Source organism: Plectrocnemia conspersa, unplaced genomic scaffold, assembly GCF_051122295.1.
Source record: "Plectrocnemia conspersa isolate PC_06_02 unplaced genomic scaffold, ASM5112229v1 ptg000010l, whole genome shotgun sequence".
NCBI classification, from domain to species: Eukaryota; Metazoa; Arthropoda; class Insecta; order Trichoptera; family Polycentropodidae; genus Plectrocnemia; species Plectrocnemia conspersa.
This window is the reverse complement of record NW_028277174.1, coordinates 21,152,884-21,402,739: the sequence shown is the minus strand read 5'-3', so window position 1 is coordinate 21,402,739 and position 249,856 is coordinate 21,152,884. Positions and strand designations below refer to the sequence as shown.

The 249,856-nt window shown below is 32.2% G+C and overlaps 2 protein-coding genes and 1 long non-coding RNA gene across 4 annotated transcripts in view; 1 reads left to right on the top strand and 2 right to left on the bottom strand.

Moving 5' to 3' along the window:
- Window positions 1-6,731: 6,731 nt before the first annotated feature.
- On the top strand, window positions 6,732-243,804 carry Appl (amyloid-beta-like protein). Of its 2 annotated transcripts, none has more exons than XM_088195805.1 (13): window positions 6,732-6,898; window positions 154,469-154,663; window positions 171,998-172,133; window positions 202,435-202,656; window positions 238,784-239,005; window positions 239,073-239,425; window positions 239,498-239,752; window positions 239,829-240,071; window positions 240,181-240,375; window positions 240,442-240,669; window positions 240,743-240,910; window positions 242,127-242,300; window positions 243,418-243,804. In XM_088195805.1, exons 1-13 carry the CDS (start codon window positions 6,833-6,835, stop codon window positions 243,529-243,531), a joined length of 2,571 nt encoding a protein of 856 aa, XP_088051931.1. In that variant the 5' UTR covers window positions 6,732-6,832; the 3' UTR covers window positions 243,532-243,804. The 2 variants fall into 2 exon arrangements, with proteins under 2 accessions (XP_088051931.1, XP_088051930.1); XM_088195804.1 differs by having other exon boundaries at window positions 239,489-239,752.
- LOC148230984 (uncharacterized) lies at window positions 229,909-233,615 on the bottom strand. The gene is made up of 2 exons (XR_015811189.1): window positions 231,261-233,615; window positions 229,909-230,159 (listed from the first exon to the last, which is right to left on the bottom strand). It is a non-coding gene; the product is annotated as an uncharacterized LOC148230984 (long non-coding RNA).
- Window positions 243,805-249,553: 5,749 nt separating the features above from the next.
- Window positions 249,554-249,856, bottom strand: part of Mcm7 (minichromosome maintenance 7) — a 4,123-nt gene continuing 3,820 nt past the window's right edge. Inside the window, exons 13-14 of the mRNA XM_088194060.1 lie at window positions 249,841-249,856; window positions 249,554-249,767 (exon numbers count right to left, since the gene is read on the bottom strand). The exon at window positions 249,841-249,856 is cut by the window's right edge and continues 105 nt beyond it. Coding sequence (XP_088050186.1) covers window positions 249,687-249,767; window positions 249,841-249,856 — 97 coding nt within the window. The 3' untranslated portion in view covers window positions 249,554-249,686. The remainder of the gene's footprint in view (window positions 249,768-249,840) is intronic.

Below are 249,856 nucleotides of genomic sequence, written 5' to 3'. Positions count from 1 at the left end.
CATACATACATTTCGAGAGGCACTTCTACAACAAAATCACGGCAAAGATCAACTTCCACAGCAACAACTATTCTATATCAGACTAAACAGCCGCTACAACCTTTTTTTATTAATATATACTCTTTCGCATTCGACACTGACACCTAAGTTACATATGTATATTACTACAAATAATAACTTGTGCAATAAAATTTCTTACACCGTCTAACTTGCTAAATAAGTCACATCACTCAGAATCAAAACACTATAATGTTTTTTCCAAACTATAAAATAAAAAACTAAAGAAGCAATAACATTTAATATGTCATATTCATCGGAGTGTAATAAAATCACAAGACATCTGTATAATGTAAGTATGATATTAACATTTTGTTATGATAAAAAAGTATGACAAATATATATTATTTTGCAGGAAACTTTTTATATATTGAAAACGGGGCATGTTTGCAGCTCACGTCCTCTATCTTCTCCTTTAGATGATTCTGATAATGTGCATGAACGGTAGCATATAACGGTACCAAAATAAATATTATCACAGACAATTTTTTCAGCTCAATTTCCTTTAGCTTAATGTCTATTACAAAACGATTTATTTCTTACCGCTACATTAAGAGCAAACAAGCCAAAAATACTGAAGGAGTTCTTAGGGGATACGTTGAAAGAACTGTATAGTAATGTGGTTTGGTTTTGCTGATAAACTATGCTTTCAAAAAAATTCACATGGTTCTGTTGCTCAGTACAAAAGTTTTTAATACAGATAGTGAAGGCAGCAAAAACAAACGACCATCGGTGATTAATTTTTATAACAGAACAAAAGGCAGAGTTGATCTAGGAGACAAAATGAGGCACAAGATGGTGATCATTCAGAATATTTATGGAGCTCATTGATATTATTGCTTTCATTGCATAAGGGATATGGATCCATAAATATATTTAGTGGCGAATCAACAATCGATGCCGTCGAAAGTATTTCATACGCCTCATATCAGTAGATTTGGTATAAAAACTGAAATTGAGCGACAGGAGAACGTTTATTTACATAAACTGTAAAAGTCAGCCATAGAATTATTCGTGAAGACTTCATGAAGATCTTCATGCATCGTCTTCGCCCAGTAGTACTCATAATATTGGACGAAGATGTACATTTAAATTTTGTTCTGGTAATAAAATTACGCGTGTGTCGTGTTTTGTTTGTCATGGAGCTGTGTGTCAAATGCATAAAGCAATAAAATTCCTGGATCGCTAGGCATTTACATTTTGTTGTATGTTATATGTTTATATATGTATGTTTCTTTTTAAGTAATTCAGATTTAATTTTTTTAGATATATTTTGTATCATTTATTTATTCATATTATTATTTGTAAAAAAATATTGTGTTTTATTGCGAACATTTGAGAAGCCGCGCGTGCTTGACGTCATCGGGTAGGAAATGCGTTTGTGTGCACATGTCAGATATGTCAGATAACTTATAAAATAAATAAATCACTGGAAAAAATATAAATCTACCGGTGAAAATGTATTCTGATATAATTTCACCGAAATTATATATTTAGAAAATATTTTCGGGATAGATTCGATACTGTTTTTTTTAAGATTTTCTATAAGGTATTACCCGACAATTTATTGTTTAGAATCAGGAACGTCATTTCAACTTTTTCCAGGGGGGGGGGTGAGAGGGGCAAAAGTTGGCCAGTCAATGGTCGTTTTTTATGTATTTAGATATTATTAAAATTCATAGAATTTCATTAAATTACATGTTTTCTGGCCAAATTAAAGGAGGGGGTGGAAATTGCCCCCCCCCCCCCATGATGTCCTTGTGTCCTGTACGATTTCTTTATTAACTGTTAACGTATTGTAGTTTGAATATTGTTTATCTTTGAAAATAAAATGATTATCGTTTGCGTGATTTCTAAATTTATTATTGAACCCCTCAATGATTGCGTTTTGTACTAATGGATTTAAAATGGCATTATTAAACTCCTTCTGTATTCTCATTGAAATATTTTTATACATATTTCAACTTAATTGCAAAATATTCATATTTCAACTTAATTGCGGCCCCCTGTATTTGCGAGGCCCGGGAAAACTGCCCCTCTTGTCACCCCACCCTTTTCTGATACTGACTGCATATAATTATGTCTGGAGTGAGCGCAAGCCGTCGAGCAGTGCGCGGGGTTTTAAAATTGCTGCGCGGCTGTGCAAGCGCGCACCTATGTGTACAAGTGGGCCGATTTTTACGAAAATTCCTGGATCGATATTCATCCTCAATCCACCCGCGCTCTAATGACAACTCTAGCTTAAATTCAGCTCAAAAGTAGCACACAGTGTTGCCATCGCAAATTTATCGACTATTTATATATGTTATTTTACTGTTTTATTTTATATGCCACATAAATGCTTAGGTAACAGCTAATTAACATCTCAATTACAAGACGTCAAAGCTCGGGCATACGTCTCGTAAAATTGGTCGCGGGTTCGTTTTCCACCCTAATGAAAATAAAGTCGCACGTACACACCGACGCTCACCAACACCAGAGAGGATGGGCGTGTGCGTGTATAAAGGCGCGCGCGTGTGTTGCGCAGTGGTGGCGGCCGTTGCTTAGCAACGCTCATCGATCTATTTCCTACCGAAACGCACGTTCGGAATACAAATTTTATTGCGACGTTAAAATGCCGTATTTTTATCATACATATACGCACACATGTAGTATGTATATTTTACAGATTTCGGATGTGCTTTGGCATACCTGCGCCACCACCGATTTATGCGTCTTTTGATTTGAGCTTTTCGCGAAGAAAAAACCAGTGTCAATGCGTTGTTGCGTATGACGGTTTTTCACTTGTACGCAACGGGGATCAATCGCTAGTCGCCCCCATACACTTTCGATGTTGTTTTCTAAGCGGATTTTCTTGCGGTCGATTACAGTTTCGGCGAATGTGGGAAAATATTATACATTTGAAACGATTTGTATAGACATATATTAAATTTCAAACATATTGCTCGTATTTTTGTTGAAAACCATTTACAGTATTTGCTTTAATCTTCTTGAGCAAGATGTAGATCAGCATTTCTATATACCAAGGCATATGTTACAAAGTAAAAATCCAGTTTAACACAGATTTACAAATTCATTTAGATTTTCTAAAATTATCTCACTATTTTTTTTCACCATTCTCAGCCATATTAGACCGATATTTTGTGTTTAACAACCAAGTATTGACAACTCATTTTGTCAAATAACATGACAAAAAATTTGCATTGAATTTTGCGTTAAAAATTGAGTACTACTATAGTGAAGTGGTGCAAATGTTGACGGAGCCCTTTGACGAGGAAGTAATGTTTCAAAAACAGCCGATTATAATATAAAAAAATAAGGATATTGTGCTTAAGAATCCTTAAATCACTATCAGCCCAACGTTAGTCGAGCGGCGGTGCGGCGTTCACCTGGAGAAATATTTCAATCTCAATTTTTTTGTGTAAAATATCCAACGTTTTTCAATATTATATGCTTAAATATGTGTTAAAGCAAATGTTTGTTATTTTTATAAGCATTTGATTTTACGCATTAGTTGTATTGCATTAAGGATCGAGAAAGGATACCGTTCACATTTGTATTTGAATTGAGCTGCATATATTTATGGGTATTTTATTATTATTAATATTTACTTTATTTGTAATAATTTGTTGGGACCAACAAATTAATTACCCCTAATCACGTCGAAGTCACCACTTTTGCGTCTGGACTCCAATAGGCGCTGCTTATGAGCAGGAACAGTGAAGATAGTCACTAATCAGTCGTCAGAACTAAAATCTAGTTGTATTATTTTCGGAGAACTCGTCTGCAATCTTCACCGTTCCTGTTCATAATCTACGCCCATTGGAGTCCCGGCGCAAAAAATGTTTTTTTTTTAAAAAAAAATATTTTTTATAAAAATATATTTTGTTAGGTATTTTTGAAGTATAATTTTTTTCTTTCTATCCTTTGGATAAATATGACGAGCTGTAATTTATTTATTTTAATTAAATTTAAATCATCGTGACGTAACAGACTACCCCAATGTATCATGATTGTAAAAAAATACATTGTAATATTTCAATTCACAAAAAATATATAATTAAAATAATACACGTAAAGAAACATTAAAAATAATCGTAAAATATTAAAATTCAATGATACGAACCGGACCAGCTCCTCGTAGCAGACATTAAACAGGTCAATGTGCAATGCCAATGTATTAGGGAGCTGGATGGCGGGTCGGCAAGTGTAAACGTCTTAACCCTAACGGTCATCAAAAGAGGACGCGATCGTGATTGTCGAAGAAAAATTAGAATTTTTTGAGAATAGTTTGATAAAAAGCGCTGAGATATAAGAACGGATAATAACCAAATATCCTCATATAAAGGTATCTTAGGAACTTTTTTTAAGCCTCTTCGACTAAAAGGAAGTATTTGCTTATTCAGGGATACCAAATTATAGATCCTGATTCAAGAATGCTATAAACTTAGGTGTCATAGAAGACGCAAATAATTGACGGATTGTCAAAGTCAAATGCGTTCTTCATAACAAAACCGAGCATCTTAGAAGATTTATCACAGACGTCTTGTACGTTTAGATAGAACCTCCACGTGCTCTCAAAAGTGATAACAAAATCTTTAGCGGAAGTTACTCTAGCCAAAATGTTCCCACTAAGATCGTAGGAATAAGCTGATGGCGAACGAGATTGAGAAAATGACACAGTATGGCACTTTTTGACACTAAGGGGCATACGATTAATGGACGCTAATCTCTATAGAGAATCTAAATTACTCTGTAGAGAGAAAGAGTCCGCAACCCCGTTTTAAATCATCTGCATACGCCAGAAAGCTTTATTGTAACTGCAGTATTTATATCATTAATAAATAACATAAAGAACAGAGGGTTGGACCCTTGAGGAAACTCCGAAGAGAATATACCCTGGCTAATGAAATAATAGACGTTTCCCACTATTCTAATTTTAAAATGTTTAAAATTAGCGATACTGAAAATTCGGCTGAATTTGGATGAAATTATCCATAACTTTCCACAGTTCGTATGAGCGGTGGTTAAGCGATCCATTTCGTAAATGTGTTGCAAACTAACAGTTAACACTTTGAGCACGCGTGATTATTGACAGCTATCTTATTTACAGTGCTGCTAATCAGGAAACTCGAAATGTATCATCCTGTACAATATACAACATGAATAAACTCGCGCTAAAAAAGAAACATATTTTGTGACTTTTAAAAACTTGTGTAGTAATTATTTTTATATCGTAATTTGTTTGATTTTATTAATAAAACATCAAAATACAATAAATATAATAAAAAATGTAAATATTCAATATGATAGCTTTAAACGTTAATAATCAAGAGGCGGCATATTAATTCCAATATGCAAAACTTCAATGGAATGCATTATTTGATATATTTCAGCTCACATAAAGATTTTATTTATCTTATGTCAACTTCGTCTGTGAAAACAAACCGTATTTAGTAAATAAGATGACTGCCTCATCACCATGATGTCATCTTTGAACAAAGACGAGCTTATCGTGGTGCTCTTAAACGAATGAAACATTGTTTCGATTTAATATCTATACATTTTTATAAAAAATTCAATAGTTTTAGAACGAATCTGCCTACTCTTTTGTTAATCAAAAATGATTCACATGATCCGTGCAAAATAGTTACTTCTTTAGTAATCTCATTATCTCACGATGTTATTTTTTCACATTTCATTAATGGTTGATGTGCTAAATCGTTTCATTTTCAATGTCTTTGTGGCTTTCTTAGAAACGATTGTACGATTCATTAACTCTAATATTAACATAGCATCCTTGCTAAAAACAGTAATTTGACTGGCATTTACATAATAAAATGAGGGGGTTTTAATAACGGTATTTCGAAAACTGCAAACGGTAAAAGTTTGACTTAACAAAACATTAGTGCAATTTCCATTTCAAAACACACAAGAATTGCCCAATAGCCTTTAAATCCTTTGCTGTACAACAATTTAGTCCGTACAAATTCAATAACAGGATCCTTAATCTAAGACACCTATGAATTTAATTTAAAAAATGCATGTAATGTAATGAAATATTATGAATATTAATAAAAGGTAAATATTAAAAAAACGACTATTTACTGGTCAAATTTTGGTCAAAATTTACTCCCCTCCCCATGAAAAAGCTGAAATGCCGTCCTTGGATCCTCATGCTTCGAAGTAAGGCGTCTCTTTAAGTTAAACTCTTTGTTGACCATCACCAATTATTGGCACAAAAAGACAGAGGTAAAACCATTTTTCAGAATTTAAAAGTAGTCTTCGTTTCACTTGTCTTAGAATTACCGACATTCTGCGTCTGCTATTTTTTTGACTTAGCCCTCATGTGGCTTAGTTGCTAGATTGTCGCTACACTTCTGTTTTTGTTCGTTATATAGAAAATAGTTAAGCCGTATGAGTTATTTTTATTCTCGGAAAATTACGCTTACTAGAATCTTACTAGATTTTTTCATTAAAAATATTTAAAAAATAATAATACGAAACAAAAGAATAGTTTTCCATCTCGCCATAGCGCCGAACGTATCGACGGTTGCGTTCATATTTCCCATCGATTAAATAGTGTGGTTCGGCAGTTCGGCACGTGTATGGGTGCCTTTGTTTCGGCGCATGCGCGACAGTCTTCGGCGTAAGCTCCTCCCAGTGTGGCTGTCAGTGGCACTGAGTCAGTCGAGTGTCGGAGTTTGCCGGTGCTTCGGCTTGTCGCATTCGCCTTGTGTCTCGCGTCTTGCGTCTCGCGTCCCGAGGACTCGCCATGTCGCGCAGCGAGGGCCGAGCCCTCTCCGCATCCTGCCTGATCCTGCAGCTGGTCGTCACTCAGGTAATATTTTTCTTCTTTTTTTTTACTAACTACAATACATCGCGTGATGTAGCTCCACAACAAAACAGAACCGCGAAAGACCGTCCATATACAAATGACGTCACGCGGTTCGAAATAAAACGACCGTATTTAAAATTACGTACAAAAATCATAGGTCACGCGATCGCTCTATTTGGCCCAAATTAATTGATCGGTGAGCCATATAATTTAAAAATGTCGCATCTTTAATAATATTTATATTTATATATTTGAATTTGAATTTGAATTTGAATTAAATCGAGCTGTGTTGCCATATTCAAAAATACATAAAGGGGCGATACGCTTGGCTGATAAATAAAAACAAAGGTCAATTTTTGCCCTTTTGTAAATAGGTTATTGAGAAGTCAAGTCGTTCGGGAAAAAAACTCCAAGGGGGCCGTCTAATTAGACTGTATAATCTAATTTTGGTCCGACTGCGCCTTCTCTTGCGGAACGTCTCATTCTGTCATCTAGATTTGCAAATGTGGGCGTGGATACTCCACTCCGTCTTTTCGGCACAAAGGATATTACGGCTCGCTTATGTAATGTCGGAATATAAATTTGTTAAAATCTAATGATCATTTTATCCGCAAATACAATACTTTTTACAAAAGAGGCGCTTTAAAGCAGAAAAAACGCTTACGCGACTTTCATCAAGTCTCGTCTACGAAGTATTCATTGACTGTGTATAATTACTTTTTTGAGATATACAACATTCACCTTATTTTCACACATGTATACATAAAATCAATTTGCAAGGTTTTACAGGACAGTAGTACCATATAGCTTAATATTTTTCTTTACTTGTATGTATCACTAATCAGCAGTCTAAATAGACTTTTATACTAGTTTTTCAGTCAAAACTGCAAAAACTGGACAATATTTTTAACTAATCTAAACTTGTGACTTATTAAATTTATAAAAGACCGACCTTCCAAGAATTAAGCTCACTATCTCTAAATCTACATTAATTATCCATTGCTGTCCCTAGTACCTAATCTTTTCCTAGAATATAGAGATTTTCTCATAATCCTCGTATTTAGACCAATAGGAATCGTGCCGTATCTGTTGCTCTCATATAAAATAACATATTTAAAATCTAACTATGCGCTGTCTCACAGGAGAAGAAACAAAGATAAGCAGTTCTCTACTTGTGAAATGAGAATTCTCGATTTGACATTTTTCTCAAGAAATTCTCGAGAAATAATTTTTGAGAAAAAACACTAGTCACAGTAATGTTTTCTCGCTGTCAATAAATTAGTAAAAAATAAAATGTATAACGATTTTCTAGATAATTCGGCAAAGTACCTTAATTTCGCGGAAATCTCATATATGTAGATAAAGTAATTCTAAAAACTAAAACAACCAGGCAATACTATATATACCATTTTCTTTACCCTAGAAGTAATTTAAAAATCAAATATATAATAAAACCTGAAATTTCATACGCTTTTTTTTGGAAACACATAATTAATAATCGTAAATACACAATGAAACTAGCCACAAGAGAGAATTTAAATTTATAAAAAAGCACTAAATTTAACGTGAATTGGTAAGATGTTCTAGATTTATCTGGAATTTTTCTTTTGTTATTTTCACATGTAGTTTTTTTATCATTCCATCTACCTACTCTTGATTTACTAAATGATTCGCGAACAAAATGGCGGACTTACATATATTTTACAGTGTTTCTTTTATAACAATAGATTTGTAATTTTTTTTGATAAGTTTTTTTATAGCGTTAATGTGTGGGAAATTACTAATTACAATTACAAGACAATTTACACTTTAAATTTAAATTTTATATAATTAGCAACATAAACAATATTTGTTTTATAAATCTTTTTTTTATCTAGTTGTATTTATAAAACATACATATATTAAGTTTGATTTTTATAAACCTAATATCATATCGTAGTTTTAATAAATCAGCGTTAAATATATGAAGGTTTTATATTGCTTAGTAGTTTCAAACCCAAAATTAGAGTTTTACAAATGTAGATTAAGAGCCATCGATATATGTATTATCTTTAGTTGTAACTTGACATACGCTAGCCCAATGTGTTACAACGGGGTAAACACATTCAATACCTACAACGAAATCAGACTGTAAATATGTGACATATGTTTTATTATTTATAATTTATTATTACAGTTTACAATCATTAGATTATAAAATTATAATATGAATCATATTCATATTGATTGTATGTATTTAAAATCATCTTTTAACTTTTTAGTTGCCAAAATTATATATATTAGCTTTTGCTACTTTGTCAATAATTGACGGATTCGATATTTCAGTTTTTTAATTGCGCTGTAGAGTATATTTGCTTCAGGGAAAAATCATATTTTACTGAACATTTTTGAATTATGTAATACATCGATATTTAGATTGTGCCAACAAAAGGGTTAAAGGATGATATTTCTTTGTTCGTGTAATATCTTCAATTATTACATTCAATATAAATTAGTTTAAAAAAATAGCAGTTCTTAATTTTTGATTAATTGTAGAAAAGGCGCACGTTTTAACCTTTATACTGACTTTAATTTATTTTTGTAATTGGAATTGCTGGTGGACTATTAATAACGCCAATTCAAATTTTAATTTCGAATATTCTCCTTAAATTAGATTCCTGAACTAGCAAATAAAAGTCGAAAGATATGTCACAGTGATACGAATCATATAATCAAGTAAACCAAATTTATACATTTCAATAATACTCTATCCCTAATTGAGAAACCAGTACGCTATAATCCATTCCTTATTAAGTTCAATGCAATTTACTGCATTCAACAATAAATAATAGATCATTATTGTTAAAACGCGCTGTTTTCAAAGATTCAACGGCTTTCGAGTAATTTGCTAAACAGTACTTACCCTTTCTGTATTTAGGAATTCAAATTGACTATCAATTTCTGGCGAAACGATCTGTTTGACGTCGTCGTATATAATCGGCAATTAACCCTTTATTCTCGTTGACCCAAATAAGCAGACGGAAGAAGACCGTAGAATAGCCGGCGCGGCCGTTATATGGACGTATAATTAATTCCAAAAAAACGCTTCGACTTAATAGCCCTTTGCTAATTGCGACCCGTCCCGAGGTCTTATAATATAAATCTGAAGCACTGAAGGAAAAAAAAACACTGAAGCAGCTTTCAAATTTAACCGATTTTGCTCCATGACCACGCTCGAACGATCGTCGAAAATCCTATAACTATTTTTAATACTCTTTTCGACTTTGAAATTAATTTTTAAGTAACTTTTAAACAAATTAAGCTTTGTACTTCACAAGGGTCGAATACAATGGCATCTAAAAATTATTTCCTTTTCGGCTAAATGTTTATTTAGGCATAACATTCATTTCCGCATGTACATATATTAAAATATTAATAAGAGGAATTTGTTGCGCTGGCTATTTTAGCCACTGTTTTATTAACCAACACGTGGAAGACATGGGTTCAAATCCAATATAAACCCTAGTGTTTTTTTAAATTTCTATCGTGTCTGGTAGGGCTGATTTAGTGATGATTATATAATTATAATTATGGTCCATAATCATAAATTAGATTTTCCTAATCTCATAGATGAATATGATAGTGAATTATTAGAATAAAATTGAGTTATGTCCACGCGTATTAATATATATTGATCGTATGCTGTAAAAATACTATATAATATAAAATATATGTATGTCACTGATTTACTGACTGACTTCAGTTTGGTGTCTCACTACTTACTTTGTAGGTGTTGATTTTATTTACTTCATTGTAACGCATTGGGTTATCGCCCATCAACTTTTTTTGGTGCTTGTGTCATGAATTTGTTTTCATGACACAATCACCTAAAAACTGAATAATAAAACCAATTATTTTTGTTTATTGTTTAGTAAGTATCATAGAATACGTTATATGTACATATAATATATGAATTTGTTTTTGTAAAAAGTCTTCAATGTATAATAACATTAGTTATTACTGCTCCAAATTTATTATGTCATTAATGAGAAGTTATCGTTTAGGTTATGCATTAGTTGTTTGTGTGCGGAACATTCTTCGCCCACAATTCATTATCAACAATTGCTCTTGGCCATAATTTATAATTTACAAGTATTTTTTGTGTTATACGTATATTAGTTTATTTCTATATTAAAACAAATACAACGTATATTTTTTTATTGTATTAATTACTTTAAAAAAATGTTTATCAAAAATATAAAAATAATGTTTTTCATAAGTAATACAATTGCTCTGACAATTTAATGAAAATTTATGAACTCGATATATGTACATACGTACATACTGGTTACCAAAAATATTATTTATTATTATTTTTAATATTATTAGTACTTCGTTAATGTCCATTAAAGCTTAATTTAATTCAGGTATTGCTTAAATTACAATAAATTTTAATGAACCCACATAATATAAGGTAATCTAGAAATAAATGTCGTTTTTTAATGAAATTAATTTACTTCTTGATATATCTCTATCAATTTTTATAATTTTATTAGTATAAAATATGCATTTTGTTTATCGCAAATCTGCATTTTAATCTGCTTTTTTCCGTCTAGAAAGCGTTGCATTGACCGAAAGAAATGGTATTCGGAAGGAGCAACGTCTGAAGAATATGGTGGATAAGATAAAACCATATGGAGACGCTCATTGTTCTGTTGTAGAACTATTAGACTTCTGTTGCAAGTGCAGACCTTTTATTTTACTTCCTCGTGCAAACGATCCAGCTGATATTTCACAATATAAACTGATGTTATTGTTTGGCTAGGTTTAAGAGTTTCGTAATGCATAATTCCTTTGCAATCCCACCTTACATACTAATAAGCTTTTCAACAGTGAGCTCGGGCTTCGAGATTTGTTTTGCTACTTGTTCTTTGGATAAACACAGTCCTCTACGACGATTGTTGTCAAACAACATCCATTACTCATCTTCGGTTATCAAATGATCGAGAAAAGCAGATCCAGATCCATAAGCTATTGGGATATACGGATACAGGCCGATTTATTTTCTTCGTTCACACTCATTCTCTCTAAGGCTTCCACAAATTTTAAATGTGTCTAAACATGGTTGAAACGGACTGCTGCCATTTCTGCAGCCAGGGCATCATCGTCTATCTTTACTGGTCTCCCACAATCAGACTATTCTTGATATTGTAATTTCCAATTTTTTATTGGCTATAGTTAAAGATTTTTTAAAAATAAATTCATATGACATGCAATTTCGTATAAATTGTTTACTCGATAAGAATTCTGCCATTGTAAATTTTTTACATATCGGAACGTGGAATCCAGATGTGCATCAACTTATCCATACATATATCAAAAGACGTACTCAGGTATCAACGACTAAAACACGTCTGACTGTTAGAACTTGTATTTAAAAAAATGACATTAATTCCGGAATTGCCTAATACATTTTTTTATTAAATTTATTTGATATTTGTTTTATTAATAGATGTTTTGGTTTTGTATGACTTATACGTCTTAAGAGCTGTTTAATATATACTCATGTAGTTTTATTGCACAATTATAAATTATACTGATATTTAGATTAAATTTAAGCGTCAGTGTTTTAAAAATAGTTCTTAACATTTTCACCACGGATGGCTCTCTGGTTTCTGGGTCGATCTCCCTTCTCGCTCTATTTGAGTGTGTGAATCGAATTGATGATATGAGTCAAATCTTTTATGAAAAATTCTGAAAAAATACCTATTTACACCAATGGGTGTATAGCTAAACCCTGAATATTAAATAAACAAACTCTGTAATGAAGGAAAAGTTTGTTTCCCGGGTAGCTCTTTATAAGCGAAACCATTGTGGTCACTTTCTGACGATGACAAAAGAATACGTATAACAATACAGTGTACGAGACAATGCGTATTGTTTTTACGATCATAAATAAATATAGGTATTTAGTGCGGTAGTTTGGTAGTTTTTGTTATGGTAATTCTTGGGAGTTTTGAAATTACAATTTTTTTATTATACATTCGTAAAGCAGTCATAATTATTATAATAAAATACACACATTTATCATAATATTTTTTTATTAATTGCGGCGAAGATTGTTCCTAATATCAACCGTCATTAAAATGAAATTTATATAAACATTTTAAAGTGTCATAATACATATAATTTAATGAATACTGGTTACTAAAAATAGGTCGAGGAGCTTTATAGTATATTAAAAGTTTCCGAATGAAACAAATGACTTTATTTTATGATAGTAGATCTAAATTTCAATTTCACGATTTGTCTGCGAATGCCTCTCTCAAGAAATCGTCCAATTTGTTGCCGAAGGCAATAAACTTCAAATTCGATTTTCGCCGGGGAAATGGCAAGTGTTTTATCGATCGCCTTAATAGCATGTTAACTTTTTATGTCTTCTTCATAAATATATATTACGCCCGCGTCTCCCGGCCGTGATTTCCGCCGTTTCCGAGGCGCGGATTGATTTTCGCCGCTATACAATAAAAATTTGCAATGCGACCTTTCACCCCCCGCGCTCGCAAAAGTTCACAGCGAAGAGTTGGCGCCGTTTCAATTCAGCCCTGGGGGAAATAACCGGATAAATATGAAGAATGCCGGACCTGCATTGCGGATACGGCGTTAATCCCTCGTCAGGAGGCTTCTTTTGGGAAAATCGAACGCATTTTTATTGCCCGCCGATACGGCCATGACGTGACGCGAAACGACGGTGACCGACGAACCGCGATGTTCCCACGGCAAAAAAATATGCCCCAGATTCGCTGAAGCGGAATTTCACTATCTCTGTCTATGTATGCGTGGATTTTAAACGGCTTTTTTTTGACAGAGAAGCGCGAAAATGATCCTGAAAACAAACAGAAGCTTCGTGTGTTTTTCATTCAGACTCTGCAGTTTTGAGCTTTTTTTCGGTTAACTCTCAAAAGATTTTCAAGGATGCCTGCCGAGGAAGCTTTATGCATACTTAATGCACAACAGCTTTGAACACTTTTTACGTTAATGATTTTAATCGCAGCTTTGCAGCATGTTTGTGAATGCTCTGCATGAATGAATTAATACACCTATTTAGGCCTGGAAACGTGAATCTTTCACGTAGTGATAAACGCTGTTTTAATACAGTTTAACATAAATAATATTCAATTCGACTTCCATTTCCATAACAAACTAACACAAACTCAGTTTTTCAATTCCATTTCCATAGAATATTAAATATGATACGATTGAATTTCCCATAACAAATCCTTACACGGAACGCCTTCGAACTGTGACTCATAAAATGTTACATTTATACGTATTTCAAATACTACAATAATCTCTTTCTTCGCCTTTCTTTTATTTCTTCGTATTACATATTCTTTTGTATTACTTGTCGCCATATTCCACGAAGTTGTTGGTGGCAGTTTTCTGCTTAGCGGTGACTTCCAATCTAACCATACCGCATATTCCCGTCTCGTGACATTACAAAAGCACGTAAAAATTCACTGCTGTATTTTATTGGGACAAAGATTATGGCGTCTTATTTTCTTATTATAATTATATTTCTGCTAGTCGTTCTACGAGTTTGCATAGCGTTATGCGTCATCATAAATACCGTATTTTAAACGGCTAAACTATGCCAGTATGTGATATTTGATACGCTCGTTCTGGAGTACGGCAGGGATCCAATTTAGGTCAATTGCTTTTTCTTACAATGCGGATTTGCTGTCTTCACACAAATCCCCAAAGTCACATTGTTACATTCTCCATATCTTGCCGGGCGAAATTTATATTTAGGCGGAAGTGATAAAAATAAAGAAAAACTTTCGCCAAGTATTCAGAAATGACATTCAAGTAGATGTGGGGAAGCGTCGAGGATGCTCGGCTTCGTTTTGCGGAGCGCTTGTCACTTTAATAATTTATTAGCGATTCGCGTGAGTTCATTAATTGAGAGAAAATTTTGCTTAGAGCGTTGGGATTCAATCCATCGCATTTTTGACGTAGTGTATTATAAATAGAGCACTTTTTAAAGTTGCTTATAAATGGTATTGTGTCGACATTAAGACGATGCCTAATTTTTTTCTGCTACAGGACGCGATTGCGTCCCCTATTCTTGCACGATACGGCCAGAATACTTTCCTTAAACGATCTATCCAGCTTCTTAACAAATTTTCTGAACACAATTAGTGTTTTTTCTTGAAAATTTCTCATAAAAAAATTAAAATAATGATTTTAAATAAAATCTTTTTGTTAAAAACTAGATATATACGAATATTTTTAAATGATTTACAATCACTGCAATTTTTAAAACATTAAGTAGTGCTAAATCGGCTAAACTTGCAGCTGCACTTAAAGCAGGTAGTTAAACAAGGGACAGGGATTTACGATTAACACACCAAAAATATTGTTTTTATTATTCCAAAAATATTGTGATATTCAGTTTTCGACTTCTTCGAATATTTACTGGTCCACAAAAATAGAAAAATGCTAAGAATGGTTATATGTGCATGCTGTAGAAATCATACGATAGAATGCTGTCATATTTTGCAAAATAGATGAATAATATCATATAATGGAATGTGACTGTTAATTAAACGTGCCTTCAATATTTTATTTAGAACATTAATAATATCTCGTATATTGTCTGCACTACATTCTCTGGAAGTTGGCCAAAGTTGGCCAAGGACGGAAAATATAGTGGGTTACTTCGGTCGAGTTCGGTAAAATAATAATTTAAAATAAATTAATAATGTAGTAATTATTTACTCGTTTATAATATAAGTTACATGCACACTTATTGCTCTTAATTGTAGTAAATAAAATCAGTAAAAAGATTTTACATAAGTTAAAGATATGTACTGTAATACATACATTTTCTTATATGTCTAAATTTCTCGAGGATTCTCTACAATTTCTCTTTTTTCACAAAATGTAAAACGATAAGCGCAAATATGCTTTTGGCGACAGTTATGAGGAGCTAAAACAATGTTAAATGCTATCTTAATTATTTGTTTTTAAACCAAGAATGTACTTATTCGTATTACCACTCGATTTCAATTATTATTATATATTTACTCCCTGTCATAAATCTAGATTCTCGACTGTCAAAAAATTTGCAAAATGTATTTTTGATATTTTTTATTATTATATTTTAACCGCATTAATCTTTTATTCATCAAAAATGTTCTTATTTTATGGCACAGTTATGTATTTACTTTTTAATACTTAATAATTTATATTCTTTATCAGTAATCACTGTATACTTTTTATTTATTTAATATAGAAGTCGTATCAATGAAATTTATTAGACTACGATAGATCAGTAGTATATGTCGGTGACTAATATCTAAAAGACCTGTGTTCAAATTACATATAATGTTTTTCAATTTGTATCGGAATTAGTGATAGGTGCATAATTGTAATTCCGATAGATCACCACAGATTAGGTCTTCCTAGATTTTCCTAATCTCGCGGATAAATATCATAAAGAATAATTAAAATAAAAAACAAAACTAGGTCGTCCATGGTTACATTACATAATTGTTAGCTGCAATAATAGTTTATAATTATTAAAATATGTGTCAATGACTTACTGACATTGATTTCAGTCTGGTGTTTCAATACTTGTGTTCACCCTTCGGTATACTCTTCTTATTCTAATATACCTTGTAATACTTCTACACCTTCCATGCTAACCTAATACGCTTAATCTTAGAAAGCTTCTATAATTGATAGCGCAAAGCCGCTTTTAATTTATCTATCGTGCCGAGAAAACCGAGGAAGTCCACCATTCCACATACTGACGACGCGAGAATGCCCTCGCACGTCTCGCTTATCCTCCCTAATTAAGTTTCGTCTTGGTCATATTTACTCACTCAAGTGGCGAAGGGAACCTCGTCGGCCGTCTGACCACACACATGCCGGTGATTTACCGCGAGGATCTCCCGAGATCGCAGATTAAATCTTTGCGTGCTCCACATCATGCCGTCGCCATAGCGACTAACGTTTCGACTTGGAGGCTTTTAAGTGTACGTACTCTCCGCCTGTTTCTCTACTCTCTCTTCATAAACGATCATAAGTCTTTTATCGCGCCCCCCGTCGTTGACGTGGGATGCTGCGTCGGACGGTTTCTAAATCTAAAAACACCACAACGTCGAACCCGAGGCTGGTATCGCGTGACTCACTTCTACTCGTCGCAATTATCCGATAAAACACGAGACGCTGTTTGCTTAGCTTAGATATCGTTAAAGAATAGGCACTCTCTAGATTCGATAAAGCCATACGATCCTCTATTCTATTATATAAGCAGTTTAATCTGTGCCTAGAATAACATTTCATCTAAATTATATACACTCTGTGATATTCCTTTGCCTTTGATACTAGCGACTATCAAAATATAGATAAGGGCACAATGTGCTTTATCGTTGAAAGTTACGTTAAATATTGACGCGCAGGTAATAATTCCTTGAATAATTAATTGATTATTCGTTAGGCAGGTGGTAGTGAGACTCTCTCTCCAATCTACACCATTCATCATTGTATTAAATAAATATACTAATATATGAAGCACCTGCAGTGACCTAAAAAATGACGCGTCATGGTATCTCATCTCAGCGATGCATTAGCAGGCAAAAAACTCTAATAACATTTTTACAATCAGGTCGTTAAATAACAATTGAACGCCCGTCCGCGCATTGGCTGGCAATTGAATCATTTAAATTCAATGAAATTTAATTTGTTTAAAAAATCTCGAGAATAACAATAGTTGATAGTATTAAACCGTTTTTGATTATTATCTCTCTTTTCATTAATTCAGAACCGTTTTAATATTATGCCCCCCAGGGAGTCGCGGAATTGTCGTGGCGCCTTTGAGCCCTGCGATTGATTAATTACGAGAGCGCCTTTTTTTTGCTAGCTTCCACATTATGGTTATCAGTTTAAAAGGCCGATTCGACCACTTTAGTTCGATGGATCTTTTTTCCATTTCAATTGTTGTAGGTGGGGGCGAAAATCTGAACGGGCTCATAATTAATTGCGTCTCGGCTTTTGTGTAAGATTTTCCCTTCCCGATTAAAGCTTAAATCGAATTCGTATAAGGTTGATTTATATGCTGGACTTCATAGTTAAATACTAAATATATATTATATGTGACGTCTAGAATAAATGTAGAGCAAATAGGCGCCTTTACGAATAATCAAATACTAGTTTCATTCAAAAATTTTTTTTTAAGTGTGTCAAATATATATATATATACACAGATTAATAGCACCAGTTAAAAGTGGGGGGTCAAGTGAGCTGTAAAACTCCCTTTTGTATGTTTTGCTACCTGTTTTACGTTTAGAACGCTCGTTACTGAGCGTTCCCACTGCAACGGCGTCGACACGATTTTATTACTTTTGACGTGAATTTTTGACTTCTGAGAAATGATAATTGTTTTTGCGTCCTCCTATTGACCAAAATTCGGTTTAGATATACTATGACCAACGCTTTTATCTATTATTGGTAAGGACAGATATTTTTAAAACATACACAGTGTAATATCTTAAGTACAGACAAACTATGGAGTGATATGCGGAGATCAGTCTGTTCTTCTTCTTCTGCTTGTTTCCCTTGAGAAATGAGTTAAGAATTAATGTAAGTTCTAAAACTATAATTAGTTATAGAACTTTCATTAGATTAGGTTTGGTTTTGAACAGCAAATATACATTTCGCAACTGTCAAATTAAGTTTCACAAACATTTAAGAGCAGCATATAATATCAGTTAAATTATATATTTGCTTGTAGAAATATATATCTACCGATGAAAATGTATTTGGACTTCACTAGTATAAATATATATCCACTGAAGATACACATTCACTGTAACATTTATACAGCGCGTGTAAATAAATAATGATAAGTATGTAAATATATATCTTATTACGTATGGAAAAGTTGAAATCATATAATTTTACTAGCACCTGTCAGATTATATTATCACTGGCAAACATATATTTCTACCGATTATAAATGTATTCCGATATGAATTATTTTGATGATATATTGAAAAATATTTTCGGGATAGATTCGAGACTGTTTTTTTAGATTTTCTTTGAGGGATAACCCGAGAATTTCTGGTTTAGTATCAGGGACACCATTTTAGCTTTTTACAGGGGGGGAGGAAGTTGGCTACTCAGTAGTCGTTCACTTTCAATATTTCGATTTTATTAAAATTCATAGTATTTCATTAAATGCTTTTTACTGTCCAAATTCATTGGAAGAGGGGGAGGGTGAGGGAAAAATGTCCCTACCTGTCCCCCAAAAAAATCCAAAAAGAAATTCATCTGGATTATAAATATACGATATTTTAATTTTAAGTGAGAAAATATGTTTTCCTTTTTTTTTATCCAACCTTAAAAATCCATTCTGTATCAGTCCTCAACATCAAGACCGTTAATTTTTGTAATACAACTTCTTCTGTGATTTCTGATATAGGATAATATAATATTTTATATCCAATATTCGACAAACAGGGATATCGTTTATGGGGGCGGCAAGAAGGGTAATTCCCCTCCCTTGAATTGGAACAAAAAATGCATGTCATTTAATGTAATATCACGAATCCTAATGAAATTGAAATATGAAAACAAACACCACAGACTGGCCAATTTTTGTCTTTTTGCCCCCTGGAAAAACCTGAAATGCCGTCCCTGTCAACCTGAGGCGAATATATATATTTATAAAATCATGCAATTAATGTATGTATGTAGTATAATTTGAATAAATTGAGATGAAACTATAGTAAGATAATAAAAAAATATTGGAAAAAAACATGCAATATATGTAGTAACTTACAAATAATACTGCTTCATTGTCTATTTTACTTCACTGATTACAAATGATGAATTACTTGGTTGTCAATCTCGAAAAAAGTATAAAATATATTAAACACCTATTTGTAGATGTTGTTTATCGTTGACTATCAATTGTAACGACTGTTACATATGTATGTGTGTTTGTGATAAAATTAAATGTTTCTACAGTTTTATTTAAGTTTGTTCGGTTGTTAGTTGTCGCTACATGTACACATGTAAATATTATCGTAAAACTTTTCTAAACTTAAGTCAATATGTATGATGCATGATAGGTTTTCATAGACATTCGACACTCTTTAGATGAATACAATACTGTGTTAACTATATACTATGTATGCTATAAATATATATAAGTAAATATATATTATGAATAATGGTATTTCTCGTATGTATTGTTTTACGTTTAATGGGCTCCCTCGCGTAGGATACAAAACCGCATAAGGCGATATTGCTTATTGTGTTTTCGAACTTTGTTTTTATCATCTTGGCTCGATCGTTTTCGTTTATTCTTCATAATGTAGCCTTAATTTGTTGATTCTCAACGCTCGAACAAATTGCTTAGTTTTTACTTACTTTTATCGGTTTCAATGTGTTGTTTCCGATTGGAAGTTTCGCTCCTTCGTTTATTTGTACCTAAGTTCCTCTCTGGTTTTCCTTCGTTCCGTGCCGCAGTCGTTTCCTTTTGCTCTCGTACTCACGTAATTAAACCAAGGGGCGCTATGAAAGCACAGAAAATATCTGCTCGGTCTCAGACATTTTTCCTTTGGTGTTAACGACCTGAAAATGGCTTGGCGTTTTCTTCTCAGACCGTGAAATGTCGCCTAGACGTTCTCGAGCCATTGTGCACACAGACATATTGAGGCAGACGTCGCGTCATGCGCTCATATAAAATTGTTATTACGACCCCTCTCATTTCTATAATTAAGTCTCACTCGATAATTATTGTTATATTACAAAATAACTATATAGTGCGCACACACAATAAACTTTCTCTCTCAGATTTAATCGCCGTGTCGTAATTGCCTTATTCCCAAAACACCCGATTCGTCCATCCCCGCGTCCCGGGCTCCTCAAATTGCCTAATTATCCTATCATAGGGAGATGGCCGCAGCTTCAGTCTTCTTCGGTGGCAAATTAATAGAAGAAGCCATCAAACGCACGTGTCATTACGGCCTGACGTATAATGGCGCTCATTAAACAACTTCGGCGGAAAGTTCCCTGCGCCCCTTGCGGTTTACTTCGGAAAAGCATAAAATTTATATTGCCGAGTTGAAGAGGCCGTAAAAGTTCAACGAAAACATGGACCTATTAAATTACGCTACGTATCGTTTATTTTAATTTTTCGACGTATTGTACTTACCTACAAATGTATGTATCATTCCGTCACTTAGTATATATGGACTGAATAAAAATGACCTCAAAACCACATATATTTCATTTTTCGCAATGTCTAAAGAGCGTAGAATTATTCAGGAGTTTTCAGACATTGTGAAGCCACCCCCATTACGTCCGTCTCAAAATGTGTCAAAAGTTTTTTCAAGAAAGTTTTTTCAGGCATAATTTTATATTTAATATGATTTTTCCTTAACAAATAATGCCTGTCTTCAAAGTTCAAAACCACCACTAAGACATTTTAGTTTAGCTGAGAAATATTTTTCTTTTATTACATTGAAAGCTGTAGATTTAATATGATTTTTTTTATTTTTCTTCCTGACCCAAGAAATAATTCGCCTTTCAGGTCATTTTACATTTGCATATTTTTTAAACTTATGCGAATTTAAAAATGCCTCTCTAAATCATACACGTTTTTTTGAAAATAACTCACAGATTAATTTATATTACTTCTATTGTATAAAACACTCTTTTGAACGCACTTTATGAAACATGCTCTAAATGTGTTTAAATTTCCGATCATACATGTGTTTAAATTTCCGAGCACACGTTAGCGTGACGAATACACTTGTTTAACAAGTCACAAATATTAATTTGATTTATTACGCTTTTAACACGTATTTGCGATAGGTTATTTTAAAGTTATGTGCATTGACACGTATCAATTTGTTGCATACAATGATTATAAAATAATCAAATTACATAAAGTAATGTATGATACCTTAGGAACATATTTTCCCATTAATTTATAAATAAATCTTATGCGAAATTCCCTCCACGCTCTATAACTATATATGTATGATACTTTCCAGCTTTCTGTTTGATATTTTTGGGATTATTATGATGTTTTTTTTATTTATTTTTCGCTTACATTCTTTTCAAAAATGTTATTTAACAACTCTTAGATATAGTTTACGTTGAATAACAAACTGATTAGAAATATTGCATATTTTCGTATAATTCTGTCTTTTAAAATGTTTTCTAATATCGTCCATTTACATTTATTGCTTTTTATGAAAACGTTTTACAATCCCGACAGTAACAAGAAAAAAGCAATATAAAGCGAAACCGAACAAAATTGAAAGAAATCGAACCCACCCGAAGGACATTCATTTCGAATTGATAATATAGTAAATGTTTTTCACACAAGCATATCCTAATACCTAAAAGTATGTATGTTTCAGTGAATGTATATTGCCGGTGAAGTTATATTTTAAAATTAGGCTTCAGTAAAACTGTATTTGTTCCATTCCATATGATCATATATTTACACATGTATTTACAGTTCGACAAAATACTACTATATTAAAAATAAAACCTAAATATAAGAATTAACATAATAAAAGCTTTAAAAATGTAGTTAGTTTTAGAGCTTTCATTAGGCCAAACTGGGTTTGGTTAGGTTTGGGTTTGAACAGAAAATGGACGTTTCGCAACTGTCAAATTAATTTTCATAGACAGTTTTAAGCAGCATATAATTTCACTATACTAGAAAAATTATAAATATCTACCAGTGAAAATATATTCAGATATGATTTCACTGAAACGCCAGTGAAAATATAACTTTACTATATAAAACACATTCACTGCAAAATATACAAACTTTGAATTATTCATATGTATATTCAAAGCTAGATACACATTTGTATATTTTAAATATTTTTTAAATTTAAACAATTATAATTTTTTTAATGTAATTTATTTATGCATGATACTGGTTTTTATAAAAACAAAATAATAAGCAGACTAGATAGAATCTGTATAGAGTGTGTTCTTTGATATAAAAGGGAAGATAGTATCAATCACTTTACATAACATGATAAATCACATGGGCTATGTATTATATGTATATTATTACACAACATCTCCCTTCGCTACTATAACACCGATGTGCCTTTAATGATAAATAACCATCGCCAACACTTTTTTCTCTTTCCGGAGAGAGTTATCCATCAATCTAATATTACAGCCATTCACGCCCTCGTGGAACCGTTTTGCGATAACCGTAGAGTTCGAATCGGTATTATAGTGGTACATAGTACCTTGAGCGCCTTTTAAAAGGTACATTCCGCCGGCCCGGCTTGAACATTTGGTTGGATTTATTTTTATAGCACCGTTTCGGCATGCACTGACATTACCAATAGAGCCAATATGCTCCGCTCTGCTATGTATAGCACGTGTCCGGTGTTCCCTAATTCGTTTCGTACGTGTATGTACATAATGTCGAATTTCTGGATATATGTTTGAAGGGTATACATGCAAAAATACGCATATATATTTATTGGAATTATAAAATGTACTTGGTACATAAAGCCAGGCTTGCCTAGAGGCGGGGGGAGGTGGTATAAAGTAAATTAGTAGCAGTAAATTTAAGTATTCGATCTGAATTTTCAGATTAAATACTTAAGGAAGAAGCAATAAAATTACGAAAAATCAACAACAGCAAAGATGTATTATATAAATTTAATGTTTTTATGGATTGTACTAACCATTTTTTATTTACATCCAATGAATAAATGTTACAGTGAATGAGTATTTTTTGATAAAGTTATATTTTCACTAATAAATTCCAAATACATTTTCACCAGTAGATATATATTTCTACTAGCGAAAATATAATTTAACTGATAGGCGCTAATATGCTGCTCTAGAATGACTATGAAACTCAATTTTACAGTTGTGAAACGTCCATTTTCTGTTCAAACCCAAACCTAACCTAATGAAAGTTCTAAAACTAATTATAGTTTTAGAACTTGTATCAGGTGAAGTCCAAGATACAAACTAAGCCAATCATCTCTCGGGGGAAAATAAGCGTAAGAATATTTACAGACAGATATCGCATTTCACATATTGCTCCATAGTTTGTCTGCATTTCGATATTACACTATGTTTTAAAAATATGATAGCTATCCTTACCGATATTCCAATATATAATATACCGAATACCAACTTCTTAGAAGGCAAAAATTCACGTCAAAAGCAATAAAATCGTGTCGGCGCCGTCGCAGTGGGAACGCTCGCTAACGACGGACGTGTTTTTTTTTATAAAGGCACTGATTACATACTATTTTATTGAGGTAACGATCCTGACTGGCTGATAGTATGTGTGGAACCTCAAAGATATCTAGCGATTAGCCTCTTATTTTAATACTTAACTCGCTTTTGCCATGACAATAACTAAGGGACAAGGATAGTCGCTCAATGTGACAGGAGTTTACTTAAGAAGTAAATGTTTCTCTAATTTGAAATTTTACATTTTAAGCTGAATGTTCTAGCAGATAAAAATAGTATGAAAATTCATAGATTCATTGTAGTACAAATAAGTGTGGATTTGCGGGTTTTGATGATGTTTTAAGGACAAAAGGTCTTGTTTTATTATATCCTCGATTCTGCCAAACCGCCATGGGTCGACTTTTCCTCTCCTGTCCCATATCTATCTACGTAATACTGGTTTGGTGTTTGGGTTCGGCAAACAGAGCTGACTCTGCGGTGGTTTGCGTTGAGTAAACAAGCCGCTCGCTCACCGCATGTCATTTGACCTGCATTCTGCATTCGGAGACTCCATTTTGACCGTTGTATATGTACATAAATATATGCACGTACTCTGGGTGAAAATATTTGCCTTCTAATGGTATGTACCAGCCGGATTATTATTGTATTTCCGGTATAAAATTGCTGTACCCAAGATGATGAACGGTGGGAATTCATGGTATGATGTATATTTTTTTATTTAATTCTCAAAATCAGTGGAATTATTAGTTTTATACGCATGAGTTTTCTCGGCGTATCATCAAACAAGGCAATGAGAAAAAATGTAATTTATAGACCATTAAGTAAAAACTTTAAAGTTAAATTGAAGTTTCGAAAAGTTTATAAAAGACTTTTCTTATCTCATTCTTACATCGTATGCTGCTTTTATTTTTACTTAAGTAAATTCTTATGCTACTAAATCTTTTATTTTAAGATAATGTTAACCATTAGGGTTATAACTTCGCAGAACGAAACATTTCGCACGGAAACGTGTTTTGGTAAAATAAATATTTCATGTACATTTTGCATACTTTGAGCGAACAGTCTTAAGTATTAATTTTTAAAAGTTTTGCATACCTACCAGGTCTTGCAGAGAAAGAATATTTTATTTTAAAATTAATACTTCGAACAAATAACGCTATTTTAATGCTTCATTGAGTTTTAAAGATCGTTTAACTTTTAACATGGTATTTCTCTTTATAATAAAGCGTATTCAGAGAACCAATTAACCTTTTAGCGAAGTCTCTTACAAGCATGTTACGGTAAATTTATTAGATTCTCAACCTATTGAAATATCGAGAAAACAAAGTATTTAATTAGACCGACTTATTTTTGCAATGTTTTCATGAACTTACCAGAACGATAGACAAGTGGTAAAGGTCAATGACTATTACTTGAAAGACCTGGGCTTGAATCTAGTGTTTTAAAATTTTTAACGTGTTTAAATTAGTGATTATTATATAATTATAACTCCGATCGATCATCACAGCTTAGGTTTTTATAGATTTTCCCAATCTCAAGAGATACATATCGTGATGATTTATTAAAATTTAGTTGAATAAAAATTCTCAAATAATGAGCTATTTCATATATGTATGTATACATAAAAAATCCTCGCTTACTTTTGGCAATGCTTCCTAAGGAAGCCTTCCTTATTCATACATATTCTTATGTTTACCTCAAGCTCACATATTTTAGAACCTATGTATACAAAGTTACGAAAAATAATTTAATATCTCAACCTTCAACGCTTGACTAGAGACGATGTTGTCTTATCGTTTAATCTTACAGATTTAGTCAATATTAAGGAATTAGAAAAGCCATTCATTGAAATACAAGTGATCGAGACGCTTCGCGAAATTCACGAGTCTTTGTGTTAAAATTAAAAATTAAGTTAATACAGTATACTATGTAATATTGGGGATACAAGTCACTGATAATCCGAACTAGCAATTTTTATTTGGTTTTAAAATATGTTAAATATATTTACGATACAGATTATTATTTTTTTATTATTTAAAAAAATCTGTGATTCTTGTGTATATCAGTAAGAATTTTTCTAGGATATTTTATCGTTATATTCGAATCAGTGCGTCTTTTGACTAATATAATTGTTATTATATTTTTCACTTATATTCTCACTATCACTCCCTTGACAATATATATCCATCTCATTCAAGCATCGAAAACCCGGTTCATTTGAATCGCGTCTAACCACTCCTCGATGTTTTCTCGATCGACATTTTCAAAGCATTTAAAGCATCGTATTTCAGAGTCTCTTCAGAATCAAATACATCTATATATTTTTTTCTCTACGATCAAACAAGTGTTACTGACTTTACTTTTGACCAAGATTGTGCTATTACGTGTGTAGCATCCAATGCCGTATTTTTTCCAGTAATAGATCAAGCTATCATATTTCTTACTTATTTTCTTTTGATTCTGGAATATAGTGGTAGATTCATGTTTCATCAACGCCAGGATTGCGACGTAAAAGCTGCAAATCAGCCATCGAATCGACCACACGACTGTTTATTCTGCACTGTGAGCGGCACCCATCTTACTGATATATTTTCATACCCCATTTTTCGTGCAAAATTTAAACCTCTGAGCCATGTGATATGCCTGTGACCTCAACAAGTTTGCGCATTTTGATTCGTCGGTGGCTCAATACCATATCGTGGATTTTGTCGATCATTTCTAGCATAGTCACCTCAAGTGGACGTCCCGAACAATGTTCATCACTTGTGGATGTTCCACCACATTTAAACTCATTCACCCAATTTTAAACAGTTTTAAACGCAAGTGCAGATGTGCCATAAACTTAATCCAACTCGGCTTTCGGTGTTTTGCCTTTAAAATGAAAGTGTAATCACTACACGAAACTCGTTTTTTTCCATTCTTCGAAAATAACAAAGGTTGTTTGTTTCAATCTATTGTAAAAATGAAAGGATGCGATGGAAATGGCTGAAAATTTGACAACATCTCTATTGACAGATGGTACTTTTCAGAAAGAAACTTGTTTCGATACTATTAGCGCCTCCTTTGGATTTTCTAAGGACACGAAAATTGTAAACATATTAAAATTTCTCCGGTGATGTATACTCAGTGGACATTAGTGATTCCTAATATTCGTTATTTCGAATAGTAAACGATCAAATATTTTAACATATTTGTGAAGCTTACGAATTATAATATAGATACGCCATGAAAGCATCACACTTGAGCTTTACTTTGAAATAAAAACGTGTCAAATCCAATGGTGAGCTTCGATAAAATTAGCAATTGCCCAACAGCGGCCGCAGGCTATGGCCCTGGAGGCACGTTGCTCGAATCCGCTTGTCATGCTAATGACATGTGACATAACATCAACCAACCGAACGATTACCCGCGTGTCCCGAGTCATTTAACTTTAGCGGTTGATTGAAAAGCCGTGTTTCGACAGGAGGGAACTAGCTGACTGTGTGGCCTCAAACGGAATCCTAATGCGAACGACGATAGATAATGAAGTGGTGTTAATTTGGAAACGAGACCCTCGACTGCTGTCGGCGCTCCGCCATTATATTGCCATTGTTCCGATGGTCGCCCACGATGCTAATTTGCAATATTAAACTGTGCAATAAAACACTGCTCCGGTGGATGCTGTATGTAACGAGCGGCACGACATGTCGTGCAGAGCAGCTTTGACACACTTTGTGTGTGACGGGCGGAACGTTGTACACTTACACACATACACACATACATAACGCGTTCAAAGACTCAATTTATGTATGTGTTTGATCGGTGACATAGGAAGTGTGACACGTGTGAGCTTTGAAAGGTAAAAGGTAGTTGTCGCGGCGTATAGCGTCCAATAGGCGATTAATCAAAATAATGATTGTGCAGAAGAAGGAAAACAGATGTGTGCGTATACTATGGATGTATATATATATATATATATATATATATATATATATATATATATATATATATATATATATATATATATATATATATTTACGTGACAATTTATTATAGGATAAAGAAAAATTTATCCGCGGATATAAAAAAGCTAACCGCAAGCGTGTGGAACAACAATAAAAAACGAAATAATGGTACATAAAGTGTGGGTTGTCAGTTTTATTCTTCGCGGTGGTTAAAGACGGGCTGTGTATGAACATTAAGAGTAAGGCTGAATGGTACACAAGTTCACGGTTTTTATTGTTAGGCCAATAGACGAATACGTATATATTATACAATAAATACGGATGACCAACATTAAATAAAATAAAATAAATGTAAGAGTAACCAGCACAATGTTCTTTTAATTTCTCTCGTATCTGGGAGATTATAATCTTGATCGATCATTTCAGATAAGGTTTTCCTTACTTTTTCTACTCCCAAGGATGTATTATACATCTTGATGATCAATTAAAACCGAGTTGGGTGGTACATATATATTATATAAAATAAAGAGCCAAATGTAGCTAATAAAAAGTATCACATACATATGTATAGACAAAACAAATATCGTTGCGCAGCTTGCGCCAGGTGTTGTTGTTTAAGTCAATAATTGTTAATCTAGACTAGGGGTCGTCAAACCGCGTTTGAGACTCTTGAGGTAGAAAATACAACTAGCATATTATATATTCTTTTCCTTTTGCTTGCTACAACTTTCAGCGCAATTTATGCGAAAAATGCTTCTTCTGCATAACCCAAGTTTTACGAATTAATATTTAACATTTTTCTTTTTTCTTAAACGAAATTAAATTATTCTTCGAAAAACTGTTGTTTAATATTCAGAATTAAAAGACAAGTAGTGGTTACAAAATATGTATTTCTTTGTGAATTTTACATCACAAACTCACTATACTAAACTATACTGAGTAAACGAACCTAAGGATATTCCAAAAATCATTGTTTCTCAGTCTATCCATTACTGTGTAAGTGTTTATGGCATATTATTATGTGAAGATCTTCATAAACATATCTTATATCATGTTTATACTTCTGGAATTCTTCTGCAGTAGAAGAACTCATCTTGTTCGAAATGCAACTGGTTCTTTTCGCTGAGTATTGAGATAAGAACGGAATAGCGTTGTCCGTAACGTCTCAGACTAGTAACTCTGAGGTTGCAGTTTCAAGCCCCGGCAGCGGCACTCGAATTTTTATTTATAATCGCGCTATTATTAAAAAAAACTGGCCCCAGCTGCAGTGACTTCTATTAATTATAAATTGTATAGCAAATAATAATTTATAATTAATAATAAAGGTGTCACCGATTCCCAGACTTTCAATATGGTGGTTAATACTGACTTGTAGTTATTCATGTACTCAGTTGGTACAGATTTGCCCGTTGTAACGCATTGGGCTTACGCTTTTGAGAGTGTCAATAAATATTTGCAATGCATCTATAAAATGTATTACAATAAACTTACAATTACATATTTGTTTTAAACATCCCCTTAGTTTTTATGGCACTTGTTCCATCGTTGCACAGATTTTTTATGTTCTGAGATATAAACAGTTTTCTACTGAGCAGCAACTCAAATATACATCGGTTACTTCAGTTTCTAATTCGAGATAAATCAACGACTCCTTAGTATCTGAGTTGACCAAACATGTAAAGATCTGATGGAACTATACAGAACGAAATAGAACCTCAAACTTAAATTTCTGAATTGGCAGAAGTGTTGTGGACGGGCACTGTTATGCCACACAACGCCTTGCAACAATAGTTTCATTCCGAAACAGCAGAATTTTTCTGTTGATGATTGCTTTTTGACATGTTTTGTGACTGATTGAGAATGTTTAAATTCCAAACTACATGCACTGTTTGATAAGCATTTAGATCACAATTTTTTATTACTGAAATGGTTAACGTCACATCACCGACCTAGTTATTTCAAAAGTAGTGATAAGTAGGAAACCTCGTTTAGCGATGTGCAAAAATATACAGTAGTCTCAAAATAAACACATACAATTATTGATTACTTCAGTACCTAATTTAATTAGTTGCTAGTCATACATTTTAATTATGAAGTAATAGATTGTCTAACTCATTATCCAATAATATTAATAATACCATTATTTGGCTTGTGCTCCATTCCACGATTATATTATTAAAGCCATTAAATCCGCGGCTTTTGTTTTTTGCATAGTGAATTAAAGCTCTCACGTGTCAGCGACCATTTCGAAAATCATCCCTGCGTTTGAGTTATGTGTGGCTGTCGAGGCAATAATTGCTCGGTGTTCTGTATCATGACGGGGTCGTAAAAGAGCGAAAAACACGCATTATTGAAGCAAGCCGGCCGTGTTGGAACTGAGAGAGGCTGCATCCGCTGATTTATGCCCGGTCGAATTATTCATGAACCATAACGGCGGATAAATCGTCCTCGAGAGCCGTTTCTATTCAATTTCGAGTCTCGGTGCTCTCGGATCTTCGAAAAAGTTGTTAATAAGAAAGTGTACGGAATGTTGTGATGAAATCTGGCGTTGAGCGGTTGATTGATAGCGATCGAGTCTGGACAGCGTTTTACTTAAAATTTCGGATATTTATTTTCGTCCATGTTGATAGATTCGTTTTAAGAACAGACGTGTATTATTGTTAACAAATTTATCAAAATAATATATAAATATATTTAAATTAAATTTTTAATAGTTATATGTATAGATATAGTAAAAAATACTTTTTTAAATCATAAGAACTTAAGATATATGAGTACCACCTGATTATTTAAATGCAGTAAATGGTCATACTTATAAAACTATATTTTTTGTGAATTAGTAACACAGAATTAATTAAATTACGGTATTTAACTGTGGAAGATGGGAGGACTCGCCTATCTCTCATTCCGACGTTTCGACTCCCGGTGTCAGGGTCATCATCTAGAGTTAGGGCGAAGTTTCGATCTTATCTCCTTTGATGTAGGTTTCACGACATCAATTTAATCTTATTAAGTCACAATATACAAAGCGATCACATGTTCTACGAAACACACGATCAAATTCATGAAGAGCTTTGTCAGTAATCAAGTGACTAATTGTTCATCACACTTTTTATGTTGCATATTATTATAAAACAGTTCATGAACATTCAAAGTAACCGATGTTGAACTTTTGTAAAGGAGTAATAATCTTTTAAGCTTTAATTAAAACATACATAGATAGAAGAATATTCATTACAATATTAAATATATTACATATACTTTTTCAGGAATTTAACCCTTTGGGGTGTGACTTCGCAACTAGTAAGACGTAGTTGGAACCTAGTGAGAATTTTATGAGATTATATTACATATTGCGACAGATGATAAATGGCGAGATGTTTTCTCCGAACGGTGATGGAGAAGCTGGCGCAGGGATGTTGTCGGGGAAAAATCCTCAAAGGTCTTGTAAATTGTGTGGCAGCGACAGTGTCTGGAGGCATTTCCTCTTGCTGCCATGATGCGTCTATGACAATATGTTGTCCGCGGACGGGCGGACGTCTGCTAGTCTCTTCGAGTGTCTGCCAGATGACTTCCCTTATGTATTCAGGGCTGTAAAGCCTGCTCACCAATCACAATCATGTAGCGATCATATATCCAATCGCTGCACTCGCTTCTTAAAAAAAAAGCGAAATAAATATACGCCTTTAGAAAGTGACATTTGCTTGATTGATATCTCCGAGGTGGAAGAATTGTGTAACGGAATGTTGTGGCCTTCCCATGACCGTTTTATAACAAAGACATATTCATTCAATGCATCGGAGAATCCTTGCGTGTTATTTATAAGGGAACCCTTTAGTTCTAGTCGTAACGATAGCATTTGTATACTCGCACTATTATTAAATAATCACTTTTAGCACAGTAATTACGCGAGTTTCAAGACAGGTCCCCCATAACAAGAGCCTGTGTGGTCCCCACAGCTCATTTACTATTTTATAATTTCATTAAAATCGATAACTTTTTGTTTGTGCTAAAACTAATTTCGATATCACCGGTTGTTCAAACATTGGCCGAAACTAGATAATCGAATGATTCGCGGAAATCGCACTGGATTTATGTAAATATCAGTCGCAGTCAAAAAACAATTAGATACTATCCACGGTTTTAATTAAACTGCTGATGTCACGTTACTATGTTTTTATACCCACAAACCGTCTATTGTAAGCTTATACAATGCGTTGGCACAGAAACTTGGACAAAGTATTGTCTCCGTCAGTTTCGACCATTTTATACCGAGAGCTAAAATAAATAATTCGCGACTCACAACGTGGTAAACGGTTTTCGGCTTTTGTTTATAATTTGGACTACGCCGGAGAGAGAGGAATGCTTCTTCACATATCGGGCGAATACCTTCAGAGGCAGCTAGAAGCGAATCCCATATTGAAATACTTGAAATTCGCTCAAAGTCCTATACCTCCCGCCGCCCCTATAACACCCGAGTCATATTCTGTCTAAATTAAAGCATTACACAAAACGAGACGGCGAGATGGCCTCTTCGGTCTCAGAGCTACCTTTATTTTCTCGCTTTATCTCTGCGTCGAATATTGAAAAGTTCGACGCAGGTATGAAAGCTCACCCCGAGCTTTAGCGGCGACCGCATTCTACGACGGAAGACGTTTTACGGAATTTTCAAAAGAAATTCGCACCCCTCCCACGTCGGTGTGGTCTTTCATCGCGAAAACGTTCCTTTGCCGCACAACACACACTTATATAAATCTAAATATTATCAGAGTGTTTCGCTTTCGTCTTATGTACGCGCATAAACGTGACTTCTGTTTCTAGACACACATATTCAAATTTCAAGCTAAAAATTATGCCAAGCAAGACCGAGAGTATTTACCTATACAAAGCGACAAAATCTTGCAACTTGAATGCAAAATATGAATGAAAAAATCGCATATTTACCATTCGATTAGTATGTACAGTGGAACCTCGGATTGTGAGTAGCTTAGTTTACAAGTGTTTCGCAATACGAGAAATTTATTTTTAATAAATTTTGACTTAAAAAGTGAAGTCACAGACTGACAGCAGTGATTCCGATATGAATTATTAATAAATTCAAACATTTTATTAAATATTTTTTTAAAGAATATACGTGTATTTTATATTAATATTCTTGGGTTTTGGAACGAATCAATCTTCCATTATTTCTTATGATAAAATGCTTTTAAACCGAGGTTTCACTGTACTATATACATATATATACTGTACTATATAAACAAAATTACGCCAATGAAGCTAGATGTAGTTGAAAAATTTAGGTGCTTCAGCATCATATAGATTTAAATTGAACAAAATAATTTTATTTCGTCTTCTCTACCTCGATGTTAAAATTTGTCAGTCGATGAAACATGGGTAAATATTATCTTTGAATCAAAAAAGAGTTTAATTTTTAACCATCTTTAACACTCTTTTATGTAGTATTCAAGCTCAATAGCTCATTTATCATATTAAGGGGATATGTACCTGTTTTTATTTACCACTAAAATATAATTATAAATATTAAATGGTCAAAGGATGTTTATATTAAGCCCCTCATGTTACATGCATTTCATCATAAATCCTTTTAGTATTATTATTATCGTCACAGGGATATTCGCAAGTTCGTCGTTATTTAAAACAGTAGCGTGCAAGTAACAAACGATAAAGCTAACTGCAAACTGCATAGTCTTTATCAAACGCCAGTAATTAATGGGACATTTCGCCGCGTATCCTATGCTCTAGTTTACGTTGCTGCATTGTATCGCACATACTGCAACGAAAAAGCGTTTAGAATCGTCCCATAAACTATTCAAACTGAAAAAAAAATAGTTTCGACTATTCATACAGTGTAGGGCTTAGGCTTATCAAACACACCTAGTATATTTATGTCCTTTGCTTAAATAAAATAATATATCTCAATTTACGGTGGAATGACGCTAAACAGCTATATTTTCCTAAATTAATTACGAACTCGAAACTCGCGAGGCGTAATTGCGTTAAACATGTTATATAAAATTACGCAAACATAAACGTGTGTTTTATTACGGATGTGTTTATGTGTATGTATAACAATAAACAATTTTCAACCCTGTTGAGCGTAGAAGTATAATTTTGCTTCTGGTGGGTAGTTTTCTGTGTAAAGCCAAACAACACCAGCGATGTTTGGCTTTACTGAATAAAAACACATCGTGGAATAATTATTTGCAAATTCACTTAAATTTAATTATCGATTTCACGTTAGTAACATTAAAGTATAATCAATACGTACATAGGTATCATTATATTGTACGTGCTTTGTTGGCTTTAGAAATTTAATTATAATTTCAGGTAAAAGGTTTTCCATTAATAACAGTGTTGTTATACCGTCAGGTTTGTTGCAACTTTAATATACAATAGTTAACTTTGATATTGAGTAGCTCAAGATATGCGTATAAATAACAATATTTATATATACATATTATATAATATAAAATATGTTTCAATACAAGATAGATATATTAAATATAATCATTCAAATACTGAAAAAGTGACTTTGAAACAATCATTCAAAGGGCCACTCAGGTCAAACAAATCCTTTTCAGTGTATATTTATATGAAACTATTTATAATACACGCCTATTTTCTAATAAAGTTATGAATCAAAAATTTAATAAAAACATAATTTGTCGAAGAATATATATCGATTTATAGTGAATATATTTTTTTCTAATTTGTGGAAAATAAATTATATTGCAATACAAGTAAAATTACATATATTATTTTCTGAAACCCAATATCAAGGATCGCTATATTATTAACTGAGTATTTGATTAATATATATGAGCAAAATATCCAGAATTTTTGCACTACTGTAAAAATCAGCAGTAACTGCCAAAATAACTTGTCTTTTATATTAGCATTTAGAAATCAATAAATATACCAGAAATGTATTTGATTGATATGCATAAAAATTGATTTACGGTTAATTATTGAGAAAAAAATAAAAAAAATCGCACTTCGCGCTCAAATGCAAATTTTAAGCAAAATATTATGCCTTCACTACACTCTCTGGAAGTTGGCCAAGGACGGAGATTATAGTGGGTTACTTCGGTTAAGTTCGGTTCTGTCCGCTTTAAAATCTCTCGGAAGTTGTCCGAGGTTACCGAGAACGGGAGGTAAAGTGGGGGTAATTCAGTCGACTTGGTCAGCTTCGAGCGCTTCCGAACATTGTCGGCAAAAGGACCGAAGTCGGAGATGCTACTAGATACTTCCCCTTCCGCTCTCTCGCGTGTTAAGTGACGAGAGTGAGAGAGATAATGATATGGTGTTTCGCAAACTGAGATAGAACGAGTAACTCGGTTCAATTTCAGTATGCGCGTAGGCATCCTATGGTCAACACGCATGTCGAGCGCTGCATCGTGGTCACGTTGCCAAGTTATAATACCACATGCTTATCGGGGGCTTCAACAGACTCTTACTGACATCTTTGAATATTTTAGGGCTCAAAAAGGGACTAATTATATTTTTGATAGCATATTCTTATAACAGATATCGTTATTATATTTTTTTTCATATAAAATTAAAAAATAATTAGTGGTACTTGATTTTGTTAAAAAAAATCGTTTCGAATATCCTTATGTATTTTCCTAGATAGATTTATATAAATGTCACACCATAACGAATTCTTATTTAGAATCGATGGCGACAAATTCTAGGATAGTCACAGATGTGGTGTTCGTATTTTGAAGTATCATTTTTATGCCTTATGGCATTTTGCAAAAGCCGACAAAGATTTTGCGTAAATTTAATATTTACGACCAAAAAGTTTTCACTGATATTGTATTGGTGAGTGTCGACACAAACTTTTATAATTATCAATAGCATAATTTTAATAATATGACAATTTAAAAATTGCGATTATTTGGCACATTTTTCGATCGCGCGCAAATATGACGGCTGTACGCCGCCGTTCACACGTCTTTTACGGCCGCTGTCCGGACGTCATATGAAATTTGCGACAGTGGTCGCTTACTCGAAGTCGTAGGTCTCGGCCGACTTCAGTTGTAACTTCTGTTCGGACAACTTCCAGAGAGTGTAGTGCAGACATTAAACTATTTTGTAATGCGCGATTAAAATATCTCCTTAATTTTAATGCAAATTACTACTGGCATCCATATGCGCGGACGTGGGGGTGAACTTATATACAATGTTACGTAGAAGTAAAATATAATAAGTGTTTTTATTGGTCCTTCGAGTCCCGGTAAAATCGACTTCAACTTCGGTTAAAGTAGCACGTGTAAAAATATCTTCAATCGACTTCTCTTCAATGAGAGAAGTAACATAATAATAATATTTAAAATATTATATATACGTTCTGTTCGTAGACTCAAAGACAGACATATTTTATATTGCATCTTTTACTTTCAATGTATATACTCAGCATAAAGAGTAATCCACATATACCAATCCTATATTGAACTGTATGAGTGTGCATTTCTATTTTGTATTCAGTCTAAAAAAAGGCAAAGCAGTCTAGATAAGGCTTTAATTCTACAAAGTCACTAGTTTATACGTGTTTATAAATAATGGTGCCTATATCGCATGGTCGACCTACTCACAGTACTTTTAATACGACCCCATGAAACTTTTTTTACCCACACTTATTTTGTTTAATGGCGATTTAGTATTATTTATGATTTTTCAAGTATATAATCATATAAACAATAACATATATACCATTTGAAATTAACGCCTGCATTTTAGTTTAGCGTTGTTTTCTCCCCCATCTACCTCGTTTATATTCCTGTTTTTTTTTTCGCTTTTAAACTACAAAATAAATTACATCCGTTTTGATCGCCGCTAACACTGGTCGTTTTTGTAAATCGAGATTTCGCCGTTGAAAAATTAACTCCCGCTCGTTGAACGCTTCCAATTTGGAAACGCGCTCGCCAATTTGTTCGCGATCTGTATATTTTATCTCGTTCGGCGGCTGCGAACGTTTCGCATTACGAGAGCTGGTTTAATTTTTATTAATTCGCACAGCTCTTTTTATAATAATTTATTCACGCTGCCGCTTTATCGTCGGACCTTTTAGCGATTTGACGCGGATTTTTTTTCATCCACGAGAAAAAAGTTATAAACGATACAATATGCGGACGTAAAGTATAGATACATAGGTATCTATGCATACGACACAGCGTACAAACGCCTATCGAGGGGTTAAATTCTCGCGATTTTCCGGCGGCCCCGCCAGAATTTCACCCCTGTTATTATTTATAACTCCTGTTTATACCCGGCCGCTTTTGTATTTTTTCTTCCCTTCGAAAATGCAGCGAGCTTTTTTCGTTGGGTCCAACTTTTCTGTGTATGTGTGTGTATTTTTTTTATTTTATTTAACTCTCCTCCTGACTAGAGAGAACAGAAATAAAGGCAGACCAGACCGCTTTATGGTCCGTTTTTCAGTTTTTACCGTGTTTGCCATGTTATCTCGTCGCTTTGGCGTGCATTATTTAATAACACTTTTATTAACGCGATGTGGTGATTCAGTCACCGTTCTAGATTTTTTCAGCTGTGTTTTATAATTTAATATTCTACACGAAATCAAATTACTACAACTCACGCTATATTTCATTACGATTTTGCGTTTGTGTGTGTGTAGTTTTCATTTGAATGTGTGAAAATGAAAATACAAAACCCCAAAGGCGCAATTATGTTTTTTTGTAATCCGATAATGAACTTTGAAATTTATATATTTTTTTATCCTGAAAATTCCGATTTTTGCTACTTAATTTATCTGTAAAACTACCTTTAGTTTATATTTCGTTTCCAAATTGTATACTTGACAATATATAATACAATGATTTGTATTGACTTACTTTGTTCAGTCAGCACATACAGGTGTTTTAAATGCTTGCTTGTGATATGCGCCATAATTTTTTTTAAAGAAAAGCACTTATGCCTTGAATCAAGACTTCTGGCCGAATTGTTTGTAGCAAACAGACAAATCACATGGCAATAAAAAAACTAGCTAATGATGAAAAATAAACAGAGACAGAAATAAACAAATATTACTACTTACTAAATTTGGGCTGTAAATTAGGTTCATATTTCTTGAAATACATCTTGAATTACAAATCCTAATCGAAGATTTGCGAAAGATAAAGATCTACTACTGGTTGGTCGGCGTGTAGTTAATTTTCTCGTCGACCGACCCCCGAGGTTCTCGAATTCGACAGTACGAAATTCTTAGTAGCATAATAGGGCTATTATCCTTGCTGTGTTTAAAAAATTAAACATGTAAATAGTAGCTTCTTCACGAATTATCATTTCAGAAAAATTGGTTTTATTGATTTTTGCATTGACTGGCGAAAGTAGGTGTATTTCTCGATTTTGAAGTTCATTTAAAAATAACTAGATATATGTATGTATGCATATTATAGTAAAATATGCGTGTTTAGAAATTCTTGAAAAATTAATACTTTAATGATATATATATTTTAAAATGTTTTTATTTAAATGGTATTTTGTCATACATTAAAGAAAACTTGTCTTGATATAAATATTTTAGTATTCATCTCTCATTGTAGTATTTTTGGACTTTGAATTAATCGTTAATTAAATTTAATGAACAACCCATAACAAGGAAAACGTCCTTTAACTTTTTGATTTTACCCTGCAACCTTTTTGGTTTTACATTACACCCTTTAAAATAATAACATTTACATTTTCGTCACACGTGCAGAAATGTTAAAAGGGTTTTTGATAAAATATAAACCATGAATCCTTTTGTATGTAATTATGTGACGTGAAAACAAATACTTGCAAAGCCATGCTTTTTATTTATCATTGCCCTAATTTTTCATTTTGAAACATTTCAAGACAGATTTAACTAAAATCCTCAACCCTTACCGGTCACTCGGCTTCGATCGTTACTGTAGCGCCACGCCCGTAAATAAGCGTTCCGCGGAAGCAACAATGGACGTTAAATAATTTATAAAAGGATATCTCTCGACTGTCGCGATTAATCTACTTCATTTGGCTGAATAATGAGCCGTTTGACGTGGGTGGACGAAACAACGGGGGGCGCGCGCGCGTGCCCCCCTTCACTGTGTTGCCATACACACCATTAATCAGCAACGCGTGCTTATTTATTATGCGCCCATTCTCGCCCCGACGAAGACAATGAGCCGAATAACACAATCAAGAACGACCTCAAAAGGGTTGCATCCTCTCGCTCTTAATACGGCAATATGGCCGAGGTCCGCCGGATATACGCGAGTACGGTCGAGGGTCCTTCAAATAAATATCTCTCGCCGCCTTTGTGTCGGCAAATCCAATTGCCCGCATAGCTTTGAGATCAGCAGCGTATACCGATGTGCTCGGAATATTCGAAATTTAGATGATTAACAAAACAGGGCAACACGCTTTAGAGCTTCAAGTCAAATTATAAAAACAATAAGCGTATTATGGAATAAATTACAGTGTTTACGCAAAGTAAAATGGATACCGCGATACCCTCCATGTCGCTTCAGTATACATCATTTAAAGACTAACCGAATTTAAAAATGCATAATTAAATTTTGCTTTCGATCAAATCTGAAATACTAGTAAAATTGGATCAAACTAACACATGTTAATATAAAAGGCCTGAAAGGCGCGTGACGTCATCAGAAAGAGGGATACCGATCGCGATTTTATTGCGTTTGACGTGGATTTTTGCCTTCTAAGAAGGGATAATTATTTTTTGCGCTCTTCTATTGGTCAAAATTCGGTTTAGATATGCTTCATTCGATTCTCATTATAGTTAAAAGGCGACGTTGAAGGGTGGTCCATGTATGAAATCAAATAATGATACCCTTCAACTATAATCCTACACATTACAGCAACAGCAAGTTTAGTCTAAATATTATCTTGCTTTCACGTCACACCCTTTAGATAGCTGATACAAGTTTATATTATTATCATTTAAGTAGCTAGTTTTAGTATTCTGAAGAAAAGTATATATCTGTAAATATGAGTAAGTGTATAATAAACTTGGATAAACTAATGCAGACTTAACGTACAATATAAATCTGTTTAGTTTTAAGCAGTACGATAGCCCAATTATATAAAACATATTTATAAAGTCGTAGGTTTTAATTCCACCTGAACCTACAATGTTTTTAGTTATTTTCATAATTACAATTTTGATCGATCACATAAGATTAAATTTTGCTAGCCTTTCCTAATCTCGTGGATAAATATCGAGGTGATTTATATAAGCTGGGTTAGGTCGCTGTGCCATTAGTGTAATGCAACATTAAAACATACAAAGTGTTAAATGATATATGATAGTAATTGCATTGTCGCTAGATGGCATATAATATAAAGACATTAAATATATTTTATTTATAGCGTGAATATTCCTATAAAATTTTAGTTCAAACTTGAAACACAATATTAGGTTTGATTTTGGCTAAATAAATATGAATCTGTTATCGATTATGCTAGTTAATATTGTAGTTATTTTGATATAGTGCTAATGCTCCTAGAATGTAATCTTTCTGAGAGACTATTTTTAAAAGCCGCATTGCTCTTCCGAGCTGCAGGACTACGCTATAAATTCCCGATGATTTCTTTTCCAATAATATGAGCGTGAAATATGGTCCATGGAGAGGGCGCATATCCGCGCACGCACAATTATACAAATGGAACTTTTGTCCCGAATTCGATTTGGAAATTGCGTTATCCCCGGGGCCCACAAATAGCTTTTTTCGAATAGAAAAAAATGGGGGTAGGTGGATAAAAGCCAAGCGAGCAAGTATGCCCGTCTGGAATCAGATAAACTGCGCTAAGCCGGGTACAAACGCGGTGTACTATAATACTATGTATGGGCTGGTAGAAAAATGGGGCTATTAGTTTTCGTTTGTCGGGAAAATTGCACGGCGGCGTGCATTTTTAGACAGGTTAACGAGGAAACGCCGCGGACGAGAGTGGATGAGGGTTGCCGGCGACTGATGGCAGGATTAAGCGTTAAAACCTTCCATCCAGGCGTGAAGACAGATTGCCCGACTGGCTACACACAGGCTACACACTGAAGCATGACTGATTTCCGATCGGCGGCTATAAGTCAGGGCAGTGGATAATAAAAAAATATATGACGCCTGAAATAATAACTCATTCGACTGGATCGGTGTTTACAAGCTGAAGGATGTAAAACAAGGATGTATATATGGTATTACATGAGTAATATACATTACCGTATAACATAATTTAATGTGCTTGGAAATATTGCTATATTTTATAAAAACAACACTATGGATTATGACGCGTTAGTATATTGTCTTAATAAATGAATTAAGCCATTGATAAATGTTTTATATGGGTCTAGTTTTAATGATTTAGGTTTTTCACGAAATGCTCATTTTTTGAATATTTTTTCTTTCTCTTTAAAACTGAAAAATCTCGTAGTGACATTTTTTATGGTTAATATTTTTTTAGTGTGTACCGTTTTCTCTTTAATTATATTTTATCATACTAAGTTTACCGTTCCTCTAAGGACAGTGATCGGGAAACCTGTGTAAATTACTCCAAAATTGATATAAATCAAAGTAAAGTTTTTTTATAAATGTATTAATATTTGTACTATTATATATCCATTAAGACACATGTATTATGTTATTGTAATATTTTATTATTTTGATATGCCTTAAGTATTGACAAAGGCACTTCTTGAACTTCGTTTCAACAATAAAGCACGCACTGAATTTCTGAACAAAGCAGATCTGTCATATTTTTGGATGTAAAGAACTGCACGATTAAACGATAAAAAACAACTGTCTATGTTTGCAATAACTCATCTATGTGAATAAGGATTTTCTGCTCTAATAAACATAAAAACAAAGCACAGGAATCGAGTGAACCTCGAAGACAATATCGCTTGTCAAAAGTCAAAAATAAAACAATATTGCTTCTCAAACGCTTTGAGAAAAAAATATTATGACTGTATATTCTCCAAATAAATTGACTTAAAAAATATTTTGGTTTTACCCCTTCTTTGATATTTTAATTTTTAACTCAAAGTATAAATAAACATATTTAGTACTGTACCTATGAATGCAAATTAATGTCATACAAAATCTTGTTTTGTCCTGTAAATTGGCAGTAGTGTTAAAGATAATATATATTGGGATAACGATCTGTAATTTTTGAAGATTACATATTACCAGTAGTGATTGTGAATTCTCGATTTTTTAAATTCTCTAGGTTGAGAAATCGCTTTTCTAGCAATTTGGTGAATCTCGAGCATTAAAGAATTTTATTTAATATTTTCGAAAAAATCTAAATTTTTATTAAAATTTTTTTTTTAATAAAATAACATAATATATAGAAAAAGGTTATTGACAACAAAATTTTGCAAAATAATATGGTAAATTTTATTGTATAAAGACTATTTTCTTCCGGTTTACCTATGGTGTATGTGAAATTCCAAGTACAGGTGTTAAGTTGCAACATGACAATGCCCGGCTCCATACTGCCTGTTCAATGGTTGCAACGATCTAATATCTGCACTTCGAGCGTCTTGAACATCTGCTGTACTCGCCCCCAGTGATTTTCATATCTCTGGACCGCTCAAAGAGGTGTCGGGAAGAAAGAGGTACAGCAGGCAGTGCACGAGTGGTTGCGCACTCAGCCAAAAGAATTTTATTCTATAAGTATCCATGCACTTTCTAAAAGCTGGAAAACTTTTACTGAACACAATAGACTACTTTAAAAAAATAAGACATTCTGTATCTTTTTTGTTCAATAAACAACAAGATTTTGAATGTTTATTTAAAAGTCAATTTAATTTATCAAATACTTGATTTAGGTTGAAAAAATAGTGGAAGGAAATGCCACAAACATATTAAAGAAAAACAGTATTTAAATACTGATTAAATTCTTATAACTAACTCAATTAATAATTAAACCAATAATTTTCATCTCGCCTCTTATATTTAAAGTTATTTTTTCTTTTAAATATTTACAAACACCAAATAAGCATTATGTACAAATTGGAAACGAGAGCTATTATGCCCGACTGCCGCTTTCATTCTTATTAAACGCCAAATATGCAAGGGGAACATTAAAACGCGAACATTATAATTTCTCGCGATTATTGTAGGCAAATAAAAAACAGTAAAATGCTCCGTCCCTTATCCTTCATACAGAGGGTGAGGGCAAGAGCAGCGAAAGAGGCTTTTCACCCCAAATTTACATTTCGTTCGTTTCCTTGTACGCGAAATGGATTCGAATTTTCGACGGCAATAATGTATTGCCGAGATTACCGATTTATAGCCGAGGCGAATTATTGCCGAAGCTCGCCGCCGGGATTACGTATCGCCGAATTATGCTTTCGATATCGGAGAAATATGCGAAATGGGTTTCCTCTTCTAATGGTTACATCCGATGAATCCTTAGTAAAGTTGGCAGCGTGTAGAAAAGGAATAAGATCGTCGTGACTTTGTTGTCGTAATGTAACAAGGGTGTCGCGGGGTTAATTAAAAATAAAAGAGCAAGACCTACGGTGTTCGTTTTACGACAGGCTTTGTTCCCGGAAACACTCGAGGTTGGAAGTGCTCTGATTGTATCGCGCGATAGTACTTTGAGGAAAAATCACGGCCAACTCTTAGTCGAGGGTGCTCCATTCGACGTCTGCCTGATTGCCCACCATGTTGTTTGACGAAAATTGTGTCTACTTTGTGTGGGAGTGTGTGTATAGTATGTTTCTAATGATTCGATGAACAAACTATTATTTAAAAAATCTTATTTCACGCTGTAGAAATGATTGCTGATTATGTATCACAAAGTTAAGGTGAGAGTTGATTGACACTTTAGATGTTCTTTTTGATGTTGTAGGCACAGTTGATGATTATAGTTTAGTTAATCGATAGACGTAGATAGTCAGTAAAGTTTGAAGTGGCATGTGATGCAAATATTGTGGTGTCGTATCGTCATAGAGCTTTATAGTTATAAAATTGAGTTCCTTGTGGGCAGCTGGCTCGAAATAGTGTGTTTATGAGAGATGCTCGTCTTTTGAAGAAGCTCGGATGGTTGGGGAAGAACATTTCTTGATGAAATTTTGAATCATTTGTGTGTAACCATCCAATAATGACAAAGGATAAGCTCTAAAATATTTATAAAATGCATCTCCATGAGTATTTTTCTTGTCGCGTTTCTCGAAGTTTATAAAAAAAGTAGGTTAAAAAGTTTTTTTGTTTTTGTAATAGACGATGTGGAAAAGTGGTTATGTGCTGAATTCTTATTTCAAGTTAAGTCTACTATGTATGTTATTTTATGATGCTGCTATAAAAGGTATGTTTCTTTCGTTAGAAACACCTGTGTATAATTAAAATATTTTTTACTTGATTCAAAGCGCAGTTTTAGCATACGAAAATTTAGTTGAACTCAAACGTTTTAATTACACATACTATTCAATTCACTCCATTGTATCAATAACTATTTTATCGGTTTTATCTCGTGATTTCTTTATAAAATTCCGCTTGGTATTTTAAAACTTTCACCTGTATATCATCTTAAATAATTAAAAATATGTTCTGAGTTATACGCGTTTTCAAAATTAATTTAAAAAAATCTTTCAATTCGCAAAACATTTGTGGAATGAAATATTTTTCAGCTCATTTGGCCATTGTGTCTTTAACATATCTAAAAAAATTCGTAAAATAAAAAAGGACGCAATTAGGCTATAAATACTACAGCGGAAAATCGACGAAAAATAAATACATTTGTTTATAAAATACACAAAAACTATTACAAAATATTACACAAATGTATTAGTCGATTTTTTGCGATTTAAGAAATTAAAAATATTGAAATATTCTACTACAAATATAAATAAATTCTTTATGAATAGTTGAACGAGCAATAAATAGTTAAAAAAACGTGCGAATAATATCGGTATTCGAATATTTAGATTGGAGCCTCTAGTCCTAGGCCGCCCATATATTTTGCTATCTTCGACGTCTTCACGTTTTTTTGTAAACCTTTGTACTATTCATAAACTATTCGTTTGAACATAGCGTGCTTTCTAAAACCCCTCGATAACCTTTGAAAATTTTAATGCAAATCCTTTGTTCCGATTTTTTCGCAATAAAGATATAGTTTTTAATACTTGGCTCTTGAAACTGACAATTAACTCACGCATCAAAAATAGTAATACCAACAATTAATCATAATCATTTGTGTTAAACTTGTTCTACTAACTACCTAATATTGATTAAGTAAGAAATTTCTTAGTACAACTTCGTGACTAAAAATAATAATTCGGGTATATTTAATTACTATTTTAATTAGTAATTTAATATACCCTAATATAGACAAAAAAATAATATAAGAAATAAACTTACATGGTACAACCATGTAAGTTTATTTCTTATATTATTTTTTTCATTTGTAAAAAATGTGTAATATAATACAATACCATCTGGTGGTCGCAAATTGTATGGGTTCGTGTTGAAAAATATCATAATACTCGTTATTAATTAAATCATGCATGTTATTACTAAATAAAGTATTCATTTATTAAATGTTCTGATGAATTTAATTGATTGATTGCGGTTAAGTACAATGAAATAGTTTCTTTTCTTTAAAGTTTTTGTCCCGCCGGCACAACTCGTGGCTGCCGTTCAAATATGTTAATGCGATCGCATAAACAATATGTTTTCTGGAAAACTTCATAATCTTATCTCTCCGCAACATCGACACAAAGAGCGGCGAAAAGGAACGAAAGGGAATCGGACACGCTCATTACGAATTTAAATTTATTCCATAAATTTCTGAGACGAATTTCGTTCATTTTTTAAAGTAAAATTAACTGGATAATTTGCGTGTGCAGGTAAGGTTGAGGGTCACAGTTGCCGAGCACATTTATGGTAGTGAACTTTGGTCTGACTAAAAGCGTTTTGATTTGCAAATCAGACTTTACAACTTTGGATGCGCGATTCGCCTTTTCGGAAAAGCCCCGCTCTCTGACCTCCTCCTAGTTTCCGGATAATTAATTTTTCACGTTGAGGTCGATGCGGCATTTACCACCACAGGAGGTACAAAAAGGGCGCTTAGAAATAAATTAAATAAAAACAATGCAGAACACGGCCGTTTCGGACGGATATTGCTATTTTTAAAATTTCCTCATTAGAGAAAAAGTTTGACCTTAAATAATTATTATTTGATGATGATTAAATACATTTTTTATGTATATAGACACAGAGAGCGAACCCGCGCCCTGGGAAAACAATGATTCCGGGCCTCATGACAAACATGGCATTTTATATATTTTTTAACATCGTCATATAATTTCTTGAATAAATAACAATAGGTACGAGTTAACCCTTTCTATGCTACAAATAAATATAAAAATTAGCCACTGTTGTGACATATTTTCTGAAAACATATTTTATGCGAAATATTTTAATTAGGCATTAACAATAGTTTAAAATATCTACTCATAATATTTACCTGATAATAATTAGTCGAGTATTTTTTTTCCGCTCAGTGTTGCCATATAGTGAATTTCGAATCCAGGTCAAAGGCAATAAAATCGTGCCATCGCCACGCTCGATTATCAATCGAATAAAGCACATCTAAACTGAATTTTGTCTAATTTAAAAACATTAAAATCATGCCGTCGGCGCCGCAGTACGACGGGGCCGACATGATTTTATTGCTTTTGACGTGAATTTTTGCCTTCTGAGAAGTGATCATTGTTTTTACGCTCTCCTATTGACCAAAATTCGGTTTAGATATGCTTCATTCGATATGCGATATATTATACAACATATCTCATACATCTGTCTGTACTTATTCTTCTGCTTATTTTGCCCTGAGAGAAGAGTTGGCTTAATTTGCATTGTGGAATTTACTTAATGAAAGTTCTAAAACTAATTATGGTTAAATGAAACTGTCAAATTGAGTTTCATATACATTTTAGATCAGCATATTAGCGCCTCATCAGTTAAATTATATTTTCTCTACTAGAAATATATATCTACTGGTGAAAAAATGTATTGGACTTTACTAGTGAAAATATAACTTTACCAAAAAATACACATTCACTGTAACATTTATACATCGGATGCAAATAAATAATGATAAATATGTATGTATATATATATATATATATATATATATATATATATATATATATATATATATATATATATATATATATATATATATATATATATATTACTACATATACTAGTATCTGCCAAATAATTTATATTTTCACTGGAAAAAATATATATCTACTGATGAAAAAATATTCCGATGTAATTTTACTAAAATTACATATTTAAAAAAAATATTTTCGGGATTGATTCGAGACTTTTTTCTAAATTTTCTTTTGGGAATAACAACTTGAAACTGGATGTATTATTTATTTATTTTTCTGCATTAAATCCAGTTGTCATTATCGATAATACAATCTATAAAAACATTAAGCTGATGCTGTTTTTGATTTTTCGTATTTCTTTGCTTCTTTTACCTAAATATACTGTTACTAATTTACATTCGTTGAATATTTCCTCTCATTTCTAATATTTTTTAAACGTGCAAAAAGCAATAAAGTCAACAATTATTTGCAAACAAATTTTAACACAAACGGAGCTGCGTCTAAAAACTACAATCTTTCCCTTTGAATAATATTTTTTATTGTGAAAGTACTACCTAAAAAGAAGGCAATGTTCCGCTTCTTTTATTTCTTGTATGTATAAAAAGAGCTAAAGGAACTTATACATCTGAAACAACTGTAGTTTAGTTCAGATTCATTATTTGAGGTGGTTTTTACTTTTTTATAAAATATTGTTATAAATCTTGCTATAATTTTTTCCAGAGTCGGTTCCCGAAAATTTGTCCATCCCCCCCCCTGTTGGAAGGCCTGTATGGATATTAAAACACGTATTATATATACATTACTAATAAAAATATAAATCTATGGCCAACCTTAACGTATGTAAAAAATGTAACTAGAAATTATTATAAAAATCATTATATAATCGTTGATTTTAAATTATTTTCTTAAGATTTTCTAATTAGTGATTTACTGCGACTCATCCAGATAACTTTATTACTGACTCGTCATCTTTATATCCATTTTCTTGATTAAGTATTTGTAAGTGTTTAATAATTATTGCATAATAAATATGTCTACGACAGATTTACGAAGCATCTAATTTGGCTTGTAAGACACAATGCCAAAATTCAAACGATCGCTTCTATTTTTTATTTATGGAGTATCCCTCTTTTACTTTTGCATGTAATCTCCATTGATTTTCCAACGAGTGCGATATTAATAAAAAAAACACGATAACTGCTCATCCTATTTTTCAATGCTGATAAAATAACATAAACACTCCCACGCTTGCGAGGATTATGTTTATAAAAATGTATTTTTAAAAATCAGTCGCTTCTAAAAAATCCTTTTCGGCTGGTATACGCCTATGAATAATTTATAAGCTTGAGAGAGTGATTCCTTCGCGACAGGTGATCCCCGTGTTATGTCGAATCACGCTCATTCCTCACAACGAACGCTTGCTTTATCTCGATTTTTCTTTCTTCCCGAGTAATGAAAATCCCCTCAGTCATATTTATACATATTGATGAATCCGCAATGAGATTTTCCCAACAACAAGAAAAAAAAATGTGCGAAAAGTCGAAACTGAGATATAATGGGATTTGGCGCGAGGAGTCTACCTTTTGTTTTGTCACAATGCGCGAGTTTCAGTTTCCCCGAATCCAATTAAGCGCTTATAATTAAGTCGCGGGAGGTTTCTTCGTTTGACCGAGTTGGCAAACAGATACTAAAAATAAAATAAAAATCGCAACACAGCTGTAGGTATTGAAAATTGTTATTGTTTAGTCTTTAATCGTTTGGGGTGAATTTATAATTGTTTTTTTGTGTGTATTTTATATTTACATTCTGCGCGAGCTGCCGCTCATCTCGAAGATTAAAATTGGCCCGCTTTTTGATTGAAACATTTATTATTAAAACGGAGTTGGGTTGTGAAAAAAACAATAAAGCTTTAAAGAAGTTCTTTCAAGCGAGCGGTGCACGGCTTACAGAGCAATCGCTTAATAATTTGTTGAGTTGGAAAATAGTATATGTATTTATACTCTTTCCGAACTGCCGAGCCAGTAAGTACTTCGCAGTTTTTCAATACTGGCAAAAGCGTTTCATTTACCAACTATGTTAATGCATACTTAATGTTGCTTCAAATGTCAAGCAAGGTTGTGGAACAGAGACTAGATAAATCTAGTTATTGTTTTCATTGTAGAGATACTACAATTATTGAAGTAGAATTTTGTTCAATTGGCAGTGGGGCAGAAAATTACCAGTGCTTTATAAACATTAAATTTCAAGTTACGTATAAATTATTCGTTTCGCATGAAACGAAAAGAAATAATTCTTAAGCGCATTTCTCTGAATTTTGCGAAAACAATCCGACAAATAAAATGTCGAGAAAATATCAATAGGGAAAGGCCATAAAACCAATGAAAAAACCCGGAGAAGGGCGGAACAGATGTATATTTTAATAATAAATGTTTTTCCTGAAACATTTTAGAGAATTGCAAACATTTGGAAATTCTGCTTGGTGGTGAAAACTTCTCGGATGTTGATACAGTAAAGCTTTGTAAAAAAATTACATTCAATCTGATTTTGGTAAAAATATGAAAATATGGGACATAATAGAACGGAAATAAATACGGGTCAGGGGAATAAAATATGTTGGCAGTTCCATAAATACGGAACGTAAAGGAACCATAGGCATACACAACGTGGCCATTTATTTTTTATCTGGATAAATATTAATATTTTCCAGTTTTACGCAAATATCAGATACATTAAATAAACACATATTTACTAGTATAGATTTTTAATCGGAAAACAGAGATATTAAGCTAGTATTATATTTTTCTGCAGAACATATTTGCTGCATTTTATCAAGTGATAATTTCAATTAAGGGTATGATACCATTATTGGCACAATTAAGATTATTTCCAACAATTTTCCGTTAAAAATTTAAAGCATACCACTCTGTTGTAAGTGAATATTTATAAAATATCCTTGTACCTTTATCAGAATCAGTTTATCTAGTCATTGCTTGTTTTATAAAATTCTGAAGGCATAGTTTTTACATGTTATTCTAGAATTCCATTGCAATATTAAATTGCGTTCAGAGCGTGGAAAAAACCATGCTCGTTGTTTGAAAGCTAAATTTTCACCTATCATTTCAATGTAACCAGTCACATAATAAGCAGTATATATTTATAATAAATTTGTACAAATCTTCGCCTATGCAGATGATATAGATATTGAGTGATTGTGACTGTGACTGCTTGTGACTACCCTCTCCTTATTGGAGTATCCAGGGCTGCAAAGCTTGCTGAGGCTTGCAAGGCCATCGGTATTATACCTAGGTATATGTTTTAAAGCTCATGGAAAAGGGCTTAAACAATTTTATTTATTTATATTTATGACTTTCTAAAGTGTTGAAATTGCATTTGAGCGAAAACTTTAGTTCTATTGCGCCGTGTCTTAAACACAGCTGGACGTAATATCGCCACTTTAACCAAATCCCATTTTCTTTTCAAATATAGTATTGTTTATCTTAAACACTTAAATATTTCATCATATATAAGTAAACCGATGATGTTTATCTTCATAAATAAATAATAATGTGTAAATATATATTGCCTTGCCAAACGAACTGAATGGCTCCCACCAAAATTTATTATCTCTGTCTTACTAGCGAATATTGTCTAGAGATTTGAAAAGTTGATTTGATGTTTCAGACGCAATATAAATGATAAATTACCAGTAAATATTTTCATTTACTGTATTTTATAATAAAAATAAACTAATCAAGTTTCATATTAACGGTTAGATCACTGTAAATCACTTTTCCACATTACTTTTACCTATAGACTTTGGCGTGACGTTAGAGCCTTTGTAAAGGTTATGGTTACTTGGATGAGTTAAGAGTTACGCCTTACCACATCACATCACACACTCCCATGCTATATTCGGTATAATTTTTTTTAAGAAAATGCCTTTGTATAATTTATATATTGTATTTGCAAGTATGTCTGAGAAATATGAGTATAAAAATATTAAATTCATTCTTAGGGTCTGTCGTTCTATATTTACATAAGATAAACGACCCTTAAAGTTAACTTGAAAACGCCACTTTTAATTAACTTAACTTTTTGCATTTTTAATTGCATACTCGTAGTTAGACCTATGTATTTCGTATTCAAGTACTATCAACGTCTGACCGTGACACATTTAATTATACTTCTTTTCACAACAAAGTTAATATCGTCCCACTGACCCATTTTACGCCATTTAAATTCAGGCTTTTATTTTTAACGTTATTTTCGTTAATAGCATCAGCGCGCACTAAATTATCGAAAACGACACCTATGTATCACGCTTTTCCTTTGAAATGTTTCATCCGCGAGTGAAAAACACAGGCACCGAATAAAAATTACGCCCACATAGCCGAGAGACGCGCGGAACGGGTATAATAAAAGTCGTCATAACCAGATTTTCACGGTTATTACGCCGAAATTGAGGAGATGTGCGGCCCCGTTAGGGTTTTCTTATTTTATTTTATTTAAAAAATAAGTCCGTCAGGGCTTTTTGTCCTCGCTCGGGTTAAGCCAGCTAGACCGGTAATCAATACTCTAGTTGCTCTCTCTCAACTACTCCGACCGGTGGAGCGCGACGAACCGCTCGACTGGAAAAATAATGATGGGCGACCCGGATCATAAAGGTCCTGGCCAGGAGACGGGGTCGGAAGCCGGAAATCGGAATTTAATATGAGATAAATAAGTAGATAACGCGGCGCGAGGACCGCCATAAAACGCGTTATGCGATATATTTTATTTTAGCGAAATTTACGACCGGCCCAAATTTCTCGTTTGCGAGTCGTCAGATGCGACCCTGTCGGCCAAAAGGGGATGATTTACATTTTTCTTGTTAGCGTGCCATTTCGACAGATCAGTGCGGGTAGATAGCGCTGTTAATTAAGATTTTAATTTTGGGAATTTAGACCAATGCAGTGACGCAGCTGGAAATAGCAGCCATATCACCGTAAAATACTAGGCAGCACAATTTTATTTAATGTGCAGATATTTTTTACTTAAAATTGTTTATTGCTTAAATTATTACGATATACAAATAAAATGCAGGTTTTTAAATGTTCAAGTTGATTCAATCAGGGTGATTGTAGCGTTTTTGCAGTTGTACAGTTGAGTAGCGTGTTTCTGGTCTCTGGTTCGTCGTAGCTAGCTGAGTCAAATCTGTAAGTCTTGAGTGGTGATCGTGTTCCGAATCCTAGTGCTGATGTAACCAAGTGTCAGCTGTGGATGAATGTTACATAAGGCCAATTCAGCGCCAATATCATTATTGTTAAACATCCTGTACTTTGTTGAAATTATATATATTACGGGTGGGCATTTATGGGCGACCATCATATAAGCGATAATGACAAAATGATTTGTACGATATAAAGACCATCGGTTTAGTTTTTGTTGCAGTATATGACGATAATGACTTTCATAAGTAATAAATAATAAATTATTTCATTTCTCATATGGAATATTTTTAGTATATATTTTAAATTTTATTTGTGTTATAGTAGCAATCTTCTAATTTTCAGGTATTTATTTTTTAGTAAGTGATTTTTTAATATAATTAAGGTATTTCTTAATAACAACACTAAATTATCAATGCAAAATTTAGAAAGTATATTCCATAAATAATACATTGGTATTTTTTTTGGGCACCACGCCCGCGAAAAAGACTGAAGAGTCGCGATTGCGTCCTTTATTTTTACCGTTACGGTCAGGATGTCAACGCTTAAGAACGCTCCACTTACGCAAGCCATCCAGCTTCTCAACTAGCTTAACAAACACAATTTTCGCAATGGCTACAATGAACTGGAGCAATTATTGTGGCATGTTGCACATCTCTTACATGTGCACCACAATAATTTTTTTATACTTTATTCTACAAAACATGATATATGAATGATTATGAGTTTATGTACATATGTATGTGTTTGAAATCATGATACATTAATAAAACCTGTCAGATAATGATATTGAATAATCAGCAATCGCTAGCTTTTTAAAGACAGACCATTTATAGTTTTATGTTGTATTGCTATACTATTTGAAGTTAATTGTACAAATTATTTATAATTTCGCACTTTATATTATACGTATAATTTATATTGTACATTTTAAATTTCATCTCGCAACGACTACACAAAGAGCTTGCCATTCACACTAATTGGACCATGTTTTATAAAGTGCTTTGTAATTGTTTTTAATATTGCCGTATAAATTTAATTATTATTCAGATATACATATATTTTTTAATCAAAAACACAAATAATAATATGAAGGAAAAAGAAACGCTTCTCAAAAGCGTTTTAATGAAAAACGATGTCAAATTTCCCCCGTGCTTGCTTAAGTAAAATTAATTAGAATACTTTTGCGATTATCAAACGTTTAATACAATAAAGCCGGATGACAACGTAATTATATTCGGGCTGAATGTTTATTATCATATTACGCTTTCAGACCCGACGGCTTTCTTAGAATATTTTGCAATAAGCTGTGTACTCAACTATACTGTGTGACAAGCTTTTTATGGTTTTCATTCTTTATATTGTTACGTATTTTCCGTATTTTGACTGAGTTTTTTTTCATGCCATAATTCAAGTATTATAAAATAAAATAAATTATAAAAGTGAAGAGTATTTATATATATATATATATTAATATAAAACGTTAATAAATCTGTAATTAAATATTTTTATTGGTGTATAATACATATTAAGTTCTATGTTAAATATAGTGTATTAATTCTTTTTATTTTTGTTTACAGGTAAATACGTCTTTTGAATGTTTCTCTTAAACCGGTGCAACGCGCTGTTTCGGTGAGTTATATTGGTATTATTAATGTTTATGTGCCGATATTAAAAAATCCGATACAGTTGTATTATTTTTTGAGGTAGTTATAATTTCTATAAGTAAACATAGACGTTGATCAAATATCAATAAAGTTGTTCTTTGCCTTTGTGCTTTTTATAACGTATAATAAATAACGATATAAACGGGGGAAATATTTCTCCAATAAATAAGTATATACGCACTTGAAACGATACGATCAGCGTTTCCAGGGCCCGTCATAAAATTTTCATTCGAAAACTGCTCTGCGGCCGAACAGTCGATTTCCTCCCCTATAAATAAAGCTTTTTGCCCTCGGCCCACTCTCGTCCCCGTCGATTATTTCGCGCACGCACACTTACCTACCCCCCGAGGCGGCGGACACGTGGGCGAAAGTAACAATAGTTATCCCGAAATTCACTTTTGACCCCTTTCGCGCACTCTCGGCTCACCTCACGCACTTATATCACATCTCGCTCGAGTGACGTTTGAATTCGTTCCGCCCCCGTTCTGAATTATGGGCGCAGCTTTAACTGGACATTTTCCCAAATTACTTTCCCGGAGGCTTTTTTCATTTGCGAAACGAGACGTATTTCTCCTATCGCTTCAAGTTTGTTTAGCGCCGCCGGATGAAATATTACCGCAATTTGCGTCGTCGGTCCCCTGGCCCAATTGAGGAGTTTCCAAATTATTATTTAGACTTTTGGCGTGCTTTGTTTTTCTCCGTTACGTATCGCATCTATACAATATAATAAATAAACGCGCGGCTTTCTCTTTCGCGACCGATACCGAGACCGAGAATTTAATAAAAGCGTGAAAAAAGCAATTTTGACGTTCGCATATACAATATTTATTTATTTTTTGTAAATCTACCGCTATAATATTACAGGCGTTAACCTAAGACGGTAACAACATGTATAGCAAAATTGGCCAAGAATGCGGGAACAACCGAATTGCTCACCTGTCACTTAATACAGTGATATTCTAATTTAAAAAAATTGAAATAAAAACGATATTCTATAAATTAGCGCCACGAGTTTTATCTACTACTTCTTATTTCTATTCATTATTATTTTAATTACTTGGCGAAATCCAATAGACTGGCTTTTGCTACTATGGCGAGAATTTCTAAATCCGACGTCATAATTAAAGAGCAAATCATATACATTTTTAATAGCCTTAAAGGTGAATTAGCTTCAGGTTAGAGTAACATACTTTTTTATTGTATATTAATAGTGTAGCTCCACAAATCTTGGTAATCAAACGGTTAATACAATACTGGATCGACTCACAATTGTTTCTGAAAATTGAATTCCGAATGTCCTCTCTGCTGCGGATCATGTACTATTATTACTAACATCTCTAAAGGAAATGACAAGCTCATGTGGTTAGTCATTCCTAGTCAATTGCATTTAATGGAAGAGTACTTTGAAACTGCAACGAAATCCATTTATAAAATAATGTTTACTCTCGGCGGCTAAGAAATGCACACTTTATAACCCAGAGGTATTTTCTTTCATGCAGTCTGATAGAATGCGACCGTGCTTTCCAGTTTTTATATACGCTTTTCTAAGATAAAATTTGCTGAGAAATGCGCACTTAATAAGTTAAACGGCATTATCATGCATATTTGACAAAATTTTGAATCAAACAGTATTTTTATACCTGTTATTTCAATGAAATACAACCAAAATGAGTTAATTTTACCTATTTTACCATAAAAAAATCTGTTGCTATTTATTTATTATTGCATTTTTAATAATATATTTCAACACTTTTCTATTATTGAATTTCGTTGATTTATTTTATATTATTTGGCTTTCAATATTTTTTATAAAATTAATATAACATATTTTGTCATGGTAATTTATTTCGTACTTTTTAATATATTGGTATTATTTTCTACAGAAAACATTTACATTAATTCAAATCAAAAATAATAATATAAAATAATAATTGCTATTATTTAATACTTCTTCAGTTATATATGTTAGTATATAACTACCTCAAAACAGTGAAAGATCGACCACCGTACATGTACGTCTTTACTGTTCAAATGGTCAAGTGCGTTTTTAAATTAAGAGCTTCCGCAAATGCTTTTGTAGGCTGTTTTAATAATTAATGATGTATTTAACATGTTTCTTCTTAAAAACTTTTTCCAGTAAGCGAGGTAGGGGGGGGGGGGTCAAAAAATCCACGTTCTTTTTTATATTTTGATTTCATTATGATTTATAGTATTTCATGACTTGCATTTTTCTAGACAAATTTAGGGGCCAAAATTTGGTTTGAATATACTTTGACCAATGCTCTATATCAGAAATCCGTAGTAATATCGGTAAAAATAGCTAATATATTTTGAAAGCATACTGTATTATCGAAGTGCAGATAAACTATGGACCAAAACGCAGGCAAATGACGTAATTTTATTGTTTAAAAATAAACGTGCACGAATATTTTTAAATAAGTTTTCTTAAATTTTCCTAAGCTCACGGACAAATATAGTGAATAATTAAAATTTAAATCGTAAATATTAGATATAATTTTTTTTTAATAATTAACTACATTAGTTCATAGATAATTTCATATAAGTTTTTACATATTAGTTCATAGATAATTTCACATATGTTTTTACATATATAAAAAAATAAGTATTGATTAAAATCCGTTAAATTCACAGCTACATACAGAACAGGTAGTGAGAGCGGTGTATCGAAAAAGAACAAGAAATTCTGATTATGTTTTGTGTTCGACTCAATTGACGATAGTGACTTTCAAGTCTGCGTGTTTTTACTAAAGAATTTCCTAATAAAAATGCAGAATAACGATTTCTTATTTTTCGGGAATTTAAACGATTTCTTATTTTTTAGAATTTTCGAATTAATTTTTCTCTGTTGCAAAGTTATTTTAATTGTGGCTACTTCATTGGTTCTGGAAATAAACAAATTAGGAATAAATTCAAAACCTTCTATAATAAAAATGTGCCATTATAACTAGATTTTTTCAATCATAAGACAAAATTGTTCGTAAAATGGATAGTAAATATTTACGGGCGTAGATCCCAATGAAATCACAACATTGCAGTAAAAAGAAGATTCATTCTCGTCTCCTACTTTTAAACGACGAGCATCGATCACACAAAGATGCTCGTTTCCCGCATACAAAGTGTTGAAACGTTGTTTTCTTATATCTTTTTATAATAACGTGTCATCAAACTATTTGAATCCTACAAAAACACATTGTTTTCCAAAAATCAAGTAGCTGTTTACTATCAAAATATTACACTTTGTTTCGCTGCGCGGCTAATTTAATCCTGTATTTATGTTGTTTTCTCAATTATATTATTTACATACAATACAACTATTGTGGGGATTAATAATTTGCCATAATGCCATTAGTGAAACACCCGCGGGGCCTTTAAGTTTATCCACCCCTAATGTACATACATATATACTTGAAACTTACTAATCAAAGTCTTGAAATTGAAGACGTCTGTTTTTTTAATAAAATTATTTACAATATAACTTCAATAAATAAATAGCTAGTATAGATCATATTGTTAGAGACTTAAGCTTAAGTCTCTAACAATACGATATTACGGACTAAGACCCGACATTTAACAGGAGAAAAGGTGAGGGGTGGAAAATTAAAATTAACCGAATTAAAACAGAAGCAATTATTTTCACAAAAACTCTGCCACCATCTCTCCAAAATGAATAAGGCAGTAACGTAAATTGGAAAACAAGCGTTAAACACCTGGATTCCAAGCATATTTTGTAGTTCATTCTAAAAGGTTTGCTGCCATTGCGAACCTTAGATCAATATTTAATTATAAAGAAAGAACGCGCTAACTATACTTTTTTAATATTGTAGAAGGCGTTTGTGTGTTTCATTATTTTATTTTGTTCTTTGATTTCCTATTAGTTAATTTATTAAAGAATATAATAATTATTTTTATATTAAAATAATATTAATCAATAATCATTATATATCTAGTATTAATACGTTTGAAATCTGTGCTTAAATAATTCAAAGGTTCTGCATGAATTTAACAAAATCGTTCGTGAAGGATTAAGTAACGGTTTGGGATGTAATTAACGTCACGTTTAATACCTTACTAAAATAACGGTAAAGCTAAGTGCGTTAATATTGCTTCTTGATCTGACAGTGGTTATTTCGAGGCACATTGATGGCGTAATTTAGTTTCAGGGTATTGTTGTAAACAGATTTGTTTTTAATTACATTTTTAGGAATAACAAAATCGTTTTTTGATTATTCACAGATAACATTTGACAGATGTCTATACTTAAAAGGATATAGTTGGGGTAAAATGAGGATAGAATCATGTTCATTTCCCTTGAGAGTTTTACTTATACATATCTTAGATATTGGATCGCATGTAACGAATAATGATGTAAACGAGGAGATTAATAGTTTAATGTTCGCTAACTGTCGAAGAAATGGTTGCTAACAAAGCAGAGTAAATATTATTATATTATATTATGTTTAAATATTAAAACTGACTTTACAGACCACCGTGTACTAGTTAGTTTGTACGTATATAACTATAAAACTCCCCAGTCAAGTTAGGGTAAACTTATCAGGCCAATGTTTTAACTTCTTAATTAAACACACGACTGAAACAATAGACGTGAACCATCTCAATCGAGTAATTCGCTTGCATTTATTCTCGGATGTGCCTCGAGCGATTCCGACAGCAACACGAGAATTTGTTCACGATTCGCTATCGGCGAAATCCAAGTTAATCCGTCGTTGGTTACGTAGCGCGCGTATCTGCGCAATGATCGAGTCGAAGAGTGAAATTTCAAGATTTAGCAAAAGGCGTTAATTAACAAGCGATTCAACCGCCAAGACAAACAATAAATTAAGCGATAATCCGACCGCCGAAAAAGCTCCTATTACTTATCTCAGTAAACGTCCGGAGTTTTAGTATCAGATTAAGATTACATTTTTCTGTATCGAAATCTCGCAGTTTGGTTGGGTGCGTTCGCTATGTATCTATGTATATATATATAATAGTTTCTAAGCTCGTTATCGATGCAACTGTCAATCGGGTTCAAACGTGCGTGTTTCAGTTAGCGCCGTTCGTTAATCCTTTCCGCATCGTCCATGTTAATAATGCAGCACGAGCACAGTGTAGTAATAAATTTATCGTTTATGAAATGCGCGCCGGTTGATGATTAAATCCTGTAGCGCATGTTTAATCCAATTAATTTACTAAATGTGACGTTCGCGCCGAGATTTAAGCGCTAATTCGACGTTTTGTCATGGATGATAATCCGTGTGGATTTTCACTGCAAATTGTTTGTATTAGAAAAGAGCTAAATATAATCTTTAAAACATATAAATATTGTACTCGAGTAGAATGAACATAACACTATAATGCGTGCACTACACTCTCTGGAAGTTGGCCAAGGTTGGCCAAGGACGGAGAATATAGTGGGTTACTTCGGCCCGCTCTAAAATCTCTCGGAAGTTATCCGAGGCTACCGAGAACGGGAGGTAAAGTGGGGGTAATTCAGTCGACTTGGCTAGCTTCGAGCGCTTCCGAACATTGTCGGCAAACGGACCGAAGTCGGAGCTGCTCTTTCGAGCGCGAGCGGTGAGATGCTTCCCCTTTCGCTCTCTCGCGTGTTAAGTGACGAGAGTGAGAGAGATAATGATATGGTTTTTCGCAAACTGAGATAGAACGAGTAACTTGGTTCAATTTCAGTATGCGCGTTGGCGTCCTATGGTTAACACACACGTCAAGCGCTACATCGTGGTCATGTGGTCTAGTTATAAAACCACATGCTTATCGGGGACTTCAACAGACTCTTACTGACATCTTTGAATATTTTAGTGCACCAAAAAGGATTAATTATATTTTTGATAGTATATTCTTCTAACAGATATCGTTATTATATTTTTTTTATATAAAATTAAATAATTAAAAAATAATTAGTGGTATTTGGTTTTGTTAAAAAAAATCGTTTCGAATATCCTTATGTATTTTCCTAGATCGGTTTATATAAATGTCACACCATAACGAATTCTTATTTAGAATCGATGGCGACAAATTCTAGGTAGTATAATTTTTATGCACTATGGCATTTTGCAAAAGCCGACAAAAATTTTGCGTAAATTGAATATTTACGACCGAAAAGTTTTCACTGATATTGTATTGGCGAGTGCCCACACAAACTTTTATAATTATCAGTAGCGTAATTTTAATAATATGACAATTTAAGAATTGCGATTATTTGGCACATTTTTCGATCGCGCGCAAATATGCCAGCTGTACATGACAGCAGCTGCCGTGCGGACGTCCTTCAACCCCGCCGTCCGGACGGCATATGAAATTTGTGGCAATGTGGCCGCTACTCGGAAGTCGGTAAGTTCAACTGAAATCGACCTCGGCTGACTTCAGTTGAACTTCGGTTAGGACAACTTCCAGAGAGTGTAGTGCAAGCATAAAAGTGAAATTATTATCTTATGAGTTTTTTTATTATCTTAAATTCCGTTGTGTAATAATTCATGAACGGAAGATGCACAATCTATATCTATTTCTAATTGCATAATACCGTTTTCTGGCGCATCTTATAAATAAGCTGTGTGAAAATCATTGATAAGAGATATAAGTATGTGTTGTATTCAGAAAGTAAATAAACTGCTATGTCAAGTTGCTATCTAAAGGTTGAATGGATTATATGAGATATAGGCATAATAATAGGTACATATTATGTATTTGGAAATCTTACGTAAATAAATGAATGCCTAATAACTATTCCTAATAAAAGGTATAACTTGATCGCGTATTATATTATCTGTCAGGTAAAATATATACAAAAACCAAGTAGTTGTTTTATCGAAAATCTAGTTTTGAAAATATACTCTGTGTTGAAAGCCTTGGTTGTAATCCATTACCTAGTACATTGACTGTTATTTAAAATAGATGCAACGTTTAGAGACTTACATTCATTTAATATACGACGTGCATCAGGTTATTATTATATTAGTTAATCTAACGAATAACCAAAGTCTCAATTATCAAGTTACTACATACTAACCATACACATCAACCAACTGTGTATCTGTAATTAAGGATTAATTAAGGAGTGACCTATATAAACCCTTCTCGTATTTCAATCACAAAGGTACGTCAGTCCAATTCAATCTATCGTTTATTGTTATTTTTATGAGTATTATGTTTACTCTAGCAATAATGTTCGCCATCGTTTTCGGAACTAATGAAAGTTTCAATCGTATCAAATCTAATTAAATGGATACTTGCGATTCTGAGAAGGAGTTCCAGACCCTAGAGAGGCTCGTGGCCGTCCGTACATAATAAATAAATACCACTACTAAGTGGTCGTATACTGTGCTTTTACTTTATGCGTCTTGATAATAGCTATCTAAACCAGATGCACGATTTTCACTCAGTCTGCTCTACGGAGCTAAATTTTTATTTCAAAAGTAATTCGAAAGCTTTTTGTCCGAATATTTTAACATTTCCGTGGGCACTTGTGTTATAAATCGGTAGACAAAGCACTGCTATTTGCACTACGGTCCACTGGTTGTTTGTGCTTATTATGCGATTATCGCTTATACAGTCATCGCACAGGCACTGCCTGCCGTTTCGTATGATCGATGAAACTGGCCTTCTACTACCTACCCCGATGATGAACTAACCCGTTGCGGATAATTCATTGTTCTCGCTAACATTACACCAAGATTGCGCTCGGGCCGCCTTTGTGTCGGTCGCGTGTACTAGAGCGGTTTGAATAGTTCAAGGACCGATTTTTTTTAGAAAATATCTAGGTATAATCTTTCTATACCTTATACAGAATAGCCCGATTGAGTTGGGGCTAAAAGGTAGCTGCAGGATAAACTGGGACCAAGAAAAATACTATTAAGCATTGAATGGTAGCATTGAATCCAATAATTGGCAAAGTGCGATAGCACATTTATATTAAATAGATTGGATTGTAATTAGGCATTCTGATTTCTCTCTCAAATTTTAATGAATTGAAAAATGTATGTATTTCGATATTTTTGATTTAAGCATATAATATTATCATTGTATATAATTTAAACATAACTATAAATTATAGTTATGATAAATTGGGTAATATGTTAAAGAAACTCGCAAATGTGCATACTTACATACGTATACAATATTATTAATGAGGCAAGGGAGTTCTGGATGATCGTTAAGATATGCAGATAATTCTTTGTTGAATGTCTAATTACAAAGTAATTTCTGGCTCTCGTATTTTTACCCGAATCGTGAGGCAATTGTCAATCACAGCTGTTGCTACTTTACAAATACATTATAAAAAAAACTTTTTGGATTATCGAAAAATAAAAATAGCCCTAAATCGTTTTGCATTCTGCCGATTTCTGTGCGTAATTTCTTCTTATCGGAGCGGATTCTTAGATCAGCCAAGCAAAGATAAATCCGTCGGCCGGTCATTTAAATACTTTCGATCTTCCGAGAAGGTATGCATATTTTCAAACATCTGACACGAACACCATCGGAATGATTTCTTATAAGAATAGATTCTTTTATTACTTAAGCAAAAATAAGGCAAGTTCGAGTGTTAAAAATTTGTAAACAATTTTTGACAAGTCATTCCCAGACCCCTATTAAAACCCTTCGAGAAGCATGTATATTAGGCATTAATATTAGCAGTGGTTGTAAACCTTTTGAAAATATTCGTACAAATTATTTTTTTATAATAAAAATATTTTATAAAATATTTAGAGAAATTTGCTGATTTCTGAAATGAAATGAGAATTATCGATTTGACATTTTTCTCGAGAAAACTATACCCTTTTCTTTTCCCTAGAAGTAATTTAAATATCAAAAACAAATCTGTACTAAAACCTGCAATTTCGTACGCTTTGCGTGGGAATACATAATTAATAATCGTAAATACATAATAAAATTTTAGACACAAGAGAGAATTTAAACTGGTAAAAAACGCTCGTATTATTTCAGTATTTGGTTTAAAATATTCCAAAAAATAGTGTACGATATCCCTAATATTTTTTAAAAATACTTAATAAAATTCTCTAATTCACAAAATTGCTACAAATGAGATTTCTTAATCTCGAGAATCTAAAAAGTCGAGCATTCACAATCACTCAATCAGTTCGCTTGATGCAAGTTCAGCTGAACTCTCGTTCATTCCAATTTGGAATTGAAATAGTAGTTTAATGGATGCCATGCAATATTTTGTGTTACGCTGGTTAATTAAGTTGCAAATATTACGTGTAGTTTCGACAATTCCATTTCTAATTAATTGAAAAATACTTTTATGTGAACTTTGTGTATATTTTTCAGATTGATTTAATAGAAAAAATCACGTTTATTTATTCCTTTCATTCACGTTATCTCAATATGATGATATGGAAATTTATATTGCGGTTAAACATCCTTCAGCTTTAAGTATGTTCCAATAAACCACATTAAAATAAAAAAATGTGTCATTGGCGATTTGCGAATGCCTAGTAAAGAAAGACTTTATTATGCAGTTTTTATTGACTTATGTAAATTTGTCTTAAATGACATACTAGGGTTGGAGTATATGCAAATAAGAATTGAAATGTCAAAGTATACATAAGATATGAGAGTCGAGAACTTTTCAAAGCTCCCTCATAAAGCGGTCACATTAAATTTAATGTAAATAGGCGTCGTTTGCGTCAATCGGATATTTTTTTACGATATCGCATTTTTATGTGTGATCCCCTTTATGTGACTTTATTATTGTCCGTTATCGTACGCTTACGGTCATATATTACGTTTTTAAGACGATAACTACGAACCATATTAGGGCGTGTATTTTACGATGCCACCGCACGGAACATTTTTATATACTTATAGAGAGTAAGAGAAAAGGAAGCGAGAGTTTAGGAAGCGATGCAACGGTATTGTATCCTGCAACTCGATTCAAACACACATCAGAGCGTCTTTGTCAACTTTATTGCTTTAAAACCACCCCCGAGACGCGAGTTTTGAAAAGTGGATTTTGCGAACGAACCACTTCTCCAAAGGCAATCCTCAAAGGAATCCTCACGAGCGTTCGGCGTAATAAAATTTTCCTTTATGCCGCTAGGATCGAAGTTAGACGGGCGTAGATTTGTTGTTACGTTAAATTAACCATCAGAAAAACATATGTACATAGCGCGTTTATACACGGGCCGAGTTACGTACTTTTACACGTTTTGAACTCGGAGCACGCGCTGTCTAACCGACTAATGAACCACATCTGTCATTCTGCGAGGCCATTACTCGCCCGGTCAAAACGCCCAAACTCTCGTTTCGTTATCAGTGCCGCATATAACACATGGCTAGTGTACGAGTAAAAATGTGTACTATATGAGGATGGAGAACTCGATGTTCTGCGTAGTAGTTCGCGTGCGATTTCGATTTTCAGCAACCTAGTTCTGGCGAGGTCATCGCCGAAAAACCTTTAGCGACCACCTTTGTGTAGAACTAGTAATTTATTTACGTAATTCCATGGGGACGGTCAATAGTGTCGATGTATTGGATGCCTCGTATTAATGCGCAATAGGCATGATACTAATCGATGAGTAGTGACGAATACGCACGAACACAAATGAACACGATATGCCCATATTTGTTTTTATAAACACAATACATTTTATACATATACACATTACACGTGATGAACGAAACATGAGTATTGCATTTGTAGGCGGTTCTAAAAAAAACACGTGATTGTCAGTTACACTGAATTATACATTTGAGACACCCTTCATCACGATAATGCACCGGTTCACACCACAGCGCAGACCCTTTAATTAAAAAAATAAAATGTGCCAATCAAAAATGATTACAGACTTTCAACGTAAGCTGTATGTGTATATGCTTTTGCATGTTAAATGTCAGTAAAAATATCTTGACATTTCATTTATATTTTTTGCTTTTAAGCTTCACAAACGAATTTGTTGATATCGTACGTACATGAACATAAATCCAAATTTAAGGGGAGTGACCCAAAAAGCCTTCTTGGCACAAGGGACACTTGGCACGGGGATGAATGGACTTAGCCAAAAGCGGGCTATAAAACTGCGACGATCGACTTTTTGCTGCACAAGTGTTGAGCGCAAAAATAGACCGTATGACAAATTCGCTAATCACAATGTTGCATTTGGCGCTGTTTCTGCCCAAATGCGAGAATGAAATCGGCACGTTCGAGTATCAAAACTCCATCGTTCGGTTTTCGGAAAAGGGACATTTGGATCGAAGCCCATTGAAAAAAGTCGCATGCCCCAAAAATGGGGTTAGCGTTTCGTAAGGAATTTTATTAAATCGCTCTGACGTTGCGGAAACATTATGCAAAATATTATGATAATATATTTATGAAGAATATTTATATTCATATTTATATATAGAATGCAATAACTTAATTTTAATTAAAAATGTTTCCACTTATAAGTAATGAATTCCGACTGAAAACCTAATCGATGCGTCGATATTTGCTTCGTAATCGTATGTACACTACATCAATTTTTAATAGGTAAACTTCTTTATATATGTATAAAGTCATTATATTATAGCAATCGAAAGGTCATGGGCTCGAACTTACTATACCCCAGATTTTTAACAACTAACGCGTGTAGAAAATCTGATTTTATATTAATAATAATTATAATTATTCCGATCGGGTTTCCTAGATTTCCTTAATCTTAGATAAGTATTGAGGTTGCTCAACTAAAATCGCATTTGGTCGTTATAGTACACGATTCGCGTATAATGCGATTTTATATAAATAATTCAATTTAAAAATCCCCCACAAGATGTCACACCATAATCCAATTATCCAATATCTTAAGTTCCGATGAAATTTATACAATATAATTATTCTTTCCCACGCAATATATTTTTTTATCTCAAATCCATACATTTTATTTACTGAAAAATATATTTACGTGGCTTAGAACTACAAAAACGACGATTCACATATTGCTTGAAAGCAGAGGCGGAAATAATTCTCATTGTAAGTGATCAAAGTATTTTTAGAAGTACCCGAATGTAAGGAAGGTCGTTTTAAAGCTTCTTATTCTTTGAAATACGAAATATGCATTACCATAATTTGTCATACATGTCGGCAACTTAAATCGAAATTTGCCCTGCTATATTATATTTCCAATATTTAAAAAAAAATATTAAGGCGACAATAGTTACTACATATTTATTCAATATCTGCAAATAAAATCTTCCGACTTTTTCGCAAAATCCGCTAGCATGTATCAACAATATTTTACAGCATAAACTTAGCAATAAAGCATTCAGTTCGACTTTGATTGAATATACATTATTTTTTGCTCTTTTTTATTACCCATTAATAAAAAAATGGCAATACTAGTAGCTCCGCTATTGACTGTTTTTTTCTTTTAGTAATACCGGTTTTTAAAATCCCGGTATTATTGTAACCGTAAATCTAATACATTGCAAAAGGAAATCAGTGACATTTATAAACTATTATTAAAGCTTATAATCAATGTGTTTTACCTAACATTTTTAAATTATCAATACCGATATTCATTTGTGAGATTAGGAAAATCTAAGAAATCGTTATCTTTGATGATCAATCTAAATTATAATTATATATTAATGATAATTAAGATCTATGAGGTACGATTAAAATTTAAATAAAAATTAAATGTTATTTGAACCCAGGTCTTACAGGTGTAAGTCATCGACTTATAGTGCTAAGCAATAATTTTATTACTTTATAAAATAATTACACAATGTTTACTTTTTACTATTTAGTGATTACTTTATGAATTATTTTGCTGTAACCCGTTTTTATGGCGATCTTCTTCGCAGCTTTTTTGCTTCTGACTTGAGGCAAAAACTCCTAGAGGGCTGTTTAGTAGCAGTGTTGGTAGGACGCAGCTGTTGTTGAAAGCCCGACTGTCGAAGGGTGGAGTCCCGGTGACGGGCTTGCAATTATTCTTACTGCAAAAACCCACTGTTCTGAAATTAAATGACTTTAAACAGTGAAGTGAGGCTTTTATATATTTTTTATATAGTTTAATACGCGGGGATAAGTTGATCAATCATTCTTTACATTGACTTTATATTAAAGAGCCGTCTTCTTGCTTCTAGTCTACATATTTTCAATTTATTTCTTTATAATGTACGATATCACCTTAATTCAAAAGGCGATAAATCATGTATCGAAAACTTTACATTATTCAGCACCTAGCACAATTTTTTAAAAGTGACTATTCACAAACATATCTTAGATAGATACTGTTGATAGGCTTTAGTGAACCAGCAACGAGTTATTCGTCCGCCTCGTTCTACGGTAATGCCTCTCTAAGGCGGCGACAAAGTCCCTTGATTCCACAATATATGTTGATGCAATACTTATCATGAATTTCCTCTTCGGCTCGAGTTACTTATGTGGCCGATTGTTTTGGAGTACCGCAGGGATTCGATTTGGGTTCTGTCCTTAATATTTTATTTATTAAATCATACGTGCGGCAATAAAGAACTAAGTATATGTATTATATGTCGATGACCTATAATACATATACTTAGTGTATTAAATAAAGTATTCAGACAAATGCGGATTCGTTGTGCACAAAAATAATTTAGTCGCTGTAAAAATAATTGTTGGACAACTGGTTACTTTTTAGCAATGGAAAGGTGGTGAAATTTTCTTATGGTTTAGGCGAAAGTGTTTTAATAATAAATATTGCATTTAAATTTAGGCATAAATAGTTATCTTGATTTTTTTAATACAAACAATTTTTTGTTAAAACAATTGTAGCTATCATAAATTGTAACGGTATTACAATTCATCCCGAAATTTACACCTGTTCCATGTAAACGGTCCATAGTCTCGGGCCGAATTCCTTTGGTGTTAACAGTCAATTGTTTCTCATAAATTTGCTCGTTACGTGCGTGGTAAACGCTTTTATATAATAAATATGCACATAATTCGACGACTTCTTAAGTATATTCTTTCGGCGACATGTTTTAAAAGCCTTGAAAAACCTTTGATGATCAATAAAATTCTAAAATATTATACAGTAAAATATATCAATTGTAATTTATTTATGATTGGATAATAATACACTCTATTCTGCGTCTTTGGTTTCACTTATGGGCTACGTCGTCTATTCTGTATTAATTTCAAAAACGCCCAAACTAAAACTATTAGCTAATACGCCTCATATAGACAGCACGTAGGCCTTTACTCTGTAGTTTGTTGTTATTGTGTGGAACAAAGACTGACGGTATAAATATGATTCATTACTAAATTAAAGTTTGTTTTGTGAAAAAGCGCCGTCGGTTCTACGGCACAAAGGAGCGCTTATTGAATAATGTATAGCGCCCAATTACGCTACTGAAATTGTACTGGTTATCAAGCCGCCACCCCCGGGGATTGCGCACCCCTGCGTTTGGTTTTCGGTTAATTCCACCGTTTTAATCGCCCATTCTTGACTATGAATATTCATATGTGCTTCGGTGATAAAAATAACACCTACACACATATGGACCGAATCGATCGCTTTCTGAAAGCTTTGAACTCGTCAGTTGACATTATTATATTGCCCCGATGGCTTTACGCCATCGTCGAGACCCTCAGGTGTTCGCTTTGAATTTAGTTTTCGGTTTTCGGTTCAACCCCTTACTTTTAAGGGGGTCATATCGATGGCACCATGAATCGCTTTTATTCTGAAAATTGTCATGTGTTACACATGTTACTGTATATGTGAGCAAACATTATTATTGGTTTTATTAAAGTATTTTTCAAACTAAGGTTTCTTGCCTCTTTGATCTTTACTTTCGGTATTCGCTAAAGGAATAATTCATGCTGTGTTTATTTGGCTTTTCGAGTTTTTTTATAATCCACTTCGTACAAAAGTTCCTATTTATTTAAAATTGTATATTCAACGTTCTAAATATACGAGACCTTGAAAGAAACAACGTACATACGTTATCGAATTATCGATAGATGTCATGTACATGTACAGAAAATGAAAAAACAGCTGTTATAAGATGGTGGTGCCTCTCAATGAGAAGCACTCTCATTAACAATCAGTTGTGCGATTTTTTTAGGCAAAATGTCTAGCAGTAGAAAAATTTTTTTAATTTTGTTATTATTTTTTTGTTAAATTTATAATAAAACAAAAATTAGTGTAATTGATTTAACTTTACATGAAATTTATTGAAAATCAAAAAATAAACTAAGCAAAATTAACTAAAATTGCTATGTTTAAAATTTGATGTTCCTCTTCAGGAAATATGACTTTAAAAACACAAAATGTCCATTAATCGATTAATGAGGGATGTCCTAAGTTTCGTTATCAATTTTTCTGAAATTGTAAATACCTTTTCACTGGGTAAACAAGTGGGTCAAATACTTTTCAAAGCATCAAATACAAAATCCATTTTGCTTGTAGACTCGTATATGGAAAAAACGGCCTTCAGTGTTTTCGAAATAAAAGTTTTTTCTCGAGGTTTCTCAAGATACGTATTGATTGATTCCTCTATGGCTTTTTTAAAACTAGCACTCTGATTGATCGTCCCTGTAGAGATCTGTTACAACCGAGCGATCCAATAAATTGAATACCATTTACGCTTTTTTCTACCCCAAAATATCTGTTACATTATTTTGACAAGGACCACGAAAAAAACGCAATATCCTCAACGTTCAAAAAATAAATTCAATGTCATTTAAAATATTATAAAACACACCTTTTTATACTAATGTTTAAAAATTTCATAGTAAATTTCTAATACTAAAAATTAAATAACATTGCCATAATCTTACCGAAAATATTATATACATATTACGCTTATCGCCAGAATCATTGACTACCACAAGATCATATTTAAATTTAAGTATAAACATAAAATGCCTAATTAATATTTTTTTAGTAGCTCCTGAACCCTATTTTGTAAATAGTCTTAAACATATTAATTTATGTTTTTGTTATATAAAAGGTTTTTGTATTTTTTCTTAATTTATCTTAGGTTTTTATTACTACAGTAAAACCTCGATATAACGGACTAATGCAGGTGAATTTATTTATATCAAAGTTATATAAAAGTAGGTTTTCCGAATGTGTTTTTTTAGTAAGAAAATAAATGGCACAATACAAAGACAGTGAAGTTTCCATTAATGAATTGAAAGCATTTTGTGATCTTGAAAAATTATAAAGTAGATGTAAAACTTTATTTGACATAAAATTTTCTATCAAATTAAAATAAATAAACAAACATTTTTTCGAAAATATATTTTATTTTTATGTAGGTATAAAGTTAGAGGTATGGCGTTATAATTATGGCAGAACATTGTTTACAAACGGTGACATTTGATTTAAACATGTATAGCATTAATAGGAAGTTTTTAACAATTTTCACTAATGACCGAATATTTTGTCCGTTATATCGAAGTTTTACTGTATTAGTCCTATTTTCTTTTTTAGTTTCCTTTTGTAAATGGTTATAAACAAGTACTTAATTTTAGTAAATGTATTTTCCTGTATTAATTTTCGTTTATAATAAAAAAAAACGACGAGGAGGTAGTGCCGTGTCTTTGAGCATCCCTATTTTATCTCTGACCTTGCTTATAGCAATTTATACATGTTTGCTTCTCTAATAAGGTAGAAAATAAATTACTACTTTATTTCGACCAAGTATTCTACAATTGTTTCTCGATGTTTTTTAATTTATCGATAAATGAGAATTCTAATTTTCATTTCTTGAGTTTCTCGAGAATTCTCGAAGAATTTTAATAAATAAAAAGGTATATATACTATGTATTATGTAATTTTAATACATAATACAGTATATTCTGTTGTATGACGATTTGTTATAATATACGCAATTATTCGAAGAACCAGAACGGGTCGATCTACTTCGATTGATTATAGAGCGTGAACAATGAAGTTCAGGCTCCTGTAGAAAATTGATATTTCGAACAAAATAAAGATAATAAACTAGATTTTAGTTCGCCGACAAGCAAATTTTATGGCGTAACTTTATGGAAAGCCCCCATACATTTTTGAAATCTGCCAATATTTTTATCTGATTATTAGATTACTTAGGCAACGATAATGCCGATTAGATTAGTTGAGAAAATCGTCAACAATTTTTTGCCATTCAAATACTTCTAACCTTTTTTGAAAGCTTTCAAGAAAGCATGCATATTTTCAAATATCTGGCACGGACCTAGGCGTTCTTATGCAGCGGTATTAAAATGTAGCTGTTGTGAAACATTTAAATATATTCATACAAATTTATTTTTTAATAAAAAAAGCTCTATATTTTTTTGAAAGAATTTGCTTATTTGCTGAAAATTCTTGATTTGCTATTTTTCTCGAGAAATAATTATAGAGAAGAAACACTATTTCTGACAGAAGGTATATGCTGCCGGTTTTCAGTTACTCGTGAAAATATTAGACAAATGTTATATATTAGTAATTTTATTGCTAGTTTTACTTTACAAATAAATAGTAAGAAAGCTTTCTATTCGAGAAAAGCTCTGTTTTATTACTAGATATTCATTTAAGTCTAGGGTTTACTCTAACGAACATAAAATAACCATTTCGACTGACTGTCATCGTTAACAAAAATATACCCTGATACACAAAATATATGCTGGATGCATATCGTGGCTGGGGTTAACAAAAAAGTCTTGCTAGAGCATTGTGTTATACGAATTATTGCGATTAGTTGAAAATTAAATATTAAATGTATAAAACATGCTAGTGAGAGTAATATTTCGCATTTCGAATTAAGATTTCAGTGTCATAATTGGATGAGGGGCGAAAAAGTGACACAGAGCCGCATCTGGGCTAAAATAAATAACGTCGCCATCATTCACAGACGGAATCAGAGACGAGGCGTAGCAGGCTTTAAACGCCCCGTGCGAGAAAAGCTATTTGTCTCCGCAGCGCCCGGCCGTGACGTGTGTCCTACGTAGTACGAATTATGCGACCGTAAGTCATAAATGTACACATCGTATCTACGTGCACGTTAACGTGGCGTACCTAACGTTCTCAAACGTTAGCCTGCATTGCGGACCGCCAGGCCGATGGCTTTTCATCTGCCGTATTGCGCGCGCATTTCTTCTTCGCCGATGGTCTGTTAATACCCCTTTTTTCAGCCTATTCGAAACCGCGCTTCACAAATGCCCGTCACGTATTTAGGCGCTTGCGTCTTTTCGGACTTTCGGCTCAGAAAAGAACGGTTGAGAAGCACGCGGCGCGGCCTGTTTGTGGAAACAATGTGTAATAATAAGCGAACGTGTTTGATTCTGCTTAAACTTTATAAAACTTTTTTTGGTTACTTATAGTTCTTAACCCCATAACAAATTAATAAAGACATGGCGAACACTTTGACAACAGCTTGTCTTTCATACACAATGGTTAATGAGTGGGTAGGTGAATTTAAATATGGGAGGGAAAGCATCCTCGCAGTATCTATACCATTAAAGTGAACAATGATTTGATTCATGACGCTGTATAACGCTGGCTAGTCTAAAAAATACAACAATTAGTGTTATAAGCTTTTAGCAAGTCTATATGACCAATGTAATTGCAACGATCGCGAGTGATCCCGACAATTAATTTCCGCGACGGGAAAGTTGTGAATCTACTAATATATACATGATATTCTGTTTCCATAGGTAATAAATATAGAGAACTTTATTGACTAATTTATATTACGAATATTTTTATTAACTTTATTTTTTAATACTATGAGGAATTTTTAGAAGGAAAAGATACAAGGCTAACAAAAATGAAAATGAATTTGCGTTTACAATGTTATTACCGCTGGGGTTCACATGACGCGTAGAGTTACTATGTCTCAATCTCAGAGTCTTTGTGTCTGCAATATGTATTCTAATATCGTGTCAGTTCTAGTGACTCTAAAGTCCAGGGAAACGAGAAAATTCAAGAACCAGAAATTCACGGGAATTGAGAATTGTTTGCTTATTGGTAAAATCATATAAAAAATATGTTTTTGATAAATATTAATTTGTTCAGATATACATATGTATGTAAAAGTATACATATTTATATTTAATTGGTCAGTTTAAGGTACGCACGGTGAGATACATTCCCTTTCGCTCGCTCGCGTGTTAAGTGACGAGAGTGAGTGAGAATAAGTAGAGCGAAAGGGAATGTATCTCAACGTACGCGCCTAGTCAGTACATTAATAGTTTAATGAACAGTATTTTATTAAGCGAGTGGTCACAATAAGTGAGGAATTGATTAGTATAAATAATTGATAGGTCACTATAAATAGATTTTTGGTCACTATGCATAGCTATATTAGTCAGTATAAATATAATATTTAGTCAGTATATATATATATATATTATGTTTGGTCAGTATCTATTTTTAATTCGGTCAAAAAAGTTCGAAAACTGTAATTAGTTCAAGAACTTTTATTGGGTTAGGTTTGGGTTTGAACAGCAAATAGTCGTCTCGTAACTGTTACAGCGAACGTCGCTTTTTTACACGTATTACGGTAGTGAAATGACAGTTTGAAGCAGCATATAATTTAAAAATCGACCATTTATTGTAATTATCGATCATAATATATGAAATGCTGATTATTTTATAGCAAACTTTGTTTTAATTACTGATAATTTTATTTCAATGCTGATTATTTATATTTTGATCGGTTAGCCCTAGAACAGGGCTCGGCAACCTATGACCCGCGGGTCACCAAGTGACCCGTTTGATGATTTGAAGTGACCCACTTCAGTTCTGCAAATATCATTTTTTTAACGTGTTACGGTGTCACGACTAGACCACATATATGATTGTTAGGACCAAAAATATTCACTGACCCGATTAGTCTTTTTAATAGTCACATTTTAATTATTTTGACCCGCAGCCAAAAAAGGTTGCCGAGGCCTGCCCTAGAACATACTGATCATCTGTCAACAGGACGTTTAAGGACGGAATGGCGTAGTCCGTAACGTCTCAGACTAGTAACGTTGAATTTTTATTTATAAAAAATATACGCTATTATTAAAACAAAAACGTTCCCAGCTCCATAACATATATTGATTACAAATTGTATAGCACATAATCATTTAAAATTAATAATATAGATGTCATCGATTCCCAGACTTTTCAGTGGTTAATACTTACTTGTAGGTATTCATTATGTCTGATTGACTTACTCAGCTAGTATAGATTTGTCCGTTGTAACGTACTGGGCTTACCCCTGTCAAGTTACAACGGAAGATTTAATAAAAATAAAATAAATAAATAAAACTCACATTGAGGTTAGATTACAGATTATTTATTATAAATACAGTATTATTTACAAATACTGACCATTCATTATTTATACTGATAATTTTAATACTGACCATTTAATATTAAATACTGCATAAAAGTAATTTAAAAAACTATATTTAAATTATAGTTAAAAAAATATTTATTTATTATTTATAACAACGATTGTAAAATTATAATATAAAATCAAGAATAAATATTTAATTATAGCTAAGCAAAATAAGACCAAGGCATTAAGGAACGAATCAGATGTTCGTAGTGAATATTTCCGCCGTTAAGAATACTCTCTTGCTTTCCGTTGATGTTGGCTTAATTTAAATTCAAATTTTGAATCTATTCTCCGGTTAATTGCAAAATATTAAATTATTTCTGAAAAAATATTCTGGGGGCTTATTAGTTATTTATTTAACTATTCTTCGAGTGTCAACATAATATTAATAAAATCGTCACCAGTTATATCTTTAATAATTATTTTAGATCCTGTTTCCGAACAATCTAAATCAGATGAAAGACATTCTAATTAATCTTTCTCATTATTAAAATACATATTATACAATTTCGGTAACTGTTTTTATTGGCATCATATTCAGCTGCTGCAAAAATTTCTAGTTGTGGTAATTTCAGGCATCTTTTTAGTAGAAAGTCTCGAGTCTTAGGTTAGTTTATTTAAAGGTCCCGGAACACAAGACTTCACAGAAGCATTAAATTCCCGGTTAGTATGAACACAGAATCCTTAGTCAGCTCCTAATTCCTTGCCAGAATTTAAGTGCAAGTATGTCTTATATGTGTGAAAAAATAGTGATAAAGATAGTAGTGAAAGTCATATTAATAGGCTTTTAACGATCATGTGTAACGGTTACCGCAAGATTAGTGTAATAAAACTATTATATATATTTCCATGATGACAAGTCAATCTAATATAAAAAACTTTAGAAATGTTGTCTGAAATATCCCTTGTAGTATTTTCTTAATAACATTTGCGTTTATTCTATGATTTTCGATTGTACAATATACTCGTTTAACTGTTCTTTTTATATATTGTTATTTTCATTTCGCCCGACGGGGCACATTGTTCGCTTTTCTTCTCATATCTCGTTTCGTTAGCTTATCCATCACAGGATAACTGGGGAGGCTCCCAAGGGAAACGGTCGTATTATGACATCAAGAATGATACAGACCTCGTATGTGTGCGTATCAAATCACAGCTCGCCCACACAACAAATAGATAAAGAAAGACGTTAATTGATTTATGTGACACATTCAATATAATCAAACGATATCTGTCTATGTTTAATGTGATCATTATTTTAATGAAAGTCAACCGCAGAGGTGCATAGCATCGATGTTGAATCGAAGGAGCGGCATTTCTGAAAGCGCAAACATACACATAGACACAGTGGATGGAATCCTTGTGCGAATCTCGTCTCTTTGAGTTATATTCGTCTTTCATACACGTATGACTTATCGTAGCAATTACTTTGCGCCTCCGCGAGATACCACACGGCTATATGGTGCCTTACATATTTTCCTATAATGTCTTCCCACGCTCTTCCTCGGCATTATGTTCTTAAATTCAAAGATATGATATGAAAGCGAACGCGTCGTTTGCTCTGGGGCGCACATACTCGGCGTTGGTGTAGTTTTCGAGATAAACATTTCTATGCACTGTTTATTTGATACCGTTTTAATATTAGGTATATTATATAAAAAAAAAAATACACAGCAACACTATGTTCATTATATCCATTTCTTACAGCGACCGAGATTGCGTGCTCCTTCCACGCTTTCTGATCTGTTGAGGTTGACATTTTTTTATATCGCCCTGTACGTTGTCTAGTTTTTGTTCTCGCACAATACCGTCACGGTTGATGAATAATACACATGTGTATGCTTATGTGTGTACATGCATTATATACGAGCCGTAACAATGGGCGTATCTGCCTCAAACGCGAGTTTCACTATGGAAACATATTTCGAATTACTTTTTTCCTGAAAATTTGCATCATCGATTTATGAGGGTTGCACAATTAAAAATATGTGTGACCATCGTTTAAGCATATATTTTTATTCTATTAGTTAAACTTGTTAAAAATGCATTTTATTGACGTTTGCTTGGCCAGCCCTGTGTCTTTCGAAATGACTTACGCCACGATCGTCGATATATTACCGCATTGTCGCTGGAACATAATACGGCGACACAGATAATTATGAGATTTATATATCGAGAACACCACCTTTAGTGGAGCCATATGGAAATCCTACAATTACATCGGAGCAAACAGCGAGAATCGGGGGACCATTCAATTTGTACCCCACGATTCGGGATAATTTATTATGGCGAATTTGGGTAAAAGACAAAGTTCCTCACCGGTGTCCCTGGGTATTCCGAGAGAAGTTTTCACCGTTGTCCCTAGCTGCAGTTTATCTCTCGCTAACGAGAGTGCACGAACATCTATAGAATTTCTTAGAAGCGTCACACCGTGCACAGTAGATAACATGAATAATATTTTAACCTTTAGAAATGTTTTTAGAACATTGGCTTGTTTTCAAATACAGCAGCATATTCTGAAACTTCATCGATTGAAGTAGGTACAAATTTATCTTGACTATACGTACTGTTAGGGATTAACATAGGCTTTAGATAAAGCTATATTTGAAAGCAAAATGGGGTACTACAAAGTTGTACATACATTTTGATATTTTGTGTTTTTTATCTAAAAATAATTGGGGGGTGTAACTGTGAATCTTAACGTATTAAATACGTTTGATTTATTCTGCGACATTTTATAGAGAATCGTAGAATAAACTTAAAGCTGTCTTTTTGTGCGAATTTCACGTATATGGGGGGGGGGCTTGTGCGATAACTATTTGATTTTATAAGCTTCTATTATAAATATATAATTTTTTTTTATTTGGCGTACATTGCATTGCGCACGTTTATTTCAATAGATACGTTTTAATTAAAATGTATCTTTAAATTCACAAAACTTTAGGCATTCATTTTGTCAATAATGCGTGGTTATTTCCACCGAGATACTTGTTGATTCCAAGTCAGAAGCGAAGTGGTAGAAATGTCTAGATATTACGAGCCTATGTACCCGTTGTAAATTAGGGTAATCTAACGCGCTTCCAGTTCTCGATCGTCTGGACAATACGATGATTCGGGGCAGAAACAGACTATTTATTATTGTCTATCTGCTTCTAGGTACCTGTTGGTGTGAAATATATGTATTTATTATTTTATTAATTTATTTAGCTAATATAGCTGATTTTTGCACTAAACATACACATAATATAAAAACAAACTTTTCATTGTACGAAGGTGTTTCTTTAAATTTATTTAGGAAACCCACTACAGCTTTATTTTTGCGGATTGTCCTAGGAATATTATTATACAATTTCCTACCTCCGTGCATAATTCCCCTGGCCGTACTCGTTCTTTTATACCAAACTATCCCTAAAATGTTTCTATTTCTAGTATTAAATTTATGTACATCTTTATATATTATTAAATACGTATACGTTTCACTTAGGCCAGACATGGAAAAAAATAAACCTGCAAAGTGATTAACATTATTTAATATATGGAGTAATATGAGCGCATGTATACAGCAACTGAGTTGGCTTAAGAGAATACAAAAATATTTTAAAATGTCCGGCATCAGCGACTGGCGCTGCGTAGTCAAAAACAGAGCTAGGTAGAGAATAATCTTGGATAAGGCCAAAGCTCATTCTTAATGATAATAATTATTTAAATTATATGAATATATAGTTTTTAATTATCAAATTGTATTCAATGGATGCGTATTCACGAAATACCCAGACTAGAACGTTAAATGAAGCATATATGTATATACAGAGAGATGAATAATGGAATTTCCGCCTGCGTTAACACACATGTGCATATCCTGTCGTTTTTGCGCTATTGAATCTCTCGATTTGTTATATATAGTGCATTTCGTTCATTCACCATTATTTTTTCCGTGCTCATACATGAATTTGTATTTTTTTCTTTTAATGCACGTCTCGCCTGACTTATGTTCAAATGCAAATACATCTCGGCTGATTTTTATGCTTCGCGTTGTTTCATAAGTGAACAATAATTCTAGATACGTGACCATATAGCTGTGCATGAGTGTGTGTTATATAATATGACGTGTAATAGTGATGGAAAGAGGTTAACACAGTTCGTTTTATGCAGGGCTTTATAGACCCCCGGACGCTCGCAGCGGGTACCAAAAAATACATCTTAAGATATTGTGTGTAGGAAAAGCTTTTAAAAACAATTTATTATGGTAACGTAATTATTTATTTAAACTAGTGTAAGTTTATTAACATAAAACGATAGCTCAGATTTTCAAACGTGCAGCTACCTATTGGAATCATCAATCGGTATGTAATGAATGCAAATATTCGCTTTTAATGTGCCAGTTTGGATCATTGCCTCAATCAGATGTTTTTAATGCTTTTACAACCAACCGATATTTTATGTATCATCCAGGCAATTAAAAAACTCTTCGAGTAAAATAAACGTGCTTCAACTGACATTATTTTTCGTATTGAGAAATGGCGTTCAGCTAGTATTTTTGCCATCCGCTGTAGACAAAATTATAAAACGCTTGTGCTTAGAAAGTACGAACGCTACAGAACCCGTTACTAATGTTTATTAGATAAATTAGACAAATCGTCGCTAAATGTCGACCATAATTTAACGACACAATAATCACACAATCCGTTAAAATACATGTATATTAAATACGTATTAATAATGACTAATAAAAAGCTTAGAGTGATTATGAAATACTGCAAAAGCTTTCAGCTGTGTCGATGGTTCAGATATCGATTATACGAAAATAGATCAGACTTCATAAATAGCATATTTATAACGTAGACCGGTTATTACTGCTCTATTCAATGCTTCAGTTACTTTATTTTTGTATAAATATAATGGCAATTGAATTATAGTTATATATATATATTTGTAGATATACATAAACATTTTCAGCGGTGAGAATTAATTTGTGCTCCATAGACTTAACGATTAAGGAAGGGTGGGCTATGGTGGGAATTAATTTAATACCTGCTTCTTACCGAGAAAATCTTTATTCGCCTTAACTCAGACACTCCTTTTCAAAGTCGATTTATCTGTGTAATTAAGCAACAGTTAATGGAGATATAACGTTAACGTTTTCTCAGCGCATACATATTTAAGAAACACACGTACTTAAGTACGCGTATATAGGTATATATTTTTTTGTAAATTTTAACAGCGTTTCATTGTTCTCGCCGAGAGTAATCCTCTTATTTAGATTACGTACAAACGTCCTATTATAACTCTTGTCCTTATTTATACGTGTTTCATATCAGTTTCGCGATCTTCATTGTAGGCCGCGCAAAATTGCTACCTGAGCTTTAAGGGCCCCGTTTTATATCTAATAATCGTGCGCCGTTCCACTGCCAGTGAGTGCTACATTGCTACATTGTTATACTCTTTTGATATTTTTAACCCTTTTCAGCGTTAAACCCGTTTGAAAAGGTTGAATATTGCTTCAAATAATAGCCGGACGGCGAATCTCTTTGGTACGCGTGATATATTGTCGCGTTATTCAGCTTTTATCTCGCCGCGTATTAAGATACTTTTTTTCTGATTTTATCCCATAATTCATCATTAAACGAACAATAAATTGTGATGTAGAACACCATAAAATGTTTTATGTTAATCTAATATCACTATGTAATCGTATTCAGTTGCATTTGTACCATAATCGAGTTTGACAATCCTCGGGGCATTGTGATAATAATTTACATTTAAATTACTATTCATACTTTCATATTGCATCTTGACTACTATTAATTTATAATATATTTTAATGAAGCATATATATTTTATGCTCAGTATAAATAAATATATAAAACAGAACCACAACACTCGTGTATACTTTGTGCTTTGTGCAACGATATTAAAACTTTTTTTAAAAAGTTTTATTATGTTTTTATCTTGTATAAAAAATAAAAACTTTAATAAAATCCGAGGAATACATATTTTAAAGCTCATAAACAGAAACATATTTTTTTATATATTTTTTATTAACTTTCATTATTTTGTGAGCTTAAAAAATAAATTAATGTTGGTTAGCCGAGAAACGTAGAAGATTACATTCAACCATTAGTACAGTTCTTTTGAAGATAAATTGAGCACGTAATTATAATTAAAAAATGAAATAGGTGTCTTGCTTTGTTAACACAAACTAATGATATAAAAGTTTTGCCTAATAGGGAGCTTTAATAATGTCTATAATATTATAAAAATGTGAAAGAGTATTCGCACAAACGTTGATTCCGTATTTTTACCAGAAGTACCTACATAAAGGATCTGAAAGTGATCGTTAAAGATTGCGAAAAGGTGTCAAAGATGCTCGGCTTTGTTATGCGGAGCGCGTGACACTAATAATTTATTGTAAATTCCCATGTTTTTAAATAAATTTTCTTTTTATTATTAATTTTAGAATAAATTTTTCAGATCAAAAGTACAGATCATATGCGTATTTGAACCTTTGTTTTGTTTTTGCTATGAATGTTAATCATTGAATTCTTGATGTAGCTTAAATTTAATGAAGCATTTTTTTATGATTTACAGCTATTTAATGTAGTATCCTATAAAGTCCCGATCAGGACCCTTATTCATATTCTTTGCGGCCAGGACGCAAGTGCTTGAGATCGCTTCCCTTACACAATCGCTTATTTAAATTGTTCACAATATTTTTTAGGTATGCGTCATTATCACTTTTACAAAACATGTACTTAATACTAGATAATATATTTTTTTCATATGTAATTACAATTTTTTCATTTACAATTTCTCCCAAATACTTTCTATTATCAACTATTTCTATATTAGAGTTATGTATTACTATATTTATAGTATTACCCAACATATCTCTATCATTATATTATATTTAATTTATTATTTATGCGTTATCTAGCGAGTGTGTGAACTCTCCGGCGTGCGCTAGTTACCTAGTCAACGAGCAGGATTTGACAGACATACAACCGATCGCAAGCGACTAATAAAAAATAGCGTTAAACAGGTTAGGTGCGAGCGTATGTTGGTCAGAAACAGTGAACACCCCATGAATTACTCTCTTAAATGAGGAATATAAAAATTGGCAATAAGATTTACCTTTTCTTAATGGTTTAAAATACCTATTAAATTCATTAATTATTTTATTTGAAATACTTTGACAAAAAACAAACAGTAAGAGCGTACAATAACCAGTCACATTGTTCATAACTTCTGTGTGTACTGTAACTGAAATGATTAGACAGTGCATTAATTGACTAGTTAATGTATGCATAGAGGCGTAAACCAGAACTTGCTCTCTTTCTAAATGATGAATAATGATGAAATGGATAGCTCTCGGACTGACTGTATTAACGCAAATATAGTATTTATGTAATTGTTAGTATTTTAACGTCGAATACACAAGAGTGACTGCACCCAAAAATTAGTGTAACGACTCAATTAACAATCCATAAATTGTATATTCATGGTTCTGCCACCTGTAAAAAAGTTGCTCTTCCTTAAGAATAATTTATTATAATAACCTTCATAACTGAAAGAGATGGTTCGCAACAGCATCTTATAGTTTTATAAAGCACTGCATTAAAAATCCTATTATTCCTAAGCCCAACCCTTCACATTTTCCAGTCGCAGATGTCCACGAAAGTTTCCACTCAGGGCTAGCGCGAAGGTTCGCAGTCTCGGTGGAGGTATCGGCACAGAGGGCGCGGACGCCATTGTCGGTGCGCCGTGTAACCTAGGGTTCGTGCCGTAGATACCGGTGTGTACCCAACTTTGTTGGCTGTAAATTAAACCGGGCGTTCTCACGTCCCCGGGGCGTGCCGGGACGCCGATGCACGCCCGCCGAATAACTCGCCAAGAAATTACATAAGGGCGGCCGTGTTGCCCTTAAAATTCCTCACGCTCGTATCATATAAAAATATAAGTGAGGACGTAGAGAAAGAAAGAAAGAAAGGAAAAAAGCGTCGGTGGTGGAGGAATTTCTTCGCTTATTACTTAGCGGTTATGTAACCCGAGACAAAAATACACGCCACGGCTAAATATGGGCCAAGGGCGGCGGACAAGTTGAAAAAATCAATATTATGCTTGTTCGATATTTACGACTGAAAAAGGCGTCTTTGGGGGTCATTAGGCCCATGTCTGCCGAATAAAGTTTTAAAATAAAGAAAAAACATGCAGGAAATTCCTTTAAAAAAAGAAGATATTCGAAAGAGGCCCTCGGCAAGTTTTCCACCGTCGAATGGTATTAAAAGTTTGGAATAAACGGCATATTTTTTTAAGTACACCCACATTTTATATGTTTTCTCTGGCGTATTTATTAAAAAACATAAGAGAATTGTTCAGCATTAAAACATGCGATATTTGTGGTGCTTATATTTTTAGAAGGAGGTTACTCGTAAAATCTCTTTCCTCTAAACATTTCGATCCTCTTGTACAACCCCTGTTTTTTTAATGGTTGCAAAAATAATATGAATATAATTATAACTAGGAATCCTTTTTGCCTCCCACTTGGTCGCTTCCTTATTTTTTACTGTAATATATTTGCGTTAAAACAGTCAGTTCGAGAGCTATCCATTTCATCACTATTCATAATTGAGAAAGAGATGGCAAGTTTAGGTTAACTCTCCTACTATTAGCTCTAAAGCGCACGATACGGATATACGTTCAATACACTGCGATGGCGCCGACGATTTTGACGTAAATTTTTGACTTCTGAGAAGTGATAATTGTTTTTGCGCTTTCCTATTGACCAAAATTTGGTTTAAATATACTTTGACCAATGCTCTTATATAAAAAGTCGGTGGTAATATCGGTAAGAATAGCTATTATATTTTGAAATCATAGTGTAATATCAAAGTTCAGACAAACTAACAAGTTCGCTAATTTTATTATATTAAGTAACACGTCACATGCTGATAAATTTAGATTTGTAATATAAATTAAATATGTTTTCGACAGTAGCTATGAGGAGCTGGTTCAATTTATGAGGGACGGGTGTGTGTCGTTTTTTTTACATGAACCAAAAGCCACTTCACCATTTAAACCGTAAATAGCTTTCTTTTGGATTATTTTTAAATAAATATTTATTCTGAGATTTTAATAATACAAGCTTTAGAAATATAAAATAAAAAAATACGACAGAATTACGCAAAACCTGGCTGAATTTTACATAGTTTTCATTGTTCTTACGCAGCCTTGATTCGGCAATTTTAGGAACACGGGTCCGTCAAGGATCTCACTGAGGTCGTATTCAGGAATATATTATATATTCCAGCATAGCGTTGATGAATAACCTTATGACAATGAATGTATATGAAATACAATAGCAGCAAGTATTTAGCCAGAGTTATTATAGCTTTTGAATAAATTTTGATTTCGATTAATTTAGATTTTGTGGAAATACTTAAAGGAGTGAGTGTTTGTCAATATAACTCAATCTCTTATTCGTGGATAAATCAGAGAGATAGAGCCAGACATTTGCATACATTTATGGAGAGCTGTATTGAAGGAGCTCGCATTTATAAAGACGAAAATGAAGGTTATTATATAAAATAATATATATACAGAGAAACATGTATTTATTTACATATTTAATATTACATTGAATATAGAACTAAATAAAAATATCGTACATACAAAAAGTTATTGTATTTTAAAATAGTAAAGTGAATTTTGGCTTATAGTATGCCAAGAGCAAATTTGAAACTATACTTTTATGACTTTTATAAGCAATCGATTTTAATAATGTTTATTTCAAAGCTAGCATTAGTAGTTTTTATTCTAATTTTTACTGTTTTAAACCAATTGATAAAAAAAAACATCATTTCCGCTTGAACACCGTTCGATTGCAGGGTTTAGAATCCTCCATTAAATTGCAGTTAAAATTTAAGTCCATGTGCTTTTCCATCGAAGGAATTAAACAATTTTATAATTCACCGCCATTACTGTTCCGTCGATGAAGTCGACACTTCCATTCCGAAATATAATAAGCACCCACAAATCATTCGCCTCCCTGGACTTCAAACATAATTTTTTATAAATTGAATTTCACTAATAAATGCGTATGTGTCATTTTTAACTAGACATATAAGCGAATACACTGTATACGCATATTACGCAAACGTCAGCTTATGTAACGATTTTACCCTTGCGTAAGTCTCCATATATTTATTCATGATCGCGCGTACACCCCTTTTCGCACAAAGCTTCTTGGAATTTTCCACTCTAGAAAAGTAAACGCGACTTTCGCTTTTTTAATATGTTTATATTTTCATTTAAATACTCCAACGTTCAATAACTGTATGCCTAATTTTCGTACGGCTTAATTCACGTTTAATTACATACTTAATTGAGTGAGCTGCACGAGCTAATCGAGAAGGTACTGCGGAATTGAATCTTGGAAACAATCAATTGGAAATTCAATCCACGGACGCGCACAGACTCGATGCGGCATTGTTTCCGAATTAATTACGCATGCTCGAGTCGAGTTTCGACTACCAAAAAGTGCTGCAATTTGCGTTTTAAACCGCGGTGGATGCTATCATATCGTGTTGGAATAGTTTGTGCGCAGCGTACGCTATTTTCACTGTAAACCTATGTTGAGAAAAGCCAACTGAGTAATTGGGATTCCTTATTATATTAATTCATTATACTAGCTGTGTCAATAACTTCTCTTACTATATAAATATACGTACATATCAGTGGCTAGCCGTCCATACATGCGGTAGATTCAAAACGCCAGCAGCATGCACGGTCGATCGACTATAAATACGGTCACGTGTAACGGCTGAGTCGCTCGTCATCAACCGTACATGCTGCCGACTTCTTGAATCCACCGCATGCATGGACGGCACGCCACTGGTACATATATATATGTATTTATTTATTTACATACACCGCATGCAGTGCTCCTATTCCATTGCGACGTTACGCAGTTTTAATTTGACAGATTTTTGCTATACATATTTTGTTCTTTTTGCATTACCCATGAATATTCGTATTGTCACTGTCAAAGCCAAAAAAGAAGACTAGTGGACTTTAAATGTTGTGCTTTTTATAAGAGTGGAGTGTAAATTATGATATTATCGAATTGGATAACAAAGCATATTTTTTCCTTTTACCAAATGTCACATATTTTATGATACTGGTTCGAGACAATTCTGGCGCATCGCAGATGTTTGCAACAATTTTTTTTAGCTTTTTGGACACACCCTTAAAATATGTTCACGCCTTAAAAGAAACAGTCCAGTTGGCCACTCCGGTAATCGATAACCATACAGTCCAAGAACATTAGTAATTTGCGCTTGGTAAAATGTAATGTCCAGCACGCGTCCTTTACAAACAAAGAGTAGTTTTTTTGGCAGAGCGGGGGTTTATATATTTTTATTTATTAATACGTATCTCGAGACGCTATAATAGACATTTATCCATATTTTATTTTCTTTGTATCACGCGCACAATGTATCGATCAGATAAGCTCTCGCAGCTGAGAGTGGCTCTATCGCCAGCTAACAAACAGTTTATTGTCCAGTGAGTCACGGGTCGTAAATTACGCGTCTCTGCTTCGGAATTCTCAGAGTCAAGAACGAAATTTTCACCCGTTACGACTGTCTTGATTTACGATACGCCCCGCATGCTCTACGGGTGTTTTGTTTGTCTCCCCTTTAGCGCCGTGCAGCAGAAAAATGTTGAAATTCGTCATATTGCGGGCTTTTCCTCTTCCGCGCGTTATCGTCTTCTGCCCGGACGGGTCCAAGTTTCGGTAAAATTCTACACGGGATTTTCTGGGATGCTGCCTTAGCCGCTTCTCTCCCACTCTCAGATTCCATCCCTGTACTTTACCCCGACGAATCCGAATCGCAGGTACGCGTCCGGAAGAAGACCATTAGTCAAGCTTATTTCAGGTAAGTCTCTGGAATTGAAACCTCTTATATTATTTATATGGGGGATTACGTTGTCTTCCCGGCGAGCATTAGACCTGAAATTTTGGTTGAGCGATCGACCTCTGCCGGCCACTTTCATGTTGCGATCAAATTGTATTAAGGATTAAGTGCGGATTTCACGACAAATAATTAAGTTAACATTATTGTTATCGTTTATCGGTCGTGGTATATCATATATGAATTATATGCTACTTTGACTGTTATTTTTGATGGTATTTTTTAAATATTTTTTACAATGTCATGTAAGAGATTTGTCGTTTTCGAGAACCAATTTGCGTAACAACGCCGGTCCCTAAAGGAAAAGGTCAAGTTTAGAGCTGATGTAATTAATTGCGGCTTACGGATGTAATATTGAAACGATACGAATATATTTTCATGCTATTAAAATAATGAATTTTTATTCGGTCCTAATTTTTAACAAGCTAGATCGATTAAATGTGAATAAATTCTTATATACATACTTGTCCAAAATAAAGCCTCCTACATTTTTTTTAACATAACTTAAGATTTGCAGTTGCGTTGGACTATTTTTTTAAGAATACTACCTTGGATTTATGTGGACTCTATATGGAAATATTCTCTAAAATAAATCCATTGAAGTGGATTTTAACAGTGAGTTTTATTGTATATAGTACTAATCCTATAGCTGCTGCTATATGTATATGTATTATATTACATAAAATAACCAATACGTAAACAATTATTTGTTTCAAATTTATGCTAACATAGCCAGTCCATATCAACGAGTACATTTGATGCCGCTTAACGATGGCATCAGTTGCTTAAAATTCGATTCTTCTATATATAATATTTCACTTACACATACGCCCAAAATGGGTGTAGCCGTTCGCGAGGATGCGATATTAACGAGATTTTAAGCGACCGAGTCGTCGGGTGAACTTTTCATATTTCCCCCGAGCATAATTATATCATTTCGCCTTGGATAGCTGACGCTTATCGTCACGTGAACATCTCCAAGATCGCTCATATTTACACACGTGCATTATAACGATCCGAGCACTAAAATCAGAATCGTACTTATGTACGTGCTGCCGAGCGTAACGTTTAACATTCTGAGGTAATTTCCTGACAATGTCCCTCTTCATCACGTTGATGATGAAGACACTTTAGTTTATGGACCATCGCGCGCCGGGAAGCTTTCGGGACTCAGTATCTTGCGTGATTGCGTTTTCAGGATACGCCGTTAACTTTAATTCATGCGCGTCCCTTAGAATTATTCTAACAAAAAAAAAGAATTCAGGACGTAGCAAGTGATTATTTTTTATAAAAATTATTGTACATACTAGTTTAAAATCTTCCTTGACAATGTTTCGTATTAGTTTCTCATTGTGTTTGTTATTTGGATTCATTACATTTACCAGGGGTAGCCAAACTTAATACTAGCATGAGCCACATACAATAATCTCAAAGACTGGAGAGCCGCAATGATTTAAAAAAATATTTATTATGAATTATATTTACATTGATATATTTTGTATAGATGCATATTATTTTTAACGGCAAACAAGCAAATATGAAAATATTTTATTAATTATTTGCATAACCTTTACAAAGCATCCTGTTTTATCATCGCATTAATTAACATCCCCAAAATGATTGACTTTATATACATATAGTGTGGCGACTTCGGTCGGTGCACGTAGTAAAATTCCGTAGGCCTATAATCTGACGTTTAACAACTGCTTGCATCTTTCCTCGTGACCACTAATCTTCAATGTTTCGCGATGTATCTAGTAACAATAATTGCTCACTAAGAGCACCAATTAAAGTAAATTATGAATATTAGATCATTTTTACTATTAAAACCATTGTTTTACCATTTCATTCCGAAATCAGCTGTTAACGTAGAGCTGTAATTTTCTATGTATATAAATATAACTTTAAATCAATAACATATTTGTATACAATGTCCTAAAAATATATACAACATGCTTTAAGGGTTATGTAAATCTACGTTGATTTTCAAACCTAAATAGGCTGAAAAATGATATTCCTTCCTTTGTTGATCGTCAACTTGTGTTGTTGTGCTTTGTATCGGAGCGTGCATTATTTATCACATTTTAAATAATTAGAGGAAAATGTTGCGTTTTCCATTGCTCTCAACGCTGACGGATACATTAGTTAAATTTGTACACGTCCAACTTTTGTCATACATCAACGAGCTTTTCTTTCGCCCTTCCTCCCTTTTCTGCGTGCGTCGATTGCTCGAACACAAAACGGAATATTTTTCGCACACGTAAATTATTTAATTTGTTTCCGAGCCACTCTCGAGGGTGAGATGGAATCTCACTTAATCAAATGCAGGTCAGTTTTTGCCGTTGGCGGGCATCAACCCAAATCAGCCTCACGTCACGCGTTTTCACAACTCATCCACCCTCTTCATTCGTACTCGTCGTGACGTCTGCTCGCGAAACACCACTCCGCGAAACTTTACAATATGAATAATGTGTACCCAATACGTGCGATGGGTTGAGTGGCGAATCTTTGTGCGAGGAGAGAAGAGACTTGAAAGTTTCAGCGCTCATCTTAGTTCCATGCTTATCCCTCGATAAATTATGGATTACGTGCATCATGCGCGCTATTTAAAAATATTATATATATGAAGTATGTGCGCTATATATTATGAGAAACATTTTAATAAAATATGTTCTTGCTCACTCGCTTCCCAAGAGGATTGTAGAGTAAGATTTGTAAATATTGCAATATCAAACGTTTCCAACAATTTTATGTCTAGATTGTGGTTATATATGGATTCATAACCAATCCTCGTCACGCAGAGAGAAATGTGCGTCCCTATGGAGTTTCAGAAACCCTGGCTTTCATATTGCGATTTCAGAAGCTTATCAACTCTTTACTATACTAATTCAAAACTTATTTTTGTATATATTATGTGTAAAATCTTACCATTTTTATTATGATAATATTAAAAAATTTAAGTATATTACAAACAAGAATATTAAAAACATTTTTTCATTATTTTTATTTAGTCTAAATCTACATCTATGAATAATTATCGTAATTTTATTTTATTATAAACCATTTAATTCGCTTAAATCGATTGATCTTTCAAACATATCAGTTCATTATTTATCAAAATCGAATCTGAATATTGATTTCCCAATGATAGCGCTGGGAAATGACTAAATATATCATAAATTTTAATTATTAGTTAGCGAGTATAGTCAGTCATGGGGAATTTCGTCCATATCGTAATTTAAATGCAATACTAAAACGTGCGAGTTAACTCGTCAATAGGGAAATTGGATCACATATATACTCGTTCATCGGAATTAAGCGGTTAAACATATATTTTGAGGTAATAGCTAAAAAAAATGTTTAGACCCCTGTATTAGACAATAATAAAGAGTGTAAGATCAACTAGAGAATCAAAGACTGATAGGGATGTTAGGCTTTCAATATAAGCCAAAACAATGCCGTACTCAATCACTTTCTGAATGCCATGATTAGAACAATTCTGCAGTAAAAATATGACTAAATGATTATTACATCAACCTCGCCACTATTTCGGGCTTAGACGATGGCGTGATTACAACTAGTCAGTTGTATGATGACGCGTTTTAGCTTCAGATTGGATTTAATTAACATTAGTAGATATCAATCAAATGGGTAATTTTACGTTACATCGCTATATGAGATGGTCAAAATTCCGTATTTCTAAATATAGTAACTGAATGTAACCATTAAACCATAGTTAGTGATCATAGAAAAATTCAATCTAAAAGCTTTTATTAATTGCAATTTATAAATAAAATTACTTATTTTTCACTTATTTCTAAGAATGATTTTATAAAATAAAATTTATATAATGACCCATTAACTCTTAAGATTTACTTGTTTGAATAAAATATTAGCTAATTAGCAAATTATCACAAATTTTAAAGCTACGTAGATAATAATTTATTGTAAATCGACGTACCAAAAAATTCGGAATGCGCAGTAAAATAAGTATATTTCTTATGGAAAATATTTTAAAATCCACCTCTGCATATGATGAACTGCTTTTTAACAACCTATGCTTACACTTAATAAATTATTTTTATATGTCACTCTTGTGTTGATGTTTAATACATGCTAAATTATTACTGTAAAATCTATAATATAACCCTTAATAATTTTTAACAAATTTTGTAATTCTTGCAGTGATATGAATATTTATTGCAGTGATCATAAAAATCTTCATGATGGGAAATCGTTATATATTTCCTTATTATCTTTAGAATAATCGGTTATTATAAGGGAGATGTATAATAGTTCAAGTTTTCGTTTATTGATGGCGTGATCTTTTGCAACATTTATCAGCAGCAAAGCATTGAGAAACAAAAATACAAAAACCGTTATCAGAAATATTAGAGTATATGTATTACTATTCTTGTAGTTGTTTTATATAAAACCATCTACCAAAGGCGTTTGAAACGTATACCTATTTTGTAGTCCTCGCTAGAATAGCTGTTTTTATTTTTAATGTTGAACATGTTTTGTACCACGTCACAATTATTCGCCACCAGGCGTCGCTTCGAGTCTGCGAAAAAACGTAAAAGCAAAACGGATGGCGTACGAAAGCGAAAATAAAATAAAATAAAAAATAGCGAGGGAAAAAATAATTGCCATCGTAATTTACGTCGGACGCAATGTGACTAAATCGCATTTTGCGTTGTAAAACGCCACTCGACCTACGCCACTTTGATGTCACGTTTTGACGTGCGTGCTCTGCTCCATATTATATTTATAGAGGCGCCGATGAGAAAATGCGAATCGGAGATTTTCGCAATTAATAACGTGAACAAAAGGGACGCGTGTTACGTATACCAAGTTGCGTTTTAATTTGGAAAATCAGGTAGCGGAATACCCACTAGGGATGATTGTTCCCGAAATAAATAATTGAGTCTAGTACCTACATATGTAAAAGGTGATTCACGAATAAAGTATATATTCATATATTTTATATATATTTTTATTCAAAATCAACGATTTTAATGTAAGGAATTCAATGATGTTAATGTAGCTATAGTTATTTATTCAATAACTTTAACTTACATACCTATTTTTGTGCCCCACACTTTTAATAAATATTTGATCAATGTTAATACCATATTTAATTGTATTATCTGAGTGAAAACTAAAAAGAAACAAAGAATACGTATTGTAAATGGAAACTGGAATCAAAAAAACTCATTTAAAGTTTCGCTCTAAAGTCTGAAAATCAATATGATTCATTATTTATTTATTTATTATTTTAACATAGCAGCAAATTACACATCTATCTGACAACACAGCCACAGTATATCCATGCACAGTTACAAATTAAAAATAATCTAGTAAAAATATTTAAAAGTCTTTCAAAAGGCATTGAACTTTTTGATAGCTTTCAGAACGTTTGCCCCTTTTCCTTAGAGATAGTATATACTGAAACGCCAGCTCGCATCTCTTGGGAGTCTCGGAAGCCCTGCTTTAACTTGATCTTATTGTGTGGTTTTAATTTGTAAACCCCTTGCTTGAAATAACCCATAAATCAAAGTCATGAGTGGTGAGATCGGCGATCATAGAGACCAAAATTCAGTGTTTTATAATTTTTTTTCAAAAGATATTTTAAATTTAAGTTTAAGGCAGAATGCTAATTCCAACTATTTGTATATATGTAACGGTAATTCTTGTGTAAAAAATAAGAAATATTCACATATATTTTTGTAATAACATTCGTACATCACCTTAATATATATACATATATTCTACTTCTATTCGATAATATAAATTCGGAAAGTTTGGTCGGTTTCCTAGAATCAATTGACCTTTATTTTGACGGCTGATTTATAGATGTTTTCAAACGTATTGGCGTATTTTTCATCCCTTCTGCCTACTGTAGCACCTATTGATCTACCATAGAACAGAACTACTGGAGTGAGAAATATGCCTATACGTAAATATACTACTATACAGGATGGACGAAAAAATGTCTATAACACCACAGTGCACTATTACTATTTATTGTTAATCTTCTAATGCAATATGACAGGCGTTAGCCTAATACTCTACAATGTGTATACACTATAAAATACAACATTAAACACCTCCTGATTATTCGGGCTAATGCTGAAGAGGAAAAGTATTATTTTTTTTGTTTAAAAATATTTACAATACAGATTATATATTTTTTATTTAATTATTAAATCTGTGATTCTCAATTGCTTTTTAGTATCTCTCAATACATTTTAAATAGCAGTGCGAAATTTTTAAGAGTTATTAAATTTTTAAGAGTTATTAAATGTAATTGTTGGTATTCTCACTATCATTGTCTTCCTATTCTAATTGAATACCAATAGACGCGATATTCGCTTCATTTAGGCATTGAAAACCGAAATCAGACCAACTTTTCCCGATCGACAATTTCAAAGCATTTTAATTTTTTTAATAATCTGCATATTATCGATCCTTAAAATTGCCACACCCCCCCCCCCCATACATTTTTTGCAGAGTCATAAAATCAGCATTTTTTTAAAAATAATAAATTAGTTATTATTAAGCTCTTGTTATTCGTGGAATAATATATGTTTTAGTGCATTCAGGGTTAAGAACCACACTAGACGATCCCATCGCGAATATGCCGCCCCTAAGCAAGTGCCGCCCGGGGCGGCCCGCCCCCTCCGCCACCCCCATAGCTACGCCACTGGGTTTTGAACCAATTATTGAAGATAGATCACTTTATCTATCTATGCGTTTTTGTTATAATAATCAACAGGAAGATTTCTTAAGATGTCTCCTTACCTTACCATACCTTTTTTTTCATATGCCACAAAAAATGTGCATTCTTATTTAAAACAAAATTAAATTTATATTCAAGTATAGATAATACGCAACTGGATAATCGAGAGTATACTAAAATCAAATTCTGTAAATTAGTGACATATATTTTATTAATTATAGAATATTATCACAGCTTACAATCAATATATGATATGCGCGATCTTGCTTGTGTTAACCCATTAGTAACGTATTGGGCTAATGTGTTTTTGTTTTATTTTTTTATACATATAAGCTGAAGTAGTACATTTTTTTTCAAACTAATATGTAGGAACTAACTAAATTTGAATTAATCATCATAATATTCATCTGTAAGTTTAGGAAAGTCTAAAAAATATCTGCTGTGATCAATTGGTATTAATATATATTTATGTAGTAATTACTAATTCCGATCTACCAGATCCAATAGAAACTGAAAAACAGTATGAAAAATATAGGATCGTTCTGTTAAGGCTGTTATTAATTATTGTAATTACACATATGTATATACATACTATATTAGCTAATTAATTAATTAATAATATTGTATTATGTGGGTTGCAAAAAATATTAAGAACTTATAATATCGTATTATTATAATATAATTTGAGAAATTGTATGTATTAAAATATCTTATAATATTTTATATGATAATGGTAATGTATGCTCTTTGAAATATAATAACTTTTGCTTATTATAATGTAATAATCCTACTACGCGAGAACAATATACAAAATAGATTGCTGATATATTGGAATTATTGTTATAGTATATCTTATCAATAAATTCATTTCCCATTATAATATGCTTAATATTTGCTTAAAAGTAGGACTACATTATTAGTTATATTCTCGTTAAATTTAGATTATAATTTCTGTATAAAAGAATAAATCATTCATCTTTGAGTTCATTTAATAATACGCAAAGATGTGTGCGTAAAAAAATTATGTCCTTTTTATGTCGACCCATCGAGGGTATACCTTTAACTGCGTATTGTTCAAATCAAAGGCGAATATAATGTCGTAAAATGAGAATCCGGGAAAACTCGTAAAACCGAACGGACTCGATGGATGAAGCCAGATATAATTAACGGTCGGTTAGGATATGATTTACACATGCGCTAGCAATTACCGAATGGTTAAAAACGAACCGTTAAAATTTAGGTACGATTTTGGAATGCAAAGTGGAATGGAATCTTGAAACGGCGTCCGTCTCGCATCCGGAAAAGCGGACGTGACGCCATTAAAGTGTGACGTTTCGGGAGTGGGTTATATTGCCTTTGCGAAGGCTGTTTTAATAAAACGAAGAGCATGTGTGCGTATTCTCGAAAACGTCGCCTGACAATTTTCTTCAATGATGGCTTTAAATTAGGAGTGTAATACCAAAAACGTAAACGACTATTTTTATTTCTCGCATAGGAATTTAATTATTATTAAATTTCTCTAAATGTATTGCATCTAAGAAATCATAGATTTTGTGTCTGAAAATATATTTTAATTACATTTTCAATATCAAAACAATATACAGGGAATGGTAAAATTATTTTATGATGAGAGCCACATTCAAACATTTGAATGTTTGAGAGTCACTGAAAAAAATATGTTTTAAAATACAACTATGATTATTTTTTTCTATTTATTGAATGAGAATTATCTCTTTACGTTTTGTGCACTTAGTTTTTATAATGTCAAATTTGTTTTGAGATGCCTATTTTTGATTTGATAAATTAAATTTTTGATAAAATAAGTCAGAAGTTGCTTTAAAAAAAAGGATAGCCAGAAAACTTTGCTTCTGTAATTTGTTTCCAAAAGTCAGATAAGGATAAGGTTTTATGTATTAAACCCATAAGCGTTCTCTTTATTAGTTAAATGTTGATGAGATCATTTATAAAATGGTTTATAAGAAATGTAAAACATTTCAATTTATTTAGTTTATCAAACGTGTTTTTAAGTACACTGTATCCATTGATTTGCTTGGGTGGAAAACGCGTTTTTATAGCGCAATTTCAGATTATTGAATCAGGAGTTTTTAAATCAGAATGTAGTCGACGATAAAATATTAGAATAAATTCGTAAAGTTATATAGAACAAAACATAATTTTAACTAAAAGGGATTAAACTCGGTATGCTAATAAAATATTACCATAATAAATTACCTTAGGCAGACTTAAATTTGAACATTATTTTTATTGATTTAAAAGAGAATTTAAAATTTAATATCAGCCATTGAGAAAGTCCACAGCTGCATTATAGTAACTCGAAAATATCAATCATTTCTGAAATTTCCGCAATTAAAAATGTTTTTTTATTTAATTATTTTATTTTTTTGATATTATTTGTTATGGCCATGACTTTTAATAATAATATTAAAATAAGAAGATAAATCTTGCAAAATAAAAAGGGCACGTTTTTGTTTTAGATATTTAATTTTGTTTTTAATGTTTTAGAAATTTAAAAAATCTTCAAATATATTAGATATTCAAGTTTGTTTTGGGTACTACATTATAATTCCCAATTGATATTAAAAAAAGAAAATATTAATTGCTCAGTTTTTTAATGCAGTACTATTGAGTCCACTGCTGTAGATAGTTTTTTTAACATCATACATATATATTATTTATTATAGTCATTTTTTCAATATTTTTTTCTGCGAATATATTTTCTTTAATAATTTATGTAAAATTAAATAATTTTTTTCTAAATAAACTTAATAAAATAAAAAAATCTACGCGTGCTAAATAACAAAAAATATTTTCAGTTTGTATATAATATTTGTGGCCCAAAAGTCTAACATTACAATAGGCATAAAATTATAAAACCTACATATTCTACCATTAAATAGATTATATATTATATATCTAAATATATATACAGTATTTTTTACCTAGAAAATTTCCCTTTCTTAACTTATACTTAATTACAAGTCCTAAATAAGAGAAAAAATCACCTTTTCAAAATACGTTGTTTTTGAATACGTAGCGGTCAATAATATGTAGTTGCTTGTATTATTTTTAAGCTCTGTTTGTAATGATTCTGTTTTACCATAAAATACTATTTTTCTCACAAAGTAAAACAATGTCAATAAACACATTTCAAATGTTTATTTTTTTCAACTAAAACCTAACTATTTATGAAAAATTCTAAAGATCTCAAACCTAATTTTTAAAATGTCTAAGATAAGTGATATTAAGGATTTTACCCAAAAACAGATAATGCTTCAAATTCAAATTAGACATGAGATTTGGATTCCGTCCGAACTTTTATCAATAACTTGAGCAACGAATGACCATATTTTTATCGCTATTATTTATACATGAAAATATTTTTAAGTGGTCTTGTACAATAATCGTATCCAAAAAGCGTAACTTTCTCTAAAACAAGTACCTGTGTTTAACCTTTAGTAATCACTCCATGAATTAAAAATAAATAAAATTGGAAGTGATAAATTATATAATTAATTAATAAAACATTGACAGACCATTACAACAGATTTGTATTGCACCTACTTAGCGAGATTTAAAATAGGGGATATTTAAAAAAGCGATCAATTTTGTTACGTAACCAAAGACTTATTCTGCAACATGACAATGCATCCACTATATTCACATTATATTGCAATTTTGGATTATCACCTTTTTAAATCATTAGAACCTTGGAATAAAAATACTTTATTAAAATGCCACTAGAATTTTATAACTTTTTAGAATCATTGGAAATTAGTTTTCAGAATCTTATGAAAAAATATTTTTTATTGTGGTGCAGGCTTAACAAATACAGTAAACCCCCAATAACACGGTAAATTGGGGACGTGCTATTTGGGTGCGTGTAGTTCTGAGATTAGAAAATACTCATACAATTTTTTGCAATACGTACATACGAATCAGGTGCGTGTGGTGAGATATCCTCCCTTTATCTTGCTTACATATAAAGTAAGGGGCGTCCAAATAGCGCGTCCCTAATTTATCGTGCTATTGGAGGGTCTACTGTATGTAATATATATCATGGTTTATCATATTCAGTCATACAAATATAATTTAAAAAAATGTTTGTATATACTTTGCCAAAGCAAAAGGATATTTGTCTGTCATTTTACCGATTTTTTTTAAAAATAAAGAAGAATACAGCATACGATGTTTCAGCAAAAGCCCTTGCATATTTGAGAGCGACTTCGGACTGTGAGCTACACAGTTTTCCGACTCGGCGTTGATAAATGGCTGGCATTCGGATTTTCTTTTGCGCGCCCGTGTACCTATTACGGCAGTCTCGCGCCTGCCATACGCGATATGAGAGATAGATAGCGTGACGATGCAAAAATTGCTAAAGTTTCGCCCCTGCCACGGGGTCGAAGCGATACACGCGTCTTGCATTAGACGGGGGCAAAACGACGAGGGGGATACCCGTTGCACTGACGTCTCCGGAAAATTGACTCTAACGGGGGGAAAGCGCCAAAGTCTGTGCGGTAGAGCGAAAATCCCCACAATCATGCTCTATGTATTTACTGCATATATGCAATTGGCGGGTGTATTGAATTGAATCGTAATCGCGAACAGGTAATGTCGATTGTGTCTGGTTACGGTAATAATAATATTTTTACCATTGGAATAGTTAAATTTCAAAAGTATAATATTTCATTAACATTAAACGTCACATGCACACCGCAACATTGCAACATCAGCACTAGGGCCCGACCAAAATCATTACCCGGTTCTAGAATGTTTTCCATAAATTAACCAGCTACCCGGTTCGGGTCCACTATTATATGCTGACACAATAATTTATATTAAAAACTTAAATATTTAAATTTCGTATTTTGCTCAGATTTATAATTGTTTATATTTTATTTAATCGAAATACTCACGTACATACCAAAAAACGTCATTTTAAATTTTTAAATGGGGAGGGGCAAAAGTTGGGCAATCATTGGTCGTTTTTTTAATATTTAAATTCCCTAGCATTCCCTATTCCCTATTAAATGACATGCATTTTTCTGGTCAAATTCAATTGATTATCAATTGAAAAGACTCCACCTGCCCCCCCCTACCCTGCAATTGCCATCCCTGTACACATATATTATTTAAATAATATAGAAAACGAGAACATTATACACTTATATTTTACTGCAATCATTGCATTACATATACATTTATTAAAATTTATTGAACTAACGCCTTATAGTTCTCTGACTAATAGTACCTTCGCCAAATCCTAAATTTATATTTTTCGCATCCTACGCCGCATTATGTTTCGGTTTAAGCTCGTACAAAAAACCGATACGTATATCATAATGCATAGGAGTTTGAAATATAATGAAAAATAAGAACGTAACACACTTCTTTAAATAAGTAAAAAAATATGGTTATTATGTACCGACATTTGTTCTAATCACGATTCGTTTTCCACAAAGTAAAAATTAATTTTGATTACTGAGCCGATGATTCTTCTTGACAGTCGATAAATCATTCTTCTTGCAGTGAAGAAATACTTTTAGAAATTAATTTGCCAATCAAATTGTTTTTGTTGTCTTGTTGATTATGAACAATGCTCTTGCTCATCATCCAGACTTTGAAGACGATTTACTGAAAGAATTCAATCTCATTGATATTGAGTTCTTTTCTCACAACATCATTTCATTACAGCAGGTTATTTCGAACTTCAAAGAGCTTTACACAAACATCACTATTTCAGCGATGCATCGAAGTAACTGAAGGAACAAATCTTACCCTCAGAAACTTTTGGAAAAAACATTCCCATATGTCTCAAAATCATTCATAAAGCATGCGATGGGGTTGAAGCACTGTTTTTGTGATATTAATTTATTTATGAATATTTTTGGTTTTTGAACGAATTAATTTGTTTCTATTATTTTTTAAATACGAGCACGTTTCCGGGACGAATTATTCAACGTGCCGCTTCAGTGCGTCTAAAACATACTTTGTATTTTATTACTTTCTGTTTCTTAATCTAATGAAATATAATCAAATCAGACTCAAGATGTCTGAAACTAAACACAGCTATAAACTAACGACATCGCACGTGCCGCACAAAATGTGACGATGCGGTAGGAAATCCTTGAACTAAGTGTGATGTCGTTTAAACTCAACTCTTACATTTACTTTACTAAGCCCTAAAAGTACTATCTAAAATTTAAATCTAATACACACAGGAAATTTCATTCGCATGTAAATTTAGATTGAGTTTTCGCCGATGATTAAAAAATAGGGTGTGATAAATTTAGATCGCCAATCGGATATTAAGACGTCCGATTACACGCTTTCGTTTCGTTTCATACGTACTTACGCATTTGTATAAATATTTTACAAACATAAATGCTTATTAAATTTTCATCACGAGCCGTAATTAATTATATTTAATAACTCGCGCTCGGGGAATATTTATTTAGGACACGAGGGGTAATACGCACGAATTAATTCTATTTGGCCTTTAAACGCAATTGTGAAACGTCAAAGTCACGCGTATTATTCATTTTTTTCCATTCGAACGATTGCCGTCTCGCGTAAGCTATGAATTTTTTATCAGACGTATATTATAAATGAGCATGATCAATCTGCCATTTTTCGGGGTTCATACGAAAAAGAAATGTACATCAATTTCGTGCGGATTGATAAATTCATATTATAAAATATCTTTTCAATCTAACTTTATAGTCATGCGAAATTCGTTTCGGAGTTTTTTTTTCATTTAAACGTAAATTGAATGACATCGGCGAAATGGCGTACGAAATTTTAGAAGGCTAAAAAGAAAAAAAAGTAAAAGATATATGATATGAGTTATGTTCTTAAAAAATATTAACGTTAAAATGTATATTTAACATTTGACACTGTTTTATGAATATGGTTTAAAAATGATATTACGATTAATAATATTTTTTTCTTTGAATGAATATTTTAGTTTTCTTAAATAATTCGCAGTCTTAAAAAACCATTAACTGCCAAAGAGATATTTTTAAATTACAATAGTATAATTAATATAAAAACATGAATCCACGCACAATACTCTGAAGTTAGTCATGAGTGAAATGAGAGTTTTTTAAATTTGTCTTTAAGAATTACTTTAATTTAACATTTTTTATGTATAATTACGTCTAAATACATGTATAATATGTTGATATTATAAATTTAATATTTTTGGTATAGTTATAGGTTATCTCAGAAAACCTTTTGCTTAAAGACAATTTACCAGTGAATTGAAAATCTGTTAAATTGATAATTTTTAATAATTACTATCATGTATTATAACCAATTAACAGTGAATGTATATTACCAGTAAAGTTATATTTTCACTAGCGTTTTAATGAAATCATATCCGAATACATTTTCACTGATATTTCTACTAACGAAAATATAATTGAATTGATAGACGCTAGTGAAATTATATGTTGCATAAAAACGTCCGCTGTTGTATAAAACGTTGCGGTTCAAACCTAAACCTAACCTGAACAAATTAACCAAGCCCAAATGGATCAAATAAAAGTTCTAAAACTAACTTTTTTTATTGAACTTTCATTAGGGCAGGTTAATGTTTGTTTTAATTTATTTGAAATGCTTGAGTATTCTGTCGAACGATGTAATATATAAATTTTGTTAATTTCTGATCATGTGAGCAATTTTATTGATTATTTAATACATTTTAACTGGCTGAGCTAGTAAATTTATATTTACACTAGCGAAAATTTAAATTATGCTACATAGAATGTGTAACATAAATTATTGTATATTTAAGAGTAAATTCATATATTTTTTATTGAATTATATATTTAATGAATCCCACAACTTTAAGATTGTTCATCGTGGTTAAACTTTTAACAAAAACACAAATTTAAGATTAGTAGAATACATCCAAGCCTCGTATAACACGGTCATATGGTTCCACAAAAACGCCGTGTTATACAAATCCGTGTTATACGAGGTTTGAAATTCATACAAAATTAGTGTTTGCGTTCTAAGAAAAATATAAATTATTTAATACCCTTTATTTCTTAAATAAACAATCAAAAATATATACATTTTCATATTTATTGAAAAAAAAATTGAATATGTAACAAATAGATTATTCATTCATCATCACTATCACTTAAAATTCTATGTTCGACTCTTTTTCGAGATCGGTTGTAAATTTTCATTATCAGAGAACTCTGGAGTAGTTTTGGATTTGATCTTTAAAAAATCTGTAATAAGCGATTGTCTAATTTTAGCATATAAATCTTTGCGTATTTCGTTATAAGGATCGATTGATTTATTTTTTTAAGGGATGCAGAGATCATATCAATACAATTTCAAATAGAACATTTTTTCCAAGCTTGTGTAATTGTTAAATTCTCATCTTGTCATAGCGCGATCCATATTCGTATAAATCAAACATGTTAATTAATTTTTAATTGTTGTTTTTTTCTGGAACCGTGTTATATAAAACGTGTTGTACAAAAATATGCCACAATTCATCAACCGTGTTATATCAAAACCGTGTTATACGAAGCTTTGGTGTACTTTCAAGAGACAAGTGTTTATTTTAAAAATAAATCACCTGACCAAGTTCAAAGCTTCTGGCACCAGAAACTGCTTAGCTAATAAGAGAAGCAGTCACAATATATTATATAAATATAATATAACAGCACGATAGATCAATGGTATAAGTCAAGTATTTGAACACTCGTGTGTGTTTAGGAGATCGGAATTAGTAATTATTATGTAATTATAACTCAATCGATTATCACAGATTAGGTTTGCCTAGATTTTCCTAATCTCATGGATGAATATAGTGAGCAATAATTAAAAATAATCGAGCTAGATATATCGATTATAATATGTAATAATAGCTCTTAATTTATTAAATACATGTGATTGATTTACATACATTGATTTCAGCCTTACTTGTCAGCGTTGCCCGTTGTAACACATTAAGCTAATGCGTATATATTTCATATTTTTATACATAAGTGTATATGAGCTCATCACGATATTCATCCGTGAGACCTAATCTATGGTCATCGATCAGAATTGTTATTATATATTAGTCACTTATTCCGATTACCCTAAAACGAAGGAAATTAAAAAAAAAACAAAGTTTCAAATGAAATAGGATTTAAAAAATAGTATATATCGTGTATAATAGTAACGCGTGCAAAATATAACATATTTGCTGTAACGGGAATCATATCGAAAAAACTACATAAAACTTTAGATTTAATTTAATACTGACACAACTGGATCAGTATGGGATAAGCTAAAAAAATTAAAGCAGTTGGAAAGAATATTAGATCAGTCTAAAATTAAATTCTTTTAATTACTCGAATATGGCTCCATTGTCTGGATTTCCAACGAAATATATTAATCTTTGTTGTCAAAAAAATTCAGATATTTTTACAAGATCCGTATTTATATTTTATTGCAATTTTAATAGGAGAGTTTTAATATTATACATTACATTTTATTCTTGGCGTAGTGTATATTTAATGAAGCACTTTTTAAAGTTGCTAAGGAGTGGTGTATATAAAAGGCTTTTTTCAGTGTCCTGGAGAGTCGCGATTGCGACCCTTATTTCTTGACTGTCGCGGCTCAAAAACTCACCTTAAATGAACGATCTAGTTTCTCAGGAGCAAACAAAAAATAGTATTATTTCCTTTGCATATTTTATTAATTAAAATCTGTTTTTTATGAGAAATAACGTTAAATTATTATGCCTCGCAGCCAGAAATGTTCCGATCCTTTTATTATTATAGGTATAATACATGTTTGAAAATCAATGGATCGCAAACAATATAAATATAAAATTCATGTATTTTATAAACCATTAAATATCGAAAACAATAAACAGCACATATCATAAATAATTCAAGCATTTTTAAATTGCTCCAGCAAATCGATCTCGTTTATGCTTACTCGATATTTAATGCATAACGAGATCGTAAAGGTTTTTTATGTTCGGCCCGTACACGTATTCTTCTTGCGTATTATTTTTATTTTACTCGTCGATTGATCTCGGGCTTTTGAACTGCGAGACCCTCTCGGTTTGTCCGTCGTTAACCCTAGCGACGAAACGATTCACCCTAAACCCTTTGCGTTCGCGCGCGGATATGTATTACATATTTTTTTCCATCTTCAGCATGTCTGGGTGTGTTTTTCGGAGACAGTGACAAATATTCCAATTCCGCCCGTGTCTCGCTGGTTATGTTATGAGCTGGGCGGGTAATTTGGCAAAGTTTGGTAATGCGGTTCTACCGCACGATCCATTACCTCGGGACTTTAATACTCCAAGTTTCTTGTCAGAAGCTTTGTGACGGAAGTTGGAGACGTGTTATCGCGGCGTGTTTGCGCCGCTACGTTTCAGAGCGTTATCAATTTCTCGCCAGGAATTCCTGCGGGCACCTTTAACGCCTGAGCTTAATCGCCGATGGAATTAATTCTGACGAGGTATCGAAAGCGCGGACCGAAATCGAAGCTGTAAAATGTGTGCTATCTGTATCGAAGGGAAAAGAAAAAGCACATGAAAATTTTTAAGGCAGGCGCGTGCGATACGACCGTCGTAAAAATCTAATAAAATTTGTAATGGCACTGCGCTTCATACGTGTCACTGATACGAACACCTCTTTTAGCCAGGTGACGATACGGGAAAATATCAATGTATATATATATATGTACATACATAAATTATTTTATTAATAATAAAAATATGTTATATAAACTTCGATATTTTACAAAGAACCGAACTCGTCTCTTTCTTGAGTCATACGTAAGTTTTAACCAATCAATACATTTTCACATTTAGCGAAACAATCCGATTTACAACGAAATATTTTTCGTATTTAATTTGCAGAATCAAGTTATATGATGTTACAACTGCAACTTATTATATATATAAAATAAAATATTCTAATATTCCTTATGAATTGTATTTACAAAATATTAAGATAGTATTATTTATATTCTTAGTAATGTTTTCACAAATAGCAAAATTATATTTTTCTTCTCATAGAGTTCGAGTATAAAGTGTGCAAAAAAATCTGAGTTATTTAGATAGTATCAAGAGTCCAGACATAAATATTTTATGCCATTCTACGACAAATTTATTAGTCTACAGTCAAACCGTTAGTAAATTTTTGTTTTTCCATTTAATGGTACATTAAAAATCTTGATTTTAGTCTGCCGATCTACAAACTTAATTCTTAAGCCAAATGTATATAATATATACATATGTATATCTGCGTGGATTGTATAAATTAGGATATAGTTTTTATTTAAAAAATAGTTTTAAATAATACGCTTATAATGCAAAAATCATTAAAACATTCGCTTCGCAATAATTCAGAATTGAACATGTTTGATTTAAGAGGAATTAAAAAATTGCATAATCTGTGGAGAAACGAACGCATTTATTTTTGATTTACTTAGTATCATTAAGGTGTGTCGATTTTTTTATTTTTTAAATAATAAAATTTGAATAAAAACTTGAAATCGGGTATCATTTTATTTATTATACTAAGACTAAATTTCATGAATTAATGTCTTAAGCTCTACGTTAAAATGTTAAAACTAGGACGTCAATCCTTTTTTTATATTCACAAAAAATGTTGTTAAACTTGAAAAATTAATTAATATGATTAATATTTTGTTTTAAATTTTTTTAATATTTCGAAAAAATAAATACTTTTTATTATGTGATTCCCTGAAAACAATAAAACTAAGTTCAGATCAGTAAGAGGGTATTTTACATCATCAATATTTTATTTTAATTATATTTTCTATGATAAATACTTAATTGAATAAAAAAAAACTTTTTTTAATATGTTTTTACTCAATATTAAATAGCCAAAACAACTTATAAAACTAACTCTATACTGATATTTTAAAAATAATTGATAAGAAAACCGGTTCTTAGAAAAATTGGAATTTAAAATTTAGCTTGAAGTTTCTTAATCTAAGATAAATTTGTTTAGGTTTATAATTAAATTTAGAATTGAAATTTTTTTAATGTGTAAACACAGAACCTTTTATTTGAAAGAATCCAAATTTATTTTACACATATTTTTTTTTCCATACATTCAAATGCGCGTATGTATATTTTTATATTTGTAAAATATATATATTTACAGGTGTATTTTAAATCATCTGGGGATTTTATTTAAGAGTAGCGCATGTTATTATATTTGTTTAAATATGTTAGGTTTTGCTTTGTACCGTGTACATATTAATGTGATAATTATTTGTTACACATTAGTGAGGCTCAAAATTTTATTGTTGTATTTACATTTAGGACATAAAAGCTGCAAGTAAAATTTAGTTTTTTACTTGCAGCTTTTATGTCCTATGGACATTTTTCTCAAGTTATTAAAAATATATATCTTGCAATTATTAATATTATAAATTATAAATAAAATAAATACGAAAACTCAATTTATACGTCGTATTTTAAATACAAACTTAAATAAATATCTCTATATAGTATATAAAACAATTCTTATAAATAATAAACTTTTATAATATCATAAGAATAATATAAATTCGATTCAATTATAAAAATTTAATTTCAATAAAAAAAATGTATTCCAATTATTTATTCTAGTTATTAAAAAAAATTAATTAATATAATTAAAAAGAAATATATCTTTTTAATTGAAATAATACTATTTATATTATAAATATATAATTTAACTTTTAAAATTCCGCCAAAATCAAATTTATCATTAAATAAATTCATTTAAATTAGTTTGGAGTTGGGGGACATTTATTAAAAAAAACTTTCGACTAGAAATGGTTAATATTCACGCGTTCACGCAGTATATTAAATTACGTTTTTATTCTATTCGTTAGCAGTTAATTACATTTATTTTTTTGTATAATATAAAATATTTAACTGTTTTTTAACTTGTCCCTTCAGAAGTAAAAATAGCTTAACGTAGTATAAAAAATATCTATAACAAATACAATTTTTTAATGAAAGTAAAAAATAAATAGAATGAAACGACAGTTTTAAAATCAATTGTGTGTCTGAATAAAAATATCTCCATATGAAAAATTCTATCTTTACATATATTTATAGTAACCCAATTGTTTTCAGATGAACATAAAAATGGACTTGGAAATGAAAAATATCTACATTCCTTCAAATACCTACCTTCAGATAATCATATGTTTTAAAACTGAAAATAAATAAAAGTATATATATGTATATTAATGCGATTTTACATTAGCTTACTTACATTTAACATTGGATTTGGGCCAGACCGACTCAGGCAAAAAGGTCATCCAATAGAAATTTAGTATAATATGTCGCCTAGTGTATCTTCTTTCTCCCGAATACACACAACCCTTAATTTCTATTGCAAACCACAAAAATTCCTCGGGCCGAGTTCATATAATATAAATTTCCCAACCGCAGGTTGACATACTTGCCTTATTTTATTGCTACGTTTTGTCAAGATGATCAAATTGGATTTAATTTATCTGTATAAATAATTAAATACTTAAAATTCCAGCTATGCAACATTAACCATACAGCGTCGTACCGCCTTACAAATCTTGTACTATATTAACTTAATGTGTACAATACATTTTATAAATTGCCTTTATGCATTGCTCGTACACATTAAAAATGTAGTAATGAGAATTTTATTAACCGAAGAACACATTAAGCATTGTATTATATTTACGATGTTAGTTTAGTATTTTTATTTTTCAGCACAAGCTTTTCTCTTTACTAATAAGTCGCTTATCTATCGATTCCATGTTTTTACATCATTGTTTAGCGCTATAACGACTATAACAAAAGGGTTAATGGCAAATATTGTCGTATTTACATTGACGTTATCCTCGCCATTTTACTAGGTCAACAACACGCTAAGCACAAAGGGTTCCCTCAGGGGCCGGAATTGGATCAAGGAAATATTTTAATCAATACATGGCAAAATTCCAAAAGCCAAAGGACAGTATGCTAGGCACGAGCCGCTCGAAAACAACTCAATGCGGATAATGTTACAAAATATGTTCATTCATTGTTAACGCTTTATTATATTATATAGTTTCATAATTGATTTTCAACAATTAAATATATAGCGATCCTCCTGGCGCTTAATCCGCGCTGCATAAATTACGAAGGCTTCAAAAGCACACGAAAGCCGAGACAAAGTTGAATTTCTCTATTATTAATTTGACACGTACAACGCTTGCATTCATAAAAGGTTGTACCTGAAGACCTCGGACGCCCACGCTCAGGTTAACGAACTTGTCGTCTTACTTCATAATTCTGTCCACCCGATACTTAATCTGTTATATGAACGCATATTTATAACGCGTCCGTGCATCCACAATAGCGTTTGATCGTTATCTGGTGCTTAAGATGTTTATTGCAATCAAACAAGCTGCGCAAACCATGAATAATTGATCGTTGGTTTACGTTATAACAATATTAGTGACTGTGATGCAATTTAGCTTCTGTTGATCAATTGACGGTTGTTAATATAAGCTATTGTATTGTAAGGATTAATTCAATAATATTATAATAAGCTTACAGATAAGTATATTGCATATTTTTATTTGCCAATCCAGTTTGTACAAAGATTGAAATTGAGAATCTCAATTATAACTCTTACATCGGAAATGTATGAAAAATCCATTACATTTTAATTTTTTCTTCGCTATCTATAAAACAGTCAAAATTCATCCAATGAAAAAATCCGCGAAAGAAGATAGCATTACAAACTTTCATCGTCTTATCAGCCTATTTTCTTATTTAGTAAAATATTTAAAAAAAAATTTATCGCGCCCAAAAGAATCTCACTTAGTATAAAAGTAATTATTTATTTATAATTTTATATTCAATTAACATACATACGGTATCAAATTATCGATAGATGTATCATATACAAAAGCGAACGGAAATGCAGCAGATGTAAATTGGTGGTGCCTCTCAATGAGTTTATCACCATCGAGCAGTTTTGCGATTTTTTAAGCAAAATGTAATATCCACAAATTAATGCTAGCCATATATAAAAAGCACTTTCTGTTATGTCAAGCTGTCTATGATTCGATACGAAAGCTATCTATGTTACTGTTGTATGGCAACGTCCTTTCTCATGTGAGAAGATAAATCATATCGCGTCTACACTAAAATTAAATAGCTAAATTAACACATTTCTACTAACATGAAAAAAGTACAGGATTATTAATGCTAGATATATAAAAAAATATTTGACACCGTTTGACATGACAACTTAACCTATAAATTCTCTATATACAGCCCCTGATTTCTTATATATATTTTATAAGCTCAAACGTAAAAGGTCGAAGCTATGTTGTTGCGCTAAATAATGAACTCTCGATACCGCGTAAAATTCCAGTCGGAGTCCAATAATAAATGTGGCTTAGGCGGTTCCTTTTTATTATATCATATATACCAGGGATGGCCAAACATTTTATCACTATGCGCGACCTGCGCTTTTAAATTATTTGCTGCGGTCTACTAAAATCGTATGTGTTAAGTGATAATAAGAAAAGTAATAATTTTAAAATATCTAGTCAATCAAGTTATTTTAATAACAGAAATTCATGATTATTTCACACAAACATATAAATAGTTAAAAAATAAAACAATATATTATTTTATTTTCTCTCTGTCTCTTTTATTTTCTATCTGGTGGGCGACTAGGAATAATTATGCGGTAGACACTTTGGCCGCCCCTGGTGTATACTACTAATAACATTCCTATTTAAAATAAATACTGATACAGCCGTAATAACTAGTTTATACGGTCAATTGCAATTAAATCTTTGAAAAACTTAAATATTTATTTTAATAGATGGGAAAATAAAATATACCAATATTTTTCACAACACGCAAACAACCATTGCCTTAACTTATAAGGTAAAAAGAAAAAATGCATAAAAATTGTAGAGCGAGCGTTAAATACTTTCACTAAACATATTGCAGAACTCAGATTCAAAGTGCTTGCTGTCAATTCGGCACTAAAACAGATATTAAACAAAAAAGCGCATTAACAAGAAATACCGGTAATAACATACGTTTCTTAAAAAAATGTTTTTTTTAACTGCATAAATAGGAAAAATCATAGGAGAACATAAATAAAATCACGATGGTGATGTTCTTAGGAAAAACTGAGCCGGTGTGTTATCGTGGTGCATAATTTGTACTAACACTGCACTATAATTGTTCTAATTCCAACCTACAATTCTTGATTGTCTCTATTTGACCGTACGTTATAATTTATTAGTATAATATATTTATGTACGTTATAAATCTAAGAAAACAGTAAAAAAACATCGATATTTGATTGAACTTGACGTGATTTTTGGCTTGGATCTTCAGGGCGTTTGCTGCTTTGTTTTGATGTCATAACTATACAAACAATTCTCCACCTTTTTATGATAGGATTAGGAGATTTTGCGTCGTCGGTAACTTCATTAGAAAATTGATCAACAATTTCTTTACTGTGCTATTTTGTTTTGTCAAGTCTCTTATACCTAAAATTCACTTTGCATCAAACGTATGAGATATCAATTTCCTTAGCAACAAATTTAAATTTTTTTCTACGTTTTCATTACTAATAGATGTGAGACATCAAAAATTCTTAACATGTACGAGATTTTCACGGCGTTCTTAAAAATTATTGTACTATTTATAAACCCTTATTTCAGACATAGCTTCCTCGACAAAAGTCTTATTTAACATTTGCACTATTTGTGTTGCAATTATTTATTTAATCATTTTCAAAATACGTTGTTAATATTTGTCTTTCAAACACAAACTTTGCATCTAATTGATATGCACAACAGATATTTATTGTTCTGAATCATAAATGATACTAGTTACAATATAAATAATTTATAATAAATAAAAACAGATGTCCCCAATTGCTTTTATTGTTTATTTTATTAGTATTGTTATACGCTGTTACGCTTTGGGCTAACGTTCGTTATATAATATAATAATAATCAGTAATAAAATAATAATTATATATTTGTTTTGCATTGGAAGCATAAATAAATGTTTACTGATACAAAATACAACCTATAAATTCGCAATATATTTTACCATTATTATTTATATTTTTAATGTACGTATTATTTGCCATATTTTACCTTATTAAATCAATAAAAACATAAAAGACTACTATTTTTTAATGACAGTGATTCGATATATCGAATTATTTGCTGCAACATATGTATTGTAGCAAAAACACCACTTCTATATTTGATAGACACATTGAGAATTTCGCTCAGATATTTCATGTAACAATATTGATTCTGGGAGTCTTTGTCTTTGCTTCCATCCCACCCCTCCTTATCCCCACACCACATATGTACTATCCTTGAATGTTTACTCATACTTTCAAAAGCAGACGAAGTCGGCGACAGTGTTGTTAACAAATTGAAAAACGACGTTATAAAGACATCGCGCGCCGTAAAAGAGACACACTAAACAGCCCTTTTTACGACCGCTCTGACACTTTATCCGAAAAATAAAATTAATCGGATAACGCCGCGCGCGATAACGCCAAGTAACGACCCACTATCGGATATATTAATTAGGCATTAAAAAAAGTAATTGTCTAGTGTAAAATTGTTACTGAAGAATTTACGCCCTCGTAAATTGCACTATGCACATTTGGTTAAAACTTCGATTTGTATGCCGAGTGCGAAGTGCATGCATTGCCTTATTTAAGATGTCGTCGCCGCTTTCCGCATTTTAATACACCCGGTGCCCATACTTGAGTGTCCTTTATTCGATTCAAAAACGCCCCAGAGGGCACTATGCACTCGTCTATTTATTTTGGTCTGGAATGCTAGTTAGTTTATTTTAATCAAAGATTATCGTAATTATTGGACTTTAATCAGCACAAGAGTGGTTTATTATTTACCTTCTATAATATGTAAATACATGATTATATAAAACTCATTAGCATTGCACCAATGCTCAAAAATTAATGAAAAATATTTCGTGCCAGTCCGAGCCGCATTATACACATCATTGAAATGTACTGGCCGGAATCAATTAAGAAAACGGGTCATTGGTTCTGCCATTTCCTAGTTAGTTAGTTCGCTCTTCCGTGTAATATTTTCAATTAATTAAACATCCGCGCTGTGATTTCGCCCGTGCTGTTTTACGTGTGCCCTGATTAAAGAGACGTAACGGCCGAACGAGCTCTATATACATATAATTATGCCCAAAGTATATTTCACTTGATGTTGCATCTGTCGATACAACCCTTCAGATATCAGAAATCGCTCTGCGTAACGTAACGACGCGACCCTTTTCCGTACGATCGTACCATTTCCGTTCAGTCACGTACCTGGCGTTGCGTACTACGTAGGCATTCTGCATCAGTTAGGGCAAATCATGTTTATCCACTTCCATCTGCCGAGAGACCTAACGAGCAGATAAGGCATCCCGGAAAATTTATTTGATTTATGAATGCGACATTCGAACTTGTGCCTACAGACGACAAACTATGAGTCTCACGCTCGTATGATATAACACGAATATATACATACATATTCAAGGCTATGGGGGTCGATACTAGGTATCGATTGCTTTTTTATGCTCCTAGTTATTTACCATTTTATTGCCGCGTACCGACGAATAGTTCTGCGTATAAAATATTCAGTCTGAGCGTAATCGATCGTTCCGTTATAGACGCGCGTGTCTGGGAATTTATATTGTCATACAGAGTTAGGTTGAGACAAATGTCACTTACACACATATTCATAGAATTCTGCCAAATTAGTCTTTGTATAAACTCAATACTCTTTATTGTTCAGCTTTTAGGAGATTTTTATTGTAATGTACAGTGTGGATGTACATACATAACAAAGCAGACAGTGGAGTAACTTTTGTATAAACATTCAGGCATCTAAGAAACTTATTGATTCAAGTCCCAACTAACCCCCTACATGCATACGAATATTTTACCAAATTGTTTGATGGAAATAACTTGGCCACGCATATCATATTAAGTTGTATTATATAGGTTAAATATAGCAATCTTTTTTTTTTTAGATCTTACAATAATCTTTACGCATGCTCATGATGATTTTTTCTATAACATATTTAGTCCAGAACTATATATAAATCAACACTCAACTCAATAAGACTATTTTTTATATTTATTACATGAAAAATATTTTATTTCTTTTATAATTTTAAATATAATTAATATATTTATAATTTTATATAACCTGTATTTAAAATTCTGAATTATTGCGTTTGTACAATCTGATTCTCTGTAGTATTTTTTTAAACTTATTTTAATAAAATTATTATTTAATTTGATAAAATAATATTTATATTTGAACTAATAAAAACATTTGCATTATTTTATAATAAAACATGCATAAATTAATTTTTGACAATATATTGTATGAAAAGACACACGCGTCACTCTTCAAATGATTTGATTCCAAAAGCACACATCTCGCCGGGAGCGCTTAATCAAATCCAAGTGTTATTGTCGCTAAATCGCCACCTTCAGTTTTTACCCCTATGTTTTCATCCTAGTAAGATCTGTCACGTCGCGTCGCTCCCCTAGAGATCCATTCTTCTCCTCTTATCTGTTCTCGTTGAGTAAGATTGATCGTAACGTTTCGAAGAAGGTCACGCGATCCGATAGAACTTTTCGCCTAATGGTCGCATCGCCCCTCCTTGTTTAATATTCGCGTCGTTGTTTTCATTTTTTCCACTCTTCTTAGCGAGACGACAGTCCAGTGTCTGGAAGTAATCTTTGCGACGCTCGCGAAGGGTTAAAATTTTATTTTTTCAAGTGAAATTCAATTTAACTTGACGTTGGACGCCGTCGCAATTTTCCCTCGGCGTTTAATTATTTTTCTTATGAAATTTATAACATCCCTTAACGGTGGCCGCTTTAATTCTTTACCGCGTAGTTTATATTGAAATGTAGAAGTAAATTTTATTTTAAAGCTCCCAAGGCGGAGTGCTTTCCGTTCCCTTTTTTCGCACAACCTTTCATTCGTTTAATGCAATCTCTTTTTAGACCATTAGGTAACCGGGGTATAAATGCACTCATAATTCAAAGGCGCTCTTCTTTTTTGCGTCCCTTATCATAGAGCCAAAGCATCCCTTGTGTATTGGAAAAGCGTTTTCTTTCGCCGCTTCTTTGAATCAGATAATTCTACATTACAACAGATTGTTTAATATATTCACTGGCTTTCACAGAAAAGCTTTTGTGCATAAAGAATGTTTTTTAATTTGAGTCTAACAAGATTTTTCTTTGTATAGAAATGTATATTAATTATGTTTTTACTTTTTTGCAGGTAATGCGGAACAACTTCCATGCACGAAGCAGTTTGCTTGCGCTGACTGCAAAACGGCTCGCCATTAACCGAAGAATACACGACTCTTGAGGGTAGTTTACGTGAGAAACTCTGAACTTGATAATAAAATTATTCAAAGCTTCATAAAGACGCTCCTGTTGAATTTAACCATGCAAAAAGTTAATTAATCATACATCGTTGCTCATTCCCACACGCGCGGCTCCATAAATATTTGCGCTTATTTATTTTTTCTTTTGAATTTTAAAATACAGCATACCTAGGTATAATATAATCTTATCAAACTTTATAATGAATCATTAATCTTGCCCAACTTTGACGAGATGTTACAAGCTTTGCGCGATTTTCCGCCGGCGACGGACTCAGAAAGTATTTCTTGAATTCAATTCGGTTATTATCAAAAGAAAATTTTAATAATTTCATGCCCGTTTTTGATCTTAGCGGATCTTCTTCATTTAATTACGAAAGCACTTCGAAAGAAATTTCTAATCTGCGAATTACGGGCGCCGCTTGCGCATTTTAATAATTTAATCAGACGCGAACGCTAATTTAATCATTGTCTGATCAAATGACCTGAACTGCAGATCGATTAATATGATCACATTAAAAAATGCTTACTCTTTATACTACAATCGCACCTCATGATGATTTCGAATAGTTTGCGAAAGAATAAAGCAGCGTAATATTTTTATTTTTATTTTAATAATCAAAGTTTTGAGTTGTTTAAATACGAGTTGCACGTAAACAATGGTACTAGAGATTTTTAATAAAATATGTTGCTAGTTTTATTGATTTTTTAAAAGTGTCCTTAAACTGGATAAGCATACAAAATTTATTGTAATTTATCTTTAATATGAATTTTATTTTTATCCAAAAAAAAAAGTTTTTTCTTATTTATTTATTAACGTAATTCCGCATGAGTATAAAATTACTCATTTTACGGTTACATTTTATTACAGTTTTATGTTAAATATAAAAAATAAAAACTTATACATTAGAAAGTATAATAAACATATTTAAACTCTTATCAAAATAATAAGTATAACAAATAAATATACAAACATAAACATATACTTTTTTTTTTAGTTTACATTTTATATTAATTTATCTTGATGAATTTTTTATAAAACCTTATACCCAAATATTATGTAATACAGTATACTTTCGATAACCCGATTAATGCTGAGAAAAAAATGACACGGATACTCCGAACTATACATTTTTATTTGCTTTCAAAATATATATCATATATTATATATAGAATACACATTATCATTTTTGTATTCATAAAAAAAAAATATATGATTCTCGTTTACTTTTAATCTCAATAATTTTTTATTATCAATAAAAAAAATTTTTAATAGCTATTATATGGATATATTCGAATCCCTTTTTATTTATTTATTCCCGTAAAGTTTTAACATAAGTCAGTGCCGTCTTGCGTCAAATGTAATTTTTAGTATCTTCTAGAGCAGTGGTTCTTAACCTATTCAAAGTCACGGTGCACTTTTCATCATGGGAAAAAGTGGCGGTGCACCAAAATTAAGAGGTCGCAAAAAATATGTGGACATAATTTTTATTACATATTTAAAAAAAATAATACCTAGTTACATACAAAATTACATACAATTTTTTTACATATTTTTTTAAGTTAAATTATATAAAAAAGTTTAATATTGAAAATAAATTTAGTTAGTTAATTTTGCCCTAGAAACAATTTTATAATTATACGCGTTTTATCAAAAACATTTGTATTAATATTTGAAGGTGCTCTTTGGGTGGCAAATATAAATAGTGCATTTTCTCCCCTTCGTTTACCCAAAATGACGTCCCTGCTTAATATAATAGAATTTATATGATCAATCAAAAATTAATTAATGTGATACCTGAGCTTGTTGGCTTTTGCAGATATCAGAAATATTAGGTCGAATATTTGATATAGTTACCCTCAATTCAACGTCTAAATTTTTTTCTGTCTTTTTCGTTTTTTAGTTTTCATATTAGTTACTGTTGAGAAACCAAGCTCACACAAATATGATGTTGACAACTTTAACAAAATTTTCAATACCTTCATGTAAAGAACTGGATATTCCTCTTGGACAGAAATCCAAAAGTCCTTCATGGTAATTTCGGAAAATTTCATTTTTAGAGTACGATCAGTCGACAATGAGACTAATTCTTCTTCTTCGGCGTATGAAAATCCATAACACGATGTATCAATCGTAGCAAATGGATTTCGTATCCAGTCATAATTTTCTCCTTCGGAAATGTTTTCGTTAAGTGAAGGAATCATATCTACTTTTTTTTTATTATTCAATTTTTCCAGAGTTATTTTTTCCGAAATCCTGTCAATTTGTCAATGGATGTCAAAATTTTTTCGTGTTTTCCTTGAATGCTTGTGGTAACGTTATTTAAGTAATTAAAAATATTTGCTAAATATGCCACTTTAGCATACCTATCATTATTCTGAAGACATTTTACCAAATCATCCATACCTTCATATCGAAAAAAAAATTAACAATTCATTCTTAAGTTCTACGAATCGGCAAAAACCTCCTGACTTCAGTGTAAAAAAGCAAACACTTGTACTTAGCTTCCATAGAAATGCAAAGTTTTTTTAAAAATGCGTGTTTTTAAAGGTCTTGATTTTATAAAATTTACCATATTTACACCTTGATCTAGTACAGGATTCAGTGCGGCTGGTAATGTTTTCGAAACTAAAGATTCTCTATGTAAAAAACAGAACGTAGATATAATATTAGGTTTTCTTGTCTTTGCAAGGGTTACAAATCCTTTAAATGAGCCTATCATTGAAGGAGCACCATCGGTACAAATTCCTACACATAACTCCCATGATATTTTAAATTGTTCTAAATATGAAGAAATAAGGTCAAAAGCATCTTGTCCTGTCGTGTGCTCAGTAAGTTCTTTGCAGCATAGATATTGATTCACTATTTTGTTTTCATTTTTGAAAAGAACGAATCTTAGTATTTGTGCCTTACCGCTAATGTCAGTAGATTCGTCGACTTGTAAAACAAAATATCGCTTGGAAAGTTTATCGTTAACTGTTTTCTCAATATCGTCCGACATATTTAAAATTCTTTTTTTTTATTTTATCGTTTGAAAGAGGAATTTTCATAATTTTCTTTTTTGCTTCATCACCAAACATAATTATTTCTATTTCCCAACATGCAGGTAAAATTAGAGACTCTGCTACAGTATGTGGTTTTAATTGTACAGCAATCAATTCAGCAATCTTGTATGACGCCAGTTGTGCCTTATCGGAAGTTTTAACAATTTTTTCAAAATATTTCGCTTGTTTATTTTGCATGTTTAACAATCTTTTGAAGTAATCTTTACTTTTTGATGCAATGTCGGCGTGCTTCGTAGTGAAGTGGCGATTTAACTTGTCAGTATACATCGCGCTATTGGATAGTTTTTCTCCACATACAACACATAGTGGAATGTGATATCCTTCCTCATTGATGCTAGTAAAACCGAAACGTAAATTTTCTTGAGAATACTGTCGATTATTTTTTTTGATTTTACTGGATGTATTTTCTTTTGTATGAGACGTATGATGTCTAGTAACATCGTCACTACTTCTTCCACTTGTACTCCCAGTGTCATTAATATTTTGGTCTGATTTACGATTTCGTTTGGTAATAAATTTAACCATTATGGGGTATCACAACTATAATAAAATATAGATTGATTGAAATATTAAGATTTTACTATTTTGCGGATTTTTCGTTTTTACTAATTTTCTCGCGGTGCACTTGCAATAGGCTCGCGGTGCACTGGTGCACCGCGGTGCACCGGTTAAGAACCACTGTTCTAGAGTCTCCAATTACTCGAACCATCAACTACTCGAGTATCGAATATTAAAATTTTAAAATACTCGAGTACTCAAGTACTTTCGAGTATTTACCAAATGTACCAAAATAGCTATTATTCAAATTCGTGCACATATAAATAAATAAATAAAATACTTAGTATGTTAATTTTTACAATTATTCTAACTTCACGAACATACTTTTTAAAAACAATAATGCAAAAAGTGTCTCGAATTTAATATTACTGCTAACCTTTGGTTTTATTATTCCCGTTATGGAAAAAACCCTTTCCGTTGCTGTTGATGTTGGTCTTATTGTCATTAACGCGTTGGATAAGGCTTCTAATTTATATCTGTTCGCTTTTTATAGATATAAAATTTTTTGAACTCTCTTTTTATGTTTTCTTCTTTCATTCCCTTCTCTGCTTTTCTCTTATTTCCTTCGACTATTGACAAAATAGTATTTTGTAATTCTTCTTGAATAGATTTTTTTTCTTAACAATATACAATATTCTACTCCTTCTGATTATTGCGAAGAATTTAAATCTATATCCTTCGAAGATGTATTTGGGTGAATCCCTTTCACTCTAGAGCTAAACGGTTCGCAAAGAACTAACTTTACTTTAAATGCCTTTATAACACACAATTGTTTTGATTTATATTTTAAGCTGAGGGATCAGTATAAACAATTGACAACACTTTACGCTACAACTGCATAGTCATAAAACCTAAAAAAAAATGTTGTTGATATTTAATATTGTTCATTGCCATAAATAAGATAAGTCGGGACTGTCGAACAGAAAACACAAAAGAAATTTCTCCGTCGTACCCACTAACATAGCCGACGACCGGAACTATGCAACTATGGAACTATGAAAAAATTATACCTGATAGTAACCGCTCTAACTCAGGACTTCGGGCATAAACGCCAAATAAAAGCAAGACGTTAACCTTTACCGGACCGAGTTAAAGTTATTTTTGTTTCTGAAATATTTCAAATTTTTTTAATTTCGAGTATTAATCGAGTAATTTTCAAAATACTCGATTATCAAGTACTTGAAAAATAGACAAAAATACTCGAGTATCGAGTACTCGATTACTCGAATTGGAGACTCTAGTATCTTCTTTACTTGTATTCTCACTATCAATCCTTTTCTTTTCTGTTTGAGTGACATTTTTAAAGCACTGTTAAATCCAATACATCTATATCCACGTTAGGAAAAACCTTTTTCCACCATCAAAAAAGTGCTATTGACTTTACTTTACTTAATGCTATTACAGTTCGGCATCCATTTTAAACCAGAAATTTATCAAGCTTTAATAATACCACCATGGTAAATCCGTTTCATTAGTGATATAACTCCTTGGTCCGTGGGTTGTAATTAACTTGTAACAAACATTAGTTCGAGAGATGCATTATCTATTAACAATACTGCTTTCTATGACAACCCTTTATTTTTTTAAATAATCTGTAATTTCAGGAATCCATTTGGTTTTGAACCAATCTTCGAAGATCTCTATTCGTCTATTTGTTTATAATAATCAACAAAAAGAATTTTTATTTTACTCTCCTTAAATTTATTTAAAGCACAAATAATCCGCAAACCTGATAAACTGCACTAGATTAAACTGTTCTGCTAATTTAGATGTTTATTATACATATTTTTATTTATACATCTATGAACTAAATTTAACTCTTTTTATTGAATTTTTGATTGCAGGTATGCACGACATAGCTCTATTTTAATTAATCATCACAATATTCATTCGTGAGATTATAAATAAAGCTAAGAAAATCTTATCTGTGACGATCGATCGGAATTATTATTAAATATATCAGACATGAAAGAAGTTTAAAACATTAGTTGTTTTTCATTGCGCTCTTATTAATGGCGTGTAATAAAAATGTATCTACAATTTTAATATTATTATAAAAGTATGTGTTTATTCACTTTAAAGTGGTGCAAATAAAATTTTATATTTTTATGCCAGCATTTCTTTAAATCCGCAAAACGTTTATGTAACGCATTATTTGGTATATTAGATTTTTTATTTATCTCGTCTATGGATGCAAAACGTTATTATATTGAATTTCACTTTACCTGCGAAAACATAAAAATATCACAAAAAGCCATAACTAATAATCTTTTGGTATACAAAAGTGAAGCCTTATAATCGATGAACCTTGACATTAGACCAAACTTAACGTGCTTTTTTCTTGGCTCTTTAAATTGTTTTAATTGATACGATTGGTTTCGATGTCTTCGAACCATACACCCATAATTTGTCATTTTTATGACGCATTGGAGCAATTCTGTGTTGTCAACAATTTATTATTGAAAATTCAACACTTTTATGTATAAAATACCTACTTCATCAGCTTATCTAATAGTGATGCGGTGATTAACCCTAATTTTTGTGTGCATCATAATGTTCGTGAACAATGTCCCAATCTCTTAATCATAAAATCAATTTTAACGCAGTAGAGCAAAATTTAGTATAGTCTTAAAAAATATATACTAGACCCTTAAAATGTTATTTTCTATTACCTTTTAATTCTGTCTGCCCAAAATTATTGTTCTTATCACATACCTCCAGTGGACGATGATAACATCTGTCGTCAGTCATTGTCATGGAAATCAATGGATCTTAGTGCCTTTCAAAGAAGTGACTAGAGAAGTTACTCTAAACGCACACATGTACTATATAATAACTTTAAATAAATCAAATGTTTGAATAATAATTTCCTGAGCTATACAGATAGTATTATTATATGAAAAAGTAAGATTCATTTAAAATAACGGTTACAAAATATCGATCAATTTTCTTTAACTGAGTTAACGGAATAGAATCGCATTTAATTTCGTTCCAGTTTCAGTGTCGTCTTCGCTGCGGAAAATTGAATTTTTCCGCGAATTCCTTCGAACATAATAAACTAGCAATTCACTTAAGGGGCATTCTCCGGCCTTATAATTTCATAACGTTTCCCCATTAGTGCTGCGCCCCTCCGCCCCGCCCCTTCTTCCCGTTGTCTGTCGGGGCCTACTCGGGGGCCCCAGTCTGTTCCGGTAATTGCACCCCTTCTTACTGCTAGGTACATACGTATTATACATACCTCCCTTGCTTCACTCCGTTGCAATCACAATACCACTCGAGCCTTATTCGCTTCGGCACTTGCGGGAAAATGGCTCCGACTGGCGCTGCATCGTGTCGCGTCCGACTTAAAGTAAATACCCATTCTGACTTCTATCGCCTGGAGTCGAATTCGAATGACCGTTCATCCGACGCTTTACTGCTGAAAGCGTGTTTTTATTGCACTACTTCTAATTATCTATCAGTCGTCTGCCAGACGCTCCAAATCCCTTTATGCAGCGCGAACATCGTCGCAGTCTACATTAAAAAGAACGCTAGTTTCACTTGCACAAAGCTTCTGTGCGCCAATACTATGTTCTCGTTTATTTAAGAGTACTAATACAACGTTGCTAGTACAGTTGATAATTACTATTAGTCACAGCTAGGCATTCTAAATTCTTGATGATTTTCATTTCTCTGGAAATGAGTATTCTCGAGAAATTGTGACACTATAATTTATCTATATTTTATTTATTATTGGTAATATCGTCTGAATAGTTTTAAAATATTATTATCATATAAATGAACTACCTCGTTGCACAGATAGCATTACCTACACACAATAGCATTTCATTTTATAGTGCGCCATTCGAACCACAAATGGCGGAATAAAAATAAAATATTACAGCACGTCTCAGAAGCAGGGCTCGCAAGGGACAAATTTCGCAGAAATTATTTCGCATTTCAAGTTGTCCGAATTCGATTTTCATTTCGCACCCGCAGCGGCAGGTGTCCGAAAAACATTTCCGCGCCGAACGACCGCCGAATAATAATGTTTTTCCATTTTTCGTTTGTTGTCGTGCGACCTGTACGCACGCTTGATTTCCAACCGAAGCCTTAGGACTGCGGAGCTTTTCCCAATCTGAGCTTTTCGGATAGAAATCATTTCCGTGAGCGAAATAAACGATCGTTTCCACGTTCGTCTATACACCCAACAATACGAAAGCACTCACTGCCCTGGTTATTAATTATTGTACAATAAAACCTCACTCGTGTCTCGATCAATTGCTCGAGCTTTCAATTAAGCGGAATTACTGAAGCGAACTTTTGTTTACAAACTTCCGAAGTGAAGTTCGCGTCGTTAAGATTGTTTTGCGTAACTGTAACTGCTAACAACGTTGCGGTATCCCGTTACCTTCTACATGCGCGCATGAAGCTACTAAAATTTAAACACTGCGGGAATATGTTTTAAAAATATTTGGAAACTACCGATAATAAAAATTATTTTCGACAGGTATTCCTAAAATAAATAATCACTTTCGATGGCCATACCTTAAAAAAATCAAACGCTCAAAGAACACTTATATTTTGAGCACCATTATTTTGTAATAATGTATTCAATCAGCATGCAGAATCCTTCTCAAACTCTGACTTGATATCCCCAGTACATTGCTAAATGGACGCTCTTACTGCTTACACGTTTTATGGTGTCCTAACGGTTCTAATTGATTTTATTTTCAGTGTAGATTCAGTTGCTCAAAGATTAAAAATCCACTTGAAAATTTTTTTTTTTGATCTAGCACAGATGTATTTTGACCGAGCGCTGTATCTGCGTCGTTTTCTGCGCTGTATCTGCGTTGTTGTTCAAGCGTATTATGAGAATGTCTGTTCTCATAATACGCTTGAACAACATTATGCCTCACCTTGTACTTTACAATAATAGTAAATTCTACTATTGATATAAGACGTACTGATCAATGAGCTTGTTTTATATTATTAAAACCACTAGGCTGAAGTATGTAGTTATTTGGAAAGTTGTTCGTTATTTGAACCGTTCGGGACCACCATAAATTCCGTTAATTGCAGCGAAAATGAAAGTTTAGTGTAATATCACTAGTCCAATTTTCCCAAATGCCGATGTTTTTTTCCTCTTTCGTAGATAAAAAATATATGAGTCATCAAATTTATATTCGCATATTGCACAATTTAAATACAACGCGTTGTAATTACATTTTGCTACTAATTTATTGTTTTAATTAACTCTTTGAGAAGTGAGTTGATTTATACACATTTGTTAGTATACGCCTGGAAATCAGTTTATTTTAAGTATTTTGCCATAGTTATTTCTGTTGTTATTTATTTATTATTATTTTATATTGCATTTATAGGATAGTTTTAATTATTTATTTTAACATTTTAATATTATTAAATTTCGTTAATTTATTTTATATGCTTATTATATGTTATTCGTTTTTTTGGATTTTGTTTTATATCAATAAATTAATATAAAATATTTTATTTTTATAAAATTAATATAAAATATTTTTGCTATGTTAATTTATTTCGTGTTCTTTAAATTGTTGGTATTATTATCTATCGAAATCTTTTATATTAATTTAAGTTTAAAAAATATTATATAATTAAAATGTTTTTTATTTATTATTTCTTCAGTTATATATGTAAATATATTACTCTGGCGTACCTCAAAACAGTAAAAGATCGAGCACCGTACATGTACGGCGATACTCCTCAAAGGGTTAATGGCATGCCTGAAGAGTATATTTATGATTGTATAAAAAAATATGTTATTAAATTATGAGTGCTTTGATGCACACAAACAGCACAATTTTTTAACAATATTTAAGAATAACATAGTACATTTCAAACGTATAAATGATATATTTACCAACTGTAGTGTTTATTTAAAAAAATCTTACTATACCTATTTTCAATGCAAGTAATTAACTAATGAAATAATCAAGACAAATTTAACTTTAGTATATATATTTAGACACATAGTAATGCAATGAAGAATAACGTTAAGCTTAATATAGATTTTTATGTTATGTATGTGAGACACGATACAAAATCTGCCGTTGATTATGTAACATATATAAGTTTGAAATTTATTTGTACACATAAAAATATTCGATTGATTTCGGCTCACATATAATTTAAAGCCGCTTTTCATTGCACACGGTCATAAACTGACAACGGCAATGAAACTGGCCTAGCAACTTCAAACATGGGCAGCACTGATAAGATGAAAATCTCGCTAGCGTAGCGAGTGAAAACGATAGTCCTGCCAAAATAAACTTAAATACAACTACGTTGAAGATACTCTTGTGTAAAGTATATATGTCAAAAGCAATATTGCTTTAAAAAAATCGTCGCTAGTTTTCGATTGCTACTGGCAGTATTCCATAAAAATATGGAAAAAAATCAGAGTATATCAAGGAGTATTAATTGCTCTTTTAGATTTATAAAGGAAATAATATACGAGACGACAATCGAAATATTATTTTAATTCTCTTATACGATTGTAAACATAACTTTAAAGATCATATTAAAAATGTTTACATTATTTAATAAACCTTTATAGCAGCGGCTCTGAATCAATGTTTTCCGCTCGTAAACCGCAGCTGTACGATATTTCTTGGAAGACGCTAGACTTTTTCATGTTTATTCGTATGACAGTGGCGAAGAAAGCCAGGCGTATATATCGCTGAAAAGTTTCCCTCCGGCCGATGTTATTACCAAACGAAAGAACAAACTTTCCCCCAAATATTTGCCTTATACGCATACATATATGTATGTACAAAAAATGTTACGCAAACATGTGCCAAGTAAATTAGCGGTTGAAAATCATATTCTCGACTTGTTTATCATTCGACGTGCGTGCTCAGCGCAAGATGAAATTAATATCTCCGTACATACATACATATATTACGTTATGTACACGCAAAATGGCGTTCGTTTGATTTTTCGACCCAGCGGCTCCAAAAACTCGAAATTAGTAATTCGCGATGCGGACGAGTGTGTAGCAAAAAAAGAGATTCCAAATGTGCTGGCGTGACTTATCCACCCTCTTGTTGGAGAGAGTTGGGTAGGTATTGATTCGCGCCGCCGAATAAAGCCTCCTCACATTTGTGGAAGGTCTTTTCGAAAAGCTCGGTGAGTAATAGGCTATATAGAGGGGGTCCGTGGAGCTTCCGTCTGTCCTCGGGTATTCGACAAAAGTGGTGCTGCGAGAAAGAAGACTAAAAAAAAATAGACCAGATATTCTCGAGGGCTCTCCAACCAACCCTTATTTTATTGCTCATTTTCCTTTTTTTACGTTCCGCTTCTCCTTCAGTCTAAACTTGATTTTTGAACGGATCTATACGATTTGAGTCGCATGTGTGTGTACATTTTTATTTAAGAATTGCTCACATTCTTAAAAAAAGTTTTTCTATATATTTATATATATATGTATATACATATATTTTCACATTTCCCAAACAGCGAGCAAATTAAAAATACTTCCACCATTGAGCTTGACATTTTTTTATTTATCGTAAACATTTGTTTTCTTGCACATCAACAAGTTTTTTTCCCCTCGAAGCTTTTTTTCATATAATAATTTTCGCGTGGAGAAAAAATACGCGTCACCCTCAGCTCTCGACAACGAATAACCACCTGATATTTTCTTATGTATACGTATGCTCTGCGTTATTCTCCCGTATGCCTATATATCAATACAATGTATGTGGAATATTGAAGGGTGCTTTTTTCAATGAATGATATATCCAAATTTTCATCAAAACGTTTCCGATATATACGGGGCGGCATATTTTTCAGAGTAATTCTTGTGAAATAGCGCGTGTATTTATATTTGTATGTAAATTTGTGTGTACAATGAAATATTTGTTCCCTCTCCATCCAGTGTAGGCCGATTCAATGATTCACGAAAATGTGCCTATAACAAATTTCGCTGCGGGACTTTTACCATTATGGTTTTTATCGAGTTTTCCAAGATCATATTGAGAACCGCTTAATAAAATATATCGAATGTTATGATTCCCTGTACTTCACATATATTTTAATTTAATAAAACGTATTAGGGAAACCTTTTCAGTCATAATGATCGTAGTTATAATAAAAAAGAAATGCTATGGTTATACTGGTTTATACATTGCGTATATGTAGTGTCAGTTTAAGCTAAGGAACTATGTACATATATATGTTTGTTTTCTGTAGCACAATCGAGATTACCTTATTTATTTAAATGCTGGTTCAAACTGCTGTATTTGTTTTTAAAAAAAAACATAAATTAATTGTGGGGGGCGATTTATTTGCTTGGCCACAAGTTAGGCGTCATTCTGGAAACACTGGCGTGACTACATGAGTACAACGACCGACGGCACCTTAACCCTTTGTAGTCAAAATTTTTTTTATTAATATTTTTAATTATTTGGCAGAATTAACTTTTAAAGTTAAATTATATATTTATAATTTAAATAGTTTTATATTAATTTAAAAATATTTATTTTTAATGATATTCATTTATTTTTTAATATAAAAAAATATTTAAATATCATAAAATAATATTTTGTATAAATAATATTATAATTATTGTAGGTCGGCTTTTGAGGGTAGTAAAATCAAAGTCAAGTGCGTCGTTTTATTAGGTTCTCGGAAAAAACAGCGCCGATTCCGACCGTGCGCTCGTTATTTTACTTTTTTGGCCTTAAACATCAGGCATACGATTAATGGCTAATCTTTTTATAATCTAATCTTAATACATATATTTATATATTTTCCTATGCTAATTTCGGCGTATTCACACAAATATAAATTATCAATATCGATTTTTAATAATATTTATAGACTGTCGTCATTTTCCGAACAACATAATAACGAGAGTCCTTCATAATAAGAAAAAATACGCCGTTGATGAAATTTTAATTTTGCGACGTCGAGGGAAGGGACGGGAAATTATTCCACATCTCCGTCCTTCCACTTCGACGTGTATCCTTCGAAGGACGAAACGTGTGTATGTGTGTATGTGAACGCGAGAGAGCGGATAAAAGAAAATGACACGCAGTAAAAGTGGCTCACCGAGTTAGTGGAATATAAAGCTGCCATACACGACAACGGGTATCGGCCGCTGGCCTCGGGGGTCAAATAAATTTTTATCAAAGAAAAATTATAACGCAAACATGTACTCGCATATATTTACGAGTGCACGAGCCCCAGGCTTACGTGATTATCGGAACGATAATATCGAGCGTGTAGTGGGTTCGTGGACTTGTGCGAATGGAGTATAATGATGAAATGTTTATGATTTTACCCTTTTTGTAAATAAATGTCAATGACTGATTATTTATGAGCATTATTGGGATAGACTACAATGTATATTGGTAAATATTTATTTGAATATATGCCAAGAAAAAAGATTTATACTGACAAAAAAATAATAAAACAATAATTATTTATTTGTATTTTAAATTTACACGATCAGTATTAATTATTATACAGAGAGATTGAATTAGTTTATGTAGTTTTACATCATCAAAAAATATGTTTAATAACATAGGTTCAATGTGTGACCTTTGTGGTACTCCATTAGTAACTATAGTGGAATTTTGGATCATGAGGATAATTTGTTCCGTAAACGTGATAGTATTTAAAAACACTAGTATATCAAATCAAATTTCTCCATAATAAATAATGAAAACTTATGTTGATTCGTTCTAAAGCCCAAAAATATTAATATAAATAATTAATACAAAATAGACGTGTATTTGCAATTTTTTTTTATGTACAATTTTATAAAAAAAAATTTTATTTATTCCTATAGAAATCACAGCTGTCCATCACTTAGAGCTCAATGAAATATTTTTCTTTTCGTGGAACATTAATTATTGTAAAAACCTATCCAATTTGGCAAAAATGTGGCATTTCTATTTAGGGCTCTCAATTATTCATAGTTTTAACCTAATAGAATATTGTATAAAAAATGGATCAAATATTTGTATATTTTAGTATTTTTTTCTTGGTTTTTACTGACATTTATTTTTTAAGCAAATAGTGTTATTAGCATATTAAAAATCGTTCATGAGTTTTTTATTCTATAACAAAAATTTTTACGGTAAAATTTAATATTTTTAATTGAACGTTAGATTTTTGACATCATTTTGATTTAATATTTTCAAAAAAAATTCTAGTATTCCATTTTAACTTAAATTTTAACAAATGACATGCATGTTTATTGCAAAATATAGGGTAGGTAAATGCACCCCCCAAATGACGTTCCTGTATCTCAAAATTAATAAATATGAAAATTCATCATGTACTTATACAGTAACAAAATTTAAGAAAATATACTGCAGGTGTTCCAAGATCCATTATGATAAAGAATAAACCATTACCATTGTAGGTTTTACCGAAAGTGCACTTTTGCTAATGGATAATTCTACGAAGTCATATTGAATCTTGGCAAAACGACCCTTTCAATCGTTTTCGGCACTCTGGTATATTGAGAGAAAAAACGACTCTTGCTCAAGTATACAAATTGTTTCATTCTGAGATTTCTTAAAATTTCATTCGAAATAGTAGAAACGAGTATTCGAATATTCATATAGTTCAAAATCGGGTGAATAATTCGACTGAAAACTCTACTTGCACTGTCATTGAATAGGTTTAGTTCACTGCAACAGTTCTTTTCCACGAAATTTTGTACTGTTACCCTTTTAATGCCAAATAAATTTGCCTTATAAAATATGCGAAAACTTCCGAGCGTTTTTTTTATTGAAAAATGCTTGTATATATTATTTTAATTAAAAAAACCATGTGCTCCCTATTATGTGTATATTAATAAAAAGGGTTATTATCCATATTTTATAAAATAGAACAACAAAATTAAAAACAAATAAATCCAAGTTTAAAGTATACAACATCTCTTAACACACTTTATTTATTTTAAAAATGTAGCCCTTTTATCTCATTTATATTTTTTTAGTTAGCGCGCTTTTTCTATTAAATATCGGACTAAGGGCCGCAATGACGGCAAGCCTTTTAGAGCGAAGTTCTAAAATATGTTTATTAAATTTATGCTTGAATCCGGTTGATTTTAATTTTCCACTTCGCAAAATATTTATTTAAGGTTTAAGATATATGTATGTATGACACTACCGGTGAGGTAATGAAACATCTGTTTTGAGTAAATTATCTAAATGGGGACTAGAGTGTGTACTTTGATAAAAGATATATGTATTATACATCTCTGCAATACCTGCTATTGTTTTGTTTCATCTGGCATCCCATTGAAAAAAATCCCAGTAGCTTCATTATATTATTTATTTATTTAAATTAAGATCAATGTGACCTAACAGGCTACCCCAATGCGTCACGATGGTTGAAAACAATATATTGTATTATTTCAATACACAACAAATATATAATTAAAATAATATTATTATATAATATTAATAAATAAAGTGGTGAGACAATCAGCATAATAAATGCTGCTAATTGTCTCACCACTGACTTTATTTTATTTTATTTTATATATTGCTTATTTAAATTGATTTGGGAATATATATTTAAAATAGTAGGAGAAAGAACCTATCAATGTTTAACGCTCCTCTTTATTGCAATATTTTCTGTTTGTTACCTTTCAGTGCCGCTTAATATCATCCGTTGAGGATCGTCCGTTGGTGTCGACGTATCAATACACCTTTAGCTCAAAAGCATTGCTTGGTGATGCTGTCGGTGTGCAGCGTGCAGTCGCGTAGCATGCGACCGAAATCAGCTGACTCTTAAAATCGGTCGACGAGGGGATTTACCACTCTTCGACCATCTAGTTGCGTGTATTTGTTAGGATGTAGCTCAAAGTTTGTAAGGTGGAGGTTGCGTGAATCTTACAGATCTTACTTTATATTTATTTTATTATTATATGTAGCTAATATAGCTAATTGTTTATTCACTAAACAAATGTAATCAAAATATACATATAAAACATATTATAAACTTTTATATTTCGAACATCTAGCCCAATCAAATTTAAGCCCTCTATAAGATTAGTGTGTTTTACTTGATCGAAAGCTTGTTTAAAAACTAAAGACGGGTGTAAACAGGTTTACAAACTTCTTTGAAGATGAGTGCTTCTCATGTACCTATTCCCTTCCTGAATCTTAATTGTTCCCTTCTTTACCAAATATATGAAGGATACTTATTGTTTAGAGTTATGTATAGCCGAAAATATTTATGTTTTCGAATCGAACCAAAATCTTACCACTTATAAACCATCACCTCTGACTTTTTAAATAAACTTCACGCAATACGTCTGCCTATAAACAAGGTGCGTATCGCGCGTATCGACTCGTCGATTTTTAATTCGTTTGCCTCTAATAACTTAGGCCGCGCAGAGTCGTTCGATTTGCATATCGGCCTTACCCTCGCTCATTTTTCCATAAATAATTCCAGAATACACGAGCATCCTGCATGCAAATATCCCGCATCCTAGTGAGCGAAGGGCCCCTCTCTCTCTCTCCCATCCCAGTGCGGTTATCTCCCGGAGACGTCCCCGCATACATATCGCCGCTTATTTGCCACTAGAACTTATACACTATATCTACTTACTAACATGTCTGGAGTGTCGTTTCGGTAACAGGTCTTTCTCGATTAATTTACACAGCCTAGGACGCTGGGCAAACAACCTAGGGCTTAAACTCTATCTATCGTTTGACGGGGTAATGGCGCGATGATACCCTTTTGCGGCAACTTACATACAACTAACCATCCGACCCCTCTCCAAGAAACCGCTACCCGATAATTTATTTAATTCGCGCCCGGGGGATTGATTACATTTTGTTCGGGGCGAGTTTCGGGGATTAATCACGATTCGCAACTTGCCCGTTTGATCTTTTGATCATTTGATACGAGAATTTTTGAACCCTCGTCGTGTACGTTTGCAAAGTTGCGACGGTGATACTGCGAGGCGATAATTATTATTTTAACAAAGTTTGCTAGGGTTGGTTTCCGTCGGTGGCAATAGATAACGTAAACGGTAGGTCGAATCAGTTGTGTTTGTGTGTTAATTTTAAATGTTGGTATTTCCAAATTCGAGGGAGAGTTCATTATTTTCTGCATTTGAAAAATATTTATATATTTATTATATACTATAATAATAATAAATAACTCATTTTCCACTCCGATACAATCAATATACCAAGCTCAAATATATCATGGCAAACCCCATACACCAACCTTATTGACCTAAATGAAAAGCGACGTCCGATATGTCCGCAATATGATACGTGTTCAGCGTTGTAAAAAAAACACCACGTCTAGTTGCGCTGTGAACTTTTTTAATCCGACTTCCGCTCAAATAGTGAAACTGAAAATTTAGTCGTCGTCCGCTCTCTGTTGTTTGAGGGGTGGTGAGAGAGCAGTTTTCAGCACGCGCGTCGGCCATATTACCAGACGAGACATAAAAGAGAAAGCCGCCAAGTTATAACGAGAATAAACAAGGCGAGAGCGGATTCTGCGGTCTGGCAAGAAAACGCGCCTGGATAAACTTTTCCAATTACAATTACGTACACTGTAAAATCCCGGATGGCGGCGAAGGGGTTAACCGTTCGACAGTTCGTCCAGAATCTGAGTAAGAGTATTGCACGGTACTGCGGAGAGCTAAGAATTCGTTTCAAAAATTATATTATGCAAATAAAAGTACAAGGACACACAGTTGGAATACAGCACATATCATATCAGGAAGAGGGAATATTTTTCAATATTTTTCTCGCACCGTTGTACCAACTTTTACTTGCGCTTTCAGCCAGAATTGCACCTCTTGCAAGAAGACGGCACTAGTCGAGTTATATTAGGAGCCTGACGTCGTCAGGTATATTAAAACATTCAAACACAACTTCCCAGTTGGGACGAATATCTGTCCCGAACGGATGACTCGAGACCGCATCTGTCACCTGTGTTCATACGTCCCAGAAAGTTTTCTCCTATGTCGTTATATCGCCTTGAAATATTGTGCTTATAAATTATCATCCTAGGCAATGTGCCCAAAAATTATGATACTCGAAAACCTCAGTGACAATAATATCTTCTTGCCAGGTTAAAACTTCGTAAGAAATGCGAATATTTTTATCAGTGACAGGACTACCAAAGCAGCACTCGTTACGGATTAATGTTTAAACACATCTACTACTCGTAACATCATACTTTACAAGCATCTTTAAGCGGCGCATAAACATTTTTATATGAATAACATTAAATTCTACCTCAAAAATCCGATGATTGCTCGCTACTCCTCCACAGTGCAAACAGCTAAAGGCGCTGCTATTTTATATGTATCATACATTCTGGGACTATCAAAACCATTTCTAAGGATTTGCTATATTTTTTCTACAGAAAGTTTCAATTGTCTGGAATATTCTTTTATAGAATATTGTAAATTTTCTGTTACTTTTTGAAACATTTTTTATATAGTCATTCACAAGACCCAATATGATGTTTTGCTAAGGGTTATATTATTAACATAAATGTAACAAAAAATAGTGATCAACAAAAAATACGCTTAAGGGTGTGTATATACTTTTCTTGCTACCTTACTTAATAATTATCCTTTCGAATTAAAAAATGCTAATTAAAATATCGGTTGTAGATATTTGTTACGTTGGACATTAAAGTCAAATATATTAGTTTCGTGCCCTACGTTGACCTGGTCGAATGTTTCAGTGATCCTAAAAAGAGGATCGTCCCTTGGTGTCAACGTATCCTCGTAGATCAAAAGCTCAAGAATATTGCTTGGTGATGCTGTCAGTGTGCAGCGTATGACCGAAGTCAGCTGACTCTTAAGGTCGGTTGACGAGGGGATTTACCACTTTGTGACCATCAAGTTGCGTGTCTTTGTTTTTATGTATCTAAGATAGGATGTAGTTCAAAGATTGTAAATGGGAGGTTGCGTGAATCTTACAGCTCGTGATATTAATTTATTTTATTAATTTATTATTTATACACTATACAAATTTAAATAAAACACACATATAAAAAAGAATTTCATATACATAACTTATTTCTTAGTGCATGAAAGAAATCCGCTACATTTTTATTTTTGCGGATTGTCCTAAGATTATTATTATACAAATTCACACCTCCGTACAATATTCCACTGGCCGTACTCTTTTTCTCATACCTAACTACCCTTAAATTGCCTCTATTTCTAGTATTAAATATATGTACAATTATATATTATTAAATACTTACTAAAATACTCTTGGAATATATTATTTTATAATTTACGTATAAATACTAAAACATTCATCTTTAATATTTCTTGAGTATCCAACCATTCTTATCTATAAATCATTCTTCTACAACTAGTAAATCTATTTTTATTTAAAACTACTATTTTATGTTTTTTGCAACATCGTTTTATCTAATTTATTACGCATATATGATATAATATTGTTGCACAATAATTGAAGTGGTATAATATGAAGAGATATATTTATGTACATCAGCGATTGCTATATTTACTCGGTATACTTTTCTAGCATCTTACCTATATGGTTCGTCCTTAATATTTTGATTTACTGAATGTTATCTTTGATTCATAAATAACCGATTAATGATTATGATAAGAAACGGATATCGCATGTATACTTTTTATGCAAGAACAATGTAAAAGCTAACTGTACTTGAAAATTATTATTTTTATTGGAATCGACATGAAAATTTGAGAAATTCTTGCGCGAATTCATCTTCAAAGTTTTACTCCCACAGTCCATCAAAGCATATATCTATACCCAAAAACTTTCCAAGCTCTTTTTATTTAGCTTCAGATATGCAAATTTAGTACTTTAAAAGAACATCGTGTACCAAAAATCAATATAATCACATCATATACATGTCTATCGTTTCTTACGAAACATAATGTTTCGTTGTAGCCCTGATATATAAATAACAAATAATGTTTACCAAATTTAAACCATTATTATAAATCAACTAAATTGTGTCCTATATAAAATTTATAAAATGTATTACGTAAAATTAATGTTTTCAATAACACTTTACCGTTTCCTCGCTTTTGAAATATTAATAATTAACTTCTAGGCGGAGTGCCATTTTTTCTTTTGCCCTGGCGCTCGCTAAAGGTAATTGTGACGGAAACTGTTCAGAAAATTATACATAATCTCGACGTCGCAGCATCTTCGGAGCGCGGAAACGGAAATAAAATAAAAGGTCACAAAACGGAACCTAGGCACTCCATCTCGCTCGCTCTAAGCGTCAGAGACAGAAGCCTTGCGGTGTTGTAATTTACGAAATTTTATTCAACATATTAAACGCTGGGGGTAGGGGGTGGCTTTGCGCCTTATCGCAACTTTAACGTCCGTCGATTTGGCAAGGTTCTAACGCCCGAACGAGGGGATGGGGCGGATAGAGGCCTTTAGGGCACCGGCCACCTTTGTCAGGGTCTGGCTGGCAATCGACACAAAGAACCTCGCCACCCGTTTACTGTTATTTCCCTCGCTCGACCCACCCCGTGCCGCGGTGTCCCGGCGAGAGGGCTAATTCGGGTCAAACGCCGTGCCAAATAATTGCGAAACACAGGTTGCCCGAAAACAATAAATCTTTAATATCCCGCTCACAATATGCAGACGCTGGAATCTACACTTTTCATAAGTTACCTTCGTGGGGTTGAATAAATTTGCAATAGTTCAAAGACGGTATTTTAATTGGCAATAAACCGCCAATTTCATCTTCAAATATTATAATACACAAAACCGTATTTTTATGAATTATGTCACAAGTAAATGTTTATGGATATAGGTGATATAAAACGAATCATAGAAATATTCACCGAAGTTTGCACCTGTTTCCATTCACATGGAGAGATTAAGCCGAACATGAGAAAGGCACACATCCCTATGAATATTGCATCAGTATGGCGAATCGCAACATGTAAATCCACTATGAAGCAGTTTCTTGCTCTAAGATCTTATCCTAACAATCTTGCATTTCAAGATGGAGCCATGAGACTTTATTTCGGCTTTCTTTTATTATAGATCGTAGTCTTAGCGTATAACTAATGCTTCCTGTATATAAAATAATATCTTGAAACTCTTGATATACACATATATTATATTATAAAATTCGCATGCTCTATTAAAGTTCGGTTACTAAAATACAATACTTACAAACCATCCAAATAGCTTTATAGCGCTACTTTTTATCGGTGAAACGTTAAATGTTTTGTCATTTTTGCTATTGGTGAAATGATAACCAAACAAACATAACATTTAGTGTTCAATTTTAAATATAAACATGTAGATACAAGAATGGATAGTGTGTCAAAAAAAATGTGCGTCAAAACATTGCTTTTAAATGAGGCATAAAAACGTGCCTTTTAACTTTAAAATATTTCAATTTTCAGTAAAATTTGATTTCGCAATGATTTTAAATAAATCTTAGGTTTAATATATTAAATTTGGAATAACTTAGCTAGGGCACTCCTCAAAGTGAATATTATTTTTACCATAAACAACAAAATAATAAATATTTTATATGCAAATGTATTACAATCGTAATTTTTAGAATTAACACAATATTTTTATTAATAAAAATCCTTCTTGTATTTTTATATCCTAATTTAATTTTACAATTTGTCTAAGAAACACTATGTATTTCTATAATATTTTAGTAATAAATGTTCGACAAAAATATAAAATATATCTATCTCTGCAAATACTTAACTTAGTCTTCGAATTGCTCTCGCTAAAGGCAAATTTATAATGCTTGATTTCGCAAAGATGGTCGACTGCTCAGCACACAATAAACTAATCTTCGACTATAAATTTTAACTTTGTAATTCTCTTTTTTAAATTATTTATCCATTCGTATATTATACAATGTCATACGAAGCGAATTATGTTTTATAAATTATTAAAAATTGCCATAAAATATACCATGTAAAATCATTTATAATTAAATTTAACAGCTAATATTATAATTTCTGTAAATATACCTAATCAAGTTTAAAACCATTAATAAAATATGTATATTTATGCTTAAAATAAAACATTATATGCTCAATCTTCTACTTTGTATTAACGGTGTATAATAATACACGTAAACAAAAGAAATATATTTAATTATAATAATAAAAATTGAATTTGCTCCAATTGATTTTCAAATCTAAGGTAAAGCATTCTGTTGTTTCGACCAATGAAAAATAAGTATTCAAACATAAAATAAAATGGCCGACAGTAACGTGACAACGGTTATAATAATTATTATTTATTAGTAAAATTTTGCTATGCGACAGTAATTTTCATTAATCTCTCATGCGCGTTGTTTGATTTGACTGAATATAAAAAAATCGGATTGCAAATTAACTAGGTATGTTATAACTATGAAAATGAAATATATACATAATGTGTGTAAGGATTATATAAATACATTGATTAATCTAGGTAAACAATCTTGTTAATGAAATCTTCAAATTTTGAATTCCCATCGACGGGCTCCGAGGCCGAAAAGTGAGTTTTTCCTTTTACAATACATAAAAATTATCATTGCTTCTGATTTAATGCACATATTCGTTAGATTGAACGAATTGCAAATTAATCAGGTACGTTTTAAACGTGAACGTGTAAAATATCCTTAGTGTGTATGAGGATTGAATTTTAATGCCGATCAAATCGGTACTGTCGCAGTGGGAACGCTATATATATATATATATATATATATATATATATATATATATATATTATTTATAAACATGTGATTGCATATCTGGAATAATCGATAGCCAAAATATCTTAGAGTGGCTTATTTTTAATTCTGTGTATCTATGTCATGGTTTTTTATCAATTTTCTTTTGGAATAGTAAAATTCAGGATATTCAGTTACATCAAACTTATGTAATATTTTCTTTATAAAAAGATAATACTTGTTGACAGTGAAAAATTAATGAAAACCAAATGTAATAAAAAATCTTATTATTTTTGCTTACCTCTAATATGTGAAAAATACATATTTGGAGCAATAATGCCGTATTCTCAAACTCTCGTTCTTGAGTGTTCTATGGTTTATACAGCAATTTTGTTCAATTGACACAAACTATGTACAAACATATTGGAGAAAAATACTGTGTTTCATTCTTTATCCATCTTCTGACCTCCATCACAAAGTTTTCTTTAGCCCATCTAAGTACACCTTTTTAATATACTGAAATCATACATATTTTACAGTAGATTTTAGTAACAATAGATTTACCAAAAATTTGCCAGTAATTTGTATCTAAAAGTAACAAGCATTTTATGCTTGTTATTAAAAAAAGCTAGGAAAATCATATGTGAAGTATATTTAATTATATGATAATAATATTGATATATAATAAACTGGTTTAATTCATATTTGACCTGACGACCTTAAATTTATAAGCATAGGCTCTTTTTACTACTCAATATGATAAAGCGTATTCTGATGCGAATGGAAATTGGAAAGCCACTAAATTTGTATATATTATATGTACATAAGTATTAAGAAAGTTTGCTCTTACAAGACAAAAAAATAACTGAATTATATTTCCCTCGGAACAAATTACAGACCATATTTTCATATCGGAATAGCCATCCCTAGTTTTTCATAAACCACGTCTAAAATGAAAGTGTTGTTTTTGCTTACTACCGAGGATAAGTTTTTTTTTACCATGGCGAAAATGTAAAGATGAACCGCTCTTGGCAAAATTCCCATTTCGGTATACGTGCTGAGCGCCGTGTCCTTTTTCCCGACTTTCGCAATCTGCCGCCAGAAAATATACGTATTTCATGTTGTCGAACCTACTTGCGGCAAAATCCCCGCGATATACCGCAAACGCCATAATGATCGCTGATAAAATTTCGTAACCCCAATTATCGACTTTGTTTATGGATAAAACCCATTAAATTTCACAAAAGCGCATCATCGCACGTACGCGCGTCCTTTATGGACCTCCCAATGGTTAATCTCAACTAAACGACTGGATAAATTTAAACTAATTAAGCAAATAATCGTCGCAACCCCCGAAAAGCTTTTCATATAACGATTACGGGCACACTAACACTCCCAAAAATACAATAACGATAAAAGCAACCAGTGGAGAGTGGCCGGAAAGTTTTAACTCGAGAAGTATTTCTATTGAAACTAACACTTCATCCGTAACTACTTTGTTGCGCGCTTGTAACGAGGTTTATGAAGGTCCGAAAATTCTGGGCCGATAAACCTTTTTAACGGCGCGCGAGCGTCGTATCTAACTTGCGCTAAAAAAAAACTTGCGCATTTCCCGGACGTAATCACATTCACCCAATATGTTGAAGGGTATCCTAATCGGCTTACGTCAAATTAAATTCAGTTATAAAAGAGCCATTTACGTACGTAGTGCGCCGTATCGATTTTGCATTTTGGCTCCCCTAGCTTTTTTTACAGTTCAAACATAAACTAATCCCGATTCAGGTCAAACGAGGTTCACTTCCCGCGAATCCGTCAACGTCCCCAACAGACGAGCAGTCTTCTAATCCTCTGTGAACCGTTTCGACTCCATTCGCCCCGAGCCATAATTGAAACATGTCTCTTGGATGAATTTATTTTCTTCCACACTCTTCGTTTTTTATGTCGTTCGAAATTGCTCTCAGCTGAAACAATACCTCTGTTATCAGCATGTGTGTCTTTCATACCGGCTGAATAATTTAAACGGGGTGTTGTTTTTAATTAAAAAATATAAACAGCCCTTGTGTGGTATGTTTTGATTGCCAGTTTCCAATAATTGAAAACATGAATACCAAATTATTCCATAATTATCATAAAAATATATATAATATGCTCTTTAAGTAGCTTCATTGCTTAAAAAATAAATAATTCTGGTTTTATTTATTGTAAAAAGTATAATACTGTATTAATATATCATCCGTTGAAAAATTGCAAAAAGATAAAAGTTTATTAATCCAGCTACAAGCCATTTATAGTTAAAGACCCTCAAAGTAGGAACATATTAATTATAAATCTTTACTTTAAAAACTAGTTTCGTATTCTCTTTCAAAAGAACACTTAAAAAACAGGTAATATAAAATATTTTAATTGCATTTTATATAGGTGAAAAATAATCATGAATATGTGAATAAAATTTTAATTCGATAATAGCTGTCCATTATAAAATTATTTGTATTTAATACAAGCGACTCTTAACTTACATACGTTCTTATTTCAATGGTTAGATTTTTATAAAAATTGGTGGGAACTCTCCCGAATGTTACATTTTTATAAAAAATAATGGGAACGGTCGTCACCGGCGCCGTCGCGTTTTTATAGCTTTTAACGTGAATTTTTGACTTCTGAGAAGTAATAATTGTTTTTGCGCCCTCCTATTGACCAAAATTTGGTGATATAACACTATTATATCAGAAGTGGTTTGAATATACTTTGATTATCACTCTCAACTATGGAGAAATATACGAGATGAAACTTCTGTCTGTACTTCTTCTTCCGCTTATTTTCCTCTAAGAGATGAGTTGGCTTAGTTTGTATTTTAGACTTGACCTAATGAAAGCGCTAAATATATAATTAGTTTTAGAGCTTTCATTAGATTAGGTTTGGGTTTGAACAGCAAACCGACGTTTCGCAACTTTCAAATTGATTTTCATCGACATTTGAAAACAGTATATAATTTCACTAGCGTTAAATTATATTTTCGTTAATGTATTTTCCCTTCAATAATGAAAATAAAACTAATAAACACATTCACTGTAACATTTACACATCGCATGTAAATAAATAATGATCAATATGTAAATGTATGTATTACTACATATAATTTTACTAGCATTTACCAGATAAATTATATATTCACTGTAAAAATATATGTTTACCAGTGAAAATATATTCTGATATTATTTCATTGAAATGATACAATTTTTTTAAATATTTTTGGGATAGATTTGAGACTGTTTTTATTTAGATTTTATTTGAAGAATAGCCCGATAATTTATGGTTTTAAATCAAGGACGTCATTTCAGATTTATCATGGGGAGGGGGGAGGGGGGGCAAAAGTTCGCTAGTCAGTGATCGCTTTTTTAATATTTTTATTTTAGTAGCATATTTGGCAAGTAGCATTTATTATTTTAGCACATAAAAGGTTAAAGATCCTCTTAGTAGGAGAATATAAATTATGAATGTTTACTTTGAAAACTCCAGTTTTTAAAGATTCTTCCACAGAATTTAAGGCTGTAATAACATTTTTTAATAATGACTTCTTGACTTAATTTTGAATTCATTAAGGAAAGTTACTAATTACCGAATCACATAATAGCTTGCTAAATCAATATAAACGAGACAAGATTATATTACAAAAAATATCTGTACGTACTTACTTTATAAAGGAAGAATTGGTTGCTTCTGGACATTTTTATGCCTTTTTTTAAAGTTAATATATAGAATACCATGTAATTAATACAGTCGTTACTAATTATATATTCTAACAACTTAATTATTTTAAGATGGAATAGTATATTTTTAATTACACTATGTTTTATGTTTTCCCCAGGCAAAAATAATTATGTACAATATACAATAATTATATATGTTTTTTGTTGCGCTTTATTGATTTCCTTATTTCTGCATAAACTTATTAATTGCGCAATACCAATTTTTATGAAGCTCTTCTCTAATTTGTTGTAATATTAACGTTGGCGGAAGATCAAAGAGCACAATACAATTCACGTATGCTAAACGATTGGTAATTGTTTCATACATAATTTAAAACCAGAATATTCCAGAGCAATATTGATCTAATTTTATATGTTAACATTTCTTTTTAGCAGAAGCTTAGCTTGTGAATTTAAAAGCAAATGCTAATTTATCAAACAGTAAATCTCAGCGCATTAAAGAGTAAATATAAAGAAATGCTTTTAGTCATCTACAAATCAAATACTGCATTAATTTTTAAAGATTGTTTTGATCATTGTTTTATGTTAACTGTTATTTAACTAGATATTGATATATTTATAAATTATACACCAGATACATCTCATTACAGAATACATATTTTAATAACACATTCCAGGAACTAATTAGGTACAAGTCAAAAACCGTGTTTTGAATAGACTTCAATTTAATAACATTTACAAAATATTTTTATACTAACTAAAATTTTACAAAATCTAAAAAAAATATATATTAAAAATTAACTTAAATAGATATGTATCTGATGAAAAAACGGGTCAATTTAAATTTATCTGAATTACTTGTTAAAATTTTTAGCATTCGAGATTTCAAGCTCTAATTTAATATAACACGTTCAATATTTGTCTGTTCTAGATGTACTTTTTATATTGTGGTGAAATACTATAGCTAGAAACGTCTAATGACATAAACGTATTCATTAATTATTATGCGTTGTTCCGTCTTGGATTTTCCTCTAATAAATTTCTATTGAGTATATTTTCTATTATACTAAAATAATATTTTTGTAAATGATAAAGCGACTCACGGACTAGACTGTATTATAATTCATCTCTGTGTGGTTTAATTGAGGCGCAATATTTTCTCAAAACCACGATTCAATTTGCATTTCTTTGGAAAGAGAAAAAATATACAACTGAAATGATTGATTATTCCAAGACACGAAATCATACCATTAATGCTTTGGACTTATTCATGATTTCCCCTTATAAATATGGATGATTCACTAATGATACACAATATGATCGAAGTATAAAATAACAAAGCTTATGCCGTAAAATTTTATTTTAGAGTTCTTTCAACTTTTCCAACGGTATAGTTTTAAGCAGCGTATACATTGAGTTCAGTGACATTTTTACTGGTCTCTAGATGAATTTCAAGAAGCTGATTTTATAATAACACTTAACAGTTTTCTCTCGCCTATGTCGATATTCTTTCATTGTTATACAATATGATAATTTTTCATTTCTATTTATTAAAAAACTGTTATATTATGTACGTATAAAACCATTAACTCTTTGAAACTTGTATTTATATTTAATATATATATATATAATATAATTGAAAATTCCTTCTTTCGTCTGAGCAAATATTTTAAACATAAAAGCGTGTTTCAGCAACATTCCATCAATTATATCGCTTGAAGATTTTCCACTGAAGATCAATTTCGTTTCACAGACGCCGACTAGACGAGGCGGCTTAGACATTTTCACGTTGAAATCCTTAAGTTTATTCGGTGGCAAGTGCGGTCTAACGCTATCTAAGCATTTAGTACATAGAGCGAAAGCTTTTCGCGTCCCCTACGCCCTAGAGGCATAACCCTTACAACGCACGCAGTATATAATAAATATGCAAACAATTTCGCAAGAATTTTCCTGTGACATCGTTACATTTTCCCGATTACGCTAAAGCTTTTTCTTTCCCGTTTAATAGCAGCGGTGTCCGCGTTTATATTTATTAATATATGATATTTTCATTACGAAAAAAACATTTAAATTCTATGTGTAGTTTTAATTAGAAACATTTCTATAAAGGTCTTAGAAGAGATGTGATTTAACCATCGTTAAAGCTTGCGATAATTATTTGAAGTGCCTATCTCTTTAATAAATTATCAGCGGTTCGCATTAGTTCGTAGCGTCCTTGAATCCGGCTTTATCGTCTGGAATACTAGCGAACCAGAGTACTCCATGTTATCGAAGATAATTTTAGTTGAGTTAATGCTTTTGTTACTCATTTGATTGTTCTTTTGAAAAGATGTCTTCTTTTCTGTTAATTGTGAGCAAAGATTTATTCAAAAGATCTAAATTATGTTCTCCAGTTGGTTACAAATTTGATATTATTTTTAACAGAAGAATATTCTGGTGGTTTATTAGTTGTTTGCCTAATTATTCTTCGATTTTCAACGACATAAAAAATAAATTGTATTATCTTTAATAATTATTTCAGTATCGAATTATAAACTATATAAATCTAAAATTTGAACGCCGTTCTATTAAATCTTTCCTATTATTAAAATATATTTATAATGACCAACTTCGAAAATAATTTTCATTGGCAACATAGTCGGGCTTTTGTAAAAAATGTAATAAACCAATAATCTGTTTATTTATTCGTTCTTAAATTTTAATTCCAGCGCTGCAAGCATTTCTAGCTGTAGAAAATCAGGAAAAAAATATTTTTCCGTTACACGAGACGGCACAAAAGCCAGGTATTTCCGGGTCCCTAATGCTATTGTATTACATTGGCTGCTAAACTCATGGCGGTAACGCAAATATTTTAATAAAAAAGACGACGGAAACACTCTCAAATCGTCGCATTGAAAGCGAGTGAGTAAGGAAACCTCATCCAGTTAGACCAAGCATATATAAGCGTTCATCATATTCACTTCCATTAAGAAACTCGATCTGATATCGATTTGGGACACAAAAGAGTTCCTCTGAATTAACGCCAAGTATAGCTATGCTGAACATCGACTATTTTAGAGTCATTATAAACTATTTAAAATTCTTCTCATAACTTGATAATTCCAAAAGTTAAATTCAAATATTTTTGTAAACGACTTTAATGAAATAGGCACAATTGGTGCTCTGGCGTTTTTCAACGCATACCATGACGCTTGCACCGTCTGTAAAAATACAAAGGCGTTTCTTCTCGAAAATTTCTCAAAAAAAATGTCAAATCGAGAATTCTCATTTCTTAATTTTATAGAGCATTTTTTATTATATAAAATTTAATTTGTACGAATATTTTTAAAAGGTTTACAACTACTACCCTTTTTATAACGCTGCATAGGTAAATACGGGTTCATGCCTAATATGCATACTTTTTGGAAGGTCTGGGAATTACAATAAATTGCTTACAAATTTTAACACTTGAACTCGCCTTATTTTTGCTTAAATAATAAAATAAGACACATGGGTGTTTTGTGCCAGATGTTTGAAAATATGCATACTTTCTCGGAAGATTGAAAGTATTTGATTGAATAACATTTTTTTGCTTTTTTTATTACTTTAACCGGCCGGCGGTTTTATCTTTGCATTGGTGATCTAAGAACCCGCTCCGATAAGAATAAATTAAGCATGGGATTTTTTTTATTTTTTTTGGATAATCCAATGTTTTTGTAAAGTAGCAATCCTGATTATTTTAACTCGTACAAGATCTAACCTAATAGAATGAAATAAATACATTTATTAAGATATAATAAAAAATAGGCAGTAAATCATTTGATAACTTTAGTACGCGAGTGCTGTGATATATCAGTTTATATGCATCATAATAATAATAGTAAATGTGTATGTTGTGTTTACTCTTGGTTGTTTTTTCTAAGAGTACGGTACTATTTATACATACATAAAATAGACTTCCTACAAGTGAACATATCCATAAAGTAAACGATAACATTGCGAATAGAAACGCTGCAACTACCCCTTTGAGGCTTTAACGCTTCCAGTGGTCTTAAAGATAAAACCGACAGATATGCTTCTTGGCGGTATTCGTCCATCTAATTACTAAAAGCATTCCTTATTAAAGTAGCATTAAATAATTAATGGGTTTAGTGAACGCAATAAATTGTTTCGCGCATTACTAATTCAACCATTTAATTTATCAGAGATACGTCTGCGCGAAGCTTTAAGGCTGTATAAGGTCGAGGAAAAAGGCGATAACGGCCTCGGACGACAGGGCGGTTTAATTAGTTGAACTCGCGAGAATTATTGCGCTGCTGCAATTGTGTTGTGTGTGTGGGAGGCCATTAGCGAAATTGCACGTGAAATTGAATTGTTTCGCTGAAGGATGCTGCCGCCATACGCCATCAAGTTAAACAGCTTAGCGCATCAGTCTATGGGCGAGAAACTATGCACGCTGTTTACGTAAGGCGCGGCGCGATATTAAAGGCACAAATTTGCGCTTATGGTAATAGGCTCTCGTAAAGCCCCGCGCCCCTAGAGCGCAAAGGGGCGACCCACACTCGACTCGCCGTTCTAATTAAGTCGTACCCGTTGTGAACTGGCTGTTTGCATATAAAGCCTGCGACGCTTGCGAAAGCAAACACGCGCGTGCGTTAAAATGTGTGTACGCGCAAAAATGAAAAACATGAAAACAACATAAATAAACAAATAAAAAACAACCAAAGCGGCTGTACGTCGCGCATTATAAGCACCAAGATGAGAAATAGTATCATACAACATGATTTCAAAATAATGCACTGACTATTGATAGAGAATATTAATAATAGATTTCTGTCAATATGTATAAAAAACTTCCGACTGATTTTTTTCGACACCTGTGGAATTGTTTGATACAATTATTCACAAATATATATCGATACATCAGTATTTGCATGCTTTAGTGGACCAGCAACACGGTGTTCGTCATTGTCGTTACTCTGTCACTAACATATTATGCCTCTTAAAATCAGGATTTTAAAATAAAAATCCAGATCGAAGTAGTCTCTACCGATTTTCAAAAGTTTGTTATGCACTTCTTCGAACATTCAGGAACTTTTGTCTTTCAAACGGTCTTGTTGTCTTTTTCTCGAGTTACTCAGGTGGCCGCCGTCAGTATGTTAACTATTATACTCTACTAGGGTTCTATTTCGAATATTCGATTTTAAAGTGTGAGGTCTCACATTATCATAAAGCAATATCGCTCCAAGTCTGTTCACGTACATCGGATGTCTTATGCTTAATTTTCTATGCATAATTTAAATTTCCCTGCACTTTGATTCCTCTGTAATAGTTTCGCCTGGTTTAAGAAACGATCGGTGAATAATTTTGTCGAAAATACCATCACACTATCGCTATATTTTTAATACAAACTTAGTTTCGAAGTATGTATTGGAGCTTATTTGTTATTTAATCATTGTCCTGACTTTTCTGATTATCGTATAGCATCCGTTTCTCATCGCAAATAAAATATATCCCTATCAAACTAATTAAGAACAGACTTTCTGTGTATTTTAATTTATAATCAATAGATGTCACTTTGCAACTGGGTTCGATTTTTAATAATAGCGCATTTTTATAAATACAAATTCGAAGCCACTGTCAATTCAGATCTTTCAGACTACGCCATTCAGATTTTCTTGTGCTTTATATAAAACTTCGCACTGTTTCAATTAAAAAAATTATACTTAAATTTTTTCACCTTGAGTTTTAATGGTCTTTTTCTTGTACCGTCTCCAATTTGAGGTTGGCTATCATATTGGCAATTTTAATTTTTTTACTGTTGCACGGAATATTTCAGATGAATTTCACACAAACCATTCTCTCAAATTGCGTAACCATGAATGCGATGAATATCTATACTTCTTATACCGCTCATTTCCTCCTGAAAAATAAATTAGTTCAACTTGTATTTTGATTTTTTCATAATATTGCCGCAAAATTGAAGTTTTATTATCATTATATTCAGCAGTATTTCTCGCTCTCAATTTCAATATTCGTTATTCTATCAATACAGTAAATTGTGAGCATAGATCTACATCTCAAAAGTCTATTTTTCGGACTAATTCTTGATTCAAGGTTCATACCTCTACTCCGTATAATAGAATGGCAAAATTATAACAACAAACTATGCGCATTTTCAGTTAAAGACTTAAGTTACTTAAGATAAGTCCCATTTCTTATTCACTCATATATCCAATTATTTGTACTGTGCAACTCTTTATTTATGATTATGTTAGGTATATGAAATGATCTTCTTGCTGTGATTAATAATTAAGTTTTACAAATGTTATTACTAGTACAACATGCTTATTACTAGTGTTAAAAGGTCGCTGGCATAATATTTAAGAATTAATGTATCATTCGCAAAATTAATGTTATTTATTGGTTTGCCAATCACTAGCATCTCCAAAACCAGTCTAGGAAAATTTATCGCCAGCAATTCACCGCTAGCAATTTACCGCCAGCAATTAACAACTAGCAGCCAGCATCTGTTCATGCGATTAATTGACGCGGCGGAAAACCGCTAGCGATTAATTTCTGGCGGTGAATTGCGGGCGATTCATTTTTCGAACCCCCTCCAAAACTTCTTTAAATATTGCTTCGGAGTACATTCTGTATAACATATGTGATATCTTCACTAAATTCATTCTTAATTTTAATATTGGCTATTTGATTGCAATGCAGATTTTTAATAATAATGTCATTATCATCAATTCCTTTATCTTTCAGTAAGTTTCGGGTGTTGAACTTTGTCAATTTTTTTCAATATCTACAAAGAACATAAATGTATATATAATAACATTAATAGAGCTTCTCTTATCGCTCATGCCTTTCTCATACTTATTGCGTTTTCTATTGTGAATAATTTGTTAAATATTGCACTCTTTTGCATTTGGCAATAAATGTAGATTTCATTTATTATCGAACCTGTTTTATATTTCGTTGAAAAGCTCCAAGATGTTATTATTTTATCGTATACACCATTTTCTTTTTTTTTGCCAACATTATAACATACAGAACGTATTATTCTATCCTTACTGCTGCTTTTTATTATCATTCTGCAAAGCTTCTCTATTATTATTGTGTTCCTTTTAATGTTTCAGTTTTCTCTTACATATCCAGAATAATAGGTGATGTTTTATTAAACTAACAAGTTACAAAAAATAACAATAGTGAGATCAAATAATCGAGTCAAAATCTATTAATAAAAATTTAATTCATGTTACGTAATGTTATTTTACATTATTCATTACTTTCCTTATTATATCATTACCATTAAATGTCCGTCATTTTGCAGAAGCTAAATTTTAATTTCAACGTAATAGTATAAATAAAACCCTATATTTTCTCAAGGATTATACTCGAGAAATATTAATTAATAATAACAATACATATTTATTTAACAATTTATATATCGCCATTATTTTCATCCATACAAAAAATATGCCGTCGAAATTTATTATAAAGTTAATATAATGTTAGATTAAGTTGGGATATTTTTTATTTAATCAATTATAAATACATAATTTTCACCCTAATATCATGTTTCAATGTCTGAATTTATTTTGTTATCAATCAATAATATGTATATTTTAAAGCAACGTGTAACTCGATTTTTGCTTATTTGTTTTGTCACAGAACAAAATAATAATATCAGTCTTGAAATTTAATTTTGGAGAGTCGGATCGTTTTCTCTCAAAAACACAATTAAACTACTACACGACCTGATTTTTGCATTCAGTCGCGCCAGTTGTAAAGAAAAGAACAAGATGCAAAAGTAGTCAAGTGGAATACAACGTCTTATTCGTCTACCACCACAGAGTACACTCGCGAATGCAACTCGATTCCGAAATGCACTTAAACGATTTTACACAACCCGCTTTTATTTCTATCGTTCCAAGCCGGCGCCGACTTTGTACCGGAAACCTTCTTCTGCGCTTGGTTTTTCCTCGTTTTTTCGCCCCATAATACCATTTTGAATTTTCCTCTGGAAAATTTCCCTCCCGCGATCTTTGCGCATACATCTACAACTTTTTGCGCATATTTCTCGCGTTCGGCTATAATAGTCGCGTCGCCGTTTGATTGTAAAATTTTAACAGAGCACGCCTTCATTAATGCAAGTTAACGTGATAGGAAAACCCGACCGTAGCACTCTTGTCTGAATTAATATTAAAGGACGCGCTTTTAAGAGCTCGTGTTTACCTCGTTGATCAAGCTTATCGAATGTTTAATGGACATGTATTTATCGATCACGATTACAGCGACAAATTCATATATGTGTTTTTGTCCATACAAATTATGTGTCATAAAATGATATTTATATTACGCGTATATTGCAATTTTAAATATATATGTGTAAAGAATTATTTGTAGAATAACTTTTTAATCAAAAGTTCTACTCGTTTATTGTACAACAATATTTTAACCGCGCTCAATTTGTTCAGTTCTCCGCCTGACATTGATTCCGACTATTTCCCCTCGATATCGTCAGCAAACGATTCGTGCGATAAGATCGTTTTTTTATGGCGCACAGCCTCTCGCATAAAATCATTCTAAATAAACTCGTGTATCGTGAAAGTGCGATGAAATGCGGAAGGTCCGCGCGCCGCAAAACATAGCCCTGCCCTCATGAAATATTTATCCGTGCGGTGCAATGGCTGCTGACTACATAAGTGATGAATCCGACATTGAGGCCCTGGCAACTTTTTATATGTGCTTTTACAGATTGAATATTAAGGCAGGAGAGTGCGGTGGGGCTGAGCCGCCAAGAGCCAAAGGGAATCGCTGATGAGCTTCGGCCGACGAAATGAACTTTCGTGACGCCGCTTCGGTGTTTACTCTGGCGCGATTAATCGAATCGCGCTATAGAATATCTTAAATACGGCCGAGGTAACAATGAATGCGCTGCTGTGAAAAAATTGAGCGCTCGAGCGAAAAGGGTTCGGTTGTATAGATTAAACGGGAACGTGGAAATGGTATTGGAGTTCATCTGATATTGTTAATATAGTCTTTCTGTCTATTGCATAAAAATAGTCAATTCATTTGTATGGATGAAACGGAGAAAACAAAATCAATGATCAACCTTTGAAATCAAAGGTTTTGCTAATCGTAACACGCCATTTATCCACACGTCTAAAAAGAAATAAATAAATAACAAACATGATAGCTTTAAAAATATTTTGATGTTGAGCTAAGTAGATGCAAGAAGAGCTCTGATATTCTCCATATAGTATTTTTTTTCCTTCACAACAAATCTTTGGGATCCTTAATACAAATAAAACAATCATAATATCTCTATTAAAAAAATAAATCCTCTCGACTGATATAATTTCACTAAATAATTTTCGTTCTATGTTATATATCACCATCGAGTTCATCGTGACGTAACAAGCGCTATGCCTGCACTACTCTCTGGAAGTTGTCCGAACCGAAGTTACAACTGAAGTCGGCCTAGACCTACGACTTCGAGTAAGCGACCACACTGTCGCAAATTTCATATGCCGTCCGGACGGCGGCTTCTGTCACGTACAGCTGGTATATTTTCGCGCGATCAAAAAATGTGCCAAATAATCGCAATTTTTAAATTGTCTTCTTATTAAAATTACGCTACTGATAATTATAAAATTTTGTGTTGGCACTCACCAATACAATATCAGTGAAAACTTCGATCGTAAATATTCAATTTACGCAAAATCTTTGTCGGCTTTTGCAAAATGCCATAAGGCATAAAAATGATACTTCAGAATACGAACACCACATCTGTGACTATCCTATTGTCGCCATCGATTCTAAATGAGAATTCGTTATGGTGTGACATTTATATAAACCGATCTAGGAAAATACATAAGGATAATCGAAACGACTTTTTTTAACAAAATCAAGTACTACTAATTATTTTTTAATTATTTAATTTTATATGAAAAAAAATATAATAACGATATCTATTAGAAGAATATACTATCAAAAATATAATTAATCCTTTGTGGTGCCCTAAAATATTCAAAGATGTCAGTAAGAGTATGTTAAAGTCTCCGATAAGCATGTGGTATTATAACTTGACCACGTGACCACGATGCAGCGCTCGACATTCGTGTTAACCATGAGACACCTACGCGCATACTGAAATTGAAGCGAGTAACTCGTTCTATCTCTCTCACTCTCGTCACTTAACACGCGAGAGAGCGAAAGGGGAAATATCTCACCGCTTGCGCTCGAAATAGCAGCTCCGACTTCGGTTCCTTTGACTTCAGTCCGTTTGCCGACAATGTTCGGAAGCGCTCAAAGCTGGCCAAGTCGACTGAATTACCCCCACTTTACCTCCCGTTCTCGGTAACCTCGGACAACTTCCGAGAGATTTTAGAGCGGGCAGAACCGAACTCGACCGAAGTAACCCACTATATTCTCCGCCCTTGGCCAACCTTGGCCAACTTCCAGAGAGTGTAGTGCGGGCATTAGGGCAAACTAAAAGCGTAACTTGGAATGAAATAACAAAAGTATTAGGTACTGCGATTTTTCTATCAAATAATCATCTTCAAAAATTTATAAATATATTAAAAATGTATTTCTGTGCTATACAGGCCTTTCAAACTCGCGGCCTGCGGGCCGCATGCGACCGAATGAAAATTGTTTTGCAGTCCAAACTATCATTCAGCGCCTCAGGCAAAAAATATCATTTCAAAAAAATTTCGGGATCTAAAAAAGTCAGATACACCTGACATTTTACGAACAAAAATTTCTGGTGTGACTTTTTTTGGCTCCCACAAAATTAAATCTTATTTTCCTGGCCCATATTAGTGATCGAGTTTAACAGGCCTGGTATAGAGGTTCTTACATAGTTTATCAATAGACGGTTACAATTGAACAAAGTCAAACAAAAATCATAATTTTAAGTAGTCTTTCTTTAGAAATCTTTATTTTTAAAACACGCTTAAAACATTTAGCATTGTCTCGAACATTAAATCGTTTATTATAATCGGAAGCGACCACAATTGTTGCCTACAAATGGTTAACCGGAAGACATGTTATTATTTTATTAGAGGGGTTGTGTATATGTAGGTGGTGCTAAACAGTACCGCCATTGCTCTAAATAAGCCCTTTCTTACGTTGCTTACATCAACACTCAACTTGGAGAGCAGCACTCGACTCGACTATGGCTTATATTATAAATTTGGAGGCTATATGGATTGTTACATACCCAAAAACTGCTACATTAGCATCAAATAATCAACCACGTATGACTCGCAGGCCTTGATGTAGAATGTAATATTCATACCTAAAATATTCTGGTTGCATTATATATTTTAGCATATTAATTACAAACAAAGCTGTATTGGGGTAAACCAATATAATGAACCAGTTACATAATAACTGCATAATAAATGTATTATTTTCACGGATTATTCACTTTTTTCCAATTTATATTAATTATTTATATTTTATATTTTAATTATAATTTATATTAAAGTATATACGTCATACATCAAAGCTTTCAGCGTCAGTAATTTTAAATAAAATATGATTTTATTTATATATTATATTAAATCAAGCCTTGTATGTGTAAGTGTATATATATATAGCGATATGCTTTCACGATTGCTTTATCAAACTGAAATCCCTATTACGAAACTTTTCAACAACCAAACACTTTTTATGGCTTCAATATGTACGTCATTAATTTTACGTCATAATTTGTTTCTATAGATTTTTTTAATTAATAAAAAGAAAATTCTTATCGAATAACCTTATATTATATAAAATATATTATGATGTTTTCGCGTTCAAAATATTTGGACGTAATATTATCGCTTTATAAAATAAGACGGTCGCATTAAAAATGCGCTAATAAAATCCTCGACGCCTATCCAATTTTAAAGTTAATATTATAAAACCGTTAATAGCGGCCAGAGTCGATTTGCGGGTCCAGAAACCGCGCGTCGCTAAACCCTCCAATTATGGAACGTAATCCCTCCCAAAATTCTCATCGCGCACACGCGTGCCAACTTATCGCATTTTGACTTTCGTGTACCTTTAAATTTACTCACAAAGCCCTTTGATGTAGATATGTATAAAAAACTACATATTTTATTTATAAATGCATTACAAAAGAATTGGGTTATAAACATATTTATTTTTAAATTTACGTTTAAAGACAAACATACGTATTAGGTAATTTGTATTTACTTTTATAAATATAAATTTCCCCCACCTCTTGTCAATTTTTTTATTCCATTAGCATAAAATGTTGGAGGCATGACTCAAAATATTTCGATAGCCCCCTTTTCACATCGTCTGCATTTTGATTTTTTGATCGATCGAAAAAAAAATAGTAGTCGGAAAGAGCAAGGTCTGCAAAAACTGGTGGATGAGATAAAACCGAAACTCAGCCAAGTTTCTTGATTTTATCGAGAGTAAATTTCACCACATGGAGATGGGAATTGTCATGTTATAGAACTATATATTCTATCCAGATGACCACATTACAAGGTCGCTGTTATTTTTAAGAGTTTCGTAATACACAATCCCTTTGCAATGCTACCATACACACAAAATACCTTTTTTACAGTGAGCTCGAAGCTGCGAAGTAAGTTTTGCTATTTGTCTTTTTGATAACCACTGTCTTCTACGGCGATTGTTGTCGTACAGCACCCATTTCTTATCTCCGGTTAATATTCAGAACCTCTTAGAATATGCGGATAGACGCCGACTTGTTTTCTTCTCTTAATTCGTATGGAACCTATACACTTTGTCTCCAAACCTTCCCAATATTCATAATGTAATGTAATGCAATGTTTAATCTGGATATAATTTGCTTCCAAGTTTACAGTCAATACATCATTGTCCATCTTTGCTGGTCTCCCACATCCAGGAATGTTCTTGCTATCGTAATTTCCCGTTAAATTTGTTTAACCATCTTTTACATTTATGGATATCTAATGAATCAACTACCACTTAATATGTGTTTAGTGGCCGTAGTTGTCGCTTTTTTAAATATTTTTTTTTAATATTAGAATATCAAATGTACAATAACGCAGATATAACAAGAGTAAAATAACGGAAGAAACAATTCTACTTTACAAAATCATTTATGGAAAATAGCACACACGTTTTTCTGAATAACTATTGCTTTCGCAAATCCATTTAGTGAAGTACTAAATAGCATCTATTTTCAGACCTATAATGTTATAATAACATTAAATGTTTAATAAGACGCACAGACTAGATTGTCTGGTTTGCAACAAATTATAATTGCAAATACCAAATATCTCTAATTAGCACGCCTTTGTATTTCGCTTCCTACAATCCAGTAGCGGTAAACCGCTACACCTTGTTTCCCTGTAAAACTCATTATAAAATACATCGCGCTACCCTCAAGTTTGAGATAAATTACCAAAAATATATACATTAAATATATACACACAATAAATTAAATGCGGTAATTAGACATTATATCCTTCTTTGAAATGTGAAATGTTAACAATTATATTATTATTTGAGAATATATTTAAGATTTAGATACATCTATTTATTTTTATACATAGCAATAACTACTCACTTATTAAATAATTAAATCTAGATCTATTCGATTTAATGTATATTAAGACATATACGTTAGTTTAACGGAACATATATGAGCTAATTTTAATATGAAAAATAGTATGGACCTCTTAATGTTAGATATAGAAAAAGCTTTCGACGCAGTATGTCATGACGGATTAACTCGCAAACTGTACAAATATAATACTCCCGACTATATGCTACACTTGATACGCTCATACTTGAATAGTAGAAGTTACAATACATTGTTTTGAATCTGATTATTAAATTTTGTATTTAATATAAATAAGTCTAAATGTTCAAAAATGTAGTAATATGTAAGAAAAAAATCTTAAATTGTAATTTATTTAATTTTGCAACAGTTATTAGTGAAGTAGATATCTCGCATTATCATAGAGCAATATCGCTCCAAGTCTGTTTACGTATATTGGATGTCTTATGGTTAATTTTCTATACATAGTTTAAACTTGATTCTGCTGTAATAGTTTCGCCTGGTTTAAGAAACGATCGATGAATAATTTCAGCCAGAATACCACCATATTGTGCTTATATATTTTGTAATGCAAACTTAGTTTCGAAGCATTGGAGCTTATTTGTTGTTTAATCATTGTTCTGATTTTTTTTGGTTATCATATAGCATCTATTTTTCATCGCAGATAATGATTCTCTTTGAGAATGTGTCCCTATTGAACTAATTAAGAACAGATTTCGAAACGTTTCTGTTTTTTTTTTTTTTATCTTTCAGTCAGTTTCTGTGGTACCATTTGTCCACCTTATGGAGTTCAGATGTCCTGTAACTGAAATATAATAATTGTTCGTGAATTGTATTCAATGGTGTTTTAATGTGTTCCACGGGGCTCATTTTCGAGAATAATATAGCCGTCACATAACAGTTCTTTGACTAACAGTACCCTCGTCAAATCCAAAATTGCTTTTTCTCGTGGCCTGCGCTACTTTGTATTTCAATTATTTTTTGTAATAATTTAAAAACTTGTTAAATAAAATATATTTTTTATCGATTCCTTAATCATTGATTTAGATACATAGTATTATATTTAATTAAATTACATATTTTTCTGTTCACCCAAATGATGTCCCTGGTTCCGTAAAGTCTAGATTCGTAACCTGTGGCCACAGGTTCGAGCCATAGCAGCAAACTCTGTTAAAAAAAATATATATATATTTTTTCTTTCCTTATATGATATAAACAATATTTAATTTCTATTTTCCAGGTTTTAGCTGCGTCTTCTGGCGGGAGTGCGGCTCATTTCGAACCCCAAGTAGCCGCGCTATGTGACCCCGGAGCGGCATATCACCCTCAATTTATGAACGATCAAGGTCGCTGGGAGACAGACTTGACTTCCAAGCCAACAGCGGGGTCGTCCTGCATGAAGGACAAGATGGACATACTCGACTATTGTAAAAAGGTACGTAAAATAAAATTTACCATTGACTTAAACGTGGCTCAAAAGTGGATCAGAAAATATATTTAAACTTCCACCAGACCTAACCACTCCACTCTGAACACTGTTTAATAGTTTATTCATCCAATTAGTTTACGAAAGCTCAGAATATTATACACAATCATGTACAAAACAAGCCTAATTCTATATGAACGTTATTATAATATTTCCCGATCCGAACTCGGTCGGATTATTTTTTTCATTTTCTCTGTTTTATTTGTACGTCTACGCTTTACGCGAGATGTTTTTCGTAATGCCTCTCTGTGTATCTCATTACGGGCGATGTTGTTCTTGTTCAATTTACGACGAAACAAACCCGGATTCTGTTACGCTCTTATCTCGCTCTCGACGCATATTGTATTTTATATTCATAAATTTATAATATTTGACATTATTAGATGCCTAACGACGTGTAAAATTACGTCGAAATTGTGTGTTATTTTTTAGTGCTATGAAAACTAAACGCTCGAGATGCGGAACAATAAAATTTCATGCTCGACATGTGACATGTTTCAAAACGTGTTTTTGTTTGTTAGCGAAAGGGCGGCTCGTGTACGCTTAGTGAACAAACGTTCTTTTAAACTTCCCTGTCGACATTGGTTAATGCAAGGACGGATTATTTTCCACAAATGTATTGTATGGTATACGATTTTTACGAGAAGCATCTGTGGAAAGCTGCAATCTTGCACGTTTCCAAACAGGATTACGTAGACGTCGTTACTGTGAACGCTACGCTTAGCTACAAACGAGATAGCTTTAAAAAGTAAAGCTATATTTATATCTAACTGGTTTAGTTTAAAGAATCACTTATAAGGAAACCTATGTATATATTATATTTATAGTTTAACATAGCATGCTTAGGTTTAGGCACATTACATATGGATTCATATTAATTATTTAACTATTATTTATTTATTTTTAATCTGCACTAAAATATGATTAAAAATGCTACTTACATAATGTATATACAGCTCCTTTGATTTGTGATCTATATACGGTATATTTATACTCACAATTTATTATTTTTTAACTAGCATTAAATTTGTTACCATGAGAGTTGATAAATATAAAAAATATTTGCTACTTAAATTTAATGAGCTATAAAATGTATTATAATAACCACAGATTAGGCGTGTATTCATGTACATTTCCAAACAGTCTCTATCCGCGATTTATTATTATTAATTAAATTAAATTAATTACGAATAGAGTTTATTGTGGTTTTAATATCATTGTATTTTGTTGTTTATCTTGTTAGTTATCTGACTAGTAAATTAATTTGCTGTGCAGTAATTCCAATTAGTACCATTAGTCCAATTAGTGAAATACCGGGTCAAATAATTTTTAATATAAATTTAATATTGAAATAAATAAACGTATTTCATATTATATTAATTAATATAATCAAACCGGAAGAGCTTCTTAAATACAAATACAAATAAATTTTGAATAGTTTAAAATACCGAATATTTTTTTCGATTAAATAACATGTTTTAGAACGGAAATCTACCCCCAAAAAATTTCACAAATTTTTGAGTTGAAAAAACAGTTGTTATATGTCACTCTAAACCAAATATATTATATTGTGACATATAACAACTGTTTTTTCTTAGGTTTCGTAAGCCAGTTAAAAGCATTAAGATCTAAATAAGCTTTATCGTAAAACCTGTCTAGCTTTCGAGTAAAATATCAAAAATATTATTTTTCTTATATAAACAAAATCGTTGATTTCTTATTATAAAATTAAGCGACATATAAGAAAGTTAGTTTCTTACTATTATAAATAAATGGTTCAAGTCACTAGTAACAAAATTAAAAATCAAGTTTTACACGAATTAATTTATTATGTAATATTTTATAAAAATCCCTACATGTTTAAATGACTATTAAAATTAAAAACAGCTTAATAGCAAAATACCGATCATCATTTTTTACAAAAAAAGTGCAGCGTTACTATTAGTAATAAGTTTCAAAATATTCGTTATTTTAAACTTTTCAAATACTTAATAAGTGATAAAGAATCAAAAATTGCATTTTTAATTATGAATATTCACATAAATATATGTTATTGAAAAACAATGCAAATTATCAATTATTTCAACTTTAAAATGAGCATTAAGTATTTCAAACTTTTAATCAAGCTCAATTTTATTCATCTTTGCTGCCTAAAAGACTGCATTTCAGTAGGCTCAAAAACATATTACTATAATAAATTATTTTAGAAAGGCTTAAACAATCAAACATTATTTGTATTGATTTAAAAAATATTTGAAAAAAAATCAATATCAGTCATTGAGGAAATACACAGATTATTTATTTATTTTATTAATTTATTTAGCTTAATAGCTAATCTTTACATCTAACAAATTTAGTAAACATATATAAAAATATATAAAAAATACATAACAGAAAGAAAAAATGAAAAAATACAATAATAAAGTCTTAATATTATAATTTATTTCTATATGTACGAAGGTGTTTTTTTATTCCATTTATGAAACCCGTTATATTTTTGCTGTTTCGGATTTCTCTTGGAAGACTATTATATAAATCAAAACCTCCGTACATAATTCCCCTAGCCGTACTCGTTTTCTTATACTTAATTTTCTTTAAATTTTCTCTATTTCTAGTATTATATTTATGTACATCTTTATTTCTTATTAAATACTTATTAAAATAAGATGCATAATATTAACTCTGAAATATGAATAATTTCTGGAATTTCGTCAATAAAAAAGTGTTTTTTTTAATTTATTAATTTGTTTGTTGGCTATTATTTTTTATAAATAACACAAATAGGAAACTTCGTTTAAATTTTCATGGGTTAAAAAATGTGATATTTTATCCGAAAACGCGTGTTTTTTTATTATTCTAAATAAACGCGTGTTATCAAATCTCCAACGTTCCGAAATAAGCTAATTGTTAAACGTTTAAAACATGCGGCTATAGTCTAATGATATTCAAAACATACATGTGCCCCTGAATAAACTTCAATGAGTCAATCGACTGGCGCCATTTTCAGCTGAAGGGTCTGCGTTGTCTGATTCACTCGCGTGACGACGGGTATTTCCCTATGAGTCACAATGACGTCATATCCTAACCAGGGTGAATTTCGCCATTGACCAGTGCGAGCAGGGGGATTTCTTCGCTTGGAGAGGGTGGCGTTTTCACTCGAGGGGCTGGTTGTGCGCGCGAAGATAAAGGTTTTCCGGCGTCGTCGACGGAACAATTCATTTGGGCCGGTGGACGGCTTATGTTTTCGGCGGGCCGCAGAGATAAATGTCCCATTAACTCGGCTCTGGAACGTGACCGCATGCCGTGACATATTGCATTTAGACATACAGGCCATGATGACATTGTCATCCCACGCTAACGACCGGCGTCTGCGACAACGACATTGACGACAACGCAATATTATCAAGATTAATTTATGGCAAAAGAATTGAACTTGGATGCCAGATAATATAACTGACAACAATTTGCCAATGTCAGGTAGTCGATATTTCACTTAAGATTGTAGGTCAAGCATGATTCATAAATGAAACCTTAAAACGTGCACTGGAGCATATGATTGATAAAGAAAAATAGTTTGCTTTTATATTCTATCTACTTCCCCCTAAAGCGCTCTACCCATTTGGATCAACCTTACTTATACGGTAAAAAACTTTTCGTAGGACCTTTTCTTAGCTTGTTTTTTTAGTGTGGCGTTATTTTGCGCCTTCTGAATGAAAATTTCACTTTTCCTTAGAAAATACTGTCTGTGTTGAATAGAACATTTATGAATTCTTGATTTAAGAGCAGACATGTATGTATGTGTGTAAATACATATATCAGATAACTTTATATGAGAGAACACAAATAACAGGCCATCCCATAAAATGCGGTATTTTTATTTGATCAGAATTAATGACGCAATACTGCGTAATTCTGTGAAACAGGTGGGGGTATATATACCATAGTACAGCGTTGTTTCTGCAGTATCACAATTTGATAAAATCGTTATCCCTGGAATTTTACGTAAGACTTACTTTGATTTGGGAGTTGCGTGAAAATAAACCGAGATTTATGTTTCGGGCAGTATGAGTCAAGAATAAATATTGTTCAAGCGTTTTCATACTAAGCACTATAGACTTTTCTGGATTAAATAATTTTTGATTTGCACTTCTCACTTATGTCATTTATGGAAAAATAACCTATACTGGCATATTTAAATGGTTTCGATACTTCTGTATATTGCTATATACGATAGGGTGTCTCTTATACAGGCTAAAATTGTATCTTAAATTACGAAATCCGATATGCATACCCTCGAAATTTATTATATTTTACCCTTAACGCTTCTTAGTGAAATATAAGCTCTCTAGGATAATGTTAACCTGTGCCGAATTGATGAGAAAAAAAATTGGCACCGAGTGACGTTCATTCATTTACTTATTATAATAATGAAACTTAGGAACATAGAACATGCTTTTGTAAATTTCCGATTGATGAAGCATGAATTTGTAATAAATCAGATGCTTATTCCATTTGTCGTGTCAATTTTTAGTGTCGCTATTGAGTGACGGATTTTTGTGTCGTTTTTTTTGCGGTTGCTAAGAGCAAAAATATGTTCATTGTTTATCAAATTTCGTGCCATTTTTATCTAAAAAAATCGATAGTAATTTTGTAAATAATGAGGATATATAAAAATTAATAACTTCTAGTTTATTAATAAACTCACCATACAATGAGCCACTAAGTTTTTCGTTTGAATTTTCAAATAAGTAGAAAAATAATTAGAGACAGACGTTACATCTCGTATACTGCTGCAAAATTCGACTTTACACTATGTTTTAAAATTTGATAGCTATCCTTACTAATATTACTACGGACTTCTGATATGAGAGTATTGGTTAAAGTGAATTTTGGTTAATAGGAGGGCGCAAAAACAATTATCACTTCTCAGAAGTCAAAAATTCCTGTCAAAAGCAATAAAATCGTGACGGCGACGACACGATTTTATTGCTTTTGACGTGGATTTTTTACTTCTGAGAAGGAATAATTATATTTTGCACACAACTTTTAAGCAAAATTTGGTTTAATTATGCTTCCATGATTTGATTCTCACGATAAAAAAAATTGAAGTCGAACAATATGGGACATTAATATACATATATGGGCTTATTTAAGGGTCACTCGTTCGGCAATAGCATTTGGTCAGCAACAGACGTTTCATGGTTGTTTTTAGAAGAGAATGCGAATTGATGGTATCTTCCTTGATCAACATATTTAATTAGCATAACGATATAAATCTCTTTTGTTCAAGAGAATTTATCAAATAACTTTTGCTCAAAACATTCGTCATGAAGATTTCTATCGATCTAACTCGTGGAAAAAACAAATTATTTTATAGCATATCAATAAAGTTTATTAATAAACCTGGAAGCTGAAATTACCCACAGTTTTATTATAAAGCTTCAGACCCTCCTCAAAACCTTCACAACCACAAGATTTATCAACGATACGCGAAATAACAACATCAAATTGGTGGCATCGGTGAGCTTCACCGAAACACTTTAATTTATAACATAAAAATATTATCTGACAAATATAATCTGTTGACCACAAGAAGACACTATATCCACAACAGAAGTGAGGACTCTATAGGGTGTGGTAAACTACTATCGAGACCATCGATAAGTAATGCCTTCCTAAAAGCTTATAGTACTATTATAACTGCCTTCCTAATAACGAAGTTTTATATCATTTTCGTTATACAAACAATTGCGTATCTGAGCGGATATCAATTAATTGGTATCCATTAACAGTTTCAAGGCACTTAAATAAGCCAACAATATAAATAATGCGATAATCGGTGCCCAAATATTATAAAAATACGTATGTATGTATAATACATAAATTGAACTACTTATTAAAATAAAATATATCTAATTTTTGCTTTGTAGCCCTTTTTTTTATTCCTTTGAAGTTTTCGCAAATCATTCTCGATCTTATTAAAATATTAAGCAATATTCTTAATAAATAAAAATCGTTTACCCAATTTTTACCTTTTTTTTATCTAGTTTAATTAGAACTTCGTTGCTCATTTCCGTTGAAAACGAAATTCCTTTCTTCCAGACTTAGATCCAATTCTTTGGTCTGTATATCCAATCCAATCCAGATCCAATTTTAGTCTGTATATCCCCTAACTACTTGTGTTATATGTTACTCATCGTAGATATTTAAATATCACTCCAAGCATTAACAATATTTTTAACAGCATTATAAATGTCATACTCTTTCAAGACTTGTGTTAACGATTTTACGTTCTATCTATCAATAGCTTTAACTACCTGCCTTTGTTTTCAATATAGTGACATAGCAGATGACCTCGTGTATTATCAGTTAACAATAAAATATTTAATTGTAGGTTTTTGTATAAGCAATATTATTTTGTCATCATCAATAATTTTAAATGATTAGTCATCCATATAACAGGTAGCAATATTATTAAAATATTATTTAAGGCTCTTTAATTTTCGCTGTAGGAAATAATAAGTAGTTTTACTTAACGATCCCCAGCAGCATTTCTATCTATTGATATTCAAAAATCTAGCAATGGTTTTTCTAGTTATGATATCTATGACCGATCTGACATTTTTTCTCTCACTCTTTTACAATATTTTTTTGTTTTATTCAAAAGCACGTAAATGTGATTGATCTCTTTGGTATTTAACTATTGAAATTTCAATTGGGACGAAAACATTTCCGGCAAGCATAATTGCTTCTTTATACATAAACAATTGCATTGTTACGTGCAAGCGAATATCCTGACATTCTGTCTGAAAACTCGATTTTATAGTACGCATAAAATATTTAATGTACGTTCAACTCGTAGCGTACCTTCATCCATCGATATGCTATTTCATTTCCGTTTCGAAATTTCACGACCAATCTACCTGGCACGTATTGGCTGGTGCTGTAAAATAATTATCGGCGCGGATCTTTCCCGGCGGAAAATTATTTCCGGTCAAATCGGCACCGTATCCGGTGCGAGATAATGTAATCGACACCGAGGCCGAAGTGCGGAATACAATTTCGCGAAAAGCGACTCACATATAGCCGCCCCTACAGTACAAATATATACGGAGGCCCCCCTGTCGAAAAAGGAACCGCCCCATAAATATGTATAGACAGACCCCGCGTGTAGGAGGAGAGCTGAATATAAAACTATGAGGGCTCGTTTATAACGGCTTCACTCTTTTGAAACGCGATACGTTTGTACGACGTATCCATGTAACACGATCCAGTATAAAAACGCTTCTTTTTAATGTACAATGCTGGTCGACCGCCGAGGATGGATTAAAACAGATTTTGTAGTGTGTAATTAATCGGATGTTAAAATCCTTGTTTTTTAAAGCATGTAAAATATGTGATTTTGACATTTTTTAACTTACTTTGCAAAAACATTTTATCGACCTGTACGATTCGACTACCGTTATTAATGAATTAAACTGTATATTTTATATGGAATCACGGTACAAAGAAGCCACATATATTAGATTGAAAAAAAAACAGTGGTATAAATCAGAGACTAATACCTGAAAAACCAAGGTTTTTTCAATTCCCATTATGTCTGGCAGATAATAACTAATGATTATTGAATATTGAATGTGTTTAATTCCGATCGATCATCACAGATTAGGTTTTTTTTTAGATTTTCCTTATCTCACGCATCAATATCGTGATGAATTACTAAAAGAAACAGGGCGTGCACATTTATTAATTGTGTGTTTGTAATAATAGTTTATAAAATAGTTAATAAAATATGTGTCATTGTTAACAGAATTTGCTTTTAGTCTGTTATCTCACTACTTACTTAGTATAACGCAAGTCATGTTGCAACGGAAAATTTACAATTAATAATCGTGTTATGCGATTTTATTTATATTTCAATCATTTTCAATATTTCTAAAAAGTAACCATTTATAATGCCTACTACCTAAGAATGAATGTTTGTATACGAGTGAAAAATTATTAATTCCTTTGAACATACTTGAAGCTATTGATAACATTGGTAAAAAAATAATAATATCATTGATCTAATTAAGAATACTATATGACTAAAACCAACAGAAATGCAAAGTGCTGGCAAAAAAAATCACCCAAAATTGTGAGTCATGCTTAATTAAAAAAAGAGAACTTCACAGTCGCATTTATATTTATTACTATTGAATGCTGACTACTTTCACTGAAAGGAAAAAACATCTACAATGTATTTACAATATTATTTGAAACGGAATAGCGTAGTCTGTAACGTCTCAGATTAGTAACTCTAAGGTTGATGGTTCAAGCCCCGGCAGCGATACTCGAATTTTTATTTATAAAAAAAATGCGCTAATATTAAAAAACTGGCCCCAGCTGCAGAGACATCTATTGGTTATAAATTATATTACATATAATAATTTATAATTATTAATATAGAGGTCGCCGATTCCCAGACTGGTGGTTAATACTTGTAGGTATTCATATCTGATTGACTTACTCAGTTGGTACAGATTTACCCCGTTGTAACGTATTAGGTTTCACGCCTGTCAGGTTACGACGAAAAATTTAATATGATTTTTACAAAAATGCATTTTATTTTTTATCTGATGATAAAATATTTTGTTTTTGCCAAAGAATCTACGATATTTTTAATAACACTAACCCTGAATTTAGGGTTAGGGCTATTAATTTTGATCCAAAAATTTTCTCCATTTTTGATGGATTTTCGAACTGAAAATTCCACGAATGTTCAGCCTTTTTATGGATTTTAGAGCTCAAAATCCAGGCTTATTTTGAAAAAAATCGAAAAAAAATATATGATAGTCCACAATTTTCAGGTTTCTATTATTTTTTATGATTCCAGAATTTGTGGCCCGTTTTAAAAAAAATAAAAATTTTACTAGTCCTTAAATTTTCAGCTTTAATAATAGATTTTTTCATACTAAACATTAAATGTAGGGCCAGTTTTAAAGAAAAATTATAAAAAAAAAACGAAAAATTAAAATTACAAATTTTTAGCCTTTTTGTTAAATTGTATGGCCTGTTATAACAAAGTCCATAAATTGTTATTCTTTTTGATGGATTTTTGCGCCCAAAATCATAATTTTTTTTTCCTGTTTGGAAGTAAAAACGTAAAATTGTACTATACCACAAAACTTTAGCTTTTTAATATTTTTTATTTTTAAATAAAAAATATTTTTAAAGTCTACAAATTTTCAGTTTTTTTGATGATTTGTAACTTAATTAATATCTACTCTATTTGTAAATAACAATAAATTGGCAGGATTCAACAAAAGCACTTTCGCCAAAATTGTTTCGATACTTGAACGTTTTTCTAAAAAAGTGCATATTTCATAAAACAAATTGTTTCTAGATGTTCTTATATTGTATCCTGCTTTCTCAAAAGTTTGAAATCCAATGACACAATATTGAGTTTGTATGTAAATGGCAATATTTATTCAGATTTTTTAGTATTATTTTTACTGGAGTTCTAAAAAACTGCATATTCAAAAATAAGGCATTTTATAGTATAACATATTCTTGTTTATTACGTAGTTTATATTTTTCATATTTCATGTATGCCATTTTATACATTGTTTTAATAATAAACAATGATAGAGATAAATGGTTAAAACATATGATTCTTAAGCATAAAGAATACAAATTTATTAGATTCTGATAACTGATAATTTTTACTATATTTCCATATAAATTATATCAGTAATTTTAATTTGCATTGTGACGTTTCAAACAATGACTTTATGGAAAGCTAGAACATCAAAAGTTTGACTGAACAAAACAAGAGAAATCGTCATGCATTTTTTTATTTTGTAACCCAAGTTTACTCACAATAGCCACGTAAATATTCGAAAGCAATCCGCATCAATTATCAAAACATCAAAAACTTCGAATGACACGCCTAGAAATAACATAAATTGTACGTAATGATCGCCCACAAACGACCACCTGGAAATAACATGTTATGATGTATCGGAGATGGAGCTAAATAATAATGCTATTGGTCCTCTTGTGCTTCATTCTCGTACAACTAATATCAACCAATTCAACTAAGCTAATCACGATGAACCAGATACTAGAGAGTCCGTATAAATATTATTTGTTTGTAATAAACTGTACATCAAGCGGCTCTTTTTTATCTAACTGACGTAATATTAAAGTATAGAATCGCTTAAAATACAAATATAATGATGATGATCATATTAATTGTATATATGTATTATACATACATATACATACGTCTAAACTATACGAGTGTAATGCAAATATTGCTATCTCATTTTTATTTATCAATATCTAAGAAAGAGATAGCGCTTCATTTACGAATATATATTGGCGCAAAATATTTCAATTGTAAGTGAAGAAATCAGATAACCAGAAAATATTTTTTTACCCCTAATGCAGTCAGAGACCATTATTGTCCGAATTTTATCCGTCACATTTTAAACGGCTGCTACCGTAGTTTTACACTAAACGCTGCATTGTGATATATGATGGTTTCTTTTAATTACATTTTATGACTTTATATGAGTCCTATTGGGTTGCATTGCGCAGCCATTAACAAAGCATACACAACAATTGTGCGCTGCGCTGTAAAGCATGCCTATGTATGTGTTTAAGTGGTTCTATTTTTACTAGAATTCTCTGGTTTATATTCATCGTTAATCTGGAGTATTTTATTACTTAGTATTAGTAGTTGTAAGCACGTAGTAAATGCAACAATTAGAAAGGGGCAAGACTCAAATCCAGCATCTTATAGTCCATAAAATTTAATGATTCAAATATTTTCATAAAAATTTCAGCGATTTTTTCACTCGATTGGCATCACTACCATTTACGCTTGAGTGCGCAAGACGTTTTGATTTTTTTTTGCTAAAGTAAAAATTGCTGCTGAAATCCATAGTTGTTTTTGTTTATGGTAATGCCTTCTTCGTCTTGAAGGCTTTCAATAAGGTTACAAAATAAAAAGCTAGACTTATATAGCATTGAGATTTATTACGACTGTTTAAAAAAATAGTAAAGGGGTGTTCTAGATGAATTTATTGTAAGTTTAACCCATAATATAATGTTTTTGTGTATGTATATATTTTTAATATACTGCAGATAGATATTGCAAAATTAAAAAGCACGTCATAATCATGTTTTAATATTAAAAGCTAATTTTTAATTTAAAAATATTTTTTGAATTTTCAATTCTTTTTTTAATATTTCACGTCCTAGGATTAAATATCAAATGTTTGATTGCTGCTTTCTATAGTGATAGTAATCTTTCAATTAAATTCATGGATCACGCTGTGTGTTATATTGTATTAAATATATTTTTGGAAGATTCACTGCGTAAAATATGTTATATCCGCATTAATATATTTGTGTACATTTGCGAAAGGAAACAAACACACTACGCATTCAATTAATTCCTTTTGCGCAAACGAAACGTGGCACGAGAGCGTTTAGGATTTGGGGGGTAAAAGGACATCTCTTTTGGGACAACTCGACGCGCGTAGTAGGTACGCATTCTCTTGAGAGGATTAAATGTTTTGTCTCGCGAAAAATGTTAATTTATCAAGGAGGCCCCGTAGGGTATGTAGCTAGTGGGTAGTAAGGTCGGAACGCCCGCCAAAGTCGTTACTTTTCAGGTTTTACGATCCGAACGCGACTGTAGATTACGCGAGCCCATTGTGCAGGATTACCGGGAAAGACGCCCCGGAATGAGCGCGTATCGAATTAAACTTCGGCGGCGGAGGCTGCGACCCCCCGAACGGATCGGATTTTCTCGTGATCGAATACTCCAATTGGAAAACTTTTCGAATTGTACATAATCTCCGGGCGCGAAATGTGCGCCGATAAATATTTGCCGAAGAATATTGCTCGCTACAACCCGGGACGACACACTTTCGCCGTTGGCCGAAAGTTATTGTGACTTTTGGCTTCCTCCGAGATCGTTACTAACTTTGTATACGTGTTTGTGTGTGTTTGCGGTTGACGCTCTTGAAGAGGGTAAACATCGCAGTGAGACAGTGACATCTTCGCCCATTCACATTCGAAGATATGTCACACGAGGAATATTGGAATTCAGACGAATTATTGGTTCATATGCGCTAATGCTTTCCGGTTAATATACTACTGAAATAGCATACGATAAAATACACGATAAAATTTTAATCATTAAAAAAACTAAAACCAGATGATAAATTCTTGGAAATAAACATACAGAAATTTTACTGTTAAAAACTGTAAATATCATGGGAAAGTAGAAATGCTAGCTAACGATTTTTCTATATCGTACAAACGCACTAAAAAAATAATAAAACTGTAAACAAAGTCAACAAATTGATAAGAAAAATAAAAGCCTCCGCGGTAGATAACAATTTAATTTTAAATGTCACGAGTCCTGTAATTAGCAAATTAAATAACACATTGATAAAACACCTTTCTGGAATTTTCATGCATTACTTAACAAACATCTTTGCCGTTTGCTTATTTTTTGGGTATTTGTGTTTGTAATGTTTGCAGTTGCATACCTGCAAAATACGTCTTTTTAAACAGAAAATGCACGAAATGAGCCAATTGATACAAAAGTTAAACTGTTAATTTGAAGATAAAAAACTCTCTCTAATATGAATAAATTAAATGTACGAGTCATATAATGTACACTACGTTTGTCATTTAGTTAGCAGAAGATACAGTGAAAAAAAAATTCAGGGGTGCATCTTATATTCCGGAATGGATGGTATCCACTTCATCGACGGACATTATAAAACTGTCCTGAAATTGGTTATTTTTCCATTACACAAGCAATCAATAACTGTTTTTTTCTAACGCATGAGAGGGCGTTTTAGATGCATATTTAAAATTATTATAAAGGATAATGAACCAGCGATGTATTATATATCCTGATTTAGATTTATTGTAGAGATTGGCTGCTTACCAAAACCAAAAAGTGCCCTTAAGAACCGAAAAGTACCATGTCGTGTTTTAGATTCTAATTCCCAGTGGAGTTGTATTTATATACAATACTTGAGACTAGAGAGATTTTCTTTTAATTTCGCACTATAAGAAATGAAAATTATCCTTATATTTAAATCATTTTTGTGCCAAGTATTTTATGTTATTAATGCTCTGCTATTTTACTTGAATAATCGAATAATGGATGTTTATAAACCTTGTCATCGAACCAAAATAGTCAGTAATGTTTTCTTTTATCGTTTTTTTTTACTGATGAATACAGAAAAGTTGAGATTTAAAAAAATATTATTTATTAAAACGAATAAGAATAAAAGGAATAATATTAAAATAAATCATTGGAGCGGCCCTAGAATAGTCTTTAAATATACCGATAAAATATATTTAGGCCATAATTAAGAAAAAAATCGATTGCTTTTTTTAAACTTCGGCGGTGTCGTCTATGTCGTAAACTGTATCGGATGCGAGTTCAGCACTGAACTCTTGTATATTTCGGAAACGAAGTAGTAGATTTAAGTGAAAATTATAAATTATTAATTTTTAGATATTTTACTGTCAATCCAAAGTACTATATATAACGATCATATTTGTGATAAATAAAAAAAAAATCATTTTAATCACCATTACATCATTACAAAATTTAAACAACGATATTTAATGAATCTTGACTGTCAGATTATATTTTGGATACACTGCCAAAAACAGACGAAGAAAACGAAGTTAATTTATTTATTGAGGAATATATTTAATTACATTGTGTTTATGCTTTCATCAATTTTAATATCCTATTATAATATAATAATCTTAATTTAGTTTTGTTTGCTGTGATTCAAACAAAATTAATATAATAAAATACCTTAAGTAAATTTATATTTTTTTATATAAATTCTAATATTTGGTTTAAAAGACGTAATCATTATTTAACGTTGAATTTCTGAATCCGTAAAAAAGATTTGTATGTTTGAAATATGTAAAATATTATTATTACTTGACAGTTTAATTAATATACTGTCCATTTTAGGTAGTGGGCGAAATTAATCTACCGTAAAATATTAAATTAAAATCAAATATAATTTCACATCACACTCTTTCATATTGACGCTAAAACCTTTAGGCGCACCCTTCTCTATTCGAAACAAGATTGGCTTTATGGAAGTAATTAAATCATTCAAAAATCTAATCTAAAATATGTTTATTAATAATTTAACCACCTTTTTACTGATATAATAATGCAATTAGTACGCAAAACATTCACCTTTAACAGTCTATAAATTTCGCATTATGCTGCATACACTAGCAAGAAAAACCATTTCCGTGTTTTTATCTTTGAATTACACTCGTATCTAATCTTATCTCTGTATTTTAATTGTGTGTAATATGTATTCATAGGTTTGACATTGTAAAGTCTTAAAGGTTGAAAGTTATTTATATATATAATATATATTTAAAATATATAAATAGCTATCGATCATATTACTTCTTGATTAATTGTAAAACGATATCGTATATACGATTATAATATATAAATAATGTTGAATATATGGAATTACATTAAATAAGCACTTAAACGACTAGTAACCAAGTACTTAAGCATCAAAGTTAATTATTTAGTGAAACTTAGTTTTACATATTGCTCTTGAACGCATTAGATACTTGTATAACACCTATATGAACTTTCAAATTGAATTTCCGAAACTAACCTTACAATCTGAAGCGAGAAAGTTTTAATTGATATGCTTTACTATGCATGAAAAATATTCTTCTTCAATGCAATTATTATTATACAACTCTCTTATATTTTTTTAATGTTGTACACCCTACTGTTGTTATCATATATAAAATGTGTTATTATTTAATCTGTGTAAACCACAGACCGATGAATAATTCACGACTAGAATTAGTGGTTCGATACGCATTTTAGGCTCGCCTTTGTCTTCCGTTTTTTGAAAACACACGAGGAACGCTCTCAGTAATGTATGCATAGTGGATGCGCATCGCGCTTAAGCTGCTCATTGACACACTCTGTTGAGTTTTTGTGAAGTCTCCGTCTTCCGTGAAGCACTCCACTTCTTTGTAGTCGAGCTTCACCAGCTCGAGTAAAGTGCTCCAACTCTTTTCTATCCATCCCCATCCGCGGCTGCTGGAAACACTGCAAGCGCGACCGAGGAGTTATTATTTTTATCCCACTCGCGTAACGTTGTTATTTTTATCCAAAGTCTGCGAGGAAAATGAACGAGTTTAAGTATATATGTAGATTTTTGCTAGCGCTGTACTCTGTCACATCACTCCATGTCTTAAAAACTGACGTTCGAACCGAGTAATCCTTCTGTCTTCCTTTGAGACGTGTGCATTTTAAAAACAAAAGATTTGCTCGACGTCGTGCTCCTTGAAAGGCTTTCTTATTCGCATTTCAGCAATAAAGGCGGGGAACAATTCCATCCGCGAACTCTGAAATTAATTTCGCTAAATAATGTTAAGACATAACAATGTCAAATTACATAAAACAAAATTAGTTGAATAAGGCAAGGAAAACGAATTAAGCGTAGTGTTTTACCATTCCCGTATATGCTTGATTTTTTTAACATACTTTTTTAAGCGAAGCGCGAAATAAGTTTGTTTCTAGCCGAGTGCTTATTTAAAGGCAATTTATTATCAGACTAAAATTTACGTATAAGTTTCTGATTCAATCAGTTTCCCTCACACACAATCCTTATCTTTGTACGTGACAACTTCAAATTTATGTATATATATTATATGATAAATACAACACATTGCACCACTGGTTTTGAAAACTAAAAACTCTGCAGATGTTCATTGGTGATGATATTATATAAGTATAGATTAAAATGCGTATATTAACCATAATTAATTACTTATTATTTTTAAATTTATTGTTATCAGCCAAAATAGTGTGATAAATAACCATCACTGTGTCAGTGACTAATCCCTGAAAGACATGGATTCAAATCTCATACGGAACCTACTGTTTTTTAGTAAAAAAAATAGTGATACAATAATTGTAATTCCGATCGATCATCCCAGATTAAGTTTTCCTAGATTTTCCTAATCTCTCTGATAAATATCGTAACAAATAATTAAAATAAAATTAATTTTGATCATGCATTGTAATATATATATATATATATATATATATATATATATATATATATATATATATATATATATATATATATATATATATATATATATATATATATATATATATATATATATATATATATATATATATATATATATATATATATATATATATATATTAATTGTAAGCTAAAATAATAGTTTATAATTAATAAAATATATGATTTAGAGACTTTGATTCCAGTCTGGTGTTCCATTACTTACTTAGTATTGTTGTTTGTATTTACCGCGTTGTAACGCATTGAGCTAATGTCTGTCATATTGCAACAAAGGATTTACAATAAATTAATAATGAATATGACGTCATCATCATTATAGACATATAATTGTGTTACGCGTTTTTTATGTTCAGAATAGTAATGTGACTCAAAATGCTCAATATAACTTAAAAGTAAAAGATAACTAGTCTACATAAAAAAACAACTGAATATTTAATATATATATTCTAGCATTCAATCTATAAAAAAAACGTAATTTAAATAATCTTTAACGTGTAATACCAATTCAAATATTCAAAGATTGTTTTAATCATTTTTTTATAGACATTTATCCTCATTTTCCATAAATTTACTTTTGATGTAGCAATTACTGAAACCGCGCTTCATCTCCGCCAAATATCAGGATCTATCCGGCACGTGCGATAAATATAGAAATACGTAAATATCTAAATATTACACAACTATATTATAATAATAAACAAAAAATATTATTTAAATTTATTATTATAATAATAAACAAAAAATATTATTTAAATTTATTATTATAATAATAAACAAAAAATATTAAAACAACAATATTAAACTAACGTGCTACAAATACTTGCTGTAGCCGTGTCAAGAATTTGTCGTCTTGCCGACAATGAGTAATTTAAACTTTCTCCCATAAAAAAAACGATTTTCGTCCCGTCGTTGGTGTTGTTTATATTTATTTATTTTTATTCTGTTCAACTTTTAATTGCTTCGCATACTATTTTTTTTCCTGCGCCAACAATGAAAATAAAGGATCTCGAAATCGAGAACGTTCTTTTCGTAAAGAAAACTTCGCCCCTTACATTTCGCACGCGCCGATTGTCCGACGTTCGAACAAAGAGTTATCATTTTATTTATGGCTCCTTTTTATTGTCCCTTTCAGGTGTATCCGAATCGAGACATCACGAACATCGTCGAGGCGTCGCACTACCTGAAAGTCGGAGGATGGTGTCGCCTGGGGGCCACCAACCCCGCCAAGTGCAAAGCTGCCCGATGGGTCAAACCGTTCCGTTGCTTAGGTAAGCTTTTAAAATATATTTTTATATACATGCAACTATGAATTAGCGCCGGAAGAGTTAGTTTTGCGCGTCCATGCAAATTTTCCAAGCCAGTAATTCAAAATCGGTTTTTGTACCTCCCGCATACCCATTTGATTACTTGTTCTGATTTAGTGCAAGGCGCTGATATTTACATACATATGTAGATGATCATAAAAAATACACATAAAAACAATAATAATAATAATAAATATTACATAGTTCGTATATGACTTCGTTTGATTAGGACTTGCTTTCGCTTTCGTGTTCAGAGATTCTCCTTAAATCAGACTTCATCGTCTTCAAAATTTCTTAACCCATCTTTAGTAGCCTTCGTCGTTTTGTTGAATATTAACAACCAATTTATTAAATACATAAATTAACAACCGCATGATTTGAACGTGTCACACATTTAATGCGCCATTAAGGGTTTAAAATTACAATATATACATTACGTATAAAACTATGAATGGGTATGTAGCATATATAAGAGTGAAAGACCTTATATGAAAAACAAATTTATTCCGCAGGATTAAAAATCGAGTACCTTAGAGATTACGTTATGTTCCATATTAATTTATTTAATAAATGTAAATACGAGTTTTTTTTATCGCAATGCGACTTCTCGCGTATTTTTTATTGATTCCGTTAAAAGAAAATCTTACCGTTAAGTAGATATATTAAATTTAAATTGGATATGCGCACATTGGAAATATCCAATAAAGCTGTGTCGTTAAAATATAAGAATAAAAGGAATTTGTTTTCCTCTTAAAATTGCGCAATGTTTTCCATTATGTTTAATTTATACATTTTAAAAAACATTTAAATGCAAATATGCTAAACGCTAGTTTAGACGACTTTCCGTAAAATATTAGTGGCTTTGTTTGCAAAATATTATGTACGGTCTCGAATACTATTTTGTGGAAAAAATACTTTTTTTCGATAGTATAGGCTAACATGCAACTAATCTAGTCTTTAATAATATTATATAATTGCGTATATAGTTATAATCTACTAGCTTAGTCTTGAATTTTACTATTTTAAGGGGCAGTTGTATTTTGATATATTATTTATATTTTTACTGATTGATTAAAAAATTATTTTAGTATTAGGTTAAAAAAACGTCTATTTATAATTAATATACATCTATAGATAAATATTTTTAATTGAAAAAAAAATCTGCGATTTAAAGTCAGAGAGTCAAATATATTCATTGAGCTAACAAGAATCAGACTTATCTTACGCTATCTAACATTAAAGCAGCTCACTGAATAAAAACTATTAATATCTATCTCTTAGAAAATGCTTGACATTTTCAAATCTGGACAGAGCGGAATATTAAAAAATTGTTAGAGAAAAAATATTGTCGATTACACAGCAGTTTAATCATTCTCATCCAAAATTAATAAGTTTCATGTGGAAAACATTTCCAAATTCCGTCAGGATAATAATTAATTTGTGTGTCGATTGAGTTGATGGCTTAAGATTGCCCTGCAAATCACTATACCCTTTTCAGAAATCACAGTGAGTAGACAGGATGTAGCAAAAGTATATAATAAAAAGCCTATTTTCTATATAATATACCTATCACAGAAAGGCCTTTGTTTAAAAATATCGTCTATTCAAAAATTAAAAAAAATAATAGGAATAAGTAAAGAGGTAATAACGATTTGAAATAAAAATTAAATTTTAATTAAAAAAAAAAAAAATTATATAGCTTGCTAATCTGGTTTTTGAAGACCCGATAACTGCTGTAGTATTAATCATATTAACAAAAATCTAATTCTCTTATTCTTAATGATATTTTAAATATCTCGTCTACGTTCGTTAGCTTGATCCGCAGTATTTTTTTCAAAATGGTGGCTATTTACAATATATAAAATTTAAACTAACTCCGATTAAAAATCTTATTAAAAAACGTTTTAAAATAGAAAATTGTTTTTCGCCCAGTTGCGTAGTTGCGTAAATGTGACTTAAACGACACTTATACGTAATAAATAAAATAAAATAATAACTCTTTTGGAAAAAAGGCCTAACCCACAAGAGGATAAATAATTGTATAGTAAATAACATAATTTCGTAACTCAGACATTCCATCATCATGCTTGTTAAACGTTCGTAAACTCTATAAAAACTACCTTTTTATGCATAGAATGCAATAGACAATGCGTCTAACCAGCGTAAAAACCACCATTGTGATTTACCCCTTTACATTAACGACCTTTGAAAAGTACATTGATACTGCCACTGTAAATTATTTATTTTCTTGCCCATCGATTCAAATATTATGAATTTCTTATTTCTCCATTAATGTTAGTTTTCTTACATTACTCTCTGTAACGCTGAAAGATATTTCTCTCTCTAATTGTAGCGCCAATGATAAATTTTCAATTTCTTTAATATATTCTAATGATTAAATGGAATCGCGTCATTAAATAATAAGTCATTCTTTTTTTGACTGGTGAAAGATTCTGAATTTTGAAAATATTTATTAATGACATGTATTTTTCTTCAATTGTCCATTAAAATTTCGATCTTGGCTCAGAATTAATATTTTACAATTGTCTTAACAACGATTTTAAAGCCCTTCCGGCTGTCAATAATAATCGTGAGACAATTGTAAATACCAGCTGTTGCTACTTCACAAAAATAATATAAAAATAACCCTAAATTGTTTTGCATTCTGACGATTTTCGTACGTAATTTATTATTATCGGAGCGAGATCTTTAATCACCAAAGCAAATATAAAGCCGCCAGCCGGTTAGAGTAATAGAAAAACGCATCATTCAAATACTTTCGATCTTCCGAGAAAGTTTGCATATTTTCAAACATCTGGCACGAACACCTTCGGAGAGGTTTCTTATCTAAGTGTCTTATTTTATTACTTTAGAAAAATAAGGCGAGTTTGAGTGTTAAAAAATTAAAAATTAACTATTAAAACCTTTCAAGAAGTATGCATATTAGGCATGAATCCAATGTGGTTGTAAACCTTTTAAAAATATTCGTACAAATTTAATTTTATATAATAAAAAATGCTTTATAAAATTAATCGATTTTCAAAAAAAAATTACCAATGTCTGTTCTTAAAAAATGCATTTCTTAGATAATTTTTTTATTATATAAAGTAGTTTTACTTTTATATTTTGGTTAATAATATGATTAAAATACAGAAACCATACAAAATTCACTACTGCTTTCGGAAACACTTTAATGAATACATTGTTTTAATCGTTTTATTATTGATACGTGCGCCGTTATTGTTTTAGACAAAGCCATTGCGGCTTATTAAAGTTACGCGAAACCATAGAAATTTATAACCCAAAGGGCCAAGTCGACGAAAGCCAGATATAGAGAGAGAAAGAGGCACGTTACGGTCGTCGTGCACAGGGAATTCGCACATAATCAAAATAAGGAACTTCCGGAGCGCCATATTTTCATTATGATAAATTTGCGTATTGCTTACGCAAATCGTGCGTGCTCAGAGCGAAATCACCATTTGCTTTATTGCATTAAACGCCGCAAAATCTCTCTCGGCTCGCATTATCCTCTCAAAACAATAGTCCCGCCTCGGTGGCGTGCCAGTCGTAATATCAAAGTTGGGCCCATTAGGGCACCTTCGCCCACCGCCCCCGCACTTCGATGGTTTTTCATCGTCGAAATTAATTTATTGCGCCTAATTAAATTGTCCACGCTTTCACTCTCTCTCTCTCTCTCTCTCTCTAATATAGAAAAAGTTTCGTCTTTATCGCTGCCCAGGGAGCGGAGTAAATTTTTGTATGTAATTTGTTGACCACTGTCGTATCCGCTGGCTCGTGAAGTAATAGGCCCACGGAGATTACCTCGAGATTACAGAGGGGTCCCTCAGCCGGAGTTATGCAAGCAAAAAGGCCCGCGCCCCTGGATTATAACTGACCGAATAATGTATTAAGCTCAAATGCCGCGTCGACCCTGGATAACTTTTATTTTTCGAAAAGCGCTAACGCCACACTGACAATTTATATGAAAATTTTCCAAAGCCATTACGGTGGATTATGACGGTCTATGGGCGCGTGAATCAGGGGGTATATACACGGCGATAGAAATGAAATTTAAGGGTGAAAATCCAATTCGGTCTGAAGGATTTTTTTGTTCTTTATTTTTATTCATGCATGTTTAAAAGTCGTAACTGACAAAGCCCAAACACCTAGTGAGAAATGTACCTCTTGTTGTTATCCCTTTAATTATTATTTAAACTACTATTTTATCCAATGTTCACTGTAATGCTGCCTGATATGAAAATTATTTTCATCCCTGTAACATTACAGTTATAACCCAGTGCACTGAATAAATGTAACAATATTTATAATAATAACATATAATAAAATTTGAATAAAAAACTCGTATAGTATTTCTATAGGGAATGGTAAACGAACTCTTTAAATTCTCTGGACCCGTTTAGGAAGTCGTTCTAAAACTGCGTTGAAGTTAAAAAAAATGATAATTATTATATACACGCTATACTTTTCTTGTGCTTTCTTCTGGCTAAAATATTTTTTTTTATGCCATTATTTACTCATGACTCGTATTTTGGTATTAATCTGGCTAATTTATACAAATTTCTAATCGGTAATATATTTGCATGTTCAAAACGTTAAAAATAAAAGTTTGTATTTTATGCAGTCATTCTGACACTCAATCAGCTGGTTTTTTGTCATCATAGTTCGCACAAATCCTGAAATTTGATTGATATTTGAGCGGTTTGTCTTTTGTCTAAAAAAAACATATTATTCGATAGAATGGAATATCCGTAAATATCGGTTAAATTTGAAAATGTCGCTGTGTGATCAAGCGCGTTATCGTGGTGTACCCTGTTTTTCTTCGGGCTCACTGGACCAATTTTTGAAATCTTTACAATACATAGTATATGTAGAAATTGTCCTGGAAATAAAAAATCATTTTGCACAATTTCACATCTGTATAAAAAAAATCGTTTATAACGCCACTCATTTATTGCTTAAAGATTCGTCCCATATTATAACTTTATTCAAGAAATTTTAATTAATTGCGAGTCTTAGCCGAATATTTTTTTGATTCACAGACAAGTTTCTGAGCTTCTGAGTCTTTTTCATTTTTTTTTTATATATAAAACATATGTTAAGATTCTATAAATTTCATTTTTATCGATAGTCTTTTATAATCATAGCTCACAAAAATCTCACGCTTTCTTTTGAAGACATCATCGGTTTAATTTTGAAATATCTCTGTAGCATATAATTTGCCTCTTTTACACAAAATTTGTTAAAGTATCAAGACATAACTATACACAAACAGAGATAGCGCAGCACTGTCTCAAAAAGCACTAATCGCATAGGTTTTCAGATTTAAACCCTATGGGAGATTTTCCATTGAAATTATTTATATATTGCTTCATACAATATGATAAATAAATAGTATTTTTTCATCAAAAAACAGACTTAAACCATTTTGCTTTGACAAATTTCAAACGTCTTATACGATCAAAAGATATATATCAAACTAAAATGCGGACGATTGCAAATAGCTTTGCGGTTGACTGGTCGATCGCGATTGTCACATTGTACACCCATGAAATAGTAGTTGGTTAGCAACCATTCTTTATGATTCATTCAAGAGTATTCAAGTATCAAGCTCAATAATGTACCGTTTTCAATTTACAACAGCAAACTACATATTTTCTCAATGTTTTGCTGTGGTGTCAAATGAGGAAGAACCGTGACTTTTTCAGTTGTAAAAAAATAATTAAGTCGCTCTGTCTTTCGAATAATTTCTGATGTAATTAAATATCACATTATGTGTACTGGCCTTTCAAGGAAGCTTTGTCGAATAAATAATGAAGCCAATTTATAGTCAATTGCGTTATTGTTTAGCTCGGCCTTCATGCATTCCTTAAGCGTTTTGCAGATTATAGGTGACGTTCTGATAATTACAAATGATACGCACAACAACGTTTATTCAATTTGAAGCAATACGTATTTTTATAGGCTTATTATTTTTTATGTTGTGGTATTTTATGGCTTTCAATAGTCAGCATTGCTATTGTGTAACTCTTAAGTGTTCATTTTTTATTTATTACCAATTGCAATTTTTTAACTCTATATCTACTAATCTAACTAATATACATAGATTAAGAAACGCAGAGAAATGCGTTGTGTTAATACATATGTTCATTCAAAATTGCAATGACTCACTGAAAAATATATACATATTGAAGATTCCAAAGAATAACTATGTGCAATTTCATTTAGACCAGTCAAAAATTGTGTATTGTATAATATAAATAACATGGTTATTTTTATTAAAAATGAGATTTTTAAATTTATAATAAAATATTTAGCACAAAACGAAAAAATAAAATGTACGTGAAGTATTAATTCGGACGCTTAACTTGTAACATGTGACCTCTCAAATACACTGAAATCCAATTAATCTTGAGTAAATAAGAAAGATTATCCGTAATAAGCGAAAATATGGTCTTGAGTGGCATAAGTTAATCGAATAGTTAACGATATAAATATATCAACATTGAAGTGATCTTGCTTAGCTGTAAAATGTTAATCATGATATAATATATAAAATTAAAATTAGTTTCTGTTCCTCGTCTATTACCTGATTAAACCCTGCTCCTAATTAATACAAAGCCGTAACAACATCTGCAGTAATTTATCTCTATGTCAGCTCCTGAAAACTCGATGTTTATCAAGATTAAACTATTGTTGTCCTTATCTCTATATATTATATGTATATAGATTATATAATGCAATAGGGGATTGTAATTTTCTTGCTAAATTTTATTACATTTTACAAGAATATATGCAAATATGCGAAATGACACTGGTAATGTATTTATACATATAGTTACATACATGAACTATCCATAATAATGATATACCTCCAGCGAGAAGTTTTTAAGTACGTTTTGCACATTTGTATCGTTAACGTAATAAGCCGTAAACTGTGCTAACTTACACCATCCATCGTCGAACTCCAAACTAACTATATAAATACACATACACGTTTCGATACATTCGAGAATTTAATGGAGCGTGCACACACTCAACTACATTATTATTTGATAAAACTCTTCCAGAACACAAAGTTCAATGCACACGTGTATTCACGTTAAGCGATGAAGATTTAGCCGCCTGTCGTAGCTCTCAGCGAGTTTTACGGTACACATTTCGCCGAGCACACCTGGTGCATGCATCGTATACCTGCCGTACTTACATGTATTAATCATCGTTATTGTTCAAATTTGCTACAATGCAATAATTTTAATCCGGCGGGTGCATGTATTCGAGTGTCGCACGCTTCTTATCCTCCCCCAGCATCCGTTTATTCTCACAGGTCGCGTTTTGCTCGACGCAAAACGTAAAAGTGGCCCCGCCCCGCCTGCTTGCCTTGCCATTCGAAACGTTGACTCAATTTTCCGCGTTGCACCTGCGCATCCTACACTAGTGTTGTATGGCTTATGACACTTTTGCGAATTATTAAATATCAAGTCGCAGCGCCTGTTGCCAGTGCATTATATCACCAAGGTTTGTTACACGCCGCCTGAAAAGCAGGTGCGATTTTATATATAAATTTTATTTATACACCCAAAAATAGTCGTAATATGTATTTTTTGAGCTTATTGTCAACGTTCTTACTAGAGGTACTGATGTTTACATAAAATAATTTTATGACTGTCATCAATATGTTCAATATGAACCACCCAAGTCATCTGAATACATTGCGACATAATGAATTCCTCAACGTACTAATATTGGCCCATGTACTAATCTTTCGATGGCTGATGCTTTTACTGAGTATTTTTAGTCTGTCTATAACGAATCATATTCAACTCCCGATCCCAATGGAGTCAATCCGACCTAGTCGTCTGTTCTAGCCATTAACGAAGTTGCCATTTTTAAAAAGCTCAAATCGCGTAGTTACACAGAATCGTGCTTCATTATAAAGCTGTCAGGTTAATCTCTTTGCTCCCCTCTGATAAATGCTGCTCAAAACTACATCTTTTTTCACTTATGGAGATGTACGAAAGTCACCCCGGTTCACAAAAAGGGTGATAAATCCCGAATCGAAAACTTCAGACCGGTCGCCGTTTCTTCAGCACATGCTAAATTGTATGATATAATTATTTATAGATGTATATATATATATACAATCACTGTCGATAAGCGCTAGTTGAACATCAACACGGGTTTCGTCCGCGTCGTTTCATGATGCCTCTTAAAGGCGTTGACAAAATCATTCGATTCAAAAAGCATTCGACAAAATTTGTCAGGAAGTAAAGCAACTTCGTTTTTTTCAAACGGTCTTGTTAGCTTTTTTTCGATTAGTAATTAATAACTGAATATGTATTATATGGTGATTACTTGAAAGTGTTTCAAGAGTATTCGCACAAATTCACTATGGAAGTGGTCGATCGACAATCTCGTGTCACATTGTCACGTTTTCCAGATCACCTTGCCCGTTGGAATTCTTTTACAGTTTAGGCGGAAGTGTTTTAAGCATAAATACTTTCATTGATGACTTTCTATGCACATCGCCAAAGTTTTCGATAACGCATCTAAGATGCTCGGCTTCGTTATGCGGAGCGCGTGTCACTTCAGTAATTTATTGGCGATTCATTTTCTGTATGATACGCTACCTCATACCGTCCTCGAATATGGCTTCGTTGTCTGGAGTCCAAGTGAAGTAAAGTACTTTTTATTGTAAAAATTAAGATATTTGTACTCTAGTGTTTTTTTTATAGGAGCGTTATGATACAATTCATTGCATTCTCAATAAAGCACTTTTTTAATTTCAAAGGGACAACCAATCAACGCTCGGTGACTTTCGGTTGTTTTAGAGTGCCTTAGAGAGTCGCGATTGCGTCCCTTGTTCATGCCCGTTGCGGCCAGGACGTCAGTGCTTATTAACGCTCCTCTTGCACGAGCCATCTTTCTTCTCAACGAACTTGGCAAACTGTGTTAAAAAAAATGTGATAGTGCTCATCTATTTCAAGTGTGCACCCTAATTGCTTTTTATATTTTTTTAATATTTAATTGCATAATGGCCTTCGTGATGCATTAAATAAACCTATTTAAGTCATGGCGACTAGATTTGTAATATTTAAGATACTTTTTGCCGATGACTTGAAAGTACTTATTAAAATCGATTTCATTGAAAATTCTATAAAACTTAAATTTGACGTTGAAAATATTTATGCGTGGTTATCCGCTAATAGAAAAATATTATTTCATGACCTATTCTAGAGCAATAACTGCACTTAATTTTGTTAATGAAATGAATAACAATATGCTTTATCGCACAAATGTTATAACCGATAAGAGCTCGAGGGTACTGTGTTCTTTGTATAATCTCTCAGTTGCAGTACACTTGTTTTAAGACCTTTCATAAAAATAAAATATAAATATTATCAATTTTTATTTCTTACAATATTCCTACAAGATATGCTGGGATATGACTCTCTCTATTCGCGTCAACTTTGTACTTAAGAAATCATTTCTTAAAGTTACTGGTAGGAAATATTCTGGAAAAAACCAGCGCTTGCGTTCCTTAGTATTATATAAGTACCACATGCAAGAACAGGGTTTTTTTAACAATTTCCCAATAAGCACAGCTATACGACTTTATATTTGTTTTCATCTAGCTACTCGCAGTTGCTGCACACATGGTAGTCCAGTCAAAAAAATATTTTATTATGTATTATAAATATCTAAATAAACAAACTAAATATTTAAAGGCTTAATTTATCAATATAGTTGTAAGTCAACGGGAAATATGAAAACATTACTTAAAAAAATATAATTAATATCATTTATTAATTAATTGAATAAAATAAGGCCAAGATGTGACCCTAGTGTTACTCCACTAGTTAATTGTATTTTTTTAACATTTAAGCTTATATTTTTTTAATTATTTACGATACACTTGAGCAAGCTACCAACAATCGCATTTTAAGTTATACTTAAAACATTTAAGAGTTTTGATTACGAATACAAAGAAAACAATTTTATAATGAAAATATGTTTTTTAGTAATATTCTACTTTAATTATTATTAGACTTTGTACAGTCGATTGCGTGCTCGCATCAATTATAAAAACCTAAGCTAAGTGTACAAAAAAACAATTAATTCACTTAAGTTAAAGCTGCTCTAATAACAGATATTTCACTTCTTAAAAAAATGTAAAAAATTGTATAGGAAGCTATCAAAAGCCAATTTAATTGAAAAACGCCATTTTTTTATGCAATGGTTAAAATGATATTATAAACATATTTAATCTCATATATTTAATTTTTTTTTCATTGTGTTTATGAGAAAAGTTTATTTAATAGTTAACTACATTTGAGATATATTAATTTTAATGTAGGTATTACTCGCAAATGTTTTGACACGCATCTTCTTGAACCAACACTTGCGATCATCAGTGTTTCTTAAACATTGTGTATGTGATATCATAATAATATTATGAATATATTATTACTTTATGTGGAAAATATTGTAGGAATTCTCAAAAAATTGGGATTTCCTTAAAAAATAATTTTTTTAATAAAGGGGTGGATTAAAAGTGGCGCTAAATACTAACGCGATTTCTTCTTCATTTGCTTTTTCTCCCATTCGTCCAAGCTTGACAGATATGACATAAAGTCACATCACCAATCGAACACAAATCACTCATCTGCAATACCCACACTGACAGACGACTCGCAGACTCGCCAATTTGACTCGGGTAAAATACGGGAAACCAACAAATAAAGCCCATTAAGCATCATATTTTGTACAAAAACTGTCAAAGAGCTCTTACAGCGTCTAATTAGCTGCAAATGTACCACCACTCGGAAAAATTAGATTTGTTTTAATGGTTTTTGATATGCTCTTTGCGATTCATATCTCGTTACCTTGAATAAGATTTTTTTTAAATATTTAATAAATAATATATATGTTTTAAAGTACTTATTTATAAGAATGTAATATTGTTTAATGGTTATTAAATTAAATATCTTAAATACTTCAAATTATTAATATTACGTTAAATATGATTTTAAAATCACACAATAGAGTAAAACTAATAGGGAAAAAAACACTTTTATGGAATTGATTATTGTTCAATAGTCTCTTTGCGTTTAACATAATAGTTTGAATCAACATAACTTTAATCTCTTTATTCACAGGATCAAATTAATGATGCTGTGAACAATGTTAAAATTGTTTTTAATGGAATTAGTATATTTTATTTTAAAATACATAGTAAAAGCTTTTATAATATATGCAGTGAATCTGTAATGCGATTATGCTGGTATAATAGTCTGACTGTTTTATTATATATATATTTCTCAATAAAATTACGTATTATTTCTACCAGGAACAAATTGCTTATAAAATATTTCCGCCCTTTGGCAGATTTATATTTAATTTTTAGTACATCTTCAAAGCATTTTATTATGATGTTTATTATAATAAATATGTACAATATAAGCTTTCGGTGGCCATCCTCTGATCTTTTCAATGTTTCTCAATTCCGCCATATGAATTACACGGGTATTTTTAAATGTGTTTCAATATTTGTTTACGTTTAATATTATGTTCGTGACGATAAACGCTTTTTTAAACGCCCAAAATAAATATTGGGCAATAACGGTGTGTTTAGACAAGAAAATGGAGCATCTAGCGCTATCGGAACACAAACAGCAGTTTCGGTATAGAGTCTGCATATAAAAATTTATACCGCCGTGCAAGAGAAAAGGAAGCGCCGTCTAAAATCGACACTTTCCATATTTGTCTTGAGCGAGCCTGCCTCGGGTTGTGTTCGCTCCAGAAATTCAATTTCGAGCCGCTCCCCTTCCAGATTTTTCCTACTGTTTCCCGACAAACAATATTCTTCAAACTTTAGCCCAGTATGTGCGCGCGTATTATACGTACGTGCCTAGCGCTCTATTCGACAGATAAATCGCCTGTATCGCCAATTAAGCCTAATCCTGTGACTTTATCTTGAATGGCGCGGAATTATCGCACGACCATCGCACTCCTAGATGGGCTTTCTAAAACCCTTTCCGTCCGATTTGGACGATACAAAAACCACCCCGGGCTAATGATCCGGAAGAGAGGCGCTCGGAAAAAGGCTTTATATTTCCATAATGGCGCTTCGCATTGTTCTGACGTATGGCGACCTTTGAGTGCGACCTTAATATGATATTTTATTGACTTGCGCCATGTTGGGCTTACGACATTTTCCCTTTTTAATGTACTTTTATATGTCATTCTCGTTACGTTTCAGACGTATCAATCTGCCGTGATTTTTTATGCGGATTATTTATTACTTCAGTTATAAAGTTCAGCTCAAATAGCTTTTTGCTCTCTCTCTCTCTTCATCGCTAATGTTGATAAATACAAAGGGAAATTAAGCTATGCCAACTTCAGCGGACTTTGTCGGGCGCTAAACTGTCTTAATCGTCCTCGCTAATGACCCGCAGAAACAAGCACATTCGTTTCATCACGTTAAAGATAAATTATAAGCTTTCGCTGAGTGTATAGTATACCGTTGTTTTGTGTAAACATGCGCTTGATAACCGTGTTTATTGTGGAAAATAAAATTTTCGGGTTCTTACAATTAAACTTATACTAACTGCAATAAATTTTACATCTAAATAGCATATCATTTACTTTGCAGGAAAATATCATCTTTGGTTAGTCTGTTTTTACCATATATATGTGTACACTGAATTATGTGCATTGTTGTAAAATGCAACTATCGTTTGATGGAATTCCTTTTATTAACATCAGAGAAATATTGCACAGTAGTACAACCAATCAATATATATGTACATAATACGAAGCGCGTTTTACTTTAACAATTTATTGAATGTAGTACTAATATATTTCAACGAATCTCAACGAAGCAATGTACTCATTGTTTTTAGATAGTACTCAAAGGAAATTTCTTAGATATTGCTACAAGAAACAGTGTCCTAGTACCTTTGTAAACAATCTGTCGATGCTCGGCGATTTTTTGATACGAGTTGTAGAGTGCGCTAGATTCGCGATTTCGACCCTTATTGATGCACGTTGTGGCCAGAACGTCAGCGCTCAAAAATGCTCCCTTGACGCGAGCCATCCAGTTTTTCAACGAGATTCCACAAATATGTTTTTGGCGAACTGGAATAGTAACTCGTGCACATTTCTTAGAGGTGCGTCTTTAATTTTTAATATGTTATATTTATATATTTAATCTGGCGTACAGTTATTTGTATTTGTATGTATTTATTTATGTAATGTTTGAACTATATTATAAAAAGGCTTTCAGGACTAGTAAGTGACTCCTATTTTTTGATATTTTACATTATTATATAGTATAGCTAAAAACCTTAAATGTGTAATTATTATTGCTTTATTTTATAATATATTTTTTACGTCAATAAAAAAAAGCATTGCAAAAGTAATTAATTAAACATTAGAATCATTTAGGCAGATAGCTTTATAACCCTTTTATCACTGACTTCTGTCTTGTTAAATAGTAGGTGTTGATTGATAGTACAATGCTTTTATTATAAATATAAATGGTCGGAATAGCATTGTACGTGAGGTCTAGACCAGGAATGCTCAAGTTACAAATTTTAAAAAAATGTAAAAAATCACGTGTTTTTTTATTTCCCGATTAAGTAGAAATTGATCAAAATTTCTCGAGCATGCTCAAGAAATTTGGACGTATGAAAAAATATATTTAATGTAGTTTGTATTTATATTTTTACAATAGATATCTTTGCATATAAAAAATCTGACTATATTCTCAAAAAAAAATCATATTTTTGTTGCTAAAATTAAATTTATACGGTTTTTTGTATTTTTACAACAGCTGCAATTTCGAAAACAAGCAGTTGTCTTAAATCCGCAAAATTCACATTTGCATTCAAAGCAGGTAGTTGAAAAAGAGACATGGATTTCCGATTAACACTTCGAAAACATTGTTATATAATATATTGTATTTTTCATGACTGACTCTAGAAATTATGATTAGAAAACTTTTCTTTTCGCTTTTTTAAATATATCAATAAGATCATAACAAGGATACGTTCGCTGACTGAATAAAATGTAAATTATATTACAGCTAATAATTAAAATATATATTATTGCAAAATAGTAAAACATTAATTAAAACCTACATAAAGTTCATAATTATTATATTTTTAATTTAATTTTAAATCGGTTTTGATTAAAATAAATAATGCATTTTGTCAAAAATTACATAAGAACAGTCGGCTAACGTATCCTTGCCATGATCTTATTGATAAGTTTAAAGAAGTCAAAACGAAATGTTTGCTAATCGTAATTTCTTTAATTAGTCATAAAAATTATATTATTAAACAATGTTTTCGGAGTCTTAAGTCCCTTTTACAACTACCTGCTTTGAATGCAACTGGGAATTTTGCAAATTTAAGACTACTGCTTGTTTTCAAAATTGCAGCTGTTGTTAAAATTAAAATATTCGTATAAATTTAATTTTAGCAAAAATGTTTTTAGAAATTTTTGAAAAAAAAATCATATTTTTTACTTTTTTCTCGCTAAGATAAAACGATTTTTAATAAAAAAAATCTTTAAATTAATTTTAATAAGTATAATACTCACATATTTTACGTTATTGTAATTATGTGTTGCACCATTAAAGATTTATTTATTACCCAGCTATCCCGCACATGACAATTGCAGGTGTATCAAACATCCAAAATTGAGACCAACTCAATATATTTATCTATTGATCCCGAGATTTATTGGTATCTTAAATCGACCTGGATCCTGGGACTGGGTTCCCTAAACATTGCTTAAACCTATCAAGTCATGAAGATCAATTATTTTCCAACGGATATAAATTTAATATAAATTCATGTAAATTTGAACTCTTTTATCTTCTAATGAATTAGGTTATAAAATGTTTAATGAAGAATGTATCTGATATATTATATTTTTTCTGTAATATAAAAATGCTTTAACCCTATCTCTAATGCGCTTATTGTAATTCGTATTACTTGTAATAGATAAGACGGTCTCCTAAAAATAGTTTTTAAATCCAAATATTCTATTACGGTCGAAAACATGCTGTAAAAGTCAGGTTTATTTATATTATATACGTTCTCTCCCTAAACGTGAATTATGATTTTTTTTCGGCCGCATTTCGATAAATCACTAGGCTTTGTTTGCTGTCGCGTTTTCTCCATACGTGCACATAATGTATGTGGTGGAAATTTTTACCTCATTTCCCCAATTTCCTTTCGACGTGAACGATCGCCATTTATCATTGTCTCCTCGGCCGTCTTTGTCGACTATTAGCGGAAAATTATCGCAAAATATATTATTATATTTATACTACCACAAAATTATTAAATATACCACAAACACAATATAGTGTGTGCGTGTTCAAACATTTACTTATACTCCCTTCGAGGATAAAAAATATCTTGTCGCTTTATTCACCATTAATAACAATTCACTGGGTGAACTGTGACAAGCGTTATGAAAAACGTTTAAAATGTGTTTTTTCCGCAAAGTTGTCAGACAATAAAACAACTCCGATGTATTTTTTCCCCTTTGTCTATGATGCAGCAACGTGCCTTATAAAAGCCATTTTGCTCCAAACAATAGTTGTTATTGTCCTTAATTATCTTGTATGCTACGCTTCTATATCGACATTGTCTATCTTTCAGCAACAAAAACCCTTTGATGTTGACTTCAATTAGCAATGACTGTATATTTTCTATATAGAGTATATCTACAGTAAAAATATAAAGTATTTATATATTGTATATATATTATATATAAATCGCTTTATGTCGCTGGCTTAATTTTACACCCCAATTCTTCGAATCCGTCGACCGTTAAATCCCTAGTCTTATGGTATTATGTATATGAAAATCAATCCGTAATCCCTGTTAATACTAATTCGAATCGTATCTTCTGAGACTGTCTCGGGCTATTAATGGATCAGCGATTTTATTATTACGGTATTAATATTTGTTGCAGATCTCTTGATTAGATTTGTTAATTTATAAATCAACGTTGCTTAACCCTTTATAAAATAGGCACGAATCAGAAGAACATTTGAGAAGCATTGCTTTAGAACTCCGTCTCCCCGAAGTATTGATTGAACCCCCGCCCATAAACTGTCGACGCGAACGGTACACTACCCCATCAACCTGCTAGGATAACGCTGAAGGCCTTTTCACACAGGTGAACGGCGTCAGCTATTTCTGGAAAATCGTTTTTCATTATCAGTCCAGCTTGCCCGCGGTCAAGTCCTCCTTAATATTTTCACGGCGTTCCGTTAATCATCCTTTTTTCTGTCAATTTTACTTGTGCAGAATAAGGCGCTCGTTCGTTTAGTGAGGAGCTCGCGAAGATTCAATTTAACGCAAATCCAATAAAGATGTACATAGCATCTTGAGAGAGAAAGGGAGTCTTGAAAGCCCCGGGGTCTTGCGGCGTATCTCTGGAAAGCTCGCGTCTCGTCATTTTTTTTAACGCGACACAAAAGTGAAAATTGCTAACGAAGCTTTCGCTACGCTGATAATAATGCATTTAACGTACAATAAAATACGACCTTTTCGAAACCAATATCCATTGACATCATTTATAAAGGGTGAAACGCCTCTTTAGTCCTCGAGAGACAATCCATGAATATTGTATACATATGAGGTCCGTTACGATTCCATTTACGAGACCCACGATTTCTCGTTCAATACATATTTTACCCCTATGTCTCTTCGCACGAGAAGTATTGCTTTTAAAGCGTTTTACGAAAATATATCTCCTACGATCGAGACTTTAAATATTCACGTACGTGTGTGTGTAGCGACAGATAAAATTCCCACGAGCGCACATGGCAGCCTCCGAATGTCCGGAGTGAAATTATCCCGGGATTGTCCTTTTTGTGAAAGGACGCGGAATGATACATGCCGGTTGGAAAGAAGCGGGTCGCATCCACGAGAGTATTTTCTCGCTTTGTAGAACCTCAAAAGACTTTAATGTCCGCCACCTTAACTGTCGCGGCTGATCCCCGAGGCCTTTGTGGGACACCGGGAGAACCTTTTTGTGGATTCCCTCCTTGGATTGTGGTCACATGTGACACCGATCGCCGGAAGTGATTCGGCGCCCATCTTCCGCGTGCATGTACGTGTACGTGTTGGTGTGTGTAATAATATATTTTACATCGCTTTTTGCGACACCCCGCCAGGATATTTTATGACCGCTTCCAAGCCGATTACCTGAGACGAGGGCGCCCTCTCACAAAGCCCTATTTCGTTCGTAATTCGATTGCGATAACAACGGTGGGCTCCATAATCACGGGAGAAAACTGTATTATGTAAAAATGACGTACTTTGACAAAATCGTATTAGGGTGCTGTATAAAACGTGTCACTTTATTATTCCAAATACTTATAATACCAGTTCACCCCTTTTGTAATTATTTCTATGCTAAATATTAAATTCCTTTACATACATTTAAGATAGTGGTTGCTATTTTGCTAGTGGCATTAGTAGTGGAGCAAATTATTTGGATATGTAAGAGCTCTGCACATAAGTCGTTTAGTACTTTTCGTATAGCTATGCTTTTTATATCTCAATATTTTAATCAAGAGTTAAAAACATTTTAAAACGCCACTTTGCTTGTTTTTATACAACAAAGTTCAAACATAAATCTATCAACTCAATAAAAACATTTTGTCTAGACGTACTTTTGTGAAACTTTAACATGAATATAATTTTAATTATTAGTCAAAAATTATATTAACATTAAGTAATTACTAAATGTGGTACTACCCATAACACAGCTACTAGTTTCTAGTTTTGTTTGAATGTAATTAATTATAATATTCCTGTAGTTATAATACGATCACAATAATTCATCGGTTCTTTAAAGGATATATATGTACTGGCTCTCTAATCTCTGCGGATGCAGTTCTATCGGTTAGATTTGGATCATTTGAAATTTAAATTGATGAGTCACCCCTTATCTAATTTTTTTATTAAGCGGTTTGCCGCGTTGTTGCCACACTTGTATCGCACCGTAATTGTTTTTCACCAATTTTATGTGACTTGTAATGATACTAAGTGGCAGATTTTCACTTAGTTGAATAAGACGTTCGTATTCGTATTAATAAGCAACAATAGTATTTAATTATTTCATGCAGATTTGTAATAATCATTATTGTATTCAGGCGCGCACGGTGAGATATATTCCTTTTCGCTCGCTAGCGTGTTAAATGACGAGAGTGAGTGAGAGATAAGGGCGTGCATGCGTTCCGCACGCCCATTTCTTTTCACTCACTTTTGTCACTACACGAGCGAGCGAAAGGAATGTATCTCACCGTACGCGCCTGGTTGTATTACGCATTATGCTGTCGACAAAATCTTTACTTATTTTTTTTGTACAAGTTACAATTTGCTTATATTTAACGCTTAAACTTAACATTATCGAATATATACATGCATGTATGCATAAAAAAATATGTGAAATAGTAAAACAATTAAAAAATATTAAAATTAGCAGAAAACTATACAATAACAATTTATTTATAAATGTATAGCATTAGAGACACCTTCACTATATAATATAAAAACAAATGCCTTCATACAAATTCCTAATGTTCTACCTTGGTAATGTCGATTCTAAAATTTATGACAATATTAAAAGGTGGTTTAGAAAGCACAGCTAAAAATTTATTTGTATTATGCATAGAATTTATTGAATAATCATTTTTTTTTCGAGATCGTCTTCTAGATACTGGCTTCGATAAATACATGTCTTGTATGTTATTTTATATTATAAAAATGTTTAAACAAATTCATTCGAGTGATTTTATCAACATTTTTAAAACATCGTAACCTACGACATTTGTAAAATAAATAATAATATTTAGTTATTTGATACATTTATAGTGAATATAATGTAACAAATATTTTGGCAAAATACTGTATGATTTTATATATTTATTTTATATTAACATGAGATAAAAAAACATTTCATTGGGTATTTTGTTACCTAAAATTCGACAAAATGTAAATGGTAGCGGTAAAATAAACCAACAGATACAATATTATTTGTAGATAAAAATATTTCAGTTAATTTTTTTTATAAAAAATTATATGGTTTCATATTTTACGATTTTTACTGTTAAAATATACAATACTTGAGTAAATGCAATCATTTCCAATATTTTTTGCATAAATATAGACTTAAATAAATATTCTTATCCATATGATTTATATGAGTTATATTAATTATTTGTTATATTAATCGAAGAATTTTCTATTTTAAAATGTAAAATGTTAAACAATCACAACCGAATAACTCAAATGACGATCTGTAACTGTATTTTTCAAATTTAAAATGCATCTGATCAGAAATTATTTCTATATGTTGCGTAGTTTTTTATTCCTTTTTTTCATAATCTAATAAATTAGTATCCCGTCGATATTTAAGAAAACTAAATTTTGTTTATGTAACAGAAACATATACACGCACTGAATATCGAATATATATGCACGTGATGCGTTTGCTCTTGTGTTTTTGTGACGTTTTTGTAATATGAGCTGCTCAATTCTCCTATGTAAAAAAAGGGTCGACAGTTTTACACATCATCACATTTTATTTTCTACTTAATTCCACTCTTGTGTCTGTGACCAACTCGCATTTGACAAAAACGAGGAATGTAAAACTTTTTATATGAAACTATTTATATATATACACGAAATATAAAAATAATATAATATTGATTATTTTAACCTTTTTAGTGCCAAGCGAAATTTGGCAGGCTAATAATGCCCATCATTTTTTTTGCATATATTAATGTTTTTATAAATATATTTTTAAAAAAATATTTCTGAAAAAAAATTTTTTTTTGTAAATATTTCTGAATTTTTTTTAAGGGGGCTTAGCCCTAGGGGTCGTTGACCTCGCGTCCAATGAGACTCTTGTGTGAATCTAGATGGACTTTTATTAAGTGATATTTACATGTGACAAATGGATGATTAACGGCGTGACGTTTCTCCCGACTGCGGTGAGGTGGCGCATTTGCATATTTGATAATAAATATGATAAAAAGTCTTATGAAACCGTTAACGACATCCGGATGCAATTAGTAAGGTGGGGAAAAATAGACAAATGGGTACCGCACGAACTGACTGAAAGGTAAAAACAGCGCGCTTCAAAGTCTGTTCTTCATTTGTTCTCAGTGTAATAAGCAACCATTTTGGAAAATATAATGATTATATACAATGACCTAAAATATATTCAAAACATGTTTGCATCCCAAAAAAATTTTTGTGACAGTATAAGGGAATTATTGTTCAGTCTTTTCTTAAGCGAAACAAGACTTTCAGCAGAATTCTTGATAAATTAATACCTTGCATAGAATATTAACCATAAAAAATCCAATGCTGGTACAAATTTGGAACGATATTGTTCTATGATATTACGAAATCTTAAACTTCAATAATTACGGTTTTAAAATAAATTGAATATGCCTCATTATTGAGTGCGTTTGGTGTTGCCATCATCAGTACGACGTCTTCTGGTTGGCGACCCGAGATCAACTGAACTGGCGTGACTCAATTGCTATTTCTAGCCCCTGATAAAATGAGGAGTTTCTTATAAGCCTTAATCTGACTCGTTTAACCCTAATAATATGTAGCTAACTCCGTACAAATGATCGTTTAATTTCATAATACAGTGAAATTTCTTTAAATTACTTAATTACCAGTATAACGAATCTTCGATTTGTCTCCGAAAAGCTTTCATACAAAATGTTTTCATTGTAACGAAGACTGATCTCAGTATAACGAAATATTTGGATCTGAATTTAAGAATAACGTTACAACTTGAGACAATATTTCTCCGAATTCAGTTTGTTCTTGACATTTTTTTTATAAAACATTTTTTTAACAATTTTTATTGTATTCATTACAGTATTCTTAAAAATAGACAAAAAAAAATTTGTCACTCTTATAAGAGGTTATTTTGATGCTGTAGTAATATGGTAATTAAAAATATATCATCTTTCTTACATTCAATATAACGAAATTTTTCTTCGGTCGTTAATTGGTTCGGTAATAATTGATTTGCCTTGAAAATAAAAAAAAAGCAATTTTCTTATTTGTTTGTTTCTTTATCAATATTTTTAATACGAAAGTCCATTATTTACGGATAGTTTTGAGACTTTGAGAGTAGGATGTCAGTGTGTAGGTAGAATAGCTTTAATTTTGCAACATAATGTTATAAATAAACCTCTTTGCTTTTTAAGGTAAATTCAAATAATCGGAATATATTGCGCGGCCAAGTTAAAGAAAATTGCAAATTTCAAAATAAAGTGCAAAAAACGAAATTTTCACCATTTTTTTCAAATAATCAATCGCCACAAAAAAATCTTGAGTACAAACCGTTTTTTTCACACAACTTTTACTAGATGCATTTTGTTTTTATTGTTTTTTTTTGCACGGAAACTCCACAATTAGGGTTTAAATAAATCATGTAGTCGTTAAACTAATTTGGCATAGGAGCTACTTTGAAGGTTTAAGTTATATGGCAAACTACTTGAAGGCATTTTATTGCTTGCGTAGGCGAAGTTGAATTTACCGAAAAGGAGTGTGAATTTTGTCAATATTTTACTGTAAGCAATAAAACTACTTTCTTAGCATAAACACATTAAATATTTATAAATTGAATAGGAATGTATAAAGTAAGGCTTTGAGATATTTTTTCGACTGGCATTGATCTATTTGTGCCGTGGAGCACAATTTGTTTCGATAATTGAAAAAATGTGACGTTGTAAATTGATTTTTTTTATTGGTAATTAATAAAACTAGATGCGTCTCTTAAAAATAATATTCCCGTTACGGTACCGGAAAATTATTATAAAAATGACACGACTTATGCAGTAACCCAATATATATTTCTCTTTTTATGATTACCTTATCGCCTCTGAAACACTCTTGAAACTTTCGCGAATTCGTGCATATTTAATGACAGCTCTCATTATTCCTAAATTAATTTTACAATGTTCCAGACGCCCGGGATTCGAGAAAGTCGTCTTTGATTAAATATGCATGAAGAGTTCGCCCGGGCGCAGTGGAAAAAGAACCATCAGAATCTATTTTCCAGTGCAAAAACTGTCATTACTACGTGATATTGCAACGTCGGAGCGTTTTGCATGTAAAAATAGAGCGAATTTGCATTGCAAAATCACCGAGATCGTTTATAGAGTCAAATTGTGTGCACGGCTCAATTATTTTTTCGGCGTTATTCATAATTGTGTTTTTTTTTTAATGCGCTGGTAAATGTTTGCCAGGTTAATTGGGCTATTAGCTTAAATACATTTGACACTCCATTACTTCGGCTTAGGAGCGTCTGCGCGAAGGGGCCAAAAATCATAAGATGCGACAGCGTGGATCAAAAGGGAATGTAAAAAATTACGTTAAAGACATACATACGGCGATGCGGATAAGACAGGCGTTTGGCTGAATAAAAAAAGCGAGAGGGGCCTTTGTAGCGTAAAAGACGAAAACGAACCGAATTAATACTATGGGACGAAAATTTCCTCCCCAGGCACGCGCCAAGGCCGCCCGCGTCACTTTATTACACGCGTCTATTTCGTCCTCGACGGACGCGATGAAACGTAATTAGATAGGACAAAAAAAAGGTTTACGATCCCGCCGTGACGGGACCATTAAAGGGGGAAAACGTCTCGGGTCCGTGCGTCTCTCACGTCTTTCGGAGAGTGGGTTTTTAGCAGTTTATTTATTAAAATATATTATATGTAGGTTTATAAATGCGCCGCTCCGCTCTCAAATTTATCCTTTACAAATTTCGCCATTAGGGCAGCGCCATCTGCTAAAAGAAACCCCTGCGGAGCTTTTAAAGAGTAAAAGTGCGACGGAAAAGCTCGATGGACGCGAGGGCTTGCCTTTTTTACAACCTTTAAAGCAGCGGTTCTCGGATAATTTCAAAGATTTAAGACGCTTTTTATTATTATTTCATAATAGCCCCCCGAGCACCGAGTACCAGTTAACGAATGTCGTTCTTTTTTTCTTTTGTACTTACACCATGCGAAGTATTGGATTCGTTGCGTTTTTAATACAATAACATTTCGATAAAATCACATTTTTTCTCCCACTACACGGCGTATTTATAAGTGTAGATTAATTCTCACACAAATATATACATTAGGCTGTCTCCTATACAGGCTAAAAATATGTTTTACGTAATCCGATACGCATACCCTCTTGATTTATTCTATTTAACCCTAGACACTCATTAGTGAATTATCAGCTTTCTGTGATAACGTTAACCTGTGCCGAATTAATGACAAATACAAAATAAGCCCTCTGGATCCCGGGTGACATTCAGTCATTTACTTTCTGTATGAAATTTAGAAACATGGAATATGCTTTTGCAAATTTCTGATTGATAAATCTGAGTTTGTTCCATATGTTATTCCATATGTCATAAAGATTTTTAGTGTCGTTTTTAAGGCGGTCGGTGAGAGCAAAAATATGTTCCATGTTTAAAAAAATTTAAATTAGTCGTCTTAACACTTGACCGACCGATAAAAAACAGTATCAAAAAACATGATAACTTTTGAATTAAAAGGAAAAAAAAACAGTTTTGACTTGTATTGGTACATATGTTAAAAATATTTTGGATCTCGATATAAATAAAATTTTAAAAAACGCTAGTTTTGAGGATTTCTTGACAAAATGTTTATTATCACGGCGTCACGTTCAAATTTAACAGCTGCGAATAAACCCAAACCTAATCTAAACGTATATAATAACGGTATAATGGTTAATTTGTTTGGGTTTGAATGGTGCCGTGATAAAACTTAAGTATAAAAATTTAGTTAAAATAATATAATTGCTTAAATAATTTTTCTGTACATTCCTATTATCGATGATGAAATTAATTTTATAATAATATGTACTTGTTTATACATTTTACTTACTTATAAATAATTATAAATGACATTTTTTAAGTAGATTCGTTACAGAAATTTATTCATGGGGTGTTCACTGTTTTGACTATATGCTTTAAAATTTAAGCAAGCTAAGAGCGAACGAGCGGCAACGAGTGAGCGTTGGTCAGAACAGTGAACACCCCATGAATACAACAAAACAGGTTCTTGCTGGAATTGTAGCCAATTTTCACATGCTGTATATAAATAAATAAAAAAAAAATAGAATTAATTTGACTCCCAATAACAGGAAAGTACCATGAAATTCACTTTTTATTTAAGTTTAAATTTAATTTCATTTGTTTTTCTTAAGAACCGCGCCACGCATTATTTTTCAGTGTAACATAATCAATACATTTCGTCAATTAAGTCTCAAAACCAGCATTTTTTTATTGAGTTTCAAAATATTCAGTTTTTTATAAATATTTTTTCAAATTATAAATAGAACAAAGTAGAATGAAATAAATTTTGTGATTTTAATTTTGCTCTTATGCGACCCACAAATTAAAAACTACTGATAAATGTATTTTAACATATCGATGGCTTAAAGTGTATTATTGCTAACTCCATATTTGACAACTTTACAGGAGAAACAAAAAACCAAATATCTCAATATCTCAAATTTGTAGTTCTTAATTAGAGATTTTAGAAATGTGTATTTCGATTAAAAGTACAATATGCCATTGTTAAGTCATTTTTCCAAAAAAAATATTCAAAAGTTATCATATTTCACGCAGCGAAAAAATACACGTCAATCGAGTGTTAACAAGACTTTTGCGCGTGCGCCCAATTCCTTCAGTGTTTTTGTGCAAGCTCGGCGGTGGCCATAAAATCAAGCAGTACCTAATAAAACTCTTTGTAATCGATGAAATTACAGAAATTACAAACTATTCCAAGTGAATATTGTGCGGCTGTGGACTCTATTTAAATTTGTATCTGTTTTATATCAATACGAATAATGTTTATGTTTTTGTCTCTCTCGGGTAATTCATTATGGCGCTATTTTTTTGGCATACCAAGTTGTAGTCTTTCAATGTACTTGCGTGCACAAATACACGCAGAATTTGCGTGTAAATAGAGGTAAAGAAGAACATATGTTATATATTTTTAAATAAATAAAACAGTATAAATATATAAATAAATAAAATTAAATAATACACGTAGAGCAAGGCAAGGATGTGTACTTTCACATACCGATATCCCCTTCAGGGTGACCGGCCAATTAAAGGGCAGAAATTTAAGAGCATGTGAAGATGACGCGTAAACTATGTTGTGCACTAATTGTTTAAAATAAATGGAGTAGATGTAGAACTAGCAAATATATAATAGATATATTATATGATATAATATATTATGTTTATTATCCACTTCCTTTATAAAAAAAATCATTATACATTTTTTTAAATATGATATTTAAGGAATATAAAGATATTTTAATTTCTTAACTCACTATTGACAAAATACATTACAACAATTTTGGAGTAAACAGCAGTTTTCTTTAAAGATACATATCCATAAAATTGAAAATATTTACTTTTTATTTTTAATATATAAAAATTTATAATTTGCAAATGTCTAACAACCTCGAAACTACGTTTATTTCAGTTAACGCCTTGGGGTCTTCAAAGTCCGGTTTTTTCAAACTTTCGACACGTATCAAATTTTCAGTCCCCGAAGTTAAAGATAATCTCCTTTGTTCTGAACGGTCGCTCTCGGGCACACCTACCTGTATTGGCTCCGGATGTTTCGTTTCGATCGGTCCCCGAGGACGAAATAGCACATCTCTGGATTGTTTACCCCCGGAAAATACGTGGGGTGATAGGAGTGGCCGATAATTTATGGCCTCGCCGTGTTTTGTCTCCTCGGAAGTAGGCAGCTTATCGCAGCTGTTTTTGCGCGTGCTTCAAAAAAAAGAAAATACGCAAAAATGTCCACCGCCGACAAACAGCGAGAAGAAAATGTGTCGTTCGTCGTTTTCCCGGGGATTTTCCTTCGAATCTCCCGGGGCAATCGGCTCGGCTCGGCTTTTTATCATTTCTCTCAACTTCGCCGCGTAATCTGTCGGGATTAAAGTCTGTTTTTTTCCGAGTCGGAAAAACCTCACATCTCGCGCGCGCTAGAAGACGCGCGTGCCCGTGATGAATACGTCTTTTGCGCCCTTATCAGTATTCAGGCCAAACGGCGGACGCGAAGTAGACTCGGTTAAAAGCCTCCAAAGTCGTTATCTTTACCTGCGGCCAATTTTTCTCACACCGCCAAAGTTTGCGGAAAAACAGCGCACGGATTAAACGAGACGATTTTTCCCGCACGACGTCCGTTTTCCCGAACGTTTTCCCGGAAATCGCCCTTATCGCGAAACGTGTCTTCCTAATTCCTTTGTTTTTTCGACGCACATAAAACATAATCCTATTAATTCGCATTTTAAACTTTCGTAATAAAAGTTGAGCGATTTTGGTTCGCTACATAAATCTGCAGGATTAACGATTTTTTAATGCTAGTAATGCGTTTGAGACGTAATAAAAAAATCGTGAATTTTCGCAGTTAACAAATCTCTGACATTATACTTTCTTGCCAAAAATATGACTATTTGGAAATATTTTACACACTTTTATTACTATTATTATTATTTATTATTTTATTAATTTATTTAGCTTAATAGCTAATCTTTACATCTAACAAATTTAGTAAACATATATAAAAATATATAAAAAATACATAACAGAAAGAAAAAATGAAAATATACAATAATAAAGTCTTAATATTATAATTTATTTCTATATGTACGAAGGTGTTTTTTTATTCCATTTATGAAACCCGTTATATTTTTGCTGTTTCGGATTTCTCTTGGAAGACTATTATATAAATCAAAACCTCCGTACATAATTCCCCTAGCCGTACTCGTTTTCTTATACCTAATTATCTTTAAATTTTCTCTATTTCTAGTATTATATTTATGTACATCTGTATTTCTTATTAAATACTTATTAAAATATTCATGTAACTTATTATTTTCTAATTTATATATAAATACTAAAACATTCATACTCAATATTTCTTGAACATTCAACCATTCTAATATATCAATCATACTTTTACAATTAGTTAATCTATTTTTATTTAAGATTACTCTCATTGCCCTATTTTGTAATTTTTGCAACATTTGTTTGTCTAATTTATTTAACATATTTAATAGTGTTGCACAATAATTAAAATGGGGCAATATTAAATTATTTTTTTTGTATTTATACTTAATATATTTCTTAATCTAGATAATAAACCTATTTTTCTACTAATTTTTTTTAATATGTAATTACAATGTTCTTTAAAATTTAATTTTGTATCAACAATTACTCCTAAATATTTTATATTATCCACTATTTCTATACTAGAGTTATTTATTACTATTTTGGTACTATTATCTAACACATTTTTATAATTAATAAACATACATTTAGTTTTATTCTCATTTAATTTAAGTACATTATTCTTTAACCATATTTCTAATATACTTAATTTATTATTTAAATTATTTACAATTTCTTTAATGTTATCACCTATGCAATACATTAATGTGTCATCCGCAAATAGATGAATTTTACATTTTTTCACGTTATTAACTATATCATTAATATACAAAACAAAAAAAATACCATATTGATATCTATAAAATATAAAATAGAATGTATTATGCGTCTATATATTATATATAATAGATAGTCGTACATTACTATGTAAGTCGTAAGTATAAAATATGTACATATTACTTTCATCATATTTCCGTTTTAACCTGTTCATTAGCGACACTTAATATTAGATTTGAAAGAATTAGTCAACTGGTTACCATGTCTTCCTTTTGTTAAAAAGTTGCTATATTTAACCAAAAATTCATAGATAGTTTTTGAATAATATTTAAATTCTATAATAAGAAGGACAATTACATATGTAAAAATGACATTTTTACGCAACTTTAATCAATTTATATTTCCAAAACTATTACGTGAATAATATAAAAATAGGTATGACTCAGATTTGATAAAAAATTTAATCAATACAACAATGAAATAGATAATAATTTTGCAGACTTGTTTCCTCTAGAGTTTAGACAGCAGTATGCTGAATACATAACACATGTTTAAGATTTTTAATCAGATTTGTAAAAAAATATTAGCACGGCCAACCAATTTAACAATTTTGACAACTGTCGACAGGCTAATCACAGTCAGCTGTTTTATCGGTCCAGATCAGACACCCGTGCCAAAAACAATATATGTCATTAATTTCATGCGCACCGAGTACGAAAGATAGTCCTTCTTTATCACTTGCCTGTTAATATGAAAACAAACACGTTTAATAACTTAATTTCTTATTTATTATTATTCTTTTATTTTTACTAATTTTTTGCGGAACATAATTTTGAAAACCCTGATCTATGTATATCATTAATGGTTAAAAAGTCTACTGTGAAGCCATTCTAATTCGCCTGCCTTACACTTAAATAATACGAAAATATTATTATTGCGCGGTCAATTAATCACTTTCAAGTATTTATTTTGGATAATAGCAGATTCCTAGTACGATAGCGCAATGGTATAAGTCATGCTCATTGAGTTGAAAGTCGTGAATTAGAACACATTAACCTACAATTAGAGATTCTAATCTTATTATTCAGATACCGAGTATATTCACCCGTGTTTCAACTATGCGTTATTTGGTTATTTGTTCAACTAACTAACCAACACTATTTTTTAATTTTGCGTTGTGTGACTTTGCGCCATATAATATCAGAAAAACTTGAAACAGTTTATTTTTGCTTTTCTCTGTGACCAAGTATCGCACCTTTTATAATGCTGACTTGAGACATATCTGGCGAATCGCATATGAGAATGTTTGCGAGCCAATTGCATCGCTTCTTGGAAATTTATTCACGCCTAAAGTGACAGGGTTCAAATGGTCACTCTTACGATCTGTAACCAAAAAGTGGAATATCAATATTGGTATCAATATTGGTAGAATGTATTGTCTAGCGCGCGTCTTTTCCAAACAAAGAGTATTTTTTTGGCGGTACTTATGTCTCGGAACGGATGTACTATTAGATGGTCCATGTAATATTTACAATTATTGAAAAATATTATTAACGTCGCAAATATGAGCCAGTATTACTTATCCAACGTACAACACAACAGATACCGTATTCGAGAAACCAGTATAAGATCATCCTCTTACTTTGTTTAGCTCACTTTGCGACTGATTTTGTTGCGCAGTAAATCGCTTGCTACCTGACAAAGGTGCCGACTATTTAAGAAGAACAGCAGATAATAAGTAATTGCTGCAACAAATCACCCGCAGGGACTAAACAATTTTTGGTATTTCACATTGCCTTTTTTAAACTTTCCCTACTTGAAAAGTTATCTAAAGTTATATATTTAAATCAATTACGTTATAAAGTTTTATCTCATCAAAAATTCCAACTAGTTTCAAAGCTAGCACAACTTCCCTTAAAACGTGGAACGTGGTTTAAGTATAAGCAAAATATTAATTTATTTTAATGTTTTCTCAACATATTTTTTTAATAAAATCTGCTATAAATCTTTTTACTTATAAATTGCCATTTAAAATATTTATAACATTTAATGTGCAATGAGTTTGCGATTTTTAGGTTTTTACATTATTTGATTTACTATTTACATAGGTCCCTGCTTAAAACATAAGTGACCTCTCATTATCCACCCTATTCAATTCACCTGATATACATGTGATTATCACTCGTTCTAAATATGTTTAGCTTTACTATATGATTAGACCAAAGTTTGCTCAAAAAAAATGTAGGAGTTCCTACATATTTTTTTAGTAAAATGCAACAATTGAACAAAAGTGTTTTGCCTAACAAAAAGTTTGAATACACGAGAATTTGCAGAGAGACTAAATATATAATAGCCACCATGTACCTTTATTTATTCATGATTTTCGAATTGGCATTGACTCTTTCATTGTATATTATACGTATGACCACAATGGTTTCGCTTATAAATGATTCCACGGAAGACTTTATTAGCGGAATTTTAGATAAAGCAGGGTTCAACATTGGTCTAAATAATAAAAATATTTGTGTTCATGATTAAAGTTACATGTGATTATGTGGAGTGTTATGGTTTCCTATAGATGCCTGTATGTTAGCTGTTTACTCTGACCGGCATCTTCTTACATTTTAGGTCCTGTCTTTTTATGTTTTGAATTTATTACATTTGTGTTTTTATATTCGTTTTACAGAAGGACCGTTCCAATCCGATGCCCTGTTAGTACCAGAAAGCTGTCTGTTTGATCACATCCACAACCAGAGCCACTGCTGGCAATTCGGAAGATGGAACGTAACTGCCGGACACGCCTGCTTAGATAGGGGCCTCCAACTCAGAAGCTTCGCCATGCTTCTGCCATGTGGAATCAGCCTTTTCTCAGGAGTCGAATTCGTGTGCTGCCCGAAACACTTCAAAGGTAAGAGCTTTATAACTACTATCGATTCTTCGAATTGCCATAAAAAATTACTCACTCACGTGCATTTTTCTGACCAAATTCAAGGTTTAGAATCCACGTTGAAAGCAATAATAAAGCATATATAAACCAAATTTTGACCAATAGGAGAGCGCAAAAAACAATTATCCCATCTCAGAAGTCAAAAATCCACGTCAAAAGCAATAAAATCGTGTCGGCGCCGTCGCAGTGGGAACGCTCGTTACCGAGCGTTCCCACTGCGACGGCGCCGACACGATTTTATTGCTTTTGCCGTGAATTTTTGACTTCTGAGAAGTGATAATTGTTTTTGCGCCCTCCTATTGACCAAAATTCGGTTTGAATATACTTTGACCAATGCTCTTATTATATCAGAAGTGGTTAGAATATACTTTTATATCTATGGAGCAATATGCTAGATGAGTTGGCTTAATTTGTATTTTAGACTTAACTTAATCAAAGTTCTAAAATTAATTAGTTTTAGGGTTTTCATAAGATTAGGTTTTGGTTTGAACAGCAAATGGACGTTTCGCAACTGTCAAATTGATTTCATAGACATTTATGAACAGCATATAATTTCACTGGCGCCTATCAGTTAAATTATATTTTCGCTAATATAAATATACAGGCTTGGCCGTATTAATGGGGCACCCATATAGATGTGTTATATCTTGAAAAAAGATGAAAATATAGATAAAAAAAACCGATCGAGATTGTTTATTTTAAGCTTATTTTTAATATTTTGTAGGCCCACCCTTAGCTTTAATTACAGCTGCAACCCTTTTTGGCATACTCTCAACTAATAACTTGCAGGTGGACAGAGACAATTTTTTCTATTCCATCTGCAATTTTTTCACGAATCAAGATTCGATCTTCCTGGATAGTTGTCTTTCTTTTTCTTCCAGTTTTTGGCTTTGATTTGAAATAACCACATTAGTAAAACCGTTTCGAAGCATTTTGGATAGCGTTAATGTGTTCACTAATTTCCGATTGATTTAGTCCTTGCGAATGCAATAAAATTATATTCGTTGTTTTACCTTCACTTAAATCGCGAGTTTTTAGCAATTTTTAAATGTCTATATTATTAAATAAAAATAATTATAAAGACAAATAAAAGCCAAAATCACGCAACTGAACATAACGGTCGCTTAGACGGGACTGAAGATAAGACACCCGACCGCATTATAAATTATAATCGCTCCGACGCTTTGCTGTTCAGATTCGAACGGAACAACCACTTAATTGCCATGAAGTTTTAAATTAAATAAATTTTCATCCAAATACATTCACATAGCAGCCCCTAATAAAAATAATGCTGAGCCAAAATTGATTCACTAGAGTTTTGTTTTGCCCGAATCGAACGGCGACCGACCCCATCAAAACCGTTCGCTTAACACCCTCGAATAGGTCTTGTGTTTTTCCATACTGCTACAAAACACACCCCAGAATAAGTAAGGGTGTCACAGTAAGAAAAAAATCCAAAGCTGCGGTTGAAATAAGATACAGTGTCGATATTATCTCTGGCGTGTGTTTGTGTCACACGATCTTGTTGGTCGTAGTGTAGGGTTTTACGATTACTCACGCGCCCTATATAGGTATATCTACGTGCAAATATTTTGTGCGTACATACCGTATCGTATTATGTACATATATTATACTAAATCTGATATTGACTTTCCGCTGCGGTTTAACGCTTGTTTGAACACTCCCTGGAGCGCAATGGAAAATATTTTCATTAAAGACATTAATATGCCAATATTTGGCGACGCTTGTGGAATTTCAAATGAAAAATTAGGCACTTGCTAGATTATACGCATGTTTAAAGTATAATTTAATATTGCTTATATTCAAAGTAAAAATTGTGTTTCAATATACCTCAAGTTATATTAGGAACATTATAAAATTTCATAGAATACAGCTCTGCCAAAATAATGAAGCATCGTATTAAATATGTTATATACCTAATGATTTCAAAACATATTTTTATCATGTATCAAGAAATAATTACAGGTATATTTAAAATATATAAAATATTTTGTAAAATAAAATTAGCTGCTACTCGTTTATTATCAAAATATCAGTCAAAATTGCTTTGCGCGATCCGTACAAAAAAAAAACAACCTTTTTGATTGGCGATTACTAAGCTAAAATTGAGTTTTTCATACATTTTTATATCGCCCGTTTCGCTGAAGTTATCTATTGAGGCGCCGTGTACCAGTTTTTATACGTGTGGGCCCTCCGGAGGGAGATTTAGTACTCGCCCATTTTTGCTCCCACGTCGAATTCGACGGTCTGAGTGTTACTGATATTGAACAGGATACGACCTGTGTTTTAGAACAAGTGCTTTCTTTACTATTGCATACTTTAATATACACTAGGCGGCATAAAAATAAGTCTCGTAGTTGACCTAATTTATTCGTTGTATGAATTTGTATAAATACTTTGAATTCAATAAAACTGTCATCAGTTATGTTGCAGTTTTTCAACATTTTCTTAACTTCAAATAAAAACACAAATCAACTAATAAATAAGTTTGAAACAAAACCGTTTTATATAAATAGATATGGTTTAAATCGCGTTGTTAGACATTTGTACTTGGAAGCTGCGACGTGCAACAGTATAAAATTTGATATGCGCTCTGGCGCAGCTCTATAACTTAGTACTAATGTGACATGGTTGCGCGCGCATGTAGCCGCGCTTATAAAGGTTGTTCTGTACGAAAAGGTCGTAACTTTGAATATAGGTACGACATAAATTTCTGAAATAAAAATGTTACTCGAATATATGGTATAAAATGCTCCATTACTGAGATAATATTTTTTTACTGAACTATGAAAGATGTTACTGTAAAATAAGAACTGATTAATATGCTAAGATTTCGTGAAATGATATTTACAATAATTTAATATTCGTTATAAAAAACCTCTTAATATGCAGGACATAAGTACATACCTTTTCATGTTAGTTTCTTGGTATTTATACAATTATTTACATTCTTGTATAATATATTATTATTAAAATACATTATTCTTTCATCACATGAAATTCTTCCTCGTATCTTGAAAAAAAAATACAAATTCTTATCGTATGGTTTACATTTATATGAAAACATTGACTCTTGTTTCATTTAGCTGTAAAATCCTTGTCATATCATTATTAAGGCATTGATTCATGCATTCTCAATGTTTTTCTGACCAGCAAATATTTGAGAGAGTCAATGTTTAAATAATTCCTAGAGTCGGTCATAAAACTTTTATTGTCAAACAATGTTTCCGTGTTAATCATTATTTTCGCTCTTTTTTAACTACTGCTTTAAAAAATATTTTTTTTCTTTTTTTTAATAAAAAAAAACATTTTATGTGATTCTTGAGAAATCTTAAAAACTTCTCAAAAAATAATAAATTATTATTTCGCATTTTTGGCAGCAGAGTAATGACGAGTGGCGATTAGATACAAATTGCGCCTCTGCAGTAGTATGTATTTAACGTATTTATATTTGGTTATGAATTAGACCGGCGGATGAGGCGCCGCCGGTTGTCATGTTCCGTCGCGGTTACCCAAAGAATGTTGTTGCTCTCGCCGCCGCCACGTCAATATTGTACCGCTTAACTTGTGATCAAATAAATTGGCCCTTACATTTTTCCCTTGCAATTTATAATTATGAATAGAGACAGTTATCTTGACATTGGCGAATGTGTAGGTGTTGCTTTATACGCGGTAAGGTGGGTGGAGCGAGTGTTTTATTAAATTGAGCGATAAAGGCACAGAAAGCGAATGTTAAAATTATCGAGAAGGAACATTCTAGCTGATTGGGTTGAATCCTTGTCTCACGAGTAAGAACAAATCTTTACATTAATCATTGGATGTTCATAGTCTCTATTTTTGATTCGCTATGACAATAACGTGAATGAAAGCGATGTTTTATTCAATGGTAGCAGTTGAGCATCTTGAAATCTATGCACACTTGCTTTCAATAAATTCCACAAAAGTCACAAATTAGCAGATTATCGTAAATTTTTAGAGACACTAATGCCAGTTCACATAACTTTTAGAACTATTCTCTTTGTGTAAAGCTGAGATGTTTACAATCTCCTCTTATACACATATGTATATTTAAACCATTTTCGCATCTAGTATTATCTGAATAATACAACGTTACTATGAACATATGTATTTTATAAGTTATGAATGAAAGCAGTATTTTAAAGTCTCGAGTACGGAAGCAATACTATTGTATTTTATATCGATGCAGGAATAATATTTCATGCGTACCGCTTCGCGTATTGTATTCCAACCTAAAATATATGCAACATCTCCATTGTTTTGCCACGATCCACCGTATATCCATATTAAATATGATATTACATACTTTACCTTTATTGACTATGAAATACGTTTTTATTAAATTTAATAATATGCCTAGAATTATTTCCTTTGGCAAAATCGATGCTGAAATTAAGCAATATGCCTTGTGCTTTAAAACTTTATCGTGTTATAAAGCGCAAGAATTAGTACCTATATAAAATATTATACCAAAATATATTAATGTATATGTTGCTTTATATATATTTGTTTATTTTGCGGTATCATAAAAACCTTTATATTTTTAAAATGCAAAAGCATAATATGAAATATAAGCATACGTATAATATATTATAAAATAAAATTTAAAGTTAGTCGTAGAAAATCTTTTTCTTACGTTTGCTTATTGAAGCTTCTCTTGCTTTAACATTAAATAGAAATATATTCGTCTGTGATGAAATTAAAAAAAATGCCTCATCCATAAATCTTCAATTCGCTCTGCAGCACACCAACGTTCCAATCAATTTCAAATTGAAAATTTCACGTACGTACAATCTACGTTGTGCATTTCGTACACCTACTATAAATCCCGGGGACATATAATTCACGGGTGCAAACAAAACGTGCCATTTGCATATTTTCCGTTCGGACGCGTCAAGTAATTGACTCTAATTGTTTTTACTCCCTGTGCCGTTGCAAATATTTCCCACTGCATTTATCTCGAATACACATGCAATTGCGATCAATCAAACGTCCGCTCTAACAACGGCATAATTAATGTTGAAAAAATATATGTATAAAATACACATATTATAAAATGCGTTTAAAATATCATAATTGTATTGAACATTTTATTTCAGTAATTTGACTGCCATTGTTTTAGATTTTATATCAATCTGAAACACGACTATTAAAATTATACTATTGCATTTTTTTAAATATATATGGCGCCGAGAATGCTCAGCTTCGTTATGAGGAGCAATTTATTGGCGATTTGCTAGCTCTTAGCGTTCTTTGGTATAGCTCTAATCTGGAATCCTGTACAAGTCGTATCCGAATTTTTATCGTAGTGCCTTTTAATTAGGAACGTTTGGATACAATGCATTGTATTATCGGCGTAGCGTCTACTCAATGAAGCACTTTTTTGGGTTGCTAAGGGGTGGTATTGACAACCCGTCAATGCTCAGCTGCAAGCTTTATAGTGTCCTAGAGAGTTCGGCGCCAGTCGACCACACGCTGGAGTTCGCCGTAAACAGTGTGGGAGAGGGCAGGACTCCTCTTGAATTTGAATCCCAAACTCTCAGACTACCCATCAGAGGTAGCGTCCTTTGGACTACCAATGACGGGTAAAGCATAGCATATATACGCAAGCTGGCCAAAGGGCTTAGTTCCTTAAGGAATTTCAGGAAAACCGAGTCGAACAATGAAGAAGCGACACGAAATGCATATGCAAGCAAAGCAAATGCTATGCAGGCAGTCTAATGCGCTCGATATAAATACTAATGAGATCCTTAAAAATAACATTACTACGGGGGTGGATCCCGCTCATCCAGTCCTAAAAACTCTGGATGCCGCCCATTGGGTTGGACTCGTAGGGCCAAACTACTAGTAACGGCAGTGGTTTAAGCACATGGATAAATGTAGTAACTCTCTCTGTCCTAGAGAGTCGCGATCGCGTCCTTTATTCTTACCCGTGCAGCCTGAATGTTAGTACTTAAAAACGCTTTTCTTGCATGCATCATTCAACTCTTGTCAAACACAATATAGCTATGAGGAGCAAGAAGAAAATATGGGGTTGTGCTCATTTATTTTAAGTATAAATCATAGTTATTTTATTTTATTTTTTATTAGTATAATATAATTTTTCTTGTGAATATTTAATAATATGTTTGTTAAAAAGTGTGTGTGTATGCTTTTGTATGTAACTCGAGAATTTCTCTAAAAAAATGGCAAATCAAAAATGCTCATTTCTCGAGAAATTTTATAAAGCATTTTTCATTATATAAAATTAAATTTTTACGAATATTTTTAAAAGGTTTACAACCACTGCCCTTTTTATAACGCTGCATAAAGTCGGGCTTGTGTAAAATTGTTTACAAATTTTTAACACTTAAACTCGCCGTATTTTTGGTTAAGTGATAAAAGAAGACACTCAGATAAAAAAAAAACCTTTCCGAAGGTGTTCGTGCCATATATTTTAAAATATGCATACTTTCTCGAAAGGTCGAAAGTATTTGAATTATTAACAGTTTTTTTGCTATTTTCTATTTCTCTAATCGGCTGGCGGCTTTATTGTTGCTTCGGTGATCTAAGAATCATATGTTTGAAAATATGAATACTTTTTTGGAAGATCGAAAGTATTTGATTAACCAACAATTTTTTTTGCAATTTTCTATTACTCTACCCGGCCGGCGGTTTTATCTTTGCTTTGGTGATCTAAAAATCCGCTCCCATAATCATAAATTACGCATGGGAATCGGCAGAATTAGGGATTCCAATCCCGGGCTAAAATTTTGATCCCGGGATTTCGGTATTGCATTTAGTCGATCCCGGGATCCCGGGACCAGTCCCGGGATAATTTTCATGTTATTTTATCGATAAAAATAATTTAAAATGAATAATACAATATATTTTTACATCTGTTTTTTATAACGTACAATGTATAAAGTACGTATAATTTTAGTCTTGGACTTAAAATAGAAAATAATATAATAAAAATAAGAAAGGGAAGGTCTTATATATTTATTTGAGAAGAAAAAAATGAACTTTTGACAATGTATGTATATACTATGTACATTCATAGACACAATTAATTGAAAACATTATTTTGAATAAAACTCACGAAGTAACATCAAAGCATCAAGTGTTTTATCATTTAGCCTTGATCTGATTTTGGTTCCTAAGCAGCCTACTGCTGAAAAAGCACGTTCAGACTCACAGCCTCAAAGATTCACAGATGACACGTGCAACTCGCGCAAGTTTGTACATGAAATATAACGATGTTGTCAATAATAATTCGATTGTGCTTGATAAATCAACCAATTCGAAAAATTCGGGATTATGTTTTATAATCCCGGGACTCATCGGGTATTGAAAATCGTTCGGGATCCCGGGATTCGGGATCCCGGGATTGGAATCCCTAGGCAGAATGCATAACATTTTAAGGCTATTTTTCTTTTTCGATAATTCAAAAATGTTTTTTATATTGTTTTTGTGAAGTAGCAACAGCTGTTGTTGCCAATTGTCTTACGAGTATTATTGTCAGCCGAATGGGTTTTAAATTTTTTGTTAAAATAATTGAAAAATATCAATTCTGAGCTAAGCTCGAAATTTCAACTGGAAATTAAAGAGAAATTATATAATCAAAGAAACTAGACATTGATTTTATTAATTAACTATTAGAAAAATCCAGAATTTTTTACCACTTAAAAACAGAATGACTTCTTTAGTTATTTTTGCAGGCAATTTTAAATTCATCAATGGATATATTTAAAGCCTTGTTGTCAAAAGGAAAGAAATTTTTCCACGGCCGAATTTTTTTTAACAAAAAATAGATCGAGTATGTTTGATTTTACTTTAGATGGCACGTATTTTTTTAAGGGCTATTATATTAATATAATGTAATAATATATCTGCAATACTTTACTGTATTAAATACAATTTTTTCATTTACCAAAATTTCTCGAGAATTCTCGGGAAATTTGAGAAGTGCAGTCTAGAATTCTTATTTCTTGAGAAATTAAAATCGTCGAGAAATCAGAACGCCTATATATGAACATGTTTGAGTTGTTATATTGTATATGAAATGTTGAAATAAAACTTTTTTCTATAATGACCATCATGAAACTTTAAAGAAACCTGTCATTTGTTACAAAAAATGAGAAAAAAGTTGGTAAAAAAATATTTGCAATTTATGTAACTTTAAATTTAAATATGTTCCAATTAATAGCAAGTAATTTATTCTGAGGTTTTAGAATTAATAAAATCTCAAAATGTTTCTTGGAGCGCATAACGTAACAATTATTTCATTCAATTTGTGCAGCACCCATTTGTCAAGCATTTTGTACTTAGCTGTTATAAGTAATTACTAACGCTGTTTCAAGTAATTACTTATAACAAAAGTTTATCAATTAAAAAACAACTGAAGAAAAAATCATTAACATTTTTAAATAAATACAATTTTTGCACCTGCAGAAATCATTGTTTAGTTCACAAAATGTTTTTACTGCTGTATCGCCAGTTTAGAGCTCTTGCTTATTATTTTTGTGTTTAATTGAATAGCACAAATTAAATTAAAATTGATTTTAAAACTATAAACCGAAAATGCTTAGGCAATGCGGGTTAATCGCTGCAGTAGATTTATTTGCAGTTAAATATGTATTATATGTTTTAGAGATGTTTTTAAGGTAGACAAATATATAGGCCCCCACAGTGCTCTTAAATTTAAGAAAATGACAACCCAAATAGTTTATTAAGAAATTATTTTTTTAATACATAATGATTGCTATGTATTCATTTTAAATCTTTACCGTTTTCATTGAATGTTATCTAAGCATTCAAAGCTTAGGCTATAGTAAAACAAACTATACAATAAAAATACACCTGAAACTTTAAAAATACATAATATAATGTAAATAATAAATTTATATACCTATATTATGAATAATTTATACAAGAATTCGAGTGACTAGTAAAGCGCCCACGCGCTTTATGCGAAATATTTAATTAAAAAAATAATCGGAGTTCAGACCCTCGGCGTCGAGCGGAAAACTTGGAGACGTTCCCGATAACCGTCGTGAAATTTACGATCATCTTGCGTCATCGGTGAGATAGGCGGGGTTGGAGAATCGTTCGAGATAACCCAGTTGTTAACGGCCTCGATTAACTCCTACTGGATAACATTAATTTTCCATTAACTCGTTATGATGCGACACTTCGCATTCGAAGCTCTCTCCGCCGTTATTAGTCGCGTATTAATCATTTTCAGAGTTCGAATCCTTAGCGGGGGGGGGGGGGGCAGAAGGAGTAGAGAAAGGGAAAGGGTGTGTAAATTTCAGACCAATTCAAATACACGTGAACCTCGACTTTCGTTCAATTTGCTATGTCATATATATTTTTAAATGTTACTTATAATATATAATATATGTATAATTTTTTTTTTTACATTTCTCTGCTTTTGTATTATATTATACATTCAATATTCATACATTTTAAGAAATTAATTAGATTCGAAAGTCGCTTGTACTCTCACCTTATTAGGTTAAAAATAAACTTTTGCTGATTTGTATTTACGTTTATTGTTCAAAGTCTTGAACCAAATAAACAATATACGAGGTATATTTTAAAGTAAAGATACAAAGTTTGAAAAACCAACAAAGTATCTGATTTTAAGTATTTACACAAAAAAACTTACTCGAGCCCAAAGCTTTCTTTGTCTTAATTAAATTTTATATTAATAAGCATAATTCTTAGTACAAAAACGATGAATAAGCATTCAATAAACTAATTAAAATTTGCGGTAGGGAAATTTGAAACGTGAATATATAATACATACAATATTTTTTAATTTATATTTTAATTTATTTATTGATCCTGGGTTTCTTAGGAAAAAACGTATCAACAGACAAAATCTTTTAAACGACCATTTTAAACTCACAGTTAATTAAATTCGCTTATATTTTTACTAGCTTTATATCTTTACATTCCGAATATCACTCGTATATAATATTGATTTATGTATATTACAACACATTCTAAATCTACTACTGTAACACAACTTGCGTTACCTGAATGCTTTACAACTGAGTATACACATAATAATAAAAAATATGTTCATAAAAAATGTTATTTTCTAATGAAGCAAATTCTCCACAAACTATTAAAAATTAATTGCATTCTTTCTTCAATCATGATGTCAGATCCGGCAATTTTTGCCAATGTAGCAAAAATCGATATTCGGCAACCAAAAGGTTAATTATAAACTGTTTTAATATCTAATTTTCTATTTCAATCCTTACAGAACCATAAACAATTTAACAAGCCATTTCCACTATCATAGTAATGTTCTTTTATTAACCCGCGCCAAATAAAATAATACAAATACCCACAATAGATCGTTTAATACTAAATTTGTTCAATTGTATTTTTATACGCTTATTATTTTTGAATCATATTTCTCTACATTTATTTAACATCCAAATGTCAATTTTATTCACCCTTCGATTCAATATGAAACTGAATAAACCTTTTATAAAAATTTCACAAAAAATAATTTTATTGTATATCATTACTAGTATCGTAAGTTAAACTAATTTACCTAATCGATAATTGACTTCCATTAATTACTTTTATACTTTCCTTGACGTTCGAACAGAGATCGAGATTCTGTATACACATTGAAGCAGTTTTCTTAGATATCAAGAGAGCTTTAGAAGCAATAGAGTAAATAATAATTTGATAATTATTTTAAAAATGTGAAGGAAAAAGTTACAATAAATTATGCTTATTCTAAAGAGAAAATAATATCTCACGAGGTACCACAGGGGTCCATATTGGGTCCATTGTTGTTTGTAATATATATTAATTATATAGAAAAATGTAAAATAACACTTTAATTTATTGCATTTCTGATCTTAATTATTATGCAACAATTTTATATCATATATGCTTAACAAATTAGATAAAACTATGTAGAAAAAAAATAGGGTAATGAGATTAGTTTTAAATAAAATTAGATTTTCAAGTTGTGAATATGATTGAAAAATTTGAACGGTTTTTGTATTTATATACAAGTTAAAAAATATTTAGAGATATTTTAAGGATAGATTGGTATTAGAAAATGAGTATGGCCAGGGGAATATTTTACAGAGGAGTGAATTTCTATAATAATATTCCTAAGATAATTCGCAAAAATAAAAATGGAGCGGGTTTCCTCAATGGAATAAAGAAACACCTATTTTTTATATTCTGTTTATGTTTGTGTTATATTTTATATGTGTGTTTTGATTATATTTGTTTAGTGTATAGACAATGAGCTATATTAGCTAAAAAAAATTAATATCATCGCAAAAATTTGCGATAAGGCGTCAAGGATGCTCGGCTTCGTTATGCGGAGCGCGTGTCACTTATTGATCGCCGATTCACATTCTGTACGATACGCTAGGAGCACTTTTTAAAGTTGCTAAGGATCAATGTCGACAACCCGTCAATGCTCGGCGACTTTCCGTTGCGAGTTTAATGCTTCCTCTACACTCTCTGGAAGTTACCGAACCAAAGGTCTACCGAATATGGTCGAGGTCGCCGAGACATTAGAGCGGGCAGACCCGAGCTCGACCGAAGTAGCCCCGAAATAACACATTATATTTTCCGTCCTTGCCCAACCATGGCCTACTTCCAGAGAGTGTGGAGGAAGCATTAGAGTGCCCTAGAGAGTCGCGATCGCTTCCCTTAGCGGCTTTTCTTGCTTGAGAACGCTATTCAGCTTCTCAACGAGCTTTCCAAACACAAGGATGCTTTTGGCGATAGCTGCGAGTAGCTGTAATAATTATGTATAATGGTGCTCATCTATTTTAGGTGTGCATCATAGTGTTTTTTTTTTATTATTATTGTTGAAAATGTTTAATTGTGTAATAACCTTCATGACGCATTGGGAAAACTTCACAAGTCATAATGGCTAGATTTGTAATAAAAAATAAAATATAACTGTATATGGTTTTATAGATCAAAAGACTTGTATTCTGATTGCAATATTAAAATAAATTACTAATATGATATACTTATAATATAATAACTCATCGAATGATTCTTTAACAGATACTATGCTAGTTTGCTACAATAATGTTCATTATAATTCTGTAAGCAGTTAAGCTAGATTAGATTTTGCGAAGATTTCATTGGTATTCATTGGACTGACACACACTATATCTTAGATCTTAGATATTCAAAACAGTTCATATAATAATTGGACGTTCTGCTCCTCTGTGCATTTGAAATTGTGTAGTCAAATAAGTAATTTTCAACTACAGTTTTTTTTTAAGTATATATTAACTATACTGCTTCTATCTATATATTATATACATAAGACTCGTGCTATTAATATTGTATGTAGTATATAGATAAACGACTATAGACGTGATGCAAACGCTCGATTCCAGAACTTGACCTTTATAATTAACCATCCCATCCCCTCGAACAACCAGGCTTTGATATAATGATATTATTATGAAGCATGCGGCCCACCCTGTTGTACGCTTACTACGCAATTACGTTGATTACGCCGCTCGCGTTTTAATTATCCGCGACGCGAGCAAACAATGCTCCATTGAATTCGAAATTATACGACGAATTATCGCGAAAATTTGGCCAATCAATCTCGCCGCCGGCGTCGTCCGACCTGCTGGAAAAAATCGACTTGCATAAACACGCTGCAGGGTCGCCGCTTCGATAGGGGGCGGTTCCGTCGTAAATTCTGGGGGTGTTTTATCAACGGCGCCCCCGCCGGGTGAGAGATTTATGCGCGGTTTATTGGTCGAAATTTATACAGGACCCGCACACAAGTAGTGCGACAGAGGAGATTCCAGTTTTAGATAGAATCGCTGATCGCATGACTCCGAAGGAAAAACGAAAGGTCGCGCACCCTTTTCCGGATCGTCGTGCAGGTGCGAAAGTGCAACGTCAGCTCTTTGGGTTCTTTTTTGGGAGGTATTTGTATTCTGAGTGCTGTTTGTTCGGCTGTTTCCCGAGAGACCTGCATATATAGGGTATTTATGTGCCATAAGTTATATATATTATACGATTCTAGAGAACATGTTATTCTACTGTGCGTACCGATTCAGTTATTTATTGTTCTCTTGAATTTTGGAGCAAGGATGATCTTTTCTGATTGTTACTATATTAATTTGCTCAAAAAATATTTATTTATTACTTAAAATAAGTATATATCTTTAAATATTATTCCCTTAGAAGTAGTCTTCATCGGATATAATACAATTTTTGCCAGCTCACATGGCGATTTTTCCTCAATTTCCTTTAGGGTCGCAAAACCTTTCAATGTCATCTTTATCTGCTGCTGAAGGTCCATATCTGATAAATACTGTTCTGACCTTCACATCAGGGGTGTTTATTTTGATTGAGAATAAAGTATTTATGTTGATAGTTATTATTGTTCAATATTGTATTGTTGCATGAAGTCCTCTTATCCCGTCTGTTCCCGAAGTGGGTTGAACTCTGGTTTCCGTTCGTTGAGCTAGACCGAGGTGACGTGAAGAGAGAATTGGCTGCTTTTTTGCTCTTTTCCATCTGCCGTTCGAGCTCTTGGTTTAAGTTATTATGTAGTTAAAAACAAGTGTTAAAAACAAGTCCGAAATGGTAGTAAATCCATTGAGCCTTCCATTACTAGTTTTTATACCCATGGCTCCCCCTGAGGGAAATTTAAGGCTCGCCTACTTTTGCTGCCACGACCGATTACTAATCATTTGATCAGAATATAACCTATTTTTGGGACGCGTTAGAACAATTCTGAATCATCAGATATTTAACTCGACAATTTTTCACATCTTAACTTTTAAAATACTTGTTTCATGTCAAAATTTATTTGACATGCGACCCGTACGAAAAAGCATAATTTTAGCGATCTCCCTAATAGTGATTTAATTAGCGATTACTAAGCATAGCGTTTCGTTTGTAACACATTGTATATGTAGTTATTGTAGTTGAAGTGGAAGTTATCTATTGATGCGTTTTTGATAGTTTTTACACACATGGCACCTACTGAGGGAGATTTAGTACTCGCACACTTTTGCTGCGAGTGTGACTGATTGAACAGGGTACAACCTGTGTTTGGGATAATTTTAAAACAAGTAGATCTGGCAACCTAGCACCAATTGAAAATTGACGCGCTTTTACATATTATATAAATCTGTTGATTTAGTGCACTGAGTGAAAAATGGTCTTGCATTCGACATTATTCTTTCATTGTATGAATACTTTTAAACTTTCCGGCGCGTTGTTAAGCCGTTGGATAGTTTTTTATGTTCTTAATGCGTACTATGCTAAAAGTTTTCAACTAAAAGCTTTTTAGATTGCTTTGTTTGCCTATGTCACTATAGGTTTCACAGAGTTGTAACACAACAATACGATGGGTTTTGATTATAAATTCACGCATTAGTGCGTTATAGTGGTACAAAATCAAAGAGTGATTACTCTAATTTATTCGCGCTAACGACGTAAAACTACAAAATAATACTCCTTATGAACTATGTGATCTGTAAGTATCGTTATATCAAATGTACTTGACAAAAAAAATATTAATTTAAATTCGACAGCTATTGTGTTACCTCATTAAATATTATAGTATTTTTGCACACACTTAATTTTATTATATACATACAAGTATTTCAAATAAAATGTAATTATTTAAAGGAATCTACATAGTATTAGTAAATAAACCGTACCTAGTGGACATGTCTAGTATTTCATATTTACATATACTTTTATGAAAATAATAAATCATAAAATGATTTACATAAATCCATGAATGTGAAATCTTTCGAACGTATCGAAACCAATCGCATCAAAAATATGCATGTGCTGCTTAATATCGAATACAAATTTGATGTTTGGTTAAAAATTCGATGCACGCTTTGTGACCGCATTCGAGAAAACGCTGTCGCGGCGCATACGATGCACTCGGGGAGGATTTCGCCATATCTGATCCCCCAAAGGGATGAGACCAGATTACGGACGGGAATGCGAGCGCGCATAGGATCGAATAAATCCGGACGAGAAAGTTATAGAGGTATATTATATGTACATAGTGTATCCTACCGCAGACGAAAACGATAAACGAACGGCCGCAAAAGTCGAAAAGAAGCGGCGCTTAATTAAGATTCCGACTTAATGGATATTCGCCAAACCAATCGCCGGGTTTGCGTATATCGACGACCCTTTTGGAAAATCCTCGCATTTAGATATATCCGATTACAGTCGACGGTCTGTGATTTTTGCACGAAAATTGCCGTTTGGCGTAGGAGTTTTGTCCGAATTAATTAATTCGGCGTGGGATTCGGGAATATAGACGTTCTAATGTAACGTATGGGTCGTATAAAATAGACCAATTGGTGTATTTTTAACGATTCTTGATGTCTTTAATTGAAGACATCAAAACTGCGGACATGTAGCTCAAATTTTAATCTAGATGAAACAATTAACCTTGTCATTGTCAAAATATGTATTAATAATAATCTAGATTATGAAGTACTCAGTTTGCTTTTTAAGTTTTTTTCGTGTATTTAAATCAATAATAACGAATCTACTCTTTTTTCCAATTTTGTGACGAAAATTTTTGTTACAGACAATCAAATAGATGTCATCTGTACTGACTTTTGATATTTTTTAATTATTAATTCTTAAAAAAAACATGTCGTTTTAATACATTGCCTCGGGAGTTCCTCAAGGATCTAATCTCGGCTCTTTGATGTTTCTTCCGTTTATTAGTAATATTAATAAAATTATTCATTACTCCAAATTCTTTCTTTTCGTCAATAATCTTTTCGGGTATTCCTTAAAATAGATAATGAGGATCGTAGCAAACTTCAATTTTATGTGCACTCGCTTAAATTGCTGGTGTGGTGTGCTACCTAATTACCATCGCTACTATTCTCGAGTATTGTTTGAAGTATGTACTTCTCAATAAGCACAGCTATATGTCCTATAATATTGATTCGTTCTCATCCAGATACTCGCAGTTGGTTCGTTCTCATCCAGATACTCGCATTGTGGTCTAGCCATTATTATATATAATTTAATCTATTAATAAATTTCTGAATGTATTGCTGTAGAACTGTTATTGAGTATATGATACATTTATTATCTCTTTATTATTATAATATTATTTTTGCTACTATATACATATGATACATGCACGACGTAGCTCGTTTTAGTACAGTTATTCATCATGATATATGTACATCTGAGAGATTTAGAAACTTTAATCTAATATAATTGATCAAAATTATAATTATAACAATCAATAATTCCGACCTTCCAAAAACTAAAATTTAATATGGGATTTTGCATGCATTTTAGTTCTTATTCATTGATCATAGATTTATCATGCTTGCTTTTCAGATTTAACTTTATCTAAATATTACGGACTATTTATTACTTGGCTATTCTAGAACCGATCGGAATTACCATTAATTGAAATGTGTGGACTACAATAAAAAAAATATTTCTTAACTTTTATTAGGTAATGGTTCATATTTTCAACGGCAACGAGAAATTTGTTTGATTTATTATTAGTATTGAAATACCGCTATTTTTATTAATAAAATTTCGATATAAGGCTAACAAAATACTGGTCTATTGGTACTGAAAGCTTTCATTGCGTAGCACAATTGTATATTATACAAACAATGGCGGAATCCAGCTCGCGACTCTTTTAAGATACAAGCTTAGTTACTAATTTGCATTTAATGTGTAAATAAAAATTATAGTAGCATTAAAAAAATGTAAAGATAATAAACCAGCATGCGAATTTACATTTTCATGTATTATTTTACTAAAAAAATTTACAGAAATTGATGCGGTGAAAAACAATATTGATTTACATTCATAAATAATCTGAAAATGTTTCGGTAATGTTAAAATAAAATTAATTCAAATCATATGGGGTGCCTCTTATATTTCGGAATGGAAGGTATTTACTTTATCGACGGAACAGTGAATTATAAAACTGTCATGGATTATTTATGGTGTTTCTGCGCCTTATCATCGAGTGAATATAGTCAGTAATGTTGTTTTTCAAATAATATAGTGGCTGTCGCTTTGATAAAATTATGTTTTGAACATTATACGATCGTTATTTTTATAACCCATCATTGTATTATACATACATATATTGAGCCGTATTTACGTTTGAATTGAGTTGTCTGCCGCCCCCTGTCATATGACAGGATTACGGCCGTCGCCGTTAGGTCGTTATCTGCACGTAACGTGACATGACACGAATCCCGTGGTCTAATTATCGCTGCAATTGTTTTAACGGCATCCCGTAGTTTAACGTGATTGTGACAGTACGTTCAAAACGACACCGTTTATTATAGGCTGCGACACTGCCGTATAATGTTCAATATAGCCATTCGCGTTTGATCTAATATCTTGCCTCTTTTAATTTAATTAATTAGATTAAAAAAGTCATAGTATAATCAGCGGCGCTGAATGACTCGGCGAAACCAAAGTTAAATTAGCGTTGGGGTCCTGAACTTTTTTGCTTGCTTCTGACGGTCGGTACGTATAAGGTCAAATTGTATTAGTGTGACTCGTATATATATGTTCATACATAAAAATATATAATACGCATAAAAGGACAGCGCCGGATTTAGATTTATTGTGGTTCTATGCTATTATATACGCGAAAAACCTTTTTCCTAGATTTTTCGTATGTTAATTTTTTGTTATAATAAATCAAGCTTTGAGCTTTTTAAAGCGGTGTAAAGTTCAGTTGCTTTCACGTGTCTTTTTAATGAAACTAAAGACTTGAGAATGTGTAAAATAAATAAATTTTTCAGTTTTATATGGCCTTGTTAGATCGAACATAATATATACGATTAGTTAGTAAAATTAATTAACTTTAATGAAAACATATTTGAACATAAATTTTAAAACTATACATATTATATATTGTATATGATGCAGGTAATTCCAAACTCTGCTAGAACTTGCTAAAATACTTATATTACATTTCCCAGTTCTGGAAGGATAGATAATTTTTTTTTTCTGAATTTCCCCTATAGCTCAACAAAGTCCAGAACGTTTTTCCTGTGTCGATTTTATCAATTAGATCACTTTTTTATTCATAATTGGAAGGTGTTGTGCATAAAAAGTCTAGTTCGGCTTACGATAAAGCGTTTTAATTGTATAAAAAATGGGTTTCTACGTTAAAATGGGACACCACCGTGTGAAAACTTTAGTACGCACCAAAAATCAGGAAGAAATATCCGTCGCCTTAGGAAAAGATAACGCGTGCATTCGGAATTGCCCTCAAAACGACTTTTCGTAATCTTTTTTAGCAACCAGTGGTAATTTGTATAAAAAAAAACTAACCCAAATTTTTTAATAACTTGCATATACCGTTTTGCATCCAAATATCCTTCGATTAAAATTAAATCACAACTTTAAAAGCCGTTAAAACAATTTTCTTTTAGTCATTATTATGTCATTACAAACTGTCATATTTTTACTAAAAACTTAAAATCCAATTTTTATAATTTTTGGCATAAATCAGACGCTTTTTAAATGCAAATTAAAGAAGTTGTACCACACTTCATAGAAAATTATTGAGGGATGTGTAAATAGATCACGGGCAGATATAGATTCATAATTATGTAGCTGTAGCTTTTTAAATAAAATTTACTATTTTTAATTGATTTTCTCTTTTAGCATTTTTTATTTATTATTATTAGTTAATATTTTGGTAAAACAATTTTCATATAGATGTGTTTCGTGTGAGCATCGAATGGCAAATTTTAAATTTTTTTTTTGAATAACACTATTTTCAAATACCTGAAAGTATTTTAATGTATATTTAGTTTTAAATCCCCAAACGGCAAGATAAGTATGTACGTTAGATGACTATAAATATGTGCATAATAAAAATTGAATCTAGTCTAATAGGATAATATATTTTATAATCTGTTTTTTCACTTAACCTTATTTAGAAAAAAGTGCAATTTGTTAATTAAATTAAATATATGCAACTATAGAATAGAGAATATTTAATTATTAAGAGTGCGCCTTCGTTTATGTCACTTGACAATATTAGACTGAAATCTGATACAGAATTCATGTAACACTTAATCAACGGGTCAATTTTTGCCGCGTGATTTTCGCGCAACATAGAGTTACATCAATAAAATGATTTTATCAGTGGCTTGCTTTTTTCGTGAAAAATTAATTTAAATAATAAATTTCAGTCATCTGCTGTTTAAAATCAGAAAAAGTGAGAATAATGCCAGTTTAAAATATGTTTTATTGCTTTGCTTTGCCATTAAAGATAATTTACGATGACATTCTACGATCTCTATGTATAAATAATACAAAGAAATAAAAAATATTTCATATCAAAATATTTTTTTAATGTACTTTTCGTTGCAATTAAAGTGCCAGGGCGACGTCCTGGCTGAAAAATAAGTACCAGGGCGATGCCCAAGTCCGCTCTGGCCGCACTACACCACTGCATATATTGCAACAAACTATGGTGGGCAAGTATCGTTTTTTTCCGAGCGCTTGTGAAGAAGCTGGCGGAGGGATGATTTCCAGTGAATGAGTATGTCCTTCAATGTCAGTTCCTCTCTCGCTTATCTAGCCGTCTCTTGTCTCTGACCGTATCCCGTCTGCCTTCTTCTCATTGGAGACCAGCCCCAAGTATCAAGGGTTACATAGCTTACTGATGAAACATAATCTGACAGCAAACATTCAATCTGCTTAATGAACATCTTTGAAGGTCTAATTATGCAGCTGGTTAACTGTGCTTTTTGTTTCTATGACTGTTACGCAACAAAGAAATATTCTTCCTATGCATCAGAGGTAAATTACGGCGTGAAATTTGTTACCCTTTTTTGGTGCACATAATGAGGGCTATTGTGATGGTGCATTCAGTTACAAGCTTTTGTCACGTTCATCCATATGATTACTGTGGTTACGGTAATTTAGTGCGAGAGTTTCAAGTAGAAGCCATTCCAGATTTAATAACAATTCGAAAATAATCCGTGTAAAAAATGAGAACATCCTCTCTCTCTCTCGTAAACTAATTAGGAATGTGTAGCTTTTGAGAGCTGTAAAGTGGTTTATTTACAGAGTACTGTGTCTACAAAGAGTATTCCATGTTTTCTAATGTTCGCGTCGAGCTCTATAATCGATAGCATATAAATTGAAATAGTGTGACGTTAATGTGACACATACACGTGCCATCAATCACACCAATAACACATGTATACACGCACACACACAACATTCACGAAACAATCCACTCGAATATAAATATACTTAGGTCTACGTATATAAATCGGCTTTTGTGTTTGGCGTTCGCCATTTGCGAGCGACACGACATATGTATGTATGTACCGGGAGACCCGTGGCAGGACGAATATATTCGTTCATTCGGCAATTACATTTTCACTCCACCAATTCCACATTGAATCCGACTATTAAACATAGGTACGATTGTGTGTGCGTGGGTGTGTGTGGATAGCTGTGAAAACGATCAGTGAAAAGCTAACTATTACATACATAAGTATGTATGTCATCCCGGGAGCTTTCTATGGGATTGTGACACAATTTCGTGTATGTATGTATATGCTATACAGAATGTATTTTGTATCTTTCTGTTCGTGCGAATTCCGCTTTGTCTAATTCCCGCTTGAATTGAGAGAGTGATAAAGTAGAAATTTTCACCGCTCGCCCACTATTGAATTGATGTACATATGTGTGTACAAATCGTCGGCTTGGGAGAAGACTGTCACATCACACAATTAGTAGTTTTAAATGAGAAACGTTTTACAATTTATGTAATAATATAAAAATAAAAAATTGTGCCTCCCTGAGTAGATTGTCAAACATTTTAAGCTTTATTGTAAACCTATAGTTTTGTACTTCAACCCTTTTATTCGTAGCATAAGCTAAGATCATAAATTGTCACGGAAATCATATTAATTTTGTTGAATATGAAGCTGCTGTGGATTTTAATATTTGCAATAAAGAATTGTTTTTAAAATATTTATAGTGTTTTAACTATAAATACTTCTGTCAAGGACTTGAGAATGGCGTTATAGTATGAATTAATATTTAGTATACATGGCGAAGACTTGACAATTTATTTGCGATTGTTGTTTTTTTTAATATTTCGATCTCACTAAGATTCATAGAATTTAATTTAATGAATTTTCCGGCCAAATTCAATGAGGTGCCTGATTGAAATTCATTTCAAAAGCAATAAAAACATCTCTTCGCCGTCGCAGTGTGAACGCTCGGTTATCTAGCGTTCATATTAAGACTTTTTTATAATAATATTACAACTTACAATAAGTGAGAATCGAATGAAGCATATTTAAACCGAATTTTGACCAATAAGAGAGCGATTTTTTCATAAAAGTAATATTTTAAATATGAAATGGTACTTGTTTTTCGCGAGGGAGACTTAGTGCTCGCCCACTAATTACTGCTATTGTTCTTAAATTTTTATTTTTATTTAATTAATATATTTGTCACGCATAGATGTAAAAATTGCAATACATACTTCAATTAATATATATATTGATGATGTCGTATGCAGGGACGTCATTTCAGCTTTTACTAGAGGGAGGCAAAAGTTGGCCAGTCAGTGGTCGTTTTTTTAATATTTCAATTTCACGACAATTTATGGTGTTTAATTAAATGACCAAATTTAATGGGGTCCCTGATTAGAATCGACGTCAAAAGCAATAAAATCGTGGCATGGCAGTAAAAACGATCGGTTATCTAGTGTTCATATTAAGACTTTTTATAACAATATTACAACTTACAATAAGCGAGGATTAAATGAAGCATATCTAAACTGAATTTTGACCAATAGGAGAGCGCAAAAAACAATTATCCCTTCTCAGAAGTCTGCGATGGCGCCGACACGATTTTATTGCTTTTGACGTGAATTTTTGACTTCTGAGAAGTGATAATTGTTTTTACGCTCTCCTATTGACCAAAATTCGATTTGAATACACTTTAACCGATACTCTCATATCAGAAGTCCGTAGTAATATTGATAAGGATAGCTATCATATTTTAAAACATGTGCAGACAAACTATTCAAATTCTAACAAGTCACTAATCTTAAATTTTTATTCAGCAAAGACAACTTTTAAAAGGAATATATAAAAACGAAGGCGAACAGATTTTGTTAATAAATTCCAATTAATTCGATAACAATAATCATTAAATCATGTTTTTAGTAACAACTAGTATTATGAAAGTAACAATAACAACTGTTATTGAAAGATTAGATAAAAAAACATGAACAAAATACGTCGAAACATCATCTGTTGGATTTGTTGGTCTACTGGGATTGCAAATCTGTATTTGTTTCTACAATCATGAAGTATTGAGTGAAATAATGACTAAATTTAACCCCCAATAACACGGTAAATTTGGAACGTGCTATTTGGGTGCGTGTAGTTCGGGAACTAAAAAATACTCAAATACGTACGCTTTGGCTCGCTCATATATAAAATAACGGACACCAATTTACCTGTGTTATTTGGGTGTCTACTTAACTTCACATTCTAAAATTAATTTCCATCTCAGTGATAAGTTTCTTAAAATTTAATACCTTTTCGTATCACATTTCCTTCAAGGAATACAAAGTGCTGTTTTTTTCTTGCCTAATAAATGTCAAATTCTATTCAAGGAAGTTGCTGAATTTGCTGACACTCCGTTAAATTACTGAATGTGAAATATCTCCCTCATTCTGCATAGGCCAGTTATGTTATAATTATAATTTATCGCTTGTATGTTTTACTTTTTGCTCTTAACATATATAAAGCATAACTATATTTATTATATACTTATACTATAGAGAAAATCATCTATCGTTGTTTTAACGCCATATATGAACCAATTTCAGTTATATATTATACTTTACAGCTGGTATTAGTGTTTATTCTCAAGAATTCTTAAAGAGAATGCAAATTCTATATTTGTATACAGCCTATTCTTGCATCGCCACTTACATTTACTAACGCCAAACAAAATCAATATTTAGTGACACTATAAGTCGAAGCACAACTAAAATGTGATGCTATTACTTAGATGACTGTACACTTTTATTCAACATAAAAATATGATCTTAAATATTACTATTTTTGAGTTGTGGTAATTTTTGCCAAACTTGATATGACTACGTTATGTAAAGTTGATCGTGGTGACGTCATATCATTAAAATGTAACTTCTACGTTGGTATTTTTTCATTATATTTAATGATGCTTACCTCCACGCATAATTCTCACATTACCAATTTGTGAGTTTACAAACGAAGCCTTTTTTGTATTCGAATCGAGTTGTGTTCTTTACCGTTGATTTGTAAAAAAAACAGGCGAAAGACGCACTTCCCTTCGGTTCGACCGCACAATTCATACCGAAAGCAATTAATTAGCAATGCGCGAGGGATGTACCTGGCGGTCGGGGGGTAAAAATAAGGGGCGAAACCACCCTCGTCGTGAATTTTGAAAGAAACGCGACGACAAAAACATATGTCGTCATTGTTTAGTCCCGGGGGAGCGTTTACCGCTGCTGCATGAATTGTTCATTGTGACTTTTAATTAGAATATATCGTTTATTTTTATTAATACAATACGTTTTAATATAAAATAAATGTTTTAGGATCACAGGAATTCGGTAGAATCGATCGAGAAAATTCCCCTCGTTTGGTTTCCCGATTGTTATACTTTAATCTGCGCGTGATTAATGATGATTTATCTCCTTAATGTCTTATATTATAGTGAGCGCTAGGCCGCATTAAAGCGCGTCGATCAAATATATTATAATTGGATTATAGAGGATGATCCAAAAAAGTTTTATTTTAATTTTTATATAATAAATATTTTTTACTTTTATATCTTAGGCAGATTTCGATAGAAATACTATTGCAATCTCATGGCGCGACTTCGAAAACATTTCATGATGCCATAGCTCACCGTATTAGAGCTTTTGCAGCTTCACTAAACAGATTTTTTGCTTTATACTAAATGTGATATTTCTCTTATTTATTGTATTGATAGAATCATATTGATGCCATAATGAAAAACGAGCTTAATACAAAATTGTAATTAAATGGAACTGAAAAATGGACTGTGCATGTACGCCGAAGTAGGTCCTACAAAATTACCGTCAGAAGTCTCAAGTTTCCAAACAGACGGCGGCGATAATTAAACTCCTCGCCGAAAACGAGCAAAGTTATTTGAAAAAGCAGTTTTGCACGTCTTGCGGAGAGTTACATAAACCGGGGCAGGTATACGTTATTGTAGTACAGGTGCAGTTTGGTAAAGCTCGCGGAAAATCGTGCAACGGAAAATTCCTAGTTAACAGGCACCATAAACCGTCGCTATAAAACGTACAATTTAAAACTGCTGGACATATTATACAAACATATACGTGGTGCGGTAAATAATATGTCTGTCATGCGAATATTTCGCAAAACTCCTTTGTCTATCGCCACGGAGGAGTCCCTTTTACGACGCACTCGAACGTGAAATGGCGAATATTCACTCCGGAGAGCCTTAACGCATTTTCGTGATAGATAAATAGATGAGAGAGAGAGATAGAGTTTAGTAGAAACGACTTTTTTCTCCTTTTGTGACGGGAAAAAGGGACACCACTGCGAAAAGGCGAGGATATCGCGTCCGAATTCAATACAGTGGAAATCAAACTGAGAAATGGAAAAAAAATATATTTTATATGTGTGTGATACATTCGCGTTCGACGATGACGGATCGAGTGGAAATGTGATTTGTGATTAATAGCGTGGGATCAGTGAGCATTTTAAATGTAAACCCAGCGATATACGAAGATATGTATATGATCCTTTTAAATAAAAATTATACACACAATTTAAAATCTATGACTAACCTATTTAAATATATTCAATTAGCTATTTGAATATTTTCAAATGAAGTTTTTTACATGAGAAAAACTACCCTTTTTACAAAAAAATTGCAATAGACGATGCATCTTCCGGCATAAAAACCACCATTGTTACCTATTTGCATTAACTACATAAATAAACTTCATTTATTCGAGGCATATATATTTCGTTGCTCGAATATAGATACAAGCCATGCAATCGGCCAATCGATTTTTGCATTTTTTTTTATTCGCTAAAAATGTATCGAATCAAGAATATAATAGAATATATAACTTTGCCACACACCAGACGAGTCAGAGACGGTCAAGCGCAACAAGAGTAGACGACCACGTTTCGAAACGTCAGACAACCAGACTTGAATCTAACGTCCAATGTTAAAGTCAAAAAAATAATTTAGTGGCTAAATTATATGTGGTGTACGACAAGGATGCGTACTCCGAATAAATATTTGAAGACGCTCTAGATAAGTGCTTTCAACCACCTGTACAATTAATTTAAAGATTTTTGAACAAATTAAAAAAGGTATCAACTTGTCTCGAAAGTAAAATAGATCATAACTAAAAATTGCGTTAATAGTTTGAAATATTTCGCGGACCAACTATTAGCACATCCTTACTAAGGCGTTAATCACTCGTAACCGGAAAAACTACCCCGTTGTACTAAAACGATGCGCAATAAACAATGCGTTCTACCCTGCGCAAAAGACATATTATTATTATCGCTCTGTTAACGATCGTTGAAAGCAGCCATCTGAAACACATTTCGTGGCTGTGTCTAAGAGGCGATGCAATTGACCCGCCAACATCGTCATCTGAGATTCGCCAAAACTGTCTCTGACCGGCAATACAAAAAATGTGACACTAGGTCAGAGATGCGGATGGATAAAGGCGCTACAGGCACATCAGCGAACAAGAGGAAGTTTTACTTACTATTAGATCAAAATATTAAAGGATTTCAATATAAATATACTTTCCAATTGCAGCAATGTCTAATTTGATATAAAGCTCAAGAAAATAAAATGTTTTAATAAAAATAAATTACCTCTACAAATGTCAATAATGCGACCCATACCAGTATCTAACTGAGGCCTTTCAGGGCTCGTCCGCATGATATATATATATTAAACTTTATTTTAAAATTGATTAATCTAGAGAAAGAATTTTTAATAAATTACATGTCAGATATCACATTTTGCAAACACATTTTTATATAATATTGTTTTTTAATTAAAAAAATAACAAATAGCTTTATATAACTTGTTTTTTGCTACCGAACTCTTAGACCTATTATATAATTTAAATATGTTGTTATATTTTTTAGATTTGTTTTAACAAAGTAATTCTTACAAAAATTTACGGAATTGTTTACTTAAAAAAATACTATTATTCGCATTAATGAATCAAGTCATAAAAATGTATGATAAAATTTGAAAAATGGTAATTGAAAATCGCTGCGTAACAAAAAAGCTCCCGGCGACGCCTGAAATAGTTTTGAAAATTCGAAAGTAATTCAACTTCGCGTTAATGCTTGAATTTTCAGCAATAAAAAATAATTAAGTTTGAAGTTTCAGAACAAATGTGCTCAACGAAGAAATCCAACGTAATTAATTAAAACTTTCTATTGTATTTAAAAAATGAAGTTATGTGTAAATATAAATCCAAATCCTAATGCTATTTACACTAATATTGAATTGATAAATTTATTAATATTGTTCTCTCTTCCTTTATTATTAGTTTTATAAACCTTGTCATTGTATTATTCTTATAATGCAATACAATCATGAAAATATATATTCGTTGTCGATAATTTGTATTTTTAAGACGGTTAATTCAGATAAATTAATATTTAAACACCAAAATATTGTACTATTCTACAATCAGTTATTCTTTAAGTAGAATCGAAGATCGGATTGCACTCTTGGTAATGCAGATAGTCGGACGGTGTGGAATGCGGCTGGTTTCTCGGGGTTCTCGGTCGATTCAGTGTTGCTCCGCTTTGTGCGAGTTCGACTGAACTCTCATTTATGCCAAATTAAAAGCAACGTGTAGTGTTAGTAAATTCCCGATTGAAAAATCTGAAGGAAGTGATTGAATATGGCAGTGTTTTGACTTATATACCATTAATGATTGGGGGGAGTCTAGGGTGTCTTCTAATGTCGATGAATCTGGGCGGTACTAGACTTTTTGTTTTTTACAATAGATTCGCATATTCATATAAATAAGGTCCACGTTTTTAATATGAATTTTAAACTATTAATGGATCGTTAGTGAATTGCTTGTTTACGTCGACAAGAAAAATTGCCGATCTTTTTAGCTAGTCTTCCGCGATTCCGGCAATAAAAAAATGCACAGATTTTTTAAACACTTGTTTTCGTAGAAGGCAAAGTTATAGATATTATAAATTATTATTATTGTTGATTTGGATGCAATCTTGTCAGTTTCTTTCAAGTCAGAAGTATCTGATGAAAGTGTCTGATATACGTGTTTATAAACGCCAGGTTCCTTTGCGCTGCTTACTCTCGACTAGAGTCTCCAATTACTCGAACCATCAACTACTCGAGTATCGAATATTAAAATTTTAAAATACTCGAGTACTCGAGTACTTTCGAGTATTTACCAAATGTACCAAAATAGCTATTATTCAAATTCGTGCACATATAAATAAATAAATAAAATACTTAGTATGTTAATTTTTACAATTATTTTAACTTCACGAACGTACTTTTTAAAAACAATAATGCAAAAAGTGTCTCAAATTTAATATTACTGCTAAACTTTAGTTTTATTATTCCCGTTATGGAAAAAACCCTTTCCGTTGCTGTTGATGTTGGTCTTATTGTCATTTACGCATTGGATAAGGCTTCTAATTTATATCTGTTCGCTTTTTATAGTTATAAAATTTTTTGAACTCTCTTTTTATGTTCTCTTCTTTCATTCCCTTCTCTGCTTTTCTCTTATTTCCTTCGACTATTGACAAAATAGCATTTTGTAATTCTTCTTGAATAGATTTTTTTCTTAACAATATACAATATTCTACTCCTTCTGATTAATGCGAAGAATTTAAATCTATATTCTTCGAAGATGTATTTGGGTGAATCCCTTTCACTCTAGAGCTAAACGGTTCGCAAAACTTTAAATACCTTTAAAACACACAATTGTTTTGATTTATATTTTAAGCTGAGGGATCAGTATAAACAATTTACAACACTTTACGCTACAACTGCATAGTCATAAAACCTAAGATTTTTTTTGTTGATATTTCATATTGTTCATTGCCATAAATTAGATAAGTGTCGAACAGAAAACACAAAAGAAATTTCTCCGTCGTACCCACTAACATAGCCGACGACCGGAACTATGCAACTATGGAACTATGAAAAAATTATACCTGATAGTAAGCGCTCTAACTCGGGACTTCGGGCATAAACGCCAAATAAAAGCAAGACGTTAACTTTTACCGGACCGAGTTAAAGTTATTTTTGTTTCTGAAATATTTCAAATTTTTTTAATTTCGAGTATTAATCGAGTAATTTTCAAAATACTCGATTATCAAGTACTTGAAAAATAGACAAAAATACTCGAGTATCGAGTACTCGATTACTCGAATTGGAGACTCTACTCTCGACGTCTGAACCTATGTGACGATTTGAGGGTGGAAACAAATTTATTATTATATGTCACCTTTTTTATGAAAACGCCTTTGCGTGTAACGGGCATAGAACAGCTGGAGATTTGGTATCAAAATTCACTGATTGCTAGCACTTCACTTCGATAAAATACCATTCTGAATGCTCGGTCTGTCTCTTCTTTGTATTTTACCAGTTGAGGCTAAACCTTTTAAATAGTTTTATAGATATTATTTTTATACGCAAGCTTTTAATTGAAACCGCTTTGATGCTAGTCAACTGTATTTATATACTTAAACATTGAAAGAGCTATCGACTCGACCGATTAATTACTTTCTAACGTTGACTTTAAACATGCGCACATAAGCAAATCAAACAAATTTAACTTCCGTTACAACTCAAACGAAGCTAGTTCAAAAGTTAAGCGTCTGTTTATAAAAAAAAACACAAATCAAACTACCTTGCAATGAAAGGGTTATCCGACGCAATCTCGCATCTCGTTTGATAATCTCTCTATACAGCCCTTTGCCCGGATCGTCCCTTCAGTATATTATACATAGATACAAACTTGAGCGTCTCTCTGCTCGCCTCTTAATTTCCATTCGTGTCCCCCGATGACCGTATCGCTATCAAACGCCGGACGCTCTAATTTTGCGGATAAAGGACGCAGGGTCGGAAACAACACCGGCCATTGTGTCTGAGGACAAAACGGCACCGCCCCACAATGGATCGCGAAAGTGTTGCGAAAGGACACTATCATTATTGTTATTATGAAGCGGTTTTGTTTGCCAAAAATAATGGGACGTGTGCGGTATGTGGCGGTTCTCATGCGTATGTTTCGAGTGAATAATTGAGGTTTTCGTCCAAATTCGGTTCAATCACTCCAATTTTCCTACAATATAGATGTGTGCAGTATGTTATGTGTTGGCGTAATCGACTGTATCAATAACGTAAAACGTTTTACCACCATATTATGTTCGAATGTTTGGAAGGTCGTAATTAATATAATTCTGATCGATCATCACAGATTTTTCTATTCTCACGGATGCATGCCGTGATGAATAATTTAAAAAAATTGAGCTAGGGCGTGCACATTACCATTATTGATTGTGAGGTGTATTAATAGTTGATAATTCATTGATTAAATACTTTGCTTTCAATCAGGTGTCTCAATAGTTGTTGATTGTTTTCACCCCGTTGTAACGCATTGGGCTAACGCCTGTTATGTTACAACGTAATATTAGGGGTACCCAAAATAAAGACTGTTTTTTATACTGAATAACTTTGACGGTCAGTTGTGACTTATTTTTCGTTCGAGTCGCATTTTTCGGTAGTGTCTGGAGAGTGCGTTACGAACATAACAACAACAAAAACACCCTAAATGTCAATGGAAGATTTCGTTCCAAGTAGGTCCAGGGGTACGCGTACCACAGGTTGGTCTAAGTGGAAGTATCTGCTTTTCTTGAACTTTGATGGGTCGTGCGTTTCGATTTAGTGTGACTCCGCTTAATTTGAGTTCGGGTTGAATTTTCGTATGTATATACCAAATTGTAAGCGGGCTTATATATGATCTGAGAAAGGGAGGAGATCAACGACTCTTTGATCTGTTTAAATTTGACTTTGATTACAGAGCGTTGAGTTTCGAGTTCCCGTATTTATACCCGTATCGTAGAGAAAATTGTCAACAGCTGTTGCTACTTTACATTTTTCATATATCGAACAAGTTAAAAATAAAAAAAAACTTCTTTTAAGTATTAAAAAAATGCGATTCAAGTTCGCCGACAGGCAAATTTTATTGCGTAACTTTGTGTAATTTTTACAATCAACCAATTTCTACGTGGAGCAGTTTCTTGTCTGATTATTATTGTATTTATTAGATTGCCAAAGCAAAAATAAGGCTATTTAAAGTAGTTGAGAAAATCGTAAATAATTTTTTGCCATTCAAAAATGTCCTACCTTTAACAAAAGCTTTCAAGAAAGTATGCATATTTTAAAACATCTGGCACGGACCCACCCTTTCTTATGCAGCGGTTGTAAAACATTCAAAAATATTTATACAAATCTTATTTTTAACAAGAAAGGCTCTATAATTTTTTTTGAAAAATTAGCAAATTTCTCGATAAATGAGAATTCTAAATTTGGAATTTTACCATTAAAATCCATTAGTTTGTATGACTTGAACAAACACGTCATTAATAATTAATAACTTTTAACTCTTCTTGCAGCATATGAGTAAAATATCTCATATATTTACGTTGCATTGATTGTAGATATCTTGACATTTATGGAAAATGGCAGCTTAAAGTAACTTACTTAAATATTTCAAAATAAAATAAAATAATTAAAAATTAATAAAAAAAATTATATCGCCAGAAATATTATAAAGTTTTTCCTCAAACTACTTACTAAATAAAATATTAAAAATTATTTTTGATTATTTGTTCATCTTTTTAAGTATTTGATTATATTTTTACATTCCAAAAAGACAATGACTGAAATAAATATTTTTTTTATAGATTTGTCCAGATTCGACTGAAAGCATTGGTATACCAAAAAAAACGTTGGCTTCTGTTCTGTGCATCATACCGATGTTCTTGACCAGTGCTTCTTAAACTTTACATATTACGCTGTCTGCCTCTCCCCGAAATTTCTACAGAGGTCTAGACATTAAAATAGGAAATAATATTATAAGAACGCTTAAATTAAAAATAACCAGACGCTTAATTTGGTCGCTTTCAAATCAAAAATGTGTTACAATTTTAGCTTACAAAAACAATTATTTGCATATTTTTACGCTTCAAATAATGTTTGAAATGCTTATTCGCAGAGTGTGCTTCAAAGCCTGCGTTTAAAAGGCACGTCCCGATTTTTTTATTATATTTATTGATGAAAATGCTGTTTCGCATAGTTATGATTTCGTAAAAGGAATTATGATTACCATTGGTTTCTTATTCAAAAAATCTTTCTGAAAAATGATTTTATTAATTCCACTTCAAGGAAACAACTATTTAATCTGCTCAATCAATTATCCTTGAACAAATGATGTTTGATCCAATTGTATTTTTGATTATAATATGAGTAGTAAATCATTATGACGTACATATAACACTAATGATATTTTATTGGGGATAAGAAACTTACCCAGACATGAAAACATGTTTGTGCATCCTTGATTTATTCACTTTTCACAAAAAAAAACTTTTGTTGTCGAGCTTGTTATAAAAATAACCAGCGCGATAGATCAGTGGTATCAATTGAATCAAGATGTATTTTATATACCGGAACCAAGATTTTTCTAATCTCACTGATAAATAATTTAAAAAAATGAGCTAGATATTGCGTATTGCCATATATTGAATTTGAGTTGTAATAATGGCTTATAGTGGTAAAAATAAATTTGATTTCAATACTACTGCTCACTACTTAATTTTGTAGGTATTGATTGTGTTTACATCGTTGTAACACAATCAACACATATGTTCAACGTTCCACGTAACTCATCTAATTAATGCAGTCTAAAAATAATCGTAATTAATTGTTAGAATATTATACAATTATATTTATAAATACAACCTGAAATATGCTCACTCAAGCTCAGCATTAAAATGCTGATTACTTTTCCTCAATAATTTGCTAAAACAAATCATGTTTCATAGCATAAATGAAAAGAAAGATCTGTTTTTGTTGTAGAAAACAGACGAACTTCATAACTATTCTATATAAATAATTTAAAGACCTTTCCACGAGAAAATACTTAAGTAGAACTTCTTCTTGTATAATTTTCTACGAAATTATAAATGTTATTACACTTAATAATAGTGTTTCTCACTAAAGTTTTAAATCATAGCCACAAACGAATGGAAATGTTTTTTCTATTGTGAAAATGATACTGTATCTGTACTTTGCGTTAACACTTTAAAGTTCTGGCTAGTATGAAACAACAGCGGCGGAAAACGAGCAAATAAACGCCGCTGAGAAAAGTCTGCGAATAGTGTAGAAACGGCGCAAAGTGGATTCGGAAAAGTTGTTCGGGCGTTAATTTGCATTCGTCTCGGATGGGCAGCAGTGAAATAAAAGGAGGGATGATTCACCACCAAAGAGACGCCGTCGTCCAGGGTATCGACCCTGGTGAGCCCGCCCAGACGGCTCCGCCGCCTCCCCCTTGCCGGCGGCGACCTCCTCAGCCCACTGTAAAAACCACGCGTTGACCTTCGACACGCGTAACCGCCTTGGCTGCTTGTGTGTAGCCTCCTTCCTGGAAAACGACCACTACCACTTTGTTCCGAGAGCCAATAGTGGTTGCGGTTCAGGAAAATCCTGCGTGATTTTAATCGATAATGCTGAAGGGGTACAAAGCAGAAAACCACATTCTAAAAATAATATTCTCTAGACAACGACGACGTATATTTTCACTGGTTGCTAAAATATCTATAAGATAATTTTTGCTATCATATGCACATGTCGTATTATTTATTGATGCTGTTTAAAGCTAGAAACGCCTGGAAAAAAATAGAAAACATTAGGGTGCGTGTGCGATTCTAATTGCTCACGAACCCCTAGATTTTCCAATGTCTTTCATGTGTTAGTCATCGACTTTCTATCTATCGTCAAGTGTTTTATATATATATTTTTAATTATATCCTATCTGGGAGATCATAATTAATGATTATTATATCATTATAATTCTGACAGATAGGTTTTTCTAGATTTTTCCATGCTCAGGATTTTTGATTACACATACAATTTGTATAGCCGTGTCATCTCGTTTTTCATATGTATACAAAGATCAGATTGAACTCTAGATTTCGGACGCATTTTCTGGACCAGGGTTAATATAGAGAGAGAAGCGGCTGCTTTCTCGATCTTATGAATCTCTGTCGATGGTCGGCGTAGTTCAAATGAACTCTCTTGTGTCCCAAGTCGGGGACATTATATGTAAAAAAAATTTAAATAAATTCCAAATGGAATATGCCCTATATGTGCGCTTATATACGCCTGGTCTACCTAGATTATGTTTTCTTTGCTCGCGCACTCTCAATGCGACGATTTGCGTGTTTATTTTAATTGTCTATCTTATTAGAATATTTGAGTAAACATCATGAGTTTGAACATACGTAAATTTGGCAACCATGCACTTGTCATCGCATTTCACTTTCTGCACTAGTTAATGTAGTACGACAGCATTAGGAATTCTTAGCTTTTGCATTGACTCGAGATTTTCTGATTTTATACTGAAAAAGTTGTATGAAATTAACATTATTACTAGAATTTTTTGTAGCGCTTAAATCAAAAATTAAAGATAAAAAAACAGGTCATTGGCTTAATACATTTTTTACAAGCTTTACATTATCGAAGTTGTTCCCAATAAATATTTTTAAGATTTATGAGAATCACTTTTTTTCAAATTTAGATAACTCGAAATCGGATAGTTATAATTATTGAATATATTACTAATGACGATTTCATTAATGTAATGTTGACAATCGCAGAATAATTAAACAAGCAACTACCAAAATATTTATTCAGTAAAAAATAACAAATGTAGTCGACGAAATGAATTTAGGATTTTAAAGGCAACCGGAGAACTATTTGAAAATCTTTGGTCACAATTAAACCAACATCAACGGAAAGCGCGTGAGTATATATACTCAACAGCAGGAATATTCACTACGAAAATTAGAAATAGACTATCTGATTCGTTCCTAAATGCGTTAGTCTAAAATATATATTGTACAACAAAAATATGAATTTTTATTTTTATAATATAATTTTACAGTTGTTATTTTGTATATATAATTGAAATTGCCTTTTTAGTAGTTTTTATAAATATAACAAAAAAATATTCATTTTAAATATTAAAAATATGTACATACAAATATTTATAATAATAAAAATCGCTATGATTCTACCTACAACCAAACAAGTTTCGATTTTCTGTAAACCCCGGAATTTTTTGCTTTTCTTCAATAAAGCCGACACTACAGATTTACTAAACATCATTTTGTTTACTGCGCTTTTAACGCAAATTGCGACAAGTTTTAATCTCACGGTCAATGCGTTAATTTTAATTATTGCCACGTAACAATTATGTATTATCTCGACAAGGTCTAATTAAATCAGATCATCGTTGATTTTATACTACCTAGTCATTTCAGGCATAAAAACACGTAATTATATATAAAAAATATTAGAGCTATTAATTATTTACACTAGTTTAGAAAATTAAATTTTTTTTATAACCCATGACAGTCCTTTCTTATGTAAAATCGCGCGCTGAATTCGAAAATATAGGCTAATTTAATTTTGAAAGTAGAACCGTTTTTAAGATATACTATCTAAATTTCCGTATTTTTCATTCTGAAAAAAAAGTTTCTAGCGTACTTATTGCAAAGTATGTTATATTGAATTAAATGTAAACACAATTAAAAAAAAACTGTTTTTTCAATAAAAAAATTAGACCTGGTTTTATTATATAATTCAGTAAAAATGATCCAAAATCGTCGATAAATTCATAAATAGTGCCTAAATTGATAATCTGATTGGAAAGTGTTGTATAGACGATAGAAAATTACCTGTAATTTAATATAAAATACTTTACAATAGGCCAACTAGAACTAAAGATATTTACAATTAAGTAAAAGCTCTTTTTTTAGAATGAAATATAATATACTAAAATTTAGCAGTATCTCGAAAACTGTTCTACTTTCTTAATTTTACAAAAGAAATGTCATGGGTCAAAATCGCTGTAAACCAGTTTTATTAAAGTCGTTTTATCTCAGAACGAGGGATATATGTATGACTCATTCCACTATTAAAATCCCCGGCACATTTTCAGGAACACTTTAATCCTTCAATCTCGTTAGAAACTTCTATAATTGGGAACGTCTACTTAAGAATTATTTTGTTCAACATTAACAAGCACGTTTAATGCTAGGATACAATGAGTATGAGACACAATATTTACGCTTAAAGTATTTTAATATTTAATATGTTTAGAAAAATAACCAAACTTTAGTAGACGTAGTATATACACAACTATAAAAAGATTCATCTGTCATACCTAACTCATAGCGTCATAACTTCGAAGTAATTTATCTTCTGACTCGAATGTGGTCGTTTTTTTATTTTCGTTTTATCTGTATCGTATTTTCTTTCAGGAAATTAAATATTTCCAAAAAATCTCATTGAATTAAACATCCGCGTCATTTTCACTGTGCAAAGCGAACATATAGATCATTCAACAAATGAGGTCAAGGCGGATGCTTCTCTACTCGAGTACAATCGAAATTAAAACTAGCAGACGCTCGAGGATTTTCTATCGAGGCTGCCGCAGATAGCCGTCCTTGGGGCGTAGTTCTATTTCAATAATCAAACAAACTACGTAACAGTGTGACTCACAAATATCGATCTGGTCAGCGTGGCGCCTGGGGCCGCCTGGAAAGTTCGTCACGAAACGATCGAAATCTCCAACAATTGTCATAAAAACTTTAATAATCGTATTTCATTTTCTTTACAGACATTTCAAAAGTAAAAAAACCCATCGATTTGGATCTGTTGAAACCGGAGTCTGACTTGCTATCTAAAGACGATGATATTCTCGCCGGAGAAGGTGATATGGCCGACGAAGCTCTGGACGATGATGATGACGACGACGATGATGATGCTGAAGACTTGGACGACGATGAAGATGAACAAGAGATGGCCGATGAACCTGCTCCTAGCAATGGTGCCTCAGATAGTAAGATTAGCTAATATTTAGACAGGTTATAAATAAGATTGCGTATTAACGTATTTTTTATTTTTAGTGGATGAAGATGATATTGACGAAACTACTGACGATGACGAATACGACGATGCTGAGTCTCAAGAAGACGACGATGATGATGAAACCGCCGATTCTAACGATCCCCTCGACAATGGATTCGGAAGATGGGAAGAATGGGCCTCCAGTACGACTCGCGCTCCCGTCTCTACGTCGACACCGGCTCCGGTTCGTACGACAGCCACTAGGGTTCCGGTGCTTCCCGTAGTTACCACACCCAAAGCGAGCGAAACACCTGCAACGCAAGATCCTTACTTCACGCACTTCGATCCCAGGATCGAGCACCAAAGCTTCAAAGACGCCCAACAGCGTTTGGAGGAGATCCACAGAGAGAAGGTTAGTCGGTCACTTATCATTGATTCATCGAACAATAGAACATATTCAATTTCATGCTTATAGGTCACAAAGGTAATGAAGGAATGGTCGGAGCTGGAGGAAAAGTACCAGGAAATGCGCGCTTCGGACCCTCGGGGGGCGGCCGGTTTCAGACGACGCATGACCGCCCGGTTCCAAGCCGGCGTCAGAGCTCTGGAACGGGCCGGCGCCGCCGAACAGAGGCGACTGGCCGCTTTGCACCAACAGAGAGTTCTTGCTCACATTGCACAGCGGCGACGGGACGCTTTGGCTTGCTACACCCGCGCTTTAGCTGAAACTCCACCAAACGTAATACAGACTCTCATTACACCCGTATACACAAAATATGCAGATACCATAATCGCCTCATTCCAAAACATTTCAGACGCACCGTGTACAAAAGTGTCTTCAGAAACTTTTGCGCGCACTTCACAAGGACCGAGCACACGCAATAGCACATTATCGCCATTTGTTAGCCGGAGGTCCGGAAGGAGCAGCCGCCGAACGACCGAGAACTCTGGAAAGACTCGTCGATATTGATCGCACTGTAAATCACAGCTTGCAAATGTTACGCCGTTATCCTGAACTTGAAGTTAAGATCGGACAGTTGATGGACGATTATGTCGAGGTATGTGCATTTTATCAACAAAATTTTATCAATACATAGCTTAGCTTTGATTTGAATCAAATTAATACTAAATCTCATGATGTTTAAATCAAAAATATATATTTAACAGGCACTGAGGTCAAAGGATGAAACGCCCGGTTCTATGCTCTCTATGACACCAGAATTAGAAGCCGCTATTTTAGACAAATACAGGATTGAAGTGGAACACAAGATGGCCGAAAAAGAAAGGATCAAGGCTGAAGAAAAATTGAGGAAGGAACAGCGCGGACGCCAACGAGCTGATATCCGTCAAGAAAGACACAGAGTTTGTCATTCATACAAATATATAAGCAGCTTTTTTACAAATATATAATATTACATTCATTTGTAGGTCGAAGCCGTTTTGGGCAAGAAAATGGCTGGTACTTTTGAACAAGAGTCTATCGAAGACGACGATGAATCTCTTCTTGTCATTCCGTCCGAATACTCGCACCAATCTACGTCCAGCTCGACTATGCCTAGCAGTTCAGTTTCGCTATCTACAGTTCCGGCATCGTCAGCAACACCCACATCGCAATACTTGGACAGAGACATCATGAGCAACACTCAAGAAAGCCAGGTTCGTAGATGACCATAAAATTTAACTATCATCAATGTCCTTCGATATCTAAAATATATTATATATATATTAGGAGGATTCTTCACCACAGCCGTCGTCGAGTTCAGGACCTGTCACTGCAGTAACAGTAGATGATGCTGCAGTGCAAAGAATAGCAGATGAAGTTGCAGCTGCTTCTAGAACACATCCCGATCCTCCACCAGCGCATGCTATGATGCATGAGATTGGACACGGCGAGCCTGTAAGTATTTATTCTATTTTATAGTATTCTGATCAGTCCCGATATTGGTGATACCAGTATTTGGGCAAAAATCGACCTTCGATACTATCAGTACAACAAAATGAGATTTTTTTCAAATCCTTACATTTTATTTGTTGAAAACATCTCCATGGCTTAGAACTACCGAGCGATAAGCTGAGAATAAAATGATGCTTTCTTTAGGGAATTAACCCATGGACGCGGACCACAACTATGATTTTTTCATAAAAATAACATTTTAAATATGAAATGGCACTTGTTTTTCCGTGAGGGAGACTTAGTGCTCGCCCACTAATTACTGCTATTGTTCTTAAATTTGTATTTTAATTTAATTTCTATATTTGTCACACACAGATGTACAAATGCAATAAATACTTCAATTATTATATATATTGATGACGTCGTTTGCAGGGACGTCATTTCAGCTTTTTCCAGAGGGAGGCAAAAGTCGCCAGTCAGTGATCGTTTTTTTAATATTTCAATTTCACGAAGATTCATGGTATTTAATTAAATGACCAAATTCAATGGGATCCCTGATTAGAATCGACGTCAAAAGCAATAAAATCGTGGCATGGCAGTGAAAACGCTCGGTTATCTAGCGTTCATATTAAGACTTTTTATAACAATATTACAACTTACAATAAGCGAGAACTGAATGAAGCATATCCAAATCGAATTTTGACCAATAGGAGAGCTCAAAAAACAATTATCCCTTCTCAGAAGTCAAAAATTCACGTCAAAAGCAATAAAATGGTTCTTTCATCATTCATATTAAGATTCTTTATAACAATATTACGACTTACACTAAGTGAAATTTGTATAAAGCATATCTAAACCGAATTTTGACCAATAGGAGAGCGCAAAAAACAATTATCCCTTCTCAGAAGTCAAAAATCCACGTCAAAAGCAATAAAATCGTGCCGTCGCCGTCGCAGTGGGAACGCTCGTTACCGAGCGTTCCCACTGCGACGGCGCCAACACGATTTTATTGCTTTTGACGTGAATTTTTGACTTCTGAGAAGTGATAATTGTTTTTGCGCCCTCCTATTGACCAAAATTCGATTTGAATACACTTTAACCAATACTCTTATATAAAGAGTCCGTAGTAATATTAGTAAGGATACCGGTAATACCGGTATTGAAAATCCCGGTATTATTGCAATCCCTAATTGTCTAATTGCTTTACTTTGCATTTCAGGGATTCTCTGTAAGACGGGAAGTGTACGGAAGCAATAGTGTGACGCACGCAAGCCGCGGCCTTTACCTCGCAGTTTGCGTCGGTGTAGCTGCTTTGCTTGGAGCTGTAGCTATCGGTGTGGCTGTCATGAGGCGTCGTAGTGCCGCTAGCCCACACGCAATGGGATTTGTAGAGGTTCGTATATGTGAAATTTTAGGTACTTAATGCAAAAGCAGATAAAATAAATTTCTTGATTCAAGTGATAACGCTCGTTCTAGCATGTTTATTTTCAAGTAGAATTGAATTCAAGTTAATTACCACAATATAAAAGTCGGTAGTACTATTGTGCTGCTGAGGAATTTCTCCACCATAACGCCTTTTGGTTCTGAAGGCATTGAACTAGTGGGTGCTGTTCAAATTCACACCTCCGTATATTATTCCCCTGGCCGTACTCATTTTAATATACCTAACTATCCTTAAATTGTCTCTGTTTCTAGTATTAAATCTATGTACATCTTTATTTATTATTAAATACTTCAGCATCAAAATTTAAATCAGGCTATGATGCAACCACTGAACGACTACTTTTTCTACATGACCCAATATAATCCTTCTTGATACATGACCAAATTCTAGAGCCGTGAAAAAGTTTTAACCAGTGCCGTAGCATTAGATTTCCATATCGCTGAAAGATTATCTATGTTATTGTCTTAAAAGATTCTTAAATTAATAGATCAGGAGTACTTTTAATTTGCATTTACCAGTAGCAGTGAGCCGATCTTTCGCCGCTTTAAATCCAAGAGAATTATTTTTCTCATGAGCTATAAATGTTCTCTATCTTTTTTTAGTACAGTCCCGTTTTATTAACATTAAAATTGGTTTTAAAACAATACTATCCTTTTCATCTGGTGTCGTGTCTGATTCTAGACATTGGCGATCACCTTGTATATAAGTTCCAACTATCCCTTCCGATCCTTGGCTGCACGAAACACTTATTCAGCTGTTAACCCCATCCATGTGCGTATGTTTCATGACCGAGACAATTTTCTCATAATTGACCTCAGATAATTGCTCCTAAATAAATACAAATGTATCCGGTATTCGGCAACAAAGGGTTAAAAAACAACAATTGCTGAAAAACTTAGTCGTTAGAGTTGCATCTAATACATTATACTATACAATACCTAAAAGAAAATTCAGGTATATTGTTATTATTCAAGATATTGGTCTATAAGATATTGTGCGTCTATTCTACTGTTAATATTATTATGTTATCTATTACTATCCTAATGATATTTTTATTTTTTATCAGGTCGATCAGACTGGTCCTTGCGTACCACCAACACCTGAAGAACGTCATGTTGCGAATATGCAAATTAACGGTTATGAAAACCCAACATACAAATATTTCGAAGTGAAGGAGTAGAATGCTACTGCAAAGAGCGTCTAAACAATTTATTTGTATCTACCCGTCTTTATTTAATATCAGTTTATGTTCGATAGGAAAGTTGCTGCTTATGAAAAGCGTACGTATATTTTCTATTCACAACCGAAATGAATATTTTTATATTGTTTCTAATAATATTTCACATAAGACGGGTTAGTTTTATAATATTTATATTAGCCATCTAATAATCATATTGTAGAAGAAGTTTTACTTTTGGGATTATTTGTAATATATTTATCGTCATACACACACATGTGGTTTTTCATCATTATTTATCGTTACGTGTAATGGCGTCGTCAACAGAGTTAACTATCACCGGTTGTTCGCCCTCGCTTTGTTCATTGAAGTCGTTAGCAATGATAATGCGTTTGTAAGATATAATTTCAATATTATTTACAATGTGAGAAATATAATGATTTTTTTAAATATATATTTAATATAATAGTATTTTAATTTTATAATGGCTGTTACATAGTACTAATTTTTTTTCAAATTACTCATGTTAGTTAGGACTATTGATAGTGCCGCTATTGAGATGATAGATATAAGCGCCTGTGTATACTAATGATCCATAAGTCATTTATGTAATTGTGTACCTTTATAGAGGTAGCTTGTGAAGTTTTTTTCACTTGTGGATGTTTAAAAAAATAGAGGCTGCTAAATATTTATATGAATGTAATATTATTATTCATTAACGGTTTCGTAAATTTTTAAAAACTTGTACATAAATATTTCTAAATTATACGTTAATATTCTAATATTTATTTTCTATATTTATTACACACTTTGTACGGAAATTAGACGAGTAACTGGTTTAATCCTAAAGCTTAGTCACCAGTTATCGTAAATTGAGTTTTTTTTTAATCGCTAAGAAAATGAGCTTATACATATATTTCGACGACGTTGTTTTGTTTGTAATGACTTTCCAAAATTTTCATTCCATTTTTGTATCTTTTTATCGACGGGATTTTGATTTATGTAAATAGTGAAATTAAATGCGCGGCATATTTCACTCTGCTAATTGTGCATATGAGGAGTCTATTTCCAAAATAAGATAAGTCTGTTCAGTTTTACTTATGAAAAAATTTTCCATTGATATTTCAACTGATACTACGCTAGCCCATTAAATATTAATATTTAATAATTTAACACTCGATTCTAAATTAGTATCTATCAGAAACGACTTACCTGATTTTGGAATTATACGTCTCATACGTATAAGAATAGTACGTATTATGCATCCATAAATATATATAATATATACTAGAATATAATTATAATTGTAACTTATTATACATGTCTGTGTATATATTTATATGTATAATATATTTATATACATATACATGTATACGTAACTACATGAGTTTGTGCCGTTTTTTCATATCGCATTGAATGATTGATATATATATATATATAATAAATGATTTAAATATCATAAATAATAAAATCTTACCTAAAACCGTTTTGGACGCAGCTCTATCGTTTATCGCCATTTCTCTATTAAAATATATCATGCTAAACTTGTTAATTTACTTTACTGAGAGAATGTCCCCTAATGTGATCCACTTCAATACATGAATTGTTTCACATATATTTTCATATAAAAAAGTAGTGTTCGCATTTTGAATGTACGGTATTTATATATACATATATATCCCAGCCTTATTCTTGAAATATATCTTATTAAAAAATATTAAAATGTACAACATATTTTTACAAAAAAAAAGGTTGAAGGTTTTTGCAAAAAGCGATTTACATCAATGTATAGCGCAATTCGTCGACGACCGTTCGGCTTGCCAAAGCCGACTCGAAGACGACCGCTTTCTTCTAAAAAATAATATTAATATTAGAAAGACAAATATAATCATGAATTCGTCCGGATATTTTTAGCACAATACCTTGTAATTACCCTAAGTTTCGGATTGTAGATTTAATATAAACACACATATATATATATCTGTATATGTAATATGATATATGATGTGCATACGCGTTCGTACGTACGCGTATGCATATTTAGTCTTTACAAGCTTATCAATGTACAGTTTATCGGAAATGTTTGCAAATAAATGTCTAAAATCATTTTAACCGTGATGTAGTAAAAAATATTTTGGATAGTACACAACTTATAACTGTAAAACTAACGTGTAAGATTAGTGTTATGTGTTAAAAAAATGAATTTAACATAATACAATAGTTGTGCATAGGGTGTTTATTTCCATTAAGAATAATTAAAAAATAATATATTTCGTATTTGTGGGAACTGTACAAAAATGTTTAATTACCTCTAATGGAGAATGTTTAAAATGAAATAGATTTGATATGTGTCCGTACGATTATCTTCGTTTGTTTTTCTTTCGACCGGAGGTTGGGATGTTGCGGAAAGTTCAGATTTTATATAGCTTAGTCATTTTGTGAATGTTTTGTGTTCTGTGGCCATTTATTGTAATTAACTTATCTATAATAAAATATAAAACCCACACACAATTGTGTTTTAATTTGTTTCAATACCCCTATGTACCTGCAATCACAACATATTTTACACTTTTTTACATCAGTCAGATTCGAAGCCATGACAGACATTTGTAACAAATTGCAAAGAAAAAGAGAAGACCAATCCTTTATTAATCTCGAGGATATTTCAAATCCAGGACAAGCAGCCAAGCTGAGGAGGCGGCCAAAGAAAAAATATCTAAATATCCATAATTTTATGATATTAGCAGCCCTGGTAAAAAAAGAGTTATATTTACTTATTAAAAAATCAAAAACAAATAATTGTTTACATTAATGCCTTTTTTGTTGTTGAATTGCATTTTCTAAGTCTTCAATTGAAGGTTGATATTTTGTGCATTTCAAGCCGAAGCAAGCACTACTAACTTCATTAATCAGTCAGTTTCTTTAATTGGTATTATTATTATTTAACACCAAGAATAAGGTACGTAGGAGAAAAATTTGTGAGGAAAGCCGTTGCTAAATATTTCAGGATTATAAAAGTGTCCGATAATCGGCTCCAAGCACTACAAATTTATTGTTAATAGTATAAATTTGAATCATCCCTTAACCTCGTACAGAATCGCATGGCTGATTTAATTCCTGAGATGATAGCGAAGAAATACCTTTAAAAAGGATAAAACAAACACGAAAGAAGATTCTAAAAATGTCTTAGATAAAATAATTAGCGAAATTAGTCACATATTCAGCAGCTTTAAAATATTTAAATAATTTCTAGTCTTTGTTTTTTCAGTATCTGTCATTATTAAAAACTTATTATGATTTGTCCCTATATGTATAACACATATTATGTTTAGTTCGATAAAAAATAAATATATTTTTTGCCCCCTGGTATCTGTTTCCCACCTGTTCCTATTTTCACCAACCGTCACTGATTATAACTATATGGCACAATAAACGTAAGAATAAAGAAGACAAGTAGGGCCCATACGCACTGTCGGCTAGCCGCCGGCTACTAGCCGCCCGGCGACTGTACTTTATATGGTTTTAAATGGGTGCATACGCACGCAGGCGCCGAGTCGCCGGAGCGTCAGGCGCGATCCTGTGCAGAGGTGATTCACAGGCGACTTGCCTGTCGCGGCAACCTATAAAAGCATGGGTTTAGATGAGTGCATTCGCACGAGGAGCGACTTTCGAGGCGACTTATACATCATTCACACAAAATGGCTACGATGAGCTTTTCTGTGTCGAACACAGAAAAGCTCATCGTAGAAATTGAATCCCGAATTGTATACAATAATTTTATATGAATATTGATAACGAAAAAAAAATATTGTGAAATAATATGTATAATTATATTATATTATTTCTTGCTTCTCGATTTATTTAATGAATTTAGCATCTAAAAAATTGTGTGAGATATATACATTTATATTTCATACGGGGAAATTGAATATTATATTGAAATTAAAATAATTTTTTTTTTCTCTAAAAAATTAATAAAGCAATTTCTTCGCGAATGTACTACCCGACCTCGAGTCGCTCGGCTTAACCGCCTAGTCTAGTTACCTACGTTTTTGAGCCGGCGGCCGCTAGTCGCCGGCGGCTAGCCGACAGTGCGTATGGGCCCGTACCGACGACTGATATTTTAGGACGATTATAAAATTAATTTAAAAACTATGTCATATCATTATCAGTTCTCTGTGGGAATATTGTGCTCAGGTTCTAATTATTGTGCATAGTTTTATGGTTCATAGTTATTTTTCAGAAGCCATGAGCGATTAATAAGATGACTTTACGCCGAAATGGAACCAAACTTATTCAGTTAAATAACCGCCCGCATCATAATCATTGTTACGCGTTCGCCATGACAAGATAAAAAATACGTTTTATTAGCGTTTAGGTACTTTGATCCACATTAACTTTCAATCCTCGTACATAATACTAACTATGTATAACATGTTTACGGTTAACATGTACCTGGTTTATTTGCAATTCGAATAATTATATTAAATCTCTAAACCAATGGAAAATACTTTGGACCATAACCCAATGACAGATGTCATTGCGTTATCGACCATCTTTTTTTTATATTAATTATTTCAATTATATTTTATGATTAATCATTGTAAGCTCTTAAACTAAAAAAAGTAATAACAGGATGAATAAGAGCAATTATAATGAATACTTAATGAGTTTGGATCTATCACGAGCAGTGTTTTAGTGGTCTAAAACATTTTTTATGTCTATTATATTTAATTCACATTATTACATAAAAAAAGTAGTGAGTTTAAAAATAATAAAATGTCTTTAATCAAATTATAAATGGTAGCTTTACTCAGAAAATCTCATAGTATTTATTTATTAATTTTTACTTTAACTGTATTTTGTATTTATTTCTAGATTTATACATCACATATTCTCTTAGTGTAGTTTCACACGTGCCGGATGAATTCACCCGGCACCGGACCGGCGCCATTTACAAACCCTTCACACGTGGCCGGTTTCTTCCTAACCCGACCTATACCCCGTCAACTGATGCCAGTCATTTAGGATTAACGGTTTCACATAAGTCCTTCCACGCATTTTGCGTTAGGATTTTATTTTTGTATGTATTCTACTAAGATAATTAAAAGAGATTCTACTAATATAATTAAAATTTCGAGATCTATTTCTTTCGCTATAGCCTAAACATGAGGAATATATTTAATAATTTTATTACAAGATACCACAATCACTCAACGGCTGACTGCCGGCTCGGTTCATGTTTGAGTTTTACCCCCACCACACTCAATCCGGTACCCGGCGCCGAACAGTTGTAGTGAGTGCGGCCGGCGACAATCCGGCAGCCAGCATCGGGCCGGCGCTGGATGGATTCGTCCGGCACGTCTGAAATGGTAAGTACTAGCCCATACAACACCACCCCCACTACACGGCGCCGGCCCGGTGCCGGGCGAATCCATCCGGCACGTGTGAAGCTACACTTACTCTTGTCTGTATCTGTTTTTTCAGTATCTGTCTTTATTAAAAACTTATTATGATTTGTCACTATATGTATAATTCATATTATGCTTACTTTAAAAAAAATAGGACTTCTACGATTTGACAGTAACTTCAATGACTAGTCAATTCTGCGATTGGCAATTACTCATACGTTTCAGTAAATAAAATCTTTTCTGAATGCATATTTTTTTAATAGGTACATCGATCCTTAGAAACTAATCTCAAAAGGATCGGAAACCAAGGGTCTGACAATAGATTTACGTATATAAACCAGTCAATTTGACGGCTGTCATTAAAAATAGGTATAGTGACCAGATATTAAAAAATAAGTTTCCAAAAATATAAAAAGCATTGTTCAAATATAAAAAGTAAAAAAACCCAAAAAATAATACTGTCTAATACAAATCAGAAATCCGTCAATTTGACGGGTTCCGTAAATCTAGTGTTAATAAACCGTTCAACATCTAGTCATTCTTTCACTACAAAATTACAAAATCAATGTGTAAGTTTAGGGAATAAGCTTTTTGAAATAATAAAAACTTTCATATAAATATCCAAATGTTTATTTTCATCCATAATAAAAAATGTAACGCAATAATTAAATAATGAATATCAAACGTTTACAAAAATAAAGTCAAAATAAAAAACAAAATGAATTGAGGACGGACAGTAAAAATAAATTATATGAATGTAATTTTAGTCCTCGCTTGATTGACCTGCCACACGTTGAGTTCTTCATATTCTTCAATGCATGTATCAACCTAAAACAAAAGAGTATTATAGTGGTTGTATATAAAAATAATTATTTTATACAAATTACAGTATTTTTTTTACCTGATCAGGTTTGAAT

Bases quoted from the DNA above. Each gene is read 5' to 3' on its own strand.
- Appl (XM_088195804.1), top strand. From the start codon at position 6,833: ATGTCGCGCAGCGAGGGCCGAGCCCTCTCCGCATCCTGCCTGATCCTG. The intron at 172,134-202,434 runs GTAAGCTTTTAA...TTCGTTTTACAG, and splicing joins CAAACCGTTCCGTTGCTTAG to AAGGACCGTTCCAATCCGAT. The intron at 202,657-238,783 runs GTAAGAGCTTTA...TTTTCTTTACAG, and splicing joins CTGCCCGAAACACTTCAAAG to ACATTTCAAAAGTAAAAAAA.